This window comes from Pseudorasbora parva, chromosome 9, assembly GCF_024679245.1.
Source record: "Pseudorasbora parva isolate DD20220531a chromosome 9, ASM2467924v1, whole genome shotgun sequence".
In the NCBI taxonomy this organism is placed as follows: domain Eukaryota; kingdom Metazoa; phylum Chordata; class Actinopteri; order Cypriniformes; family Gobionidae; genus Pseudorasbora; species Pseudorasbora parva.
In genome coordinates this window covers 30,714,282-30,991,229 of record NC_090180.1, presented here as the reverse complement: position 1 = coordinate 30,991,229, position 276,948 = coordinate 30,714,282, and the positions used below count along the sequence as shown (strand labels likewise).

Here is a 276,948-nt window from a genome sequence, read left to right as displayed (position 1 = left end):
TGGATTAAACGCGATCATTTTATGTGTGTAACACATATGGCATTATTTTTTACCTGAGAACTCATGAAGAGCTCATGAAATGTTCAAAACAACGCTGTGTGCTGGATTAAACGCGATCATTTTATGCGTGTACATGTGGCATTATTTTTACCCGCTGAGAACTCATGAAGAGCTCATAAAATGTTCAAAACAGCAGCAGGATTTCCTCCGTTGTGCAGAACAGAGACGGCCGTTCTGTCGTCTGTACCTGCTAATAATAGGCAACACAGGAACTTTGATGAGAAGAGCCAGGTATGGTTTTTGTGTGTTTTTTCTAGCATTTTCGAAACATGCTCGTCTGACCAAATATTGATTAGGCACTTCCTGCTCCACGTTTGCCCTCTAACATTAAAGTTACTCATTTTGGATACACCGATCTTTCTGCGTCGTCAAATCAGCTGCATTATGCGTTGCATCTTGTGACATTACGTCCGGTTTTTGGTCCGTTTACATGTCTTTGGTCCGTGTTGCGTTCATATATCAATCGAACCGCACCAGAGTTCGTTTGGAAGCGGACCGAGACCCATCTTTTTAGCTGTCTCGGTCCGCTTGTTTGGTGCGCACCAGGGTTCGGATGGCAGCGTTCACATACAGTCTTGTTCAAAATAATAGCAGTACAATGTGACTAACCAGAATAATCAAGGTTTTTAGTATATTTTTTATTGCTACGTGGCAAACAAGTTACCAGTAGGTTCAGTAGATTGTCAGAAAACAAACAAGACCCAGCATTCATGATATGCACGCTCTTAAGGCTGTGCAATTGGGCAATTAGTTGAAAGGGGTGTGTTAAAAAAAATAGCAGTGTCTACCTTTGACTGTACAAACTCAAAACTATTTTGTACAAACATTTTTTTTTCTGGGATTTAGCAATCCTGTGAATCACTAAACTAATATTTAGTTGTATGACCACAGTTTTTTAAAACTGCTTGACATCTGTGTGGCATGGAGTCAACCAACTTGTGGCACCTCTCAGCTGTTATTCCACTCCATGATTCTTTAACAACATTCCACAATTCATTCACATTTCTTGGTTTTGCTTCAGAAACAGCATTTTTGATATCACCCCACAAGTTCTCAATTGGATTAAGGTCTGGAGATTGGGCTGGCCACTCCATAACATTAATTTTGTTGGTTTGGAACCAAGACTTTGCCCGTTTACTAGTGTGTTTTGGGTCATTGTCTTGTTGAAACAACCGTTTCAAGGGCATGTCCTCTTCAGCATAGGGCAACATGACCTCTTCAAGTATTTTAACATATGCAAACTGATCCATGATCCCTGGTATGCGATAAATAGGCCCAACACCATAGTAGGAGAAACATGCCCATATCATGATGCTTGCACCTCCATGCTTCACTGTCTTAACTGTGTACTGTGGCTTGAATTCAGAGTTTGGGGGTCGTCTCACAAACTGCCTGTGGCCCTTGGACCCAAAAAGAACAATTTTACTCTCATCAGTCCACAAAATTTTCCTCCATTTCTCTTTAGGCCAGTTGATGTGTTCTTTGGCAAATTGTAACCTCTTCTGCACATGCCTTTTTTTTAACAGAGGGACTTTGCGGGGGATTCTTGAAAATAGATTAGCTTCACACAGACGTCTTCTAACTGTCACAGTACTTACAGGTAACTCCAGACTGTCTTTGATCATCCTGGAGGTGATCATTGGCTGAGCCTTTGCCATTCTGGTTATTCTTCTATCCATTTTGATGGTTGTCTTCCGTTTTCTTCCATGTCTCTCTGGTTTTGCTCTCCATTTTAAGGCATTGGAGATCATTTTAGCTGAACAGCCTATCATTTTTTGCACCTCTTTATAGGTTTTCCCCTCTCTAATCAACTTTTTAATCAAAGTACGCTGTTCTTCTGAACAATGTCTTGAACGACCCATTTTCCTCAGCTTTCAAATGCATGTTCAACAAGTGTTGGCTTCATCCTTAAATAGGGGCCACCTGATTCACACCTGTTTCTTCACAAAATTGATGACCTCAGTGATTGAATGCCACACTGCTATTTTTTTTAACACACCCCTTTCAACTAATTCAACTAATTGCCCAATTGCACAGCCTTAAGAGCGTGCATATCATGAATGCTGGGTCTCATTTGTTTTCTGAGAATCTACTGAACCTACTGGTAACTTGTTTGCCACGTAGCAATAAAAAATATATGAAAAACCTTGATTATTCTGTTTAGTCACATTGTACTGCTATTATTTTGAACAAGACTGTACATAATAAAGGCTAAATGTCTTATGGCGGACTCACTATCGGAGGCGTCCATCTTGTCACAGGCAAGCTTTCTGGCGGGCTCTGTGGAACCTGATGTAAGATGAGTGATCTGTATGAACATACAAGCTGTGTCCCAATTCAAGGGCTGCGTCCTCTGAAGGCTGTGTCCTTCGAAGTGCGCGGCCGACGCGGCCTTCAAAATAACGCCTTCAAATGCGTCCTTCTTTTCCCGTGAAACGAAGGATACTCGGATGGATGCTTCGCAGCCTTGCCAACCCCAGAAATCATTGCGCGCCGCGACGTCAGATTTTTTTTAAAAGAAAGCCAGATTACACATAAATGCACCGTAAGCATTGGGATTCAATTTACTCCAGTAGCCTTATCTAATGATAAATAAATAAAAAATGCAATAAATATTCAAATGTCAACTAATATGTAACCAACATGCCAGTTTATGTAGTTTATACTCTTTATTATGTACATAAATGGACGGAAGTGAACATCTTTAGTTGTTTTGTTGTTAGGCAGTTCAGTTTGTTACTGCTACTCTTCAACGGCAGCTGTCACAGTTGTTAAACATTACAAATGCTGCAACAAAATATATTTACTCTGTATTTGAGTTTAATCTTCATCTCAGAGGCAAATATTGTAGTTCAATAAAAAACTGACTTTTTATACATGGATATTAGATTTTGATATTGTTTAAAAAATATGAACATTATAGAATCCAAAAATAAAATACACTAAAATATGTCTCAAGATCCGGGATAGGAACCATTGGTCCTAGAGGGCCGCTGTCCTGCAGAGTTCAGCTCATAGAACAGTTATGCATGTTCAAATATGTTATGGTTTGATTTTGAGGATGTAAGTTCATTTAATTTATTCATCACTCTTTCTGAAAACATCTAAGCGACATGGCAGCAGTCGACTGAGTCAGCACTGCAAACCTGTTGGACAGGTGGAAATATGCGCTGATCCCAGATGATGTCCCGCTGACAAAGGCTTTACCAGGGTCTCTATTGTGCAGCCCATCCAGGGTCTCCACCCTGCTCAATAAAAGTCTACATAAAACCCTTTCTTCCATTATTTTTTATGTACAGTTCATTTAACATTTTATTTAGTTTTTCCCATCTTAAACGTAACTTATCTTGTAAATACTTGTAAACAAGTACTGTAAATAATTTTTTTAGAACAATTTATTGTTTCATTTACAAATTAATTGACATGACAAAAATAAATGTAGCCAACAGAATTATTGATTTCATTTACAAAACTTGCATGACAATAATGTAAACAATTTATTGGTTTCATAAAAAAAAAAATTTGCATTACAAAAATAAACAATGCAGAGAAATAACTTTTTATTTACAAATAAAAGCTGAAGTCCCTCTGAAATTGGCCTAGCGACACCCATGGTCCTCAGGGCTGGAGGCATGAGGACAGGGGGGTTAGAATGCCTGTCCAAACACCTCATTCATGAGGACAAACCATGGCCAAGTTTTCCACTCCCTCACCTGTCCCAGGACACTTGCAATCCTAATGCAGAGAAAATAAACATTCCTGTTAAAAACAACAAACACAACAGCAATACATGTTAGAAAAGATGTGTCTATTAACTTGCATACATGTATTTTTTTTAGTTGTCCCAATTTTTTTTGTATACCTGCAAGGCAGGGGTGGAATTTTAAATATATGATGCAGCTATACATTTTGTATGTATCATACATGTATGCAAAATACTCCAGAAATCATATTTCTAGATACTCAAATTTGGTTAAAACATTTGTCGACACAGCTTTTATGATAGACTATTGTTATCAACTGGATAAGGAGGGGTATAAGTAAGGGATAATGTACACCCAGCCTGTTGTTATCGCAGAATAAACCCCGACAGAGTGATCAGTGTCAATCCACACTGGCCGAGTTTTTCGGCCGGGTAAATAAATACTAATTTGCTGCTCTTATTTTAATAAAGCTGTCTGCTAACTGCTTCATAAAACAAAACAATATATTACATCAGATCACCTAAGGATAAAGCCGCAGTGGTAACGCAGGCGTCAAGTTCACGTTAAGAAATAAAGACCCCAGGTTTTTAACACTTTCGTTGGGTATTTGAGTAAATTAAAACACAATACTTACATTTATATTTGTATTCCTCTGCCGTGGGATGGGCTAGGCTGCGAAGAATCCGTTCTATCCTTCGTGTTCCGGGGAGATAGGGTTGCCAGGTCTCTGCAACAAAACTAACCCAAAACTCCCAATACAATTTTCTCCATTGAGCGGCCAAATTCTCCCCTGAATTTGTGCGTTTGGGGATGGTGGAGCGCCGAAATCGTACTTACAGGGTTGAAAATCAACCCGTGGAAATATTTTTTTACCCGCAACAACAACATAAAAGTATCCCAATACGGCGTGAAAACCGCGGACTTGGCAAGACTGACGGCAGGCCGCATTAGAAGGCTCCTTCGAATTGGGACAGCCTCGTCGCTCTGCGGTGACGCAATCGGCCTTCAGATGCGGCCTTAGGAGGATGCAGCCCCCAAATTGGGACACAGCCAATGTCTTGTTCAAAATAATAGCAGTACAATGTGACTAACCAGAATAATCAAGGTTTTTCGTATATTTTTTTATTGCTACGTGGCAAACAAGTTACCAGTAGGTTCAGTAGATTCTCAGAAAACAAATGAGACCCAGCATTCATGATATGCACGCTCTTAAGGCTGTGCAATTGGGCAATTAGTTGAAAGGGGTGTGTTCAAAAAAATAGCAGTGTGGCATTCAATCACTGAGGTCATCAATTTTGTAAAGAAACAGGTGTGAATCAGGTGGCCCCTATTTAAGGATGAAGCCAACAATTGTTGAACATGCATTTGAAAGCTGAGGAAAATGGGTCGTTCAAGTCGTTCAGAAGAACAGCGTACTTTGATTAAAAAGTTGATTAGAGAGGGGAAAACCTATAAAGAGGTGCAAAAAATGATAGGCTGTTCAGCTAAAATGATCTCCAATGCCTTAAAATGGAGAGCAAAACCAGAGAGACGTGGAAGAAAACGGAAGACAACCATCAAAATGGATAGAAGAATAACCAGAATGGCAAAGGCTCAGCCAATGATCACCTCCAGGATGATCAAAGACAGTCTGGAGTTACCTGTAAGTACTGTGACAGTTAGAAGACGTCTGTGTGAAGCTAATCTATTTTAAAGAATCCCCCGCAAAGTCCCTCTGTTAAAAAAAAGGCATGTGCAGAAGAGGTTACAATTTGCCAAAGAACACATCAGCTGGCCTAAAGAGAAATGGAGGAACATTTTGTGGACTGATGAGAGTAAAATTGTTCTTTTTGGGTCCAAGGGCCACAGGCAGTTTGTGAGACGACCCCCAAACTCTGAATTCAAGCCACAGTACACAGTGAAGACAGTGAAGCATGGAGGTGCAAGCATCATGATATGGGCATGTTTCTCCTACTATGGTGTTGGGCCTATTTATCGCATACCAGGGATCATGGATCAGTTTGCATATGTTAAAATACTTGAAGAGGTCATGTTGCCCTATGCTGAAGAGGACATGCCTTTGAAACGGTTGTTTCAACAAGACAATGACCCAAAACACACTAGTAAACGGGCAAAGTCTTGGTTCCAAACCAACAAAATTAATGTTATGGAGTGGCTAGCCCAATCTCCAGACCTTAATCCAATTGAGAACTTGTGGGGTGATATCAAAAATGCTGTTTCTGAAGCAAAACCAAGAAATGTGAATGAATTGTGGAATGTTGTTAAAGAATCATGGAGTGGAATAACAGCTGAGAGGTGCCACAAGTTGGTTGACTCCATGCCACACAGATGTCAAGCAGTTTTAAAAATCTGTGGTCATACAACTAAATATTAGTTTAGTGATTCACAGGATTGCTAAATCCCAGAAAAAAATAAATGTTTGTACAAAATAGTTTTGAGTTTGTACAGTCAAAGGTAGACACTGCTATTTTTTTGAACACACCCCTTTCAACTAATTGCCCAATTGCACAGCCTTAAGAGCGTGCATATCATGAATGCTGGGTCTTGTTTGTTTTCTGACAATCTACTGAACCTACTGGTAACTTGTTTGCCACGTAGCAATAAAAAAATATACTAAAAACCTTGATTATTCTGGTTAGTCACATTGTACTGCTATTATTTTGAACAAGACTGTAAATACTCTTATCTCGCTAAAATCTTGACGGATTTACAAATGGTTTGGTTTCTTACAAACATTATTAATGTGGCTACAATTCTTAATACTTTAACTTCCCCATTGAAATTGCAGCTTTACGTTTCGAAAAACAACTTAATCGTGCAACATAGTTATGTATCACGGCTAACTTACGCGTGCGTTATCAAGGCTGAGACCACAATTAAGCTGTTCAATTATATAGGTTTTATTGACACCAATAACGATTTTATGACAACCAATCTTTTGTCTAGATTACCATCTTTGTGGATTTGGTTGTAGTTATTAGCTTGCTTATAACAAGAAGCTTTGCAGGAGACCTAGTAGTAACGTACAGATTAGCTGCTACCCAGTGGATTTTACATCACTAGAGAGGCAGAATTGCTCTTTCTTTTCAATATAATTTTGTTGCACATGATTTCCAGTCAGTTTGGTTTGTTAAAAACATTTTGCATTATGATACAGGAAATTTCTGGCTTTATAGAAGAAGATGCCAGACTTTTGTGCAGCCTATGGATGCTCCAATCGCCATAGTCTCAAAACGAGAGCTCATGGGATCACCTTTCACCTGTTAGATGGCAATATTATGATTATTTCTGTGATAATCATTAGTTACTTAGTAAATTTATATGCAATATATGTCCTGTTAGACAGGAACAGCGGGGCTATGACATAATAGTATTACAAGATTGTTGTTGACAGTTGACCCAAAGCTTTTTAGAAGTTTGATTACACAATCGCAGAATTTTTCTTTTTTGTGTTTTTTGGTGTTGTGTATGGACACTAAGTGTTTTTTGGACACTTTTTTATTACTAGTTTAGTGTGGTTTTCTTTTTCTAATGTGCATACATGCACACATATTCATACATACAATTACCCCAAACATATGATAATTTAGGTGTTTATTTTTGTCCTTACTCTTAATGTTGAAAGAATGAAAAAAGGGTTTGAAATGTTGACAATAATTTATATATCTGGGTACATTTCTCACATTTGTAAGGTTTCCCAAAACCGGAAAGATGAGGAGGCAGTGGGAACTTGCTCTAAGAAGGGACGGTTTTGTTGCCTCTGACAGGACACTGCTCTGCAGTGAGCACTTCAGGAGTGAGGACTTTTGATAGAACAGGAATGGTCCAGGTCCGCCTCCTCTTTAAAGATGGTGTTGTGCCAACCATGTTCAACTTTCCAGCTCAACTTTAATGGGTATGTGTATCATTCACCAACAATAATTCAATGTGTATAAGATTGATAAATCTATGTGATTAAATGTCACTATAGTTTTTTGTTTCTGCAAGTTATATAATGTGTTGTTTATTACAGCACATTTTACACTCTCAAAACGTATTTACTTATTTACAGACTGGCTGCATCTGCCATCAAGGACCAGAGCTACCACCTGCTGACTTTAAAAAAACAATGGTGGTCTGCTGATTCCATCAGAAGGCACAGTTAGGGTCATCAGGGCAACAGAGTGGGTCATTCGTCGGGTATTGGCAAATACCAGACAATCACAGCTCAACAAACTTCTAGTGGTTGTGTACATTGGACAGCCACCACCATACGCTGTTAGCATTAGTGGTGTCCCTGTTTTTTTAAGCTAAGCCTGCACCACATCGGTAAAATGACTAACCTTACATAGCGGCAACATGCGACAGAAGCTCAATAAAATGGTCCTTTTCAAAGTGCATTAGCCCAACCTATGTTTTTTTGTCAAAAATCTCTAATCTCTCTCCTCCACAGTAGTGTAGTTCTCTACAACATGCAACATGGATTTCAACATGCAGCATTTCTTTATGTATATTTATAAATAGGAATCTTGTACGCATTTTTTATTCCAAATAAATGTCACTTTTATAGTTTAATTAAAAATAGCCTTTTGTGTAATTGTTCCATATTTTGTGTAGTCATTCTTTATCAGATCCCCTGACATAAAATCCAAATATTCTACAAGAATCTTAAAAGTATCAGTTAATTATCATACTATTATCTACTGTCGATCACCACTTACACTAAATGAATGATCATTTTTGCATTTTGGTAATTCGCTAGTTATTTTTTTGTTATTGGCATTTGAATCAAACTGTCCATCAGGTAAGTAAAATTCCCTTTCACTTGTCCCTTCAAAAAAATCCACTTATCCCGGACAAGCAGACAAGCATTAATGTCGAACCCTGAACACCTGGTATACAGCATGGCGAGGCACAAGTGAAATGACTGTGTAGGCGGTTCAATCTTTCTGAAGAGCAAGCAGTTAGAGAGATTTCCTTGAGCATCCAGACAGTGAGCTTGAAAGCCTAAAACCACTCATACGATGCATGCAGACTTTCCCTTGCAGCACTGCCGAGTGTGAAAGGGGCTTTAGTCTCATGAACAATGTATGCACAGACAAAAGATCTACACTGTTGTTGGCAAATGTTAGTAATTTGATGATGATCAGCATCAATGGGTCCCCTGTAAGACTTTTTGAGCCAAGAAAGTGTTACATTGTGGTTGAGAAGCCATTGCTCTGCCACACAAGCAAGGAGGAAATGCACTACTCAGATGCCCGAGTACAAATGTATTTGGAAAGCTTTGTAAACTACCACTTCATCCAGTTCATAATATTCTGCAATGAAAGTGTTGGTGATAGAACCAAGCATAGCAATGTCAGCGGCAGTATTATGATCAAAAGGCTAAGGTCAGAAGTTTTGAGGTGGGAGAAAGGGTGTTGGTGATGCTACCCAGTGATAGTAGCAAGCTGCTCGCTAAATGGCAGGGACCTTGTGAAGTACTCTGTAAGCTGGGACCTACCACGTATGAGGTTGCCAATTCAGGAAAGCAGCGCTCAAGTCGGGTATTGCATGTTAATTTGCTTAAGAAATGGCATGAGAGATTGCCCCAAGTGGCTGAGGTGTGTATGATTCGGCAGGTAGTGGATGAAGATGGAGTGGAGGAGCAATACCTACCACTGCCTTGAGCAAACACCATGGACTTCAATCATCTCTCACCCCCTCAACAGTCACAGCTTCATAGGATTTGTGGCATAGGGGTGTGCCAGGAGGAACCGGGGCGCGCTACTCTGATTCATCATAACATCACCTTGCATGAGGGAGCTGCGACCCGACGTAAGAGCTACCGTATTCCGGAACGTCTTTTACCAGCTTTGAAGGAGGAGGTGAAACAAATGCTGGGCATGGGTTTCATTGAGCCATCTAGAAGTGAGTGGTGTAGCCCAGTGGTCTTGGTACCCCAAAAAGATGGGAGTCTACGCTTTTGTGTGGACTTCAGATATCTGAATTCGGTGTCCAAATTTGACTCCTATCCTACCCCACGAATTGAGAAGGCTTGGAAGGGCTAGGTGGTTGACCACACTTGATTTATGTAAAGGCTACTGACAAGTCCCATTGAGTGACAATGCGAAGGAGCTGACAGCCTTTAAGACCTTCTGGGGACTCTTCCATTTCTGCACTATGCCCTTTGGCCTGCATGGGGCGCCAGCGACATTTCAAAGATTAATGGACCAGGTACTTGTTGGGCTGGAGGAATACGCAGCCGCGTATTTAGATGATGTCGTAATATTTAGTTCATCATGGGAGGAATATCTTGAGCATCTGGAAGAGGTGTTTAGGCGAATTCAATCAGCTGGTCTTACGATCAACCCCCGCAAATGTGCCATAGCCAAGAAGGAGATTTTTCTGTTAAAGCAGCAGCTTTGACCGACTTGACCTGCAAGAACTGCCTGGTCCAAATTCGGTGGACGGAGATGGCTCAGAATGCCTTTCAGGACATCAAAGAGGCGCTATGCAATGATCCTATGTTGTCTTGTCCCAATTTTAAAAAACTCTTTGTTTTACAGACTGACGCTTCTAATACAGGCATAGGAGCAGTGCTGTTACAAGGGGAATTGGGCAATAGGCATCCGGTGGCCTATATAATTCGGAAACTGTATCCCAGGGAGGTGAAATACTCTACAGTTGAGAAGGAGTGCTTGGCTGTCAAATGGGCCCTGGACACGTTCAGGTACTACCTTCTAGGCAGAGAGTTCCTCCTGGAAACTGATCACCGACCACTGCAATGGATGGATCTTTAATAATGCTCTCAATTAATAATAATAATACGTTTAATTTATATAGCGCTCTTCCCAAGCTCTTTTTATTTTACAAGCATTTTAATTTACAAGCATTCACGCATTTACCTCATCAAACAGTGCTGGAAATATAGTAAACATTGCTGATCATAACACCACTTTTGAGAAGGTGAATTCATTATTTGTTTGTCATTTTTTAGAGCCTGTCACAAGAAAGTGTTTGAACATAAACCTCTCAAGGTGCAGATCCACTTGTCCGTGCAACACTTCTGTCGTGCCGCACTCCACTTTATTCCTATGGGTGAGGTCAAGCGACTTTAACGCACCCGCAGAGCATTCCGGGAAGGCAGCGCTGCATTTGAACTGATTTGAATGCAGTAATGACGGGAAGCGTCACAACATCACGCTTCAGTCATGTCACAAAAGTGGATCTCCACGGTCAGGTGTAGTATTCTGAAAACAGTTAAACTTCTGGTGTCATGACAAATCCTGTCCGCCTATGAAATTGTGTCCGCAAGGACTCCCAGAGCGATTTTATTGGCTGTAAGAAATTTTAATAGGTAATCTGTTGAGAGCCTGATTACAATTCTTACAAAACCGCATTTTGATTTTTGCTGTTTAAATTGTGTTAAAATAGTCTTTAATGTCTTACAAATCACATGTTTCATACTAGTAGTATATAACTGAAGCTATAAGTGCTTATATAAGTATATAAGATATAAACAAGCATATCTCATTTATAATCTATTTATTTTGTGCACCTGTTCTGTATATTGTTTTTTTTAATTTTTATTATTATTCATTATTTACATTATAGGTACATTACTATGTCATGATTTTGTATTGGTACTTAGTTTATCAGTCTAAATAATTCAGAACATGTTTTTGCTCCCATTATAGCAATCGATTACATATTTCAAATAAATGTGTTGCTTGTGTATGTGTGTACTTAGTATGGCAATGAATTCATAGCTTATTTTTAAACAATTGCCATGTATAACAACTTTTGTTTAGGCATTTAAAACCGCTACCAGCGGACATGATTTCAAAGGCGGACAGGATTTGTCATGACACCGGAACAGTCAATTCTGGAAACTCTGCCCCCTCCGACTCGCGGGTTGCCAGTTTGAGGATGCGCAATTGACAATGGAAGACGAGGAGCCTGACTAAATTGATGAGTTGATTTAGCTACGTTCTAATGTGCTTATATTCTTAGATATTTTCAGATGGATGCAGAAGTAATTTAGATCAGGTAGAATCTGCAATCTCTGACCCAGTTTTTTTGCTGGCGTCCATTGCAGCAATACGCTGTTTTTTCTGCCAACTGGCAACCTGTGGTGTCGAAATACTATTGGGTAAACTGGCATGTGTTATCACACAAATCAAAACAAGAAATTCCACGCATATTTCAACGTAGAATAACTGGCGGTAGCATTGTTTTTCAGAGAATTGAGTATGTGAACTCAGCTTGTTTCATGTTTATTTATCTGCACACGTTATGGTATTTTTATGCTTTAGTACAGTCACAAACGTACATACAGCACCTTTAACCTAAAATTGTGTTATTATTTCATAACATTATATTCATCCAATTTGTAACCATGTCAAGTTTAATTCATTTTGTTTAAATCAGTTTTGATTAAATGTCAAGATTGACGTTCTACTGAAATACAATTACAATTTAACTTGTATTTATTTGTTTAATTTAAAATAAAATAAAAAGTGATTTTGTTTACATTAAGTCTCCTGCTTTCTCAAAAAAATAAATGTCATGGAATTGTTTCAAAACGACTATTTGAACAAATATTTGCACCTGGTGTGTGACTGTTGTAAAGATGGAGTTTGAGGAAGAACCCTGCAGAATAAAAGATGAAGATACAGAAGAACAAATAGGTTGTTTTTTTCCTTCATTCTATAGAGTCTGTGTTTAAAACTAATGAAACATGTATACTTTAAGACTGTTTAAAGTATTTCTTCATCCTCAAACTATATTTTGCTCATTTGCCAGCACACCTACCATATGACTGAAAAACAGAAGAACAACTCCACAAACTGGAGACCAATACCCTTGAAAGTGTCACTATTATTGGAGGACCAATACTTTTAGGGCCGGAACACACCAAGCCGACGATCGGCCGTCGGGCAGTTTTTGTGCGTCGGCCAACTAAGTTTCCTCGGTGTGTTCCACATGGTTCCACATCGTCGGCTGGCGTTGGTCCTCGTCGGCTGTTTTTCAGCCGATTCGACATGTTAAATCGGCGTCGCCGCATGTCGGTCAGTCGGGACATATGATCGTTCTGATTTGCTGTTCAGCTAGCGAACCAGTGCACGAGAAAATAAAACGGAAGTGACGAAGCAAGTAAACGACAGAGTCAAGAGGGAACACAGAACGCCTGTCTCCTCCATAGACAGTAAAAGAAAGGTCTCTCATTTGATTATATTCCGATACACGTGAATATTTAAATATATATATTGGCTGTGTGGACCGAGGCAAGTGAAGACAAATTGATCAGCATGATCCAGCAAAGGCCAGCTTAGTATCACACTACGGGAAAATGTTAACGTTATGTCAACTGTGTGGCGAAAGCAGAACTGTGGCGTGAGATCGCAAATAAACTTCTCATGTCAGGTAAGATTTCCTTTTTTGCAAGTTTTTTCTTCTTCAGTAGTCCATATAAAAAAACTGCATGTTAGATTGTTGTGTGCAACTTTCATCTTTGCACAGCAGTTAATTTCACATTCAAAATGCACTAAAGATATCAAAACACTTAATGCATGTCTTCATGTCCAAAAGCAATGATAAATCCACAGTTTAGCCCTCATATATTTCGGTTGTACTAACTGTGTGGAGAGTTTTGCAAAAGTGACCTAAATGTATTGAGAAATGTGTTCTAGCGACTGTAAAAAAAAAATGCTGTCATCCAGAATACATCCAGTTAAAAGTAGAACAAAAAAGAACATTACAATAGCCATGAAATTGACATAACTCAGCGTAATGTTTTTTTTTTTTTTTTTTGTCCCTCAGAGAAAGAGCTCAAGAAGCGGTGGGATTCATTGCGAACCCAGTACATGTGTTACAAGAAACATGGACCCTCAGGAAGTTCTGGAGCTCAGAAGACCCACCTGCAGTTTCTAGAACCTCACACAAAAAGGAAGGAGTGCACCTCAAATCTAACTATCAGGGTACACACACACACACACACACACACACACACACACATATATATATATATATATATATATATATATATATATATATATATATATATATATATATATATATATATATATATATATATATATATATGTATGTGTGTGTGTGTGTGTGTGTGTGTGTATGTAATTTATTTTATTTATTTTTTCTTTCCATTTGAACAAATGAACATTTTGCTTTTGGTGAAGTGGCCAATGAATGTTCAGATGGGTCTATTTACAAGTAATTCAACAAATCAACTTCCACAATGTGCATCTGAATAGATCCATTTAGCCAATTTGCAGGGTATTGTTTTAGCTATGCCCTGTTATTGTTATGGGTTATTGGTGAACAAGTGTAAGAATCTATTGTATCACATTGTTCACATTTTGATTGTGTCTTTAAGGAACCTTTGTCTGAAAGTGAATCCTGTTCACCCTTGGAAAATAAAAAACTTTGAATTTAGGTACTTGCATTCACAGTTCTTTATATAAAAAAGGATCACAAGATGATGCAGAATTCTAACCCTTATTTTGCAATTTGACATCTAACTAGCAGGGTAAATAAACACAATAAACACATCTATATTGATGTTTTAATTTAAGAATAAATAGATTTTCAATTAATAGAGACATATTTTCATTATGTGTTTGTAATACAGTTCGTAGATGGGAAGGAAGGAGGCGGGAACCGGCGAACGCTCAACAAACATTTATTCAAAAGAAATAAACAAAATGAAAGTAAAACCGCGGGCAGCCCCTCACGGACGACTGCCCACAAACACATAATAACACATAAACATAACATAACATAAAATCCAGGCCTGGTCCTCTCTCGTCTTCCGCTGCCATGTTCCTCCTTTTATGCTCCCGTCACATGGCCGTGAGACGAGACCGGTGTGCCACGCAGCTGGCACTCGTTGACATTAATCACCGGCCCGCTCTCGCGGTCCCTCGCCCCGCTGCTTGCCACACCACATACCCCCATCGCCCCTCGCAGGCCGGGGGGCACTCCCGAGACTGCGCGCGGCACCTGGGGGTAAGGACAGAGAGGCGAGAGAAATGTAGACGGGAGCACGAGGAGCCCGCGGACGAGAGAGGGGAGAGAGGGAAAAGAAAAAAAAGAAAGAGAGAAAAAAAAAATTTCTGGTCCGGTTCCCAGACACACTGCCGTTCGGCCCTCCGCCCGCCGAGAGGCTCTTCCTCGCGGTGCTGTGCGATGGCACTGGACGCCTGGTGGGCAGCTCGATCCTCCTCCGCCCCCTGGCGGCCGGCAGTGACTCCTCCTTCCGAGGGACCCGGCAGCGAGCCCCGCGCTCCCTGCTCCTCCCCTCTCAGGCGGATGGCAGCAGGCTCCGGCCCACGGCAAGCGCGGCGACTCCTCCGCTCCCTCTCGGACGGCAGCCACCCCACCTCGACCCAGGGGCACGGCAGCGAGGTCTCTGTCCCACCTTTCTCGCTCCAGCACCATCGCCTCGGGCAGCCCTCGCGGTCTTTCATCATCCGCGCTGCCCGAACTCCTCAGCACCGCGATCCTCCTCAGCAGCGAGGGCTCTCCGACAGCGCGTCCCTCCTTCCTCCCGGGTTTCGGCACCAGTGTAATACAGTTCGCAGATGGGAAGGAAGGAGGCGGGAACCGGCGAACGCTCAACAAACATTTATTCAAAAGAAATAAACAAAATGAAAGTAAAACCGCGGGCAGCCCCTCACGGACGACTGCCCGCAAACACACAAAATAAAACGTGGGCAGCCCCTCACGGACGACTGCCCACAAACACATAATAACACATAAACATTACATAACATAAAATCCAGGCCTGGTCCTCTCTCGTCTTCCGCTGCCATGTTCCTCCTTTTATGCTCCCGTCACATGGCCGTGAGACGAGACCGGTGTGCCACGCAGCTGGCACTCGTTGACATTAATCACCGGCCTGCTCTCGCGGTCCCTCGCCCCGCTGCTTGCCACACCACAGTGCTACTTCCACAATACAATGTTATCAAAGTGCAATATCTGTAAACTTATAGTTAGCATGGTTACTGTCAGTTAAGTTCAGTGTATGGTTTAGTGTTACATTATTTTCATTAACATTTCTGTGCCACTGGAGATTTCATTTCCAAACTGCTGTTATGTGATGTGCAAGAAGCAGCATGATACCATTTTGAAGAAATGTCACCATAGGCATGTTTCCAATGAAAAAAATATATACAAATTCTGTCATAATTCATTGAACTAGCACCAAGCATTGTCACAAACATAATTTACTGTAAATCAGACAGAATGCGTCATACATATATATTGATTTTAACAATCCTTTGGGTAAGTGGCCATTGTTCAGATTGTGTCACATTAACTTCCACAATGCATCTGAATGAGCCAATTTGCAGGGTATTGTTTGAGCTATGCCCTGTTATTGTTATGGTTCATTGATAGGTGAACAAGTGTAATAATCTATGGTTTCACATTTTGACTTCGGGTATCCATGGTTTCACCCATTTAGTGAGCGTTCCTCGTATTTTTCGCGTCCGCTTCAACCTTTCCTCTTCCACAAGTAAAAGACCAAGGGCTGACAACGGCAATGCCATTTGGAACGTTCTGAAATGCACAAATCCGTCTGTGTGGGGAAACGAAAACGACAGCTGATCTCTTTATAGCTCTTCCGGTTTCCCGCTTCGAATAACGAAAACAGACTACTGCCACCAGCTGGGACGGAAAGGTATTTCCTCTAACGCAGGCGCAGAACGGACGCGCTATTGGCCGTCTGATGTCGAGCGTCGGCTTGGTGTGTTAGGGCAACTTTGGACCGCTTTGGACCCAAGACGCTGCCGACATGAGCCAACGTGAGCCGACTCAGCAGTTTGCTTTCGTCGCCACTAGCTGATCGGCGTCGGCTTGGTGTGTTCCTAGCTTTAGAATGGGTAAGTCATTCTTTCAGACTAAATATTTATGCAAAATGTAGGCTAATTATCACTAACTTTTGGTTAACGTTTGGATATGCCTTCATGTTTAAATGTATTGTTTTTGCTGTTTGTGTTTTTAGGAGAATTTCTATGATGCATCAAGTAAAGGGTACCTGGCTTGGTGTTTGAAGACTGTATACTAGAACCTGTCTGGAGATGGTAAGATTTAACATATAACATGAGAGAATCATGGCCACAAACATCAAATTTGTTTGTATTTGGCTAATAGAATTGAGTCAAACTAATTGTTTTCATGATTTGACAGGTAGATGTTTTCTGTTTGATTTTAGACTCAACAGATTGGGAAATCACCTGCCCTCAACATCACAAAGTCAGGAAGGGTTAGTTCACCCAAAAATGAAAATTCTGTCATCATTTACTCCCCCTTGTGTCGTTCGACACCCGTAAGACCTCCGTTCATCTTCAGACACAGATGAAGATATTAGTGTTGAAATCCGTAGGCTCAGAAAGGCCTTCATTGACACTAATGTCATTTTCTCTCTCAAGACCCATAAAGGCACTAAAGACGTCGTTACGAAGCCAATCTCACTACAGTGGTTCTACAATCATTTTATGAGGCGACAAGAAAAGTTTTTGTGTGTAAAAAAAACTAAATAACGGCATGACCGATTTCAAAACACTGCTTCGTGAAGCCTCGGCGCATTTTGAATCATTGTCCCTCCATAGACAGTCCATGCAACTACCACTTTCAAGCCACAGAAAGGTATAAAGGTACATCATTAAAGTACTACATGCGACTCCAGTGGTTTAACATACATTTTCATTGAACTATGCAAATGCCATGTTTGCACACACAAAAAAAATATATATAAAATATTAATTTTCTGACATGAGAACTCATTCATGTTGTTGATGTGAGACCAAATTGTGTGAAAGACAATGAAGATTAATATTTTATAAATGCAGTTATTTATAAATGGATTGATATTTTATAAATGAGCAAATAAAGCACTTGCTTCATAAAATTGATGTTAAACCACTGGAGTCACATAGATCACTTGATTCACACATGATTTCCTTTGTACCTTTCTAGGCTTCGGAAGTGGAGGCTGAATAGGCTGTAAATGAAAGGACAATTTTTTTTTTTAGATATTATTAAAAATATCTTCATTAAGTGTTCTGAAGATGAACAAAAGTCTTGACAACATGAGGGTGAGTAATTAATAACAGAATTAACATTTTTGGATGAAGTAAGCCTTTAATGTACTTGGAAGTCAGTCAATTCTAACCAAAATGGTTTATTGTTTGAGTCACCAAAGTCCAAGATGATTGAACTTTTTGTACCATAAACTTGCTGTATTTATAAAATACAAATTTTTAATTGTAATTTGTCTGGTATTGTGTTGTTTAGGGAACCAGCATTCCAGAGAGTTGGATATGCACAGCCTTTCCTGCTCTGCATGTGAAACAACAACTGAACTGCACTGTTAGCAACTGGACATAACTGATCCACAGATATCCTACGACTGTTTTTTTATCTGCTGAATGTTGTGTTGACTCAAGTACTGCTGTTCTGTTGCAAAGTTGAAGGTACTGAACCAACTTCACAGAGACAGGACATTTCTTCAGTGACATGCAGGACTTGAAGTATTACACACTTATAAGCAGCTTTAATAGCTTATGAAAGAAATGCCTATATGCCTTCATCATTTACTTTAAAAGTTAACCTTCTGTGATGTAAATGGGCTTGCTCGTTCATAAAGAACTAGTTTAAAACAATTTTTTTGCATTCTCTCTTTTTTTTTTTTTTTATTCTTTATTTATATAGTTGAGTAGATTTCCATTTTTCCGTGTTAGGTCAACACCAGAACAGTGTAGAATTTTAACTCTGCCAGTGTTTTCTACAAAGCTGCACTTAACTCTGTAACAGTGTTGCTGTTATCTGCATTGGTGTTAATATTTTACTCTATTAGAGTTTATTGCAACACTGAGTTGGGTGTTGTGAGAGGCAACACTTTTAAAAGTGTTGAATTAACACTTTACGGGTGGTTCCCATATATACACTTTTAAGTGTTGAAATTAACTCTATTGGTGTTGATTTCCGGATTTCAAATTTACTGTGTATGCATGCAGACTGCTTCTAAAAACATTTGTAAAAGAGTGTGTCGCTCTCAGGAGCTCAGTGAATTCAAAGTCTGGTGACGTGATAGGTTGCCACCTGTGCAATAAGTCCATTCGTGAAATTTCCTCACTACTTAATATTCCACGGTCAACTGTTAGTGGTAGTGGAAGCAATTGGGAACAACAGCAACTCAGGCACGAAGTGGTTGGCCGTGTAAAATCACAGAGCGTGGTCAGCGCATGCAGAGGTGTACAGTGCACAGAAGTCGCCTTCTTAATAGAGAGTCAATAGCTACAGACCGCCAAGCTTCGTGTGGCCTTCAGATTAGCTCAAGAACAGTGTAGAAAGCTAACAGTTTTTCTCAATTGCTAAAACACTAAACCCTATTTTCCAACACATTCTCACACCCAACTCGTCACATGGACGCTTGACCAGGACCCCTTGTCGTCACTTTTCAACGAACTGGGCGTACCTTTATCGTCAATTTTCGACGCGCTGGGTGCTCCATTCATTTCAATGAGAAACCTTTGGCGTCATACACAGACGCACTGGGAATGGGAATATTATCGTAATGGTGAAATTTATTAATCAGCAAGCATAATTTCATTTACATTTATTTTATTTACGCTATTTAGACACATTTTAACATGTAACCCAACCCCACCCCATCCCTAAACCTACCCATTTGTGTGAACATGATAAAACACAGGATATAACATACGACTGCATCCACGAGTAATTCAAAAAAGTAAAAAAAATCCAAGTTTTCCAAGGCCAAACGATTGATTTGCATGTAGAAAATCCCCAAAAGCGATCAGCATCTCCATCCGCCGAAGATCATGAACAAACAATTTCAAATATTGCCGCCCGTACTTCAGATTTCATAGTGAAATTGCATTGGCTTTCATATGTCTTGTGACCAATTGCGTCATTACGTCAGCATTGATTGTAAAATGTCATTGGCTCTCCTGTGTCTTGTGACCGATTGCGTCATGCTCAGGAGTCTTTTGAATTATTTGAATGAGTTATGAATGAGTTCGTTCACGGGGCAGTGGGATCATCATTTCAGCGATTAAAACATCAAGATAAACTCTGTTCTTCACATGAAGACATCGTATGACTTCAGAAGACTTGGAATGCAACATGAGCTAATACTTTTATACTGTTTTGGTCAGATTTTGCAATAAATACTTGTGACTGTACATTTATTTGCCTGGTATGTGTTTTATATTGTTAAGATGTGGGTAGGTTTAGGGTAGGAGTTGGGTTAGTTGCTCCAAAATATAAAAGTAACCTTTAAATATTAATAAAATCAGGTCTGCTTTTACAAACGCAAAGAATAGGCCCTTTTCACAGTGACGTCAGAAAACTTCCGCCGTTTGTCAAAGCCGTGTATACGCACTTCCGTTTAGCCGTTAGGCGCGTTGGATAGTTCCGGAACTGGTTAACTAACAACACGAAAGGTAAAGTTTATAATAATAATTATGAAAAATATTCATCGCTCTTAGCCTGTGTTGCCTTAAGTTTACTAGTAATAAGTTTTAACTTTTTATATTAATATATATTCCAGCACGGTTGTTTAGAATAACTCCCTCCTAATCAAATCTAACTGTCAAACCATTTTCATATTCTGATGTGATTCATTATTCCTTTATTCCTGTGTTCATGTTTCAACAGTTTTCCACCCAATAAGCATGGCACAGTCTTCTTGTAGATGCTATTGTAGTGTTCCTTGTTCAAACAACAAACAGAAATTTCCATATTTAAGTTTCCACGATTTTCCAGTGGACGCAGAAATACGTGCCCATTGGGTTAGGGCAATCAAACGAGATGAGGGACCGAGCTTTAAAATACTTCGTGGGAGTACCTATGTGTGTAGCCAGTGTGGCAGGAGGAGTGGTCCTGTTCTCATCAGTTATTTGCCTCAAGCCTATTGTCTTTAACACTGGGCTATATAGCTTTAACGAAAGTGCTGCCTGGGATGCGTCATCATTTGGGGAACTGCTGCGTCGTTAACGCGCTTGCGTCATTCCTTCCCGGAATTCGGATGAGTGCTCGTCACGAGACTGCGAGTGTCTGGAGAGCTTGTTTCTGCTGTTAATTACATAAGCTTGGTGCTGTTGGTATTAACTGGATGTGGACAGAGGAAAATAGAGTGCATCGTTAACCTCCTATTTATAAGAGCCGTGGAAAACCTGTCTTAGTTGCTGAATGTGCGGTTGTTTCTCTGCTTTGGTCCTCGCCAAGGACAATACGGTTCTGTTGCATTTTGATTTAACACTGACGCCCTTTTCTCAACGATCGGTTTTGAAGGCCCGTAACTACATTCCAGGGTGCTCCGCGTTCGTTCACGCCCGCAGTGTTGCTCTGTTTCCAACATTTATTAATTCAACTTTGTTGTTGTATTTTGTTTGTTAATATTGTTTCCTAGTTCTGCTTTATTTAATTGTTTTCTTATTTTGATTTCTATTGCTTTTGCAGCCTGATTGGCTTGGTTGTTTCTTCTATTAATTATCTCTTTGCTAGATTTCCTCTGATTGTCTTTATTTTGTTTTGGATTAATTTGTTGCAGCTTCAGTTTATTTTTCCCTCCAATTTATTGTCTTTTCGTATTTTTTTGGTATTCTAGTATTGTGATTTTTGTTTTTGTTTTGAATAACTGTTTACTTACTGACACGTTAGTTGCACGTAAAGTATAAATTGCAACGTGTTTCTTTAAATCTTTATTTTTGGGTTTTGTACAATTATTTGATTGTTTCAACAAACATTTTAAGTGATTATCTTCATTTGTATATTTTCTTTGTTTTTGACAGGGCCTGAGCACTAGGGGCAGAGGGACTGGATCTATTTAGGTGGTGGTATCTTCCTCACCGTGTGTTGCAACCGCCTCACCGTGTGTGATTTTTGGTCACTCGTGTGTGTGTGTGTGTGTGTGTGTGTGTGTGTGTGAGCACAACAAATTGTAGTGATTCTTCCTCTTTAGGTGACGTAGTCTGACTTTCTGCCTCTATTGGTAAGCTCTAGCCCTGGCCTTGACTTCTATATTCCTTTTTTTGAAAACAAATGTCGCAGTATCCATTTTAATGTCCTTTTAAGATTGTCAATAAAGATTTTGTATGATGAATAATGTCTCTGACTCTTATCGGTGATACGAACTTGTGTATGCCTTTTGTAGGGACACATTCTAAATTCTTTGGGTGAAATTCCCATAGTGGCGTAGTCGGAGTCGAATTAGTATAATCTTATTTATTTGTTATAATTCATTAAGAATTTCCTGTCCACCACCTTATTGTCGCCACATTTTTGGCGTAAGTCGGCAGGGTTCGCCGTAAATTTGCGTCAGAGACATATTTGTTTTTTTATACTGTTGTCTGGTATACTCCTGGGTTTGTTTGTGTTTTTTGGAAACAGGGCAGCAGTGCATTGTGCTGGATTTGTCCCCCTGGTGGCTTCTTCCTGCAGTGGTAAGTAAAAAAAAAAAAAGGGGGAAAAGTTGAGGATGGAGACTGAATTGCAAGAGTTAAGAGATTTGGTAGCCCAATTGAAGGCTGACAATGCAAGGTTGCAACAGGCACCAGTTGAGTTGCCTGATGCGGCTTTGCCTGGTACTTCTACTATTCCACCTGTGACACCTCAGCCACTTGGTGCTGTGGCGCCTGAACGATTTGTTTTTGTGCCGCGAGATCGGCGATGCCCAAAGTTCAATGGTAGATCGGGTTTAAATATTGATGAATGGGTTGAGGAGGCACAGGCGTGTATGAGGGTACGTTATATGTCAGTTACAGACCAGGCTTTCTTTCTTTTTGACCACTTGGAGGGAGAGGCCAGAGAAGAAATCCGGTATCGTCCTGATTTGGAGCGCGGAGACCCTGATAAAATTATTAAGGCGTTGCGTGATCTTTATGGGTGTTCCCAATCATATGTGGCATTACAAGAGGCCTTCTTTTCTAGAAAGCAGCAGGAGGGTGAGACTCTGTTAGAATTTTCTCTCGCACTTATGGGCCTATTGGAAAAGGTTAAGAACCAGGCCCCGCATGTTATGCCTAATGCAGAGACGTTGTTGCGCGACCAGTTTGTCGAGCATGTCGCTGATTGCTCCCTGCGGCGTGAGCTGAAGCAGTTAGTTCGTCGTGAGCCCACTGCTACACTATTAAAGATTCGTGGCGACGCAATTAGGTGGGAGCAAGAAGGGATGCCTGGGGGAGCAAGAGGTCGTAGTCAGTCGGTTCCGTTGGCATATGGCATCCAATATGGTGTGCGTGGTGAGCCGCCGGTTGAAACTGCTAGGTCAACACAGCAGTCAGAGTTGGGTGAATTGAGAGAAATGCTGCGACAGCAGCAGCAGCAGTTGAGTCAGCTTACACAAACTTTTGCCCGTTTCCAAACATCACATGTACGTGGCCATTCTCCTCGATCTGGTCCAGTTATATGTAGGCGGTGTCAGCGACCGGGCCATTTTGCTCGCGAGTGTGATGGGGAACGCGTTTTCTCACATCCTCCCCGGCCTGCGGTAGGCCCCCCCACAGCTGAGAATAGGCGGCTACGTTCACCTCGACAGTCGGAAAACTAGTTCCCACCAGGTTGCGGAGTCACAGCCTGGGCGGGGAAGAAATTGACTCACGTATGGTAGGTGCATGTGGCTTAGCTTCTCATCTGATTTCCTCTTGTCCACATGTGGTTGCTCTTTTGGGGGGTGTTTCAGTGCCCAGCTTGGTGGATACAGGTTCCATGGTGTCGACGATAACTGAAAGTTGTTTTCGACAACATTTTGAACCATGGGGTCATGATCGTCTCCAAGATTGTCAGTGGCTACAGCTTCGAGCAGCCAACGGGCTCACAATTCCATATATCGGGTACTTGGAGCTAGATGTGGAGCTTTGTGGAAGGTTGGTCGTTGGGTGTGGTGTCTTGGTGGTTCGGGATCCTCCTGGTGGTATGAGTTTGGATGTCCCTGGGGTGCTGGGGATGAATATCCTTGGTCGATGTTATCAGGAGCTTTTCGGACAGCATGGCACTGCCCTCTTTGACCTGCCTGTAGTTTCCCAAGTGCCGGGTGTGTCAAGTGCATTGCAGTATTGTCAGCAAGTAAGTGATCGGAAGCTCTCCGACCAGGTTGGGTGTGTACGTATGCGCGGACGTCGGGTGTGCCGCATCCCAGGTGGCACCGTAAAGTTAGTGGCTGCAACCTGTTCGGCCCAGTATTTTGGCACTACTGTTTTGTTTGAGCCCCCTGAGTCAGGCCTCCCAGCCGGGCTTTTAGCATCACCTGCTCTTGTAAAAGTAAATCGAGGAACGGTTTATGTACCTGTGGTGAATGTTGGCACAGTGGATGTGATGCTTCGCCCTACGACCGTGGTGGGTAACTTAAGGGAGGTTTATGTGGTCAGTTTGCCAACAGGAGTCATTGAAGTAAAGCCAGTAATTGCCACAGTCCAATCCCATAGTGTGGCGGGGGGGTTGTCCTTGTCCGAACAGATTGAGAGCCTTGACTTATCTGTTTTGTCCTGTTCAGAGCAGGCCCAGGTAAGAGCTTTACTGCAGAAGTACCAGACAGTGTTTTCGGATCATGAGTACGAGTTAGGTTGCACTCGCCTCCTTTCCCATGACATTCCTTTGCTAGATGAGGTCCCAGTGCGTCAGCGATATCGACGGATCCCTCCTTCTGAATACGAGGTGGTCAAAACTCATATTCATCAGTTGCTGGAGGCTGGAATAGTTCGTGAAAGTTGTAGCCCTTACGCGTCGCCGATAGTGTTGGTTAAGAAGAAGGACGGTGGTCTGCGCATGTGCGTGGACTACCGTCACCTGAATGCCAAGACTAGAAGGGATGCATTTCCCCTGCCTCGTATTGAGGAATCTTTGGATTCACTGTCTGGGGCTCGCTGGTTCTCTACGTTGGATCTGGCCAGTGGGTATCTGCAGGTCCCTGTCTCTGAGCAGGATAAGTCAAAAACAGCGTTTTGTACACCGTTTGGATTATTTGAATGGAACCGTATGCCTTTTGGACTTTGTAATGCTCCAAGTACGTTCCAAAGGTTAATGGAGCGACTGTTCGGTGATCAGCGGTGTCAATCCCTGCTTCTTTATCTTGATGATGTTGTGGTGTTTTCCTCTTCTGTAGCTCAGCACGTGGAAAGATTAGAGATGGTCTTGGGTCGTCTAGAGAAGGAAGGGCTCAAGGCAAAACTTGAGAAATGTGCTTTCTTTAGGCCCAAGGTGAAGTACTTGGGGCACGTTATATCCGCGCAAGGGGTGGCAACTGACCCGGGTAAAATCGAGGCTGTTGCACAATGGCGTTGCCCGGAGACTGTCTCTGAGCTAAGAACATTCCTTGGTTTTGCTAGTTACTATAGGCGTTTTGTGGAGGGGTTTGCTAAACTGGCAGCCCCTCTGCATAAGCTAGTTGCTGAGGTGATGAGAGGTAAGTCAGGCAAACGACCGGGGCACAGTCTGTCTCATGTGTGGACTGAGCAGTGTCAGGCTGCATTTGAGACCCTGAAAAGGAGGTTAACATCCACCCCTGTACTGGCTTATGCAGATTTTTCCAAAACCTTTATTTTAGAAGTGGACGCTAGTTATGGTGGTCTGGGGGCAGTCCTCTCCCAAGAGGTTGAAGGGAAGGTTCGACCCATAGCGTATGCCAGTCGCAGCCTAAGGCCCACAGAGCGTAACATGACCAATTACAGCTCCATGAAACTGGAGTTTGTGGCACTTAAGTGGGCCATGGCTGAAAAATTTAGGGAATATCTTCTAGGGCACAAGTGTATTGTGTTTACTGATAATAATCCCCTGAGTCATTTAGCCACAGCAAAGCTTGGAGCCACAGAACAACGTTGGGCCGCAGAGCTGGCTGCTTTTGATTTTGAGGTAAGATATAGGTCAGGAAGGAGCAATGTTAACGCAGATGCGCTCTCTCGCCAGAACCCAATTGTTCGAGATGAGATTGAGGGCCTGGCTGCTGGTGCTGTAGTCCCTGAGTTGTTGAAGCATGCCGTTGGCATAGGGAGCACAGCACAGGCAGAGGTGAGGACTGTAAGTGCGCTGCCAGGGTATTCTGCCCCCGATCTGCGTTCCATACAGGAGACCGATCCGGTTATCGGATCAGTGATGAGGTTCTGGGAACAGGGCCGACGCCCAGGGCGTGAAGAGCGGCGTCAGTTATCTAAACCAGGTTTGATTCTCCTCCAGCAATGGAACCGGTTAGAAGCAAGGGAGGGAGTATTGTATCGGAAAATATTTCGTCCCGATGGGGGTGAAGAGTGTTATCAATTGGTGCTTCCTGATGCTTTGAAGGAAGAAGTGTTGATGCAGCTGCACCAACAACATGGGCACCAAGGGGTCGAGCGCACCACTGAGTTGATTCGACAGCGGTGCTATTGGCCAAATATGTTTGCTGATATTACCCGTTGGTGTCAAGAATGTGAGCGTTGTCAGCTTGCCAAAGATAACCGACCTGTAGCAAGGGGTTTTATGGGTCATTTACTAGCTTCAAGGCCTAATGAGGTCCTTGCCATTGACTTTACAGTACTAGAACCCTCTTGTTCTGGACAGGAAAACATACTAGTTATGACTGACGTGTTTAGCAAGTTTGTTATGGCAGTACCTACATGGGACCAAAGAGCAGAAACCGTGGCGCAGGTTTTGGTCGAGGAGTGGTTTTATAAGTTTGGGGTCCCTGGCAGAATTCATTCAGACCAGGGCCGGAACTTTGAATCGGCCCTTATCCGGCAGCTTTGTGAGCTTTATCAGGTAAGGAAATCCCGCACTACACCCTATCATCCGGCCGGTAATGGGCAATGTGAGCGCTTTAACCGCACGTTGCACAACTTGTTGCGGACATTGCCGGCCTCTAGGAAAAGGGACTGGGTGTCTTGTTTGTCACAGGTAATATTTTGTTATAACACCACTCCTCACCAAGTGACTGGAGAGTCCCCGTATTACCTGATGTTCGGTCAGGAACCACAGTTGCCCATAGACTTTTTGCTTGGTAGGGTGCCTGAACCATCCACCGGAAGTGTGCACAGCTGGGTTGTGGAACATCGTAGAAGGTTGCAGGTTGCCTTTGAGGGAGCACGTGATCGGCTGAAAGCCGCAGCGGAACGTCGAAAGCGACAGCACGACCAGACTGTTCGGGACCTACCTTTGTCAGAAGGTCAGTTAGTTTACTTACGAGATCATGTGGTACGGGGTCGTCACAAGATCCAGGATCTGTGGAGTTCAGTAACATATCGGGTGATTCAGTCCCCTGAAGTGGGAGGTGTCGTGTATGCTATCGCACCAGTTACAGATTTAGGCAAGGTACGACGAGTACATCGTTCCCTGCTAAAGGCTTGTGTCCAGAAGGGGGTTTTGCCTGTCGATCAGCCAGCTGGTAGTGTAGAAGGCCAAGATGACCTCCAGGATGATGAGATGGCGGATAATGTCGATTTGATGGTGTTAGTGCCAGAAACTCTCCCGATTGTTCAAGGTTTGGGAACTTCTGGTGTTGGGCACCCAGTACTATCTGAGGTGCAAGAAGAACTGTTGTCGGTGGATCTACCCCCCGGGGGTGCATCTGTGGTCGAATTTGAAGAACAGGGTGTAGAACCTATTGTGAGGGAACATGAAGTATCTCCCAGTCCCCATATTGAGCGAGTGGTTACCCCTCGGCGGTCAAGTCGAGTTGGAGCAGGTCAGCATTCAAATTTATATAACCTTCCCCGACCTGCAGGAGAGGTAAGGGATAGAATAACTGGTCACTCTGGGAATGTGTCTAACATCTCAGCATTGTTTAGGCCTTGGAGTTAGTGTGATGGAGATGCTTTTGTGGGTGGCCTTTAGTCCATCGTCGGGGCGCCGATGCAAAATGGTGGGATAGATTGTGGCAGGAGGAGTGGTCCTGTTCTCATCAGTTATTTGCCTCAAGCCTATTGTCTTTAACACTGGGCTATATAGCTTTAACGAAAGTGCTGCCTGGGATGCGTCATCATTTGGGGAACTGCTGCGTCGTTAACGCGCTTGCGTCATTCCTTCCCGGAATTCGGATGAGTGCTCGTCACGAGACTGCGAGTGTCTGGAGAGCTTGTTTCTGCTGTTAATTACATAAGCTTGGTGCTGTTGGTATTAACTGGATGTGGACAGAGGAAAATAGAGTGCATCGTTAACCTCCTATTTATAAGAGCCGTGGAAAACCTGTCTTAGTTGCTGAATGTGCGGTTGTTTCTCTGCTTTGGTCCTCGCCAAGGACAATACGGTTCTGTTGCATTTTGATTTAACACTGACGCCCTTTTCTCAACGATCGGTTTTGAAGGCCCGTAACTACATTCCAGGGTGCTCCGCGTTCGTTCACGCCCGCAGTGTTGCTCTGTTTCCAACATTTATTAATTCAACTTTGTTGTTGTATTTTGTTTGTTAATATTGTTTCCTAGTTCTGCTTTATTTAATTGTTTTCTTATTTTGATTTCTATTGCTTTTGCAGCCTGATTGGCTTGGTTGTTTCTTCTATTAATTATCTCTTTGCTAGATTTCCTCTGATTGTCTTTATTTTGTTTTGGATTAATTTGTTGCAGCTTCAGTTTATTTTTCCCTCCAATTTATTGTCTTTTCGTATTTTTTTGGTATTCTAGTATTGTGATTTTTGTTTTTGTTTTGAATAACTGTTTACTTACTGACACGTTAGTTGCACGTAAAGTATAAATTGCAACGTGTTTCTTTAAATCTTTATTTTTGGGTTTTGTACAATTATTTGATTGTTTCAACAAACATTTTAAGTGATTATCTTCATTTGTATATTTTCTTTGTTTTTGACAGGGCCTGAGCACTAGGGGCAGAGGGACTGGATCTATTTAGGTGGTGGTATCTTCCTCACCGTGTGTTGCAACCGCCTCACCGTGTGTGATTTTTGGTCACTCGTGTGTGTGTGTGTGTGTGTGTGTGTGTGTGTGTGTGTGTGTGTGTGTGTGTGTGTGTGTGTGTGTGTGTGAGCACAACAAATTGTAGTGATTCTTCCTCTTTAGGTGACGTAGTCTGACTTTCTGCCTCTATTGGTAAGCTCTAGCCCTGGCCTTGACTTCTATATTCCTTTTTTTGAAAACAAATGTCGCAGTATCCATTTTAATGTCCTTTTAAGATTGTCAATAAAGATTTTGTATGATGAATAATGTCTCTGACTCTTATCGGTGATACGAACTTGTGTATGCCTTTTGTAGGGACACATTCTAAATTCTTTGGGTGAAATTCCCATAGTGGCGTAGTCGGAGTCGAATTAGTATAATCTTATTTATTTGTTATAATTCATTAAGAATTTCCTGTCCACCACCTTATTGTCGCCACACCAGCACTTTGCCCCAGAGGATATATGCACATCAGCCAGTGGAAGAAAAAGAATAACAAAAGGAGCAGTGCCGTCAAGATTCCCCTGGAATGACTGGGGTAAAGGTAGGATAGTATATTAAGCCCTAGTAATACATTAAGTTGATCAATACATCACAGTATATTACTGTGCTTTACAGTTTATTCGATGATCATAAGTATCATTTTATTTCACATCTCCAGAAAGAGGCTCACATGCTCGGCAGTCGGTTTACCAGAGAGCAAGGAAGCATTTTAGGGGTGCTGTCCCTGATGAATCTCAGGAGATGCCTGTCCCAGGAAACATCACAGAGGAGGCACTGCCTGCAGGTGCAGTGGCAAAAGATCATGACTATGACTACCATCCTTCTCCTGGTTAGTATTACAAAAAAAAAGAGAGTAGCAGGTTTTTCTTTGGAAGTAAAATAATGCTAAATGTTTTTTGAAGGAAAAAGAAAACTTCTGAATTTAGGCTAATGTGCAAGTAAGAGCTCCCTTTACAGTTTACAGCATTATCTGAATTAATGAAACCACTGTTTAATAAAAAAGAAAAAACACACAAAAAAAAAACAGCTGTACTGAGGTACGTACCAAACGTCAGCTTTCTGTACCGTTACACCCGTAATATTCACCTCTCAGATTTCACTTCCAAAATATTCATTTTGTGTAAAAATACAACCTATAATAACGTAAATAAGGTTCACTCTCATTGACATGGGACATAACTAATAAAACGCACATAAATACAAAAATATTGAATATGTTCAACTTTGTAAGTTTTTAACTAAAAGGATTGACGTTAGTTTTATATGAGCATTTATTCGGTGACGAGTGAACTTGACGTAGGCCTAGACATCACTTAAATAATCACTATTTCCCTTTGATATACTTCTAACTTACTTCTCACATCACTTCTAACATTAAATATCCACACACAAGCCTAATATGTTCGACACATTTGTCTGCAATTCATTAAAATTAGGCAGATTAAATGAAACAAATTACTTCCATAGCAACTCATAACATAACCTACAAACAAGGTTGAAATCAGTTTGTTGCAACTATGGAACGTAAGCAAGTAGGGACCAACGGCAGACAAAAAGCTCAAATTTACGTATAATGCAACTTTGCAGTTTACAATTTCAGTCAAAGATAATTGTATGAAAAAAGTATTTACAACAGGAATTACGTATAAAAAAAAATAAACTATTTACATTTTAAAGTTCTCTCAATGTAATAATATATCTATGTAGATGTTATGATAAAAATAATCCAGCTTTTGTCGCATTGAGTTGATGATCTCCTCATCCCTAAAGATTCTTTCAACTGTGAAGTCAGTGTGGGTATCTGTAATAAAATCACACCACTGAAGGCCACTTAAGGCCAGCTGGCCTTGAACCTGATAGTAGTATTTGTGGTTTTTTTCTTAAGGCAGGCCTGGCCTCGAACTGTGATCAGGTGTTTAACTTGAGAGACATCATCAACAGCGCAACTCTTAACCTCTGCCAACCCAAATGGGGGTGTTTCTCTTGGGTTGTAGACTTTAGCATCAGGGCTGGCTGCAAGGTGAGGTGCATCAGGGTGGATGATTATGCCACACTGTGTCACAGAGACGTCACAAAAATCAGCATATTGTCTAAGGATGTCAGGTTCCAGGTCCAGCCCTCGTTTCATAGCAGCTGTCTGGGGAGTTCCTTTCAGAATGCGAGCAGCTAAGGCTTTGGCAGTAGACTCGCCACGGACATGGCATATTTCTCAGAATCTGCTGGCTGTAAGTCGGGGTTTGCGTACCTGGTTCCATAGCTGGCATTCTGACTGCAGTCGTGTTTCTGCCTCAATAGCAGCAGAGATCTCCCTTGACACATTGAGGCTCTCTAAGTGGCACTGTTGCTTGTAGCTGTGCTCAAAATGTATTTGAAATTTAAAATTGTACCCATCAACAGGCAACTGAGGAAATTCAGGGGCACCATGGTGTTTAATAATGTCTCTACTGATCTCAGAAGGGCACTGGTAAGAGAGCACAGACCCAAATGGCACAGGCCCAAATTTAGAGTCCACAAAATGAAGGCCCTCAAACCCATGCAGCAATTTGCAAATGCCTGGTTGTGGGCGAATGTCTTGTAGTTTCTCACCACTGGCCATGATGTGAGGATCTGGAAGAGGCCCTGACATAAAGGTGAGATGTCTTGTTTAATTTACTTATTATTACCATTTCACCCAACCTTTCATATTTTAGCAGATACCGACACATTACCTCTGTAAATACAGTGCATCCAGAAAGTATTCACAGTGCTTAATTTTTTCCACATTTTGTGGTTACAGCCTTATTCCAAAATGGATAAAATTAATATTATTTTCCTCAAAATTTTACAAAAAATGACAACGTCAAAGAAGTTTGTTTGAAATCTTTGCAAATGTATTAATAAAAAAACTCACATGTACATAAGTTTCACAGCCTTTGCCATGACACTCAGCTCAGGTGCATCCTGAAAAGTGAAAAATACTAATTGTTCTGTAATAAAATAAAAATTTTCAGTCTTACCGCCATATGCTTTGTACAGTGTACATTTCACACCAGTATGGGCACGATGCTTGGTCTTCTTTTGTACTGGTTTACGCACTACCATGTCATTTGTTGCTTCGGGTGCAATTCCCTGTAACAATGATGATAAACTATTAATTGACACAAAGTCATTGCAAGCCAAAATCAGTAAATGTAATTAATATTAATGTCTTACCTGTGTCCTAGGCCGGTGCCAGGTCTGCAGCGAGCTGGTGCATGACAGTGGCAATGGCACTGTCTTGAAGCCCATGGTACTGTAATGAGCGCTTTGAAACAGTAATGCCACAATATGATTGCACAGTGCTTTCCCAGCAGTGCAGGTACATGACATGCATTTCAGTACCACAGGAACCTCTTTAGCATGAAATGTAACCTGATAAAAAAAGCATGATTACATTTTTGCTGCACAACATTTTTACATTTCATTGGAGTAATGGAACAAACTTGAGAACTGCATTAATTGTATTAGTTTTAAACATCAACTTTTTTACTTAACACACAGAATATTTCTCAGTCTTTATTGTTCACAAACAACCCTCTTCTGTCTATAAATATATGTAAAGGTGTCGTTTGAATTTTTTTTTGCCACAAAATAATTGACATCAGACTGAGAAACATCCTGAACCACAATGGAACTTTGTGGGATACTACAAAGTCTCTGCAACCGCAGCAGAACACAACAAATCAGAAAAACCTGAAGGTGATGAGCTTCCTCATTTTTCCTCATGGACCTGTGACAACGCCCTCTCACTGTCACCTCATCAACAACTACATTCGAAACTATTCCAAAGCAATGTTTTGGTGAAATTGCACAACATTAACAACGAATATGTTACCGACTTTTATCTAACGACACACAATCTATAGCTAACATCAGTAATATGGAAACACAATTGCAACAAGAATTTTGTGTTTTGTATTACAATAAATTAATTAAGAATATAAGGACTTTCTATTTGGAGAATAGAAAGCTAACAACTACGTTACGTTATTCTTATTCTAACTCCTCCGCTAACATAAGCTGGGCTGGAATAAACAAATATTCTTACCTTTATAATCAAACAGCCCTTACGCAACAAAAATATATTTCTCAATATATTAGTTGACAATATATTTCTCAATATATTAGTTGACAATATATTTCATGTGTCTCCATATATTGTGAAATTTACATGGTAATATATCATATGATATATTATATAATAATATATTATATATGCAAGTCATATATTGCAATATATGGGACAATACTGCAATTATTGCCGTTTTCATATATTGATTAAATACATATCATTATACTATTCAATATATTGCTATGTATATTGAAATATATCCTACAATATATGAAATTATATATTGGAAGAGTCATTGTATATATATGTAAATATATATGTAAAAATATATGAGATAATATACCTCAATGTACTGGATAATATAATCAGATTTATATGGGAACATATGTCTTAAATATATTGATTTATATTACATAGTATATAATTATCATATATATTGTATACATGGTAAATATGAAATAATCTAATGTACACTGTCTGTCATATATTTTAAAATATAACAGATTAAAATATAATATAGAAATTAGGGCCGCGACTCGATTAAAAAACTTAATCTAATTAATTAGAGGCTTTGTAATTAATTAATCGCATTTTAATTGCATAAAAATATTTGACCTGAGAACAATGAGAAGTAATTTTCACATGTATTTTTAGTATACCATTGAATAATGACTGAATACATAAGCTTAATCAACAAAATATTGTTTATTTATTTCAGTCCAGCAGCAGTGCATGTTTGCCAGTTTAGCAAAAGCATTTTTGTGATATTTGAGGCTCAATGTGCTGCGGTGATACGCGAATTCCTTGTTGTACAGCTTGCACACTACCATGCTCTTGACGACGCTTCCATTCTTTCGTTTTTTAAAACAAAATTTCCCATCCACGGGGCCAAGCAAAGCGGTCTCATCAGCTTGTTCCATATCGTTCATGTTCACATGGTTCGTTGTTGTCGTGACTCCGGAGCGCTAGTTGGTGTTCCAGTATAATTGGTCCGTCGAAACTCATTCATTGAAAAACGTTCCGCGGTGCAAAAATAAGTGTGGTAAAAAAAATTTTTTTTTTTTTTGCGTAATTAATTAACGCGTTAAAGTCACGTAATTAACGCGTTAAAGTCACGTAATTAATTAATCTTAATTAACGCGTTAAAGTCCCGGCCCTAATAGAAATATTTTCTAAATATAGAAAATATATTGAATGTCATGCACCATCATATTTTCTAAATATAGAAAATATATTGAATGTCATGGACCATCTGATTTGGGCTATTGTTAATCAACCTCTGTAAACATATGCAGGAGCTTGCTTAACTCACAAAAAATACTTTGTTTCAATAAACATACATGAAATAATTCAGTTTGTTTGTATATCAATGTATTTTAATATATGAATCAATATATAGCAATAGGTTGTCCATCCATATATTGCTATATATTTTTAAATATATGAGGAAGTTTCTGATACATTGAAATATATTTTCTAATGTATTGCAATATAAATTCTAGTATATTGCAATATATTTTTGTTTCGTAAGGGAGGTACTGTTCAATGTAGAATTTGTATCCTTTATCAAGTTTAGACCGTGTTGTAAGCGAAAATTTGTCTGAAAGTCGCTGTACATCATCTAAACGTATGTCTGGCAGATGTAGAAGGGACTGTGTAAACTCCATCGCGTTCAACTATGCCGGCCGGCGGAAGTAACTATACCCGGCGCTGAGTTAGAACGGAAGTTGCTTGACGTCACGTGAAAAGGGCCTATTAAATGCGTCTGTGTATGACGCCAAAGGTTTCTCATTGAAATGAATGGAGCCCCCAGCGCGTCGAAAATTGACGATAAAGGTACGCCCAGTTCGTTGAAAAGTGACGACAAGGGGTCCTGGTCAAGCGTCCATATGTGACGAGTTGGGTGTGAGAATGTGTTGCATTTTCAGAACCAAATGCTCATTTGCCTGAACCAACTGATTGAATCAATCACTCTTTTGGCAAAACCATAAGCACTTTTTACCTGTTTAGACACAACTTGCCAATACATTTTCATTGTGATGCACCCGTGCTGCATAATGGTGAGCACAGGTGACAAAAGTCAAACACAATTACAATTTTTTCCCATTGCTAACACAATAAAATGACATGCACAGTACAATTATTTAAACTGACACGCAGAGAGCAAAACCTTTACTCAAGTCTCCCAAATTCTAAACACATTTTCTGCTTTACACACATTTTCAATTAAAAAATGGCTCTTTTTAAATGCACTGAACACGGTTTTCTGCACAAGACACAACAATCTAACATAAAGTCACATGTTAGCCATTTCAAAACACTGCCATTCAAAATGACATGGCAAATGCACAGGTTTTTTGTAGATTTGCTGCCGCTAAATTTCTATGCTGCTAGTGTGTCTAGATTTCTAGGCTAACTCACATGGGTTTCTATAAGAAGTTCTGATAATAGATTGTCAGTGCATCAGATTTTCCTCTAGATGGTGACATTCGTTTTCATTTCCACTACATCAGCTTATTGAGTTGTTGTGGTTCACGAAACAACTCTTAAATAGATCCTATCAGACTGAGTACATTTATTTTACTATTTACAAAGATAAATCTAAATCTGACAACTTGTAAATGTATCAATCCAACTCAGAGATTGAATTCTAAATCTCACGTGACTTGAAATAAACAATTCCAAGAACACAGAACAGAAAATGCGTAATTTATTTGATAACAAACAAGAAGAAAAATATTTCTGAAAGAAAGAAATGAAAATAAAAGTTTTTTTTGTATGTGTTTTTAATTATTTTTGAGTTTTTCCACTTGGTTTAGTCATGCATGTGAAAATAGAATACTGCCCCTTTAAGCCTGCTCTTTCTAGAACGTGCTTTTGGGCAGGGGGATAAATGAATAATAAATGAATTCTCCATTTCAAGAAGAGCTAGAGCAGAGCTCCAGCTGTGTGGGTAATGTGTCTGAACATCTTTATTTTTTTTTGTGTGACAAAATATTTGATAAAAGGCATCACTAAACAAGGATTGTGTGTGTTAATGTTTTATTTGTATGAAGTGTGAGACAAATGCTTGTTTGATATGAATTTTATCATTTTATGTGAATGTCATGTAATTTTATTTGAGTTATTGCTGTAACGAGATGATAATGCTTAATATTGTTCTTTCCCTCTGAAATAAGAAGAACTATATTTCTTCAAATTTGAGGTGGGCTCTTCACTCACACATTTCTTAATGTTTTTCCCTACCACTTAAGTCTGAGTTATTCAAATTTTCCTGGATCGAGTTTAAAGGATATTTTTTCCATTATATTTGTCTTGCGCTTTCACGCAACAGGACTGGACTTGTTTTTACAAAAAAAAAAAAAAAAAAAAAAAAACTGGAAGAAAAACAGATTTTTGTATTCATACCAAATTATTGGATGAATGTGATTTATTATTTTTTTTGATATGCATATACATGTGTGTTATTTACAAAGGTGCACGGGTTTTTTGTGAGATCTAACTTTTGTATATTTTTACATACCGGTATTGTTAATTTTATTGATGCTATTTTTCTTGTAATTGTTCTGATTGAGTGTTTATTATCTTTACATTTTAAGTAGTAAATATCTATTTGGATCTTTTAAGTTTGAGATGAATAATGGACTTTAAATGGACAGAGGGACAGAAATCCCTCAGGTTTCATAAAGAATATCTTCATTTGTGTTTGGAAGTTAAACGAAAAACGACATGATGGTGCACTGAAAAAAGTATAACTTTAGTGTTGTTCGTTTAATGTGTATTTTCTCATTGAAATAGCTTAATTTTTTTAATTTTTTCATGTCAAGTAAACATTTTAGCTTAGATTTATGGTTCAATCCATTTTTTTACATTGATAGAATCTAAATGGGCAGCGGGACATTAAACTGAATTTATTAATTTGATCAGAGCATTTTTTTTAGATTAAGCAGGATTTGCACATGCGCATTGTTGACTTGCAGATCCCGCTCTCTGTGGTTCAAAAAAAAAAAAAAAAAAAAAGTCTGAGAACTGTCTGAGAAGAACACAGCACGAACTTGAGCAGTGGCCGTGACGATAACGTTACATTTCAACGGACGTCAGACCCATCCAGCCAGGCTCCGAGACAGAACTACGAGGAACATTGATAAGGTAAGAGAAACTTTGTCTACCGTTAACGTTTTTACCTCAAGTATATCTGACGGGACTTGAGTCTGGCCGTAATTTCAGCGCTAACGCTTGATAGCGTGTAAATTAACTTTTAAGATAGCACTCGAAATGTTCGTAATCTTCATTCAAACTATAACGTTCGGTTATTTTAGCCCCTCATTGGGCGGGTGAGTAATAACCTAAATGCATGCAAACTATCTAAATTCATTTTGTGGGGGCATTGACCGTGTCAAGGGAAAGAGTTAACAATAACATTTCTCGAAACAAGTGCAGTTATAGCCTATATAAGCTACAATATTTTCTGCTTAACTTTCATTAGACTCCAGTTCAAAAGAAAAGTGTGTTTTTTCGCTGAGCACATTCTCTGCAGTCCGAGCGCGCTGAAGCGCTTGCTCATATATCTGAGGTAAATCATTAACACCATCACTGCTTACAGTATTGAACTAAATACATTACAATCGGCTAAAACGAATAAGCAGGTTACTTTTCTGAAAAAGAGTGCTCCCGAGTCTGTGTTTCTCACAGTTTGCGTGAATCGCGGCACAGTTCCACACACACACAAAATACCGGCAGTTCAATAGTGAAACTCGCAGCTCTTAAAGGGGCCACACTCTATTCCAGCTCTTAAAGGGTTAGTTCACCCAAAAATGAAATTAATGTCATTAACTCCTCACCCTAATGTCGTTCCTTACTTTTAAGACCTCCATCTTCACACACAGTTTAAGATATTTTATATTTTAGTCCCAGAGCATATGCAGTCAATGCCCACTTTACTGTCCATTTCCAGAAAGCTAATAAAAACATAATCAAAGTAGTCCATATGTGACATCAGTTGGTTGATTAGATTCTCTTGAAGCATCGAAAATACATTTTGGTCCAAAAATATCAAAAAGACTTTATTCAGCATTGTCTTCTCTTTCGTGTTCCTAAAAAAAGATTAAAACGGTTCGTGAATCAGTGAATTGATCGATGATTCGGATCGCCAATGTCACGTGATTTCAGCAGTTTGGGAGTTCGACACGCGATCCGAACTGCTGAAATCACGTGACATTGGCGATCCGAATCATTGATTAATTCACTGATTCATGAACCATTTTAATCTTTTTTTGAGGAACACATCGTAGATTGAAAGTCATAGTTTTTGTGATACTTGGACCAAAATGTATTTTCGATGCTTCGAGATTCGAATTAACTAACTGATGTCACATATGGACTGCTTTGATGATGATTTTATGAAAGTGAATGTTTTAGGTCGGCATATAGCAGAGAATAGACTGGGCACACGACTACTCGTTTACGTATGGCATTTGCCATACCCTGGCATTCCACATTTTTAGACCTAACTGTTGATTCACTAATGAGTTGTTGTTGTTGTAATTTAGTACGGTTGTGCTGGGGATTCTGTTTTGTGTTCACCATCTTCTAAACTTATTTCTGTATGCTCTACTTTTAAGATCAATTTAAGTTCATGCGAATTACAACAGTTCCTTTGGTGACAAGTTGGATTACAAGTTCTTGGTGCAGTTGGACAAGCACTCCACCAAACTGTTGGAGGTCATCAGGAGCAAGGGAGGAGTCCACCAGGACATTGCAGGTTTTAGATGAGGTATCTATGAATTTGATAATCAGTGGGATCCATGGCTGAATAGTGTTTTTTTTTTTTTTTTTTTTTTTTGTAATTGTTTAATTTTAATTCATAGTTATTGTTCTTACTCAGACTGCAGACATCACCATCAGAAGAGAATGCATCCTCAAATCTCTGATCTACCTCGGCGAACCTTTTGCGCACCTTTTCAAAGAATACCAGGTAAGGGCATCTCTCTCACTTGCTCACACAAATAACACCTACAGACTAACATGGTCATAGTCTAGGTTTTCCTAGCCACTTTTAATAAATAGGGGTGTGATGAGAAACTCAGCTCACAAGATGAGATTTTAACACTATTTATGAGAAATCTTTGATGCTGAATTTTGAGCTGTGAACACTTAGACCATGTCCAGACGTACCAAAACAATCTTTTTTTTCCTTGTCTTCCCTGGAACACTGTCAAAATAAGTGTGTCCAAAGGAATCCATTTGCAAATGACTTAACACCTATATGCAATGTAAAATCCATGCCTGGTCCTCTCTCTTCCTTCACTGTCGTCGCTCCTCCTTTTATTCTCCCTTCACTCCTCTGTGAAAGCTCTGAGACCAGTGTGACGTGCAGTTGGCACTGATCATCCAATTACTTACCGGCCTCGCTTTGCTCTCACTCGTCACGCGCCTATTCAAGTTCAGTTTAGAGTGTGTAAGAGCTGAAAATGGGAGAGTTCTGAAACTATAATGTACTTATTTTCTCTTTCTTTTTTATGCAGGAAAATGAGATTGAAGAACTGGAGCAAACAACCATGGCGATCTTTATCACTGGGAAAGAGGATCCTCTTCATCCACCAAAAGACATTAAAATTGTCATTGAAGGATCAGAGGTCCGGAACCTGCTTGCTATATTGCATACAAATAGGTTATATTTAAAGGTTTAGTTCGCCCAAAAACGAATATTCTGTCATTAAAGGTCCCGTTCTTCGCAATTCTATCTTTCAAACTTTAGTTAGTGTGAAATGTTGCTGTTAGAGCATAAATAATACCTGTAAAATTATAAAGCTCAAAGTTCAATGCCAAGCGAGATATTTTATTTAACAGAAGTTCCCTTTCAAAGCCTACAGCGAACGGCCGGTTTGGACTACACCGCTGCACTTCCTGCTGTGATGACGTCACTAGAACCGTTTGTTGACTAACCCTCCGCCCACAAGAACACACAAAATAGGGGGCGTGGTCTCGTTGCTCTCCTACGTGGAGAAGAGCGCGCATTCAGCGCTTGCATCGCCCCGTTATGGTAAGAGGCGGGACCTTTCCTTGCAAAGTGCGCTAAGCTGCTGTCCAATCACATCACGGGAAGCGCTGGCCCAATCAGAACTCTTTATGGGTCTTAAGAGAGAGAAATGACATTGGTGTCATTAAAGGCCTGTCTGAGCCATCGGATTTCAACTAAAATATCTTCAATTGTGTTCCGAAGATGAACAGAGGTCTCACGAGTGTCGAACAACATGAGGATAAGTGATTAATGACAGAATTTTTATTTTTGGGTAAACTAACCCTTTAAATGTAGAGCTTACAGCTCTGTATCAGAAACTGATGCAGTGTTCACTGTTCACTGTCTGAGGAGCAGTTCCAGGATTTGTCTCTGGTGTTCAGCTGAAAGAGACTGTTCATCATCATATACATTTATGGACATGAAATACATTTGTATCTTAATATTTTAATTGTATTTTAGGATGTTTTATGGTGAACTGTCTTGTCAGGACAAACATTCCTAATTTAATATTACTACTAATGTGATGTCATCAAGTGGTGATTTGATTATTTGTAACAAATTTGTATTTTTGTGTGGAGCAGACTGTTCTTCATACATGTGAACATGTTCATTGAACAATAAATATAAATGTGTTCTAAAGGAAAGTGTTATGATAGTCATTGATCAAAATGTTTTAAAAGCTTTTTTTTTTTTTGATTATACATTTTAAATAATGACATCTTAATTTGAGACAACCTAAAATAATTAATTTACTTTGGCCTATAAATATTACTTTGTTTTAATTTAAATAATTAGTTTATCCCAACACAAAGTAATGATTTGTTAGTTTGATCCAATTTAAAATAATTAGTTTGTTCCAATCTAAAATAATTAGTTTGATCAACCTTTAAAAAGTGGTTGCATGGATTTAAACTTTTCAAATTAAACTAAATTAAATTATTTACTTGAGTCAATGTAAAATATTTCGTGTGATCGATTACTTCAATTTTTTTAAGTTGATCCAAGGGTTTTATTTTTTCAGTGTGAGTACATGATAACAGAGTTTACATTTGTGGTAGTCTACATTTGTAAATTTTTGTTTGGGTGAGTTGTACCTTATATAAATAGGCCTACTACAGCAAGTTGAGCCTTGGATAAAACAACTCTATATCACGAATCATATTGTTTAACGATATATCGTTACAACCCAAATGAGAAGTCATGTTCTTTATGGGCTTGTTACCAGAGGTCTTCTTCTTGTCCTCTCAAATGGGTCTGGCTGTTGTTCTAGCATCGTTATCTGATGGCATAGTACAGTTTGTGTTAGTCCACCAAGATCCAATCAAAATCTAACAAACTTGTCCACTTTTGAGAAAGGCTCGGCCATAAACTGACCTCTGCCCTTAACTGCTCGAATCCATAAACTGGGCTCTGCCATTAAACCAGTTCATCACAAATATACTTTTCAAAAATGACCAACAAATGTATTTGTAGAAAAAATAAATAAAAAAAGTATATATATATATATATATATATATATATATATATATATATATATATATATATATATATATATATATATATATATATATATATATATATATATATATATAAATGTAAATATATTTTAGGCCATTTTTAATATTGTGAAATATTTTGACTTTGTGGGTTTGCACATTCACTAGTTCAATCAATGTCTGATTACAGCAGTTCACCCTCATCAATATTCTTTTAGCTTCTACATATTTTATATGCAAATAAAGAAAAACAGATGTTAACAAACAAAGAGATAGAGGGACATCAAGCGGTGGGCTGAAGTGTGTAAACAACTCTAGGCTCACAGATTGTAAGTGTGACAATCATCTGCTAAATGAGCAACAGTGACCACAATTCACACCTTCAGTCAGTGAAGCCGCTCCCACAGCCGTTCATGAGAGTTTAAATGCTGGGAATATTCCCATTTTCCCACAGGAGAAGAAGCAGCGAGCAGGGGGAATTTTTCCAGGAGAAACATCATACTATTGCAAAGATGGAGTTTGAGAAAGAACGCTGCAGAATGAGAAATGAAGTTACAAAGGAACAAACAGGTTGGTGTTTTCCTTCATTCTCTTTAATGACTGATGAGGAACATTAAGAAGAAAATTGACATATAACTAAACATCTAGATACAAGAGAGATTTTTGCTCAATCGAGCCTCATTCAGTAAAACCTTTTGTGAATACAGTTTTAACAACCATTAAAAATCATTTTGTAATTGCAGATGGAAAAAGAGTAATGTCACAGACTAAAAAGAAATTAACACACAAAAAAGCTGGAAAATCTGGAGTCAAAGGATCGTTTACCTGCACTGAGTGTGGAAAGAGTTACTCACATAAACCAGACCTGAAGAGACACATGAGAATTCACACTGGAGAGAGACTGTTCACATGCACTCAGTGTGGAAAGGATTTTACAGATAAAGGAAAGTTGGATATACATATGAGAGTTCATACGGGAGAAAGGCCGTTCACATGCAGTCAGTGTGGACAGAGTTATGTATATGAACCAGACCTTAAGAGACACATGAGAATTCACACTGGAGAAAAACCATTTACATGCACTCAGTGTGGAACAAGTTTCATTGACAAAGCATCATTAAATATGCACATGAAAATTCACACTGGAGAAAAACCGTTCTCATGCACTCATTGTGGAAAGAGTTTCACTCACAAAAGAGTTCTCAAAAATCATCTGCGCTCTCACTCTGGAGTGAAATCGTTTAGCTGTGATCAGTGTGATAAAACATTTACTTTAGCATCATACTTACAAAGGCACCTTCAAACTCATGTTGCTGTTAAGCCTCATTTTTGTTCCATATGTGAAAAGAGTTTTAGATATCTGCAAAAGTTAAAAGAGCATGAGCGAATTCACACTGGTGTGAGTCCTCATATGTGCTTTGACTGTGGAAAGACCTACACTACGTCCAGTGCCTTAAAAATACACCGGAGAGTTCATACAGGAGAGAAACTACACAAGTGCTCACACTGTGGAAAGAGTTTCTCTACCTCTTCTTACTTAAAATCTCATGAGAGAGTTCATACTGGAGAGAAGCCACACCAGTGCTCTTCATGCGGGAAGAGTTTCACCCACTTACCTAATCTAAAGATTCATGTGAAGAAACGTTGCCAAAAGTTGTCCAAATGAGAAAAGTTTCACATTCAAAACTTACAAGTGAATGTGATGTTCAGATAAATCAAAAGCTAGAATTAGTTCCAACCGACTGATTTAATCTATAAGGTAATTGGTTAATATTATTTGTGAGGTTTGATCAATTGACAAAGGACACTTTTGGAAGGTTAAAGTAGTTCAGAAAACTATTGTGTTGCTGTCAAATGCCACAATTTTTGAAGATTTGTGTATTATTTTACATTTGAAAAAAAGCTTGAATGTTTTATTTTATTTTTTAGTCCAGCTGTTTTGTGTAGCATTGAGAACATATCGAAAAGTTGTCATTGTGCTGAAATCACTGAGATTCGAAATCTGTGAACAGGATATATCACAATATATCACAATTAATGTTTGGGTATGGGGTAGGCTAGATTATGGTTGAATGGGATGTATTAATATTTTTGTATCTATGACATCTTCAGTGTTTTGTGTAATGTAAGGATTGTACATTTTAAAACTATGTGAAATAAATGGATCAAAATGAATTAGCCGTCTTATTTTAATGACTAAATGTACTTTCATTAGCATAAAATCAAGGTGTTAAACATTGTATGCAAAACTGCTAATCAACTAGCAATATCATTTAAAAAAAAGAAAGGTTTTTACATTTATATTTAAAGTAGGTTTTCCTTCTCATAATATGGTCTCTCTCTCACTCACACTCACACACACACTTGAATGTTTACTAAGATTCTCCATAGGTGTAATGATTTTATAACCCTACCCCTAAACCTACCCATCACAGAAAACATTTGTCATTTGTTTAATTTTAACACTGGTATGTTTTTAAAGCCATTTGGTTAACGAGGACACAGGAAATGTTTGTAATACCCATGTCATTATACACATTTGTGTCCTCGTAAAACACACACACACACACACACACACACACACACACACACACACACACACACACACACACACACACACACACACACACACACACACACACACACACACACACACACACACACACACACACACACACACACACACACACACACACAAAGAAAGAAAGAGATGAAATTGCTGAGCAAGTGTCCAAGTTAGTATTTTCTTCCCGTATGTTTACTTTTTTTAAGAACCAAAAACATTATTCTTTGCAACAATAAATTATTGTTCCCAGAAGGTTGCAGTGAGGTTATTTTTAGAATATGGTTACACATTTTAGTCATATCAAATGTTGCAGGGCAATTATTTTCAATGACTCAATGACCAGATATAATGATTGAAGACCAGAAGTCAGAAGTCAATTAAAGAAAATGTTGTAAATACTGAAAATACTGCTGTATATATATATATATATATATATATATATATATATATATATATATATATATATATATATATATATATATATATATATATATATTGATTTTTCAATGTTAAGTGGTCTCTTAATTTTTTTCAGAGCTGTATATAACTCACCTAAAGGATTATCATGAACACCATACTAATATTGTTTTTGACCCCTTTCGCCTTCAGAACTGCCTTATATATACAGTGAGGAAAATAAGTATTTGAACACCCAGCTACACACAAGTTCTCCAACTTAGAAATCATGGAGGGGTCTGAAATTGTCATCGTAGGTGCATGTCCACTTAACTTGACAAGCCAGATCCACATCAAGATGTTTGGTCTGGAAACACACCATTGACAGGGCTCAATCCGAGGGGGCGGGATAAACGGTTGTCTTTCAAACTCCCTCTGCACGCGATAGGATAGCGCTACAACCAACCAGAGCAACGAAGGTGAAACAGAGCTCGTTGATAGATTAAACATTCGCCGTATCCGGTCGGCAAAACTCAGAACACATCTAGGCTAGGCAACGTGGGGGAGAGGACGCTGGCATTGTCTGTTCGCCGCTTCTCCACCCACAAATCATGTTAACTGTACTATCAGATTTACATTTTATTTTATTTTCTTGTGACTAGTCTAACAGTCAGAGCTACAATTGGGACTGTTGCTGATTGCTGGCAGCCACTGAGAGGACTTAGTTCGCCATTCACTGTTTTCCACCGCTTCTCTGATATTTATGTTTGAATAGTTGCGGTTGGTTCTGGTTTGAAGGACATTTCATGTTGCTCGCTGCATTTGCTCTCTCTTCTGGGTGTCGGCTGCTCACTGGTGGTCTCAGTGGTCTCCCTTGGGCTTGAGCTGCATGGTGGCTGAAGTTTGCACCGGGTTAGCGTCATCAGCGTCTGGCGTGATGCTGGGATGTTCCGCTTCTCGATTGCGGCCGTGGAACAGCTTGGACTTCTGCGCCGACCCCGGTGTGTCCACAGAAGTGTCCGATAAACTTTGTTTGCCTCCTGCGTGGTGCTGCGGCGATCCCCATCATCTGAATCGTCATGAAGACCCATCATCTGGTCTTCACCTGTCATCCCTCGACGACGTCATCAGGACACTGCCTTTAGCGCTGGAAGAAATGTAATACATGGAGTGGACCACAGTGTACTGGAGCTTGACTTCCACCATCAGCTCTGTTTCTGTTCAGTTGTCTGTGTTGGTTGAATTTCTTTTTTTTTTGTATTATTCTATATTTTTAATTGTTATTAATTTTGTTGTTGTTGTTGTTGTTATTTATTACCTTTGTTGCACTTTGAGATTCTTCAGAATGAAAAGTGCATTATAAATAAAATCTATTATTATTATTATTATTATCTCCCCTTTTTAAGAATGACTTCAGTGCCGTTCTTTGTCCTTTTCTCAGAGAAAAGCTTAACTCCAAGTCTTCCAGAGTCGCGGTCAGAGCTGATTCGAAAGACCGCCGTTCGCCAGCTTCTGTGTTGACTAGAAGCACGCAAACGCAACTCGGCTGTCGTCATTATGGCCCCGCCCACCCTTGTGATTGGCCCAGCAAAAGTTAGGGGAATACAGCTCAGAAGGGTATTGAGAGTTGCTAGACAACACTCGCGGGCAGATTAAATTTGCTGCCGCTAGGGTGCGTCTAGAAGAGAAATCCAGAAATCACAATATTAGTATGAGGTCTGGCAGGATAGTATGATACAGCTACAAATAAGTATTTGAACACCTGAGAAAATCAATGTTAATATTTGGTACAGTAGCCTTTGTTTGCAATTACAGAGGTCAAACGTTTCCTTTTTACCAGGTTTGCACACACTGCAGGAGGGATTTTGGCCCACTCCTCCACACAGATCTTCTCTAGATCAATCAGGCGTCTGGCCTGTCGCTGAGAAACACAGAGTTTGAGCTCCCTCCAAAGATTCTCTATTGGGTTTAGGTCTGGAGACTGGCTAGGCCATGCCAGAACCTCGATATGCTTCTTACAGAGCCACTCCTTGGTTATCCTGGCTGTGTGCTTCGGTTCATTGTAATGTTTGATGACCCATTCTCGACCCATTGTCAATGCTCTAACTGAGGGAAGAAGGTTGTTCCCCAAAATCTTGCAATACATGGCCCCGGTCATCCTCTCCTTAATACAGTGCAGTCGCCCTGTCCCATGTACTCAGGATGTACTCATCATTCTTCCTTCTCCAAACGTTTAGTGTAATTATGACCAAAAAGTTCTATTTTGGTCTCATCTGACCCCATGACTTTCTCCCATGACTCTTCTGGATCATCCAAATGATCATTGGCAAACTTAAGACGGGCCTGGACATGTGCTGGTTTAAGCAGGGGAACCTTACGTGCCATGCATATTTTCAAACCATGACGTCTTAGTGTATTACCAACAGTAACCTTGGAAACGGTGGTCCCGGCTCTTTTCAGGTCATTGACCAGCTCCTCCTGTGTAGTTCTGGGCTGATTTCTCACCTTTCTTAGGACCTTTGAGACCCCACGAGGTGAGATCATGCATGGAGCTCCAATCCGAGGGAGATTGACAGTCATGTTTAGCTTCTTCCATTTTCTAATGATTGCTTCAACAGTGGACCTTTTTTTACCAAGCTGCTTGGCAATTTTCCCTTAGCCCTTTCCAGCCTTGTGGTGGTGTACAATTTTGTCTTTACTATCTTTGGACAGCTCTTTGGTCTTGGCCATGTTAGTAGTGAGATTCTTACTGATTGTATGGGGTGGACAGGTATCTTTATGCAGCTAACAACCTCAAACAGGTGCATCTAATATAGGATAATAAATGGAGTGGAGGTGGACATTTAAAAGGCAGACTAACAAGTCTTTGAGGGTCAGAACTCTATTATGAATTTTATTTTATTTTATTATGTGTCTCACATGCATCTACAATGACAATTTCAGACAATTTCTTTCAAAGAGGGTAGTCCCACTCGAAGTGATTCACCAACCCTGCTGCAATGCTGGGGCGTAGACGGCCCTTGCGAGTCATCCTAGGACGTCATTGGTACTTCATCGTGCCAAAGAAGGATGGGGGTTTTTGTCCCATTTTTGATTTGTTCATTCTCCATCGTGCTGTAGCAAAGCTCAAGTTCAAGATGCTTACACTCAAACAGATCGTGTCACAGATCATGTGTGAGAACTGGTTTGTCACGGTAGATCTAAAAGACACATGATTCCATGTATCCATTCTTCTGCAGCACAGGAAGTTCCTTTTGGCAGAAAAGCGTACCAATATCAGGTTCTTCCGTTCAGTCTAGCATTTTCACCGAACTTTCACAAAATTTGTAGATGCAGCTTTGGTTCCCATTAGGGGTGTGCGCAAATATTCGAATAGTCGAATATTCAATCTGTAATAATATTCGAAAACTAAAAATGCTATTAGAATTTTACTGCGTTGATTTGCTGGCTGTAAATGCACTGAATCCATGATAAATCCCACTAAATCTCGCAGTTATAACTCAATCCACTGGGTGGCGCTGTGGAGCAGGTTAATAACATGAGTGTATTTGATCACATAATGTCGTCTGCCTCACGGTTTGGAAGTACTAAGATGAAAATTGAAATGTATCTTACAAAATGGAGTTACTTTTGACAAAATCAATTATGAAATTATGAGTTATCATAATATCACCACCACAAGAATCAGAGGACATCCAAGCACCAGCTGAATGAGGAAAAAGCATCACTGCATTCAGTGCAGGTAAGCCCATCTGTACCCCGAGTGAAGGCGAGAGAACGGTGATGGCAAAATGATCTCGAGACAAATGCTGCCTTTAAGATTTGTTGAGGGTTTAAGTACAGAAAACGCAAAGTGCTTCACTCAAACTTCACTTAACCGTTAGTGCGTGGCGCGTTCTCACCCGAGAATATCATCATCCAATAATATTACATTTTCTCTCAACATGAAAATACAAACACGACAACCATATACCGACTCGTGTGTGTGTGTGTGTGTGTGTGTGTGTGTGTGTGTGTACATTCTGCACGATAACCGACGCACTCTGCATTATTAGTCTTTCTTCAACACTTGCACTGCTTGAACTTATAATGCTTTTGTTCTTTATGCATTTTTTAAACACGGTTTAATGTTTTAAATACCTTAAAGGTCCCATGGCATGAACTTTTTATTTTATGAGGTTTTTTTAACATTAATATGAGTTCCCCTAGTTCCCCTTATGATGTCATAACAGGAAAGGTTTCCTCCCCTTCCGCTGCTTTGCCCGCCCAGAGAATTAGTAGAGAATAGATTCAGTTTATCAGTCGCAATGTCAGCACAGGCTTTACCATATGGATTCAACAGCACCGCCACAAACAGTGAGTAACAGTGTTCATTAATGCCTGATCTGGGATCAGGGATTTCTAATGTGTAGCTAATCATTCAATTCCACACAGGCTTTCTTTCTAAATCATTTAAAACTGTCAGTCTCGCCGCTTTCCGTCTTGATGCATCAGTGAATCAAGCCAGTGACAAACAACTTCATGTCGTTTCTGTTAGTAGCATGAAAAAAATCTGTTATTTAAATGATTAAACTACAGAGAGCGATCAAAGAACACTCTTTATAGCATTTTGTGAGAGAAATAACATTGCAAAAGTCACTCGTGTTTATTCAGAGCTCTCAGATACCATCAAAATAAACATGCGCTCTCAAAAACTCGGTACAATAACACTTCCTCAGCAATCTTTCTCCAGTTCCCTATCTCGAGGGAACTTCGAGCTGCGTCGAAACGCTAGGGGACGCCTCTGCGTGCCATGTCATGAAGCACTTGTGTAATCAGTCCAATAGCGGGACGATACGTCACGGGCGGGTGACGTCATCGACCAGGAAGCTATAAAGCATGCCCGGACCAAACAGTCACTAGCTTCTGTGTCTTCACAAGCGCTCTGTGTGAATTGTATGTCCATTTATTGTGTGTGTGTTCAAAAAAAAGAAAGAAAGAAAGAAATATGGCAAGTCAGTATAGGTGTTGTGTTCCTCCCTGCCCACGTTACATCACGGGTGGGGATACACACGTCGTAATGTGTGATGTGTTTGGGGCTCGAACATGCCCAGTCAGCTCTCGAGGGGGTCGGCTGCGAGCATTGCGAGAGACTCCCAATGCGCATATTAAGATCACGCCGGGCACTCTTCGAGGAGAGTGCTTTGGCTCGCGGTCCTCAGGGCTCGGGTCCCGCTGTTGCCGAGGCGCAGCGAAGGCTCGCGTCCTGGGGATCGCAGTTGGATCTAGTGGCGGGGTTAGAGACGGGTGATCCCCTATCTCTGCCTTTACCCGCTGGATCTCATGCCTCAGTTAGCGAGCTGGAAGCACGCTCTGCGGTTTTCTTCCGCTCGCGCTGAGGCACAAACGCAGCAGCACTCCAGCTCCGAGGAACTGGATGTTGTTAGCGCTGATGATGATCTGCCAAAAGAAAACGACACACACACACTCATAAAAAGAGGAGCTATTGGTGTAACTCGCGCTGTGTCCAGGTTAAGTTTAGACTGGCCGGCCGAGTGTCAAGAAGTTCGCCAAAAAATAAATAAATATATAAATAAAATAGGAAAGAGAAAGAACAATATAATGGCGAGCAGACAGCATATTTGAGATTACGAGGGGCTGAATCTAGTGGCTCGGATCTCGCGTTTGCCGAGGCAGCGTGTAGATCACGGGTCTACAATATAGATTCTATGACTCGATCGCGGATCTCGCGCTTGCCGAGGCAGCGTGTAGATTACGGGGTTGAGTTTAGTGGCTCAGATCGCGTGTTTGCCGAGGCATCGCGTAGATTATGGGTCTGCATCTATCATTCAGAAAGGGCGACAATGTCTCGCGGGGAAGAGACGCTTGCGAGCTATCTCTCCCCCGAGTCCACATCGTCACACAGCCCCACAGCTGCCCACAACAAGCCGGTAAAAAAAAAAAAGTCGGCTTTGGGGGTAGGGCATCGGCAGCAGATCAGGCGGCCGCCGGTTTGTATACGGCGGTTGCTCTGCAAGCATATAAAACAAGCAGACCTGCTGGGGGATATTGATATTGAGATGTGAAATATAAATATATATATATATATAATAAATAAATAAATAAATCAAAATGTCCCTCTGGGGCTGTCGGGCGGGGCAGCCGCAGCCGAGTACATCCTTTCTCAAACCTACACCAAGCAAAACAAAAGAGAGAGCGTGGCCGCTCGGGGCCCCCCCGCAGAGAGATCGGGGGTCCGGGCGACGTGCTCAGCCGGGACCTTCCCGTGGTAGGGCGGATCTGAGGGCCGTCCTTACTGCTAGGAAGGCCTCGGCTAAGAAGTCCTGACGTCAGAGGCGCAGGACTTCCGATGGCAGTCCCCTCCGGGAGAGTGCGGCTCGCCGAGGCGCCCGCTCTTTCCCGGTGCCATCGGGGGGGGCCGGTCTGCCAACCCTGCCACCGTTGGTGCTTCAGGGCGCGGCGGTCCCCGGCGAACATATATCTCCTTGTCCGCCCGGAAACGTAGCGGCTTGGGGATGTTCGCGCCCTCTCGTGAGGGCCCCGGGGCGGTCAGATCGGTTGCTACCTGCCGGTTATCCGTTACAGGACACCGGGCTGACCACCCAGGAAAATCCAGAGACCAGCCTCGAGAGGCTGGTTCCCTTAGTAGATTTTCTGGCAGCGTGGAAACTTCTGCCGAATATCTCAGAATGGGTCCTGCTCACATTATAAAAAGGGTTCGGTCACACCCACCCATGTTCAGCAGGGTTACTCCTACGGTAGTAACCCCCGAGCAGCCTCTGGTCATGGAACGAGAGGTACAGACTCTTCTGCGAAAAGAGGCTATACACGGGTCCCTCCCCTCTGCAGAGAGTCGGGCTTTTACAGCCGGTACTTCATAGTTCCAAAGAAGGATGGAGGGTTAAGGCCTATTTTTAGATCTGCATCAGCTAAACAAAATGCTCACGATAAAACAGATCGTGTGTCACGTCAGGTCCGAGGACTGGTGTGTCACAATAGACCTAAAAAATGTATACTTCCACATCTCCATCCTTCCGCAGCACAGACAGGTCTTCAGGTTTGCTTTTGGGGGCGAAGCTTACCAGTATTGAGTGCTGCCATTCGGCCTAGCTTAATCACCCCACACTTTCACCAAGTGCGTGAATGCAGCTCTGGCTCAGGTGCGACTCCAGGGCATTCGCGTGCTCAACTATATCGACGATTGGCTGGTGTTAGCATAGTCGAAACAGTGGGCGTTCAGCATTGAGATGCTGTTCTCGCCCATATGAGAGTGTTGGGGCTAAGGTTGAACGGAAAGAAATGTGTGCTGGCACCTATAAGCTGCAGCACTACTTTTCTGGCGGTAGTCTGGGACACGAAAATAATGTTGGCTCGGCTATCCCCTCCCAGGATAAAAACGATCCTGGATACCGTGAACCAGATAAAGCTAGGTCAGTCACTCACTGTGAAACACTTTCAGAGAGTGTTAGGGCTGATGACAGCAGCGTCCAACGGGGTACCTTTTGGCCTGCGGTACATGAGACCCTTACAGTGGTGGCTCAGGACCAAGGGGTTCTCCCTGAGGGGAAACCCTTTTTCGCTTGATCAAGGTCACGCGGCGCTGCCTACGTGCCTTAGTGAAGTGAAAAGATCCTTGGTTCCTGTCCCAAGGTCCAGTTCTGGGGGCTCCTTGTCGTCGCGTAACGCTAACGACGGATGCCTCTCTAACTGGCTGGGGAGCGGTCATGAGTGGCCGCTCGGCCCAAGGTCTGAGCCGTCAGCTCTCCTGGCACATAAACCAGCTGGAGCTGATGGCTGTGTTTCAATCATATAAAATCAAACACTTCCTCTCAGACCTGCGGGGCCGCCATGTGTTAGTTCGGTCAGACAACACTTCGGTGGTCTCGTATATAAATCACCAGGGGGGGTTGAGATTGCGTCGGGTGTGGAAGCTGACGCGTCATATGCTAACATGGGCCCACGGCAAGATGCTCTCGCTCAGGGCGATGTACATCCCGGGGGTCCTGTATGTAGCGGCAGACTCCCTGTCGAGGCAGGGAGTGATGCCGGGAGAATGGAGACTCCACCCGAGGTGGTGGAGGAGCTGTGGATCCGCTTTGGCCGAGCCCAGGTGGATCTGTTTGCGTCTCGAGAGACGACACACTGTCCAGCATATTTCTCCCTCACGCATCCAGCCCTGCTGGGGCTGGACGGAATGGTACAGACGTGGCCGAGGCTGCGTCTGTACGCCTTCCCCCCTCTGGCATTGCTCCCAGGAGTGCTGGAGAGCGTCCGCCGGGACGGGGTTCAGCTTTTATTGGTAGCCCCGCTCTGGCCGGGCCAAGTATGGCTCGCCGACATTATGTCTCTCCTAGAAGGTCCTCCCTGGAAAATCCCAGTCAGGAGAGATCTTCTTTCGCAGGCCGGGGGGGTCAGTACTGCACCCGCGCCCGGAACTGTGGAAACGGTGGGCTTGGCCCCTGAGGGGGCCCAGTTCATAAACACGGGTCTATCTACTGAGGTGATAGAGACCATGTTGCACTCCAGAGCACCACCCACAAGGAGACTTTACGCACTCAAATGGAGAGTTTTTGTCGCCTGGTGTACGCACCAGGCTTTGGACCCTGTTAACTGCCCGTTCGGTTCAGTTCTTGAGTTCCTACAAGAAAAATTCTCCACAGGGTTATCTCCGTCAACACTGAAAGTATATGTGTCGGCGATATCTGCTTATCATATTCCATTAGATAATGCATCATTGGGGAAACACCCTTGGGTCATGCGTTTCCTTCGTGGTACCTTGAGGCGCAGACCTGCGGCACGCTCGAGGGTGCCTACTTAGGCAGTGGCACCTTCTTGTCTGGAGTTTGCACCAGGAATGGTAAAAGCATTTCTCTTCCCGAGGGAAGGATATGCTCCCAATGTCCCGACTAATGTGCCGGGACCAGTAATGCTGCAGGCTTTCTGTCCGCCTCCGTTCACTAGTCAAGACCAAGAGAAGCTAAATCTGCTATGTCCGGTCAGGGCCCTAGATGCATATGTCCACAAGGCTGCCCTGTGGTGAAACTCAGAACAGTTGTTTGTGTGTTTTTGGGTCCCCGAGCAAGGGAAAACCGGCTTCAAAGCAGATGCTTAGCAAGTGGATAGTCGAGGCTATTTCGCTCGCTTATGAGTCGGCCGGACATCCTTCACCAATGAGGGTCCGCGCCCACTCCACTAGGAGTATGGCTGCCTCTATGGCTCTTATTTCGGGAGTTTCATTGTCAGAGGTATGTGATGCGGCTGGGTGGTCCTCTCCGCATACATTTGTGAGGTTTTACAATCTAGATGTAGCCTCTACACCGGGGTCCCGGGTGTTTCTGGGTTGATTCACACATACAGACATTTGGGACTCTGGCGGCGTGGGTATTGAGGTCCCCTAGCGTTTCGACGCAGCTCGAAGTTCCCTCGAGATAGGGAACGTCTCAGGTTACGTATGTAACCATGGTTCCCTGAGAGGGAACGAGACGCTGCGTCGAGATGCCATACTCCCGGCATGCCTGTGATCGATTTGTTCGACTTTTCCAGAAGCTAGTGACTGTTTGGTCCGGGCATGCTTTATAGCTTCCTGGTCGATGACGTCACCCGCCCGTGACGTATCGTCCCGCTATTGGACTGATTACACAAGTGCTTCATGACATGGCACGCAGAGGCGTCCCCTAGCGTTTCGACGCAGCGTCTCGTTCCCTCTCAGGGAACCATGGTTACATACGTAACCTGAGACGTTCTCCATCTCTCTCTCGCCTGGCAGTGAGTGCTGCTGCTGCTGGTGCCTGACTAAACCACGCCCCCTCCACACATAATCTCATTTCAAATGCAAAGATGTCAGCCAATCACGACAGCGGGTTTTTTCACTGAAGACTCAGAGCAGACACGCCCCTTGAAACAGAGCATTCAAACCAGAAGGCTAATATCAGTATAGAAAAAAATGCCTTTTATTTCTAAATTATGACATATTTTGATGTAAAAAAAACCATAGTAAAAGGATACAAGTACACCTCAGGAAACATTATAAAATAATAAAAAAAATCCATGCCATGGGACCTTTAAGATATTACGTAAGCGTGTTGTGTACATTGCCTAATCATACGCTTGTTCAGAAATGTTGACAACAGGTTGAAACAAAAAAACGAATTTTCACAAAATACCTAATTTAAATAAACATATATTTGAATATTCGATTTTTATTAGCCCAAATATTCAAATAAAATATTTTGGGAATGAGATGATGATGGTGTTTCAGGCTCTGAGGCTTTTCCTGCCAGACCTCAGGAGCCATCATGTGCTAGTTTACCCAAACAACACATCAGTGGTCTCCTACATAAACCATCAGGGGGGTTTGAGATTGCGCCCATTATACAAGCTGACTCACCAGGTCCTCCTGTGGGCCCAAGGGAAACAGTGTTCCATCACGGCGGTTTACATTCAAGGGTACCTGAATGTGGAAACAGATATGTTGAGGCAGAGGCTGAGGGAATGGAGACTCCACACCAAGGTGGTGGAGCTCCTTTAGGAGAACTTCGACCGAGTGGAAGTAGACATGTTCATGTCATTAGAGACTTCCCACTGTCATCTGTGGTTTATCCCTAAAGCCTTCAGTTCCCTTGGGACTGGACGCTATGGTACCGGAGTGGCCGAGGCTGCCCCTGGCTCTTATGGGGATGTGGGGATGATAACGCAGCACAAATTCTCTTGAAAGGTAACGTCTCGGTTACGTATATGTAACCATAGTTCCCTGATTAGGAGACGAGACGCTGAGTCACTCGGCCATATTCAGAGGCTGACTGTGTTTTGAGCAGGTGTGCTTTATAATTTCCTGGAGGATGACGTCACCCGCCTACGGCGTTCCGTTGATTGGATCAAGAGAAAAACAACATCAGACAAGCCTAGAGGCATACAGTGGACTCTCTTCCAACAACTTGAAAACCTTGATTTTGCATAAAATGTTGCTCTTTTGTCATCTAAGCATGCCCACCTAAAAGAGAAGATTGACAGACTGGACAACATTGTCAAGAAAATAGGCCTCAACATAAACTCGACCAAAACCCAAGAGATACACATCAATGTAAGATTTTATCAATCTTCTGAATGGAAGTTCACTTGAAGATATTGAGAAATTATTTTTTCCTTGGCAGTCTCTTGAGCAAGGACAATGCTGCAGCTAAGGACATTAAAGTAAGACTAGGTAAAGCCTACAGTGCTAAACTCCATCCCATCTGGTAATCTTTACAGTACATCCCAGAACAAAGATTACAACTAAATAATAGCAATGTCAAATCTGTTCTGCTGTATGAGTCAGAATGTTGGCGTGTCATTAAATTTGAGGCATTCCACAACAATTGCCCCAGGATTGTTTGCAACATATTCCGGCCAGAGAAGATCTCAAAAGCTGAGTTATATAAGAAGATTTCAAGCATTGAACTCTGGAGAAAACTAGAGAAATGTTAGCAAGAATCAAAAACAGCAGAAAACTAAAACAGGGTAAAAAGACAATATTTTATTAGTTTAAACATAAAGTTATCAGGATGCTTATCCATTCAAATTCAGTAACAAAAAAACAAAAACAAATTCCAAGTAGCCTGAAAGAAAAATTAAATATTACATATTTTCAGAGAAGAAATCTTTTGTATTTAAAAACATTTCCTGAATTGATTGTGACATCAGATTTAACTGTGATACCCTTTTTCAGAACCCCTTAATAAGACATTCAGCTAAACTAATTTTCAACATTTAATAATTAAAGCCTCAGCTGTAAAATATTTTTGTGCTTTATTTTTTAACAGTATTTTAAGGAAACATTATTTTTTTCATTTATTTTTGACATGTACCATTAAATGGAATACTTCATTTTATAAACTGAACTTTGGAAGTCATGTTGCATTTCATTGCACTGGCCTATTCAATAAAAATGTATTTAAACAAAGTATCTGCATTATTAAGGAATTTCAATAATGTGGCACAGAGATGAATTAGCAACAAATGGAATTTTTGTAGAAAAAAGACATTAAATGTAAGAAACGTTTAAGCGCTTTAAACAATCATCTCACTATCCCCAACTATAAATAAAGCGCTTAATACCTGAATTGGGCCTCAAATGTAAATGCATGGGTTGTTTTAGAGAAATTAGATAATATAAATCCTGTTCCTCGTTTCATTGAACACATTTAATTTGTATATCTATAAAACACTGCTTGAATATTGTGAAGATTAGCATCCACCTCAGTGCTCCCCTCAAAAATCTGCATATGTCCCGTCTTGTCTCTGTTCTATTAACGGATCTAGTATTTGTCGTCTTCTGCATCGCTGAGAGTCTCGCCGCCAGCGAGAGATACGCTCTGTGCCAACCTCTTCCGGAAGTGTCCGTTGGGCACCTGCCAGCCTACCCGTGACCTTGTGCGCATCGAGGCGCTGACCGTGTTCGCGCGGCCTAGGCTGGTGGCCACCGCTGCCTCAAAGGTGAGAGTTTCCATAGGGGTGGTAGAATCGGGGCTGTGCTCTTCCTCTTGTAGGGCAAGGAAGGATTCAGAAGGATAGCGGCGGATGGATGAACCCAGATAATCACCCACTTCAAAATGGGTGCTTTCCTGTTGTCTCACCCTCGCTTCCTGGTCTTCAGCGCCATCATCCCATAAAGCAGTACTACAGCATCCTAACATCTGCTGGACAGTTGGGTCATCATCGTCATCATCAGCTTGTGATGAAGGTTGTGTGTGTAAAACTAAGGGTGAGTAGGAGATGTGAGGGCGTGAGCAGGTGGAGGTCTGGGACAGGCGACGCTTGCCGCTCGGTGTACTGGACTCTGAGGTGGAGGGGACAGGGCTCTCTGAGCTGTTTCCCTGAAGAGAAATCACATGTCAAGTATTAAGGACTATAATCCAATTCATCCTTGTTGGAAAAAAAAACAGCATATGCTGGTTAGGTATGTTTAAAAGCATGGCAGCTGGTTTGAGCTGGTTTAAGATGGTCAAGGTGTTGGTCCTAATCTGGTCCTAAGAAATTAGCTCCATCTCAGGACCAGATAATAACCAGCTAATGACCAGCATAAACCAGCTTTCAACGGGGATGTCACATTTATAAATGTTACAAGACCACTTAAATTGAAGAGATGAGCAATCAAACTTAAGATGGTAGATTTATAGAGTTCTTCTGTTTGATCTGCCATCATGTTCCAAAATGTCTTGCTCTGGATCTGAATCTTATTAATCATGTTTCCAATTTAGGATATTGCATGCCGAATGGATTCTGAAAATTAGCATTTATAAAGGTGTGCTCTAATTTACAACTTTGGATGGAAACATAACTATTGCCCAGTTTCTGAACTTGGATCGAGATTTTGGAGTATGGTCTCGGGCAAAACTAAAACATAGAAATAGCTGGTCTAAAAAACGTTACCTTATTTCTCGTCTCAGAATCAGATTTTTTTTGTGTGTGTGGGAGAAACAGACACTCATCCACTCAAATGCCTATTATTTCATTTTCTTGAAACTTAATGTGTTAAAGGGTTAGTTCACCCAAATATGACTCAACCTCATGTCGTTCCACACCCATAAGACCTCCGTTCATCACCTGTTAGTGATGGCTTGTTTATGTAATGTATGTTTAAGATAATATATATAAAGTCCGAGAGCTTTCTGTCCCTCCATTGAAAATGTATGTACGGTATATTGATCATGTCCAGAAAGGTAATAAAAACATAATTAAAGTAGTCCATGTGAGGAGGGTTAGTTCGAATTTTTGGAAACATCGAAAATACATTTTGGTCCAAAAATAACAAAAACGACGACTTTATTCTGCATTGTCTTCTCTTCCGGGTCTGTTGTCAATCCGCGTTCACGACTCCACAGTGACGCTGTGCACTGCTGTGCTGTGCTGCTGATGTATTATCTGGTGCGCCTGTGTATTCGGGTTCAAATAAATATGGCTGAGCAAAAAAAATGCAAGTCTTTCTATATGTCAAAATCCTTAGACATGTTTGCGAAGGTTTTTTTTTTGTTTTTTTTTACAGCGTGTGTCTCTCTCAGACTATAACCTAAGCTACAGTTCAATGGAGTGACAGAAAGCTCTCGGACAAAATATAAAATATCTTAAACTGTGTTCCGAAGATGAAGGTGGTCTTACGGGTATGGAACGACATGAGGGTCATAATTTAAACTTTTGTGTGAACTAACCCTTTTAACTACAACAACATTATTAAAATAGTCATTATTTAAAGGTTTATTCAACTGACATATTTTAAAGATAACAGCACTTGTCATAATTTTAAATAGCTTCATTCAAAATTAGTTCAGTTTCAGTAACATTTTATGTGATTCATGGAAAACAGAAAAATAAATTGAAAATACAAGTACGTAAAGACTTTTGAAGATCCATTACCCAGACTGATCTCATGAAATGGCGTAAGTATGACACGCCAATTCGTATGCCATTTTTCCTGAAACCAAATTTGTTTAATTTAAGTTTACCCAACTCAAGTCAGTTACTTATTTTGAGTATCAGGGTTTACAGTGCACTCCCGTGGGCAAGACTTTTGAACATGGATGTAGACAGTGCCGGTTCTAGACTTCTGGGGGCACTAAGCAACATTTTTTGAGTTGGACTTTGTCAATCCCTACAACAGTGCAACTTAAATATATCAATAATGTTTAGATTATTATTATTATTGCAAGCATTTTATTTTACCTATCACGTTAAAACAGCAAAAGATAAAATAAAATTATATACACAAGAATTTACAAAAATATATAAACAACTATAACCTATAAGAAATAAAACATTTAATCAATTAATTAATCAAATGGCTGAAGACTGAAAGACAAAACACATTAAACTGACAATAAGAACAATTAAGTAAAATTATATCAAACTTTTTTGACAGCTAAATAAATCTGCTTTTTGAAATTATTGCTCTGGCACCATCTATCTGTCAGAAAAGCTGAAACACACAGTTGAAAAGATCACTAAATTATCTCGATACATGTAATTTACTTAGGAAAGTTCAAGTAAACATACGAAAATACATTAAACAATTCTGCTAACTTTAGACAACTGTGCAGGGCTGGACTTAGGGCTAAAATTCGGCTCTGGCAAACCCAGCCCATCCGGCCCATGAGTTCCCCGTGAATGTTTTTATTTAGGATTGGGGCCTTGAATTTGAGTAAAAAATAATGGACAGGGACAAATAATGATAGATATTATCGAATTTACTGCAAATGCACAAACTTAATATTGAACTTTTGTCACACAGAAATGCACCTGACAGTAAAGTGCTGATTTTGAGCTAGGATGCAGTAAAGTAAATGTACTGCTTTTAAATGCTGTCATCATTTACTCACTCGTGTCCTTCCAAACCTGTATGACTTCCGCGAAACAAAAATGTTTAGCAACCAAGCCATTTTGGTTAGGCTACCATTTGAATATTGTATGAACAAAAAAAACAGACTCACATTATTTGATTTTATGTTACACAGAAATCAATCAATTTAGGTTTGGAATGATATTAGGGTGAATGAACGATCACATTTTTGGGTTGAACTACCCCTTTAAAAACAATCATATTTTTCAAGAGTTAACACCTAATTTATGTAAGACACTGATATCTATATTTCATGAGGTTCTTATTGAAATAACATATAGTTAAATTTAATTAGATCTATTAAAAAAGTTCATTAAAAATGTAGAGAGAAAAAAGCTGTCCTTAATTCATGGGATCCAGGTATTAAAGCTGTTTTATTGACTGTAGTTTAACTGTAGGCCAGTTTCATTTAAGATCATGGTAGTCACAGGTAAAACCATGCTTCTCATTACCATGGCTATTTGGTTTCTAAAATATATAAAACATATATAATAAGCTATTATATTTGTAATTAAAAAATTGCAAACACCAGTAGAAAATACGAAAATGGCCTCTATAAAAGTGATTTATATTCTGCAATATTAATTTAAGTAATATTAGCTACATTATTAATAAATACGTTTCTTACAAAATATAATTTCTTAACTGTTAGTAGCTGCCAGGTAAATTGTGGCTGTGCTAAAGTGAAATTTTAGTTGTGTGTATTGCCTATTTCCACTTTCATGTATTTACATGTTTTCAGCTGATTCACCACAGAACCTGTAATGTTCCCATATCACACGATTGTATAAAACAAAATTCAAAGTGCCATTCATAGAGTAGCATAAACGCAGTGTACATTCGTCAGTGCGGATATTCACCTTTTGCAGTTCCATGCACTCAAAAAAAAAAAAAGAAGAGAAAAAAGCGCCTAATATGGAAGGGAGGTCTCTCTGACTTTGGCTTGTCAACTCAGAAGACAAACCAATCGGCCGCTGTCGCTGCATGATGGGCCAGTCAGTGGCAAAAAATGAATTAAATAAATAACCAATCAGCCCCAAAGTGCGCCGGCCCACCAGGAAAATTCCTGGTATGCCAGATTACCAGTTCAGCCCTGCTACTGTGAGCATTGTTTTTAAAGCACTGACAGGAATCATGATAAAAGATGTTGCACACAAAGCAGTTTGAATGAAGTCCTCACAGAAATTATTGGAATAACCAAACCATTAAATAGGGGATGTCCACATCATTTTAGCCATACTAAATATAAGTCTATCTGAAGTTAACGTTTGCAGTTTTTCTCTGGTTCGGTTATTAAAAACCCACTAGTTTAGGTCTGGATCTGTGTGTTGGAAGGTCTGATCTCGACTCTAACTCTGATGGAAACCAACTACCACATTTCAAACACATCTACGGGCTTTATCTTAATTTGATCTATCTAGCAGGGGACAGTATTTGTAGCATAATGTTGATTAATACAATCTTGAAAATCAGGTTTTCCTTTTCTTGTTTGGAGGTTGCTGGCATTACATCGTCGTAAAGGTATAACAAGGTCCTTCATGTGGCCATCAAAGATACGGTGAAACTGTGATGCAAGTCACGGCAAAGAACCTTCACAAACAGAAGTTTTGATCTTTTTGTTTACCTGTCTGGTGACTCCATGTATACGCTCCTCACTGGGAGAGCGGGAACGGGATTTTGAGTTGGAGTTATCCGGGGACAGTAAGAATCGTTGTTCTTTTGGTCGTCCCCGCACCTTTTCCATGTACTGTGTCTGGTCTGAGTGGGACACTGTAAATTGTAAAATAGATGTTCCCTTTCAGTTGGTCACGTTCGACGAATTGGGATCACTTCTGTGTGATCCAAATGTGTGTGTGGTTCTGTGTGATTCTGGCTCCTCAGTGAAAAACAATAGTGCTATAGTGGAATAGCGGAATAGTGATCAATTCCGCTTTATGCCCGCGCTGCGGGGCGGGGTGTGATATGCGAAGCACGCACGCCAAAAGTCATTGGCCAGTTCTCTATTTATCGAAGCTGATAGGGGCTCCCAGAAGTGATCCCAATTCGTCAGTGACGTCCGGCGTACGTCTTCGTTCCCTCCTTCAGGGAACGAGGGTTACCATACGTAACCGAGACGTTATACATCACATAGTCCACACAGGTTAACTACAGCACTCAATGAAACTTAAAGGGTTAGTTCACCCAAAAATAAAATTGATGTCATTAATGACTCAAAGACCTCCATTCATCTTCAGAACACAGTTTAAGATATTTAATCTGAGAGTGTATGCAAGTGTATGCACACTATACTGTCCATGTCCAGAAAGGCAATAAAAACATCATCAAAGTAGTCCATATCTGACATCAGTTAGTTAATTAGAATCTTTTAAAGCATCGAAAATGCATTTTGGTCCAAAATTAACAAAAACGACGACTTTATTCAGCATTGTCTTCTCTTACGATTTAGTTTTCAATCCTCAAATAAAGATTCAAGTGGTTGTGAATCAGCGCATTGATTCATGATTTGGATTGCGTGTCAAACTGTTGAAATCACGTGACATAGTTTTTGTTATTATATTAATGTACATAATAATACATTTTGACCAAAATGTATTTTCGATGCTTCAAGAAATTCGAATTAACTAACTGATGTCGCATATGGACTACTTTGATGATGTTTTTATTACCTTTCTGGACATGGACAGTGTAGTGTGCATACACTTGCATATGCTTTCGGACTAAATATAAAATATCTTAAACTGTGTTCAGAAAATGAACGTACGTCTTACGGGTGTGGAACGACATTAGGGTGAGTCATTAATGACTTCAATTTCAGGAAAAAAAAGGATTTTTGAGTTCTGGTTATTCACATGGGATTTGAAATCTTACACTGGATGTATTCTCATCAATAGTCTAATGTATGTGTATTGTATATGCAACAGTGCGCGAGAAAGGTTAAATGGTTCATATAATGAGGTATAATATTTCAAATGTAAATGGACTGCATTTATATCAAATGTACTTTCAGAACTTCCTCTTAGTTATCTAGAGTGCATGACGTACAAGCATGCATTATAAAGGCTCTTGCCTCTTGCATGGTGACTCATTATTCAAGCGTTGGCTGGTGTATTCTGGAGTTATGGGGTGTCTTCTCACTCTATAAGGTAAATGCGGTAACCAACCTGCAGCTTTGTAGCTCTTGTGTCTGGTTCTGAATGCATGCTCAGGTGGGCGATCTTCTCCCCACATGCCATTCAACCCTGATTCATCAACCTGTGAATCAGCATCACATTAGTCAATTCATCAGTTTAGAAGCCTCATTCTTCAGTAAATTACTTTTTACAAGTTACTATATGACACAGAACTATTTTAAGGAATAAGACCTTTCTTTGGTACCTGAGAGGCGTCGTAGTCTTCACTGCTGTCTGCATGCTGGGTCATGGGCTGCAATAACAGCTCCTGTGGTGATATCGGGCTCAAAGCCACTAACCCTCCACTGGTCCTATAACACAGAACCTCATCTTTACATACACAATACTTTGAGTTTTTGGCTTGAAACCTTAAAGACCCATAATGTATATCATGCAGTACACAAAACAGTATAGTATATAACATGTTATTGTTATGCAACAATGTTATAGCGCACATATTTGTATTATGCAATATACGATTCAAATCAAACATGCATTAAAAGAGTATACACCAGTGACAAAGGCTACATAAGGTCAAGGTGGCAGTGGCTCGAACAAATTTGATTCCACCTAATCAAATGAGACAATCATTTATTTGTGGGAAATTAGAAAAATAATGTTTTGTGTATAAAACACAGCTGCTTGGTCGTGTGTGAGGTTAGTCAATGCCGTTCAAAATTTACATTTCATTTACATTTACATTTATGCATTTGGCAGACGCTTTTATCCAAAGCGACTTACATTGCATTCAATGTACACATTTTTACATCATTGTCAGTTCTTGCTTTCCCTGGGAATCGAACCCATGACCTTAGCGTTGCTAACGCCACGCTCTCCTGGTTGAGCTACAGGAAAGCAAATTCCTTTAAAAAACGAGTATGAGCGAATCTGCTTATCATAAATCCAAAGCTTAGGTATGATGTAAATGAGATACAATGTGAGGTGTGTAGTGTGTTTTTTTCACATTCTTTTTATAATCAATTAATACTGACAATAAAACACATTTGACCTAGCCTGACAAGCCAGACCCACATCAAGATGTTTGGTCTGGAAACTCACCATAGACAGGGCTCAATCTGAGGGGCGGGATAAACGGTTGTCTTTCAAACTCCCTCTGCACGCGATAGGATAGCGCTACACCAACCAGAGCAACGAAGGTGAAGCAGAGCTTGTTGATAGATTAAACATTCACCGTATCCGGTCGGCTAAACTCCGAACACATCTTCCCTTAAGAATGACTTCAGTGCCGTTCTTTGTTCTTTTCCCAGAGAAAAGCTTAACTTCAAGTCTTCCAGAGTCACGGTCAAAGCTGATTCGAAAGGCCGCCGCCGCTAGAAGCACACAAACGCAACTCGGCCGTCGTCATTATGGCCCCGCCCGCCGACTCTATACACGACGTGATTGGCCCGTCCAGATTGTGAGGAATACAGTTTAGAAGGGTATTGAGAGTTCCTAGACGACACTTGCGGGCAGATTAAATGTGCTGCCGCTAGGGTGCGTCTAGATTTCTAGGCTACATTTGACCAATATTTATTGTCAAATTTATTTTAATTCCATGTTTTGTAAAATGGTCCACTTACTTTCTGGCTTTGCCACTGGTATAGACAGATATGGTTCAATTGTATGTCATTTTGAATGTGACCCTTCTTTGAAGACAACACTACTTACAGGGCTGATCCAGCGCTGTGAGATATCAGGGGCAGGGTGGGACTTCTCTGTAGAAAAGCAAATTATGCAAAAATGCAAAGCCTTTACTTACACACAAACTGTACACAACATCTAAATATGTTTAGAGAAACAATGTATCCTAAAAATCATTCAAATTGATCCTCTTGAGCTTTACCATCCCAAGCCTTACTAAAAACTTACTAAAAGAATAAAGCATGATATGATGAGTAATACAAAATGTGAACCCTGCGAAAAACTAGTGTCAGCATACCTGGGCCTCTATCTGTTGTCTCAGCTTCTTAGCTTTGCTCTGCTTAAAGTAATCCATGATCATCATAGAAGCATAGATCTTTCCAACGGTCATGTCTGTGTCTGAAGATACACACAAACACACACACACACAACTCTAGATTGTCATTGTGATAGTACAACAGATTAGTTTACAACCTTTTATCAGATAAGTCAGTTTGATGCTCATGACATTTTTTAAAATGGAACAGGGTCATGTAATTATTCTATATGGAAGTATATCAGATCCTAGTTTGACAGTTTGTGAACAAGGAGCTTCTGGACATAAATGCTTACAGACAGAAATTGTTCAACCATTTAAAAAAACTAAACAGAATGTTGGCATATCAGAAGGCACATAAAACACGGCAGCTGGCAAATATAGCAAGCCTCAAGGTTCTGACTTCAAGATTTTATTATTTTAATTTTTTTAGTGGGGACAGAGCAATAACTTCGTAGGCAGTGCTCTGTCATATGGCACAGCAGAATATTTTTGTAACTCTTTCCACGCCAAACACTAAATTTTCTGTTATTTGTGAGAAAAAGCTTCCTTGCAGAGGAATCTTCACATCTTCTGAATAAGTTCAGAACCTCCTGATCAAAACACAGGAGAAGATGCAAAAAAACAAGCGATTGTATTTAAGCAGATGCATATGTAAAGTAAAGTGAGCATCAACATTAAACAGCATCTAAATTAAAATATGTTATTGAACCCTAATGTTACTGAATGAAATGTCAACACAGGATGAGCTCTAGGACTTCAAGAATTAGGCTTGTTGATGGACTCGATCTACTCTATCTGTGTTTGATCATTGCTCTGAACGTGATCTGGATGTAGTCTTTGACAAAAACATGATTTTTCTCAGCTTTTTGTTCAAAATGTTTTGTTTTTTAAACGTACCCATATTTAAGTGTTGATAAAAAAAGAAATGCATGAAGCTCGAATGAAGTTTTAAAGAAGAGGGTCTGCTCTTACTTTTAATATGTAAGAGATAATCCACGGCTAGCCATGCATTAAAGGATTTTAATGCACGACGTAGAGGCGAAGAACCGCCTGATGCAAAGCGGAGCATTAAAATCATTTCATGCATGGCTAGCCGTGGATTATCCTGCTTATACCTTGGTTATTTGCCCAGTTAAAAACAAGTTAAAGCTGTAACTGCTGTTTAGAGTGTAATTATTTAACAGACGGGTTAAAATGACGGTTGTTTTCTTAAGTTATGGCTCGTTGGTTCTAGACTAGCACACCGTCCGCTTTCTAAAAAAGTAGAGCCATCAAAATGTTTTTTTATATGAACGAATTATCACATTTATTGAATTATTAAAACAGAGAGACAGAGAACTGAAAGAGAAAAGTCAGAGAAAGAGAGAGAGATGCATGCGCGATCTCTTCTTTACGTTAGTCTGAAGATCCCCTCGTTGCTTAAGCATAGCGAACATAGGCTAACTTAATGATTATTTAATGGATTTATTACAATTATTTATGAATGACAGGCAACACTTACACAGTAACAAGGCAATCTTCATTTAAACTAATCATATCATTTATTTAAATTAATTATGTAGTGTGAAAAAAAACTGGTGTCTTTAAACATAGTTTATATATACTTAGTTCATGTATACTTGAATGCCTTTGGTATGTCATAGAATAAAGCAAAGAAGCTGTGAAAAGAGATTAATTACTGATTATTCTACAAAAAATATTCTAAAATGGCCTGGAAACATTTTTTGGTACCTTTTAATAAAGATAATAAATAATTGGATCATAGAGATATTTCAAGCTAATTAGTTTATTTCATTAGTGTCACACGTCTCCAATCTTGTAATCAGTCATTCAGTGAATTTAGATTTAGAAAAGTAGTCACTGTGCTGTTTGGTATCATTGTGTGCACCACACTGAACATGGACCTGAGAAAGCAAAGGAGAGAGTTGTCTGAGGAGCTCAGAAAGAAAATAATTGACAAGCATGGTAAAGGTGAAGGCTTCAAGACCATCTCCAAGCAGCTTGATGTTTCTGTGACAACAGTTGCAAATATTATTAAGAAGCGCGTCCGCAAGAGGAAAATTGACCCCAGATTGAACAGAAGGATAGTGCGAATTGTAGAAAAAGAACCCAGGATAACTGCCAAAGAGATACAAGCTGAACTCCACAGTGAAGGTACATCAGTTTCTGATCGCACCATCCGTCGCTTTTTGAGCAAAAATTGGCTCCATGGAAGAAGACTCAGGAATACTCCACTTTTGAAAGATAAACATAAAAGAGCCAGATTGGAATTTGCTAAAAGGCATATTGACAAGCCACAATCCTTCTGGGAGATTGTCCTTTGGACCGATGAGTCAAAACTGGAGCTTTTTTGGCAAGTCACATCAGCTCTATGTTCACAGACGAAAAAAAATCAAGCTTTCAAGAAAGAAAAGAACACCATACCTACAGTGAAACATGGAGGAGGCTCGGTTATGTTTTGAGGCTGCTTTGCTGCATCTGGCACTGCGTGCCTTGAATCTGTGCAGGGCACAATGAAATCTCAAGACTATCAAGGCATTCTGGAGCGAAACGTACTGCCCAGTGTCAGAAAGCTCTGTCTCTGTTGCAGGTCATGGGTCCTCCAACAAGACAATGACCCAAAAACACACAGCTAAAATTACCCAAGAATGGATAAGAACAAAACATTGGACTATTCTGAAGTGGCCTTCTATGAGTCCTGATCTATGGAAAGAGATAAAACTTGCAGTCTGGAGAAGGCACCCATCAAACCTGAGACAGCTGGAGGAGTTTACTCAGGAAGAGTGGGCCAAACTACCTGTTAACAGGTGCAGAAGTCTCACAGAGAGCTACAGAAAACGTTTGATTGCAGTGATTGGCTCTAAAGGTTGTGCAACAAAATATTAGGTTAGGAGTCCCATCATTTTTGTCCATGCCATTTTCTTTTGCTTTATTATTTACAATATTATGTTAAATAAAAAAGCAAAAGCAAACTCTGATTTCTATTAAATATGGAAAAAAAAAACAATGTTTGATGTCAATTACTTTTGTCAGTTTCAAGTTATTTCAGAGAAAATTGTGCATTCTTAGTTTTTTTGTGGAGGGGTACAAACAAATTTGAGCACGTCTGTCTATATATATATATATATATATATATATATATATATATATATATATATATATATATATAGTATGCAACGTTACATTTTTGTGGAAATGATCAAAAACCTTGGCGGTGGCTTGATGTTAACGCTGGCAGGGAAAGAGTTAAATATTTTTTTTTCAAACAAAGGAATCCATTACTAGAGACTAACACAGCACAGTGCAAAATACCCTTTAAACAAAAGCTAGAAGGTAGTCCAAAATGGGTAATACCCAATCTGGAGAGTACCAGCTAAAGGCTCATGACCAAATATAGAACCCTGGATATGTCAGATCCTCAGTTATACTCTGTGTGTTTGATCTGTCTCCCCCCTTAGGAAAATCTCAACACTATGATACCCATTCTAGAGATTTTACATGCTACAAGTAATGTAGCATGTAAAGTCTCTAGCATGTAAAGTCACCTATCATGTCTTGGTGCTCTTTGAAAAATTAAGTTTGTCACTTGGTCCAAGATGTTTCTGTGATTTCTTTAGGAACGTTTGGATGCATGTCTGACTCCACCGATGCTCTCCGTTCATGCTACGGCTACAGCCTTGCACCCTCTCTTGACTCCCTGACTTTCCTTGAAGACTGTGCATCTACTGATGCCAGCTTCTATGAAGCGTATTGAAGCTTCCTATTGTATTATGCTCCCAGGTTCACTATGCATCACTGTTAAGTTATTATGCATCACTGGAAAGGGTACAGGACAAGGGGACAGGAGCTTGAAGAGCTATCTATGCCTTTTAGGTTGTAGGTGACTGCAACAGTACAACTGATATTACTATTTCATATTGCATCATTGAGTCTCACCTTTGTTGATGGGTACCAGCAGATCCAGAGTCTTTTGGGACAGGTGTGGCCAGATGAAGCTTATCTCCTTCTGCAATTCAATGTCCAACTGTAGCCGGTCCTCGCCCCCTGATAAAAACATTATGGTCTCAAATAAGATATTAAAGGGTTAGTTCACCCAAAAATGAAAATTATTTTATTAATTACTCACCCTCATGTCGTTGGGCACCCGTGACACCTTTGTTCATCTTCAGAATACAAATGCAGATACTTTTGTTGAAAGCTGATGGCTGAGAAAGGCTTCAGAAAGGCCTCCATTGACATTCAGTACATTCCCACTCACAAGACCCATAAAGGCACTAAAGACGTCGTTACAAAGTCCATCTCACTACAGTGGCTGTACAATAATTTTATGAAGCAACGATAATAGTTTTTGTGCGCAAAAAAAAAAATCTAAATAATGACTTTATTTAGCCAAGTTATTGTCTTCCGTGTAGATCTCGGACGTGAACTCGCACGATAGCGGCGCTCCTCCTCGCTTCCGGGTCATGTATCTGAACGGCGGATCTGCGTCATATTCTCGCGCATGCGTCGAGTTAACGTCAATAACTTGGTGGATAAAGTCGTTATTTCGATTTTTGTGCACACAATAACTATTTTTGTTGCATTATGACATTATTGTACAGCCACTGTAGTGAGATGGACTTTGTATCGATGTTTTTAGTCCCTTTATGGATTTTGTGAGTGGGAATGTACGGAATGCCAATGGAGGCCTATCTGAAGCCTTTCTCAGCCATCAGCTTTAAAAAAAAATATCTTCATTTGTGTTCCAAAGATGAAAAAAGGTCTTTCGGGTGTCCAACGACATGAGGGTGAGTAATTAATGAAATAATTTTCATTTTCATTTCATTTTGGGTGAACTAACCCTTTAATGCACAGACTGTTTTCTCATACAGGTAAGTTAAATCTTTCTGTTACTCATGAGATTTCTTCCCTGATTCCCCTTTGATTAGCTGTCTTATGGCAGATTGTTGTCTCAGCCTTTATAGGTCGAGACTCTAGTGGGTTCTTTAGGAGCCATGTGAGGATTTCACATCCTATTGAAAGAATCATGTGTTTTGAAGTGTGGCATATTGTTAATGTATTAACGTTGAATATTAAGAGAACATTAACGTTAGTTGCCAAACTAAAAAATAAAAGGGGTCACGCATAAGCGCAGAGTTGTTAACAATCATGCGCCGCCATTCATAGTTTTCTATTAAATGACAAAATTTGTCTTGAAATGTTGTTAATGATAGGCTGCAAGAGTTTGTATAGGGGTCAATATATAATTGTGGGAGATTTTGAGTTTGAAAAATTCTGGGAAAAAATATATTTATTTACAAAATATTATTATCTTTCCTGATAAATCATCCCTGAAATATTTTGTTTTTATTCATTGCCAAGCTCAGGCATAATTTATTTCAGATATTTAGTTTTAAAAACAAAAAGTTTAGTCATTATTTGGTCAACTATGTTACGGACAAAACCAATACGTTTTAACTTTAAGTAAATGGCAGACATTTAAAAAAATCATTACTCTTGGAAGAATATGTGTCTATTTACCTACCTTTTCAATTCAAATACCCTATTAATTTAGAAAATACACATTTTGTTCAATTAAAACCCTTAATTTCAAGTTCTGAAGTAACCGGTCTGTATATTTTTTTTCCAAACTGCTAGATTTATGATAATTTTTTTGATTAAATTATGCTGAGGTATATATTTGACAGCTACTCAGTTTCTAAATATTTACTTGGAGATTAGGGAACCATTAAAATACATATATTTTTTTAAAAACATAATGGTAACTTAATTGACAGCCCAGTATCATAGTTGACAAAAGTAACATAGTTGACTGGACATGACAAAGTAGGATGATGTATTTAACAAAAACAATCCTAAACTATATCAATTATTATATATTAGCTAATCTTTTATTGTATTGAATCAAGACCTGTTGAATTTTTCATGACATAAAGGAGAAATACAGACGCACATCAGTTTACAAGGATCAATCACAACTTTATTAACAAGCACATACACTCACCTAAAGGATTACTAGGAACACCTGTTCAATTTCTCATTAATGCAAATTTCTAATCAACCAATCACATGGCAGTTGCTTCAATGCATTTAGGGGTGTGGTCCTGGTCAAGAAAATCTCCTGAACTCCAGACTGAATGTCAGAATGTGAAAAAAAGGTGATTTACTACAAGCAATTTTGAGCGTAGCATGGTTGTTGGTGCCAGACGGGCCGGTCTGAGTATTTCACAATCTGCTCAGTTTCTGGGATTTACACACACAACCATTTCTAGGGTTTACAAAGAATGGTGTGAAAAGGGAAAAACATCCAGTATGCGGCAGTCCTGTGGGCGAAAATGCCTTGCTGATGCTAGAGGTCAGAGGAGAATGGGCCGACTGATTCAAGCTGATAGAAGAGCAACTTTGACTGAAATAACCACTCGTTACAACCGAGGTATGCAGCAAAGCATTTGTGAAGCCACAACACGCACAACCTTTAGGCGGATGGGCTACAACAGCAGAAGACCCCACCGGGTACCACTCATCTACACTACAAATACGAAAAAGAGGCGAAAATTTGCACAGGCTCACAAAAATTAGACAGTTGAAGACTGGAAAAATGTTGCCTGGTCTGATGAGTCTCGATATCTGTTGAGACATTCAGATGGTAGAGTCACTTAGTGCCAATTGGGCATCGTTTAAATGCCACGGCCTACCTGAGCATTGTTTCTGACCATGTCCATCCCTTTATGACCACCATGTACCCATCCTCTGATGACTACTTCCATCAGGATAATGCACCATGTCACAAAGCTCCAATCATGGTTTCTTGAACATGACAATGAGTTGACTGTACTAAAATGGCCGCCACAGTCACCAGATCTCAACCCATTAGAGCATCTTTGGGATGTGGTGGAACGGGAGCTTCGTGCCCTGGATGTGCATCCCACAAATCTCCATCAACTGCAAGATGCTATCCCATCAATATGGGCCAACATTTCTAAAGAATGCTTTCAGCACCTTGTTGAATCAATGCCAGGTAGAATTAAGGCAGTTCTGAAGGCGAAAGGGGGTCAAACACAGTATTAGTATGGTGTTCCTAATAATCCTTTTGGTGAGTGTTTATCATAAGCAAGAGATCCTAACATAGAAAACAACAAAAACAACAAAAGTATCAAAAAAAGCACTTACACAAAAATTCCACCATGTAAACATTTTGAAAATCTTGTTTGTGGAATGAAAAAAATAATAGTGCACTGCAATAAGTAACAATAACCAAATAGTGTTTTATTCTGTTGGTTAACAGAATAAGTGTGCTGCATTGGATTCAAATTGTAATAGTGCAAACAGTTGTATCTCAAAAACATTCAAATGTCAGAACCCAAGTAAAACATTTGCATAACCCTCCAACTTCCAGGCGTCCATGAAACCGGCGGAGACAGAACACACTCCCCATTTTGTAACCCAAGAGCATGGCCAATTATGTTTTTTTTTTCAATGACTTTGTCAAGCTCAATCAAGTAATCTTTGTGTGTGTGTGTGTGTGTGTGTGTGTGTGTGTGTGTGTGTGTGTGTGTGTGTGTGTGTGTGTGTGTGTGTGTGTGTGTGTGTGTGTGTGTGTGTGTGTGTGTGTGTGTGTGTGTCTGTGTGTCTGTGTGTCTGTGTGTCTGTGTGTCTGTGTGTCTGTGTGTTTTGTTTTGAGCATGTTTTTGTGACATATGAGGACAAAAATGTGTATAATGACATGGGTATGACATATAGGTATTACAAGGAGAGGGTGAAATATGAGGACATTGGCCATGTCCCCACACTTCAAAATGCTTATAAATCATACAGGATGAGTTTTACCCAAAAAAAGTAAAAATGCAGAATGTTTCCTGTGATGGGTAGGTTTAGGGGTAGGGACAGTGTAAGGGGATAGAAAATATGGTTTGTACAGTATAAAAACCATTACGCCTATGGAATGTCCCCATATGTCACAAAAAAAACAAAAAACAAAAACATAAAAAACGTGTCTTTATCTGTGCGTGTGTGTATATCAGAGGTGTTAGTCCAGGTGCCAGAAAGTAGCCCAGGTGCCAGAAATCCTGTCCAGCCGCTGTTCCAACCATCACCTCTACCAGATAGATGAGCTCATTAATGAAAGCAACTCTTCTAGATGTAGAGGCAGATCCAAAAACATGGCAGAATTTTTACTTTCTGTCACATGGACTATACAAGTATGGTGTCTATATGTGTGTGTGCTTGACCGTATGCTTGTGCCACGTGTTTGTTAGCGTGTGTGTGTGTGCATGTCCTTAGTGATGAAGATATGATTTGGCAATATCTTCCCACACATCTCTTTTTATTTCAACATGACGTGCTGTCACGAGCTGTGAGGCAGGAATCAACCTGAGCACATCCTCAAATGGATACCATAGCGCATCATCACGCATTGGCCAATATTAACGATTGTGTAACGGCGCTGCTTTTCTGCAGCAGATAATCGTGGCATTTGCTTAAAAACAAGTTTACTTTTATAATATTTATTACAAAGTCTTTTATAGTTACTGTACAATTAGAATATTAAATGAACTCCTGAAAACTATGAGAACATGTCATGAATGTCAACTATGTTACTCTTGGTCAACTAAGTTACATTTGCAGAGTAACATAGGTGACTGGTAACCTTGTTGACATTTTTGCTGTTTTTAGGGATAAAATCAAAATGGTTGCCTAGGACCAGACACCAAATGGCATTTTACGGAGAGGTTCTTCTAAAAATTATATGTACAACTGAGTAAAATTGAAATTCAAAGTTATTTATGAATTCATTGTAGTAACATTGTTGACATATGATAAGTACACATTTGCCCCAAGCACTACTTTAAGTGAAATAACTGCAAATGTGGAGGGAGAACATACCTTGGAGTCTTGCTAGTTTTCTCTTCAGGAGAAAATGACATAATGTGGAGCAGGTCATGTGATTTGGAAAACACACTCTTCCTTGAGGGGTGTATTTGCTATGGGTAACTTAGATGACAGCAACTTCTCGGACACATATTCAATTTGTCAATTTCTATTGAAAATGTGACACATTGCCCAAAAAGACACATTGTTCACATTTACCTCAACTTAATGTAAATAATATAATTAAAACTGTTTTTGAATAAGTTTTTTAAATGTTTTTTTAGGTAATGAGATTGTGGTTGTAATTCATTTCGGACGGTTATTTAGTTGACATTTTAGGGATATCTAGTGAATTTTTATAAAGAAATAATTATTTCCATAATAATTAACTATGGAATCTGTAAAGACAAGATCATGAAGAACACTGGAGACTTTTTAAATTTTATTTTAATAAGCACGTTTGCGAAATAAATCTCATGGACATGAAAACTCCCTCAATTATATATTGACCCATAGACTTTTTAAAAGTATTTTTCTGTGTAAAGTCTGTGTTTATGGAAACATATATGGTATTTTTCCACTTTTTTGTTTCTGTTTGTGCAGTTTTTACAGCAAAATACATCAATCTCACTTTTTCCATTCTTGAATTGAACATTTTTGCCTTTATGGGGATTACATTCATTGTTTTGCATTGCCGCCTTAAACGAGAAAGTGTATAGCGCGGACATGGAGCGGGCATTTGAAGCTTGAACAGACAAATACGCATAAATGTATGTCAAAAATAGCGAGTATCATAGTAAACACAGTCAGCTATGTCTTAACCGAATGTAAGCAGTTGACAAATAAAATCGGATGCATGTCTGTATATTGGATTTAACATTGTGCATTTGGCCTTAAAGTGACCTCAGCAAAATAATATTTGAACTATATAATTTTTCTTATTAATTTAATACATTTATTTTCTTGAATTATAACTGAATTATACTTTTCTAAAAATTATTTCAATTCAAATTTTTAAAGGCTTACTTTAAAGGGCTTTGTATCAGTAGAAACCCTGGAGTATATTCGAATGATTGTGTCCCCCCCCCCCAATAGTTTAAAAAAGTTATACATTAATTGACTTTATGCATTTAGTGAGTTCTCCATTTATTGTCACTGTAATTAATAGTGTTATTATTTAATTGCATTTATTTCCATAACACACACACACACACACACACACACACACACACACACACACACACACACACACACACACACACACACACACACAGACACACACACACACACACACACACGACAAAATATGACGTTGTTAATTACAGTGACAGTGAATGAAGAACTCACTATTTGTATATAGTCTATTAATGTATTAAATATAGTTTATAAACTATTAATTAACTATCAGTGCCTGAATTTGTGCACACCTAGGAAACGGGTTGAGATGCACACATACAGGTGTGGAAGAATATAAGTGTGACTAAATTATGACATTTTTGGGAACACTATAATTTAAAGCACAAATTCACAGTTCTGACCTCTAGCGATTTTAATCTCCAGTGCAGTGCGGATCAGAGACATCAGTGTGGATGTGAAGTGAACCGTCATGTCCTCATCAACTGGCATGTTCATCAGCACCAGTCTCTGCCAAAAGCAACACAGCATAATTGCAAATGTAAATGATCTAAAATTCTCAGATTTTTAAGAATTAAATATAATTTAATTAATAATTTAATATAAATTGCCTCCTTAAATATAATTTTTTCCCCCCTCTTCTTTGTTTAATAGATGCAGTTGCTGAGTGCTACTGAAATACAGTGTATTTGTCAAGATAAAACTCTTCTACCTTGTAGGCAACTTTGGCAGGACACTTCTTTCCCAGTCCAAGAGGTGGAGACATGTGGGTTAGCATCTCATACATGGCAGTGTAGTGAATACGGCCACTGGAGGGTAATAAAACAGAGTCAATCCATGTGGGAATCACAGATAATCAATGTTGGAAGCAAATGGCAAAAAATTACAGAATTTATTAAATAAAATTTAATTTGCAGAATGGAGAAACACTGTAGATTGTTTCCTTTAAAAATCTGCATGTAAACACAACATAATTCATTAAATTAAGAATTGCATAAAAGAAGGTTTGTCATTAATTTCTCCAGAAAATGAATACTGTCTTTAACAGTGAATCAGACGTTCAGCTGATTCACTCAAAAACACTAATTAATTCAGGACTAAAACACCACTGCTGGGTTTTGCCAACCCAGCTCCTGGAGAGATCAGTTCTAATCCTGCACCACACTCGCCTATGATTTTTAAGTAATCTTGAATCTGGTGTCAAAGATCCTTCTGTTCCTTTTGCTGAAAAGGAAACCAATGCTGCAATCACCAAATATGAATGTGTGGATGGTGATGGCTATGTTTTAGACACATTCATTTGCTGCAAATTAAACACTGCACTTTGTTTTCAGGCCAAAGAGCTCAGCATTACTCTTACCAGATCATACATTTTTTGTTGTATAAAGCTTCAGGAATTAGTTAAATTCAGCCAGAGCCTGACACTACATATGAAGTTAAATGAGTTCATGGAAACTAATGTGATCATTATGAAAGTGAAATATGAGCGGTATGTTTAAAGAAATAGAATATTAATATTTGCATGCATATATATATATTTTTTCATATACAGTGTCTAATATACACAGCTGCAACAAAATCTCAAATCAAAACTTGACAACTTATCTATCCTGTCATTGCATTATAGTCTTTCACAAAAAACAAAAACAAAATGCCCATAGAAACCAAAGACACTCTTAACATTAATGCTTATTCAGAGCACTTTCTCTTTTTATTTTATTAATCGTATATCTGTATCTTTGCAGAATAATAAAAGGAACAAACTTTTCCGTAAATTATGGACGTGCCCGAATTTGGAAAGGCACGGAAAATGAGTAATTCTATAAAGCCCTAAGGGACATGGTTAGGCTTGCTACGGTAGTCGGATACATTACAGTATCAGATTTCACTTATCATGTGAAGATGGTATTTGCATGACAGATCCTGATCGTCATTGACAAATATCTTATCTTGTAAAATGTGCGCTGCTTCCTATAAACAGAATACACATGATCACAAATTGGAAAGTTCGATTTATATAGCGCTTTTCAAGACACTCAAAGCGCTTTACATAGAAGGGGGGAATCTCCTCAACCACCACCAATGTGCAGCATCCACATGGATGATGAGACAGGAGCCATATTGCGCCAGAACGCTCACCACACACCAGCTGATTGGTGGAGAGGAGACCGAGTGATGAAGCCAATCATTATATGGGGATTATTAGGAGGCCATGATGGACAGGGGCCAATGGGCAAATTTGGCCAGGATGCCGGGATTACACCCTTACTCTTTTTCCGAAAGACATCCTGGGATTTTTAATGACCACAGAGAGTCAGGACCTCGGTTTAACGTCTCATCCGAAAGACGGTGCTCTTTGTCAGTACAGTGTCCCCATCACTATACAGTACTGGGGTGTTAGGACCCACACAGACCACAGGGTGAGCAACCCCTGCTGGCCTCACTAACACCTCTACCAGCAGCTACCTGGTTTTCCCAGTTGGTCTCCCATCCAGGTACTGACAAGGCTCAGCCCTGCTTAGCTTTAGTGGGAAACCAGTCTTGGGCTACAGGGTGATATGGCTTCTGGTACAAATGCGAGTGCGCTTCCAAAAGTGATTTCAATTTCCCACATATTGAAAGTGTCTGCCTGATACCCACAAATTATTTACAATATAAATACCCAACTATATAATCACGAGATAATGCAAAATCATTTAAATATATACTTTTATCTCCCAAAGGTGTCTTTTTAGGGGTTCCATAGAACTTAAACTTATTAAGTAAACTTCTCCAAAATCAGTAAACTCCACTATGCCAATTTTTTTTTTACATGGAAAGTTATTATATTTATTATCTTCCATTGCCCTTGCCATATAGTATCTATCTACTATTGAATTCACATTAAAGTGAAACCATCTGAATAAGACAACAACAACAAAAGGCTGGCTATTGGTCTCAATGACTTGCTAGTAGGCAAGCTGCAACAAAGTTTTGACTGTACACACAAACATAGTGTTAACTACTATGTAGGTAGCTTCAAGACTTGATTAATCAACTCATATTATATTTTTATTTCTTTAGTTGACCTCCTAAAATTAATTAGGGCTGCAATGATTAGGCCTACTCCATGATGAATATCGCCAACAATGTTTTCATTATTGATCTGTCAAGTCTTATCGTTGTGAATGCCAAAGCTTTGTCAGTTGCTCTGTTTCCATCCAAAGTTGTAAATTTACATTATGCACACAATTGCAATAATGAATATAAAACTTTTGTGAATAAAGCTTCGCTCATGGAGGAGCTACGGAAGCATAAAAGGGCCGACTACAGTGAAAGATGGAGAGGACCAGGCCTGAACATTCACTTTATGTTTTGTTTATGTGTGTGCGGCAGTTGTCCGTGAGGGGCTGCCTCTTTTACTTTCGTTTTGGTGTTTATTTATTTTATGACTATTAAAGTTGTTTAATGTTCGCCGGATCCCGACGTCACATCCTCTGTTAAGGCAAAGTCTCAACAAAGTTATTTGCTGTACATCAAGGGATTTACTCGGTAAATCTGTTTCCATGTCTTTATCAGATAAAAAAAATATTCCACCTCAATTGAATGCACAAGTTTCTTTTGTGCATTATGCATTATTAGAATTGATGTGCATCTTAGCATTTCCATCCAGCGTTTTTTTTAATGTAATATTCCAAAATTAATGTAAAAATAGGTGGATGGATACATAGTTAATGATGCGCTTTGTATTGAAAACACGTCTCTATGAAAAGTTTGAAAAATGGCCAAAGCATAGAGACATGAAACATTTTTAGGACACCCTATTATATTCCATGGTTTTCTGTATCAGGACTTAATAATAATAAAAAAGTTCCTTGGCAGTTCTTAATTTGGAAAACCTCAAATAAACAACAACACATGACATATCACACCGTGTGATTATTTAGCAAAAATAAAACCAAAATGGAAAATTCATCGGTGACAAAGTTACGACACCCTTACTGTTAAGATAGCTATTAAGAGGGTAAGTAACGGTCAGACACTGCTAATCAAATGTCTTTGATCACCAGCAAGTGTGATCATCTCTATAAAAGCTGAAGTTCTGGTAGTTTGCTGGTCTGGAGCATTCAGATGTGTATTAACACAATGCTAATGAGGAAAGACATCAGCAATGATCTTTGAGAAGCAATTGTTGCTGCCATCAATCTGAGAAGGGTTACAAGGCTATTTCCAAACCATTTAAAGTCCATCATTCTACAGTGAGGACGATTATTTACAAGCGGAAGACATTCAAAACAGACACCAATCTTCCCATGAGTGGATATCCCAGCAAATTCCCCCCAAGATAAGACTATGTAATGCTCCAAAACAATTGCAAACAACCCAAGAACTACACCTCACATTCTTCAGGGCTCAGTTAACATGTTAAATGTTAAAGTTCATGACAGTACAATTAGAAAAAGATGGGTCAAGTAGCTTGGCTAAAATTAGGTCATGCAACCAGACAACGATCCGAAGATCCCCAGCAAATCTACAACATAATGGCTGAAAAAGAATAGAATGAAGGTGTTGCAATGGCCCAGTCCTCATCCAGATTGAAATGCTGTGACAAGAGCTGTGCAAATGCCCACAAACCTCAACAAACTGAAGCATTGTTGTAAAGAGTGGACCAAAATTCCTCCAGAATTATGTGAGAGGCTGATAAATAATGCAGAAAACGATTACTTCAAGTTATTGCTGCTAAAAGTTGATCTACAGACATTTGAATGATAGGGTGTCCTAACCAGAGTGATCTGACTATGGGTGTGAGCCAACGACATCTGTGACAGAGGAAGTACTAGAGAACTTGGGTACAGAGGACTGGCTGATTGACTGGAATTCAGAGGTACTGCTTCCCACCCTGAATCATCTGAACCATCATCGTTGACCTTGCACAGTTCTAAGTTATGTCAGTACCCTGTATTGAGACTAGTTGTCACTCTGAATTATCATAATTGATTTTGTCTATACTACAAAGCTCAGTCATTCCTTCAGCCCTGTCTTAGCTAGATGCCTACAGCCCTTCGACTTCCATTGTGATGCCTTGCAGCGATGTGGAGTCTCAGGATGTACATTCACTAACATCACCTGTCTCGGTCACACCGGCTCCGCCTCAGTCCTCGGGCACTCTGGCTCCACCTTTAGGAATCTCTACCTTGGTCTCCAGTGCCAGCAGTGTTGTTCAAGTCCATCGACCCCCCCCCATCTGTGCCACGACATCTGAGCTCCCACTCTGTCGGTCACGTCAACATCTTGGAGACTCTCGCTGTCGACTCTGCCATGGGCAAGCGTCTGCGATCTGGGGTCCACACCACCATCTTTACCACCATGGCAGCTTCCAACATCTTTGCCTCCTTGGTCTGCTATGCCTACTTTTACCAACCCCTTGCCTGCTCCTCTTTGCAGTCCTTCCCCTTGGCCACCCCCTAAGCACCAATCCCCCTCCCTTATCTTTGCTATTTCAGCATGAGCCTTCCAGCTAATTGACCTAATGTCACAACTATTCTGTTGTCATGGATTTTTAGTTTGTAATTATTAGTTCCCTGTTTTCCTTTGTTTGATTTCCCCATTTTTTTTTCGTTTCCATGGTTAGACACATTATATTGCCAAAAGTATTGAGACACCCCTGCAAATCATTGAAATCAAGTGTTCCAATCATCTCCATGGCCAAATGTGTATAAAAGCAAGCACATATGCATGCATACTGCTTCTACAAACATTATGAAAGAATGGTTAACTCTCAGAAGCTCAGTGAATTCAATCGTGGTACCGTGATAGGTTGCCATCTGTGCAATAAATCCATTTGTGAAATTTCCTCACTACTAAATATTCCATGGTCAACTGTTAGTGGTATTAGAACAACATGGAACCAATTGTGAACAACAGCAACTCAGCCACAAATTGTGCAGAAGTCTGCAGATTCAATAGCTAGAGATCTCCAAAACTTCATTTAGCCTTCAGATTAGCTCAAGAACAGTGCCTTGAGAGCTTCATGGAATGGGTTTCCATTGCCGAGCAGCTGCATTCAAGCCTTGCATCATTAAGTGCACTTCAAAGCATTGGATGGAGTAGTGTAAAGCACGCCACAGCTGGACTCCAGAGTAATGAAGACATGTTCTCTAGAGTGACAAATCATGCTTCTCTCTCTGGCAATCCGATGGACGAGTCTGGGTTTGGAGGTTGCCAGGAGAACGCCTGACTGCACTGTAAAGTTTGGTGGTGCCATCATTCCTTTGGTGGATTATGGTGTGGGGTTGTTTTTCAGGGGTTGAGTTGGCCTCTTAGTTCCAGTGAAAGGAACTCTTAATGCTTCAGGATACTAAGACATTTTGGACAATTAAGTGCTCCTAACTTTGTGGGAACAGTTTGGGGATGAGCGAGTTTGATGTGGAGGAACTTAACTAGCCTGCAGTCCTGACCTCAACCCAATAAAACACCTTTTTAATTCATTACAGCAGAGACGGAGAGCCAGGCCTTTTTTTCAAACATCAGTGCGTGATCTCACAAATGCACTTCTAGAATGGTCAAACATTCCTATGAACACACTATTAAACCTTGTGGAAAGCCTTCCCAGAATAGGGGAAGTTGTTAGGGATGTGCTGCAAGGGGTGTGCCAACTCCATAGTAAACACTACAATTTAAGAATGGGATGTCATTAAAGTGCTTGTAAAGGCAGGCTTCCAAAAATATATTATTGTTAATATTATTATTTGTTAATTTGTTATATTATTGTTAATATTATTAATAATATTATTTGTTTAATTCCAACTGCATGCCATTAATTACCGCTCAGTTTCCAGTCTTTTTTGTGTAAGTGTGTTTGCATCTACCTTCTCTGTTCTTGGATTATTATTATTAAACTCTGCGCTGGAACTTTATCATCATTTTCATGTATTCATCTGCAACACTTTGTGACTTGATCAGGTTTGATTGGGTTCAAGTCCGAGCTCTGACTGGGCCCCTCAAGGACATGCACAGAGTTGTCCATAAGCCACTCTTGCGTTATCTTAGCTGTGTGCTTAGGGTCACTGTCCTGTTAGAAGGTGAACCTTATGCCTAATCCGAGGTTATGAGTGCTTTAGACCAGGTTTTTTTTTTTAAAGGTTATCTCTATATTTTGCTCTGTTGAGCCTTCCATCTACCCCGAAAAGTCTCCCAGTCTCTACTACTGAAAAACACCCCCACAGCATGATGCTGCTACCACCACACTTTACTGTTGGGATGGGATTCTGCAGGTGATGAGCAGTGCCTGGTTTTCTGCAGACATGAACCTTGGAACTGAGACTAAAAGACTAGAGATTCTTGAGACTAGAGACAAAAGACTAGAGATTCTTGGTTCTCAGTGTGAGAGCAAATGCAAATTCAAAGTTGGTTTTCACATGTCTCCACTGAGGAAAGGCATTGATTCTGAAATTGATGTGCAATTTCAGTTGTTGGACCTTTTATTGTCAGGTGTGTACCTTTCCAAATCATGTCCATTCAATTGAATTAGCCACATGGTAACTCAAATCAAATCAAAGTGCAGAAACATTTTAAAGATGATCCAGCGAAGCTAGAATGTTTCTGAGCTAAACGTAATTTTATCAGTTTCTTTCTTTCTTTTTTTTATAAATTTGCTAAGTTTTCACAAACCAGTTTTTTTGCTTTGCCGTTAAGGTGTATACAGTGTAGATTGATCTGAAAAAAATGGGTACAAATACTTGCAAATCACTGTATTAGTGTCCACACCACTTTAAATGCTTAAGCTAAATATTAATATTATATTAATATTAAAGCGGACTGGATTCTGATTGTCTCTCAGTGTTTTTATTGTTTATCAAATGTTCTGAAAGTGATTCCATTGTTTCTCTTAGCCGTTATTATTATAGTTGTCGTGTAGACAATGCTTTTTTTATATTTAAAATGATTTTTACAATGGTATCTTTATTATTATAGAAAAATGTTCAGACATGTACGCAGCACACTAGGTCAGTGTAGATTGTAGATTGAGGTACTGGCTAGTTTAGATTTTTATCCACAAACTAGTCATACAGAGCTCAGTGGGATGTTCCTGCAAAATATTGCAGCTCTTACCAGAGAAGTTATCTTATCTTTCCTTTTGCCACATAATGTACTGTATAGAATATCCTACATTCATAGATGTATAGTTTTAATAGCCCTCAGTATGCAGTTGGAAGAGCTATTATAGACAAAAATATCATATTTTTTGTCCAATTAATCAAATAAGTAATCAACATGATTGTGGCAAGCACGACGAGGCAGAGGGACTGTGGGAACAGGGTGAGGCCGGTGGTGAGCAATAATGAGCCCCACCTGCGCGCCACAACGGTCTCGTGTCTCACAGAGATGAGCTTGGCCGTATAAAAGGAGACAATGAAGGACGAGAGAGGACCAGGCATGGACTTTTACATTGTGTTTTGTTTATGTTTTATTATGTATGTGCATAGCAGCTGTCCGTGAGCCGTCTGACATGCACACACATAATAAAACATGAACAAAGTCCAGGCTTTGTCCTCTCTCATCCTTCACTGGTGTCGCTCGTCCTTATATGCCTCCAAGCTCCTTCATGAGAGGACTCGAGACCAGTTTGCCTTGCTCGCTCCTTCCACGTCTCTAACTCGCCCACCTCACAATTAAATTGATCAGAAAAAATCCTTAGTTGCAGCCCTAAAATTTATATTTTTGATACATGCTAACACCACAAAGAAGGATGTTAGGGGTAGGCACGTACAAACCCACCTTTCTTTGAACAATCGAGGCCCTGTCTTCCTTAATGCGCCTTTTCATCTGACATGACATCATCCTTCCCTTGAAAGCCTGTAAACAGAAGGATGTTGCCTTCAGCTTTACTTACAAGGGACACCTATTGGCTCACAGTAATTCGCTGGCTTCGCTAAATTTGAGAAATTCCATCTAAATTCCAGTCTTGGATAATGCAAATATTACTGCAAGATCTTCTTCCATTAGCCTCAAAGAATTTTAGACTTTCAAAGCATTGACATCCTGATGTATACTACTTGTCATTTGAGGCCAGTCTATATGAACAGCTCAAGCAAGTCCTTTTTGCACAAAGCAATCCTGCTTAGTTTGTTTTCCAGCAATGCATATAGAAATCCAATATCTCATCTAAGAATTTCAACAATTTTCACCACCACAAAACTGAAAACATCTACCTGTGTCCAAAACAGTGAGCAATGTGGCCAAATGTTCTATGCATACAATTCAACTTAATTTGATTCAAGAACAAACACAAACAACCATTGAAGCTGAAGAGCTACCAAAATATATAGGGACAGTTCCACTCCTCCATGGGTTCTGCTTAAGGTTTCATCATATATATCCATTTCATGCAAGTTGTATCCTTTTTATGTGAGTTTTCTTTGCCCAGGATTTGCACTTGGAGGGTGAAGACCCAGGATTTTTGCATATCCGCAACTACTGTTAACTGTGCTTGAGTTAAACTGAGTCACATCTGTATAAATAAGCAAACCAAGTGAACATAAATGGAAACATGATTGTGGATGTTAATGAGCAGTGGTTCCTAGTGAAGTGCCTATATGCGTATGGCAGTAAGAACAGTGACAAGCATTAACATTTTTATTATAACTAGCACTCCAGTAGTTATAGTTACAGGTGATCTGTTTGTGCTTACCATGCTGCTCGGTCATATTCCCCCCAGATGCGTACAAACTCGTCCAGATGGTGAGGTCCAAGAATAGATGAGTCTCGTGTCAAATACTCAAAGTTGTCCATAATCACAGCTACAAACAGATTCAGCATCTAAGGGAAAATAAAGTGACAAAGTTTTGGATATAGACCAAGATAAAATAAATAAATAATTTATTTATTGTTAAAATATCTATGGACCCTTTTTCACATTTTGGGCATATCAGAAGCAGAGGTCTACTGCAATATATATATATATATATATATATATATATATATATATATATATATATATATATATATATATATATATATATATATATATATATATATATATATATATATATATATATATATATATATATTTTGCGTTCACATTTGATCAAATAGCAAAAGATAATCAAAGAAAGTGATTAATTGAACTTCCAAAAAAAAAAAAGGAAAATAATATAAATAATTTTATTAAGGTGGTCAGAAGAGAGTAATATGTCAAAATTCCCATATACATTTTACATTTTGGGGACTAGTTGCGTAAACTTAGTCACTGTGTCTTAAGAACTAGTTTGTTAACCAAACGGTAATCCATCTTACTTTTCCAATGCAAATGATACCAATAAACCATTTTATGTAACTGACTTTATGAAGAAAAAAAAATTGATGACTCACTTAAGACTAATCTAAACAAACAAAGTTGATACACCCTTACCAAAAATGAGCTGAAAAAGATGAAGGAGACAAAATAGAAATAGGCAAAGTCGGTGCCACAGCCCCCTTCATGATCTGGAGAAGTGAAAGGTGGTACTATTGAAGGGTCCGGTTCACACTCTTTCCCTTCTAGACATGAGAGCATGATCTCTTGCCAAGACTCTCCAGTGGCACTTCTGCAAGAAGCAAAGTAATATATCGACCCAGGAATGAGTCAGCCAAACACAAGACTAAAACGCCTCTCAATTAAAGGAGTAGTTCACCCAAAAATGACAATTCTGCCTTTATTTACTCATCCTCCTGTTGTTCCAAAGTTATTTTTCAATGGAACATACAAGAGTTGTTTAATCTTCATGCTTTTTTCCTGTTCATCAACATTTCATAGTAACCATGGGTGTCCTAAAATGGACAAAATATACTATAAAAGTACAAAAGATTCATAAAAGTGGTCTTATTCTTTGTGTAAGGAACACAAATTATTTGATTCCCTTCCATGATCCCTTTTCTGATCCTTTTTTGTAAATGTAAGTTTCAGTGTAAAGTCTTGTAGAAATGATGACAGAATTTAAATTTTGGGATGAACTAAAATTAAAGTTAACCTTTCAGCTCTTATCATATATTTGTGCACCATAATATTATTTAAACTATAAATCACACTAAAGAAAGAATACAATACAATATTGTGCCCCCGATTTATTCACTTATATATTATGACATCTCTAGTTCAAATAAATCTACAATTGAAATTTCTACATCATAATATTTTTCACCAATAAAAAAAGTGTTTTATTACATAACCTAAAACGAATTGGCGTTTATAGCACTACCCATAAATCAAATTATTCACAAGTAGTAGAAAATTCTATGGTCGCACTTTAGTTTAAGGTCCATTTCTCAATATTAACTTTTTTATTTTTTTGCCTCAGTAAACGCCTAATTACTGCTTATTAATATTAAAGGGTTACATCACCGATTAGCATATGGCTTTGTATCATTAAAAACCCTGGAGTATATTCAAATGATTGTGCCTCCCATGACGCAAATATCGTCAGTTTGTGCCATCGGAGGAATTGTTGGCCAGAGGCTAAAGACTACAGCCAGCAGAGAGAGCCATTTCCTCATGTTTTCAACTCGTGCGTGGGGGATGGGAGATCACACAGCACTCAGCTCCAGCTGCAGCCTCAGGCATTCATGTTTAAACGGTGCAGTCAGCAGAGCATAGTAAGTCTTTCAACTTCTCAAACTAATTCCTATGAAAGTTAAGCTTTCAAAGGCATGAACTAAAAACGCAGCAGACTGAACATGCGCTGTGAATCTACGCCGCGAGTGCCGTCGCGTTTACCTCAGCTCTTATCATGAGCTCATCCATGACTGTCAATGTGACTCCTGCGGTTTTTTGGGCTGTGAGTGAGACTCCCTCAGCAGCTAAAACACATATTGAACAGACACGTTCAGTTTTTAATTGTAGTGTCTGTTCTCTAACTAAACTGATTTTATTAAGATGATCGCGGTTGCGGTGGGATCAGTGATTCAGTAATCTAGTAGTGGTGGCTTTGTGAATGGCCTCGTAGTGCAGCGAAGCATTCTGGGAATTGTAGTCTTTCATCCTCATGAGACAAAAATACATTTTCTATCTTTTCTGTCTAGAAAGCACCAAATTAAAAAAATAACTACTACATTATTGACCCAGTTTGAATACAGATTCATCTTCCCAGCGCTGAAGTACACCTTTAAGTAAGGTAGTTGTTAAGTTTTGGTGTCGGGTAGGATTAAGCGATTAAGTCATTAATATTTGCTTTGTAACTATAACAAACAGCCAATATCCTAGTAATATGCATGCTAATAAGCAACTAGTTAATAGTGAGAACTGGACCCTAAACTAAAGTGCTCCCAATTCTACTAAATTAATTAAAATTTATTTAAATACAGTTTCAATGTTAGGTGATCTTACCTAAAGAGCAGCATCAAGGCACCAAAGAATGTCTTGAAATTGTTGTGTTGATTAATGTGGCTTTCATCATTCAATTTAATATTCCCAAATACCTAAAGAATAAGATATGGTAGATCAGAATCAGATGTACTGTCCATACCATGCACTTCAAATTTCATATCACTGCTCGAACACACACACACACACACACACACACTAAAACAGACAGAATACATCTGTTGTAAAGCACTGGCAATGACAAATAAATTGGAAGAGTAATTTGCAAAGACTGAGCTGCCAAAACACAAGTTCATTCTGAAGTTTAGGGAAGTATTCAGCTAATACCATTCAATTACAAAAAAGTTAGTTGTGGTTGCAGGAAATAAGAGTGTTGAAGTGTGGATCCAGATTCAGCATTATTGATTTACAGTGTTTGCTCTAGGACAATTCTCAGGGTTCACTTTTTTAAAATTCTTTACACAGTTCTCCTAACAAACTTTCATCTTGGCACAGCAGTTAATTTCACATTCAAATGAACAATAAATAAATAAATAAATAAATAAATAAATAAATGTCATAGATATTTCAAATCAACTGATTCTTCCAGAACAGAAGCAAAGATTTCAACCAACAAACACACTTTGTCAATCATAAAAACAGAAACAAAAAATATTAGGTAATATCAGGTAACATTCAATACAATGATTTATTTTGTAAAATTCCTTCACAAAACCATAATGACACTCAACTGCTTATAATTCACTCCAGTGTATGTTACACTGATTACAGTAAAACATTATATATATTTTTAATTTTCCTCTTTTAAATGCATATTCATAAATTGAAAGTCTAACACCTGTGTTCAGTTAAATCTAGTTTCTTTAATAGTATTTGAGTCCCTTTCAAGGGAACTCGCGCGGGGTCAAAATGCTGTAGGAACGCCTCTATGTGATTGCGTTGCGAAGCACGTATGAAATCAGCCCAATGGCATGATAGAACGTCATCAACTAGCAAACTATAAAGCAGTGGTTCCCAACTTATTTTACTCCAAGGACCCCCTCCTCTCCGAAACAATACTGCAAGGTTTTTATGTTAAAGCCAAGAGCGCACATACACAAGTTGTTTGCGCATCAATAATAAAGGACACGCACATGCCAAATGTACAACTCCTGTATGTCACTGTAATCGGCTTTACCTTCATTACAGTCATCAAAACTTTTTTAGCAAAACTGGTTTTCTTTCAAACTAAGATGTAGTTTGCATATCCTATGACCATGAAGCAATTGGGTGTTTTGAGCCACCGTTCAGCAACGGCTTCGGCATTTCTCAAACAATCACAGAATAGGATACGAGAGAGGTGGTGGTAAACCACTGCTATAAAGCACACCCAGACCAAACAGTGTTAGATTCTGTCCCTTCAGCAAGCACTCTCTGTGAGATTGTTTGTCCTTGGTGTTTTTGTCTTAGTATATCAAAAGGCATTGTTAGACAAGAGTTTTCACCTTTGTGAAAGAAAATTCATTATAATGTTGAGCGAACAACATTTCAGGAAGTGTGTTAATCCCTACCCACGTTTTATCATGAGTGAGGATACACATGTACTGTGTGTTGTTTGTGTGCAGCACACACAGTCAGCCCACGAGGGGGCTGAATGCGAGCATTGTGAGCGGCTTTTGCTGAGAACGGCGTGCTTCCACAGGGCGCTTTTCGAGGAGGGCGCCTCGGCTCGCGTTCCTAATGGCCGATGCCCAGGGCTGAAGAGAGGTCAAATATATCTAGTTGGGCCCTGCAGACAGTTGAAAAGGGTACACTATTCAGCTCAGGTCTTGCCCACCCCGGTTCAGCTCTCACCCACCACAGTGTGTAGGATCCAGAGCAGGCTCAGGAAGTAAAAGGAGGCCATAAAACGGGTTCCTCCTCCCAGCAGGGAGTCCGGGTTTTACAGACGGTACTACACTGTTCCAAAAAAGGATGGGAAATTGCCTACAATTCTAGATCTGCGCCAACTATATCGCTCGGTAGGCAAGTTCAAATTCAAGATGCTTACTATAAAGTAATTTGTGTCACAAATCAGGTCAGAGGACTGGTTTGTCTCGATAGAACTCAATGATGCATACTTCCACGTATCCATCCTCCCACAACACAGGAAGTTCCTGAGGTTTTCTTTCGGGGGCGAAGTGTACCAGTTCTTCCATTCTGCCTTGCTTTGTCACCTCTAACTTTCACAAAGTGTGTGGATGCATTTCAGGCTCTTCTACGACTCCAGGGCATCTGCATGCTAAATTAAATCGATGATTGGTTGATTTTTGCTCTCTCCAAAAAAAATGTATCTGCTTTGCCCAGCAAGGGCCCTAGATACTGTACCTACGTCCACAGAGCTGCCCTGTGAAGAAAGTCTGAACAGCTTTTCTTTAGCTTTGGGTCACCCACGGAAGGGTTCCCGGCATCTTAGCTGAGGAAGTGGGTGGTTGAGGCTATCTCTATGAGTCGGCTGGCCAGCATTCACCTTTGGCTGTCCGGGCCCACTCACCAGTAGTATGGATGCATTTAAAGCATTACTGTCAGGTGTCTCTCTCCAGGATGAATGTGATGCAGCAGGCATCACATTACTGCACTCATGTGTGAGGTTCTATGCCCTTGACCTGAGCTCCTTCATCTTAATGTGGTCCTTTCGATTTTATCGTCATCGGAAGTGCACTTGCTCATATGGCAGCGTGGGTATAGTGTACCCACAGTGTATAGCTGCAGAGCGAATTCCCTTGAAAGAGAACATCTCAGTTATGTATGTAATCATGGTTCCCTAAAAAGGGAATAAAACACTGCAACACCCTGTCATACTACTGGCATAACCATGATCGACTTGCTTTAGTCTATCAGAAGCTAACACTGTTTGGTTTGGGTGTGCTTTATAGTTTCCTGGTCCATGACGTCACCAGCCTATTACATTCCATTGGTCTGATTTCATACGTGCTTCATGACGCAATCGTTCATATGAATTCCCACAGCATCTAGATTCAGAATATATACTGTATATATCATTATGATAATACAGTAAAACTTTTGCAGATTTCTGGATTATACATTTTTTGTGTTTTGTTAGGTTTCGAACAGTTTTGAAAAGAGTAATGTAAACGTGCAAATTGGCCAGTGTAGTATATAAATGTAATTTGATAGAAGTCACCATTGAATGTGTTTCGTGCTAAAGCAATGATAAATGATCCACAATTTAGCTCACATAGACTGATGTTGTAATCACTGTGTGAAGAGTTTTGAAAAAGTGACCTAAGTATTAAAAAATTGGTCCTGGCAAAATACAAAACTGTAATGAAAACAGAAACACTCTGGAACACAGGGGAATGAGCATACAGTCATTTGATTTCTTCACCAAGCTTCCCACAAAGCAGGGCCCAGTGGTGTTATACCTCTGAACTGTCCGATTCAGCCAGTACTCTTAAAACAATGCATGATTATGGGACATGCATTCACACTTCTACTGTATTCTCTACTGTACTAATACAGAAGGTCCAGTAGTTCCATACATGACCAGCACAGCTACTCTGACTATTCTGCCATGATAAAGAAACAAACAAGTTAGTATATACAGGTCCTTCTCAAAAAATTAGCATATTGTGATAAAGTTCTCGATTCCAGACCGTGGGGGACCTGCGGAAGCAGTGGACTGAGTCTGGAGTAGAAACATCCAGAGCCACCGTGCACAGGCGTGTGCAGGAAATAGGCTACAGGTGCATGCGTTCCCCAGGTCAAGCCACTTTTGGGCTACAGTGAAGCAGCACTGGACTGTTGCTCAGTGGTCCAAAGTACTTTTTTCGGATGAAAGCAAATTTTGCATGTCATTCGGAAATCAAGGTGCCAGAGTCTGGAAGAAGAAGAAGTCTCATAGAAGACTGGGGAGAAGGAAATGCCAAAATGCCTAAAGTCCAGTGTCAAGTACCCACAGTCAGTGATGGTCTGGGGTGCCATTTCAGCTACTGGTGTTGGCTTGCAGTCTCTGCTCTAATTCTTCCTAAAGGTGTTCTATTGGGGTGAGGTCAGGACCACACCAAACTCGATCTTCTTTATAGACTCTCGAATGTATTTATGGACCTTGCTTTGTGCACTGGTGTGCAGTCATGTTGGAACAGGAAGGGGCCATCCCCAAACTGTTCCCACAACCCCCCACCACCAAACTTTACACTAGGCACAATTCCCTCAGGCAAGTACTGTTCTCCTGGCAACTGCCAAACCCTGACTCATCCATCGGATTGCCAGACAGAGAAGCGTGATTCGTCACTCCACGTCTCCACAACTCAAGAGTCATGCTTTACACCACTGCAAATAGCAGAGACGTAAAGCCTCCAGTACCACAGTCAGGTCCCATGATGGCACTGACTAAATAACAGGTTTAATGCAACGTGCACACTTGAGAAAACAAATTGCAAGTAGGTGTGCACCCAACCATGCGCCATTAAAACCTTCATAACAAGTATAAATAGCTGACAAGTAAACTTTTAAAGTGAAACGAGAGAAACCTTCCTCAAACAGTTCCTGCAAAAATGTCAGTATCTCTGCAATACACCAAGATTCAAATGTCAGAAAAGTCATCACCTGCATTGAGATCACTGGAATCATCACCCATAGTAATGAAATTCTATACATCCCCAATCTCAGTGGCATTAATTTGTTCACCACACAGACTCTCCTCAGCCTCCACATGATTGCCCCAGTCTAACAGGGCTACCCTGATATCAGACTAATGTGTGTTCATATCAGCACAGGCAGATGGGAGAGGACCGTTTTGGACTACCACCCCACCAAGTACATGTTCAAAGGATGCCACTCACCAATCAAGAGTTGAACAACGGAGCTGACAACAATGTACACATGCCCTGGGAGTCGAGAGAGACAACCTAGTGTGGACAATTTCCAGACACACTGGACAGTGCTTGTTTGTATCTTTTTCATTTAAGAAATATCCACAAGCTATAGGGCAGGAACAAGATCCCTTTTTAAAGGGTTAGCTAAGGAATTAAAATATTTACTACCTTGTGCTATCTAAGCTAAACCAAGCTACAAATCTATTTTGCACCTAGGGTCTCAACAAAAACTACAGCTGTGGGTTTGTCTACTGAATGTGGCATGAGGGTGATCTAGCAGTGCGGTGAAGAGCTGAAGAATGGAGGTAAGGTTGGCCAGATTTATTCGGCAGGTATGTCTGCCCACGTCACCATGCGCCATTGGCCTTTCAACCGTGAATAGAGGTGTCTTCAGTGAATCTCGGGAGAGTGCGATATCCCATAATCGTGTTGTACTGTGAGTATACTGACTGAATAGGAAGAAAGAAAACAAGAACTACGAAATGAAATAAACTTTGAAATAAGAGGATACAAAAACACAGGCAAGATGTGACATTTGTAAAGTTTATATAATTTTTGACAAATGCCATACATACTAGTATTAAAAACGTACCTGCATGCCAATAATGGCATAAATGAAGAAAAGCATGGCAATGAGGAGGCAAACATATGGAAGAGCCTGAAACAAAAAGCAAGTGAAAATATGAATCATATAAAGAGAACTGAAAACCAGCTCTATCCAAGAAAAAGGTGTGAATACTATTTAAACAGTCATTTTGTTCTTTGAACTTTCTAGTCATTTGTGATTTTTTTACCCTTTACAAACAATTTTACACAGATAGCTGCGTGGGATTTTCAGTTATATGACCAATCATTTAATTTAATTGATTTAAATGATTGTTTAAAAAAAAAATCACATTATGATGGGCAAACTCTGGATTTTTAGGCCAATTTTATCCTACACAAAAAATATTCAGTCCTATTTATTTTAGCTAAACAAAACTCGAAATATATATTTGACTAAAATGATGGTTATTTCTGACTATTGCAAATCTGCAATTCACATTTGTAAAATTTCTTGATATTTTCATGACCATGCAAAACTAGAAGGAAAGTTATGCTTTTAGTGCAAATGTAATTTTACCTTGAAGGACTGAACAAATGTCCACAGCAGAATCCGTATTGTGTAGCCTTGTCTCAACAGTTTAATGAGTCTAGCTGCCCGGAAAAGCTTCAGGAAACTCATATTGATGGTGTTCACAGACTAAATAGAAAGAGAGAGCAAAGCAATTGTGTACTTGTAACAAATGTTACTTGATTACTTAAACTCTAGATATTTTAACTGGAAATTAAAACAAGTTAACAAGTTAAAAAGAGGGGGCTCAGAAACCCTAGCGGCATCACTGTTACAGACTCTTGATTCATATTCAGACCCATATGTGTGAAATATTCCTACCTGTATATCTACCACAATTTCAGTAATACTGCCCAGCACAGTGATAAAATCAAAGATGTTCCATGTATCACGAAAGTAGTTCTGTGAGTGACAACAACGAAAATGATAAAATCGGGTGCATCAATTCAATACATTATAGTTCTTTTCTCCTTTGATGTACACTCATTAACATCATCAACGTGTCAATAAACTCACCATGAAACCAAAGGCCATGATCTTTAAGATGCATTCCAGAGAGAACAGCACAGTGAACGCTGTGTTGAGGTGCTTCAGGACAATGTCGTAGGCAGCTGGCGCTGAGTGGTACTGAAAAGTGTTATGGTTATCAAATCAGAAAAGCTGTATACACCTCAAAAGTTTACATTTCAGATATTTCAGCAAGTTGAAGACCATTTAATGGGCACTCAAGTTTTTCGTTCTATATAAAATCAAATTAAATATGAATTCTAAGTTATTGTATGTTGAAAGTTATACCTTCATCATGAGCACAACTGTGTTGAGTGCAATCATAACTAGAACTGTGTACTCGAATGATGGAGACACCACAAAGTGCCACAATCGGTACTGGAGGGTCTGCCTGTTCTGAGGCATGTATCTTGTTAGGGGTTTTGCACTGATGGTAAAGTCAATGCATGCCCGCTGGAAGAGTGAGATAAGAAAGAAGCGAAGGTACATGCTGGTTAGTACTGCAGATTAGAAACTCGGCAGAATAGCTTTATTTTTAGTCTTCTTTCATTATAATTGAGTTAATATCATTAAATGGTGTTAAAGGGCAGTTAATAAAACCTAGCAACATGGAAAATATATATTTATACAACAGTTCTTTCTGGTTCTCGAATCTGATGAGCCTTTTCCAGCCATGCGATATTCCCCAAGTATCAGCACTTGAACTTTTTCACCTTTTAATGACTGCTTCCGACAACCATATTTCTTAAAAATACTACCTCAAATATGTAAAATTATTTTAATTTTTTTTTGTTTTAAATTTTATATATATATATATATATATATATATATATATATATATATATATATATATATATATATATATATATACTTTCACAGATGCAAGCTCCAGGCTGTTCAGTGCTCATGTACCCGCAGAGAACAGCTTCATCTTGGCCAGTCCTTGGGAATTTGTCGTTAGCTCTTATCGTGGTTATAAATGAGATATAATTAATTTAAGGGATATCAGTCAATAAATATATATATATTTTGCTATAGTCAAAGTTAAGTTGAATAACATTAGGCTCCATTTATCTTGAATCCTGTTCTAGAGCGCTGCTGTTTGACTGAATTGTTTGCTTATGTTCATTTCCTATTTTCTTTTATAATGCCTACTATTGTTGTTAATATTGCTGTTTATATAAATAATATGCTGTATTTGGTATTGAGAAACATTCTGTTAGTGAACGTGAAATGGACTTCAGCGAAAGTTGTATTATTAACCATTGGATGGTGGCAAAGACTGATTTTATTATTGAGTCTCTGGTTAAAACAAGGAAGTTGTTTTAGCGCTGTCATGGGATCCACTATTGCCTTAATTAGCAGACATTCAAACAGATTTTTTATAATGGGTATAATATTATGGACATCAACCTGAAGAATGAATGCTATATCAGATACAGGTAATGCACTCGTTTAGTTGATCTCTCTCATAATACAATAAGCTTCAATGAAGCAACTCAACGTTGCTTCGTTTATAGTTTATATTGTTTTAGAATTAGTAAGGAGGCTTGGGCTCAACTGTCAAAATGTGTATCTGTGGCAGAAGGAAATAATTCTAAAGAAAAGAGTGCTTTTAAAGACACTCCATTGTTGTTTCTTATTCATTTACTTGTGACCTTGAACTGTTGTATAAACAAAATATCACACTCATAGCCATGTGGTAATGTTATATATCAGCACTCAGTGATTACATATGGCCGAATCACAGCCATGCTGATATACAACCATATCACACTGCTACTCATGCTACTCATGCTCATACTCATTGCTCGTATAAAAAAGCTTGATGCTTAATCCAATCTACTGGATATTGAGGTCATATATTTGGCTTATTACTCATTGTGTACTATATGCATACGTTTTACCTCATTTTTCTCCAAGTTGCACTCTTCCATCATTTTATCACCCTGCTCCTGGAATGTGATTATGATGAGAGCAACAAAGATGTTGACAAAAAAGAAGGGAAAAACCACAAAGTATACGACATAGAAAATGGACATCTCCATTCGGTTTCCTCTGCTTGGGCCATGGTCTTCTTCAGTGACATCCACAGAGTGTTGAAGAACTCTGTAGAAAGCAGGGAGATGAACTAATAACGAATACATTCAATGGATTCCACAAATATAATCAGTCATCTTTTCCCATTCATAAATGCAGCAATATTATTGATTTGATGGCACTGACACTATCAGATGAGAACTAAGATGGATGATGGCATCAGCTGAACTGAACTCATTCCATAACTGAGAAACTTTACACTGTTTTTGAACCAAACTTAATCAACACTGAACTGACTTCAGCTAAAAAATATGATGACACGTTTGTATTTTTAGAGCTGTGTTTACAGCATAATTTAATTTTTTGTTTGCATATTTGAACATTGTTTTCATGTTTATCCCTGAAAAGCTGCTTTGAAACAATCTGAATTGTGTAAAGCGTTATATTAATAAAGGTGACTTGACTTGACCTACTGAATATGTTCCATCTCATTAAATAAACCTATAGACTCTTTTGAATTTCTGCGGTTCTCAGGCGCAGAAGTCGTTATAGTTGGGTAAACGCGTAAAGTGGTAAATGGGAACTACTAAAAATTGATTCGATTTCTTTAATATACATAAAATAGGGGTGTGTAACGGTACACGTATTCATACCGAACCGTTTTGGTAAATGGCTTTCGGTTCGGTGTACGTGTGTACCAAACGGTTATGAATGCAATCTTTAACCGTTAACATTCGGCTTGTTTTAAGCGCGGAACACGCTTGAATCCGAGTTCACACATGACATATTAAAGGGGGGGTGAAATGCTGTTTCATGCATACTGAGCTTTTTACACTGTTAAAGACTTGGATTCCCATCCTAAACATAGACAAAGTTTCAAAAACTAATGTTGGACGTTTGATAGAGTATTTCTGTGTCAAAAATACTCCTTCCGGTTTCTCACAAGTTTCGGAGAGTTTTTTTCGAGTATGGGTCTACTTGACGTTAATAGAACGGAAGGTCCTTGTATGGGCCGTACGGGCTCTTCTCCCGGTAGGGTGCGCGCACGTGACTAGAGCGAGAGAGGAAATGCACGCCGTAAACAGTCTCTCACGTGCAGATCCAGTCCTCCGTGAAGACTTATGTCACGCGCCACGCTCCACTTTATTCCTATGGGTGACGTCGAGCGACTTCAACGCTTCAGCACAGCATTCCGGGAAAGCAGCGCTGCATTTGAACCGATTTGAATGCAGAAATGATGGGAAGCTTCACAGCATCGTTTCAGTCGCGTCTCAAAGTGGATTTCCACGCCACTGCTGTCACAGGACTTCACCAAATCATACCAAAAAAGTGTGTTTTTGACGGAGCGGTCCCAGCGATAAAGGTTCGGTCCTGCTTTGGAAGCAGCCGGTGAGTAAATCTGCTTCAAATGTCTCTGCTATTGGCTACCGTCGCATGAGTAAACATCAGTAAACGACACGATTGCGTGCTTCGTCATTCAAATGCGCTAACGGTTACTCCATTGTTGTTCTGTATAACACTAGTCTGACTCTGACGTGCAAAACCGTTTTGCTTGCTACTGCTAAGGTTTAGTCGCATACAATAGTCCATAAACCGAATCATGTCCTCCTAAACTGCGAGTAAAGACACACAAAGGCCACTAAATACAGTACATACCACAGAGACGGACGTCCTGATGTTGCCGTTTCTACTGTTCAATTTATTTCTGCCTCAGATTTGATTGTGGATCATTATCTGTATTAGCTGAGATAGCATGGGTTTCTCCACGCTTGAGGACGTCACCGCTTTGTTCGCGATCGTCATTCTTTAGCTCCGACCACACGATACGCCTCCAGGCGCTCGTTTTTTTCCGGAAAGACTCAGTACAGCCTATATTTCTTTTATAAACATGATAAAACTAAAGACTTTTCGGAGATATGAAGGATGCAATACTACTCTATAGGTATTCAAGATTGACATGATATTGACTGAAACAAACTGAGTGTTTCACCCCCCCTTTAAGTATTCAGTAAATTTTATTACAAAATTCAAAAGATAAATGCCGTTTTGACGCTCTTTAGTGAATGATCACTGTATAGGTGTGTCAGTTTAAGCGGTGGATTTCTTAGGATTTCTTCCTAAAGAATAAACACAAATTAATATCTCGTAAGATATGTTTAGGATACATTATAACTTATGTCGTGTAATTGCTCAATTTGTGTTTTAGAAAAAAATACACACAGTATATTATTGGACAATTAGCAGTATCACGCCTCTCAACTGCATGACCTTAAAAAAATGTTTCTTTTGGAGGCGTGTTTTTTTTAAGCTCTCTGAATCTACTTCATAAATCAAATGATGGAATGAAGCCATTTAAATGAACAGTGCCTATCTTGTTTGCCTTTGTTACAACTACAGTTCTCTAACAACATTCAAAATGGTAAAAAAACAATTACAAAGTAGAAGCAAACTGTGACTTGAGTCGATCTGATGCTTTGGTGGTGTCGGTTCGCTGGAGATTGCTCTTTTTAAACGTAGTTTGCCAACACAGTCACATGGCTAATTCATATCAATTACTACAATTTTGTATGATATTCTTATGTCCCAGTGATTGTATGTTTAGAGGTGGACCTTCATGCTTTACAATTTACATTTTCGAATTAGTGCGAAAGTGCCAACTCGTAACCATCTACTACATACATCAAAACTATACTGTAGTTATGAAGTAATCCATTTAAACGCTTTGCAAATAATTTTTTGAAATATATGCACACATTCACTCTTGTATGCATGTCTAATATGACAAAAATAAATAAATAATAATAATCTTGTCACATTCAGTTATAAATGACAATTTAAATGATTGTCTATTTTCAATTCAAATTGGCGAAATTACATTTAAAAAGTAGTTTGCATCACTGTATGTTACTATGAGACGTTAAGCATATTCATCGTAAAACAGCGTTATCAAATATTAAATGTTCAGCTACTTATAGCTACAATATACTACAATATACTAATTTGGTCATTTCCCCCTCAATGCCTATGGTAGTTACAGCCCTATCGTAATACAGTTAAGCTTTCTTGTGAGATCAGGTTGTAGTTTGCATGAAGGTTTTTTCAAGTTGCTACAGCTCTTTTTGGATTCAGGCTTCAGTCTCATCTCTTCTTGAATGGACTCCTTCATGTAACCTTGGACTGATTTGATGATGGCGAGATCATGTCTCTGTGTGGGCCACACCATCTGTTGTATGCCTACTTTTGTTCGAGCCACAGCACAACGCAAACGAGCCACAGAACAATGGAAACGAGCCACAGCACAACGGAAACGAGCCACAACACAACGAAATCACCACAGCACGACGGAATCGCCACAACATAACGAAAACGAGCCAAAACACAACGAAATCACCACAGCACGACGGAATCGCCACAACACAACGAAATCACCACAGCACGATGAAATCGCCACAACACAACGAAATCACTGCAGCACGACGGAATCGCCACAACACAACGGAAACGAGCCACAACACAACGAAATCACCACAGCACGACGGAATCGCCACAACATAACGGAAACGAGCCACAACACAACGAAATCACCACAGCACGACGGAATCGCCAGAACACAACGGAAACGAGCCACAACACAACGAAATCACCACAGCCCAACGGAATCGCCACAACACAACGGAAACGAGCCACAACACAACGAAATCACCACAGCACAACGGAATCGCCACAACACAACGGAATCGCCACAACACAACGGAAACGAGCCACAACACAACGAAATCACCACAGCACAACGGAATCGCCACAACACAACGGAAACGAGCCACAACACAACGAAATCACCACAGCCCAACGGAATCGCCACAACACAACGGAAACGAGCCACAACACAACGAAATCACCACAGCACAACGGAATCGCCACAACACAACGGAAACGAGCCACAACACAACAAAATCACCACAGCACAACGGAATCGCCACAACACAACGGAAACGAGCCACAACACAACGAAATCACCACAGCACAACGGAATCGCCACAACACAACGGAAACGAGCCACAACACAACGAAATCACCACAGCACAACGGAATCGCCACAACACAACGGAAACGAGCCACAACACAACAAAATCACCACAGCACAACGGAATCGCCACAACACAACGAAATCACCACAGCACAACGGAATCGCCACAACACAACGGAAACGAGCCACAGCACAACGAAATCACCACAGCACAACGGAATCGCCACAACACAACGGAAACGAGCCACAACACAACAAAATCACCACAGCACGACGGAATCGCCACAACACAACGAAATCACCACAGCACGATGAAATCGCCACAACACAACGAAATCACTGCAGCACGACGGAATCGCCACAACACAACGGAAACGAGCCACAACACAACGAAATCACCACAGCACGACGGAATCGCCACAACATAACGGAAACGAGCCACAACACAACGAAATCACCACAGCACGACGGAATCGCCACAACACAACGAAATCACCACAGCACGATGAAATCGCCACAACACAACGAAATCACTGCAGCACGACGGAATCGCCACAACACAACGGAAACGAGCCACAACACAACGAAATCACCACAGCACAACGGAATCGCCAGAACACAACGGAAACGAGCCACAACACAACGAAATCACCACAGCCCAACGGAATCGCCACAACACAACGGAAACGAGCCACAACACAACGAAATCACCACAGCACAACGGAATCGCCACAACACAACGGAAACGAGCCACAACACAACAAAATCACCACAGCACAACGGAATCGCCACAACACAACGGAAACGAGCCACAACACAACGAAATCACCACAGCACAACGGAATCGCCACAACACAACGGAAACGAGCCACAACACAACAAAATCACCACAGCACAACGGAATCGCCACAACACAACGGAAACGAGCCACAACACAACAAAATCACCACAGCACAACGGAATCGCCACAACACAACGGAAACGAGCCACAACACAACAAAATCACCACAGCACAACGGAATCGCCACAACACAACGGAAACGAGCCACAACACAACGGAAACGAGCCACAACACAACGAAATCACCACAGCACAACGGAATCGCCACAACACAACGGAAACGAGCCACAACACAACGAAATCACCACAGCACAACGGAATCGCCACAACACAACGGAAACGAGCCACAACACAACGAAATCACCACAGCACAACGGAATCGCCAGAACACAACGGAAATGCTCCCGTCCATGAGGGGGCTCTCGGAGTGCAATAAAGTTAGTTTTCCTTGCCATTGCTCTATAGACCAGTCTTATAAAGATATAAACACTACGATCAGATGAATTAAAATTACTTTTAACATTCAAAAACAGACATGATAAAATCCCACAGCTTTTTTTTCTAAAAAACTGACTCAATGCATAACATTAGAATTTGAACATTTAAATAAAACAAAAAAAGTAATTTTAATTAATACAAATTACATGTTTCAACTGCATGGTGGAATTGGCAGACGTTCCCTTGGGTTTCAAGCGCCATGGCAGCGTGTAAAAGCATTTTCGAGTATAAATATGCAGCTATAATTCCTGTAGGTGATTTTGAGTTGATATTTCATGTCGATATACAATGTTTACACACTTAAAACGGGCCGTAGTGTTTAAATCTTTGTAAGACTGGACAATCTATAGAGCAATGGCAAGGGAAACTAACTTTATTGCACTCCGAGAGCCCCCCCAAACCGTGTTGTGGTTTAATTTAGTACGGCTGCACTACTGGGCCACTGTACCTAATAGTGCACTGAAGAAAAACATAAATGACCGTCTTATAACAAATGTTTTTTTATGAAGCACTTAAGACTTTCACACAGCACTTTTACTTTACACAGAACAAGTTCTGGTACCTATTGAGTGATTTTGTTCATTCAACACTGCCAAAGCTTTCACAATGTGACATCTATTGTGCTTGAAAAGAAGCCCAGCTCTTTCATGTTTGACATTTGCCAACGTTTCTGGCAGTTTGGGATCCAATTTGCATTTACGCAGAAGGCTCTCCAAATTGAGCCCAACAGAATCAAAGCCCAATGCTTCGTTGTTATGGCTTTCAGTCCTCTGATTTTGAATAGTTTAATGAGCACTAAAACCTTATTAACATACTAATTTATTTAAAATGAACGAAAACTGTCTCAGTAATAAAAAAATGGTCATTTCGTTCACCATCATGTCTTTAATCAGGCAGTCATAACTAAACTTGAAAAAACAAAAGTGCTTGCATCACATGCACATATAATTTTTCACCTTTATTCATACAGTACGTATTCTCCAGCTCTACCATAACAGAAAATTTTTGAATTTTAGGGTAACCTGTCTGACACTAAAACAAAGAGAACAAAATCTACACTGACACAAATTTCGTTGGCAGATGTGTTACTAGTACTCGGGAAGACAACAAAACAGTCCGGCATTGAATTCCTTCTCAGATCTCATCCATGTGCAGAACAATCTTGGGAGCTGACCAAAAAATGCATCACATATTGCCAAATGCTCAGTCTTGATCTCTTGAAAACACCCAGAGCTTCCTATGGCCCTACATCACCAAGCCATTTAGTGTGCCCTGATATATTAACATGCTTATGGAGTGTCTCCAAACCATCTAACAGTTTCAGCCTAATAGCAAGACAAACAAACCTACTGATTTAAAATTATAATTAAATGATGCAGGGGGGGAATATTTTATGTAAAAACAAACTTTAAAACTTAAAGCTACAGTCTGTAACTTTTTGCACTCTAGTGGTTAATAAACAGAACTGTATGCATCTTGCGGAAGAACATTGCAACCGGAGTTACTTCTCTCTTTTTATGTCTATGGCGGATTACGCAGGGACTGTGCTCCTCCGCAGCGGTGCCTTTCTCATCACTCTTAACCTCATACTGATTCCTGATACAACATGCACTCCTACACAGATTAGTTTTCGGCGTAATCTACGCTCACTCTCTCCCTCTCGCCTATCCACTATGGTTTCCTCTTCACTCCCTTCACCTGCTCGGTTCTCAGCATTGGGCACTAACAGTGCTACTGACACACTTTGCTCCACTCTAACATCCTCCTTAGACAGTTTTTGCCCCCTTTCATCCAGCCCGCCCCACCCCATCTGCCCCCTGGCTGTCTGATGTTCTCCGTGAACATTGCTCTGGACTCGAGCAGAGAGGAAATGAGAGAGGAAAATGGCGGAAATCTAAAAACTATACTGACCTTACCTTGTATCAGTCTCTTCTCTCTTCTTTCTCTACAAATGTCACCACTGCTAAAACAACATACTACCACAACAAAATCAACAATTGCTCTGACTCTCGCACACTCTTTAAAACATTCTCCTCTCTCCTTTGTCCTCCTCCTCCCCCTCCTTCATCAACTCTTGCAGCTGTTGACTTTGCATCATTTTTCACAAACAAAACATCTCTCATCAGCAACCAGTTCTCCTCACCACAAACTGACACGCACATCTCAACAACTAACATGAACACGCTTCCATCCTTCTATCCACTCTCCGAGGCAGATATTTCTAAACTCATCCTTTCCAATCACCCTTCTACCTGTCCACTTGATCCTATACCCACTCACCTCCTTCAGGCCATTTTTTTCTTCAATCACTCCTACACTCACTCACATTGTCAACACTTCTCTTCACACAGGAACCTTTCCCACAGCATTTAAGCAGGCTCGGGTAACCCCACTGCTTAAGAAACCCTCTCTGAATCCAGCACTTTTAGAAAACTACAGACCGGTATCCCTTCTGCCTTTCATTGCAAAGACACTTGAGCGAGTTGTGTTCAATCAACTCTCTGTGTTTCTTGAACAGAACAACCTCCTGGACAACAACTAATCCGGCTTCAAAAGCGGCCATTCGACTGAAGACTGCCTTGTTTGCGGTAACTGAGGCACTGAGACTGGCAAAAGCAGCTTCCAAATCCTCAGTGCTCATCCTGCTGGATCTGTCTGCTGCTTTTGACACAGTTAACCACCAGATCCTCCTGTCAACACTTAAGAAGACGGGGATCTCAGGAACTGCTCTCCAGTGGTTCAGGTCTTACCTCTCTGGTAGGTCCTACAGGGTGTCATGGAGAGGTGAAGTGTCTAAGTCACATCATTTAGCTACTGGGGTTCCCCCGGGCTCAGTGCTTGGACCACTTCTCCTCTCCTTCTACATGTCATCATTAGGTTCTGTCATTCAGAAACACGGCTTCTCCTATCACTGCTATGCTGATGATACTCAACTCTACTTCTCATTTCAACCAGATGATCCTACAGTCAGTGTTCGTATCGCTGCCTGTCTGACAGACATTTCTGACTGGATGAAGGAGCATCACCTTCAACTCATTCTTGCAAAGACAGAATTACTTGTTTTCTCAACCAACCCAGCACTTCATCAAAATTTCTCCATTCAGCTTGGTTCATCAACCACAACTCCATCCAGGACAGCCAGGAACCTTGGAGTTGTGATTGATGACCAGTTAAACTTCACTGACCACATTACTGCAACAGCCCGATCCTGCAGATTTGCTTTATACATCATTAGAAAGATTAGACCCTTCCTATCAGAACAGGCTGCACAACTCCTGGTTCAAGCTCTTGTTCTCTCCAGACTGGACTATTGTAATGCTCTTCTGGCTGGGCTTCCAGCATGCACTATCAAACCCTTGCAGCTGATCCAGAATGCAGCGGCGAGAGTGGTCTTTAATGAACCGAAGAGAGCTCATGTTACGGCTCTCTTCATTAGACTGCACTGGTTGCAAATGGCTGCTCGCATCAAGTTCAAGGCACTAGTTCTTGCCTACAAAACAACCACTGGCTCTGCACCAATATACCTAAACTCGACTTACACACCCACCAGAAGCTTGCGTTCTGCGAGTGAGCGACGCCTCGTGGTTCCATCCCAAAGAGGCATGAAATCACTCTCACGGACATTTTCCTGGACCGTTCCCACCTGGTGGAATGAACTGCCGATCTCAATTCGTGCTGCCGAGTCTGTAGCCATTTTTAAAAAACATCTTAAGACACATCTCTTCCAATTGCACCTGACCAATAAAGAATAGCACATAACTATCCATTAATTTGTGTTTGTTTGTCCCAAAAAAAAGAGTTTACTGTGCTAATTAACTGAGACTTCTTACAGCTCTTACAGGTTGTTGGCCTTGTTTGTTTCGTTGCTTCTATTGCTCTCCCCTTTTTTGTAAGTCGCTTTGGATAAAAGCGTCTTCTAAATGATTAAATGTAAATGTACCAGTCTGGCCTGAAATAGTCCCAATATAAATACTTATTATAAGTGTACCATAATGATTTAGGGTAAGACAAAAACATGGTTTGGAAAATGGATTCATGTTGTACATTCTCATTATATAATTTTTGTAAATCTTGAACACAAAAAAAGTTACGGACAGCAGCTTTAAGTTCAAAATCAACAATATACAAAGTACTGTGCAATATATAAATAAATGGACATACTGTGGCCAGCCCTCTCCTGTAGACACCGTGAAGAGTGTAAGAAGAGCCCAGAGGACATTATCATAGTGGAACTCGTGTCTCCTCCACTCCCTCTTCTTCACCTCCTTCCTGTCCCTCCCATAGTCAATGTAGTAGCCCCTACACAACACAAAGCGGTTAAAACAATAGCGAACAAACAAATCAATAAAATGTAACTGAAAACGTACTGACCATTGTACAGCTTTACCAGAATTTTCCTGTACATTTGAAATAGAATGGTTTGATTTACTCTGTAGAAATATTGTAAAAACTTCATAATCCAGAAAGACTATACACTCCTGAACAAAATCTTAAGACCAGGGGATGCATTGCAAGTTTTACACATTTCGCACTTGTGGATCATAACCGGCTTGTAAGTGCAGCTTCAAAATGCCAAAAGAAGAAACAGGAGCAAGAGACAAAAAATAGAGAGTAGGCAATTTATTGAAAACTGCATTTAACTGCAAAAATTGCATAAAACTGCATGGCAATTTATTGAAAACTCAAAAGTTTAAGACCATAGACCCAAAATAAACGCACAACAGTACTAAAAGTGTCAAAAAAGGACTCAGTAGTGAGTGGCCCCACCATTCTTGTTGATCACTTCAAAAACTCGTTTCGGCATGCTTGATGCGACTGTTTCCAGGAGGCTGGTGGGAACTTTGCTCCATGTGGTGAAGATGGCTTCACAGGGGGCATCAACGGTCTGGAATTGACGTCCATTTTTGTAAACTTCCCTTGCCATCCATCCCCAAATGTTCTCAATGGGATTTAGATCAGGGAAAAACTCAGGATGGTCCAAAAGAGCAACATTATTCTCTTGAAAGAAGTCCTTCATCAGGCGGGTGTTGTGAATTGCAGCATTGTCCTGTTGAAAGACCCAGTCATTACCGCACAGACAAGGGCCCTCGGTCAAGAGGGATGCCCGCTGCAACAGATTCACATAGCCAGCCGCCGTTTGACACCCCTGCACAACCTGAAGCTCCATTTTCCCATTGAAGGAAAAAGCACCCCAGATCATGATGGAGCCTCCTCCACTGTGCCGCGTAGAAAACATCTCAGTTGGGATCTACTTGTCATGCCAGTAACTTTGGAAGCCATCAGGGCCGTCCAGTTTAAATTTTTTCTCAGAGAATAAAACTTTCTTCCACTTTTCAATGTCCCATGTTTGGTGCGCCCTTGCAAATTCTAAACGGGCAAGTTTGTGTCATGGGAGGAGACGTGGCCTTTGAAGACGTTTTTTGTTCTTGAAGTCCTTCTCTAGCAGATGACGTCTTATGGTTATTGGGCTGCAGTCAGCATCAGTAAGGTCCTTAATTTGGGTTGAGGACCGACCTGTCGGACCCTGCGGCTCAGTGCAGGTGAAATCTTTTTGGGTCTATCACTTGATTTTTTTGTCCCATAACTTTTTTTTAAGAAATGTAAAATGACTGTCTTACTGCGTCCAACCTCAGCAGCGATGGCGCGTTGCGAAAGGCCTTGCTTGTGCAGCTCAACATTCCTACCACATTCAAAGAGAGAAAGCCTTTTTGCCTTTGCCATCAGGACATCTTGACAGTATGACTGCTTGAAGGACAATGACATGAAAGCCATATTTTTGTGCAGATTTGACCTTTTTATGGCTATGGTCTTAAACTTTTGATCAGCTGATGAACAGCCTGTTTGAGTTTAAATGCAGTTTTCAATAAATTGCCTACTCTCTATTTTTTGTCTCTTGCTCCTGTTTCTTCTTTTGGCATTTTGAAGCAGCACTTACAACCCGGTTATGATCCACAAGTGTGAAATATGTAAAACTTGCAATGCATCCCCTGGTCTTAAGATTTTGTTCAGGAGTGTATATTCAAACTATTACCCTACTCATTTTTTTAAGATGTAAAAATATCTATGAGGATCTCAAATTATTGGTTTGATAATGGTTTTAAAACTAAATTAATGGTAACACATGAGGTTTCAAGGGAGACAGTATCTCCTCCAAAAATGTATGAGAAAATTATCCATATTTTCAAAAATAAAACATTGCATTATACTACAAAATGTGAAATTTAAAAACTGTATAAATCACAGTTTTTTATAAAGTAACACTGTCCATCAGCGACACAGCTTCATCTCTCTTGCCTCCCCTGAGCCCATTGACTTTTAACAGACCCCCTTAAGTGTGCAGTGGGTTTAGTAGGGGGTAAGTGACAATAAATGGGGGAAAGACATGTGAGAGAAGGCAATGCCTCCATCTTACTATGATTGGATATGATCAGTTATGATTGAATATGACTGGCTATGATTGGTTCATGTGATAAATCCAGCCTCTTGTTTTTGTGAGCAAGTGACGTTCCACGTCACTAAATAGACATAAATTAGCTTGTTATGAACAGTTTCCACTCTCTCTCTCTGATCATTAAAATAATATCGCATTTGTTTGCACTTACTGGCATTCTTTCTGGGTGCCCATTGAGCCATCAGTGCAGTAAAAGAACTTCCCCTTAAAGAGCTGCACTGCAATGACAGCAAAGATGAACATGAAGAGCTTGTAGACGATGAGGATGTTGAAGACGTTCTTCAGGGATGTGACCACACAATCGAACACAGCCTGCATGGCACAAAACATTCAAACAGAATAAATAATCATCATATTACATATCCCTTCCTAAACAGGTCAGCAATGTAAATTAGTTTTTTGCCATGTACTGTATACCAACTGAAAAGTTGTTTGAATTTATGTGGTATTGAAAAATGAGTTTATCATGATGAACACTGCAAACAGTATTGTCAGCACTTTTATTAATCAAATCAAATATTTTTATCTTCAGGCAGTTTTTGTTTTTGCTTTCGGTTATTCAGATTTCCTGTGGTTAATCTACATACAGCTAATGAGATTTGTATCAAATAAGGAAAAACGTGTCACCACATAAAATATTAACATTTCTCGTGAGATCAGGTTGAGAATTAAGTGCACATGTCCAGTAACTTCATACGTCTCTCCCTATCCCCAAAGATCTCACAAGAACTCCCATCACTAATTCAATTATGATTTAGTTAAATGGTCTGATGATAATTCTGATAATCCTGGCTCTGTATATGACTGCATATTGATTTAAAATGAAAAATGTCTAGTGCTGCATGTTATATTTAGTCTACTTTTAATTATTCACAGAGGGATTACTCATCTTTGGACAGAAGAGATTTCTAATGAATTAGTTCATTAAATGGTGTGTGTTTTTGTGAGACTGTTTCAACGGAATCTTCTTGGAATATTTCTCGACTGGTGTGTCCAAGTGTTTGACATGCATTATACACACACATAGACTATGTACCAAACTTTAGTTTATTGCCCTAGCAAAATTAAAAAGTATAATAAAAACACTTTTTTAAAAAATAGGTTTAAAAAAAGAAATAATAATAATTTGTATAAAACAAGAGTTATATAATGTATGGTACGTGGTACTTTTAGATCAGAGCAGTACAGTACTAATTGTAATTTAAATAATGACACCTCCCAGAATATGCAATTTGAGGCATATAGTTTTGATGCAGTGATCGTCGCAGCTGGCCCACTTTTACAGGTACTCTGCCCTGCACTATCTGTGAGCCAGCGGCATAGCTCTCTCTTCTTCCCTTCTCTCCTCCTTTCAAGCACTGTCCTTCTCCTGGGCCAGGTCAAAGCTTAACTATCTCTCACTGTACTCACTGTAAGTTTAGTAGATACAGCAGGTCGTCAGACTGGCATCAGAATAGTTTTACTCCATCCTTCGGATGAAATGTTAAACCGAGGTCCTGACTCTCTGTGGTTATTAAAAATCCCAGTATGTATTTCAGAAAATATTACCCCGGCATCCTGGCCAAATTTGCCAATTGGCCTCTGTCCATCATGGCCTCCTAATCACCCAGAAAAGTGCTATATAAATGTAACTGATTATTATTATTAATATTATTATTATTATTATTATTATTATTATTATTATTATTATTATTATTATTATTAACTATTTTAGTATGTAATTGAATATGGCAATGTTAATGTATTTGGTGTGAGTGGCCAGGATCTGCTGCCCTGCTGCTGCTGTTGATTATTGCTTCTGCAAAGCAAGTAAGGACTTGCTGCTGCCAACAGATACACAGACATGCTACTGTGAGCATGAAAGATATGCTGCTGCAGAATGAATAGACATGCATAAATCCTATAGCTGATCTAGGCAGGTAGAGCTGGGGGAGGTGGAGGGACTCTGATAGCACAGAACTAGCTAACAACAAACACTGAACTGGACTATTTAAATGTTTAGCAAGCAAACTGGTTCACTGCAGGATCAGCAGAGGCCAATCAGCTTGTGCCATCCAGTAATGATGTGATTGATGTGACATGTAAAGGACCAAATCAGTCTGTGCCCTCTAGAGTTTCATGATGGAACTAGATCTTTATGAGAGAGATATCTGTAGACATTTCCCATCTGGAAAACACCAGGCTACAGATATTATCGTGGGCAAATACTGGAGCTCGTAAGTAAACAGGACAAAAATGGAAGAAATTGTAGGTAAGTGGTATTGGGACAGAACCAGATGGGAACACTGAAAAAAAAGGCAGAATTGAGAGGGACGGAAAGCATGCTGATCTAAATGTATATAAAGTGTGATAGAGCTGATACCTTGAGTTTTGGAAGTCTTTTGATGGTCTTGAGAGGACGGAGAACTCGGAGAACCCGCAAGGACTTAATTGTCTTTATGTCTCTGCCTTTGTTGTTTCTGTGATTCACAAAACATATTATACTGATGTGAACATTTTTTTGTTATGGTTTTAAGAAAAGAAAAAATACCCGTGCAATAAATATTAGGGCTGTCAAACATTTCTATCAAATGTATTGCAATTAATTGCATCTAAAAGCCACCAAATTAAAATGAACATAAAAAAATAATTTTTATATAAGTATTTGTTCTTTTGATAAATATATATTTTTAAAAATAATTAAAATTCATATCAGTCAGGCGAAAAAAATATTATTTTGCATGGAGCGGGCCAACATGTAAAGATCACATGACCAGCTGAATACTACCCAATTTTTTTTTTGCTACCCCATCCATGCCACTAGGTGTCAGTATAAACCGACCATCATATCATTAACATATCAAACAAAAGCATAATTACACCGATAAGACAAAATCAGCGTTTGAAAAACGTGTCTTGAGACCAATTCTTTCAAAAACATGATGTTGGCTCTTCAAGCTTGAACTGCTTTGATGGTAGTTACATTTCTTATTGTGACATCTAGTTTTGGACAAGAGGTCATGATTAATTGCATGTTATTGTTTTTAAATAATGAATCACACTAAATTAACAAGTTAAATCGACAGCCATAATATGTAATGCATTACCTAAGAATATCTATGTATGGCTGATATACTGAGAGAATGAATGAAAAATTTTACGTTAGTAATTGCAAACATGGATCAGACATCACCATATTAACACCTACACACACACATACACACACATACACACACACACACACCAACACACACATGAATAAATGATCGGTGGCATCCGAATGGATATAAAAATGGACAGACAATGAGACAAATGAGAAGCATTTGCTGTTACCCCATTAAATTCCTGGCAGCCACAGAGACACAATCCAAAACAATAACAGAGAAGCATTAAAAGAGAAAGAACACATGAACATCTCAAGTGTGTGTAAAGCCATTAAATAATCAAGTTGAAGTGTCTGAGCTCAACCAGAGCATATTTATGAGAGTCTGGAATATCCTTTTACAGAATAACTTCCTTAAATAACAACACAAATATGCTCATTTTAGGTAAAATAACCAGGATTGACCCTTAACATTTTTTATAAATTGTGAGCAATCTTTTATTATATATATATATATATATATATATATATATATATATATATATATATATATATATATATATATATATATATATATATATATATATATATATACACTCATCTAAAGGCTTATTAGGAACACCTATTCAATTTCTCATTAATGCAAAATTCTAATCAACCTATTACATGGCAGTTGCTTCAATGCATTTAGGGGTGTGGCCCTGGTCAAGAAAATCTCCTGAACTCCAAACTGAATGTCAGAATGGGAATTATTTTACAAAGAATGGTGTGAAAAGGGAAAAAAATCCAGTATGCAGCAGTCCTGTGGGTTAAAATTCCTTGTTGATGCTAGAGTTCAGAGGAGAATGGGCCGACTGATTCAAGCTGAGAGAATAGCAACTTTGACTGAAATAACCACTCATTACAACTGAGGTATGCAGCAAAGCATTTGTGAAGCCACAACATGCATAACCTTGAGGCGGATGTGCTACAACAGCAGAAGACCCCACCGGGTACCACTCATCTCCACTACAAATAGGAAAAAGAGGCTACAATTTGCACAAGCTCACCAAAATTGGACAGTTAAAGACTGGGAAAATGTTGCCTGGTAGAGTCAGAATTTGGCGTAAACAGAATGAGAACATGGATCCATCATGCCATGTTACCACTGTGCAGGCTGGTGGTGGAGGTGTAATGGTGTGGGGGATGTTTTCTTGGCACACTTTAGGCCCCTTAGTGCCAATTGGGCATCGTTTAAATGCCACGGCCTACCTGAGCATTGTTTCTGACCACGTCCATCCTTTTAATACCACCATGTACCCATCCTCTGATGGCTACTTCCAGCAGGATAATGCACCATGTCACAAATCTCAAATCATTTCAAATTGGGTTTGTGAACATGACAATGAGTTCAATGTACTAAAATGGCCCCCACATTCACCAGATTTCAACCCAATAGAGCATGTTTGGGATGTGGTGGAACGGGAGCTTCGTGTCCTGGATGTGCATCCCACAAATCTCCATCAACTGCAAGATGCTATCCTATCAATATGGGCCAACATTTCTAAAGAATGCTTTCAGCACCTTGTTGAATCAATGCCATGTAGAATTAAGGCAGTTCTGAAGGTGAAAAGGGGGTCAAACAGATTATTAGTATGGTGTTCCTAATAATCCTTTAGGTGAGTGTATTATATATAGTATATGTCTAATGCTAGGTATTTTTCAGTTATTACCTGTGAAATTAACTGGACAGCATGATTTTAGGGCTTCTCCACTGTTTCCCAAATTAGGACACCATTATTCAACTGAATATATTTCATATTATATTTCACATATATTCTTAAAAATGGCTAGCATAAATCAGAAAGTAACTGACTTTCACCTCTGTTTGTATGTGTATCATTCATTATATAATACATTAGCAAACATCAAGCACAAGAGAAGTAACCAACCACTGTGGACACATAACTTATATAACTTAAATGAGGGGTGTCCAAAGTACAGCCCACGGGCCCATAGCCTGCTCTGAATCAGCCCGCAAGATGCTTTAAAAATAGAACAGGATTTGGCCTGCTATTAAAAAAAGCATATGAAATTTATAGACTGCATTAAGATGTTGATATCTCATATAGCCAAATCTCACAACACACCACCTCCACTAGTGCAGTTGCCACCAGCTTCTTCAACTGTCCGAGGTCCACTGACGAAGAATGAAGAGATTGTTTGGCTTGTCGTACATATATTATACTCTTTTTATTATTATTATTTGCATACAATTAGCATACAGCTTTTGGTATTAAATAATGACTATACCTGTTTATCCTGCATACACTACAAAAGTTAGCATGTGTGATCCTCTGGACTCCAACCTTCCCAATCTATCAAATAACACATACACCCACATGCCAGTCTTTACTTACTATTCTCGGTCTAGTACCATCAACAGGAGCCTAAATGTGTGGTCACATTTAACTTTGTTTCAAATTCTCATGGAGAAAATACAGTAATTTCAGAATCATGCAACTGGGAAGAAGGGAGAAGGAGAAAACTGAGGGAGAAAGATTTTTACAGTGGATTTTGGTTATGTAGAAAATGAACCCTTTTTTTGCTAATGTGACAGGTTAAAGTAAAAATAAAGACTTTGATGACTAGAATGGCCTAATCTGGGCAGAATATTTGCAGAAATAAATTTGCACCCTGCTTTTGCCCAATTTGCCCAAAGTTTCCTAACATAAAAAACTACCTCTGTTCCTATAGTTGACTTCTGGCCGGGAAAATAATGATCTGGTTATCCACTGAGACCTAAGAATAAAACTACTAATTAACCACATTCAACTCACTATTAATATCCTATTTTAGTTAACCTACTTACCCATATTGTTAACACCTTAAGATACTGTTCCGTCATTAATGAATGTGTAGTGACACAGGTACAAATGTGTAACGCAATATTAACATTCTAGTAACATGCTATTAACTATCAAGAAACTCTGATATGAGTGAAATAGTAAGTAACACTGTTCAGTTGAATGTGGTAGTTCACCTAATTAATAAACTACTTTTCAATTGTTTTAATTTACTAAGAACTACTATATACAGGTTCATAGTTAATGAGCGTAATGCAACTAATTCTTAAGTGAACAGCAAGATCACTCCCTAGCAATGACTGGAGTATTTATAATCTCTTGAGGTTTTTGTTTAGGTTTTGGGGTAGTAATGACTCAAGTGTTACTACTGTACTTCCTTCTGAAAGGAATTACTGGCCATTTGGGCAGTATTCTAAAGTGAAGATCATGGTAACCCATCATAAGCAATTATTATGCCAAATCTTAGTGACTTAAGTCAATATTAAGGAGTTATCATTCTCTTCACTTTACACTGCTACAATGTTTCAAATCAAATCATTAGTAATTCTTCTGAAGGATTTGGTAATACTACCTCTTTCAACTGAGCGTTCATACATACTAATTAGTTAATGAGAGTTTCTTGTTAGTTAATAGAATTTACTACAATGTTAACATTGCGTTGTTCCGGTGTAGATATTCATAAATGATTGTACTGTATTATATACTGTTACTTCTACATCTGTTCGAAGTGAAACCCTGTTCAATACTTACTGTCTAACTCTGCCCCCTCGCTCAGTGAAAGCCTATAAAGAAGTACTGTTCAGGAACCATCAGGGCTTGACATTTACTTTTTTGTTCACCAGCCACTGTGGTAAGTGGTTTTCCAAAGTTACTGTTTACCAATTTTCACTGGCCACAATTTTGATACCATGATATGTATATATATATATATGTGTGTGTGTGTGTGTGTGTGTGTGTGTGTGTGTGTGTGTGTGTGTGTGTGTGTGTGTGTGTGTGTGTGTGTGTGTGTGTGTGTGTGTGTGTGTGTGTGTGTGTGTGTGTGTGTATTTATGTGTGCACACTTTGGGTGTGAGCACACAATCTGCGGGAATTAATAAAATTTTGGCAATATGCATAATCCCATGCCATACCTAATCAGCACAATACTGATCATGTTACCTTAGGGATAAAAGCACTTGCATTATTATTTGTTAATATACTCGTAGATTTGGGGGGAGGAAATCAAACCTAAGCCACTGCTCATTCCGCATTAGAGACACATTTGTGCCCCTTTAATGTTGTTCTGCCACATGCTTGTATCATGACCTAATTTTTGAGGAAAAAAATTAGATCTCTGGTAGCTATGATATGGGTTTAAGCACTCCTGTATTTTGCCAACCTTATGCAGTGAATTGGGATTTGCATAAACTCTAAAATGGATCACAATTAAACCCCACATTTTCCATCTGTGCAGATGTCACTAAAGCAAAATGATTCCAGGTAAATATTATCATCAAGAATCTGACTTCATGCAAACAAGTCGGCTGAGTCACACAAAGAAGATGGATCTCATTTGAAATACTTACGTCAATGCAAAGGCAATTAGAGCTCCGACCACCACAATAAAGTCTAGAATGTTCCACAAGTCCCGGAAATATGATCCATCATGAAGAATGAGGCCCTGGTCAATCATCTGTATAAAATGGCATAATACAATATTATAGGGCATATAACTGTATATTACAAATAAAACTCTATATATGTTTACATATCTATATAATATAATTTAAATTAAATAGCACATTTTTCTCTATGTTGGCCTTAGACTTGAAAAGTATTAGTGGTGAAACCCACACTTTTTTAGTTAATCATAAATGCCCTCTGCCTGTCAATAATTCGGAGTTTGCTGATATCAAGGTAGGTGAAATGTCTTTGGAGGGCAGGATTTTGGAAAAGGGCATGACAAGTTATCACAATTCCTTGCACTGCCTTGAATATAGGATAACAGTTATTTAAATAATGTTTGAAGTAAGAAAGCAGATACCTTTATAATCATCTCAAATGTGAAAACGCCAGTGAAAACATAATCAAAGTAACGGAGGACCTGTGAACAAACAGTAAACAACCTTGTCACTTTTATTTCCATTTTTGTGTCAAAAGACAAGACAAGAATCGGTATGCTGATTTAAAGTGCCCCTATTATGCTTTTCCTTTCATGCAGTGTGTAATATAGCTGTTTGTGAATGTGAAGGTCTGCGCCAGCCTGGTCTCATTGGAAAAACGTACCTGTGGCAACGTTTTTGCAAACCTCAAAATACGTACCAATAGGTACATATCACGACAGTTTCAAAGTGAAATGTCCACTGGGTGGTGCTAAAAGCTTAGTTTTTTTTTCCGGAACAGATGTGCGTGAATCTGGTTATGTTGGTTTTTTTAACGTACACCCACACTAAACCCTAAACCAGGGCTATTCAAATCTTACACTGGAGGGCCAATGCACTGCAGAGTTTAGCTCCAACCCTGATCAAACACACTCACCTGTGATTTTCTAATGATCCTGAAGACATTGATTAGCATTTTCAGGTGTGTTTGATCAGGGTTGGAGCTAAACTCTGCACCGCATTGGCCCTCCAGGGTAAGATTTGAATAGCCCTGCCCTAAACCTTCCCGATAGTGTTAACAAAAGCAAATGTGACAAAAATAAGATTATATCCATGTCATTTTATTTTAGCTTGTGTTTTGAACTCGTCTTTGAGCTCTTTTATCATGACCTGTTTTTCACAGGATTAGTTCCCGAGCTTTCAGCATGGCAAGTTCAAATCTTTACCAGCTGAGCTATCGAGCAAGCTTAATAGGTCAGAAAATCAGAACATATGGAGCTGGTTAAGTGACGCAAACTCCAAAATGTATTCGTTTACAAATCATGGACTATGGTAAAAAAAAAGAAAACGATAAAAAAAATGCTGTTTTACTGCCTCTAGTGTTCATTTCACTTTGAAACAGTCGCGATATGTAGCCTACCTATTGGTACGTATTTTGTGGTTTGCAAAAACGTTGCCACAGCTACGTTTTGCCAATGAGACCAGGTTGGTCTGCATAGTTTGTAAGATTAAAATGGATGACAAATAAAGTTGTCTCCTAAAATCAACCATTTGAAACAAGTCGTCAGCAAAGTCAGTCTCAAAGTATACTTTAAAGGAGAAAACAGGAATATTTTATTTGATCATACTCCACGCCCTTATACGAACGTTATTTAACGCTCTTATAACCTAATGAGAACGTTAATACAACTTTTCACAAACTGGACATTTTAACGTTCCTAGAACATTCAGAAAATGTTTTTATAACTTAATGGGAATGTTAGGGAAACGTTCTTATAACCTAAAATTGTTAGCTGTGATATTTCAATTTCAGCCCCATATGCTTCCTCAACGCTTGATTCACAGTGATATGTATGCTTGCTTTTGTTTATTGACATCTTATTCTTTAAAAAGGTAAAACCACTTTTATATTTACTATATTTTTGTATTTAATATATTTATTTTATATTACATTTATATTTTATACATAATTAGTTTACAATTTTTTTGTTCTGATTGTAAAAAATGTATATTTTAACGAAGTTGTCTCTTGTCTACAAATTATGTATCTGAAGTGTAAGAAAAAAGCTGTATTACTAATTTGTAATGACTAATACTTCTTTAATGTAGTAACATTTTTAAAACGTTCCACTAACAATATAAGAATAACGTTTTATAGCTAGTGTTTTTAGAACGTTAAACAATAGCAAATAACGTTGGCACAACGTTGTAATAACGTTACTGCAAGAACCTTCTTTCAGAGAACGTTAGCCAATGTGTTGAGAACGTTCACTGTTAGCTGGGATGGTAATAGACGTTGTTAAGCATACTTGAATAAGTAAAGTATAGGTGGTAAAGCCATGTTATAGTCTACGCATTGATGTCATTGAAACGTGCCTGCCTCGTGCACTGTGTATGTTGTGAGCATGCGTTCGAAAAAAAGAGAGCAGAGTGCTGCTGTGAGTTCAACAGACGATGGTAGTCTATCTAATTTTTCTCCCGTGAATAAGTTAATTACTTTGGTGACTGTGATACGCGATAAACTACTGCAGAGATATCTAACACTACAGATGTTTAGTTTACGACACTACATGTTGAACGTGTTGAACATGCTCCAGCCATAAAGTAGAGTGGAGTTGACACACGCTGTAAGCGGTAGACCAATCACTACAGACTGGACAACCTGACCAAATCACAACAGACTGGGCCATCTGACCAATCAGAGCAGAGCAGACCAGTCACAATAGACTGGCCTATCTGACCAATCAGAGCAGGGTAGATAAATCACAACAAACTGGGCAATCTGATCATTCAGAGCAGAGTAGATCAATCACAACAGACTCGCCCATCTAACCAATCAGAGCAGAGTAGATCAATCACAACAGACTGGGCCATCTGACCAATCAAAGCAGAGTAGACCAATCACTTCAGACTGGTCCATATGACCAATCCGAGCAGAGTAGACCAATCACAACAGACTGGGCCATCTGACATTTCAGAGCAGAGTAGACCAATCTTCAAATTAACTGTTTTCAGACTTTGAGAAATGCGTTGATGTGCAGTGTATATTACAAAAAAAATAAAGTTTTTTGACCTTGGATGCATGTAAGAAAATTATAGGAGACTCTAAAATTTAGAACCATTAAAATAGCATATGGGCACTTTACTGTCAAAATACTCATAGAGTATTACTAAGAATTCAATATTTTGAAATACAATAGTTTACTTTATTCCTCTCTGAACTGGCGCACACAGGGTCCTCAGCAGCTAGTGCAATACTGCTGGCCACAATCACCAGGAGAATGGTCATCTCAAAGTACCGCAGGGTCACCACATAGTGGCAGATCCTTCTTATACTATATTTACAGAAAGAAAAATTATTTAGATTTGTCATGCATGGTATAACTGTACAAACAACTAAAGATGTGGGATTGTGTAAACACTTACGGATTTGTGCTTTTGAAAATGAACATGCTGTCTGGTATGTCAGGTTTGGGGACAGTCGACTGTTCCCCTCCGTTCTCATCATAATCATCATCATCGTCATCGTCAGCTTTTTCTGAGTGACTGGCCTCCACGTCCTTGAAACTGACTGTGATGGGTTATATCAAGAGAACAAAACATATATTTCAGCATTTTGTTTGCAACAGGTTTCAATATTAAATATAAACATGACTTGTATGCAAATAAGATCTAACTTCCCTGCAAAATGAGTAGTGAAAGTAGATATGACTCCTCATAACAATGTTGTGAACGTTTTTATACACTAAGGCAATCGTCAGATGTCCAAATTTTGAACTATTACTTGAAACTTATTACTATTACTTGAAACTATTCTTGAACTTATATTAAAAAAAGTTATAATAATGCACCTTGTATCATAGTGGCTTTTTAGTAATTGTAGGTAAAGGTCTGCGGTTTGGGTTTGTCGGGCAAAACTTTGGGTTTGTACTTCAAGAGAAAAAAATATATATATTTATTACCCTATTATTAGATATATGGGGCCACGGGAAAAGAGTTGTGAATGGCAGGGAAGCGGCACCACTGATAGCATGTCTGGATTGTATTCATACTACATAAGTGCATACTTTATAGACTTTATATACTTTCTAAACGCAAAAGCAAAAGATTTTCAACAAATGTAGAGATTTCATATGCTGCAATAAGATTTCCGAGTGGCTTTGGCTCTGAGTCTGTAAATGGAGTGTGATTGCCAGGGTAAATATATCAGGGCAAATAGATGGAAAGCTGTGTTGTCTGTCTTAAAGTACATATGTTTGGGCATTGATTAAACATGCATTGAACTGTTCACATACACCGATCAAGCATACTATTATGACCCCCTTCCTAATCCTAATATTGTGTTTTGCTGCCAAAACAGCCCTAACTCTTCGAGGCATGTAATCCAGTAGAAGGTGTGCTGTGGTATCTGGCACCAAAATCTTAGCAGCAGATCCTTTATGTCCTTTAAGTTGCAAGGTGGGGGACTTGTTTGTTCAGCACCTTTTACAGAAGCTGGATGCTGGATCGTGATCTGGGGAATTTGGAGGCCAAGTCAACCCCTCAAACTTGTTGTTGTGCTCCTCAAACCATTCCTGAACAATTTTTGCTTTGTGGCAGGACGCATTATCCTGCTGAAAGAGGCCACAGCCACCCGGGGATACCATTTCCATGAAAGATCTACATGGTCTGCAACAATGCTTAGGTAGGTGGCATGTGTCAAAGTAACATTCACATGGATGGCAGGACCCAAGGTTACCTAGCAGAACATTGCCAAAAGCACTGCACTGCCTCCGTTGGCTTGCCTTCTTCCCATAGTGCATCCTGGTGCCATGTGTTCCCCAGGTAAGCAACACACACGCACCCCGGCCATCCATGTGATGTAAAAGATAAGTTGATTCATCAGACCAGGCCACCTTCTTCCACTGCTCTGTGATCCAGTTCGGATGCTTGTGTGCCCACTGTTGGCACTTTCGGCAGTGGATAGGGGACAGCATGAGCACCCTGACTGGTATATATATATATATATATATATATATATATATATATATATATATATATATATATATATATATATATATCACCCACTAACAGGTGCCGTGATGAAGAGACAGTCAGTGTTATTCATTTCACCTGTCAGTTGTCATAATGTTATGCCTGATCAGTGTATAAAACTTTATTTCTGAATTGTTGTGCTAAGTTTCTTGGTGCAACTTACTAGAATTTCTGTTGCTAGGCGTTGTCTCACACTTTTTTTTGTGCTTTTGTGTTAATTTCTCCTAGGTTTTGATCTTGGCAACAATTTCCTGTAATTTTGCTTATCAGAGATGGTGTTAATAAACCCATTGTTTGGCATCTTTCATATCTGTTTTAAGTGATGCTTAAGTACCAATATATACTGGGGAAATAATCTGAATGAGTCTTAATGTAGATTTGCCCGAGTGAACGCTAACCTAGATTTCATCCAACACCCAGCACCAAGACTACTACAGCGATGGAACAGAATACTCTAAAGATAAACTGCTCTTTACTTTCTGAGACAGCTAAAGAAGCTTAGATTGCCACAGGCATTGATGACCCAGTTCTGTGTCTCTATTAATGAATCCGTCCCCACTTCAGAAAATTATCCGCTTTGTGAACAGAATCAATGGCTGCAGCCCACCTCTCCTTCAGGACTCAGCCATACGCCACTGAACTACTTCACTCTTACACTTTGATCAAAAGGAATTTCCTACAGAAAAAACACCAAACACATTGGCCACTTCATTGCTGAAAACTGCTTATTTCAATGATTCCATTTCTAATTCATACTTTATTCAATGCACTGTATATAATCAATGGTTCTCACAGGTCTGTTCTTATAAAGTTACAAAATTATGCTAAATGCAAACAGTTCAAATAAAATAATTTTTGGAGAATATTTGACACATACTCCAAACATCAATCCGATACTTCTTTTATAATCGTCATGCATGCAGCTTTTATGATGATAAGTTGTATTATTATTCTGATAAGTACAGAGTAATATTAGCTACATGTATTTACTATAGAGGTAGGGTTTGGTTTAGTTATTTGTAATTACACACATTTTTCAGCTATCATAAGTAATTACAAGTAGTAGCGTGAAACTGTCACCTTGAATTAAAGTGTTATCTACATTTGTAGTTTTGCAAATGCATTTGTCACCACAGGACAAGATTTAAAATTGACTAGTCATGGCAAATTTTAAAATTGTGACCAGTTACACATTCTTAGATAAACTTGTAAAAGGGGGGAGAACACATTAACAATAAAGACTATGCTAACCAAACTTCATAGTATTTGCTGCATACCTGTTACTTTATATGTTAGACACATTAGGGGTTTTATATTATAATATCAATATTATATTGATATCACTAACATTATAAGGATCTTTTGTTTACTATCTAACTGTTTTGGTTTGGTACTTAAAGGTGCACTATACAACTTTCTGTCCACTTGAGGGCGCCTATTTAAAACAAAGGCATAGTTGATTGACACCAAGTTTGAGCGCAGCATCTTGGGACATGTGGTCTTCACCTCACAGCCGGTGGAAAATAGTTCATGGATGCGGTTATTAACGTTACTGTAGTGTAAAGCAGAGCAGGAACGAGTGTTGTGGAGCTGAGCACGGCCGCTGGACTGATTGTTATACAAACACCAGCCTCGCGAACACCAGGACTTTTATTATGACGGGACGGGACACAGTCGCCGAGCGTGCGCACTATTTCCGCTTTTCATGAGTATAAGGTAAAGCAGCTCTGTTAATCATATTAGATACATTTAAGTGTGTTTAAAATGATGTTATGACATTACTCGTTGTTCGCTAGGTGCTGCTGTGACATGTTCACACTTCTAGGAGTAAAGCGCTTCTGCCCAATAAAACTGAGGGTAACGCAAATATGAAGCAAATGATAGCCGACTTCCTCAAAAGCTATGCTGACACATCCCGGGTCCTTGGTTAAAATAGCAATTTTCTCACAATTTACAAATAGTTGGAAACATTTGGGATATTGTATGTACTCAACTGAACAAAATATATAATACTGGCCTAGTGTTTTTTGGATATTTTACTGAAAAAATACTACATTGTGCACCTTTAATTTCCAAAGCATGCGAAACTCTAGAAATTGGTATGATAAAACAGAAAAAAACAGAAGCAGGATGGATGGATGTATGTATGAATTTAACAGACAGTTAAAATACCAGTCATTGGTGCCATTTCCAACAAAGGCTGGGTTGATGTTTCTCGTTTAATGCTGGTTTCTGTTATACCCTCATCCTGGTTAAGATAGCTGCCGTTGTTCTCAATGTCTGAGACATCCCCTGTGATGTATTTAGATTCTGATGAAAAGTCGTCTTTGTGCCTGTGAAACTGGGTTTCCTGGCTTTCAGCTTGATCCTCAATTCCAGAACAGACAGACTGAAGCTCCTGATGGCCAGATGCTAGGGAAAGTCCTGTCCCATCACCCACAAACTCCCTAAAACACAAAATGACCAGGCGTAAATGTTTGATCATAAAAAAATATCTAACGTAATTTTGCTCTGTGCTGTACCTTGCTGAGCAACTCCAACAAGTAGAAAACCAAGCTGTTACTTTCAACAATAATTCTCCCACTAACATTTCTAAATCCAATTATTAGTTCTTTACCAAACAGAATGTCAGTAACAGAATGTCAACAGTGACAGAAGGTAAACTAGCATGTGAACTTCGTAACTTTATAAATAAAAATGAGTCGTGATGGCAGTCTTACCTTTGGCATTCCTCCTGGTTCTCAGTTTGCTTTCCAGACATTATTTCAGTTTCATGTATGTTCATCATGTTTTTAGTCTGCGTTTCCTCCATTTTATCCTCACCCTCTTCAGCCTGTTTCTCGCTGCACCCAATTTGGTGGTGATTCTCTGCATTTCTACTCTCTGTTCTGTACTCTCGATGTCGGTGCCGTTTGTGTCGACCACCCTCTGCTACCCCTGCAGCGGCAGCAGCCCGAAACTTTCTTGCCACACGATGCCTCCTCTCTGTATTTGAATGGTGGTTATTAACACTTGGCCTCTCCTCTAGTCCCGATCCCATCAGGGGCAACGGCTCAGACTCTGGAGGTTCAGGGAGAGGAATTGTGATAGACATGGGTGGCTCTGGCAGGGGAATCCCCACAGACATTGGTGATTCTGGCAAGTGTAAAGGGCTTGTCTCAGTAGACATGCAGCTCTGTTGGTGATGATCACTCACTGGAGTGTCCAACTGATCCTCTGTGGGACTGCCAAACAGTACCTCACGACTAGCCATCTGGCGACGTTTCCGCAGCTGGTTCGTCCTTTGCTCCCAGACGGACATGTTAATCTTTTTGCGTCTCTCACGCCGACCAGCAAAAGCATTCACAGGCTGCTCTTCCGCTTGCTTGCAAGCAGGTTCCTCCTCTGCCTCTGCAGGAGACGGTCGTCCTCGGTGGATGGCACGCTTCCTGTACAAGTAAGGTCTCCTTCTCCTTCTGTGTGGATATGTTATATCTCAGTCACAGGAGTTATATCATTTGCAGCATGCATAATCACAATGCACAAGGGTGTGTGATACAAATCAAGAAATTAGAATAAAAACAATGGCTATCGATTCAGGCTAAATAAAACGGAGAAAAACCAGGGGAAAGAGAAAACCAGGGGAAAATTCTTGCATAATAAAAACAAACAGAAGAAACTAAATAAGAGAAACAGAGTGCAGAAAGGATCTACATGTCAGCAGGTAATTTGGAGTGTTAATGAGATGGACAATGCAATGTTAATGGCAGACACAACAGATAAAAAGATACATAGACAGGTTTACTTACAATTATGCGTATTCTTTTGTTGTCCATGAAATCAAATAAATGATTAATTGAAAATAAGCCATTAGTGTATTTGTAGATAAGACAAACCAAACAATCCATATTGCCAGACTGCACACAAGTCAACTCATAATTGGCTAAAAAAATCTGACTGTCCTAAAGTTTAGCTTAAACCTGAATCAAACTCAACTGAACAAGCTAATCGAGGTATTTGAGATCACTAGAAAGTACAGACAGGTGAGTTGATTAAGGTTGGAGCTAAACTCTGAAGAACAGTGGACCTCGAGGGCCAGAGTTGAGAAATGTTAAAGGGTTTTTAAGCACTTCAATACCATTAATGCCACATCAAACATTTTTCACACATTTTGTGAAATGCACAAATTGTAATCAATGTTTAGGAGGAGTTTTGTCCAGGGGTTTTGGTAGTATACATTTATGTGTCTTAATATTGCAATAGCTTAATTATAGGTCCATTATTATGTGCCCTTTGTCTCGTACAATTGTCTTGTTGCCCTGAGCAACTCTTTTTAACAAAAACTTTTCTACTTATAAAACCCACACAATTCAGACTAGACAGGTAACCAGCTACAGGAGAAGCATAACTGTTAATAACTTTAAGCTGAACGTGCCATGTTGCAAACATTTTAGAGAAAAGAGAAACTGGTCTAAAAAATTAACTGTACTTGAAATAAAAATGATAATTATTTGTCTAGTGGATGTGTTTCTCTGTTGCCCAAAACATCACTCAGTGGAGATCAGAACCAAAATTTCTTCTCTACTGACAAAAGATGCACAGTTGTGCTCAATACTTTTGATTACTATGTTAAAATAGCCAAGCTTCTATAATATTAAAAATGTCTCAGGTTAGGACTGTAACCATTGTTCCCTGTGAAGGGAATGAGCACTGCGTCAATGAAGTAACGGTGTATGAACGCCTCTGCGTGATTGTCGTGAACCACATGTGAAATCCATCCCATGGCATGGCGAAACGTCATCCTAAAGATCTCTTAAAGCCAGAATAAACACAGTCTTCAGAGTGAGAAACCAAACCTTTTAATAACTGGGTCCAGTTGCCAATTTCCACAACAAAAAGTGAATACTCTTACTTTACTTTAGATTGATTGCAGTCTACTTACATTCCTAACAAGCATTCCACAAAAACATGTTGAGGGGGCTCCAGGAACAATGTTGAGAACAAGGAATTTCTTTCAATAAGCGCTGCACTGGAGTAGTGCCTAAACAACATTTTGAGGTACTTACTGACTTTAAAATTCCTGAGTACATACAACCTGCTCAAAGACTAAACATCATGGTACTCCAGGATAATTGGCACTGTAAAAAGAATACTGTCATTCCCATTGAAAAATCACTTACACCCAGTTCTTCCTATGTAATACTAATGGTTAAAATCAATGGCTTAAAGGTTCACAAAGTCAAAACCTAAAATAGCAAAGAACCTTCAGTGATTGTTAGTCTTTGCAAACCTTTACTGCATGGTCATCAGAAAGTTAAGTACAAATGTAGCTCTCTTGACTTGTGTGCTGAAAAAAAGTTCTCAGAACATAAACATGTTTAACCACTGAACAAATACTAAAACACCCAAATCAATTGCGACCCATTGTGATTGTAATTGATGTCACATTAGTGCTATACTGACACCCCAGGCTTACACCCCAGGCCTTCTCATAGTCCCACCCCAATGAAAAAAAAAATAAGAGGAAGGCTGTTCTATTGGAGTGGTGACACTCAGTATGTTTACATGGACAACAATATTCCGACATTAACCTGATTAACCCTCTGGGGTTCTTCGGTCATTTCTGACCCGAATTTTTTTTTGAAAGAAATGTTAAAAATCGTAGCTTCATCTGAATGGTACGAAACTTGGTGAGGGTATTGGTACTTGGTATATGGACAGAAAAAAAAATTGGGGACAGGATTGGAAAAGTCTAAGTGGTCGTAAAAAAAATAGTCACACTCGGGGCCTTCGGGTCAAAAAAGACCCCCATAGGAAATGAATGGGAAATTGGCAAAAATATGAAAATACAGAGTTTTTTGTGCATATAATCTACAAATCAGCCAGGATGCAGAAAAAAAGGACTCAACAGTGAAGGGGTGAATCTCTAAAACATCAAGAGTGCAAAACAGACAAACAAAAACTCACACACACACACACACACACAGGTTCTGTAATGCACTCTAGTGGTAAAAATGTGCTATTGCGTGATAAAAATGCTCACTGTGTCCACCAGATGGCACCAATCAAATAAGAAAAATGCTTTCATGAGGCCTAGGCTTGACTCTAAAATGAAATACAGCTTTAATAAAAAAAGGAAAAAATAAATAAAATAAAATTCTATTATATTCAATGGGAAAAAATGGGTCATAATTATTGCATAAATATTATTTATAAATCATAAAATTATCTCAAAACACCAAAAAAGAAAAGAAAAAATATTATTGAACAAAAATATATTTCATTGATTTTACTCAATTTTTTTTTTTTTTGATTCCCGACCTCCGGGTCCTTTTAGACCCGAAGGTCCTGAGTGTGACCCATAAATGAAGAACCCCAGAGGGTTAAAACAATACTCTGATTAAGAAACTCCCACGTAAATAACCATTTCTGATTACCATAATCCGGTTAAAGTCATACTTCAAGTAAACACAAAACAAATAAACAGAGCAATTCCAAGGGTTCTCGCACCTTTGTGCCCGGGCTCAAACAAAGACAGGTGGAGTATTCCTACTTTAGTCGCATTATCAAAGTGCATTATAGACAAATACACACCTAATCACATTATTAATGTTGCTTGGGAGTTTTTGCCAAATTTTGCAACAGGATACACACACACGAAAGTGGTCAACCAATTGAAAAAAAAAGCATGGCTTCAAACAACTCTCTCTAAAAGTTGTAGGTCACTAGGAACTTTGTGTTGATCAAAACTGGATATTTCCTCACTTCTACTTTTCAACCTGGCGAATACTAAACAATTTTTCATATGCTTACAATAAGCAAATCAGCAGTTTAACACTGCCTAGTGTGCCATTTTCATGGATTATGACATGCTCGTTAATTACATTGAATTACAGCCTCCGACTTCTGGCAGTCAGAAATTTTGGGTAGCAGTCCTATGGTGTGACTACTTGCATGATGCCAGTCTACAGAGGATCCAGTAGGAGGACAGAAACGAATGCTGCAATTGACACGCCAACTATGATCAACCTCTTCACAATGGCATAAAAGAGAAAGAGCAAAAGAGCATGGACTGACACACAATACTCAACACTGTCCAAGTCTCATTATGTTGTATCATAGGCAAGAAAAAAAAAGAAAGGAAGGAAGAAACAGACGATCTGGCCCAAAGCCAGTGTGAAGATAGTCAGGCGCAAAACCACAGAAAGAATCCAATGTTTTTTTTTTTGTTTTTTTTTCTCGCTTTGACTTTTCGTTTACGGACTTCTTTGATTTTAGGTATTGTACTTTAAAATCTAAACTCCACCGTCTACTCTACTAAATAAAAGTGTATAATCACTTAAGCTCTAATAACATATAGATTTTTTTTGTCTTTAAAATAAGCCCAATATTCCCCCTTTGGTGTAGGCGCTTGAGTTTCCTAGCAACTCAAGATTAAAAAATAAATAAAAAATAATGAAATTCTTATGAATATTTAAAGAAAAAGAAAAAAAATGATACCTTCCAATTTACCAATTTAAGTGTTTTTTGTGTTCTTCCCTATCCAATTTGACCAGAACCAATACTGATCAAAAACGTGACAGACAAATGGTACATTCATATATGACACTTCTGTTCATGTGTTTGATGGGTCTGAAAAAGTACACAGTAGCATTGTGTCATCATGGTTTAAAAGCATGTCTGAAGCACAAGAAGATTTGCAACAGTCAATAACAAATTCTTGCTAGTTACTTTTAAGGCTTTCTCTTACCAGCTTCTTAATACATGATATGAAACAGCATCCTTAATTTGAAAAGTAGCATATGACAGAGCAAAAAAAAAAAAAACACTTACTCTGAGAGGCCGAATTCTCTGCTTTTATAACGCTGATTGAAGAACTCTTCTTCCTCCTCCTCTTCTTCCTAACACAAAGTATACCTCTTCAATATAACAGAATACACTATGAACTAGCATTAAAAACATTGTTACTGTTATACTATACATTAGTATTTCTTAAACACATAAATACTAATGGTATACAAAAAAAAATTCACACAAAAGTTAATGCACTGGATACATTATTTAAATGTATATTAATGAGAAACATACATAATGTTATTATTTTATAAATCATTTTCTAGAGCAAAGTCAGTGTCATTGTTACAGATGTGTGTAGTAGATAAGTGCACAGAGACGAAGGACAACAGGAAACAGGTATTTAATCAGGAAACTCAGGAACACACTTCCTGCGTCCCAATTCGCATACTATCCATCCTAAATAGTATTCGAAAATATAATTAGTATGTCCCAAATCGTAGTATGTTGAATAGAGTATTCCAAAGATTCCAGGATGATTTACTATTTCCGGTCCGAATTTGTAGTATGGATCGATGGGCACTCTAACGGATGATATAGCCCACAACCCGTTGCGAGTTGGACGAGGATTCGGTTAGAACTACAAACGTGGATAAAAAGCGTTAAAAAACTACAAACATGACGGATGTGCGAGTTCGATGGTTAAGTAGAGAAGTTTAGATAAAGGGGTTTGAGTCACCAACTATCAATATTTAACCCGACAAAAATATATTTATTCAGTGTTGTCCACATTATATTTCACCTGCAGCAGCATTGGGAACTTTTTTAATGACACGTTTGGCCATTAACTTTTAAATGCATCATTATATTTAAACTGCAAACCCATAAGGAGATCTCTGACACACAAAGACCCACACATGGCAGAACAACGAGCGGCTACATTTCTCTCCGATACAGTAGGAGATTAAACTGAATGTGGAGGATTTGAACTGTGACGAATCTGACGATGATTGACAGGGCAGATAAACGGTGACGGGATGCTCGTAACTAAGCGACAGAGTTTGTTAAAGATGGAGAAGTAGTATGTCCCGAAGCTTGCATACTTTTCTGATACACACTCAAAAGTATATACCTTTTCTTCACAAAAAGAGTACATACTTTTAGGACATAGTATAAGTAGGCAAATTGGGACGCAGCAACAGTTCACATCTACATACAAACGAGAACCGACAAACACTGAGGGCAAACTGAGGGTTTAAATACACAGGGCAAATGAGGATAACGAGGTGCAGGTGAAGGACAAGGCACAGGTGACTGACATGACTAATTAACCAAACTGGGAAGAAACACAAGCTAAACCAAAACAGACAAGACAGGCATACGTGTGACAGTCATATTATATTTACATGTTTATTAGACAACTGTTATGCACAATGTCATGTTTAATTCTCTTACCTTAGTTAGTTCCTGTGCATTGGCAAGATTATCCACCGCAATAGCCAAGAATACATTAAGCAGTGTGTCTTTTCACAGCATTGTCAAGAATGTAGGTACTATTTGAGCAGATGTTTCAAACTTGCAACGCTTTTTGGTAACACTTTTTACAGTGTCATTGTTACACGTTACATGTAGTTACTGTACACTCTAAAAAATGCTGGGTTAAAAACAACCCAAGTTTGGTTGAAAATGGACAAACCCAGTGATTGGGTTGTTTTAACCCAGTGGTTGGGTTAAATATTTGCTTAAAACAACCCAATTGCTAAGTTAAAACAATCTAGTCACTGAGTAAAAACAACCCAATTGCTAGGTTAAAACAACCCAATTGTTGGGGTTTCCCATTTTCAACCCAACTTGGGTTGTTTTTAACCCACCATTTTTTAGAGTGTAGTTATAACTATCAATTATGCATAAATAAATGCAACTAACCCTAAACAAACCCCTATGTATAACCCTAACTCTATAGTAAAAACATGTAGTTAATTGTTATTACTCAGTGTTGTTACTCTTAAATGTATAATTATACTATATACAACATATACAGCAATATATTTCCCTCATCTAGTATGTTTTAATTCTATCAAATATTTTTTTCACATAGAAAATAGTCATGGCTAAAAAAGGATACAGTTCCCAAACAAGGTTAAAACAATAAAGTAGATCGAGGACCACATCCCATACTGCACTCCTCCTTGTGAGCGTATCCCATTGTACATCACCTCATTCCAGTCTTCTCCAGTAAGAATCTATGTTGAATTAAGAAATTCAAAAAGAGCACTTCAAATAATAGAAATAATTAAGGCGTAAGCACTTTATGTGAGCTAATTTGAAAAAATATAATTCATTATATAATTAAATAATATCATTTTTAATTTAATCCCAACAAATGTAGTCCCATTCTTGATGTAAACATCAATCAAGTTGCAAACGGATGGACAAAATGGCAGCCACTATGCAGCTTCAATATATCTATAATACAGATATTCTCACCAACTGTTTAAAAGATTTGCAGCATAAGTTGAGTATGAGGTGAACAAAAGAATCAAAAGTATTTACATTGTTCACGTTCCAATGAAGAACAGCACAGAGTATAGTGATCTGAAGAGGCATACCTGAAAGACGGTCATGATGGCAGCTGGAAACGTGTCAAAATTAGTAGGAGTGTAATCTTCAAAAATGAACCTGTGGAAGAGAAAAGGCTGTTTCAACTGATTTAGCTTAAATTACATTTGTTTTTGTCATCTTTGTAAGCATCCATATAATTGACTGCAAATGTAACCTTTTGTTATTGCTTGACGCACAGACCTATTGCTCTTGTGAGTCAATAGCACTTTATTTTTGTATATATTAGAGCTTGCACAACGATACATTTTTACTAGTCAATTATTCAGCGTGTCAGAATTTACCATGTATAAATCACTCACAACATGTCGCGCAGCAACAGCGTCTTTGCTGTTTCTGGCAAGTCCAGCAGTGCATTGATGAAAAGTGTGAGAGTGGAGAGAATGTCTGCATGAGACGATGTAGGTGGGAAAAGAAAGTGTGCATATCTCCATTGACAGAACCAAGCTGCTCGCATTGTCACAAGTTATTGTCTTCAGTGTATTCAGTGTGGTTCACTTATATTTTGTGAAAGCACTCTGGGTTTTCTTTATTTTTGTTTATCTGTAATTTCATATAGGCCTGTCAATTACGGTATATTTTTAAAGCTAATGTCACACAGTTTCTCTGAAACAAGAGGAATGTTCCTTCTGTTGTCACCATGCATTGAACAAGCACAAATTAGGGTATGTGATCGACTAGTTAACACACACACACACACACACACACACAGTGTCATGTGGTGGCAGGACTAGTTGAGTAGTTGACTAGTTGGTGCAAACCTGTGTTTGTGTATGTGAAGACTGTAAGGCTTTATAAGGTAGGTCTTGAGGCTCCTTTTAAATGTCCTTTTCCCCTTTACATTTATTTTAAGTGTATGTTTTAAAGGGTTAGTTCACCCCAAAATGAAAATTCTGTCATTAATTCTTCTCCCTCATGCTATTCCAAACCCGTAAGACCTTTGTTCATCTTTGGAACACAAATTAAGACATTTTTGATGAAATCCGAGAGCTCTCTGACTACTCCATAGACATCCATGTAATTAACACTTTAAGGCCCAGGAAGCTAGCAAAAGCATTATTAATCCGTTGTTGTCACACACATGCGTCGTGGTGCTCTCATGAACAGCATCAGCTGCCATCCCAAACGAAACAAAAATATATTGCAGTATATTGGAAAATATCATGTAATACATTAGGCAATATATTCACATGGAATTTAATATTTATATTCTCCAATATATTGCAATATATGAAAGCGGCAATCATTTGTATATTTTGCAATATATTACAGGAATATATAATATATTGTATAATACCATCAATATATTATTCCATGTATTTACAATATATTATAATATATTTCAAGTGATATATTGGTAAATATATTATCCTTTCGTAAGGGGTAGAACTTGAAATCTCTATATTTACAACGTAAACTGCATAGGAGACTGACACAGACTAGATAAAATTGTTGAATAAAGTTGTTATTTTTGTTTGTTTTTGCACTCAAAAAGTATCCTCGTCTTTTCATTAAATTAAGGGCAAACCAATGGAGTCACATGGACTATTTTAACAATGTTTTTCCTATCTTTCTGGAACTTGAACTGAATTTTGAATTATTGGACAGAAAAGCTCCACAAGTAGTAACCTATAATACTGTCTAACACTTGATGACTGCTCTGTCAAGCCCTCGTCGTCAGTGAGGAACCTGGGTGTGCTTTTCGATACTTATCTTTCATTTGAAAGCCACGTTTCTAGCATCTGTATAACTGCATTCTACCATCTTATAAATGTATCTAAATTAAGGCACATGCTTTCATTGCAAAATGCTGAACAGTTAGTTCATGCGTTCATGAGCTCAAGGCTAGATTATTGTAAAGCTCTACTGGGTGGTTGCCCTGCTCGCTTTATAAACAAACTCCAACTAGTCCAAAACACAGCAGCTAGAGTTCTAACTAGAACCAGGAAGTATGATAATATTAGCCCAGTTCTGTCAACACTGCACTTGCTCCCTATTAAACAAGCATATGTTTTAAATCTTGCTTATTACTTACAAAGCACTAAATGATTTAGCTCCCCAGTACTTAAGGGAGCTCTTAACACATTATACTCCATCACGTCTATTGCAGTCTCAAAACTCTGGCCAGTTGATAATGCAGTCTTTCTAGGATTGTTCTGGAAGCAGACTCACTATGTCAGTTTAAATTTAGACTAAAAATGCATCTTTTTACTATAGCATACACATTTTTAACTTACATTATTCAAATCAATTGACTGATTGTAAGGCTGCATTAACTAGGTCAGCCCGAACCAGGAACACTTCCCATAACACCTGAGATACTTGTTACATCATAAAAAGAGTGGCATCTACACTAACGTTAGTCTCTCTGTTTATCCCAAGCTTTACTGCAGTTGGCCGGATCCAGGCTGTGTCCGGATCGGATGGTGGACCTGCGCCTGAACATTACTAGTGCATCCTGGAGTGTCTGCTGAGCCTGTGTCAATTGTTGTCTTCTCTGAATTTGCCTTACCGGCACATTATCTTTAATATACCCGTCTCCAGCGCGGCGACTCCGATCTTTCAAATATACATATTCTTGTGTTTTTGTCGTGCCATCCTCAATAAACACGTCTTTTGCATGATACCAAATTTTTTTTGAATATTCCGATCTAATATGATTTCTTACATGAAATGTGGCCAGAATAATAATCATACACTGTTGAATAATAGGCCAGAGGAGAACTGCATGGCACCCCAACTGAGTCTGGTTTCTCCCAAGGTTTATTTTTCTCCATCATGCCCTGATGGAGTTTTGGTTCCTTGCCACTGTCGCCTTTGGCTTGGCTTGCTCAGTTGGGGACACTAAAATTATGATCCAACAGCCTTAGACCTAATGGGTTGGTATCATAGCTATCAAAATCCAGTGTTCGGCATTTTGGGTACGTGAGTTTTTGTTGTAGATGTCTTAAAAAATAAAAAATAAAAAATTATTGTTGTGTATTGTGCTAATTAATTGAGATTTCTTACAGCTCTTACAGGTTGTTGGCCTTGTCTGTTTCGTTGCTTCTATTACTCTCCCCTTTTTTGTAAGTCGCTTTGGATAAAAGCGTCTGCTAAATGATTAAATGTAAATGTAAATGATCCAAGTTATTCAACTAAATATACAAATAAAATTAATTAGGTCTTATTTAATTTTATAATACTGATCTGCCAACATTGTCTCTATATGATAAATTAAAATAAGCTGATAACACCATTTTCTCCAAAACGACTGTACAGCTGAATCAAATTTTGTTGCAATATTGTCCTGTTTAACACTGTGAAGCTGCATTGAAACAATCGTCATTGTAAAAGCGCTATAATAAATAATGTTGATTGATTGATTGATTGATTGATTGATTGATTGATTGATTGATTGATTGATTGATTGATTGATTGATTGATTGATTGATTGATTGATTGAAAGTGTTAATTAAATAGAGGGGTCTGGAGGGGTCAGAGAGTTCTCGGATTTAATCAAAAATCTGAATTTGTGTTCAGAATATGAATAAACTAAGGTTTTACAGATTTGGAACAACATGAGGGTGAGTAATTAATGACAGAATTTTCATTTTGGGGTGTACTAACCCTTTAATGAATTGGTGTAATGTTTTTTGTCATATTTTAGTACAGTATATATTGGTTTTATATTTGGTAGTATCAATTTCTCACCTGCCACCAAACAGCTGCATGCCAAGTAAAGCGAAGACTACGATAAACAGGAAGAGGAGGAAGAGCAAACTGATGATTGACTTCATGGAGCTCATGAGGGACACCACCAAGTTCCGTAAGGATGACCAATACCTGATAAAACAAAATACATGTTTTTCACATTGTCATTATTTGACCTTAGCTTTGTATCCGAGAGAGAACGTAGCAGACACATCTGTTGTATATGCCTGCTGATGTCTTTATGTTGTTTAATGTAAATGTCAATTGCATTTGCTGGCAGCCATCATGCTAAAACTTCCTTAAATGAATACCTTGGATAAATGTTATGAACTTACTTTGTTATCTTAAAGATTCGTAGCAGACGCAAAGCTCTGAGGACACTGATGCCAAAAGACACTCCAGGCCTGAAGAATCCCCAAACCACTTCAAAAATACTTCCTACAATCACCTGCACAAAACGCATCAAATTATGCTTTGATAATTTCATCAGACATATGGGTTGCATGACTATTTTGTTTGATTAGGTTTAACTCAATAGAGTTTCTATTTACGTAGACTAAGTGTAAATAGCCTGCTTTCTTAGTGGAGGCTATATACACTAACGTCTGTTTTCTTCCAGACAAAATTATGGAAGATGCTTTATTGTTAACATTAGCCATAGTGTAGGGGTAAATCACATAATAGATAGTTTGACACAAATCGAACTGAGTTTAAATCCATCTTTTACCAAACTCGCTCCACTCCCTTTTTTCATCACATACTACGGTGGCCCAGTAGTAACAGTAGTGCAGCCGTACTAAATTAAACCACAACACAACGAAATCGCCACAACACAACAGAATTAAACCACAACGCAAAGAAATCGCCATAACACAACGGATATAACCCACAACACAACAAAACCGCCGCAACACAATGGAAACAAGGCACATCACAACAAAATCGCCACAACACAACGGAATCCCCACAACGGAAATGCTCCCGACCTCGAGGGGGCTCTCGGAGTGCAAAAAAGTTAGTTTTCCTTGCCATTGCTCTATAGATTGGCCAGTCTTACAAATATATAAACACTACGATCAGTTTTACCAGTGTGTAACCATTGTATATCGACATGAAATATCAATTCAAACTCACCTACATGCATTATAGCTGCATATTTAACGTTATACTTATACATACGTTATACAAAATATGTCTGCCAATTCCACCAAGTGGTTGAAACATATAATTTTATGAATTAAAATGACTTTTTTGTTGTTGTTTAAATGTTCAAATGTTGTGCATTATTGAGTCAGTTTTTTTAGAATACAACAAAGCTGTGGAATCTCTTGGGCATCAAGCGCCGTGACAGCGTGTAAAAGCGTTTTTGTGTACAAATATGCAGCTATAAATCATGTAGGTGATTTTGAATTGATATTTCATGTTGATATTTAATGGTTGCACACTTAAAACTGATCGTAGTGTTTATATATTTGTAAGACTGGCCAATCTACAGAGAACAATGGCAAGGGAAATTAATTTTATTGCACTCCGAGAGCCCCCTCGTAGTCGGGAGCATTTTCGTTGTGTTGTGGTGATTCCGTTGTGTTGTGGCTCGTTTCCATTGTGTTGTGATGATTCCATTGTGTTGTGATGATTCCATTGTGTTGTGATGATTCCATTGTGTTGTGATGATTCCATTGTGTTGTGCCTTGTTTCCGTTGTGGCGATTTTGTTGTGCTGTGGGTTAAATCCGTTGTGTTATAGCGATTTCTTTGAGTTATGGTTTAATTCCGTTGTGTTGTGGCGATTTCATGTGTTGTGGTTTAATTTAGTACGGCTGCACTACTGGGCCACCGTAAATAAGGCATAATCCATTTAATAATAATAAAAAATAATAATTTACACTCTGTGTTATTATTGCATACTGTATAATGTTACACTCTGATGTGCACTGATGTGCAAATAGTAGCTTCCACTATTTATATAAGTGGTAAATGGTTTGTAATTTAAAATAATTTAAAGTGTGTAAATATGCATCAATTGTTAAGAAAATCAATTAGTATAAATATAATCTAGTTACTTTTACTGTGTAGATTCTAATTGCTATTTACACTTAGTGTAAACAGAATATATTGCTATTTACACTAAGTGTAAACAGAATATATTGCTATTTACACTTAGTGTAAACAGAATATATTGCTATTTGCACTTAGTGCAAATAGCAATATAGTGCAAATAGCTTAGTGCAAATAGCTGCTAACTTAAACATCTAAAAGAAGCACTTACCCCACAATCAAAACAGTTGAAGGATGAATGGAAGTACAGACGGAAACCAAGGCCATACATTTTCAGAAACATCTCAGCAAGAAAAAGTCCAAGAAACACAAATTCTGCATAGTCTGCAAATTGTAAAAGAAAAATGTAAAAAGCAAAGGTCCTTGATTATAAAGCAGGAATAAGAGTAGCCATATCGGTCTAGAAAATTGATACTTTTCATTTTCCGTCGGTCTTAGCACACAATGTAACTATACAAATCACAATATGTATATAGGAAAATGTTGGTGTTATTTTGTCACTTATTGAGGAGAGGCTAGATGGAGCCTTTAACCTCCAGTCTTTGTGCTAAGCTAGGCTAGCGGTGGGTGTGTCAGACAGAGTTATGGCACGCACAGAGATAAGAATGGTATGTTTGGACTTATCTAACTCTGAAGGATATGATGAATAAGTCCCAAAAAGTCAATGTGTTCCTTTAATATAGCCTAGCTAAATGATTAGTCTATTAATTAACCTGTCTAATGTCTAAAAATATATAAAAAATTATGTCTGCCAAGCTTTGATAATGTATGGAATACTATGTTAACTTATTATTTATTTAAAAAAACAATAGGCCTATACCTTTAGAAGCATGGATGTGTCTGTCATCGCATGATGCTTTAAAGCTGCAGTCTGTAAGTTTTGCCTTTTTTGTCGCCATCTCTGTTTAAAACCTTCAATTGCAGTTATTTGCAGAGTTATCGTACGTACGTGAGTTGTGCGTCTGCCTCGACGCTACTAGCTTAACTACATTTTTCAGTAGCTTGTCAGTAGCTCAGTTACTTTTAAAACAGTGTAGCTTTTCCAGTAGCTAACTATTTTATACAGCAAGTAGCGGAGTAGCGCGACCAAAAGCTACATTCCGTTTTTGGGTTCTGAATCTAATGACCGACGAGAACGAGCCTGTAAGGAGCGGAGCTGAGCGGTGTGACGGACGCTCAGCTCAATTATCCGCTCTATGCAGACGCGCTTCACTCTTTAAATGCTGCTCAGCAACAACATTATAAATAAACCAAAACTTAGCAGGCTACTTGCCTCACAGACATGATATATATCATGTGTAGGCTATAGAAAGCTTGAAATGTCCACTTTTAAACAAAACCATTCGAAATGAAAATAAATAGACAAGCAAAGCGCCTGCACTGTTCACGCGATATTGTTCACATGATATTCACATCGGTTCCATTCAGAATGCTGCGCTCCATCACTGCATGTGCTGTGAGTTTAACCTGCATTTTACACTAATCCTTACTAGGGTGACCACCCGTCCCGCTTTGTGCGTACCGTAGGCTACAGCATTTTCACCCATTGTCCCGCACGTCGCATATTGAGAAAATGTCCCACGTTTTCATCAGTCTGTAGTTTATTTTAATCTTATTAATAAATGCATTTTGCATCAGATGCATCAGAAAACTGCAGGATAATTCGGAAAATTGGTTATATTGTTACTATATAATAAAAATGAATATATAAGACAGCAAATGAACTAATTTCATGTTGATTTATATTTTATTTGTTCATAATTTATTTTTGTTGGGTTTTAGTTGGACTTGGTCAGAACTCTTTCAAAAATAGTTTAGCTACATGATACCACTCTTGTTATAACACATTATTACAAGTTTACCAATTAGAATGGGGCTAAGGTAAGGAGATTGTTTTGAATAATGTTGTGTACTTGCTCAAAAATGTATTTTGTTTTACAGACTGCAGCTTTAAGTCAGACAGTCTGAGCAACTGAAATGCATTTCTGCAAAGCGTGCAGTTCACCGTAGGTTCATCATGAGTTGAAGACCCATTGATACCTTTTTTCTGTTCAACCCTATATCTGGAGATCCTCTTCCGTTCTAGCGGTGGACGCAAACTCGACATGTTTTAAAAAAAAACAAATGAGCGTCTTTACTACTGGTTATTGTACAGTTCAGTGGTCTGCACTACTTATTGTGAAATAGACTTCTTTATATTTGCTATTAGTATTCTCCATACTGCAAAATCATTATGTGTTTATTGAAATATGTGTGGACCTATGTTAAATAAGGGACAAATCGCATCCCGTATTGATTTTATATGGGACACATCATTTTGCCTGTAAATATGGGACGATTCCGTATTTCACGGGACGGATGGCAACCATATCTGGAAGTAAGCATCAAAACTAAATGTCTCCCATTAAAATCAATGACGCTGTCTGAGCCCCATTCATAGAGACAGTAATTATAGCACTTTCTGTTCAGTGGGTTGCTATTAAGTGTATTTCCTGGATTGTACTATTCTACAGGTAGCCACTGCATCATGTCGCAGATTTTTTTTGTGCAAAAAGTGTGCTTGTTCGTTTGAAATAAAAATGTAGGAACACTGATAGCTGCACAGAGCCCTCATGACAAAGCAACCTGCCTTGAGCTACAAAGTGCTGGATGCCCTGTTGTGCAGTGTGGAGTAATTTTAGCAACTCCTAGACCACTAGGGACCATTAAGTGACTGTCCGTCATCGATACACAGAACAGTTCTGACAAGTTGAGTGGGCAGTGGGGCATTTTCCTCTCTGACAGGCCTATTTTGCATTTTATTAGCAGCAGTTTCACTGGAAAACATAATGCTGCCCTAAAGTGGTTTGTTACACTGTCTCCTAATAAAATTAGCTTTTCAGAGCTGTAAAGTGTGCTGTTTAATATTAAGACTTTTTTTGTCTTATCATAAGCAATATTCAGACAGTGACCTTGGAGAAGGTGCTTCAAGGAGTTTGTGATCAAACCAGAGCTGAATTGAGCACCACAGACCAGTGCTTCTCAAACCGGCCACTACACATTTTGTATGTCTCCCTCATCTAACACAATTGAATCAACTCAGCTGCTCATTAGTTGAGACTGCAAAACCTTAATTTGAAATGACTGATAAATGTTCAGTGGTGGGGGGTTCCCAGGACAGGCTTGAAAAGCACCGCCGTAGACCAGGGGTGTCCATTCCTGCTTCTGCAGGGCCACCTGCCAGCAGAGTTTAGCTCCAGCTCTATAGATGAAGGAGATATACAAAATGTGTAGTGGCCGAGGGACCCTAGGACAGGTTTGAGAAGCACTGGTCTGTGGTGCTCAATTCAGCTCTGGTCTGATTACAAACTCCTTGAAGCACCTTGTCCAAGGTCACTGTCTGAATGCTGCATCAAAAGCAAGCAGTTGTGTTGTAGCTAAACTCTTCAGGAAGCAGGCTCTTCTGGAACAGGAATGGACACCCTTCCAATTGACAAACCGGTTTAGCTTCCACAGTACAACCATTATTGCTAAACAGTGCTAATTCTTTCTTTCCGGGTAACAGATGGCGCTCTAGTTACATATGCCATGGGCTGTTTGACTTGCATTAGACGAGCCCAGGGGCTGTCTACTGATTATCTTCTGAACTTTACACAAAGCCTAATTTCAATGACTAATATTAGTAATTGGTCAAGTGTATCTGATAAAATGCAACCCTAAATGACACTAAGATGGTAACAGGAATGGTCTGGAATATTTCCCACTAGTTAACTAAGTTTTCCTCTGGATATTCCAGTTTTCCTTCACAGTCCAAAGACATGTGGTTCTGGTTAATTGGAGATGTTAAGGTGATTGAGAGTGTGAATGTTTGAGTGTTTATTAGTTTTGTGATGGACTGACCACTGGTCCAGAGTGTTTCCCAAATTATAATGTATATAGGCATAGCAGTGTTTTGGAGAAGACAAGTCTCTTTTGGGCAGGATGGGGCAGGGGAGGAGTGTATAGAGGTAAGGAATAGGAAGATGATCGTATGTTAGGTAGCTTGAAAGCAACGGAAAAAAATGGGTTCCTCAGCCTCATTGATTTTTGCATTTATGAGAACAGAGCAGACACAGGTAATGTCCTTCTTTGGGACCAAGTGAATGTCTTAGACATAAGAAAGCTGGATCAGTTAACATGCAGCCTTTAACATAGGCTGTAACATATTTCTGTTAGCAGTGGTTAACAGTTGTCAAACCAGACAGTGATTTTATTGTTCAGGATTCTCTGCAACACATCTGTAGAGGTACTTAAGGTTGGTGGCAGCAAAGAAGATTACTGAACCTGAAAGAACTGTTTACTTGATTATCATGAACTTCAGGGAGAGAGGTAAAACTACAGTGATGAAGGCTTCAGATTGTCCAAGAGCGTCCAGCAAATGCTATGTCCTTCGCCTCCTAGTCAGCTACAGATGTCAATGTGGAAAGCAGCGAGGCGAGGGACCATGAGAGCGGGCTAATGAGTTCCAGCTGCGCGCCACACCAGTATCGTCTCACGGCAGAGTGACGGGAGCACAAAAGGAGGAGAGATGACAATGGAAGACGAGTGAGGACCAGGCCTGTATTTATGTTATGTTTTGTTTACGTTTTGTTGTGTGTGTGCGGGCAGTCGTCTGTGAGGAGCTTCCCGCGTTTTATTATGTTTGTGTTTTATTACGCTACTTGCGTTTTGTTTATTGTTTTGAATTAAAGTTGTTAAATGTTCGCCGGTTCCCGCCTCCTTCCTTCCTATCTACGAACCCTGTTACAGTTACCTTCAGTGCACAGCTGCTCAATATTGGCAGCAGGTGGGTGTGAGTTCATCTGCTTGCACAGCGAGGTGAAGACTTTTGGACAACAGCCTGGTGTCAAGAAGTTCAGCAAAGAAGCCTCCAAGAAAAACATCAAGGACAGACTGAAATTCTGCAGGAAGTAAAAGGATTGTACAGCAGAAGACTGTTGCAGAGTTACTTTATTCTTTGTTGAAGCCCTCTTCCGACTGTTTGGGACATCTAGAAAATTGTTCGTCCAGAGAAGAGAACTTGACTGCACCATGTATTATTAAACACAGTGCACCTGTGTTTTTCCAACCAATAGTGAAGCATCCTGAGACCATCCATGTGTGGGGTTGCTTTTCTTCCAAGGGAGGGGCTCTCTCACAATTCTGCCCAAAAACACTGCCAGGAATAAAGAATGGCAACAAAATGTCCTGCAAATTCTCCCAATAACTCAGGAGCATTTTGATGATGATCTGTGCATTTCAGCATGATGGAGCCCCATGTCACAATGAAAGGGGTGCTGAAGTTGCTCAGAAATCATACACTGACCATTTGATTCCCTGGCCAGGCAAATCCCCAGATCTTAATCCTAAAAAGGCGAAGGGACGAGCAGAAGGCCACAAACTTGCTATAAACTCCAAGCACTAAAAAGGCAAAAATTGATTGCCATCAGTCAGGATTTGGCCCAGAAGCTGATATCCAGCATGATAGAGTGAACAACAGAGGTTATGAAGAAGAAGGTTAAACACTGTAAATATAAACTCTTTGCCTATATGCAGTGCGTTTACTTATAAAACTTATGAAATGCTTATCGTTGTTTACCAGTATACCACCGATATTGTGATAAAATATTCCACAAATATTGAATGAGCAAACTTTGCGAAAAAAACACACTTTGCCATTTTTGTTATATTAACAACTGTTAACAATAGTCAAAAGTTCATTCTCCTCCAAGTCCACCAATCAGTGGTGAGGCTATTCCTCATTTTGATGGATGCCATGACTGTTTTTGTGTCTAAAACGTGCAGAAGAGAGTTCTGAGTTCATGAGGTGGGGGTGGAAAAAAAGATAAACATTGGTCTTGTGTGTTGGTGTAGACATGATCAAAGATGCCTTGAGAAGGGATAGAGGCATGCTTATGGAAATTTGGGGAAACTTGCTTCTGATTGTTGTGATTTAAGTTAGCTGCTATAATACCAATTGCCACTTTGTGTCTGGCAAGCTTTAATCCACAAGTATGCTCTGGTTTCCTGTTTGTCGTTATGTCTCACACAAAGTTCTTGTGATGTAAATTTCAGCTTCAGCAGGGGGCGTGATGGCATGTGCACCCTGAATATTTGTAACCTGCGCTCATCCTATGCTTATGTGCCTAAATTTATTGCACTTATTGGTGGGTCCACTTGGTGGTAAGTCTCACAGTTGTCCTGTTTTACCACACAGACCAACTTAGTTTCCTTTTTTTTCCTACTTCCTCCAAGAACAGCAGGCGCATCAGCACTGTACTTCTCTATTTTTGTTATCCTTATTCCTTTACAGCAGAAACCAAAGCCCCCAGGTCAAGAGGAGAAGCAGAGAGCAAATGTAGTGCACGTGTGAACGTACCCATACAAGCTCATGGTCAATGGAGTATTCTTTAAAGGTTATAACACATACTGTGAAAAAAACAACAACCAACACTGCACATCTTATATGACACACCTATTTCATTGGCACTCTACTCTTGATTGAGTTTGTTGTCAGGTGTTAAAAGCATGATAAGAGAGGCAATCAAAATATTCAGTGTAGGGATGTTCCAGGACCGGGAAATACCCTGTGATTTTGCATTCGAGGGGATGTAGCAAGCAATGATGACAGCCACTGTTAACTTTCTCGGCAATAGCTTGACAATTAACTGCTAAATATTCTCCTGATTCAGAGGGGTTCAGTCTGTAGACTGGCGTTTTCTGGACGCATACACACACAGTCCTTTCTAGCAGACAACTTGGCTTGGTCAAAGGGGAAGAAGGCATACTAAAGTCGGGGATGTTGTCAACCAAACACATTTCAGTGAATATTTTAACATAGCATAATTTGTCAGGAAATTGCTGTGTAGCTGATGAGCTAGTGCTTAAATATTCACTGAAATGTGTTTGGTTTCTTTAGAAAATTTGCAGTACAATTTGTGGCATATATAGACACAATTTTCATTATGTGCTGATGCTTTGAAAAAAAACATGGTCCAAAAACTAAAATATAAAAGTGAGGTGAGCAATGCTTTGCATTTTGCTGCCTTCTCCTATGTCGTTGTTACCAATAAAAATTTCAAAAAAAATGAAAGCACACTTATTCACAGTACTAGGGAGAATTAGACACTTACACTGAATAATGGTGAGCCATTCTGGTTGATTGTGATGAACGATGGAAACACAGATAGTGTTGAGGCCCACCAGGCTGAGGACTATCCAATAGAAGCTGTCGGTTTTAACCATGCGACGAATAGAGATTCGCAACATGCGCTCCTTGCGCCGCATGTAAGCAGCAGGACCTCGTCTTGCTGTTCGTATGCCGACCCTTGGTCGGGGGCCACCTGACATGCGAAAGAAAAAAAGAAATCCAAAGTCTCATAGAATAAATATCAGTTGAAATTTTCTGTTTGTTTTCTATCAAAATATCATTAGTGGTATTTCAAAAGCCTGAACAATTTACATGAATTTATGGAATGTTTGTTAATGATAGATGTTTCCTTCCCTTAGACAGATGAATGGCACCTCAAACAGAAAAACTGATTACTAAAAGCAAAACAAGTCAAGTTAATGTGGATGAAAAAAATGAGATGGCATATTTTACTCACCAACTGTAGAGATTTCTGAATATTTCTCCTCCCCTGGTCCTCGACGCCTCGCATTTTTCTTGCTAGTGGCCCGTTTCAAAACTAAAATGAAAAGGGTTAAATGGCACCACTTGTTGGCCTTGTTTCTTATCATGAATGTATAGCGATCCAAGTAATATATGTTGTTTCTGTCTGGAAGCATTTATTGTAGCTTACATTAGCCTCCCAATTGCAAAAATAAATGTTTAACCAGTGAGCAAGTCTGCATTTCAAAATCATTACTTTCAGAAAATAGGCATTATTTATTTTTAAACTCTTACACAGGTTATACATGTATTTTTATTAATATCAAATTGAATGAATAACAGCAGTCTTTAAGTCTGAGCCCTCCTGTTTGAACTGCCGGCTCCAAGTGGGACTCGAACCCGGGTCCGCCAGCATGAGACTCAGACGCTCTAACAAGGAGGGTAAAGGCTGCAAAGGGTAAAAACCTCTAGTGTCAGTCGCTAGAGCATCTCTTGAGGTCAGAGGAGTGAGGTTTACTTGCACAGTGACTACTAGCTGGCCTCTGTCACATAAGATTTCAAAGTTGATTTTTTTATTTCAAGTAAAAGTCTTAAATTTTATGTTTAAATCTGATTTAAAAACAAAACTCTACATAAATAAGTGAAAGTGAAATTCATACCATCTAACGCTGACCTCCCAGAATTCTTGTTTTCTTCTGCAAGCATTACTTCCTCTTTGAGAGAGAGAGGGAGAAACAAAAAGGGATAATATTAATAACATTAACATCAAATTAACATAATTAATTCAAAATGAATTAAATCGATTATTGATCTATTCAGTTAGCTTTATGACAAAATGGCAATTTGTAGGCATCTTAGAAGTGATCTGCTGTACTGTAGGAGCATCAACTATTCTGAGCACAGACAGGCATATATACAAACACTCCAGTCGGTGAGTCAGTGTCACCTTTTCGTTGACCCTTCACTGCGTGGGAGAATGAGCAGCTTCACACACTCATGTTCACCTGAATGTTGTGTTCAGGTGGTGGGTGGCAGGGTGAAATGTGAAAAGAGTGGTGTAGGTGTAGTACACAATCAGAACACAGTCTGTCACTGAACCTGGGTAAAGACATGAAACTTCGCTAGCCTGGCTGAAATTATTTTAAAAAGCAAAAGAATACAAATAAAATTGGATTTCAAAACAAGCACCTTATACCAAAGTAGTCTTAGCGATTTTAAGAGTGTACTGGAAATATTTTAGTAGCATAGTAGCAATTCAAGTTTGAACATTCAGCTTTGCTAGTAAATAATTAGCCAGCCAAGCATCCTGAATGAAGCCACGGCCCCATCTACAGTGTCCCACCAGCAGATATAACTACATAAGCAGCATCAAAAAATCCTGTGATATCTTGTTTCCACTGGTCTCAAGAACACACGACCACATTTCCTCTCTGTCTTCCTACATCTCCTCCAGAACATTTCACCCACCCTTCTCTGATTACTTTGTTTTGCTATCAAGTCATTGTTGACTAGTGAATGCCTTTTGTCTCTTATAAGCTCTGTCTCTCTTAGCAACACGTTCTCACTCCCAACTCGTCACATATGGACACTTAGTCAGGATCCCTTTGTCACATGCCTGTCCTGTCTTGTGTGCACATGTGGGTTCTGTCATGTCTTGCATGTGCTACTGTCACCCCGCCCTTCTTGTTATCTGATTATTGGTTTATTTGCCCCACCTGTTCTCCCTCATTATCTGCCTTGTTTGTTCCCTTTATAATCTCCTTGTGTTTGTCAGTCTGTGTTGGATCCTTGTGTAATGTCTGCGTCTTCCGTCCTCCCCGTGATTCTGTTGGTTTGTTTAAGTTTGTATTTATATTATTCTATTATTTGTTTTTCCCCCTCGTGGGTTTTGTTTTGAGTTTATGTTTTGTTTTTGTAAATAAATCATCTTTTTTCTGCACTTGAGTCCTCGCACCCTTTTCTCTTGTCTGTGACGTGACAGAAGGATCCAACCATAGAGGACTCAGCAAGAGGATTGTTTATTTTTGTTGTTTGCTCTTTGAACTATGGAGCTAACCAGGCACGTACAGGTGATGCGGCAGGTGAACTCTAAATACATCCGCCAACAGGGGGCGGGTGTAAGAGAGTTCGCCTGCAAATTCCTTATTGAGGTGCATCACCTGTACCTCAATGAGACAGAGAAGGCAGAGGTGTTTAACCTCTGCCTGGACATGCCTCTCAGCCCCATGGAGGTTGAGAGAATGGGAACCCCGGACTTTTGGGAGTTTGTGGAACAGCTGGACTCCAGTCCCTCTAGGACCAGGGGCTGGATAGCTCCGGTGGTTCCTGTTCCAGTGGCCCCAGTTCCAGTGGCCCAAGCTCCGGTGGTCTGTAAAAGGAGGAGGAGAAGGAAGGCTCCCTCCGTGCCTGTTCTTGTGGTCCCAGCTCCAGTGGTCCCTGTGCCGGTGGTCCCAGTGCCGGCGGATCGCATGCCGGTGGTCCCAGTACCGGCGGATCGTGTTCCGGTGGTCCCGATTCCGGTGGATCGTGTTCCGGTGGTCCCTGTGCCGGTGGACCGTGTTCCGGTGGTCCCTGTGCCGGTTGTCCCTGTGCCGGTGGATCGTGTTCTGGTGGTCCCTGTGCCGGTGGATCGTGTTCCGGTGGTCCCTGTGCCGGTGGATCGTGTTCCGGTGGTCCCTGTGCCGGTGGATCGTGTTCCGGTGGTCCCTGTGCCGGTGGATCGTGTTCTGGTGGTCCCTATTCCGGTGGATCGTGTTCCGGAGGTCCCTGTACCGGTAGATCGTGTTCCGGTGGTCTCTATTCCGGTGGATCGTGTTCCGGTGGTCCCGATGCCGGTGGTCTCTGTTCCGGTGGATAGTGTTCCGGTGGTCCCTGTGCTGGTGGATCGCATTCCGGTGGACGCCGCTGGGCCGGAGATGCCTCCCAGGCGTCCTGCTCTCACCGCACCTCCCAGGCGTCCTGCTCTCACCGCGCCTCCCAGGCGTCCAGCTCTCACCGCGCCTCCCAGGCGTCCAGCTCTCACCGCGCCTCCCAGGCGTCCAGCTCTCACCGCGCCTCCCAGGCGTCCAGCTCTCACCGCGCCTCCCAGGCGTCCAGCTCTCACCGCGCCTCCCAGGCGTCCAGCTCTCACCGCGCCTCCCAGGCGTCCAGCTCTCACCGCACCTCCCAGGCGTCCAGCTCTCACCGCGCCTCCCAGGCGTCCAGCTCTCACCGCGCCTCCCAGACGTCCTGCTCTCCGTGCGCCGCTGAGGCGTCCTGCTCTCCGTGCGCGGCTGAGGCGTCCTGCTCTCCGTGCGCCGCTGAGGCGTCCTGCTCTCCGTGCGCCGCTGAGGCGTCCTGCTCTCCGTGCGCCGCTGAGGCGTCCAGCTCTCACCGCGCCTCCCAGGCGTCCTGCTCTCACCGCGCCTCCCAGGCGTCCAGCTCTCACCGCGCCTCCCAGGCGTCCAGCTCTCACCGCGCCTCCCAGGCGTCCAGCTCTCACCGCGCCTCCCAGGCGTCCAGCTCTCACCGCGCCTTCCCAGGCGTCCAGCTCTCACCGCGCCTCCCAGGCGTCCAGCTCTCACCGCGCCTCCCAGGCGTCCAGCTCTCACCGCACCTCCCAGGCGTCCAGCTCTCACCGCGCCTCCCAGGCGTCCAGCTCTCACCGCGCCTCCCAGACGTCCTGCTCTCCGTGCGCCGCTGAGGCGTCCTGCTCTCCCTGCGCCGCTGAGGCGTCCTGCTCTCCCTGCGCCGCCCTGGGTGCCTGAACTTTTTGTTTTCCTCATGTGTCCCTTGTTGACCCCTCCCTTGTCTGTTCCTTCCTTGTCTGTTTCTCCTGTCCCTCCCGTGCCCCCCTGGTCTGTCCCTCCCGTGCCCCCCTGGTCTGTCCCGCCCTGGTCTGTCCCTCCCGTCCCGCCCTGGTCTGTCCCTCCCGCCCCGCCCTGGTCTGTCCCTCCCGCCCCGCCCTGGTCTGTCCCTCCCGTCCCTCCCTGGTCTGTCCCGCCCGTCCCTAGTGGAGCGTCTGGTAGCCGCTCCTTAAGGAGGGGGTAATGTCACATGCCTGTCCTGTCTTGTGTGCACATGTGGGTTCTGTCATGTCTTGCATGTGCTACTGTCACCCCGCCCTTCTTGTTATCTGATTATTGGTTTATTTGCCCCACCTGTTCTCCCTCATTATCTGCCTTGTTTGTTCCCTTTATAATCTCCTTGTGTTTGTCAGTCTGTGTTGGATCCTTGTGTAATGTCTGCGTCTTCCGTCCTCCCCGTGATTCTGTTGGTTTGTTTAAGTTTGTATTTATATTATTCTATTATTTGTTTTTCCCCCTCGTGGGTTTTGTTTTGAGTTTATGTTTTGTTTTTGTAAATAAATCATCTTTTTTCTGCACTTGAGTCCTCGCACCCTTTTCCCTTGTCTGTGACGTGACACCCTTGAAAAATGATGTATTCACAATTCAGTTTGCTTGGTTCATTTGGTCCAAACCTAAGGGGGAAAAAAACTTATTGTAACACTTTACAATAAGGGTGCACTAATATGTATTAATTCATGCTTAATTAATGCACAGATAATCATTAGTTAATGTATTACTAATGGTGAACTAACTCATTTATTAAATCATCCTACAACAGGGGATGCCATCGCGCGTGCATTTGTTGACATGACAACCCTGATAGCCCTGAACTAGTGATGCGCGGGTCGTCTCATAACCCGCGGACCCCGTATGTTTATTTAATGGTCGTGGGTGCGGGGCGGGTTGTAAAAATATATACAGTGGTGTGGGGTGGGCCAAATAACTTCATAAAAGCGGCCCCGCGGGTTGGTGCAGGCATGCAGCATTAACAGTTACCCTGAACACTGCAGGAGTTCACATGCAGGTGCTCTTCTGGCGTCGCGTGTGAAATGTCTTCATCCCAGGTACAGTCAGTGGCATATGTTTCAGGATGCCATATGAATATAATTTCATGGGTTTTATTTTTTTCAAACGCCAAATAATCGCGATGCTCACGTTTACAAGCCAGCATCATTATAGTAGTCTATTGGTTACCGTTTTACAGAATCTATATGATACTTCAATTCAATGTTTGAGTGGTAGGTAATCACTTCAGCTCACGCCAACGAGCAAACGCTGGCCCAATGTTGATCCTCGTCCTGCCTTTAATCCCATCACTTTTTCGTTTCCTCTTATTGCTTTCCTCCAACAAAACCTTTTCTTATTTGTCTGTGCTGCTTCGGACATGACTATCGTATCCGATGAACAAAGTTGGGCTCAAAGGTCCGAATTTAAGGAAGTGTGGGTGGTGGTGGAAGTGAAGTATATGCCGTAAAGCATTCAAATTTTGTAGTTCTTTTTGAGCTCGGGTTACTATCCAAAACCCGAAGTTTAAAAGTACGATTAAAAACAATACAGACCCCGTCAGGCTATGGCAGACGTATCATTCAACCTATTGTAAGTCGATGTATCATCACAAGAGTCATGAAAATATATTATGAAGGTTGAAAAGTTACCTAGTGCTGTTTAATGATTACTGCGTCAGCAACTAATGAAGAGTCTACATGATCACTAGATTACGTAATCATTAAATTGTTATTAGTTAAAGATGTCATAATGTATTAATTCCTTAATAACATATTACATAAACTAATAATTTAAATTAACATGTTAATTACCACAAGGGGTCAAAGCCATGCATTTCAACTTCCAGTTGTCTGCTTTAATTAATCATTAGCTAATGATTTATAAAGGTATCATTATGTTATGACTTTACTTGTTGGGGCACGTGACTATTAACTAATTAATTAAGTAATATGTAAATGTGGTTATGGGTTTTGAATTAATTTTAAATTAGTCAATAGTCATGTGCCTCAACAAGTCATAACATAATGATAACTTTATAAATCATGAACTAATGATTAATTAAATCAGACAACTGGAAGTTGAAATGCATGGCTTTGACCCCTTGTGGTAATTAATACATTCATTTAAATTTTTTGTTAATATAATATGTTATTAAGGAATTAATACATTATGACACATTTAACTAATAACAATTTAATGATTACTATTATCATGCAGAATCTTCATTAGTTGGTGATGCATTAATCATTTATAAATGAGTTAGTTCACATTAGTAATATTAGTTAATAGGTATGCCTGAGGAAGATCGAAAGATCGAAACGTTGCAATGAAACAATAAATCTTTTCTAATTGCGAGTTGATAGTGTGCGGGACTTCTCCTTTTCATTTGATGATAATTGGACTTTTTTGTCCTGCTCTCCTACGCACCTATCACACACAGTTGTGTGACGTTTATGTGATTGATATATTGCACACTGTAAACATAATCAAAGCTTCGAAAACACGCGAAGAATGGGACCTTTAAAATTAACCTTGGTGTGATTGCTCAGCTAGTGACCTTGTTTAGAACCAGCATTAACTTCTGGAGCATTACAATGTGACGCCAAGGGGTCCTGAACGAGAATCCATATGTGAAGAGTTGGTAGAGAGAATGGATTGCCACAAATCAAATTATTTCAAAGAGACAATGCTTTGACTCTTACAATCCCATGTATTGCAGGCTTGTTTCCCATCCCTTAAATAAACACAACATATGACAAAAAACATGAGAAAATATAAAACATAGACTGATCAGACATAACATTATGACCACCTTTCTAATATTGTGTTGGTCCCCCTTTTGCTCAATTGGATTAAGATCTGGGGAACTTGGAGGCCAAGTCGTATTGACTCAAACTCGTTTTTGTGCTCCTCAAACCATTCCTGAACCATTTTTGTTTTGTGACAGGTTTCCCAGCAGAACATTGCCCAAAGTGTCACTCCGTCTCCGCCGGCTTCCCTTCTACCGATAGTGCAAGCCGGTGCCATGTGTTCCCCAGGTAAGCGACGCACATGCACCTGGCCATGCATCCACGTGATGTAAAAGAAAATGTGATTCATCAGAGCTGGCCAACTTCTTCCATTGCTCCGTGGTCCAGTTCTGATGCTCACGTGCCCGCTTTCTGCGGCTACACTGCGGCTATGCAGCCCCATATGCAACAAGCTGCAGTTTTGGAGGTGCTCTGAAAATGCTCTGCTCTGACCAGTCGTCTAGTCAATACAATACAATTTGGCCCTTATCAAACTTGCTCAAATCCTTACGCTTGCCCATTTTTCCTGCTTCTAACACAACAACTTTGAGGACCAAATAGATCCCACCCACTAATGGGTGCTGTGATGAAGAGATAATCTGTGTTATTCACTTCATTCATAATGTTGTGCCTGATCGGTACAAACAATACGCTAAAATCAGAAATAGGCACAAATACATCAAAAATTACTATTACAAATTACGAATACTTACTCATCAAATATATTTAAATAAAATACATAAAACTGCTATGAAAAATGTGTTTAATTAAAATACCAGAAATTTGTCATTGGAAAATACAATCAAAATGCGAGAGCAACTGTGAAGTTTGATAAGTAAGAGTATAGAATTTCAGAATATAATCGTTTAGATCTGAGGATTTACTACTTGGATTATTATTATTATTATTATTATTTTTTTAATCTATGTACATATGACACTAAACTCTAAAGAATGCTGGGTTAAAAACAACTCAAGTTGGGTTGAAAATGGACAAACCCAGAAATTGGGTTGTTTGAATGGGTCTATTTACTGGGTTCAAACAACCCAATTTCTGGGTTTGTCCATTTTCAACCCAACTTCAGTTGTTTTTAACCCAGCATTTTTTGAGTGTATACTTTGTATTATATTAGAAAAAAACTAGAAAAAACTGCTATGACTGTAAAGTTGACATGTTTCTCTCTTCGTACTGCCGTTATAAATCTTTCTCCTTTTTTTTGAGCAAACGGGAACACAAAAAAATGTATTTAATGTAGTTTCTCATTCACCGCTATAAAATGTTTATGATGACTTCCACTTATGAGAAACAAGGAAATGTGAAAAGGGTTAATAGGATGTCATGAGATTTGATTTTCTTGCATCTAGCTGAAAACTGGCTAGTTTTAGTGATATTTTATTTGTGTATGGTCCTTTTAAAACTGGGGATGAAAGTTATTATATGCTAAATAAAATGACATTACAATAATTACAAATGACATTTAATTTATTTTTGTAAAAAAATACTAATTACAAAATGCTCCAAAATAATTAAATGGCTAAAAAGGTAATTCTGGCTAAAATAGATAACAAAATATGTAGACATGAATAATAACACATCACAGATCAACATCAATGAAACGTGACTAACCAACCAACCAATGCAAACACTAACAAAGTATACAGAACCATGACACCGGTTTCCATCCTGACTCATTTTGGCAACAGTTGTTCCTTCATTTCAAGCTCTGTAAGCATGCTACTGTTCTATTGCTTGACAACAAGAAACAATGTACGATTGCAAAGTCTTGCAAGCAGTATTGTCAACACAGACCAAGTCCTCAAATCCAAGTCTGGACATTTGTAGAATAGCACAACCAGCAATATTTAGGGTTTTAATGAATACATGCTTCTGACTTGTACCTGCTCTGTCTATCCAGGCCCGGTAGCCGTTGAGTTCCCTCTCCACCTGTTGCTGTCGTCTAAGCTTCATGAAGGCACGTCTGTTCTCCACCCTCTCTCTCTCTTTAGCAAATTCCCTACAGAAATATTTACAAAATGAAGTGTAATTTACACACATTCACAAATGAATTCAGTAAACGATCAATAGAATTGGCATCAATTAAGTGCTTTATAAGTTCTGACCTTTTACAGTCTATAAAGGGCATGGACAGCTAAGAAACACTGTGGAGGCTGAATGAGGCAAAGAGTACAGTAATCAATCCCTAGTGAACCAATCATCCAGAGTGTGTGGTTTTCAGCCCACCCACGACTGCAGGCTCACCAGAAGGCAACAATTCTCTCATTGAGCGAAAACTACAAAACTAATAAGCATTTGTTTTTGCATATCAAACCCTGAAATTATTGGATAAGAATAAGTAAGATTAATGATTAGTTCACAAAAGAATGAAAAATCTATCAACATTTAGGCCTACTTGGAATTTACTTTTCTATCTGCATTTTTCCATGCAATTAAAATGAAAGGGAACTTTAGCTTTCAATATGTTTTATGCAAGGATTCAAAAGCTATAAGACATCTACTATATGGCTCCTTGGTACTTCTTTGATTAGCTTTAAACTTTTAAGTACAATCAACTGGGATAGGGTTAGTTCACCCAAAAATGTAATTTCTGTCATTAATTACTTACCCTCATGTTGTTCAACACCCCTAAGACCTCCGTTCATCTTCCGAACACAAATTAAGATATTTTTGTTGGCTCAGAAAGGCCTCCATTGGCCACAATGTCATTACCTCTCTCAAGAGCCATTAAAGGCACTAAAGACGTTACAAAGTGTATCTCACTACAGTGATCCTACAATAATTTTATGAAGCGACGAGAATAGTTTTTTTAAATAACGACTTATATAGTGATGGCTGAAATCCACCCATCCATCAATCCATCAAACTGCTGAAATCATGTGACTTTGGTGATCCGAACCTCTAAATCGATACACTGATTCATAACGCTCCGAGGCTTCAGGAAGCTGTGTTTTGAAATCCGCCATCACTAAAAAAGTCGTTATTTAGGGGGGGTTTTCCGCACAAAAACGATTTTTGTCGCTTCATACAATTATTGTAGAATCACTGTTGTGAGATGGACTTTGTAACAATGTCTTTAGTACCTTTTATGGGTCTTGAGAAAGGAAATGTCATTGTTGCCAATGGTGGCCTTTCTGAGCCATTGGATTTCAACAAAAATACCTTTATATGTGTTCCAAAGATGAATGGGTCTTATGGGTCTGGAACGCCATGAGGGTGAGTAACTAATGACATAATTTTCATTTTTTGGGTGAACTAACCCTTTAAGTCATTTAAGCTTAAATTACATTAAACTGATTTTAAATAATTGTCACATGCCTGTCCTGTCTTGTGTGCACATGTGGGTTTTGTTATGTTGAGCATGTGCTCTTGTCATTGTCTGATCCCTCCCCCTTGTTATCTGATTAGTGTTTTTTTGTCATTGTCATCTTCATCTTGTCATTGTCCCTCCCCCTTGTTATCTGATTAGTGTTTTTTTGTCATTGTCATCTTCATCTTGTCATTGTCCCTCCCCCTTGTTATCTGATTAGTGTTTGATTTTTCCCACCTGTTCTCTTTTGATTTCTTCCCTTTATAAGCTCCTTGTGTTTGTTAGTCTTTGTTGGATCCCTGTCATGTCTACGTCTCCCGGCTCCCTGTTATTCCTTTTTGGTATGTTTAAGTTGTGTTTGGTTATTTCTGATTATGTGTTTTTCCCCCTTTGTGGGTTTTTGTTTTGTGTTCATGCTTATCTTTTGTTAATAAATCACTCCTTTTCTGCATTTGAGACCTCACCTCAGTTTTCTTTAGTTATAACGTAACAATAATGAGATGGATCTTGTATAACTTATTAAAAAAAGAGTTGAAAATGGCTTAACTTATTTTGATGAGTTAAGGCAATGTAAATTTTTACATTTCATTATTACACTTTCTCCTTTTGTGTTTCATGGCAAAAATGAAATCAGGTTTGGAACAACATGGCCTTGGAAAAATAATCATACATAAAAACTTTTTGGAAAATATTGAGGAAATTCTTACCCAGAAAGGACACCCAAAACAAGGTTGAGCACAAAAAATGAGCCTATAATGATGAGAGGAATGAAATATATCCAGTTCCATGTGGGACCCAAAGCATCATTAGTCTGTGGAGAAATGACAATAATCAATGTATAAAGAAAAAATAAATTTACTTTGGAAAATTATCACCTGAAGATTATGGTTAGATTCTGCGTTCTCTCTCTCTCTCTCTCTCTCTCTCTCTCTCTCTCTCTCTCTCTCTCTCTCTCTCTCTCTCTCTCTCTCTCTCTCTCTCTCTCTCTCTCTCTCTCTCTCTCTCTCTCTCTCTCTCTCTCTCTCTCTCTCTCTCTCTCTCTCTCTCTCTCTCTCTCTCTCTCTCTCTCTCTCTCTCTCTCTCTCTCATATACAATTTTTGTAATAGTGCGTGCAGGACACTATAGTTAATTCCTGCAAGTGAGGCTAGTAAAATAAAGTACTGTAAAATAATATGCCCCCAAAAATAGCAAATAAACTGTGATAATAGGAGAAAATGTTGAAGGTGTCTGAATAGTTTTTGTTGGACTTGTGGCTATATATATATATATATATATATATATATATATATATATATATATATATATATATATATATATAGTTTGACTATACGAGTGGCTATATATATATATATATATATATATATATATATATATATATATATATATATATATATATGGTTAGACATGTATATAGTTTATAGTCATATATTTGACTATAAACTATATACAGTCCCCTCCAAAAGTATTGGAACAGTGAGGACTATTCCTTTATTTTTTTCTGTAGACTGAAAACATTTGGGTTTGACATCAAACAATTTATATGAGACAAAAGATCAATCTTTTAGCTTTTATTTCCAGGCATTTACATCTGGATCTGATACACAACTTAGAAGATATAACCTTTTGTTTGAACCCACCCATTTCTCATGTGACCAAAAGTATTGGAACATGTGACTGACAGGTGTGTTTTGTTGCCCTGGTGTGTCCTATTACATTGATTATTCAAACAATAAATAGCACTAAATGTCTGCACTCAGTTTCAGATTTGGGTTTTGCCTGTGCAGACTTCATTTATAGTTAGACGTGTAACCAACATGAAAACCAGAGAGCTGTCTATGGGTGCAAAACAAGCAATTGTGAAGCTGAGAGAAGATGGAAAATCAATCAGAGCCATTGCACAAACATTAACCATAGCAAGTACAACCATTTGGAATGTCCTGAAGAAGAAAGAAACCACTGGTGTACTAAGTAACAGACTTCAAATGGGTAGACCAAGAAAAACATCAGCTGTTGACGACAGAAACATTGTGAGAGCTGTAAAGAAAGACCCTAAAACAACTGTTAGTGACATCAGCAACAACCTCAAGAGGGCAGGAGTGAAGGTATCACAGTCTACTGTCCGCAGAAGACTTCATGAACAAAAGTACAGAGGCTACACCAGAAGATGCAAACCTCTCATTAGCAAGAAGAATAAGAAGGCCAGGCTGGAATTTGCCAAAAACTACAGAGACAAGCCTCAAACATTCTGGGGCAAAGTTTTATGGACTGATGAGACAAAGATTAACCTCTACCAAAGTGATGGAAAGGCTAAAGTTTGGAGAAAAAAAGGATCTGCTCATGACCCCAAACATACAAGCTCATCTGTGAAACACAGTGGAGGTAATGTCATGGCTTGGGCTTGCATGGCTTCTTCTGGGACGGGCTCATTGATCTTCATTGATGATGTAACACATGATGGCAGCAGCAAAATGAACTCTGAAGTGTACAGAAAAATTTTGTCTGCCAATTTACAGAAAAATGCAACCAAACTGATTGGGAGATCCTTCATCATGCAGCAAGATAATGACCCAAAACACAGTGCCAAAGCAACAAAGGAGTTCATCAGGGGCAAAAAGTGGAAGGTTTTAGACTGGCCAAGTCAATCTCCAGACTTAAACCCTATAGAGCATGCATTTTACCTGCTAAAAAAGAGACTGAAGGGAGTAACCCCCCAAAACAAACAACAACTGAAAGAGGCTGCAGTGGAAGCCTGGAAAAGCATTACAAAAGAAGAATGCAAAAGTTTGGTGAAGTCAATGGGTCTTAGGCTTGATGCAGTTATTGCAAGCAAAGGATTTTCAACTAAATATTAAGTCTTATTCACTTTAATCTATTTTAAGTTAATCTGTTCCAATACTTTTGGTCACATGAGAAATGGGTGGGTTCAAACAAAAGGTTATATCTTCTAAGTTGTGTATCAGATCCAGATGTAAATACCTGGAAATAAAAGCTGAAATGTTGATCTTTTGTCTCATATAAATTGTTTGATGTCAAACCCAAATGTTTTCAGTCTACAGAAAAAATAAAGGAATAGTCCTCACTGTTCCAATACTTTTGGAGGGGACTGTACATGCTTGCTCTTTGCAAAGTAAACATTATGTTTGAATAAATGCAATATAGACATTTACAATATGATTTCAACACTAATTTAATTGTTTTCTCCTTGAAGGAGCAAAATTGTGTATAAATAAATCACATTAGATATTCAGCTATTCAGCAAAGACATTGCAGTTGAAGTCAAGATACTGTCATATTTGCATAAATCACTGCAGGCACTACAGCTTCATATGTTAAGTTGGCATAGGTTAATGAGGATGCCAAAAGATAAACCATGAGCATTCTATCAATGTAAACATAAATCCAATCAGCTATAAAACTGCATGAACTCACATTGTAGAGGACGGCTGTCCATCCCTCCATGGTAATGCACTGAAATACTGTTAGCACTGCAAACAAGATGTTATCAAACTGAGTGATGCCGTCATTGGGCCCGATCCATGAGCCACTGCAGGTGTATTTATCTGGACACTTCCTCACTCCACACGCAAACTCAACCTCAGAAGAGTCCACGGTCTCATTATCTGAAAGAACGGAGAGAGGAGTGTTATATGATGGATTCAGTGACTACACAGATACAGCAATTCAAAAGATTGCAAAAACTTCATGCTAACTGTCATCTTTTTGATAAACATCAGTATTATATTTTTTTACTAAGCATTAAGTAACTGAACATGATATATTGGTGAAAGCAGTATGCTTAATTTGTTTGCTTTACAGCACACAATACACAGCAAATTACTGAGGGATAAAAACCTGGTGTTGGGCATCTAGTGATAAAATCTGGTGTTAATTTACAAATATTATATGCTTTATCACTTGTTTAGTGTTAAAGCACAGTGTTTCCTTTGGGTGATGAAGCACAGTGTTTCCTTTGGGTGTTAACAATCAACATCTGCGCATGTGCAGAGCATTTTAAATTTCCCAGCTCATCCTTCGGTCTCTCCATCTTTATGGATTTCCCTGCACACAACGGTTACAAGGACAAGGTATAGTATAGTATTATTATCTTATCAACTTGTGATTTATTAATGAGCTTGTATAATGAGTAACGTAGCCGATGTGGTTGACTTAACTCTTAGCGTTTTTTTTTTTTTTACCTCAGTTTAAATTTAGCGCGCTTTTGATCCGCCATTCAGTTTAACATAACTGAATAACCCCCACTAACACACTAAATTCGTTAATGGAGGACGAGATTTACGTAAGTGACTTAATTTCGTTGTATTAATTTTGTAATAATGTAGCAGCATTAACATTATGTGTCATTTTTTAACTCACTGGACTTGGATAGTTATTTCTTCTCATTTGGCATAACGTTCAGTATCTTTAGGGCTTCCAACCTTTATAAGACCGTTTATATCTTTCACCCCGTAACTACGAGTTAATTCTGGTGTTTTGAAATGTCATTCAAATGAGAAAGCAGACGTTAATCGAATGAATTAATTGCTCTTAATTTTTTTTTCTTGTGTGACGCCGGGGCTCGATCTCTGGCCGAGCACCCACGGATAGCGCGCTCCATCATTGTCGGCGCTGCGCATACTGATCGGACTGCAACATTTTGCGAGTGAAATGCTCTGTGTTCTAGCAATCTTCTCGTTGTACTTTGATAACATACGCCGACCATTCTGTACAGCGCTCCAAAATGTCGAAAACATCGTAGGACACGCTTTTCTTCATGAACTGCTTCAGTCATATAGAAACTCAAGATCGAGTACGAGTGTGCAATGTCGTGGAATGTATACGCCAAAACTCATTTTGGCGTGCATATGATACGCTGTTTTTTGCGTGCATATGATACGCAATTTTTGGCGTATTATACATACGAACCCCCCACCCCACTACCCTAAACCTACCCAAGAGAGCGTGTCATATATACGCCATAAAGTGCGTATCATATGCACGCCGAAATGAGTTTTGGCGTATACATTCCACGACATTGCACACTCATACTATTTGACATTTTTCGTCTTATTTTGTATTAGTTGAGCAGACATGCATTAGTGCCCTTCCATGCGCGATTTTTTCTGTACAACTTAGTTCTAGCCTTTTCTAGTTGTATTGTAAATCTGTAACAGTAGTGCTTATGTTTTGAATATAACATTTTCTTGCTATGTGTTGGAATAAAGATAACCTGAAGTAAAACACAAAGTGACCTGATTATTTTGAGTCTTTTAGTTTGCTTTCTGCTTTGGAGGATTTTTGTTTCATGGAATATTGTTTATTATTGCAGAAGGAAACCACTTAAGGCCACAATCTATGCCCTTGGCATTATTACTCTACAAACCTAAACGATCCTGAAAGGAAGACAGGCTATGTAAGTATCTCTGCTTGTTGATTGAAGATGTTTGAAACTTTATATCCTAGATTTTTTTAATGTGTTTGTTTTAACCAAATTTGTCTCTTTAACAGGAACGATACTATGTGTTTGGATGATTTTGAGGAGCGCTATCAATGCCAAGATCGTGGGATCGATGAATTGGGAAAGCAAGAACTGACAAAATGTAAAAATGCGTACATTGAATGCAATGTAAGTCTCTTTGGATAAAATCATCTGCCAAATGTAAATGTATTAATTTATAAAGGAATAGTATTTTTTATCAGAATGAATTACAAACCAGACAGTTTTTTAACATTAAGGTTGATTTAATATATACAATGTTGAATTTTTGTATTTTCAATTAAAACATTACTTGAGGAATGTTTCTTTGTTTAATCTTGTTTGAAACGCAGTAGAGATTTATCATGGTAAGATGTTATAGCATTGGAGTATAACAAGAAATTGTTTTATTCAATTGTATGTGTGACTACAATGGCTTTACTGTAGCGATTCCCGGCGAAAGCAAGAACTGACAAAAATGTTTTTTTTAATTAAAAATGGTATTGAATGCAGTGTAAGTCGCATTGGATAAAAGTGTCTGCCAAATACATAAATGTATTGGAATTGATATATTACAATTTCAATAAATATTCAAATAAATTTGTAGTCACTTGATTTTTTGGGGGAAAAAATAAAATAATATATATAAATTGTTTTTAATTTCATTCACAGTGCCATTTTAGTATTTAAGTATTTACATTAAATAAACATTAAATACACTGGGTGTGTGAGATTAATCACCATAAAGTGTTAAATGTACACTTATGAGTAATACATTTCTCAACACCTTGAGTGACTAAAAAGAAACACTAACACAGTGTTTGTATAACGAACACTTTCGTCAGTGTTGTTTTAACACTAGCAAAGACGGACCTGTATGTTCACCCGGAAAGTGATAATTTTAACACCCGTGGTGATAAATCTCCCAACATGTTTTTTGCTGTGTACATAAGTTTACATAAAAATCACATAGTGGGAGACTTTAGAGCAAGGGTCACTCTCTTGCAGAGTTTAGCTCCAACCCTAATCAAACACTCATGAAAGCCAATCAAAGTATTCAGGATTACTAAAGATACAGGCGGGCGAGAGTATTTTTCTTTCAGGGTTGGAGCTAAACTCTGCAAAAGTGGCTCCCCAGAATCAATGTTCCCCATACCTGTTTTACAGTAGAGTTTTTGGAAAGATTTAGAATTGTGTATGATGCCATCCTCCTAGTCTAAAGGGGGCAGTATCTGCTGTGACAGACTGCATTTAGTGGTGTTTCTCAAATGGAATGCTGTATCTATACTAGAGTCCTCCCCAGCATTAAATTGTAGAATGGAAAACTGAAATAGGCACTTTGTCTGTAGTCATGTAACAGACTGCAAAGGTATTAGTTTTTGGTGCTTGCGGAAATTGAAAATATCTTTAATATTCAGTTGAATTTTAGTGGACTCACTGGTGTTGGATAAGATCATCATCTTAAGAAATTGTATAATATTCTATCCTTTGCCACAGAATATATATATATATATATATATATATATATATATATATATATATATATATATATATATATATATATATATATATATATATATATATATATATATATATATATATATATATATATATAATATTTTTCGATTAATCGGTTTTTAAAATCTGGTTGATTCAGAATCGATTCTCAAAGGCCACGAATCGATTTTTTTCAATATTTATTTCCGCTAACATTGAACATAAGATTAACGTAAATCTTATTACTAGTCTTCTCCACTAGATGTCACCCATTTACCTTGCGTGATCTTACAAAGGAGCAAGAGGCGCACATCATTTATCAGCACTTTTTTGTGTAAAAAATTCCCTTGCATTTGCCAAAAGTATAACTTTTTTTGTTTTAAACGTCTGGGATACACGATGCATCCTTCAAAATACGCTGAATAAAGGGCGTGGAACGAAGCCTGCCGTCCAAGGATGCTTAAAGTTGAGTCTTCGAAGGAGCATAACGATGTGGAAACCTAGTTTTGCAACCAAGGATGCGGCTTTCCAATTAAGAAACACCCTAGATTTCACCTCAGTTACACCTAAACAGTTTGCTGTCAAGTATGACCTTGTTACTCTCTGCTGACATCTTTCTTCATTGATAGTCATTCAGAAATGTTAATTCAGCCAATCACAGTGGCAATCTTTTTCAAGAGGCCAAGTCACATGGCAGTTGGATTTAGGTGAGTGGATTATGGTGCGTTCAAGTCATGACTGTAAGTTAGATTTTACAAGTTGGGAACTTTCTTTAAGGCCTAATATTCCAAGTCGGGTGCATGTCAGTGAGAAAATATAGCAGATGTAATAAAAGCAGAGTATGTACTGAGACTGTTTTTCATTTAAAACAAAAAGTTGCATGCATAAAATATGACAGTATTGTCATATAAAGAAGCTGTATGACAGAAGAAAAATAATAATACAAGGTAGATGTATCAGCTCATGCTAAATATGTAGCCCTACCAGAGATTATCTGACCTCAGTCAGGAATAACAACTATCTAGGTGCTACTATACACTGCATCGATCATGACTTTGCATTAACAGAACTGAAGACAGTCACACAGCACTATTCTGAAGCATGATAAAAGAAGTAAAACCCAGCACAGATATTCCACAACCAGAGAATACAATTAACACTCGCTAAGTGTCAAATGCCAGTAAAAGGAGTGTTGCCTCACCCTCCACCTATCTACCAATCACAAAGTCAGTAGTGTTTCGACATCCGGGTTGCCAGATCTGCTGTAGTTACCACAGCTGTAGCTACAAACGTTCCTGCTGGATCCTGCGGGGGGAGGGGGGCGGGGGGCTTAGTGGGGGAGGAATGTATCTGGGTTGGGGCCGAAGTCTGAGCTTGAAGTCCTTTACCCGGACAGCACGCCAAATATGCATTTAAATTTACTCTCTATAAATTCGATGTAATTGTGAACTCGTGAATCGGTATCGGTTCAGGGTGTGGCTGTGTGTGTGTGTGCGCTTGGGGGGGGATCTTTCACTTTCAAATCCCCTGCGAAAAAGTGCCCTTTTCGATCGCACCACAGTGCCCTCACGATTACGATTTCCACCGCGCTCCGAGCGTGATTTCTACCAAGGGGGACCCCCCCCCCCTTTTTTTTGTGCTAATAGCCAAAATATTCGCTATCTCAGCCTATATTCATATGCAATTAACTGTGACTAATTACATGAATTAACCTGTACATTATTTAATTAATTTCATTAAAAATGTATTGTGTATACACAATATTGGCCTATATAATGATTCAATATACAGCACCTTCAAAAGTTGAATGAAAAAATGGTACATAGGCATTTTGTACCGACCAAAGTGACTTGACATCGTAACTGCCAATTACAAACAAGTATACAAACTTCCCATGAGGACTTGGAAGCACCATTTAAAAACCTTTCTGCAGAACTGAACACCCAAGATCAAAGATGGCAGATTTTAAATTGCATACTACATGGCAGCTGGATTACGTTTGCCATATTACAACTATTACACTCCTGATTCATTTGAGATAAATACCGAAAAGATTCTCCATACCTAGTATATCTGGAGAGGGTAGGCAAGTGTGGTGTAATTTGCCACTGTAAAACTCCAGACCAATGATGGCGAACATCAGGATGGCAAAGAAGAGCAGAAGACCGATTTGCAGCAGGGGGACCATCGCTTTCATAATGGACTTCAGAACTATCTGTAGACCTGGTAGAATTTATCTGGATTAGTACAAAGTACTTCTTGCCAAAACATTTGTACTTTTAATACTAGTGTGTCAATAGTAACAAGATGACATTGTCCAGTTCTGCTCCTGTAGGGCCACTGTCCTGCAGAGTTCAGCTCCAACCCCAATTAAACACACCTGATCAAATTACAAGGCTTACTAGAAACTTCCAGACAGGTGTGTTGAGGCAAGTCGGAGCTCTGCAGGACAGTGACCCTCCAGGACTGAGTTTGGACACCACCCTTGATGATTTTGATTATTATATGTAGTGGGAATAGGATGAGTAACTTACTGGGAATACCCGAGACTAGTTTGAGGGGTCTTAGCACACGCACAGCCCTCAGGGTTCTCAGATCCACTGGAATATTCATATGAGAACCAGCAGTGGCCAGAATCCTGAGGAAAAACAACACACACACACAGGAAAAGTTATATATGGCTCTATCAAAACAGCTGTTAAATGTAGCCTAAATCAGACCCTTGAATCTTAAAATCATCCATTAACTCTTTCCCCACCAAAAACAGAATTTTACGTTATTTGTAAGAAAATGCTTTCCCTGACAAACACGGAATTTTTAGAGTTTCCGTGTTTTCACTGTTATACGCTAGGAGGCGCTGTTATGCATCTTTTGAATGAGTTCTCTTGATCAAAACACAGACGGAGGAAAAACAAGATCGCATGTAAGCAGATGCATATGTAAATTAACGAGATCATCAACATTAAAACATCATATAAATCAAAACTGCCTAATGTTACTGAATGAAATGTGGACTCAGGATGAGTGCAAGCATTAGGACCATTGATGGACTCGATTTACTTCATCTGTGTTTGATTAGGGCTCTGCGGTCTTGATTTTCTTGATTTTCTCAGCTTTTTGTTCAAAATGTTGCTTTTTTTATGAAACTTACTCATAATCAAGTGTTGCTAAAAAAAGGAATGCATTAAGCTAGAATAAAATAGATGCTTTTTTTAAACTTTTTTTTTTTAAAGCAAAGAGTCTGCTCTTTTTTTTTGCATGCTCGGATATTCATACAACAACATATTCTATGCACCATTCAGTTTTTGTGAAAATTATGAAAAACGCTGGCGCTGGTTGGCAACTTTTTTTTAAATGTTGGCAGATAAAAGGTTAACTGCACTTTAAGAAAGGTGAAAAAAATGTATTTTAAATATACACTAATGTACATTTATGACTCCTCAAATGTTGTGATGCTCTAAACAGTGATAGTAAAATTTGCAGTTACATTTTATTTTACAGTACGTGTACTTACCCAAGAAATATAAGGTAACTACATGGGTTATGGTAAAAGTGTGCCTGTGGCAACATTTTTGCTAAACGCAAAATGCACTGCATCATGCACATTTTGTAACAGCTTCAAAGTAAAATCGAGTGAGTGGTGCTTAAAGCATTTATTTTTTTTCCGGAACAGATTAATGTGAATCTGGCTAGGTTTTATTACATTGTTTTTATCATTGCAGTTCTGAATTGAAATGTCCATGAGTGGCACTAAAAGCTACATCATGTTAAATAACATACACCTATACTAAACCCTCGTAACCATGCCATTTTAGCTTGTGTTTTGAACTCTTGTCTTTGAGCTCCTTTAACGTGATTCGTCTTTCACGGGATTCGTACCCGAGCTCTCAGCATTGCAAGTACAATTCTGTACCAGCTGAGCTATCAAGCAATTTTGGTATGTCAGAAAAGCTGAACATATGGAGCTGGTTAAGTGATGCAAACTCCAAAATGTATTCATTTACAAATCATGCACTATGATTAAAAAAAGAAAAGTTTTGAGGTCATAACTTAATATTGTGTCAGCATAAGTGTGAATGAAAACAATAAAAAGTGCTTGCTGTTTTACTGCCTCAAGTGTTAATTTCTGTTGGAAACTGCAGTGTATATATTGGTACGTATTTAGCGTTTTGCAACAATGTTGCCACAATGTAGCCCTGTGCCTCTTACAATTCAAAATGCTTATGCTATGTCTGACGAGCGTAACTGTTGTGTAATCAGCTTAAGCATTTTGAACCCCGAGAGGCGGTGGAGCTAAACTTTTTCCGTAAGTTGAATACAGAAGAAGCCGGAAGTATGAAGTTTTAAATATGGACATCATCGCTTCGCTTCAGAAGGCCTTTCTAAACTCCCCCAGAGCCACGTGGAAAAGTTTTATGATGGGCAGATGTACTTTTATAAACAGAGCAAAATTATCTGCTATTATAAAGCTTGGAAGAGCCAGGACATTTATTAATATGACACTGGTTGTGTTTGTCTGAAAGAAGAATGTCATATACATCTAGGATGACTTGAGGGTGAGTAAACCATTGGCAAATTTAAATTTTTGGGTCAACTAACCCTATAATACATTAGGTATAATTAATATTTATTAGCATAGGCTACATCTATCATAACATGAATGAGCACTAGATTAGTAAATGCTGTAAAAAGAAATCTTGTTACTTCATGGCACCTAAAGCATTAATTGATTGAAATGAATTTATAATAGAAAAACAAAGTGTTAAGATTAGATTATATTCTTAAATTAGTTGAGGCTATATGATAACGTGTCAGGGTAGGATGTCACGCAGGCAGGTCACTTCAGAAGTGTCACCTGTTCATCCTGATATTTAAAGGGTCTGAAGAACCCTCACAAAAGAAATGGGAAGTGGGCACTTTGGCATGCTGTGCGAACAGTGAGAGCAGTTTCACCAGTACGAGCACTTCCCAGAAATGTCAGAGTGATAAATGCATGTGACAAAAATATCTGTGAGCACTAAGACGATTATTAGTATTCAGGAGGAACTTAAAAGTCAGGAACTCGAAGATAAATTTGAATAAGAGAATAATAATTACAGTATGGAAGAGGAAAGAGGAAAAAGGAAAAAGCGAGCGTCAGAAAGAGAGCGAGCCATGGAGCGATTGAGTGGGTGAGTGGATGAAAGCATTGCTCGGGGGTGTAAATGGTGTGAAAATTCAAGGTTGTGAATCTTTCTGTAGCCTCCAGAGCTGCAGCACGTCCGTACTATTGTACATTATGATTTAAATCAACAAATCCTTCATATCAGCCACAGGAACGGAGAGGAGCCTGTTTCATTATCGTTTTCATAAACAACATTTCTTACAAGAGCTTTTAATATGTGATTCAAAAGAACTTATGCAATGCTTCCTAATCATCAATAGAGAATCTATATCATGTCCTTTTTTGAAGCATATTGGGAATCAAAAAATAAGACCGTATGTTTAATACTAATCTGCGTCTTTAGATTTAACAAGATTTTACCATTTTATTCTAGTGTATTTTACTTTTGTCTTTAACACAAAGGCTTTTTTTAACCATGTGTTTCACATATGTCATAATAAGCAATTATGTTTGTACCTTTGTGACATGGCGTACATTTCTATCAATCAGTAACATGACCAAACACTATTAATTATTTCACAATTTGGCTTCTTTGTACCTGCCAGTGGAAAAGCTGAAATGCAAACATGAAATGAATATGGGCTCACCCACACATGAACACCTACACACAGCACTGAACTGAGCTCTGAGAGGCAGTGAAGGGGGAGGGGATGGAGGAAGATGGAGGAATAACATTATCAACACTTAGTGGTGAATCATCAGCATATCTGCAGCAAATGCTTCATGTTTCACACACTATGAAAGAAAAGGCTTCATGCTGAGTATATGCTGTGTTCTGAACATCTGATCGCAATATATGCTCATGCAACTTTGTTGTCCGCATCCTCAAGATACAGGGGAAGATGGACATCCTTACATTGTTAGTTCACAGAAAAACCCAGCCTCATGTCATTCCAAACAAGTACTTGTTCATCTTGTTCAAACTTTCGTTCATCTTGGAAACACATTTAAAGACTTTTTGATGAAATCTGAGAGCTCAATTGAAAGTCCATGCAACTAATGTTTGATGCTTCAAAACGTTCATAAAGAGATTTTAAAACTAATCCATATGAATTGAGCAGTTTAGTCCAAATATTCTTAATATACTTGATCGCTTTATATGATGAACAGATTGAATTTAGGCTTTTATTCACATATAAACATTGATCAGCAAACATAAACAGAAGATCAACCTAACCTGTTTGATCGGTGAATTCATTCTTGCGGAATCTCAAATGTGCTGCGTAACACGAGAATGAATCTCACTGGTTTTTGTTAAAGCTTAAACGTGTTGTGTAACGTGCTGTGTAACACGCAAGAATGAACCTCATTGGTTCTTGCAGAAGCTCAAACGTGCTGTGTAACGAGAATGAACCTCATTGGTTCTTGCGGAAGATCAAACATGCTGCTTAACATGAGAATGAACCTCATTGGTTCTTGCAGAAGCTCGAACATGCTGTGTAACACAAGAATGAACCTCATTGGTTCTTGCAGAAGCTCGAACATGCTGTGTAACACAAGAATGAACCTCATTGGTTCTTGCAGAAGCTCAAACGTGCTGTGTAATGAGAATGAACTTCATTGGTTCTTGCGGAAGATCAAACATGCTACTTAACATGAGAATGAACCTCATTGGTTCTTGCAAAAGCTCAAACATGCTGTGTAACATGAGAATGAACCTCATTGGTTCTTGCGGAAAATCAAACCTACTGTGTAACACATGAGAATGAACCTCACTGGTTCTTGCAGAAGCTGAAACATGCTGCGTAACTCAAGAATTAACCTCACTGGTTCTTGCAGAAGTTCAAACATGCTGCGTAACTCAAGAATGAACCTCACTGGTTCTTGCAGAAGCTCGAACATGCTGTGTAACACGAGAATGAACCTCATTGGTTCTTGCAGAAGCTCAAACGTGCTGTGTAACGGGAATGAACCCCTTTCTTTCTTGCAGAAGCTCAAACGTGCTGTGTAACGAGAATGAACCTCACTGGTTCTTGCAGAAGCTCGAACATGCTGTATAACACGAGAATGAACCTCATTGGTTCTTGTGGAAGATCAACCCTACTGTGTAACACATGAGAATGAACCATACTGGTTCTTGCAGAAGCTGAAACATGCTGCGTAACTCAAGAATTAACCTCACTGGTTCTTGCAGAAGCTCGAACATGTGTAACACGAGAATGAACCTCATTGGTTCTTGCAGAAGCTCAAACGTGCTGTGTAACGAGAATGAACCTCACTGGTTCTTGCAGAAGCTCAAATATGCTGCATATCTCAAGAATGAACCTCATTGGTTCTTGCAGAAGCTCAAACGTGCTGTGTAACGAGAATGAACCTCACTGGTTCTTGGAGAAGCTCAAATATGCTGCATATCTCAAGAATGAACCTCATTGGTTCTTGCAAAAGCTCAAACATGCTGTGTAACACGAGAATGAACCTCATTGGTTCTTGCAGAAGCTCGAACATGCTGCGTGACATGAGAATGAACCTCACTGGTTCTTGCAGAATCTCGAACATGCTGCGTAACACAAGAATGAACTTCATTTGGTTCTTGCAGAAGCTCAAATGTGCTGCGTAACACACAAGAATGAACCTCATTGGTTCTTGCAGAGGATCAAGCGTGCCGCATACACACAAGAATGAACGTCATTGGTCCTTGAGGAAGCTCAAATGTGCTTCATAACTCATGACAATGATCCTCATTGGTTCTTGTGGCAGCTTAAACATGCTGTGACACACAAGAATGATCTTCATTGGTTCTTGTGGAAGCGCAAAGATTTAAAATTCTACATGTTACACAAGTAACCATATCTATAAGAGAAGTTACAGTAAATATATTGTTGAAAAAAACAACTAAAAAACAACTGAAGGCTATTGACCCTGCCCCTGTGGAGGTCTGTGTATGCCACTGACTAGCTTAACCAAGTAGCTTAGCCAGCATGGGTTTCTTGCTGGTCTTCAGCAGGGACAGCTAATCTAATGCTTTAACATTGTTAAAGAGATTTCAGACTTGCTTTGTACCTGCAGTTAATCATGTTGGTAGACACGAACATCAATTTGAAGGGTTATGAGAAGGAAGCATACAGCAGTGAGCTGTCAGTTCAACATAATGATACTCATATTTGTTTTATCATGTCAAATGCAAAGTTTCTCCATATGTTCCCAGCAGACCTGTGAAAGAAAAAATATCAAATTGGCTCTGTCCCAGCAGATTCACTTGCAGCTAATCATTAATTTCAGATGAAATGAAAGCCACAAGCAATGGCCTACTGGCCTTGTTTCAGTTCCCAGATGAGTGAAATGACACATGTAGTTTTCTTTTAAGTCTGACTTACTTTCACTGTTTTTAAAGAGGTCAGGTATGTTGGAGCCAAAAGTGTGTCAGATATGTAGCAGGGATAATCGGTTTGATTTCAGATTTTAACCACCATTCTAAGATCAGAATTGTAGGAGAAAAACTGGCATTTAAAAACAAGAAATTCTTATAAGAGTGTATACAAATATACAGTTATGTGGATTTTTCCAGGCAAAACTAAGAGAATTAAACAGCTGCCATGAGTATTCAGATATCACAAACACATGAAACATGAGCAATTTCTCTGAAAAATGTAATAATTAGTAAAACTGGATTTATGAACAATTTACACAGAAATGTTCTGCTCATGTTTTATGAATGAGGCCTAGTCGATGCACTGTGAAATGTCTATAAAACCAGAAATTACACCTTTCATTTATGTGATGTCTGTTAAAATCAATGTCAGACCGTTTCCCACCTTTTAAGAACATCTATTAAAATGTGAAAAAAGACCTGGCATGATTTTTCATATTTTCATCTATTAAATGGATAAAAGCTAGGGTGCAAATTGATTTCCTGTTGTAGACACCCACATTACCTTGACAAAAGGGGGTCAAGGTTTGGCTGGCTAGCAGTGACTGTAACTACACCATTATGTGTGCAGAAAAGCATCTTTCTTCCTTGACATCCATTCAAATGTAGTTGTGTATTTGGACAAAATGTCAATCATTTCATTATATTTTAGTGAATGTTCCTCCAGTGATTTTGGAGGGCTCCAAATAGCATGAAATAGACTGTCTATTTCAAAAGTGTGTTGCAGTTCAAACTGCTTCGATTTTTTGGGGGGAATGAAAAGGAACAAATCTTTTACGCACTCAGTTCAGTTTTTCTTGAGGTGTCCTTGACTGCCCCCCTTATTCTAGTAAACGGAGGAAGATGAAGAAGGCTTCCACCATTTCATATAGTCCGGTGGTCCCAGAGATCCCAGGTATGGTGGTCATGGAGGTAAAAGAGCCATATGCATTCTCTGCATATGAGAATCCATCCCAGAGCATGCTTTTCCTGTCAGAGCCACTGACGCCATCCTAATCATCCCTGTCACGGCTGAGGAGGCAGTCCTCTGCCATTTGTGTTTTTGGGCTACACAGACTTCCCTGCTGGCTCCCCTGAGCTAGCCACTCTTCCTGTCACGGCCACAGAGGTTATGCCAGAGCTGCCTGCTCTTCTGGCTCCCTCCAAGCTCCTTGCTCCGTCCTGCCCCTCTGCTTTGTGTTTCAGGGCTTTCAGGGTTTTAATTGTGCCCACAGGATTGCGGGTATTGCCAGTGCTTGAAGGGGGAAGAGTTTTCCATTCTATGCCACCTTTAAGACAAAACCAACTAAACAAATGGTTTTCCCCATGTGTAAAATGTGTTCTGCTAATATGACATATTAAGACAAAAAAATGGTGTTCCAGGAGATGACAGGGGATTAACATTTTCAACATTTTCAACATTCTCTCTGCATGCCGTGCACGGAGTTAGATATCACTACAACCAAACAGAGCAACGAAGGGGAAGCAAAGCAGATTAAACTTTCGCCGTATCCGGTCGTCAAAACTCAGAACACATCTTCCCTTCTTAAGAATGACTTCACAGTGACGTTCTTTATTATTTTCTCAGAGAAAAGCTAACTCCAAGTCTTCCAGATTCGCCGTCAAAGCTGATTTGAAAGATCGCCGTTCGCCAGTTTCTGTGTTTACTAGAAGCACGCGCAACTCGCCCGTCATTATATTAAGCACCGCCTACCACCTCTATACACAATGGCCCTCATTTATCAAAAGTGCGAACACCAAATTTCCAGAGTACACCTTGCGTACACCCAAACCCACGGTGACTTTGAGATTTATCAATATCGACATTGGAGTACGGCAGGCTCAAATCTTAGGCCAGCTCAGGAGGTGGGAGTTAGTGCGAAAATGCGCAGAAAAACAATTCCTAACACCACAAAACACACTGACAAAGATATGCTAATAGCCTACATGTGCCGTGATACGAAATTAAATGGTAATTGTTTCAAAACATGTTCTGTAAAATAATGCATTGATCATTTCTCATACAAACAGCTTTAAACTGTTGGAGTGCGCTTCTCAACCCCAACATTATTAACAGTACTTGTAATTTAGGTCCATATTTTGTTTTTGTGGGTGCCTTTAATCCCACTCTTTAAACTCCCAAATAAAACAATTTAGCTTTTTTCCACATCCCTGGTGATGGTCTTGATGCTTACGTCCTAATCAGTGCCCTGACTAGTGGACTAGTAAAATGATTGAGACGCGCCCGATCTCCATGTCGGAGAAGTTTCGCTTCTTTGCTGTCTTCCGTGTATCCATGGCGTAAAATGAGGGTGTGAGGGAGGCGGAGACTTGAATATATAGGGGCGTGTTATTCTAATGACGATCGTTTTCAGCCACGGCATTTATCAAGGGCAAGTATTGCGTACACCTGGATTGCAGAGGTGCGCACAGCTTCATAAATCAGGCGATGAGAGGAGTGTAAGCATAATCTTACGCCAACATATACGCCCTTTTCTACGCAAGATTGATAAATGAGGGCCAATGAAATTGGCCCGACCAGAGTTTGGCATTTACAGTTCAGAAGTGTATTGAGAGTTGCTAGACTACACTCGCGGCAAATTAGATTTGCTGCTGCTAGGGTGTGTCTAGATTTCTAGGCTAACTTCCCATGGCACTTTGTAAAAACAAGTGATTATAGTTGTATAGGCTACTTTATAGCAGTTAATTTATCAGCCAAATTTGCATGTGTAGCCCGTTTTGTAAAATACCATTAAATAAACAAAATAACAAACAAATAAATAAACCTTATAAGAATAAATAAATAAACCTCACAACATGCCATGGTATCCTATTAAACTGTATTTCTTGGAATACTGTAGTTGAATAATACGAGTTCAGTACATGGAATTTACATACCATAAGCCTCAAACACCATTGTTTCCTCCTTCAAATGTTAATCTTATGCAAGCAAAAGTACACTGAAAAAGGGGCAAATCCCAACATAACACCTACTGTGAAGTTGTAGTTCATTAATAGTCATATATATATATATATATATGTGTGTGTGTGTGTGTGTGTGTGTGTGTGTGTGTGTGTGTGTGTGTGTGTGTGTGCATGTGCTACCCTCTCACATACATTAGGCTATGCATAGGCTACTATACACGTACGCATAGTACGGTTCTGTATTTACTATATTCGGGGGAAAAAGGACTACTGTCAAATAAAAATAAAGAAAATAAGAACAAACTTAAATACAAGCAGCAGCACAAATAAATACTATTGAGCAAAGACACTAATAAAATAAACAATGTTTTTCAGGTAGGTCTAACATAGTTTTTAGGTACAGAAATTTAATAAAGTAATCAAATGTAAAATAACTGCATATTTCACTGTTTAAATTGAAGATTAATCCTTATTAAACTTACACAAGCTATTCAATCAAGAGCAGTGAGTGATGTGCTTATCTTTTGTTTGACATTAAACAGAGTAAAGGCTACTGCCCCTTTAAGACCTAATGCAAGGATATGCGTCGTCTTTCTCAACTGTATAAAGTTCTCTTAAGGCATATTCAGACTATGTCTGCTTGGATACTCATCAAGATGGACATGTTGACATGCTTTTTGTGTGAGTTTGTCCTTTCAAGTGCAAGACTTGAAAGAGAACTCAATATTTGCGCGCTGTGAGACGTGTGCGCGCTCTCGGATAAATCTTCTCACAGATCTAGATTGGTGTTGGATCGAGACTGGTGTTCTGACAGTGCGTGTGAGTTCTCATTCGCGTGATGACAGAGAAATGACTGGTCATATAAGGATATACGGCAGCACTCGCATGCACAGAACAGTTTACAAAGAGAGACTGTTTTGCCCACGTTTTTCTTTTATTACCGCTGTTGTAATGTATCACTGAGAAGCCAGCACGTGTATCCATCGACAGAAACATACATAAAGCATTATTTTCAAGTTACAACCCATATTAAATATGCGTCATCAGATGTGAGATGAACCGCGGAGCAATAGTGCGTGCCGGCACCTTTTACACGGCACACCTGCTCGCGTCAGACGGCAGCCCGGTGGGAAAACGCTGGTATAGACCCAGCTCCCAACCCAACTTTGAGAATAGATTAATGGCGTTATTTTTTTATTTCCCGGTAAGAGTCTCATGTTAACGCAGCACGTTAACGCAGATAATGGCCCATCACAAATATATGTATACATACACATACATCAGGGCTGTCATTTTTTTAGAAAAATCGAATTCGAACGATGCAATATATATTTTAATATCTACGAGCGCCCCGATACTGGAAAAAACAGTATCAGAACAGACACAAACAAAAACGTGACAACTTAAATGACAGCAGGAGTTCGACCTAATTCATTTCTTTATATTGTTTGCTAGAAACACTAATATCAACTTGATCTAGATCAAGTGCGGCTCTCTTTTTATTGACGATGATCCACGCGGTGGAGAACACTCGTTCGGAGCACACACACAGTGCCTGGCACACACAGGTATTTGAGCGTCAATGTTGAGAGAAGTGGGTATTTTTTACAGCCTGTGTCTCTCCACCAGTGCAGCACATTGCTGTCTGTGGAGAGAGGAGGTTCAGTCATGTAGTTTTTAAGCTCATGGATACCATTAGTGTTGCGTGTGGCGGACTCAATCGATTCATTCATGTCCCCAAACAAGCTTCCCATGGCACCTAAGGCCGAAGCCACAACTTCCCTCTATTGTGCACAGTCGTCGTCGGTCTCACTCTCAGCTTCCTTCAGCTTCTGAGATAAACTTTCAATTACGAGGTGTTTCTGCCAAGGCAAAAGGTGACCCAAGCGGCTGAACCGGGGGTCCAGAAGAGCAGCTTTATTGAGAAGCATCCATTCGGTGTTGCTTTCGCTGTAGCACAGTTTGAAATTGTCGACCATCCTCAAGAGTGGAAATAATAAAAATAATTAATCAATGACTGTATATGAAGCTATTTTTTTTTTTTTATCTTGTGTTATGAACTGACATATTTCGATAGGTTATATTAATAGGCTTGGGAAATTAGGCCGTTAATGTTAAAGCTGCAGTCCGTAACTTTTTGCGCTCTAGCGGATAATAAACAGAGCTGCCACGTGTCTTACGGAAGAACACTGCAACCGGAGCTACTTCTCTCAGTTTATGTCTATGGCGAGTCATGCAGGGATTGTGCTTCTCCGCAGCTGTACCTACCAGTCTAGCTTGAAACAGTCCCAATATAAACACTTATTATAAGTGTACCATAATGATTCAGGGTAAAACAAAAACATGATTTGGAAAATGGATTCATGTTTTACATTGTCATTGTATAATATTTGTAAATATTAAACACAAAAAAGTTAGGGACAGCAGCTTTAAGTTAGTGTGGCGAGGTGAACGAGCAAGAGAGTTGGGAGGAGCGAGTGAGACGTGATTGCGAAGGAGCGTCACCTGCGAGCCAAACCGGTCTCGAGTCCTCTCATCCCAGGCCTGGATTTTATGTTATGTTTTGTTTACGTTCTGTTGTGTGTGTGCAGTCAGCGGGAGACTTTCCAAAATGAGCTGCTGTATGTTTAAGGCGAGAAAGGGCAGTATCAATAGCCCTCACCTCTGTCCCTTGCGCATGGCTAGGTTTAACGTGTGTGCTAAGCAAGGTACATGTGAGACTTAAATTGCGTACAGCTTTCACATAAGTCTGCGCATTGTCTGTGGTGACCGCTATTAATGCTTCACGGGATATACCCCAGTCTACCAGGGTGTTGCTGATGCTCTCTGCGACATGGGCAGCTGTGTGACTTCCCCTTAGCTCTTTCATACAAAGAACAACATTATCTAGGTCCCATGTGTCTGAAATGATGTGAGCTGTGACTGTCACTTAAGCATGTGTGGCCAGTGATGTCCACCCGTCTGTAGTTAGAGCGAGTTTCTTGTCCTGCAATAAGGTCTTAATGTTTTCTCGCGTGGTGTCATACAACTTTACTATGCGAGCTGACATAGTGGTGCAACATGGAATTGTGTATCGTGGCTTCAGTTCTATTATGAGGTCCTGAAACCCATCTCATGAAATTACACTTATAGGTCTCATATCCCTGCAAATAAACATTGCCATCTTATCGGTGATGGCATTTACCCGTGCATCTGACAAGGTGGTGACCGGTTGTGCAGGAAAGTATGCAGTCATGCGATGTTGGACGCCCGATGCTCTGGTCGTCTGCTGTGTCTCTGACTCTGCTGCCTCATTTGGATGGTAACTCTACAGGTGTGAGCAAAGATTGGATGTCGAGGATGTGTAAGTAAACCGTTTTTTGCAGATACAGCAAACTACCTTATCTTTAACGGTTACTTTACCATCTACGGTGTAAAAGCCAAAATGTTTCCAAGACACTACTTCTAAGATAAGTTGGGGTCGCAATTGTCGCTCAGGCTGGCCGTTATCTTCCATTTTCAAAACAGGCTAGCTATTATTCGCTTGCTTTGGTCATTGCATATGCTACAATACGTTTAGAGTGCCCTCTATTGGATGAGATGGCAACGAAAAAAATAAAAACCAACCGCTACATGGCACTTTAAAAACCGGATAGTTTATTTATAGTTTGATTCCGGATATTTCACGTCATGTTCGAATATCAAATAAAAAGTGACAGCCCTAATTTATATATATATATATATATATATATATATATATATATATATATATATATATATATATATATATATATATATATATATATATATATATATATATATATATATATATATATATATTAGTGGTGGGCCATTATCGGCGTTAACGTGCTGCGTTAACGTGAGACTCCTATCAGGCGATAAAAAATAACGGCATTAATCTATTCTCAAAGTTGGGTTGGGAGCTGGGTCTATACTAGAGATATACCGGTATATATTTGATAGGGCTGGGCAAGTTAACGTGTTATTATCGCTTAACGCATTGATTAATTAACGCCAACAATTATTTTATTGCGTAGTTATTTATTATTATATTGCTCACTGCCTCTGAATACACATACAGGCAAACCATTGGTCACAGGAGAATACAGTGCTGTCTGTAGCCTAAGCCAAGGGCTTGACAGAAGATACCATCTCTTTTCTAATATCTTATTGTCTTCATGTTTTCTCTTGATGTTGCAAAACAACTGACAGTTGTTGTAAAAGGTCTGAAGAGTGAATTCTATCTTCCACAGTGTCACAGAGACGAACCCCGTGATTCCCTCTGCTGGCCAGCAAAGGGCTCCATCTCCCGAATACTAACATACACGCACCCATTCATCCATCTACACTGACTTACACTACATTTCCCATAAACCCCGTCCTTGGACTTTGATCACCGCCCAGCTGCAGCTTATCAGGACCATGTATTTAACAGACTGTATTCTCTAGGCAGACGCGAAGTCTTGATTCTGCCACGGCCATCATTTCTGAGCATTATTTTCCTGTCTGATTCCCTGTTGCTGTTGTGCTTTGGTTATCATCTACGAACCTTTGCTGCCTGTCTACTGACCATTTTGCCTGCCCACTGGACTGTGATTCTTTGCCTGTTATCCCGACCTGTTTGCTTCCTTACCGACCACTCTTCAGCCTGTTCTACATTGTTGTATAAAAAATATTTATGAGATTCCAGTTGCATGTCCACCTGATAAGGTCTTCGTTCCTGTCGATCTAAGAGATCAAGTAATGAGTCAAGTTCATTGTCATCCTTCTACAGGCCATCCGGGTATCACCGCCACAATCCATTTATTACTGAACCACTTCTGGTGGGAGACATTATCAAGAGATGCTACCTCCTACGTTCAGAAATGTCAGATCTGTAACATGCGCAAGACATCTAAGCAGCTTCCAGCTGGACTCTTGCAACCACTACCAATTCCTCAATGCCCCTGGTCCCACATTGCCATTGATTTCATCACAGATCTCCCAGCATCACAGTATAACACCGTCATACTCACCATTATCGACCGGTTCTCCAAAGCCTGCCGTCTGATTCCTCTACCTAAGCTCCCTACTGCAATGCAGACAGCCGACCACCTGTGTAACTGGGTTTTCCGGCTATACGGATTACCTGAGGACATCGTCTCAGACCGGGGTCCCCAATTCACCTCCCGACTATGGTCAGCTTTCTGTCAAGCCCTCAATATTAACATTAGCCTTACCTCCGGCTATCACCCACAGGCCAATGGACAAGTGGAAAGGCTTAATCAGGAGCTCAACCGTTTCCCTCGGTCATATTGCAACCAGAGCCAGGATGACTGGGCCCGTTCACTTCTGTGGGCTGAATATGCTCAAAATTCCCTAATCAAGCCGTCGACTGGGCTAACCCCTTTCAGGTGTATACTGGGCTTCCAACCACCCGTTTCCGTGGTCTGGAGAACCGACTGACGTACCGGCAGTTAACGACTGGATGAATAAGAGTGAGGAGACATGGAATCAGGCCCATGTTCATCTACAACAGGCTGTACGACAGAGGGAACAGGCAAATCGCAGGCGTCGCTCCGGCCCTGAGTATCAGCCCGGTCAGTGGGTATGGCTATCCACCCGAGACCTTCGCCTCAGACTCCCCTGCAAGAAATTAAGTCCAAGGTACGTGGGTCCATTTCAAATTGTCCGTCAAATCACACCTGTTTCATTCCGTTTGGCTTTACCTAATACTTATCGCATTTCTCCCACATTTCATGTGTCCCTGCTCAAGCCCGCAGCTGGTCCCAGAGAGGAGGGAGAGGGGAGGTCCCGTGAACAGGCCCCTCAACCCATCACAGTAGAGGGCGAGGAGGCTTACCAGGTACGAGAGCTGCTCGACTCCAGACGTCGGGGACATATCCTCCAGTATCTGGTCGACTGGGAGGGGTACGGCCCAGAGGAACAATCCTGGGTCAACTCAGAGGACATTCTAGACCCCAACCTCATTGAAAAGTTCCATCGAACTCACCCTGAAAGACCGGCCCTCCGACCACGAGGAAGACCCCAACGTCGTTTACCTCCTCGCGCCAGGAGTCGCTCGCAGGGGAGGGGCTCTGTCACGGAGACGAACCCTGTTATTCCCCGGCTCCATCTCCCGAATACTAACATATACTCACCCATTCACCCATCTACACTGACTTGCACTACATTTCCCATAAACCCCGTCCTTGGACTTTGATCACCGCCCAGCTGCAGCTTATCAGGACCATGTATCTACTGACCCTTTTGCCTGCCCACTGGACTGTGATTCTTTGCCTGTTATCCCGACCTGTTTGCTTGTTTACCGACCACTCTTCAGCCTGTTCTACATTGTTGTATCTGCTGTTACCGACCCCTGCCCGTACGACCAAGAGTTCATTCAATAAAGCCTGCTCATGGATCCGATGTTGAGTTCTGAGTCATTACACACAGTGTCAAGACATTTAGGCTGTTTGATTTTGTGCTGCCAGAGAAAGTAAAACTAAAATCATCGGTGTGTGTGTGAGATACGCCTTTTTGATGTAACTATGTTAAATTGAATTTGAAGTAAAAAGGTATCTGTCCTACAGAGTTTTTTCTACTTTACCACAGTAAAGGATGTGAATAGGTATAATAGACCTAATTAAAAGCAAAAGAAAGGAAGAAACATTTATAATCCCCTGAGAAAATGAGAGAGATGCAATTGAAAATTTGGGAAAAGAAACAAGAGATGTCCATGTCCAGTGGAATAAAATGGACTAGGCCTACTGGTAAAATTTGGCGGGAAATCTAATGACCAGATTGTAAAACATAATAAAAAAGCTGACTAAGCTTAAATTGGGCTCCCATAACCTACCTCATTCGGCATAAATTCATATACGTCCATGGTTGCTAACCTATTTTAAACAAAGCTTTGTGCTTTTCTCCTGTGGTAATATTCACACAAAACAGCATCCACATACAAAAAAAGTGTTTTGATGGACCACCGTCGCTGCTACTCAGCCACTGTGCAGTTGTCAAGTTTATCCGTACAGTCCTAGTTACAGATAGGACAGATAATTGTAAGCTTGTTTAGCGCGGTGAGTCAGCTGCTATTCGCAGTTCTATTCATAATCATCAGGATCCATCTGCGCTGATGTACAGAGAACAAACAGCCAATCAGAGCAGAGTTCAACATTAATATTTATGAGTCTTCTATATAAGGTAATAACATCCATTTTATTCTAACAAATCCTGGGGTTGGAAATGGACTTGTAAAATTGTGGACATCAGGAAAGGTTTTGCCCTTACCAAACCACATACCTTCTATGTAGATACCAGACAGCAATTTAAAATATTGTATCAATGGATTCTATGGCACCTTTAAATAAACATGTTATAGTATGGGCCTGTACTCTAGCTCTTAGTGACAGCAGCCTAATATGTGTCTTGATAAAATAACAAAAGATAGTTTTGATAGTAAGGAATCAGGATTAATCGCTTATGTATTTAATTTATACAGGACTAAAGATTATCCACTGTTGTTTTTTTTTTTGTTTTTTTTTGTTTTTTTTACATTTCATTACATTATTAAGTTTCTGTAGTATTTCTGTACCTGAATACTAGTGTTAGACTCACACACACACAAACGATTTCTTAATATATCATTTTTTCATTTTTATCTTGATTATTTTGTATTTATTTGTGCTATATTTAATTCAAAGATTAAAATCAAGCTTGTGTTTTGTGTTGTCTTATTGCAAAAACACAAAAACAATGAGTGACAAAACATTTAGATTTGGATAAAAGAATATTGTTTGGATTCTAGTCCAGTTTTTGCCTCGCGATCTGATTCCATCCTAATTAGGCTATGTAAAAATGTACTGAGTAGCTGATATCACTATATCCTCCTGCTTAGTCTAAGCTATTGAGTCTTTTGGCATCCTTGTGCCTACTAACTTGTGTATTGTCTTCTGTACTCTAATATAGGCCTAGTGGTCCTGTGGATGCAGGGGTGAACCAAAATAGTTATTTGAGAAGGTGGGCTGCTGTTCACAACCTACTCATAAACTCAGTCCAGTAGCCAAGAAATGTATTTATTCTGTAGGGCAGATAATCTAGTAGTGACTGTGTTTGTTCTAATTTAGGAACGTGCTCCTTCTTTCTCTAACTTCCCTCCAACTCATGGACATTGCTTACGTTGTACGAGTGCCCACTACTGACGGAGCCAGTGCAATGGGTTTAAATGGAATGACTCAAGCCCTTAATCATCTTGGGCTGCTGAGAAAATTCTTAATAAAATACATAAACATAACATTGTTAACTAATAGTCAACTACAAATAGCTGCATTTTGGGATTTGGAGTAGTGATGTTCGATTCGATTCTTCGATTCTTGTAATCATACTTTTAATCCTGTAAACAGTCGGGCCGGTTTAGAATCGAACTGAATCAGACTTTAGTTCTTGGTTGATGACGCAACACACACACATCTGAAGTAGTGTGCATCAGAGGTGGACAGAGTACACAACTCTATTACTTGAGTAAAAGTAAAAGTACTACTGGTCAAATATTACTCCGTTACAAGTGAAAGTTGTAAAAATAGATTTTTACTCAAGTAAAAGTACAGAAGTATTTGTTTTCAAAAGTACTTAAGTATCAAAGTAAATTTTCTTTTTTATGTCAGCGCATTATTTTATTATTGTTGTATAAATGCACATTATGTCATCATGGTTTAAGTCATTCAGTGATGCTCCATCTGACGTACTAGCATACGACTAACTTAAACTCATTTAAATACCTGTATATAAGTTACAAAGCTCTTTATAAAGCTGCTGCCACTTTAAGGCCGGATACACGGATCCAATACACTGATACACATCTGATATTCTCCCAACTTTACTCTTCTCTTTCTCCCAGATGTTTATATTGTTAATATTTTATAAGACATGCACCAAGTGTATGCCAACTAAACTAATAATGATTTTTTTTAAACTGAAACATACTTTCAAAGTATGGCTATGGGTGCACACACTTGTGCCTAAGAACCGTCTTCTTCCATTTTGCTCTGAACTGATCAGTGTTCAGAAAAAGTTGGGAAATGTATATGACCCTATAAGAGTGATTCCTGACAGACTGTCTGAAACAACAACAACAAAAAAACTTTTAAAGATGGAAAAAATCATCCTCCAACTTTCAGAGCTGCTGCAGAAACGACTTTCGACCTAGATAGAAACGTAGTGGAGTAAAAAAGTACGATATTTGTCTTTCAAATGTAGTGAAGTTAAAGTAAAAGTATCCAGAAAAAATTATACTCCAGTGAAGTACAGATACTCAAAAAGTGTACTTAAGTGCAGTACTCAAGTAAATGTACTTAGTTACTGTCCACCTCTGGTGTGCATCACCAAATGAGCCAACAATCTGTCCAGGGCCCAGTTTTTCAAAAGTAATCCACTAAGATTTTGGACAACGGATTGGCTCAAATCTTGAAAAAGTGTTTTTCAAAAGAAAAAACGGATTACATAATCGGATTAGATCATGTAATCTAATCTTGGTTTTGATCCGGATCAAACCTTTAGTTTGGGTTTTTCAGAATTTTTTTGTAGGATTTGGATCACTTTGATCCAAAAAACCTGGATTAAACTGATCCCATCAGAAGGGTAGATTCAGCGTGGATTTCGTGCCCAAAATGTAATGAAAACTTTAAAAATATATCAAATAATACTATATTTGGATCATGCAGTATCTTACAAGGTATCCTATTTATTCATAAGGTTTTAATTTGATTTGTTCATCCGTAAGGCTACAGTGATTAGGTAGGCTTTAGCCTATTCAGCCTTTCAGTATAGGCCTACAACAAAGTAGAAAGAGTATGGCCTCATAAAATAATCCCCTAAACAACTGTCAAAATTGACCAAAAACAATACATTTTATTCAGTCACTAATTGATATATATATTCATCACAATCAAAATTTTTTTTTTAATAATATTTATTAGTGATGCATGCAATGATTACAGTACATCTATACTTGATACTTGTTATAAATATCCTCAATGTACAGTGTTTGTGTTGTAGGTCTCAGATAAACGGACGGCTGGAAGAGGATGAGGTGGGGTTTTTCTTGTTTTTAGTTGTGTTTTCATTTCAAATAAAATTAAACTTATATTGACCCTACACTGACTATTCTACTCGTTGCTCTTTACACATAGTTCTACATTGTGATTTCCTATCCTGTTTGAGCACTGGTTATCCAGATTTAGTGATCCTGAAAAGTTCCTATCCAGATCAGATTGATCCAATCCGATGTTGCTTTAAAAAACTGGTAAGTAAGCTCGATTACGTGATCACGGATCGCACAAAAAGGATTACTAAATCCAGATCAATTTTATGCGGATTAAACCTTTTGAAAAACCGGGCCCAGATGATTTGCTGAACCAAATAACCTGTTCAGAAGGATTGAATCAGACTTACAAGCAGAGATGAAAGTCAGCTTTTTGGTGATGTCAGACTCAAAATTGTCAAGGTTTTCCAAGGATGAAACTTTGACAGAAACAGCTCATTCGGTTGTTTTTGCTCTGTTTACACCTGGTATTTAGATGCGTTTTAGTCGATCAGATCACAAGTGGACGACACTAAATACATGTGTAAACAGGGTCTAAAACGTATTGAACTTGTCCACTTTTGACCTCTTTCAGACGTAGTCGAAAACACATTAGAACGGACTGCTTATAGTGTAGACACTTATGTGGTCGAATGTGTTCAAACAGCCACAAAAAAACGCCTGCTCTCTGCTGCTGATCTAACACATGATCATTATGGGAAGCACACTAGCCAGACGGGATTGACACTTTGTCGGCTGAAAACCTACGTTTGGTTTGAAGATGAAAAACACACTATGCTCTCCATTAAACATGGCAGAACTCTTGGGGCATCCACCCAGTACCTCTTTACAGTCCTTTAATAATTTTTTTAATGAAAATGTTTGCTCTATATAGCTTTAAAGCACTCACTTGTAATCTCAAAATATTCATAACAGTGAAGTATTGAAAATCATGTGGTGAAAATCACTTACCCACTTAGCACAACAATAAAGTCCATTACATTCCAGCCATTTCTGAGATAGGAACCCTTATGAAAAACAAAACCAAGTGCCACCAGCTTGATACCAGCCTCGAAACAGAAGATCCCAATGAAGTAAGGCTCTGTCTTCTCCTAATGGACCCAATGATAAAGAAACAGATAAAGTGATTAAACAAAACAGGTGACAGAGAATATAAATGAAGACTTTCAATGCAAAAGCCTCTAAATATTAGTCAGAAATTAGATAACGATACTGAGTAAATGCTCTCCGTACATCGTATACGTTCTTTATATACGTTCACTTCAAACCCACTAAATCCCAGCTTCAGCCCATCAGAAGTACTGGTACTGGGAGCCTGACAAAAATTCTAATTTTAAAGAAAAACTTCAGATGGACTTATAGGCTTTTGCATCTGAAGTCTTCAAATACTGAAATGGCATAGTTTTGATTTTATAATTGATTTAAAACTGCCAAGTGTGTTCTCAGTTTTAGTTTTCAGAGTTAGTACTGTAAGCAAGTTCCTTTAATAAGGACATACTCTCCTAACCCAGCCCAGGGAAACTGGTGGGATAAGTACAGTGTTTCATTTGTTTGAGATTTGCTTAATTGCCTGGTAAATGGGCTGAGTTTATTAGTGTTAGTGAAGGTTGAAAAACTTGAACAGTGTATGTGCTGTTGTTGTAAAATTAAAGATTTGTTGAGTTGGTTGCTGTGTTCAGTAGGAAGTGTTGTCAGTTGACATAAGCTTTTGAGTAAAAGAATGAGGTTTATTTTGGACTCGAATCAAATCGAATATTTTAAATAAGTAGTAGCAATAGTTTCAAAAGTTAAGTTTCACTAAAATGTGGATATATTTATGATTTTAATCCTTACCAGCCTTTTGGACATAGGTGTCTTGTCTTCACCAGGAAGATGTTGCTCCAGGGATAAAACAATACAGTTGGCTATGATCGTGGCCAGGATCATATACTCAAATGGAGTAATGGCATAGAAGTCAAGGCAAATATTATATCAGAGAAAATAACACACTATTACATTTAAACATTCCATCTTACATCTCTAAGTTTTACTCAACACATACAAAAATCCTGTATACCTGCACTAAAACCATTTTCTTGTGTGCACTGGAATGTACACTGTACATATATGGTTATGTATCAGTAGCGTATGGACTTAATTTGCATTAAATGTATGACTGCTCATTCTGTTAGTTGACTTGTATATTAATGTCTCAATGCTCTTGTGATGGAGTGTTTGAGTGGATGATGCAGGTGAGAAGCGTGTATATCTTCACTGACAGATTCACAGTGGCTGTGTTGTCTTGCTTTAGTTTCTGTCAGACTTGATTAGCTTCGTAGTGGTTTGCAGAAATTTTGGCTCATATGTGGACACTTTAAATTAACTGTCAGATGCTCACAGAACAAGCAGAGAAATTAAACAAATTCTGGTCGAGGGGATGGATCTTCGTCCTGCTGTCCTCAAGTAAAGCGACCAGAACTAAAGTCATGTAATCCACAACCAGCTAACATCAACCTAACATGTCTACAAGTAGTAGAAATAAGTTATCAGTTGATAGTTGGTGCGGTTGCTAATATCACATTCAAGTAAGCCACATCAGAATGTAACCTGCCACATGCTACTTTGTGAATGAATGAATGAATGAATGAATGAATGAATGAATGAATGAATGAATGAATGAATGAATGAATGAATGAATGAATGAATGAATGAATGAATGAATGAATGAATGAATGAATGAATGAATGAATGTCATTCAACAATTTGCATCAATTTCTGAGATATGACAACTTCAACCAACATACTACATGTTCAACCAACATACTACATTATATTTGAGGATCTCAATAATTGTAGCATAAACAGTTTTTTTTATTTGATTATTCAGAAATGAAGTTGTTTCAACTAGTTGAGTTATGACATTAGAACCAGTTCATCTAATCTATTTCTGTTCAAATAAACATATAGAAAACACATGTTAAATTTAACTTATTTAGCATGTAAATTTAATGAATAGATATCACTTCTCACTACCGTTATTGCATATAAAGTAATATATTCTTTCAAATAGCCAACCACAACCTAGCCACCCACATTACTCACAATGCACAATGGTTACCACAAAAACTTCAAGAACAGAAACTCTTTTAAAAGTAAAACATAACAGTATAAAACAATATCAAGTCTTTCCCTTTACTAAAAACACATAAAAGACACTAGATTTCCACATTTACTCTCCTTATACTCTTTTAGTTTTAGTTTTAGTTTTAGTTTTAGTTTTATTTGTTTATTTTCGAACATGAGAGAAATATAAATACAAAAATATTCAGACATTATCAAAAGAAACAAATAAAGGTGAAAGACAAAAAAAATTAATTAATTCTATCCCATGAACGAAAAAGGAGTAGGATGAAGTAAAACTTATATACTCCTACCCCTTTAATTATTATTTTTCCTTAAATAACATGCATATGCCTACGCCTACTCATACACATATATACATCAACACATATACATACTCATGTACACATTTGTATTTATACATACATACACCCATATATATACCTATACCCCTATATCCACCGACACATACACATACCTCCACATGCCATATACATACATGCATAAATTCAAAATAACCACTAACAAATGTTATAACTCTTAACAAAGGAGCGCTCCCATTTTCCTACAGTGCTTCTTGATACTTCTTAAGAATTTTTTCTCTATACATTTTTTTAAAGAGGAATATGTTGGAGCATTGCTTTAAATTTTCATCTATTTTATTCCACAATTTAACTCCACATATTGATAAACAAAGTCTTTTCCTTGTTGTTCTAAATCTATTAATCTTAAAGTTTCCACATCCCCTTAAGTTGTACCCTCCCTCCCTCTCAAAAAACATCTTTTGTATATTCCCAGGCAATAGTCTATTTCTTACTTTAAACATGAATACAGCAATTTGATATTCAATTTGGTCATAATATTTTAATAATCTCGACTGCCAAAATAATGAATTTGTATGTTCACAAAATCCAACATTATGAATAATTCTCATAGCTCGTTTTTGCATTATTACTAACGGCTGTAGTGAATATCGGTAAGTGCTTCCCCACACCTCTACACAGTAGTTCAAATACGGTAACAATAATGAACAATACAAGATGCGAAGAGATTTAACATCCAGTATATACTTAGCTCTAGCCAGAATTGCGATACTTTTAGACAGTTTGGTTTGAATGTATTTTATGTGAGGCTTCCAACAGATCTTTTCATCTATGATTACTCCGAGAAACTTATTTTCATGTACTCTTTCTAAGTTAAACCCCTCTATCTGTATTTGTACTTGTTGATTTGGCTTACAGTTTCCAAATATCATGAACGTTGTTTTACTCAAATTTATCGATAATCTATTAATATCCAACCATTGTTTTATTTTCCTAAATTCTGAGGTGATTAATTCTGAAAGTAGCTTTAAGTTGTCTCCTGAACCAAATATATTGGTGTCATCTGCAAATAGTACAAACTTCAATACTTCCGATACTTTACAAATATCATTAATATAAAGTAAAAATAACTTTGGTCCTAACACTGACCCCTGTGGGACACCACATTTCATGCCCAAACATTCAGATGAATGCTCTCCTATTTTCACAAATTGCTGTCTGTCTCTCAGATAACTGGTTACCCAATTTAAAACTACCCCCCTGATCCCCATGCGTTCTAGTTTACTGATTAATATTTCATGATTTATTGTGTCAAATGCTTTTTTTAGATCAATAAATACCCCAACTGCACATTTATTTTGATCTGTAGCATTTGTTATTTCTTCAATGAGTTCTGTTAATGCTAATGCTGTTGAGTTTTTTTTTCCTAAATCCATATTGACTATCTGAAAGTAATTTATTTTTATCAATAAATTTCTCTAATCTATTATTAAATAATTTTTCAAGGATCTTTGCAAATTGTGATAATAGTGAGATTGGCCTGTAATTTGTGAATTGGTGTCTGTTTCCATTTTTATATATTGGAGTAACTTTTGCTATTTTCATTTTTGTTGGAAATGTACCTGTTAAAAACGATAAATTGCAAATGTTCATTAATGGTTTGGCAATCCCCTCGATTACTTTTTTTATAATTAATATATCTATTCCATCATGATCAGTGGATGTTTTGTTTTTACATTCTTTAACAATATTTATTATTTCTTTTTCATCAACTGCTGTCAAAAATATTGAGTTAGGATTTCTATCTACTAAATTGTTATATCTACTTTCTAATGTTTGTGGAACTGGAATTTGCTCTGCTAAGTTTGGACCCACATTTACAAAAAATTTATTAAACTTATTAACCACCTCCTCCATATCATTGATGTTTTCATCATTATCAGTGAAATGATGTGGATAATTATCCCGTTTGGTATTATTTTTAATTATTTTATTTAAGATGTTCCACATACCTTTAATATTATTTTTGTTGTTATCTAGTAGTTTTGCATAATAGTCTTTCTTACAAATTCTCATAATATTCGTTAACTTGTTCTTATATTTCTTATATCTATTTTCAGCCTCTATTGTTCTGTGTTTCATAAAGTCTCTATAAAATGTATTTTTCTTTTTACAAGCATTTTTCAATCCCTTAAAGATCCACGGTCTATCATTTTGTCTTTGTTTCCTGCTCAATATTTTGATTGGGCAGTTTTTATCATATAATAGTTTAAATATTTTTAGGAATTGTTCATATGCTTTATCTACATCTTTTTCGTTATCCATAAACGTCCAATCTTGTGCTAGCAAATCAACTTTCAATGCCTCCATTGTTTCTTCTGTTCTGACCCTCTTAAAGAATATTTTTTTATCTTGTCTTTTTAAACTATAGTTATTATCATACACTATAAAAATTGGTAGGTGGTCACTGATATCATTAATCAGTAAACCACTCACTATTTCATTTTGTATAATATTTGTAAATATATTATCTATTAGCGTCGCGCAATGAGACGTTATTCGACTGGGCCTAGTAATCTGAGGATGTAGCCCTAAACTAAACACGGTGTTAATAAAATCCTCTGTCCTTTTATGATTTTTTGGGTTTAACAAATCAATATTGAAATCCCCACAGATGAACACAATTTTTTGACTAGTCATTGTAAATGTTTCTTCCATCCATTCCTTAAATGTATCAATATTCGAACTTGGTGACCTATATACACAACTTACAATTATATTTTTCTTTTTTTCCATACTTATTTCTATTGTAACACATTCCAACAGATTGTCCACTACCAGTGACATTTTTTCCACCACTTTATAATTTAAATCCTTGTCCACATATAATGTAACCCCACCTCCATTCATATTTACTCTGTTAATTGAAAACATTTCATATCCCTCTATTTCAAAATCTGACCCTTTTTCACTGTTTATCCACGTTTCAGTTACTGCGATTATATTAAAGTGCTGTTTCAGTTGTTTAAGATAGTGTTTAATACTGTGAAAGTTGGCATAGAGACTTCTACTATTAAAGTGTATAATAGATAGCTGCTGCTCAGTCTTAATTGAACTATTAAAATTTTCCTCAGTGTAATAGTGACATTTATTGTTGATGCCAGCAAAGAAGTTGTTTACCGGATCAATGTCATTTTCTATATCCTGTGCATTGTAATCCGTGTACTGCAAAGAGTTCAGTTCCAATTGCTCATATTCAACCAATCTTTGTAGTAAATGCCCATCTCCGTTATGTGTTATTTTATTTTGCGACATAGTGAAATTAGAATTTCAGCATGATATTTGCCTACCTGTTTATGTGTTGATGTTAGCTGGCTTTGTTTGTTTTGGTACACTGGACCGGGGATAAATAATCAGTTTATCCTGCCGTAAAAAGGCAATGTCCCCCTTTTCTCTCGCTGCTCTTAGTTCCGGCATGAGATCTTTTCTTTTCCTTCTGACTGCCTCTGTAAAATCTTCATTGATGTATATTCTGGAACCTTTTAGATGTTTGGATCTTTGTAGTATTTCCGTTCTGTCCTTGTGTCTTAGGAGTTTTACCACGATTTGCCTCGGTCGGTCTCCACCCGGTCTTCCTATACGGTGAGCCCTCTCTACCTCCACCTCATGTTGCAGCTGTAATTTTTCCTTCACAACTTTTTGTATCTTCTCCTCCGTCTCTGACCAAGTCTCTCCTTGTGACTCCTGTATCCCGTCGAATACCAGATTATTTCGCCTGATTTGGCTCTCCAGATACTCCATTTTGTCTGAGACCGGCATCAAACTGTCACATATTTTAAAAATATCATTTTGTATCGAGGTACTGCGTTCCTTCAGATCTTTTATCTCACTTTTAATATCATCCACTTCTTTTTGTGTATACTGCAAGCTAGTTTTTATTTCTTGCATTTCCTTGGATATTGACTCTAATCTCGAGTTAGTGGAGTCCATAATTAGCTTGACAAAGCCATTGAAATTGCTATGTTGTTGTTCCAGTAATGCGGTGAACATTTCCTTTTGTTGCTGCAACATTTCATTTACACAACTGATAGTCACATATTCTTCTTCTTGCTTTGTCTCCTTTTTTGGCGGCATGTTTTGTTGTTATCAGTAAACTGCGCGTTGTTCAAAACGAGTCAATCAGTGAAACCTTTGTTTTCAAACACGCGTCCAAACTCCTTGACCAAACACGCGTCCAATACATTTTGTATCCTCTCCTTATACTCTCAGTCTGTGGAAGCTGGGTTACTACACCTACAAAATGTTTAAAATTTAAACCCCCGGTTTCACAAATAAAGGTTAAAGGAAGTATATTTAAGATTGTGGCCAAAACTGCAACTGCAATCACTTTCAAATTAGGTGGAGGGCGGAGCTTCAGGCCAAAATGCAACATATCAACATCAACATCATTTGAGGGCTGCAACAACAACTTGTAAATGACAATATACTGGCCAGACTACTGTTGTCAGTGATATAAGTATTTGAAATTAACATGATTTCTTAATGTCTAGTGACATATCAGGGCCATTTTATGATTAATTGAAATACATTTCTTACATACAGATCCTTTAAGCTAGTCTCAGAATAAAATGCATGTTTGAGCTGTTTTAACTGAAAGCAACTTGAACTGATAATCTTAAAATATGCCAGTGCCATTGTTTTGTCTTAAAGGGTTAGTTCACCCAAAAATGAAATTGATGTCTTTAATGACTCACCCTCATTCGGATCAATTCGGATTGCGTGGCAAACTGCTGAAATCACGTGACACCGGCGATCCGAATCATTGATCGATTCACTGATTCACAACTGTTTGAATCTTTATTTGAGGTTTGAACACAACCGCGGAAGAGAAGACAATGCTGAATAAAGTTGTAGTTTTTGTTATTTTTGGACCAAAATGTATTTTCAATGCTTCAAGAGATTCTAATTAACCAACTGATGTCAGATTTGGACTACTTTGATTATGTTTTTATTCTCTTTCTGGACATGGACATTATAGTGTGCATACACTTGGATACGCTCTCTGACTAAATATATCTTAAAGCTACACTGTGTAACTTTTTTAGTTTATTCTTAGCTAAAAACATTTAGTTCTTTCAAAAACATATGTGCTCATTAATGTATATTTCTTTCTTTCAAGTAATAAAGTATTCTCGTAAGTTTATAATATGCCATTGAAAATACATACGGGTGAGGGGTTCGAATGCCGGTCGCCATGTTGCCCCTCCATCTTGAAAGTACAGTAGCCAAAGAGGAAAATATCCATAAATTCAAGCTTCGCCTTTCACGTTTTAACACTCAATGGCACCGTGTCGAATGTGAAGAGGGGGATTGCCATGTTAATCTTGGACTAAATCAGCCACCGTAGGAGTTTAAACGAAATCAGAATTGAGAGGTTAAGAAACTATTATTAACTGGATGGTCATATAGCTAGATGGGGGAAAATATCACACAGTGCAGCTTTAAACTGTGTTCTGAAGATGAATGGAGGTCTTACGGGTGTGAGAGACATTAGGGTGAGTCATTAATGACATTAATTTCATTTTTGGGTGAACTAATCCTTTAAGATGCAAACAAGTAAAGTTATTGTTTTTTTCTGCTATGTCACGTTTATAAAAGATACTTAAAATGTCCTAACTGAACCAGTGCCTAATTCTTGTTTAATCTTAGCCCTGTCTGTGAATCCAAGCCAAAAAGTTTGAAGTTGCAACTATAGATGTATTTAAGCTGTGGTAATAGAACCCCTGGATTTCTTTTTAGAATTTATTCCTCAAGAATGTTGTAATAGTAGAGGTTTAAACACTTTCAGTAATCTTAAGGAAATCCTTATTCTAATTTAAGATGCAGTCCTTGTTTTAACAGAAATGATTGCACAGGTCATTAAACCCTGGTTGCTCAATCTAAGGCCATGTGTCCACCAAAGTGTTTTTAGCCAGATGAAAACGCCTAGCAGTGGTTGGTGGACAAAAGCGCGTTGGTGGACACACGGCTTAAAGTTCCAAAAGAAATTGAATACTTTGGACATTACAGTTGGATTGCAGAGAGGATGATGGACTTGTCATTGAAAACCACTCTTCATCCATGAAACACAGCAAACCAATTTGAAGTATATACTTCAGCAGGATAAATACGAATGATTTTCTAAGCTCCTTCTGAAACTACCCGGTAGTTATAGTAGAAGTGTAGGATACAAGTGTCAGTCATTATTATGAGAACAGTTAAAGGTGGGGTAAGTGTTATTTCAAAACCGTTTTAGAAAAAGGAGTCGGGCCGAGTGGAATAACAAACTTGTAGCCAATCAGCAGGTAAGGGGCGTGTCTACTAATGATGGTGTGAAGAGCGCTCGCTCTTGCTCTGTGCACGTCATTATTCAAAACACACGATGATGGACAATAGGCGAGAACTAGCCTAATATATGCTGGCTTTTGCTTCACTATGCTCGTGTGTCATCTTCGCATGTTTGTCCATATTGTTGCTTACTTTAGCGATGATAAAGACCTGTTCATTTTCAGACCGTATGGAGCATCTAAATTTCCTCCCTGTGTGCTTCAAGCATCAGCTCACAAAATGTGTCCGACAAGTAATATACTATACTCCTAAATAATATATGTTTGTTTCCTCTTTTCATGATCTATATAACCCTTATCCAGTCATAATTGTAATATGTTGTTAGCTGGACTGTCGTGCTTGTGTTCTATAGAGTTGTTCATGAGAACGGTTTGTGTTTTTATGATCGCTATGACTCTAATCTTGTCATAATTGTAATATGTTGTTAGCTGGACTGTCGTGCTTGTGTACTATCGAGTTGTTCATGAGAACGGTTTGTGTTTTTGTGATCGCCATAACTCTAATCTGGTCATAATTGTCATATGTCGTTAGTTGGACTGTCGTGCTCGTGTTCTATCGAGTTGTTCATGAGAATGGTTTGTGTTTTTGTGATCGCCATAACTCTAATCTGGTCATAATTGTCATATGTTGTTAGTTGGACTGTCGTGCTCGTGTTCTATCGAGTTGTTCATGAGAATGGTTTGTGTTTTTGTGATGGAAGGGGTGACTTTTTCATTGAATATTCGACCTGGATTAGTTACACAGATTCTGCTACAGTTGTTGCCTGGGTTACGTATGTGTGGGGCGGAGCTATCAATTTTTTTTGAGCCTTTTGGGGGTAGGGGTGTGTTTGTTTTGGTAAATTGAAATATCAACAACGCTTACCAGAAAGCACTTACCCCACCTTTAAACTAAAACTTGGAAGATGGTTTCCTTTGGTCCAACACAGTCAAAAAATGTTTTTCGGTCTTAGCAAATTTTTTGAGGCCATAGTAAAAATAAAAAATTCCAAGCCATTGCACAATTGTTGCCATATGCTTTGGGTCACTAAATGTACATAACCCTAAGTAAATTTTTGGTTAAGCTTGCACCAGTCTGTCTTTTAGTCTCAGATCATAAAATGATCTTCCAAAGAAGATCAAGTTAATGTTTGTTTGTAACAAAAGAGTATACAGCTAAAATGTAAAATGGAGTTGTCAAATTGGACAAAAAAGAGTGTGTAACCACTGAGTGTGTAACCACCAAACTCATCAAATCTAAAACGCAAGCCAACATAGAAGACAACTCCAAAACCTCCAGTTGGTATGAATTTAAATGAGAGACCAGGCGTGGGATCAAAACAATACAGACGACAATCAATAACCACACAGTTAAAAGAAAACTCCCTAGCTACATCTTGCAAATTATGTGCAACACTAAATCTTTATTCGGATGAGACAAGTTTTCTGAACAAATTTTCAGTTACAATTATTTTCATGCACTGATATGGACTGTCATGCAGATTTGGGACTGTGTGTTTTCTAGATGTGGGTGTGTGGTTGTGCGTATCATGTATGATGAATTATTTGATATATATATATATATATATATATATATATATATATATATATATATATATATATATATATATATATATATATATATATATATATATATATATACGGACTAATGGGACTTTCCATCTAAATAGAAAGATGCAGCTGCTGGGAAATTGGAACTCAAGTAGTAACTCAGGTAGGCAAAAATACACAAGAAGTGTTTTGATAATACAATATCAGCAATCAAAGTCAATTTGCATTCTGAGAGCATTAGATTCGGGGAACCACTGATTTAGCCAAAAATCAGTAGGTAATACAGAGGCTGTGTAAGAAAAAGCAGACAATGCGGCACAATCTTGGGCAGTCATGGTCTAATGTTTAGTTCACACACAGGTTGCCGGTTCTAGTCTCAATACCGACAGGAAATTACTGAGGTTAAATGCAGAGGACAATCTCCAAGTATGGGTTACCATTAGCCTGATGTGGTCATACTCAATTCTAGTCAGAATATGAGTCTGAAACTGCTCCATTGGGCTGTGATTATGAGGCGTGTTTCAACCGAACCAGGAAAGACCTCAATTGGATAAACCTACAACCAATCAGAGCAACAAAGCGACGCATTGTCAAATGTCAACAGACAGAGCTCAACTGCACTGTGTTGCCAAGTCCACGTTTTTTTCCGCGGTTGTTTTTCTATGTCCAAGGGTTGAAGCGACTATTATGTGATATATAGACCCATGAGTCCGAATTTTAGAAGGCAACCTTGCCAAAATAACACACATTTTACCCCCCAAACACCATTTTTCCCCCGGAGAACCCCCCGAGAAGATATTGTTTAGGCCTAGTAGTTGGCGGTTTTTGTTGTAAAAACTTGGCAACCCTGTCTGCACGCGGACTGGAATAAACGATCTTAGCCGGTGTTGTAAAAAAAAAAAAAAAATGTATTGATACACAGAGTACTTACCCAACATGATCATCATCTTTGAGAGAAATTAGGAAGGTGAATGCATATACAAACAAGCTCTCCGTTTAGGATTCGAGTAAATATAATCCAAGCCCCTTTGATGACGTGCATAATTACGTTACTGTTGATCATCTGTCCATCATCGTCTAAAGCCCGCCCTGATGATTTCATTGGTAATTACTCCTCTATGGAGCGATGCCAGACCGAACTGCCCAACTTAAAAATGTTGTGGGCGGGGGTAGGTTCGGCTGGCATCCAGGCTAGGTTACCATACTTGGCCTTCACATGTCACATTTACTTTTTCACTTTCACTCCATTTAGACCATTTTTGGTTTCTCATGAGAACATCTATAAAAATAAATGTGCTTGGCTCCTCAGTGATAAAAAACTCCTCAGGTCTTTCCTCAGGAGCGAGTTTTGGGATCATACTCGAAAATTGACCTTTACCATGGTGAGTGTCACGTTTTTTTTTCTCTCTCTCATTGTTGTTTTCTGTTCTGTTTCTGTTTCCATTTGTCATATCACATTTTGTCTGTTTGAGTCTGACTTTTAGTTGGTTTTTCATTGTTTCATTTTCATTTTTAAATAATATTTTTTATTTATTTTATTGCCAAACTGGTGCAAGCATAATAATGAACCCTTTTAAGTTTAATTTTTCTTTTTCTTTTTATTCTTAAGAACTAAGTGAAACAATAACAACTTTGTTCTTGTTAAACTGTTTCCAGCATTTCAGAAATAAAAGTGCAACAGGTACTAGACAGTGCTTGCCAGTGGTCAAAAATGATTTACAAAATGACTTTTGGATGAATTAATTATTGTAAACTTAGTTCATCACATAGCTGTGAATTTTTTTAATGCATGTGGTGGGAAGAAAAAAAACCTAGCTCACATGAAAATATCCACTGGTTTATTATTATTATTTTTTATCACTTAATGAGCATTTCACTGCAAATCCAAATTCATGGAAATCCAAATCCATTCATGTTCTCTAACACTTGTCTGAGGGGGTGATCAAAGGTTGATCCTCAATGGCCAGATACATGTGCCCAATGACATCATCAAATAAAACTGCTTCAAAAGCGAACAAAGCATGGGTTTAGTTGCCTGTGCTGGGGCAAGCATCACTTTTCCTCTAGATCATATTTAGTGATTTGAACAATTTAGTAAATCAGTAAGTCGCCTGCACTTATGTGCCACGGACATGAATGATACCTCAAATCATGTCACTTGTAGAGAAAAGATGTGCTTTTACTTTCTTAGCAACCAGAGCACCATTTTTTACCATTCTTATCCGATAAGGTAAAATACTTGGAAGCTATAATACAACCACAAAAATGGCATTATAAAATAATAAGCATAGTAATGTCAATTCAGTCAGGGATGCACTAACCTAGAATCTTCAGCTTTTTTTATTTTTGGCATCTCTCTAGCAGCGAGGATTGCCATGGCAACCAGCATTCAACACTTAACCTCCTCCAGGGAGGGTTGACGGAGTTTTGTTCACCTGAAAAACATTCAAACATTATCTCAAATGCTGCTTGTAATGCATTTTCAGGCTCACATATGGAAAAAAGGTGCAATCCTCATAAGCATGTGCACCTGCGGTGACCTGCGGATTGGATTTGTAGCTGACTTGTGAATTTAATTAATCAAAGAGGATTTTGTAGGAAATATAAAATATATAATTTGTTGTGTCACATAATGGCTAATTGTTCAACAAGTGTTGAAAAGTACAAGTAATAGAATTACTTATATAGTACAGTGAGAGGATGGGCTTGTACACGAACAAGCTATGGAACTAAATCAGGGTGACAACTACTATTAGCAGTAGAAAAATAGTAGTCAGCAAGTCTAATAAGCCATATAATTTCCTTATACCCACATGCCGTTTTTTTCCTTGGATAATTGACTGTGATTTGAAAATGATAGCCTATTTATTCACTTTGATCCTTCATCTATAAAATAAATAAATAACAAAAATAAACATATACCCCAATACATTATATAACATGCTCGACAAACATTAATATGCATAATACACACAGAATGACTTGGATTTGAGTGTAATATTAATATAGTGTATTGGGCAGTATCCTACCATTGCATTGCTAGGAAAAGATATTTGCAATTTATTTTTCCAAGCACATCTCAGAGGCTTTGTTACAATCTTTATGAGATTCAAACACTATTTTGCGTAACACAATGTTATGCATGTGCTTGATTTGTACAGCTTGCATCACATAACGATCTCCACAAGTACGGCTTTTCTGATCAAATAAATTTGCTTGGTAGTTCACATGACACAGCAATGCACTTGCTAAAATGGTTGCTTTGGCAAATGCGCTTTTACGTTACATTTGCTTTTGTTAGTTAGGTTTAGTGTTGGTGGTACATTATTTTCTAGGGTTACTCGATTATGGTAGATTTTTTTGCTCAATAAAGTTGTTCCTCAAAATAGTTACAGAAGAAAAGTTAACAGTCAGCAATACAATACTCAAAAATAAAGTAAATAAAAAAAAACACAAAAAAATACAACTTAAAAAAATACTGATTAAATATACACACTGTAAAAAAATTGGTTGGTTTTTGTTGGTTTAACTTAAAAAAGTAAGTAACCTGGTTGCCTTAAAATTGTGAGTTTATTGAAATTAAACTTTGAGTTGATACAATGAAGGAAATTTGTTTAATAAATAGAAACTCAAAATATTATTGTATCTGAACCACATAAAAAATTTGATCAATCATGAAAATAGCCCTATTTGGCATGTTTCACTGCGTCATCAGAAATAAAACACACACAATTACCCAATATGCTTACAAAATCTTTTAATAATATTTTAATAAAGGTTGTCGAATTTCAAAAAAATGTTCATTGTATTAACTCAAAATTTTAATTTCAGTGAACTCAAAATTTTAAAGCAACCAGGTAACTTTTTTTCTAAATAATTTTTTACAGTACAGTTATTTTATGTTTTTCAGGAAGATGTACTAACAGATCAGTTATAGCCTAAAAAAAGAAATTAAATAAACTAATCGAATGTAAAATAAAACTACTGTATACATTAAATATAGACTAATCCTTATTAGAAGTACAGTTTATACATGCAAGAGCCATGAGTGATTTTATCTTTATTCTTTGTTATTGCAGCAGGTTTATTAGGCTGCTGTCACTTTAAGAGCTAATGCACGAACACAATATACTGTTACACACGTGCTCTTCTCAGTGTTTACATTAACTTAAAACATAACCGACTGTGTTTACGAGGATACTTACTAAAATGTAATTTTGACATATTTGTGTGTAGGCTATTTGACGTTTAGGCATGTATCTGAAACCCACAGTAAACTTCGCTTCTGTGAGTTCCTCCCCGTGTCAAAGCGTGCATACAGGAGGCTGGCTAGGGATCAGTATCGGCCTAATGCGCTTATAATCAATCAATCATTCAACTTTATTTATATAGCGCTTTTACAATGACGATTGTTTCAAAGCAGCTTCACAGTCTTAAACAGGACAATATTGCAACAAAATTTGATTTGGCTGTACAGTCGTTCTTTAGAAAACAGTGATCAGAAATCAGCTCATTTTAATTTATCATATAGTGACAATGTTGGCAGATCAGTATTATAGTTTATAGAATTAAATAAGACCTAATTCATTAATTTTATTTGTATATTTAGTTGAATAACTTGGATCATAATGTTAGTGTCCCCAACTGAGCAAGCCAAGCCAAAGGCGACAGTGGCAAGGAACCAAAACTCCATCAGGGCATGATGGAGAAAAATAAACCTTGAGATAAACCAGACTCAGTCGGGGTGCCAGTTCTCCTCTGGCCTATTATTCAACAGTGTATGATTATTATTCTTTCATCCTTACAGGTCAGAAATCATATTAGATCAGAATATTCAAAATTTCTGGATATCACGTGACGATTACACAAGAATATGATTATTTGAAAGATAAGAGTAGTCGCGACAGAGACGGGTTTATTGAGGATGACGTGTCGGTGAGACAATTTCAAATTTTAATAACACTCTTTAATATTAAGTATGAACGCTGTAGACTGCTTTTTATACTCACTTATTTGGCTAATTTGGATGTCAAGTTTTGACTTTTAGGGAGAACGAATGTGCACCGGTGTAAAGGAAAGGAAGGTGTGCTGGACGGAATAATTGGCACAATAATTGTTTCACATCGATTATCATGTTTTTATATCTGTTGGAAGCCGAAATCGAAAATAAAATACAATTAATCGCACACCCTTATTAATTTCAAAAGCAAAAGAGCATTAACCTTTTAGTTCCTAGGTTGCTTTTATGCATCTCTCAAAAACATTAAATAAGCCCGTCCAATTTTAGGCAAAAGTCTATTGGAAGCTTCTGGGATATGTTAATTTTGTTTTGTGGCTGAGTGGTTCACCAGTGGTGGATGGTGATCACTTTTCCCTTGAAGTTGTGCCCAAGGATGCCAGCTTTCTCACCTCATACTCCATACTCATGCCTACCATGAACACTGAATCAACACCCATATCTGCTACAGATGGTGTCATGTTGATGTAAGACTAAACCTGTGTACTGCCAGCACCCAAGCGGCTCACATATTCCACCAACTATATGCAGGAACTCCCACCTCCTTCTCAAACCGGGAGCATCATATTTCTGCAGCATACCCCTCCAGAGTTCACATTTATGGCCGTCTCTAGACTTCTTGCATTCCCTGTTATAGAGTCCACCCATGTCCCGGGTCATGCCAGTCCAGAGTCCACTACATCAGGGGTTCCCTGAGGCTGGTTATGTGCCTGGGTTCCATGTTTCAGTTTTTGTCTCAAGTGAAGTTACAGTAGCCCTGCCACATCTACCTTTTCTCATGCACCTGCCAAAGCCACCCATGCTTCTCTGTCAGCCCCATCAAGGCTTGATCCTAAGCGTACCTCTCCTGGCCATGCAGAGTCAGTTTTTTTCAGCAAGTGGGGATCACTATCCAGGACCACCAAAAGTTCCCTATAAAAGTCAACCACAGTCCTACATCCCAGGTACAGCACAACTACAAGGTCAGAAACCTATTATAAGGTCCACTTTAACATCATGGTCACAGCCCAGTTAAAAAACCCAGGTCATAGCTGTTATCATCCACTATCATTGAGCCATTATTGAGTCTATTATTTAGTTGTTTAAAGTTTAGGAAGTTATGCAATCTTTTGGCCATATGGATTCCGGCCCTCGGGAAGATCTCTGTAACTGTTTGATTGATGCTTTCATGCTCCTGTCTTCTTGTTGTACTACATGTCATGTCTTTATTTTGAAGTTCTGAAACTACTATTGTCTAGTTAGTCCTTAGGTCTTGTTGAATAGACTTATTGGACATGAATACATCCAAATCCATTACAAAGAACTACATACTCACACATATGATATGTAGTTCTGGAACTTTTTGAGATATGTTTTCAACATTTACAGTTAGAGGCTTAGGTCTTGGAAGAATGAGAAATGTGTGCGTTTATATTGAATTGTCTACCCTTTGATATGGCAAAAATTACTCTAGAAGAGTACATGTGAAAAAAGTCTGAGAAGCCTCTATATGTCATATATTGGCTAAATAGACCTTGAAATTGCACAATGGAAGGCAAATAAAACCAAAACAAAATTCCCATTATGTATAGTAATTATGCGTAATAACTTAGTAAGTAATTATGTGTTAATAACATTTATTACTTGGATATAGAAAACTTAAACAGTTCTAACTATCAACTATGGCAACCGTTTTATATTACACTGTTACGCCCTAGAATAGTGTCTATAACAAAAATTTCTTAATGGTAGAAATGCAAACCAGTGCAATACAAGATGATAGTCTAAGTCTACATACAAAAAACACAGACCATGCTTTTTTGCCAGCAAATGATTATTGTATTTCTTTTTCTTTCCGGCTTTACTAAATGTGTCTGAAATTATTTCACCATATGACAGTAAAAGGACAGCTAACTTCAATCAACATTAAGTAAATAAAATAACAGAAGCATCAAAAAAGTAAATAACTGCATGCAATTAGTAATTCTATCATTCGTAAAAGTAGAAAAGCTTATTAAAGGATATGGCCACTCTATAATCCTCTTTGCATATTTTCTTATGCAATTATTCTCAGCGAAGATAAAGAGAGACCTGTTGACGGTGAGACAGTTGTGTTTGGCTGGGATGGGGTTGTACAGAGCCATGGTCCGAGCCCGTTTTATCTCCCCTGCGGTCTCGCTCTCTATCTTCTCCTCAGCCGTCATCTCCTTAGGCATGTCTTCAGACTGAGCCATGTTTCAAGATCTGGAATAATCAATCCCAGCTTTCATAGAAGATCCCAGCTTTACTCCATTCTTCTAACGGCAAATCTGCTTGAAGAAGAGTGCACGGGGTTTGCTCAGTTCTGCCTGTTGCACTCCGTAAATAAACTTTTGTTTGTGAGAAGAAAAAAAATGTTTTTAAAAAATACAGTCCTGATTATCAGAAGGCTGCATGTCCTTTTCAAAGCATTGTATTATTTTCTTATTAGTTGCCTGTTGGAAAAACGTCCATTTCTGTCTTGTCAATGATTATGAAATCCCTTTAAAATGTCCAAAAATGACACTTTTAAATCCTTTCTGATTCTTCTCAGGCTATTAAATATGAAATTCCGGCAAATCCCAGCCCATTTTTCTCCAATGCCAGTCAAATACTCGATGTGCAGATGAAGAGTGTAATGCAGTGCAGTTTGTAATACCTGTTACACTGGTACTGTGATCTATAACAGTGAATGTGGTCTTTTACCATCACATATTGCCTCATCTCTCGCACTCACCCGCCCCCATTTCTCGCTCGCTTTCGCTCTCTCTCTCTGCCCCAGTGCTCCCCCTCCCACACACACACACACTCATACACACACTATGGGAAATCAGGACATAGGAAAACTGGTTACCATGGAAATGTATTTTACATTTTTTAATGTGATTGTGTGAGTGGCTTATCATTTAGTTTGTCAGATGATGAACTGAAGCAGATTTGTAGTTAAGGCTTCTATACCGAGTTAGTGCAAACCTCAACAATGAATACATCTCTCTCATTTGTTCATAATGTACCTTTCACAATAATTCACTTTCCTAGCACTGGGTATTAGAACAAAACTATATTAACATATTGAATGGATAAAACAAGCAGAATTAGCTTGATGTTTTATCTGAAGAGGGACCTTTATAAATGTTGGTGTGATACAGGCATAATAAATATCTGATTTGATTCACAGTATACATAAATACATATGGAAAAGTGTGCTTTTATTTTTGCTCATCTTACCCGGGAACAGCTGTAAGTGTCACAGTAGCTTGGCAATGGCTTTGTAGTGAACACATGATTGAAATGGGCTACAATAATGTAGGTTAATTTCAGGCTTTTGGCAATATTAGCATTTGCACAGCTTGTACTTTTCCAGTGGCTTGCATCACACTGTTTGCTATTCAAACTCTGAGAGTCTTCCCTCAAAGTCTAAGCTTAAATGTATCATGACGCCTTTCTCCCATTTTAGCACTGAAGATTCTGACAACATTTATATTTATATTGTTCTAGTGACTATCAGCATATTTCCTTATTCCATTTCAATACTAAACTATATATTAAAATCACAAACTATACATCTGTTTCTGCTTTTTCTAATAACTATGCAGTACTTTGGTTCGTATGTACCTATTATTAAATGTCTTCTCAAAACAAAATGAACATTGATTGGCTGCTTTTACATGTTGGTCAGATTGCTCTTGGCCAAAACTGCAAACTTCACAACAATAGACATGTTTGGTTGCATACACCATTTATACTGTTTTATTTACATATTAGCTGACAGTGAATTATCAGTGTTTCAAACAGTAAAAAATGTAATGATAAGCAGAGCTACGAACTTAAACAACAAGTCTAAAGTAGATTTGCACTGATAACATTTTGTTTCGATACATAAAAGACTGAATAACAGCTGATCCTATACCAGAGCTGTTTTTGTTTCTTCATTACTGTATAATATCTATAACTCTGTGTGTGTGGAACTGATAATCAATCTTTTATGTTTTATACAAGCTAGACCTATTTTACAGAGGCTTTAGATGCACTAATAAAATATCGATTAAAGCTGGGCATACACTGCGATTTCTATGCGATTTCAGCAATGCTACACTGTAAAAAAAAATAATGAGAAAAAAAAGTTACCTGGTTGCCTTAAAATTTTGCGTTCATTGAAATAAAATTTTTGAGTTAATACAATGAACATTTTTTGAGATTCGACAATCTTTATTAAAATATTATTAAAAGATTTTGTAAGCATATTGGGTAATTTTGTGTGTTTTATTTCTGATGACGTAGTGAAACATGCCAAATAGTGATATTTTTATGATTTATCCAATTTTTTATGTGGTTCAGATACTATAATATTTTGAGTCTCTATTTATTAAACAAATGTCCTTCAATGTATCAACTCAAATATTTAATTTCAATAAACTCAAAATTTTAAGGCAACCAGGTTACTTACTTTTTTAAGTTAAACCAACACAAACCAACAATAATTTTTTACAGTGTAGCTACTCACACTGTACGACTTTACATGCGATGTAAAGCCAAAGGTCACGATTTATGTGCTCACACTGTGCGGTCCGACCGTCGAGCACGACTTGACTGCTCACACTGTACGGGTGAAAAATGCGCAATAAAACCCCCGTGGCAACAATAGACCATGGTGTATTATAGAGAGATAGCATATCAAATGCATCAGCTGTTGATATCAAGAGAATTTAGAGGATTTAAAAATTATTATTATTAGAGGAGGCCTACTTGTATTATTAAATTGATATTACATTAATTCCCCCCCTCCCCCAAACAATTTCATAATGCATAATCGACACACTGCATTATAAAATAAATAGATTACTCCTCACTATTTAAAAACATTTAGCCCAAGTAAACAAGGAATTATAGGTCTATAATTATATGATTATCATTAGGTCTATAATTAAATGAATGTCAGAACACTGCAATAATGTCAGTCTCAATGAAAATAATTTATCTTAAAACAACTTGTTTAACACAAAATGGGCCTACTTCTCTTCTATTTTTTTCTCACAGTATAAACCAAAATAGAAATATTAAGAAAATAAATTAAGACAGTAGGCTACATTATCAACATGTTGAATTACATTTATCTCTCTTTGTCTGAGAATATGCGGCCAAAGCTTGTCAGATTTTACTTTCACTTTCTGTAGTGAATAATTGACTGCACACAGAAAAATAGGGTGTCAAAATTGTACCTTTAGGGGTACAACAGCTTGTCACTGGGGCAGTACCCTTAAAAGGACATCTTTGTACCTGTTTTACTCCTAAAAGGTGCATATTAGTACCTTTGAGTACAAATGCGTACCTTAAGGTACTACTATGAACCTTTTTGTGGTAAAAATGGTGCAACGTTGTCCTTTTAAGGGTACTGCCCCGGCGACAAGCTGTTTTACCCCTATTTTTCTGTGTGTGGGTTTGAGACTGTGCATTGCGTGATATCCACTGACTCGTGTTAATGAATTAAAACGCGAAAAAAGGAAAAAAAAAAAGACATTGTGTCAAGATGGACAAAGGTTCCCACTTTCCATCATAATAAGATTAAGTAGGCCTAGGCTAAATATTAATTAATAAAAACAAACAAAAACAAGTAGCCCTAAATTAACGATCAACTAGCTAAATGAATAAGAGGCACTGGATATATACACGGTGGTTTAGAATACTATCCATTTTACAACACAAACTGGAGGCACAACAGTTTACTTAATTTCTGCTATTTGATAGCTGCCTACATAATTAAAGAACTCCCTCTTTTCATTTTCCTCCTTGCTGCTTTAAAAAATTAGATGGTTAAACTTCTGCTTTCGCGCAGGCGCAGTGAGGATAATAGGGCAAACAGTTTGTGGCTTTGCTTCAGCTGTGCGATAACCTCATGAGGGACGACCAGAATATCTGACACGCCAGAAATTCATCCGACCATCCGATTCCCGATCGGGAGAGGTTTGTCGCCTCTCGTTTCCCACTGTACACTGCACTAACACCTCACGAAAAACGACGCACGATAAGAGTCCCACGAGTCAGAATTCGGCTCGAAATCGGATGAATATTGCACAGTGTATGCCCAATTTTATCCCCCAAATAAATCTAAATATCAGGCAATATATTTTCTCTTTGATTTGTTTTTGTCACCAGTTCCATTGCATCTTAAACTGCTAACGTGCTACACCAGACGCGTCAATCTATACTTGCATGCTCAAGTTCAAGGCAGTATACAGTATATTATTATTTTGTCAGTAAAAAGAATAGACATTATTTGTGCTGTAACAACAATTTGGGACAAATATAATGTACTTTATTGGAAAAATATGTAAGGTATATGTTTAGCCAACTTTGACAAAAAAATATAGAGATTTTACACTTTTAATTAGAACTTTTTTGTTAAGGATGTTCAGATCCGATCTCAAGCATTGGTAGCGGGGCAGATTAACCCTTTCACATGTACAATCACACCAGAGACACTATGTGCTCAGCGCTTGTCGAATACAACAACTATTCAGAGTTTTCAACTTCATGTTTTGGTTTTAGACATTTAAATATAAATAAGTACCAGCAAAGCCATGCAATTTGAGTTTGTGAAATACACACTGATGACTATGGAAGCGACAATATTAATCCTTTCCATAATAATTAGACAACAAAATAACTTTAAATGGATAGTTCACCCAAAAATGAACATTTTATGTTTATCTGCTTACGCCCAGAGCATTCAAGATGTATGTCTTTGTTTCTTCAGTAGAACACAAATGAAGATTTTTAACTCCAACCATTGCTGTGGGCCAGTCATATAATCATGTGAATGGGTAACAATTCTATGAGATCAAAAAATCTTTAAGCTGCAATCTTTAAGCTGCATTGTCCAAGCCCTATATTTTTTTCATTTATTTATTTTTTCTAAAGGACTGAGAGAAGAAACCATGGTGGATAAAGGGGCCAAATGTTTACCGGAGTACAGGAAGCTGGCACTGTAAACTTGCTTTTGGAAAATAATAAAATCAGATCACGAGAAATTCAAAGCCACATCATCCAAGACAACACCATATTCGACAACATTGAATGAGTCAGTCTGTCCACGTTGGCTCGCATTCTCAAGCGAAACCAAATCAGAATGAAACAATTTTATAAGGTGCCATTTGAGAGAAACTCTCAAAGAAACGAGCATATGTGGATGTAAGTACAATATTGACTGCAGTACACTACACACAACATTGTTTCCCAGTGTACTGGATAACACCATATTGACTGATTTTTGTTCTTTGTTTTCAGGGAGAACTGGAAATGGATGCTCATGCAATCCCGCGAGTTCATCTTTATACTGTAGATGAGGCTGGGTTCAACCTAGCAAAGACCAGAAGAAGGGGGAGAAACGTTATTGGCCACAGAGCTATTATAGATGTTCCTGGCCAACATGGTGGAAACATCACAATGTGCGCTGCCATCTCCAGTATGCATGGTATCTTCCACCGTCATGCCAACCTTGGACCATACAACACAGCCCATATTTTCACATTTCTGGACAGACTTCACAACATTCTCATACCATGCATTACTGCATCATTCTTGTATGATGCAGACCATCAAAGATGCAGACCATCAAAGAAACCGGTACATTGTAGTTTGGGACAACGTGAGCTTTCACCGTGCAGCCCCAGTCCAAAACTGGTTTGCTGACCACTCAACATTTCTTGTGCAATACTTTCCACCATACTCACCATTTTTGAACCCCATAGAAGAGTTATTTTCGGCATGGCGGTGGAAGGTATATGTCTGGCAGCCCTTTGCGTGCTATTTTTCTAGTGCAGGCCATGGAAGAGGCATGTGATGAGATTGATGTGGGTGCAATTCAGGGATAGATAAGGCACTCAATTGTAAACTCAGGTTTTGTCAGGGTGTGAAGAAAAATAGAGCTGAGTTTCGTCAGCATAAAAATGGAAACTAACGCCATGCTTCCTAATGATATCTCCCAGTGGTAGCATATATAGGGTGAAAAGCAACGGTCCTAACACTGAGCCTTGCGGTACCCATACTGAACTTGTGATCGGTGTGACATCTCTTCATTTATTGCTACAAACTGATAACGGTCAGATAAGTATGATTTAAACCATACCAATGCAATTCCACTAATGCCAACATAATTTTCTAGTCTATTTAAAAGAATATTGTGATCGATAGTATTAAATGCAGCGCTAAGATCGAGTAACACTTATAGAGAGATACAACCACGATCAGATGATAGGAGTAAATCATTTGCAACTCTAATGAGAGCACTCTCAGTACTATGATATGGTCTAAATCCTGACTGGAAATCCTCACATATACCATTTCTTTCAAAAAAGGAATACAATTGTGAAGACACAGCCTTTTCTAGTATTTTTGATAGAAACAGTAGATTTGAGATTGGCCTGTAATTGATAAATACTTTAGGATCAAGTTGCATATTTTTTTTTAAATAATTGGTTTAATTATAGCCAACTTAAAAGTTTTCGGTACATATCCTAATGTCAAGGATGAACTAATAATAATATGCAGAGGATCTATGACCTCTGGTAGCATCTCTTTTAGTAGCCTAGTCGGTATAGGGTCAAGCATACTTGTTGTTGTTTTTGATGATTTAACAAGTTTAGCCAATTCTTCTCCTCCTATGGTAATACTTAAAAAACAAGCAGAGTTATTCACAAGGTAGGATACCAAGAACATACAAATATACTGTTTTTACAAAGTAACATGCTTAAATGTATGGACTTAATTACTGCACAAATAGTGTGTAAACTAAATTCATAACAATAAGGAACAAAAAAAGCCAATTAAAAGATTGGTGACTAGTTGTTACTGGCAATGATGGGTTTTTTGTACTTATCGAAGAATCTTCTTTCCTTTTCTTGGAATTAGCATAATGGTTGTGAGTTAATATTGTTGATTATATAGTCAATGGACAACATAAATATGTGGCGACTGTCATATTGATTATAGTAAATGTATTTACTGATCAAATGTATAAAAGGGGGTAGGTGTCAATAAGCGTAAGCTTCTGCCTACTCCTTTTGAGCATCATATACATGTTCTCTCTTTTTTTTTTCTTGTTTATTTTAATTTACTTAATCAGTTGCTGATGGAGAAAGCATTTCAGGTACCTTGGCATTTTTGCTGGGGTACCAGATTGGAAATTTGATCCCCTACCATCTCTATCTGACAGTTAATTTGAATCACACTCAATCATTATTACTCACCCTGATAAAATTCATGTTGTAGTGGTCTATCGTCCTCCAGGTCACCTGGGTAACTTCTTGGAGGAGTTAGATGTGTAACTATCTAACTTCCCTGAGGATGGTACTCCTGATTCTACTAGGTAACTTAAATATCCATCTGGGAAAAACACATGGCCACAGACTCTGCTGTCCTCATTTGATCTTAAGCGAGTATCTACTACGGCTACTCACAAATCAGGTAATCAATCGATCTATCGGTAAGCCCTGCCCCCTTAGTTACTTTTGCTAACTTGGACAAACAAATGGATTTGCTGTCTTACAATGACAGATGTCAGTGTGAAAACCTCATCCCAAGATGTTTTTAGACACAAAATGTTGCGTATACACTGTCTGAATGATGATCAAACTTTACTGATGGTTTATATTAAGTTTATTACATCGTTTTTCACCCCACCAAAATCATCGTAAGAGCTGAACAAACAACCGTGCGCATTAATGGCTCGTGCACAAACTCTTCGTTGCATTATCATTAACATACACAGCAAATTACACAAAAACACTCATACAACTAACAATAAACAAACATATGCGTTGGTTTATACCATGTGCATTTTCGTGGGTGCAATTTATAACTTTGTAAATCTGTATCTGCAAAACAACTCCTATAAACTGCGTGCAAGCTCTCCCTTTCACTACCTGTGAAATGGAAGCTTCAGCTTAAGTTCTGCCAGGAAGACTTAATCACTTCGTCACTTATTAACCTAATCTCTGGCCAATCACGTCTTCATATTTTCTGTATAAAGGTCGTACTTACACATGTTTGAGTTCGCAGATGCCGATGCGACAATACCCTCCATCCTCCCCACCACCACCAGGATGGTTCCGTCCATACCTCAAAAGGAGGATCGGCTGCGCCCCTGCCTTCATCTTCAGGCAGGAATATGCTGATCCGCTACCCTCGGATTATAAACTATGGACGGGGCCTATGCCAAAACTTTATTATGCTTGCTGAGCTGTCAATAAATGTATGCTTCATTCCTCATTCTATCTCCCGAGTCTTTCTGGTAGAACTAGAATACCCATCAAAATAGTCCCCTCAACTATAGTAAAAATGAGTCCCTCAACTATAGTAAGACAGAAAATGCAGACATTAAACCTATTTAAACTCACAGAAATAGCTTTTTTTTTTACAAAACAAACTAAACAATAAAGAAGAATATGAGGAGAAGCCTCATTACGATCGCAGATGATAACCTATAGGATCATGTACCACTGGGTTAGGTTAAATTAATTTACATGTAACCATCTTAATATGGAGAGATGTACTGAAATGTAAACCATCATTTATGTGTTTTTGATTTAACTTATACCGTTACATGACGTGAGAACAGTTAGTTACCTATCACTAAATTTAATCGTAACTTAATGAGAGTATGACAACCAAAAAAAAAAAAAAAATCCTCTCAGGATACCTGGAATCAGTGTTACAGTACCCCAGGAACATTGTTTTACCATTTTTGTAGCAGAAACACCATGAAACCGATGAGAGCATCAGATTTTCCAATGTTTCTCTATGGCGCTGAAACCTAAAAATGTCCTAGTTCCGGTGCCCGTGCAACTGATGCTCAACTTCTATTGGCTCATCTGCATTCGAGGGGAGGGGCTTACCGTTAGGTCAATTAGACCTTGTCTACACATGCTACTGCTCCACAGAAAACACTTTAGTTACTCCATTGCATACCTCAGACCACTTTCTCATCACTCTTAACCTCGTACTGACTCCTGATACAACACGCACTCCTCCACAGATCACCTTTTGGTGCAATCTACGCTCGCTCTCTCCCTCTCGCCTATCCATTAGGGTTTCATCCTCACTTCCTCCACCTGCTCAATTCTCAGCACTGACAACTAACAGTGCTAGTGACACTCTTTGCTCCACCATAACATCTTGTCTAGACAGCTTTTGCCCTCTTTCATCCTACTTTTCAAAACCTACTTCATCAGCAGCCAGTTCTCCTCAACACAAACTGACATGCACATATCAACAACTAACACATACGCTCTCCTCCTTCTCTCTGTTCTCTGAGGCAGAAATCTCTAAACTCATCCTTACCAATCACCCTTCTAACTGTCCACTTTATTCTATCCCCACTGACCTCCTTCAGGCCATTTCTTCTTCTTTAATTTCTCCTATTCTCACTCACATTGTCAACACTTCTCTTCACACTGGGACCTTTCCCATAGCATTTAAGCAGGCTTAGGTAACCCCACTGCTTAAGAAACCCTCTCTGAATCCAGCACTTGTAGAAAACTACAGACTACAGTATCCCTTCTGCCTTTCAATGCCAAGACACTTGAGCGAGTTGTGTTCAACCAACTCTCTATGTTTCTTGAACAGAACAACCTTCTGAATAACAACAAATCTGGCTTCAAAAGCAGCCACTTTACTGAGACTGCTCTGTTCTCGGCTACTGAAGCACTTAGACTGGCAAAAGCAGCTTCCAAATCCTCAGTACTCATCTTGCTGGATCTGTCTGCTGCTTTTGACACAGTTAACCACCAGATCCTCCTGTCAACCCTTTAAAAAGATCTGCCTCTCAGGAACTGCTCTCCAGTAGTTCAAGTCTTACTTCTCTGGTAGGTCCTACAGGGTGTCATGGAGAGGTGAAGTATTTAAGTCATAACATCTAGCTACTGGGGTTCCCCAGGGCTCAGTGCTCGGACCACTTCTCTTCTCCATCTACATGTCATCATTAGGCTCTTTCATTCAGAAACACAGCTTCTCCAATCACTGCTATGCTGAAGACACTCAACTCTACTTCTCATTTCGACCAGTTGATCCTACAATTGGTGTTCATATCACTGCCTGCCTGACAGACATTTCTGGCTGGATGAAGGAGTATTACCTTCACCTCAATCTTGCAAAGACAGAACTGCTTGTCGTCTCAACCAATCCAGCACTTCATCAAAATTTCTCCATTCAGCTCAGTTCATCAACCGTAACTCCTTCCAAGACTGTCAGGAACCTTCGTGTTGTGATTGATGACCAGTTAAACTTCCAGTTAAACTGACCACATTACTGCAACAGCCCGGTCCTGCAAAATTTGCCTTATACAACATTAGGAAGATTAGACCCTTCCTATCAGAGCAGGCCACACAACTCCTGGTCCAAGCTCTTGTTCTCTCCAGATTGGACTATTGTAATCCTCTTCTAGCTGGCCTTCCAGCATGCACTATCAAACCCTTCCAACTGATCCAGAATGCAGCGCAGAGAGTGGTCTTTAATGAGCCAAAGAGAGTGCATGTCACGCCTCTCTTCATCAGTTTGCAATGGCTGCCAATAGCTGCTCGCATCAAATTCAAGGCACAGCTCATCTACAAAGCAACCACTGGCTCTGCTCCAATATACCTAAACTCACTTGTTCAAACTGATAAACCCTCCAGAAGCTTGCGTTCTGCAAGCGAACATCTTGAAATCACTATCATGGACCTTTTCCTGGACCGTTCTCACCTGGTGGAACGACCTGCCTATCTCAATTTGAGCGGCGTTATTCCCTTAACTAAGATGAGTTGCTACATACCTCTCTCGTCTGAGTGCGTGCACTTAATCGATCTGACGCGCGGTGATGATCTGATAGCATTAACTTAGCCCACTAAGCTTAGTTCCTTTACTATGGTACCAAACAGAGATCAAGTTAGAAGCGACCAAAAATCTCCACGTTTTCCCTATTAAAATACAGTTACACAGATAGTTGAACGATCAAGTATGGTGACACAAAATAAAACATGGCGCTTTTCTAAGCGGATTAAAAAGGAGAACTATAATGTGTGGCGGAATAGCACTTCTGAGAGTACTTCGACTCTGCGCAGTAAAACGTCATACCTGAAATATCCTCCCTCACATCTCAACCTCCCCCTATTGACAGAAATGAGAGAGGAACAAAAAGCCTGCAAAAAGAACTGAGTATGAGCGTGTGAAACGTGAGTGAGGAGGTGTTTTCTGAGCTGCGCTGAGCCACAGACTTGTCTCTTCGCAAGACCAAGCAAACAGCCTGTGCCATTGGCCATTCCATGGTTGACATCTGTGGCACAACCTCATGAACATCAAGGGAAAGGATAAAGCTTTTCTCCTTAATGTCCCTGTGTCAATTTCAATAAGTTCCTCCCCTGTTGTGCTCAAGGGTTGGGGCTGTCTGCCACTGCATGCCAAATACGCATTGTTTTTTACTCTATGATAAAAAATGTATTCTATGTAAATGTAAATATGAGAAAACTCAAGACTACAATGGAGGAATTTCAGGGAGTTTAGAAACAGGGCATACTAATATAGAGAATAACTTCCTTTGGAGTGAATTTATGCTTTGCAAATTGTTTTCATGACCTTTTTCATGCTCAAACAGCAACGCAACATTACACACTACAGAAAGCTGAAGATGTAAACATATAATATGAATTTCCTTTTTTTGTTTTTAGTGTATGTGATAAATGGTGTCACCCTCATTTTTAATGGGTTGAGTTCTTTTTTTCATATTTTTCCTTCTGTCATGTTTAGCATGCTCAACCAACATGCAGGCCTATCGTTAATAACAGTAAGTTTCCTCTGAGTCATCACTGAAGACTTTCAAAAGATTTTAAAGGCTGACCTTGCTTTGGCAAGGAGTCCCTGAACATTTATCTCCTACACCATATTTTCTGTGTCACGCGTAGGCTATCCAATAATTTTCCTATAGACACAAACAGAAGAGAAAAACTTTGATTAAAAAAGGTCCATAATGATAGGTATATTCACAGATGTAGATCAAATTCACAATTAAAAGTTTTTCTAGCACATTCTGGGAGTCTAGTGAGTTTTATAACACAAGGTGAGTTGGAAATCCCTGTCACTCATGTTTTGGTATCTGTCAGTTAGTAAACAGCAATAACATTTTCTTAATTTCCATTCTCACACAGATTATGTCAGAACACAACACTTCAAAATTGTAATCACAATACAATTCATTTACGAACACAACATTTCCCTTTTTTAAAAAAAAAACACAATAGAAACAAAAGGACCACACACCATCTACTTGTAAAAGTATCAAAAATGCTTTATTTGCAGCAACATTTTGGTCTCATGACCGTTATCAGGCATATACACATTAACTATTCAAAACCTTTATCACTTTTTTACAGGCTATTTTCATCAACAACATATAACTCAGGAGCTAGCTATGTTAGTTTAGTTGCTTACAGATCGGTCACTCTATCCTTCTAGCTAACGTCATCTCCACCACTTAGGTTGAAATGGTAGTAATTTGATAAGGCATCGTTAAATTGTTAAAAAAAAAAGGCTACTTTAGGCTACTGTGCTGTACAAACAACATATTTGTGCGCTAACGTTACCCAGTTCATTGTTTAGTGTTTGCGATTCAAAGTGAAGAAGCTATCATTGTAAAATCAAACGGTGACGCATTACAGTGATTAAAATGTTTTTAAAATGCTAAAAACAAAGTTGTGACTGCTGACGATACGAGTTAATGTGTAAAGTTAATGTTATATGCTAGTTCACATGTAGGCTGAAGTTAGAGTACTGAGTCTGACGTTACGTTTGGCAGGTCTTACTGAAAATAAAGACTAAACTTACCAATCAAAAGCATCCATTTCAAATTTCAAAACAATTGGTTGTTCCTCAAAATCTTTATCTTCATCAGAAACAGGATCAAACACAAGGTTGGATGCATAATCTCTCCATGATTGACAGTATATGGTAGATGTGTTTCACTGAAATGAGCCGCACAATGAAACAGCCAATCAGAGCCGAACTCACATTAATATTCATGACCCTTTTAAATAAAGCAAAAACAGACTATTACATCCTAGAGACAATTTCTGGGGTTGTAAATGGAACTGAATTTTAACCCTTAAATAAGTCACATACCCTATATGTAGATATCAGAGAACATTTAACAATATTTACAATATTGAACAATATTTACCATACTTAAAATATTGTTTCAAATCATTCTTGGGCACCTTTAAGTACCTATAAAGAAGTATGGTCAGTGCTTAGTCCAAGGAGTTCTGTAAAGTTGGCAATTTATTCACAGAATTGAATTGCCCGGATCAGTAACTCATGAGCTAAATGTTGTTAAACACAAATGACACCTCTTTAATGTGGACAATGAGATACAACCTAATTTTATTCAAAACAAACCTCATTATAATATAAAAAGATCTCTATGAGCATAGAGATCTGTGTGATATTTTCCCCCATCTAGCGTTTAAAAGTTATATGACCATCCAGTGAACATTAGTTCCCTTTCCTTCAGTCACTCCGACGTAACGTCAGTGACTGACGAATGGGGGTTTTGCCTAGAAGACAATCATCTTCGAGATCTTAGAAAACGCCCAATGGCAGTGTCAATGCCATGGGCATGCGAGATTTGCATGCGTAACTCCGCCTACCCACATGGGTATATAAGGAAGTAGCTGGCATGATCGCATTATGTTTCTGATTCGGAGCCAAAAGCATCTCTTCAATTCCTGCAAGCCTGAATTCTGAAGTCCTCTCTTCAGTCTTCGAGACGAGCCGCTCTCCAGGGTGTTGGTGTAACGGCGCGTTCCAGCGATCTCACATTGCCTGCCTGCTGATCTGTGCAGTGATCTGCAACAGCTGTATGTGTTTTCCCCTGGCTTTCGGCACTCTGCAGAGCTTCCTCTCACAAAAAGAGCTTGCGTGTGGCACGTCTTTTTCAAGACGGTTTGCCCACGCACTTCCGGGTGCGGTCGATATCTGTTGCTGTCTTTGGGACGCATTCACTGCTCGACGTGTTTGGGCCCAGCACGTTCGGACAGTGTTTGTGGATGTGCTGTGTTCCCTCTGCGGGAACATGACCATCGCGATGCTGTGGTCGAGACTTAATGATCTCTGTAAAGAGAGAGAGTCCCCTCTGCCACACCCTGATCTACCATCTCCGAGAGAGGTGGTACTGTGGCTGGTGGCCAGGATGACCTGAGGGCGGTGCTGTGGTATTAAGAACCCCGACGATCATTCCTCGAGCCACTCCCGTCCTCTCGCACATCGCAGCACAATGTCTAGAGTCCTTTGGGGATGACGATTCGGCTATGCTCCACCTCCGGGTGTGGTAGCACTGTAGAATCTGACCTAGAGTTGACAGCCATGTTATCTCAGGCAGCCGCGAGCCTCGGGCTGGTGTGGAACTCCGCCCTGTCATGAGTGCTCGCGGTTGGACGATTGGTTTTTGGAGGTGGAACCCGACAGCTGCGGGCCCCGCCCCCAATGCCATTCCGCTCCCGAGATGCATGAGGAGTGCACGCGGTCCGGGAGATCCCGTGTCTTCCCGCGACCGTTCGGTGGCCTCCTCCGCCTTCTCTGCCCTCGAGGGGTCGTGGCCTAAGGGTACACTGGGGTCCCTCCCCCTCAGTCAGATGCTCTGTTGCGTACTAGATTGTCCACTGAGTGCTTTGACCTGACGCGGTGAGGCTATCCTAAGCACACCCCCAAGCCTGTTGGCTCATCTACTTCGGTGCCGTAGTCCAGCAGTGCTACGGGGTAAGCTGCCGCCCCGATGCGTATGCACGAGGACAGAGCTGATCTAGGGCTTACGAGCTGCGTGCCGCAGAAAGGCGGCGTTGGTGACCAAACGCCCCCTGGGTCAGGAGATTTCCACAGCTGTGGTCCGGGAAAGACAATTGGCCTTACTTGGTCAATGTGGGAAGGCTGAGTGAGCCTGCCTCCTCAGCTCGCCCATATCCCAGGCTGGCCTTATTGGCGGCAAGGTCGAGGACTGCGCCCAACAGTTCTTGGCCGTCCCCAGAGGCAGACTGAGGCCATCAAACACTTATTGTCCCGGCGGCCCGCTGCTGCACCTAAAGCGCCACCGGCACAGTTGCCTCAGCCTCCTCGCCACCAGGGCGACCTCCTGCAACCCCCTCCCGCATGGCCACAGCAGCAGCCTTCACCTGGGCCACGCAGCGGAGCGGGCCACAGGAAGCCGCCCCAGTCCGCGCCAGCCCAGCAGCACCCTTTGTAAAGAAAGAACTGATTAACCCATCCCTGAGCACCCAGAGACCGGTGACGGCAGTGCGCGCTGCCCACGGTCTCATCCCTCTCTGTCGCCAGCCCCCTCTCAGAGCAGACCCCAGTGGAACGCGAGTCCTTCCCTGGTCTCCTCTGTCAGGGCGCAGTCGTTACCAGTGCCCCGACACCGGGCCGCTATGCCACTCGAGTCCGGGCCGGTAACACTGCCTCGCTGCCCCACCGAGGGTACACTCCCTGGGAGCGTGGCTTCAGCTGCCGGGACTGTCCCGCTGGGTCGTGCAACCATCAGGCTCGGCTACGCGATTCAGTTCGTGCGAGCTCCTCCCAGCTTCCGGGGTGTCCGGTTCACTGTGGTGGGGCCCAATGCCCCTGTCATGCGTGCGGAGATCGCTACCCTACTGGCGAAGGGCGCGATCGAGCTCGTCCCTCCAGCCGAAATGAAGTCCGGCTTCTACAGCCCTTACGTCATTGTACCGAAGAAATCCGGTGGGTTACGGCCAATCCTGGACCTTCGCGTCCTGAACCGATCCCTTCACAGGCTTCCGTTCGGGATGTTGACTGCGAAACGCCTTTTCGAATGCATTCGTCCATGCAATTGGTTTGCAGTGATCGACCACTCCTCTCAGGTAAATAATGCGTCTTCCAGTTGAGCGGTCGGTGTAGCGCGTTCATGCGTTTTGGGGGTGTGGCTTTGGAAAGAGCCCAGAAGGGAGAAGGTGGAATGAATGGAAATAATGAGCTGCAGAGCCGATCCTGAACTCACTGGGGCCCTAAGCAAAAATCTGCTAAGGGGCCCTCCTACCTGACCCGTAAGCTATGTAAACCATTTCCCATTGTCATGCAGTTACACCTGACACCTTAGTGCTCCCAAAACAATCCTTCCTCCTTTGAACAAAACAGTCAAAGAATGAGGTTCAAACAAACTATATTTATTAAAGAGTATTTTCTATATAGTCTTAAGATAGTACTTGCTGAAGAAGATGGCTTTACTGTTGGTGAATCTGGCTGTACTGGGTCTGTGCTAGTACTGGCTGAGGCTGGATGTGGATCATCTAAGTCTGTGCTAGTACTGGCTGAGGCTGGATGTGGATCATCTGGGTCTGTGCTTGTACTGGCAGATGACCGGAAATTACCTTTATTTAATGGTTATTTATTTAAATAAATAAAAAATTGATAATTTTTTTGATAGTCTTGACTCATTTCCAAATTTTGGTTCCCATACTAAAAACCATACTAACATGCAAACTTCACAGCACTTCAATCTTAGCACTTACTGTTCTTTACCAAGCACAATCAGTTCATGCCTCAGTAGTAGACATGAAGAGTTCAGATGCAAAAGCCTCTAAATCCTTCCGATGTTTTTCTTTTAAATAAGCATTTTTGTACGGCTTCCATGTATATGTTTCTACCTAAGTACCGGTACTTCTGAATGGACTGAGGCTGGGATTTAGTGAGTGTGAAGTGAAAGTATTTTATGAATTTATACTATACGCGGAGAGCATTCTCTCAGTATGGTTATCTCATTTTTGACCAAGGTGGCTTTTTAATTTATATATATATATATATATATATATATATATATATATATATATATATATATATATATATATATATAGATAGAGAGAGAGAGAGAGAGAGAGAGAGAGAGAGAGAGAGAGAGAGAGAGAGAGAGAGAGAGAGAGAGAGAGAGAGAATGATGTTCCTACTTTCCACATTCTTTGATTTATGGTGCAACATTAATTTTCAAATATACATTGTCTAAATATGTAAAATACATTTTATGGTTTCCTTTTTCATTCTGTTTATCCATTTTTCATTATTCTTATTGTCTGACTCACTAAACATTTTCACAGCAAGCACTATAGGGGTGTGTTGTCTAAGGATGTGTTATCTGACATTATCAAGTATGTCCCTCAATTTTCAAAATACAAACAAAAACATGCCTAGAGAGTGCTCACTTACAGTTTGTGATGTAATCCATTAAAATGCATGTAGAATGCAAAGCAAAAATTAAATATATATGGGGGCTATAAAAGCCCCTGTATGAGTTAAAAAAAATGGCCAAACAGTAAAAAAAACACACACAAAAAAAACACATTATTCAAAACACAGACTGTCAGAGCTAGACATTTTCAGTATATTCGTCTGTACTTAAAACAGATTCTTACTTAACAAACAGATTATACCAAGTATGTGGAGTTTAAGATCAGTGTTGTTTACCATGGAAACTGAATGAACCAGGGCAAGGAGGACATCTGTTGGTTGCAGGGGAAATTGTGAGTCTTCTGATTAATGTAACATCACTTATGGCAAGCCGTTTTGACTTTTATTCATTCAGAGGACATGAATTCTTAAAATGAACAATTACATTTTTACTAGTTAATGTAGACTGAGTGCAATTCAGTTAGTTCCAGTTGTGGCCGCTAGGAGGGTGTATATGTTTATGTTAAGTTGGAAGTTCCCCATGCTCTAGGAAGTGTGTCTGGCTGTGGTGCCAATTTTGAAAACGGATGGCTCCATAAGGCTCTATGGTGACTGTAAGTTGACTGTTAATAGAGCAGCATCCCTAGAGCAGTGCCCAATACCCCGCTTGGAGGATCTGTGCAGCGCACTGTCTGGAGGTAAAAAGTTCTCTAAATTGGACCTGAGTCAAGCCTACCAGCAGGTGGTGGTTGATGAGGAGTCTCAAAAGTATTTGACAATAAATACTCAGCAAGGTCTGTTCACCTACCAGAGGTTACTTTTCGGAGTGGCATCAGCTCCTTCTATTTTTCAAAGAATAATGGAAGGGCTGGTGCAGGGGATTCCTAAAGTAAGCCATCTTTTTTGGATGATATCTTGATAACAGGTATGGATACGGCAGAACACATAAAAAAACCTTGGGGCAGGGTTGCAGAAACTGGACGAGGCTGGGCAGAGACTCAAAAGAGAGAAGTGCGTGTTCTTACAGGATGACGTTGAGTATCTTGGTCATAAAGTGAACGCTCAAGGTCTACAGCCCATGGAAAAGAAAGTGAGGGCGATTGTAGAGGCCCCAGCTCTCGCTAATGTGTCAGAACTAAAGGCCTATCTGGGGTTATTAAACTATTATGGAAAATTTCTCCAAAATTTAGCGACCTGCCTGGCACCACTGTATGAGCTTTTTAAAGAAAGGGAAGCACTGGGAGTGGATGAAAGAACAGGAAGAGGCCTTCCAGCATTCAAAGATGTTGTTGCAATCTGCGAATGTCCTGATACATTATTCGGTAGACAGAGAGTTAGTATTGGCATGTGATGCATCACCCTACGGGGTAGGGGCGGTGTTGTCGCACAGATTGGAGGATGGCAGCGAACGACCACTAAGTTTCATGTCTCACACTTTGTCAGCGGCGGAAAAAAAATACTCATAACTAGATAAAGAGGGGCTGACAGTAGTTTTTGGAATACAGAAATTTCACAAATACCTGTATGGGGATCATTTACTATCTGCACAGACCACAAACTATTGATTTCATTCTTTAATGAGAAGAAACCCATTCCCCAGATGGGCTCTCCCCGAGTGCAGAGGTGGGCTGTACTCCTGAGTGCCTACGACTATAACATGGTTTTTAGGCCTGGCAAGGCTAATGTCTGTGCTGATGCTTTACGCAGGCTACCCATCAAAAAGGCAATAGAGGAGAGTAGAACGGAACAAGTGTTATTGCTTGGATGTATTAGTATTATTGATGTATTATTGATGCACCTGTGGATGCTTCTCAAATTAGACGTTGGACCCATGATGTAATGCTGTCCAGGGTGCTTGAATACATCCAGAGGGGATGGCCATCAGTGTTGGAACCTGAGCTGCAGCCTTATCATCAGAGGAGAACGGAGCTAAGTGTCAGGGATGATTGTGTGTTATGGGGAGCCAGAGTTGTGATTCCTACGAAGGGGAGAGAGATGTTGTTAAAACTACTTCACCAGACCCACACAGGTGTTTCAAAAATGAAAGGATTGGCCCGATCTTATTTTTGGTGGCCCAACATGGACAGGGACGTGGAGCAAGAGGCTCAAGTGTGTGAAGTGTCAGCAGGGATGGGCGTATTTGTTAAAATACGTATTTGAAATACAAAATACTATGTTGTATTTTGTATTTTAAAGCCTTTGGAAAAAATCTAATGTAATTTGTACTTAAATACATTTAAGATGAGTATTTTTGTATTTTCAAAATACTCAAAATACTTTGAGCCAGTCAACCTCTTTATCAGCTGTTTTCATGCATCTGCTAGTTCAGACCATAGACTGTAAAAAAATATGGACGTAGTGTCCGTGACGTCACCCTTAGGATACCGATAAGCCGTTCTGAAGCTTAAAGTAGAGACGAGCTGGGCATTGCCATCTTGCGAGCGAGTCATCACGTGTCACTTCCGAATAACAGAAAATGGGCAAAAAGGCGGGATGTGGGCGGAGCTTAGGTGACACAATGACTATAGACTGTGGATAAATGGCTATCCACCTGTCAGTCAAAAAAAACACGCCCTTAATTATGCAGAATTTTAAGGCTTTATATAACGTAAACGAATGAGTAATAAAAAAAATTCACCCCCCTCACAGTTGTCATGAAGGTCAAAATTAGCTGTATAGATCAAAACCACAATTTGTACCAGGCTGTAAACATGTTTTTTTCCTGCTGTAAAGTTGGGCATTTTAACATAGGACTCAATGAGATTCTGCTCCCTTCTGGAGACTGTCCCTAGTGGCCAGTTGAGGAATTGTAGTTTACATTACTTTTGTATTGGCTTCAAGAGAGATCACGGGAGGTTGCCGCTTGGTTCAGACCAGACGCACCCCTCCCCCTATCCCCCCCAACATTCATTCACGTGAGCCGCAGCTGTACAACCCAGCCTTGGATCGGCAACTTTACAAAATTGTTGGAATAATGCTGCCTTTACGTGCTCTCGGAATTATCGTACTTACGAGTTTCCTCGTGAATGTGAATGTGAAGAGGGTTATTGCTTGAGATTGCTATATACTGACAAATTAAATAACTGCAAATTATAATAGTTTTCTATAGTAACCTTATCACTTGAAGGAGCACTCATGGACGAGGCCGAACTGGAAGCCATGCTAATCTTAGACTAAATCGGCCACCGTAGGAGTTAAAACGAAATCGGAATTGAGAGGAACAGAAACTAATATTTACTGGATAGTCATATACCTTTTCACCGCTAGATGGGGAAAAATATTACACAGACAGTGTAGCTTTAACATTACTGCATGTTAGGGATGGGTGATATCATATGCTTTTACATATCGTAGATTCGTAGCAATGATATAAAATGTGAATCGATGGAACTTTTTCTAAATCATTTACATAGATAGGCCTATCGGGGTAAGCACATATATCTGTGCATCTTTTAGTGGGCAGGAATAATTGGAATGTTGGAGTGGAAAAAGAACCGAGGGCGAATGAGTTGTAATTTGTATTATTTTAACTGTTGCAAAAGGAAATTCAAATTCAAATTGAAAACAAAAGTTTCTAAGCATTTGCACACATCTAAATGTGTTTTGGCATTCAGAATAGGCCCAGATAGATTTCAGCCTAATAGGGATACCTGCACTTAATTCAATACCTGCACTGCCATCGACTCCCTGGTCTAGAATACATGTTGACTATGCTGGGCCCTTCCAAGGAAGGATTTTTCTAATTGTCATTGATTCGCACTAAAAGTGCATGGATGCATACCCAGCAACGACCGCCACCTCCCAAATGACTATAGAGAAGCTCAGGCAAAGTTTTAGTGTGTTCGGACTGCCACATATGTTGGTGTCCGACAATGGTCCTTGTTTTACAAGTGCTGATTTTGCAGCATTCATGAAAAAGGATGGAATTCAGCACATTCGGACGGCACCCTTTCACCCCTCCTCCAACGGCTTAGCAGAAAGAGCTGTACAGACTTTCAAAGCTGGTCTCAAGAAAATTAAGGGTGAAACTGTGGAGACAAGAGTGAGTAGGTTCCTAATCAGTTACAGGATTACACCACAAACAACAACTGGGGTGTTTCCTGGTGAAATGATGATGTCTAGACGTTTAAGATCAACTTTTGATTTGCTTCTGACCTAGATGCCAAAGTGCAAAGGAAACACCTCAAACAGAAAGAAGAACATGACAACAGTGTTGGCTTGCAAACTTTTTCAGTGGGAGATCCTGTGTGTGTGAGGAATTATAGCTACGGGCCGCAATGGATTCCTGCTGTGGTTGAAAGGTGTACTGGTCCGCTGTCATATGCGGTCTTGACTGGAACGGGGCAGACCTGGAAAAGGCACATTGATCAAGTTAGGGTTAACCAAATTGGGATCTGTCAAATCATCTCGGATGTATTAAGCGAGGTACAAAGAACAGCCCCAGGCCTGGATTTTGTGTTTTAGTTATGTTTTATTCAAGCGGCAACCTCCCACGATCTCTCTTAAAGCCAATACGGAAGTAATGTAAACTGCAATTCCTCAACTGGCCACTAGGGACAGGCTCCAGAAGGGAGCAGAATCTCATTGAGCCCCATGTTAAAATTCTCAACTTTAAAGCAGAAAAAAAACATGTTTATAGCCTGGTACAAATTGTGGTTGTGGCTTATAAGGCTAATTTTGATCTTCATGACAACTGTGAGGGGGGTGAATTTTTTTATAACTCATTCGTTTACGTTATACAAAGCCTTAAAGTTCTGCATAATTAAGGGGGTAGTTACAGGTGGATAGCCGTTTATCCGCCGTCTATAGTGATTGCGTCACCTCAGCTCCGCGCACATCCCGCCTTTTTGCCCATTTTCTGCTATCCGGGAGTGACACACGTTGACTCGCTCACAAGATGGCAACGCCCAGCTCGACCCTACTTTAAGCTTCAGAACGGCTTATCGGAATCCTATGGGTGACATCACGGACACTATGTCCATATTTTTTTACAGTCTATGGTTTTATTATGTGCGTGCAAGGCAGACGTCCTTGAGGGGCTGCCGCCTTTTCTTTCAATTTGTTTATTTTATTTGATTAAAGTCTTTTAAATGTTTGCCGGTTCCTCCTTCCCTGAACAAACAAATTACGTTACAAAAGCCATTTTAGATATCTAAAATTATTTTGATATCCACAATTGAATTCTTGATATCATCAGTTAAATTCTAGATATCAGAAATGTTCATTATTAATATCAGGAATTTAATTTTTGATATCAAGAATTAAATTGTTGATATCAAGAATTCAATTCCTGATATCAACAACTGAATTTTAATGGCAGTCTATGGTGATATTTCACTATTAAAAATAAAATTACTGATATCAAGAGTTCCCTTTATCGAGGGAACTTCCCACTGCGTCACAACGACGAAATGGGGATGCTCCCTAAGCATCAGCGACTCTGAAGTCTGAATAGAAACTAGACCAATCCGATTGCCGTGCGTGATGACGTCATTGTGACGGCGTACCCGGAAGTATAAAAGGGGAGCCGGCGCATAATGGCGGCAGTCTTTGCTCTTCAGCAGGCGCTCTGTGTTTCATTGTCTGTCTATTTACTGTTGTTCTGTCCAGTTGCGATTGAGTGTGTGTGAACTAGTTTAAAAAGTGAGAATGGAGAGAGTTTAAGCAGTGTGTGCCTTCTTTCCCCTAGTTACATCTCGGGCTTGGATACACACATGCTTTGTGTGCAGTGTCTGGGTGTTCAGCACGCTCGGGCGGCTCTCAAGGGAGCCACCTGTGAACACTGCGAGCGGCTGACACTCAGACTGCTCCGCTCTCGGCTGGCCGTGTTCGATGAGACCGGCCAGCCTCGTGAGCCCCGTGGTTCTGGACCCGCGGTCGCTGAGGCGGCTCGGCGTCGCAGATCATGGGGCTCACAGCGGGACTTGTCAAAGGGTTTTGGGACTGCTGCGGCACTTTCCCAATCCTCCTCTGACAGTTCTGATGATCTTCCTCCCCGTGTGGAAGCCCGCTCTGCGGCATCTTCCCTCGGGGTGGAGGGTCAGATGCTCGTTCTCTCCGGTTCTGAGGAGCCAGAGGGCGCGGGCATCGAGGCGGGGGATGAAGCGGGAAACTGTACGTTTCATCCGCCCGCCCATGAGGAGCTGGTTGAGGTGTTGACCCGGGCGGTGGCCAAATTAAAGATCGAGTGGCCACAAGAAACGCAGGAAGTCCAGCCACCCAGCAGGCTGGACGACCGGTTTCTTTCGCACCGGGTCCAAACACTGTGCCGGGGCTTACCTTTCTTCCCGGATCTGCACACCGAGGTGTGCAGATCGTGGAAGAAGCCCTACTCCTCGCGTGTTTCCAATCCCCCGGTGTTGGATTATTCCAATGTTCTGGGGGCACACGAGGCGGGCTATGGGGCGATGCCGCGGGTGGAGGATGCTCTCGGAAGCTATCTTTCGCCCGAATTGGCATCGTCCCTGAAAGCTCCGGTGCTGCCCACCAAGCCCTGTCGTGACACCTCGGCTTTGGTGGGCAAGGCTTATATGGCGGCAGGGTGGGCTGGTAGTTCCCTGCACACCCTTTCCATTCTGCTGGCCTACCAGGCCGACCTCCTGAAGGAGTTGGACGAGGGGGAAGGTCCCTCTCCGGAGGACATTTTAGAGCTGCGGAAGGCCGCAGATTTGTCTCTCCGTATTACCAAGGAGACGGCCCGTGCCATCGGCCGCTCCTTGGCTGGTATGGTAACTGTGGAGAGGCATCTCTGGCTGAATTTGTCGGGGATAAAGGAGAAAGATAGATCTTTTTTCCTGGAGAGGCTGGTTCCCTTAGTAGATTATCTTGGCGCATGGAAATGCCTTCCGAGTATTTCTACATGGGTCCTGTGTACTGTAGAGACAGGTTACAGACTGCAGTTCGGCCACCCTCCTCCGAAATTTAGGGGGTTGAACTGGACTGCAGTGGTACCAGAGCAGGCTTGCGTAATGGAGCTAGAAGTAAAATCCTTACTGGCGAAGGAAGCCATAGAACAGGTTCCTCCGCTGGAAAGGGAGTCCGGGTTCTACAGCCGGTACTTTATAGTTCCCAAAAAGGATGGGGGGTTACGTCCAATTCTAGATCTGCGGCATTTGAATCGGTCTCTAAGGAGGTTCAGATTCAAAATGCTCACGATCCCCACCGTGAGTCAGATCCAGTCCGAGGACTGGTTCGTCACAATACATCTGAAGGACGCATATTTCCATATCCCCATCCTTCCGTGTCACAGGAAGTACCTGAGGTTCGCTTTCGGGGGCGAAGCATACCAATATCCAGTACTTCCCTTCGGCCTAGCCCTCTCCCCACGCACATTCACGAAGTGCATGGATGTAGGTGTAGCTCCAATGAGGCTTCTGGGCATCCGTGTACTGAATTACATCGACGACTGGCTCATATTGGCCCAGTCATACGATATGGCAGTTTGGCATCGAGATGTCGTTCTGGCCCATATAAAGTGCTTGGGGCTGAGACTCAACACGAAGAAGAGCATGTTGACGCCATCCCAGAGGATTATGTTCCTAGGGATAGTATGGGATTCGACTACGATGCAGGCACAAGGGTACGGGCGATGGTCTCGGGAATAAGGCTAGGCCACAGCATCACTGTGAAGCACTTTCAGAGAGTGCTGGGGCACATGGCGGCAGCGTCCAACGTGATACCGTTCGGCCTGCTGCACATGAGACCCCTCCAGTGGTGGCTGAAAACCAAGGGGTTTTCCCCTAAAGGGAATCCGTTCCGTATGATCAGGGTAACGCGCAGATGCCTTCGTTCCCTAGTCATATGGAAGAAGGCTCTCAGGAGCTTTTTCCCGGACCTTTTTTCCCTGTCTCAGGCGGCGGGCACAATATTTCGCCCCCGGCCAGAGATTTGGAAGGGGCCAGGTACCTAGAGGCTGGCCTGTCGGCAGAGGTGGTAGAGACCCTACTCAGCTCCAGGGCTCCGTCTACTAGGAGACTGTACAGCCTCAAGTGGAATGTCTTTTCCACTTGGTGCAGAGAACGTGAGGTGAACCCAGTTAACTGCCCGGTGGCTTCATTGCTGGAGTTCCTCCAAGATCGTTTCTCTGCGGGTCTGACCCCGTCCACACTCAAGGTGTACGTGGCTGCCATTGCGGCTTTCCACACACCTCTGGGTGATGGTCCTCTGGGTAGGCACCAGCTGGTTGTACAGTTCCTCCGTGGGGCTCGGAGGATGAGGCCTGTGGCTCAGTCCAGAGTTCCTACATGGGACTTGGCAGTGGCTCTCGGAGGGTTGGCTGAGGCCCCCTTTGAGCCACTGGAGCTGGCAGAACCGCAACACCTGACTTTTAAAGTAGCTTTTCTCCTTGCTATTACCTCTCTTAGGAGGGTGGGAGATCTCCAGGCCTTGGCGGTAACGCCAACTTGCCTGGAGTTTGCCCCGGGTGGAGTAAAGGCTATTTTACATCCTAGGCCGGGTTACGTACCTAAGGTCCCAGCAAGGGTGGTCAGGTCTTTGGTTCTGCAGGCGTTTCATCCCCCGCCTCACGTGACGGTGGAAGAAGGGAGGCTTCACCTACTCTGCCCGGTGAGGGCACTAAGAGTTTATTTGGAGAAGTCTGCTCAGTGGAGGAGATCTCAGCAGCTGTTAGTGTGTTTTGGTTCACCCAAGAAAGGGTTGCCTGCTTCTACTCAGACAATCAGTAATTGGATTGTCCAGGCAATAACCATGGCCTATCGGGTGCGCAGTTTGCCTTCACCCTTGGCCGTGAGGGCTCATTCCAGCAGAGGCATGGCCTCTTCAGTGGCCCTCCTTTCCGGGGTCCCCTTGCAGGATATCTGTGAGGCGGCTGAGTGGGCCACCCCGCACACCTTTATCAGATTTTACAGCCTGGATCTCCCTGTGACGCCTGGCGCTAGGGTGCTCCAGTCCTAGTTGTGCCCGGTCTCCGGCTTCACACTAGGGCAGGCGCTACCCTCGGTGTGGCCTAGTGGGTACTCATCCCCATTTCGTCGTTCCGACGCAGTGGGAAGTTCCCTCGATAAAGGGAACGGCTCGGGTTATGTATATAACCCTTGTTCCCTGAGAGGGAACGAGCACTGCGTCGCGCCACCACACCTCGGCACGCCTGGAGCGCATGCTTCAGAGCAAAAAACTGCCGCCATTATGCGCCGGCTCCCCTTTTATACTTCTGGGTACGCCGTCACAATGACGTCATCACGCACGCCAATTGGATTGGTCTAGTTTCTATTCAGACTTCAGAGTCGCTGATGCTTAGGGAGCATCCCCATTTCGTCGTTCCGATGAATTGGTGTTGAAGTGAAATATGAATTGGTGATATCAAGAATTAGCATTTTATTGAAAAAAATTTAATTGATGTGATCAAGATTTCTGATCCTGTGAATGAATAAAAGTCAAAATGGCTTGCCATACATCACTTTGGTTTTATTGCTGCGCAAGCAACCTGTTGGCTGACCTATGCTTTAGTATAATAAGATATCTGTGACAGCTCCTCCCTTGTTTCTGATGACCTCTATCTGCTTGCTGTAGCTTCCTGTCCAAGGAAGCCAGAAATCGTGGTTTAAGTGGAACAGTTATGATTTTCAGAAATTAGACTAAATCCTTGGCAGGCAGATGTCAAGTTTACTAGTCTCTGTCTTGGTACTGGAATCTAAATATCCTTTTTAAACCACACACGTATCTCAGAAATTCTGAAGAATTAGACTACTGGTTTCATCAGTATTTAGAAATAACTAATTTAACTGAGCCTTTTCACTGCCTTGTCCGCCCATTCAAAATGATCTAGTAAAAGCAAGGATTAAAACAGTAATACTAGTTGTAGTACCATAATTCATATGCAAATCCCATTTACAGATTATTTTAGGAAATTCCCAAGAGTTGTCAAAAGCCCCTTTCACACTGCGATTCCGGCAAATACACTGATAATGCGACCTGGCATTTGTTCCCGGGCCGCTAGATTTGGTCCATTCACACTGCCAGCGAAATACCGTAATATGTGCGCTTTCACACACAACGCTTAACGGTCCCGGGTCGAGTTGACACGTGACATCCTGATGTGACGTATAATGGCGAGCGATCTCAGCTTCAGCGTGGATAGTAAGGAGCTCCGTGGTCGACTTGTGTCCAGTTTGCGCACATTTCTGCTTGTTTAATTTTAGTTTCTTTTTTATACGAACACTCTCTGCGTTTAAAACACCGACTAGCTCTTCTGGCACTGCAGGGTTGTATTATTGAAAAAACAAGCTCTAGGAGTCGCACGATAACTACGTACACGTTTCGGCTTTTGTTCACACAGCGCTCGTCCCGGGTCGAATCCCGCAATATTACTAGGTCCCCGACCCGGGTCGAATTCGGTAATCAATGCCGGGACGTGGTTGCTTTCACACAGAAGGCGACCCGGCAACGTTCCGGGAATATTGCGGGTCCGACGTGCAGTGTGAAAGGGGCTTAAGTTTAACTGCTTAGGCCTTATGATACGTCTCACCAGACAGCAAACATCGTCTTCTCTTTCAGCACTGATACATACAAGAATTGACTTTATATGCAAAAGTACACTCTAAAAAATGCTGGGTTGTTTTTTCAACCCAAACGCTGGGTTGAGACTGCTGGGTAAGAATGCTGGGTTGATTTAACCCAATTTGGGTTGAAAGTTGTTTTTAACCTGCAACCCAGCGTGCTGGGTTGGGAACGCGGACGTGAAAGAGAGCACGCACGTCACGCAAAAACACGGACGACACCAGTTGGAGAAGCCGCCATTTTCTTAGCGCATTCAGGTGGAAGCGAATAAAAGACGTTTATGCAGTTTATGGTAAGTAAATATACAAATTTCAAGTAGTTCCCTTTCGGGGAACTCGAGCTGCGTCGAAACGCTGTGAGAACGCCTCTGCGTTAATGCGTCGTGAAGCGCCTGTAGAACCATTCCATCGGAAAAAAGATCGATCGTCGGCGTGATGACGTCATCGACCGGAAGCTATAAAACGTCCGTGAAAACAAACAGGAACTAGCTTCTGAGCCTTCAGCAAGCGATCTGTGTGAACCTGTCTGTCTATTTGGTGTTTTTGTCTGACTATTATCAGAGATTTTCCACCCTTTTTGTTAAATATTCCTATATTAACAGAGAAAAGAGAAAATAAAATAGATAGAGAATTATGGCGAGTGAAAGCAGTTTTAAGAGGTGTGTTCATCCCTGCCCACGTTACATCACGAGTGGGGATACACACTCTCTTTGTGTAGCCTGCTTGGGAGCGCAGCATGCCCAGGCAGCCCTCGAGGGGGCTGCTTGCGAGCATTGTGAAAAGTTACCGCTGAGAACGCTGCGCTCCCGCCGGGCACTCTTTGAGGAGGGTGCCTCGGCTCGTGTTCCCCGCGGCTCTGGTCCCGCTTCCGCCGAGGCGGAGCGGAGGCTGCAGTCGTGGGGATCACAATTGGATGTTGCAGAGGGGTTAGAGACGGGCGCTGCCTTATCTCTGCCCTCACCTGCACCATCCAGCGGCTCTTCTCGGGGCATGGAAGCACGCATGGCGGTTTCTTCCCCCCCGAGAGAGTCGCCGGTGCTTCATCTGTCCAGCTCTGAGGAGGTGGACGTTGAAAGCATCGAGACTGAAGACTCGCCACTTCAGTCCCCTGCATGCGAGGAGCTCGTTGAGGTTCTGACGCGAGCGGTGGCCAGGCTTAACATCGACTGGCCAACCGAGAGATACGAGGCAGGAAGTAAACGTGCAAGTAAATTAGACGAGAGATTCCTGCCTTCTCGCGCTTCAGAGCCTCAGCGGCGGGGCTTGCCGTTCTTTCACGACTTGCACACTGAGGTGGCAAGATCGTGGAAGAGACCGGCATCATACCGCGTTTTCAGCCCACAGACTTCGGTCTATAGTAACATCGCTGGGCTGAAACAGTATGGGTATGGGGCGATGCCAAAGGTTGAAGAGACGCTCGCGAGCCATCTCTCGCCTTCCTCGGCATCGTCCCTTAAAGCCCCGTCTTTGCCCACCAGACCTCTAAAAACAACGTCGGCGTTGGTGGGCAAAGCGTACTCGGCAGCGGGTCAGGCGGCTGCATGCCTGCACACTATGGCAATCGTGCAGGCATACCAGGCTGACCTGCTGAGGGATCTGGACAGTAGCGATGCAGTGGGGGGAGATATTATTACGGAACTTCGTTCTTCTGCCGATTTAGCTCTCCGGGCCACCAAAGAGACGGCCAGATGTGTGGGCCGCTCTATGGCAGCCCTGGTGGCCACGGAGAGGCACTTATGGTTGAACCCCAATGACATCAAAGAGAGGGAGAAAGCTTTTCTGCTGGATGCGCCGCTTTCTCCTGGAGGCCTCTTCGGTGACGCAGTCCATACTGTCACCGAGAGGTTCCAGGAGTCCAAAAAGCAAGCTGCGGCGCTCAAGCAGTTTCTCCCTCTCAGGGTCCAGGTCCCTGGGGCTGCTGCTGACATCAAGAAGCCCAAGCCGAGTACGAGCGCCTCGCACAGGGCAAAACAAAAACAGAGCGTCGCCACCCGAACTCCCCCGCAGCGCGGGGACGAGGGGCGGCGCTCTCAGACGAGGCCTTCGAGGGGCAGGGCTGATCTGAGGACAGTCCTGATCGCCAAGAAGGCCTCGTCGAAGCGTTCCTGACGCTAGAAGCGCCAGGACGCTGAGGGTGGTTCCCCCCGTAGGGAAACGGTGTTTACCTCTGCCTACGGTACCCGTTTTCCCTGCGGCACCCTTTGGGGGCCGCGCTGCCAACCCCGCCGCAATGCCGGGGCGCAGTCGGTCTCCGCGGGCCACCTGAGGGTGGGCCGCCCCCTCCTCGGAGGGCAGGAGAAACAAAAGGACGCTGAGGGTAGTCCCCTCCGAAGGGAAACGGTGTTTACCTCTGCCTACGGTACCCGTTGTCCTGCAGCGCCCTCTGGGGGCCGCGCTGCCAACCCCGCCGCAATGACGGGGCGCAGACGGTCCCCGCGGGCCACTCGAGGGTGGTCCACTCCCCCTTCGGGGGGCTCCCGAGCAGTCAAGTCAGTCGTTCCCTGCCGGTCCGCCGCTTCAGGGCACTGTGCTTGTTGCTCAAAGTACACCAGAGGCCAGCCTCGAGAGGCTGGTTCCCTTAGTAGATTTTCTAGACGAGTGGAAACGTCAATCGAATATATCTCTTTGGGTCCTGCAGATAATCGAAAGGGGGTACGGCATTCAATTCAAAAGTCGGCCACCTCCTTTCAGCGGTGTCCTACCTACAGAGGTGGGCCCGGAGCAGGCTCTGGTAATGGTACAGGAAGTACAGACACTCCTGCAAAAAGGGGCTATAGAGAGGGTTTCCCCTCCCAGCAGGGAGTCTGGGTTTTACAGCCGTTACTTCATCGTGCCGAAGAAGGATGGGGCTTACGCCCGACATTAGCTTCCTTTCGGTCTAGCACTGTCACCCCGCACATTTACCAAGTGTGTGGATGCAGAACTGGCGCCGTTGCGTCTGCAGGGCATCCGCATACTGAGGTATATCGACGACTGGCTGATTCTAGCGAATACAGAGCAGATGGCGGTTCAGCATCGAGATGCTGTTCTCGCGCATATGTCGAAGTTGGGGTTGAGGCTGAACGCCAAGAAGAGTGTGCTTTCTCCGGCTTAGAGAACCACTTTTCTAGGTGTGAACTGGGACTCGGTAATAATGCGGGCGCAATTATCGCCAACACGCATAGCATCGATCCTGGCAGCAGTCAAAGAACAGAAGCTAGGCCGGGCCGTCACTGTGAAACAGTTCCAGAAACTGTTAGGTCTCATGGCAGCAGCGTCCAATGTAATACCTCTTGGCCTACTGTACATGAGGCCACTGCAGTGGTGGCTCAAAACAAAGGGATTCTCCCCGAGGGGAAATCCGCTCCGCACGATCACAGTCACGCGGCGATGCCTACGTGCTCTGGTCATGTGGAAAAACCCGGGGTTTCTATCTCAGGGTCCCATGTTAGGGGCTCATGTTCGTCGCGTAACGCTAACGACAGATGCCTCTCTCACAGGCTGGGGGGCGACCATGAGTGGTCGCTCATCCCAGGGTCTATGGCAGGAACATCAGCGGCACTGGCACGTAAATCGGCTAGAGATGCTCGCAGTGTTTCTTGCATTGAAACAGTTCCTGCCCGACCTCAGGGGCCACCATGTGCTAGTCAGGTCAGACAACACATCGGTGGTCGCCTATATAAATCACCAGGGGGGTCTGAGGTCCCGTCCGTTGGACAAATTGGCACATCGGATCCTCCTGTGGGCCCAAGGGAAATTGCTGTCAGTCAGAGCAGTATATATCCCGGGGGTCCTGAATCAGGAAGCAGACAGCCTGTCGAGGCAGGGGCCGAGGCCCGGGGAATGGAGACTCCACCCAGAAGTGGTGGAGCTCCTATGGAAGGTATATGGGAGCTATTTGCTTCTGCGGAGAATTCTCACTGCCCGCAGTGGTTTTCTCTGACCCATCCAGCCCCGCTGGGGTTGGATGCCATGGTACAGGAGTGGCCGAGGCTACCTCTGTACGCCTTCCCCCCGATTGTCTTGCTTCCAGGAGTTCTGGAGAGGGTACGCCGGGACGGGCCCAGGTACTTCTAGTGGCTCCGTACTGGCCGACCCGAGTATGGTTTTCGGACCTGATATCTTTCCTGGAAGGCTCTCCGATGGAGATTCCGACCAGGAGGGATCTACTCTCTCAGGCGGGCGGGAGATTCCTGCACCCACGCCCAGAGATGTGGAAACTGTGGGCCTGGCCTCTGAGGGGGCTAGGCTCATAGAGGAAGGTCTCTCGGCCAAGGTCGTAGAGACCATCCTTCACTCCAGAGCTCTGTCCATGAGGAAACTGTACGCTCTGAAAGGGAAACTTTTCTCAGCATGGTGCAGAGAACGCCAGTGGGACCCAGTTAACTGCTCGGTTGGTACAGTGCTGGAGTTTCTGCAGGCAAGGTTCTCGGCAGGGTTGACCCCCTCCACAATAAAGGTGTACGTGGTGGCCTTGGGTGCCTTCCACGTCCCTTTGGGTGGAGTGTCTTGGGAAGACACCCTCTGATTACACGTTTCCTCCGTGGCACTTTAAGGTTGAGGCCTGTTATGCACTCGAGGGTCCCAGCATGGGACTTAGCCATTGTTTGCGGGGCTTGTCCGAGCCTCCGTTTGAACCCTTGGAGGAGGTGTCGGATAAGTTCCTCACCTCAGGACTATATTCCTTTTTGGCTATTTCATCTCTCAAAAGAATAAGAGATATTCAGTCCCTGTCTGTAGGGCCCTCATGTCTAGAGTTTGCGCCGGGGATGGTGAAAGCATTTCTACATCCCAGGCCGGGTTATGTCCCCAAGGTTCCTACGAGCCCACGGGGCCCCATTACTCTTCAAGCATTCTGTCCTCCTCCTTTCACGACGTCAGACCAGGAAAGATTAATCTGCTGTGCCCTGTTAGAGCACTAGATACTTATGTCCACAGAGCTGCCCTGTGGAGGAAAACTGATCAGCTGTTTGTCTGTTTCGGGCCCCCTAAGAAGGGGCCCCAGTATCTAAGCAGAGAATGAGCAAGTGGGTGGTCGAGGCCATCTCACTTGCTTATGAGGCGGTCGGGCAGCCGTCTCCACTGGCTGCCCGGGCGCATTCTACCAGGGGTATGGCTGCTTCTAAAGCACTGTTGTCGGGGGCTTCCCTCCTTGACATCTGTAACGCGGCCGGTTGGTCGTCTTCATTACCTTTGTCAGGTTCTACGAACTAGACCTGGCATCTACTGTTGGGGCACAGGTACTCTCGTAACCGTGTGCGCTTCGGCTTCACACATACGAGACACTTGGTCCTATGGCGTTGTGGGTATAAGCGTTCTCACAGCGTTTCGACGCAGCTCGAGTTCCCCGAAAGGGAACGTCTCAGGTTACGTATGTAACCCTAGTTCCCTGAGGGAACGAGACGCTGCGTCGCTTTGCCATACTCCCGGCGTGTCCGTGATCACTTACTTCAGGCTTTATCAGAAGTTAGTTCCTGTTTGTTTTCACGGACGTTTTATAGCTTCCGGTCGATGACGTCATCACGCCGACGATCGATCTTTTTCCGATGGAATGGTTCTACAGGCGCTTCACGACGCATTAACGCAGAGGCGTTCTCACAGCGTTTCGACGCAGCGTCTCGTTCCCTCAGGGAACTAGGGTTACATACGTAACCTGAGACGTTATCAATTGTTTTTTATCCAAGAGTATTTAGAGATTTCGTGGAAGGTGGAAGGTGGAAAAGTCAGAAAAGAGCTTATATGGAAATATTCGCGTTTTTTTGCCTCAAGTCTTAACTGCCGCTTTTATTGGGTTTCTTTCGTTTTATTTCCAAAATTTTTTTATGAATTCCCTTCATTTTTGCTGACAAACAGTAATTGTCACATGATGTTATGCTCAAGATGTTGATGTAAATGCTTTGAAATGTTTTAAGATTTCAAATTCACATTCATGTTCTTCAAAAAGTTAATTTTTCTGACTCATTTTTATTACTGTCTGAGACCTTTCCTCTTTGCTGTTCTTCTTATATTTACTACTACTTCTAAATATGTGTACTTTTCTTCTACAGTACAATTACACTAAAATGGATTACTGAGTATTTCACTCACATGATGTATGCTCAAGATGTTGATGTAAATTTGAGATTTCAAATCTTCTTTAAAAGGTTCATTTTTCTGACTAATTTTTGACAGTTCCCTTTCGAAAGGGAACTCGAGCTGCGTCAGCTGACGCTATGGGGAACGCCTCCAGCGTGACCGGTGTCTGAGCTACTATCAAACCACAGCAATCCTATTGACCGGCGACAGCCTATGATGTCATCAGGGTGCGACCAGGAAGTATATAAGGGCGCCTTGCAAACATGACACCAGCATCTTCGTCTTCAGGGACTGTTTTTGTCTGAATGCTTCAAGTCAAAGGTAATCCAGATTCATTTATTTTCTGCCTGGGATTAAGAGCATGCACAGTCAAGCTCTTGTGGAGTCATTTGTTCGATTGTGTGTAATGTGAGCGAAGTTTTCAATCCGAAATCGCTCCGTTCTCGTCTAGCGCTCTTCCTGAGGGAAGAGCGTTTTTGCATCTGAGATTAGTGATGTGATCCCCGCTCACGCTGAGGCTGAGCGCGGATGCACGTCACAGTCCCTCGGATGGGGTCGCCGATCGCCGCGAGGGGATGTTTCCCTCCGGCGATCTAGCGACTGACGAGACTAATCACGAATGCTCGTAGGGATGGCTGGTGAGAAGGGAAATTAATTTCTCAGCCATCCTGACTGTGTATGCTGAGCCGATGGCTGTTATGAGCGCGCTGCATGCAGGCTGCGGCCGTCATGTGGGCGCATTAAAGGAGAGATCGCTCGTTTAAACGGAACGATCGATTTCTCCCCGGCCATAAAGCCGTCGGCTCAGTTGAGCTTTTCCATTCCTTCCTGATCTCCTGACTGAGATCGTGAGGGTATGGAAGAACCCATATTCAGTGTATTCACGGACATCAGCGGGTGTTAAATGCTGATGTTTGGAGGAGGGGTGGATATGGGTATGTGTTCTAGCTCCAACCCTGCCATCTGAGCTTCTTTCAACTATGTTTCAGGGGGTTTAGATGGCGGGGCATACACGGCAGCGGGTCAGCCTGGTGCTACTTTTACGCCGTGTCGGTGTTGCAAGTGTACTGGGAAGACCTGCTGAGGGATCTCAATCAGGGAGAATACCCTGACCCGTGGCGCAGCTGTGCGCCATATCAGCGATAGCAGGGCCTGAGGGCCAGTGTCACAGAAGCGCGGGTGTTGGTGTCCGAGGACCCGCACACCGCTGAGATCCGGGTCCCAGGCAGGCGGGAGGCGTCACGGTATACGGACCAGTGACGGGGCCTGAGTGCCAACATCGCCTCTCATGCTCCCCGCAGTTAAGGGCGGGGCGCAAAGAGGCGGACTCCCACATAAGAGGAATAGTATCACAACGCTGTTGGCGTGAATGAAATATCCCTCCCTTAGGTGGGTGAGTTAAGAATTACATCTCATTTACTGCTCTTCTTCATTTTTTCCCCAGGCGCTTCTTACATCCGGCCCTGAGGGGGGCCATGACGATGATACTCTAGACCCCGCCTGGCTGGGCTGTGAGAAGCGCACCCTCAGGCGGTTGCGCTCCTAAACATGCATACTGTGAGTAAAACATATGTGTGGATATCGTCGCGCAGGAGGCGAGCTGGTAAGTCCCCCTTGCGAGGGAAACATTTATTATTTATGTTGTGTGAGACTTCATGCTCCCCGCCAAGGGTTTGGGGATCACGGTATCGATGGAGGACACCATAGGGCCCTGTAGTTCCCCTGTCCGGTGGCTAGAACGATTTTTTAGATGCCATTATGTGGTATGTCTAGAGCTAGCTTTGCTAGGAGAGAATAGCCGCCATTGTATGTACAGCTGTGCGAACAGTTTTTTGCCTTCTCTCTGTGTGATGAAGCAGTATTGAGGCAACCGCTCATTCTTGTAGGAATGTGCTGTTGTTTTAGGCGAGTGTGCTCTCCTAGTCAAACAGGAAGCTCTTAGCCACCCCAGGGTAAAGCGGTCAACGTTGCCCCTCGTGGAATTTCATAGACGGGAGGGTGAGTTTAGGCTTACGCACGAACTACAGATTTATGTCTAGCCTCGCAGGGCTTGGACAGAGTATTATTGAGGTTTTTTCGCTCCCCCGAGCCGTGTATAATACTCTTATGTAGGCTGGCCCTCCCCGGGCCACTGCATTGGTTGGCCTAGGCTTTTGCGGGATGGGGGGCATTTCTTTCCAAAGAAGGAAAGTAATTATCGCCCGAGGCCCTCGGTTTGAATATTGCAGGGCATTTTCTTTCGCATCCCTAGTCAGCCTCCTCTTACATTAGAGTCGTCCGGCCAAGGCCCGCCCCCTTCTCTGCGTTTTGGGGTTTTTTAGTAATGCAGGTTGGTGTGAAGCAGAATGAACAGCGACTTAGCCAGTGGTCGTGGGGCGGGGTTTGGCGTCCCACGCTTGTACGCAGGTGGGCTAGTTTTGCGAAAACCCCGCTTTCCAGAGCTTGTTGTGGCTGCCACCTTCTGGCGGCCCCTGGCCCCATCCTGGAGGATGTTGGGCCGGTGGGTAGCATATTTGTGAATATTTTTTGCCCTCTGCTCTGTGTCTTCTGCTCCACCTTTTAGGGCTCGGGTTGAGCTGCACTCGCAACCTGCGTGCTTCGTAATGGTTCGGTCGGATGCTCCCCTGGAAGCCGAAGCATTGCCATGGCTGACGCCCTAGCGTGAACGGTAGGCCGCTGCATGAAGGAAGAGCGGCCGCCCTGACGCAGGTGACGTAAGTTGTACTCCCCTCGCTTTGAGGGTCTAGGTACTTTCTGCTGAGTACACTGCTTTTGGCAATGTGTTTAGGCTATGTCTGTAGGCACTGCCGGATGGGACTGCGTCATCGCATGGAGGACCCCGTGAGCCTCCGGGATGAAGCCAGCCCCGGGAGGGGCATGGGCTACCAGCTGGCTGTGAGCAGCCAGCTTGGGCAGTCCTGGCAGTGGACTCTGAGCAGGAGGCCTCAGCAGGCCTCCTTGCGAGTGAGTCGCGACATCGGGCCAATGTGCGCCTGGGAGGAATATCCCTGACGATGTCGGCTTCAGCAGTACCTCGTCGACAAGCAGGACCATCATGGATGTCTAGGTCTTCGTCAGCCAAGCAGACAGCCACTGTCAGCCCGACTTGGAGCGGCCAGCATTCATCCGACCTGCCAGCGAGCATTCGTCGCTGGCATGGCTACAAGCCCAGTTAGTAGGCCTCCCTAGGCCTCCCTGAGGGCCTGCTGGGGTGCAGCAGGCCTTGCCGGGCTTCCCTTGAGGGGGTTTTCCCGTGCTTCAGGTGTTAGACAGCAGGTAGTAGGCCTCACCAGGCCTCCCTGAGGGCCTGCTGTGGTAGCAGTAAGCCTCGTCTGGCTTCCCCCAAGGGGTCGTTCCTGGGCTTCAGTCACAGGATGATAGGTAGTAGGCCTCGCGGGGCCTCCCTGAGGGCCTGCTGGGATGCAGCAGGCCTCATCTGGCTTCCCCTGAGGGGGTACTCCAGGGAACTAGCGCTGGATAACAGTTCCTGGGCTCCAGTCAGCAGATGGCAGGTAGCAGGCCTCACCAGGCCTCCCGGAGGGCCTGCTGGGTTGCAGCAGGCCTCATCTGGCTTCCCCTGAGGGGGTGGTCCAGGGCCTCGGCCACTGGGTGACAGGGATTAGGCCTCGCTAGGCCTCCCGGAGGATGAGCCCCGGTTCCCGGTTCCTATGACAGTGAGCATGGTTGCTAGCCAGGGCGGCTAGCATGATCTGCTATCAGGTAGCAGGCCTCACCAGGCCTCCCTGAGGTCGTTCCCTGGTCTCAGTGCCGGCTACGAGTAGCCTGGCAAGTAGTAGGCCCTGCGGGGCCTCCCAGGGGGAATGAGTTCCTTGGACGGAGACACATAACTGGCTCAAGCTGACAGCTAGTGGTTCCTGCCATCAGGCTTCGGCACCTGATGGCGGGCGCATACTCTAGCACGACGAGTTTACACTGCTGCTATGCGGTCCCTACAGGACAGGGACCTGCATAAGTTGCCTACAGCATGGTACCTACCAGGCAGGCTTAAGAGCTCCCCTCTTATGAGGGTTGTCTGTGAGCTTACGGCCGCCTGGGCCTGGTCAGTTGGTCGTAGGCCCCTCGGGGCCTCCCTGTGAGATCAGCCTGTAGGCCTTCTCAGGCCTCCTGAGCACCCCTGTAATGTATGTGCTCGGTAGATCCTAGGATCGAGCAGCTGACTCCCCTCGCTAGCAAGGGTGGGAAAGCACTACGCTGAGCGCTGTTCTCCAGGATAGCCCGTCTCTGAGTTCCGGCCTGAGGCGGACACTGCCAGTTCGCAGTCCCTCAGCTTGATGCCTCTCCAGAGGCGAGTTTCCAGAGGCTCTGTTGTTAACAGACTGGGCTGGCAGACGGAAGCGTCCCGCATAGTGACGCCAGGTCAAGCCTCCCTGGTGGCATTCGGTGAAGTTCTTCCCGAATAGTGACTGGCTGGGGCGCCCTCGGGTCCCCTAGCCACATTCCCTTAAAGGAACCCCTTCTGTCGAACAGGTTGGTTCCAGGCCTTTGAGCGGCCGGGGTAGGGTACATGAAGGTGCCCCAAGGCCACAGCTCGGGCTATGACCGTAGGGAATGCTGTCACTGACAGCCTAATGTGACCAGAAGGGGAGTGGTTCAGGCATTTCAGTTGAATTTGCTTGTCCTGACAGTTGTCACTGCCAGTAGGCATGCACTCCCCTCGGCATGGCGGCGTGGGTATATCGTTCCCCATAGCGTCAGCTGACGCAGCTCGAGTTCCCTTTTGAAAGGGAACGTCCCCGGTTACGAATGTAACCTTAGTTCCCTGAGAACAGGGAACGAGACGCTGCGTCACTTTTGCCATGCCTCGGGGCCTGCCTGCGAACAGTCCCTTCAGACGAAGAAGCTGGTGTCATGTTTGCAAGGCGCCCTTATATACTTCCTGGTCGCACCCTGATGACATCATAGGCTGTCGCCGGTCAATAGGATTGCTGTGGTTTGATAGTAGCTCAGACACCGGTCACGCTGGAGGCGTTCCCCATAGCGTCAGCTGACGCAGCGTCTCGTTCCCTGTTCTCAGGGAACTAAGGTTACATTCGTAACCGGGGACGTTTTTGTACTGTCTGAGACCTTTCCTCTTTGCTGTTCTTCTTATATTTACTACTACTTCTAAATACTTGTACTTTTCTTTACAGTACAATTACACTACAATTGATTACTGAGTATTTCACTCACATGATGTATGCTCAAGATGTTGATGTAAATGTTTTAAGATTTCAAATTTTCTTCAAACGGTTCATTTTTCTGACTCTTGATGACAGTTTTTGTTTTGAAATCTTTCCTCTTTTACTATTTCTATACTTGTACTTTTCTTCTACAGTACAATTACATTACAATTGATTCTGAGTATTTCGATCACATGATATCTTGTGTGCAAGATGTTGATGTAAATGAAATGTTTTTAGATTTCACTTCATATTTTCTTCAAGTTATTTCAAGTCTCATTGATTTTTGTCAATGGGTAGGGAGTGATGGGAATTTTTTTTAAAAATGTATTCACAAATGGACAATTTTACTTGATAAAACAAAAATAAAATTTTATATTTTTATTACTGAAGTCTGTATTGCTGTAGATGTTATTTTAGTCATTTTAATTACTAGAATTTCTAGTTTAAACTTCCAACCCATTTTGGGTTACATCAACCCAGCAGTGTAGTAATTTTTAACCCATAATTGGGTTAAAATAACAACCCAGCATGCTGGGTTAAACATTTAACCCAACTAGTTGGGTTAAAACAACCCAGCGCTGGGTACGTCCCTTTTTGACCCAGCGCTGGGTTGCCAAAACAACCCAATTTGGGTTGATTTTAACCCAGCAGTTTTTAGAGTGTATTCAAAAAGTATTCTTCAGTTACCTTTATAGTATTAAAGGTGTACTTTTTGGTATTAAAGGTATTTATAGTATTGGTATACTATAAATAAGGTGTAAAGCCATTTATTTGCCATTAACTGTACATGTTTATAGTTAAATGGTTGTCCGAATAAATACTGACATGTGTGTGTGTGTATATATATATATATATATATAAAATCAGGCTAGAAAATTGCCTTTTATTAATGTAATAATCATACTAACATTATGAGTGCACCTCAGGAAACATAACATAATACAAAAATGCAGTTCATGAGCCCTTTAAGCACAACTCTTTACACCCTTCGGGTTACATTACTGCATCTACCCAAATGTACCCTGCAGAGGCAGCATTTTTCAACTTTCAGGTGCAGCCTTTCTACAGCTGATCAGTTTGCTGTATCTGTAACACTCATAAAGGCAGTAGTCCTTAAATCAATTTCTGTGGTAACCATTAAAAGCATCTTACAAGCATATTGTGAAGCTTTGTGAAGTTAAAGACTTCCACATTTGATATGTATGACTTGCTATTGCAATTGAATATATTTAAAAGTTTTTAAAGGCCTATCGGTAACCCTTAATATTATCTTAACTGGCTAATACCTAAATTTGCCTGAAAGATATGTCTGAATATATATATATATATATATATATATATATATATATATATATATATATATATATATATATATATATATATATATATATATATATATATATATATATATATAATTTTTTTTTTTTTTTTTTTTTTTTTTTTTTTGTATGGTGGGAATGTTAACTGGAGTTATAAGAGATCCGAACACATATCATTTTTGTATGAAATTGCAGGGTAAGGTTTGGTAATTATGGTCTGCTGTACTGACATGCCCAATCACACCCAAGAACACAAATATCACCTCTGAATTTTAAGATATGCAATACGACATTTACATGAATTACACATAAATAGATGTACAGTTAAGTTAGAAGAAAGTTTGGCAAACGCGGTGAGGTCTGGGCCACTTGGATCCACTTTTATTAGTGTATTTGACTGCATACTTACAATAAAAGAAATATAGAAATAGAAATAGAAGTGTATTAAATGTATTAATCCCCAAAGGGAAATTGTGGTGTTGCAGCAGCAAAATTGACACAAAATACAGACCAGACATATTACACAAACTGACATACAATGTAATATGCAAATTGCTAATTTCTTTAAAAATAAGTTAAAAGATTCAAATAAGATAATATAAATAAATACAACAGTGTGCAATGATATTCAAAATATAGATTTTATAAAATGCTCTTATCAAGTCTCAAGTCTGGTTTATAAGCCCTTTCCATTACAGAGTAGACCAAAGGGCTGTGCAACAAAATAAAAAAAGTCTACAAGAATAATAAAACAGAACAAAAAGACAAAGATCAATAATAACAGAAAAAGGGGGAAAAAAGAAATAAACACAGAAAACAACAGTGAAGAAAGTTAAACTTCCAAAATTTCAACAATTAAAAGCCATAGAGAACAAATATGTTTTAATTGAGATTAGAAATGCTCTTATTGTAAATGTACATGTTGTTCCATTGCCGTTTTTCCTTGTATATACTCCATATCTTAAACCTACCCCTAAAGCTACACCCATATCAAAATATATGTAAATATCAGCAGATTGAATGTAATGCTTGCTTGGAGTGTCTATGTACACTAAGTGCAAATAACGTGCCTTGTTGGCAAAGTGCTGTTCGCACTAGCTCTGCCTAACAAAGCCTGTTTGGGAAAAACAAGATAAAGAAAATGAACAACCATATTTCAATGTTTTCAGTGGTGCAGTCAGTAAATCATAAAGCTTCAAGATATAGGTTTTGATGCGATCGACCCGGGTTTGAATCCACCCTTTGCAGAGCTCTCTCTTTTACCTTATCCCATCATATCACATTGGAAAGGCATTTATTTAGCCTACTTTCAATAAATAATGTGAAATCTAATTACATGGACATTTTTATTTGTATCTATTTATTTTCTATGTTGTATTCAGTGCTTTCTTCCGGAAACAACGGACCATATGAGACTCCAAGTCACAGTTCATCACTTAGCAAAGAGTTTGTGGCTCAACTCAGCGAGTTGCCAAGATGACGCTTGTCCGTAAACGCGTAATGTACTGTCTTTATAAAGTATCTTCTTATTAAACTGTTTGTACACTTACAACGTTCGGGACCCTCATTATTCTACCGTGTTAGTGTGAGGCTATTCTGAGCCTTGTTAGTGGTATTAACTAGCGATTTAATTGCACTACCCTGTGCCCCATAGACAAGCGTTATAAGCTAATCTGTTTTTAGAGATAAAACTCTTTACATTCGATTTTCATGAAAACGCATCCCAGAGAACGATCTACTCGGTAACCATCTGTTAATTACCCCTAGGTGCATTTCTGACCGGAGTTGTCCTTTTAAGCCTAGTTCAGACTGCACGATTTTCAAATTTGTCGGGTCACTGCTCTTTTCACAATGCATGACTTTCTGGGGTATCATTCAGTCACTGCTGTGTTCACACTGCATGATGGTTTGACGACAGAGGAGTTCACACTGCACGTTATGGTTTGACGATGAGAAGACAGGAAGAATCGCCGACAACTCTCTCTCTCCCATGTGCAAACTACGTTTCCCAACTACACGTGCGATGTGACAAGTAAACAACGCGAGATCACATGTGCAGCAGACCGCAGTTCTCGCGCGAGACTTGGAATTGTTATAAAAAATGATAAACTGCACAAAGTTTGCTTCAAACTGTATGTGCGCTGATTTGTGGAGAAAAAGAAAAAAAGATTATGGCGGAAGAAATTGTTGGAGAGACAGAGAGAGCCAGGATTGTGTTCTGCAAAGACAGTTTGAGGTAAATAAACAGTTTTGTAATGTGCTGCTGCTGCGGCTGGATGTGCAAATGTTTGGCCTTTGTTTCTGTTTGATAGAATTGTAAATATATCTATTAAAATACTGATATTCTGCTCTATAACTCCTCCCTGAACCTCCTGCTGCCCTATATCTCACTCTTTCATTGGCTGTCGGTCATCGCCGATGTAATTTTCAGTCAGAACGCAGTTAACACAGCCGGAGTTTCAATCGCCGACAGGTCCAGATATTTAGTATGCCAAATATCTCACTGGCGTCTGTGACTCGTCAGCAATTCTCTCTGATCGCGTCTTTGATCATTCACACTGCGTGATTGTCACTCGCGTGCACGAGCACCGATTTGCCTGTGATCTCGGGCCTTTGTCGGCGATTTCGCAAAACCTGTCGGCGACTAAAAATCGGGGGAAAAATCGGGCAGTGTGAACTAGGATTAAGTCATCTTTAGTTTATTGTTTTGGATTTTGGAATAAAGACTGCACTTGGTCTCATCAACCTCGCCTCCAGTGGAGTTTGTTATACTTCTACCCGTGAAAATGTACTGGAACTGTTGTTAAACCTGTGACTTCCCACCCGTGAACTCGTACTTCATCGATATACTCCCAGTTACGAGTTCTGACGTCACATAGCCTGTGAAACAACAATGGCAGCCCCTACGGATGCGGCGTTTATGAAAGTCATACATTAAAAACCAAATAGTTTATTATACGGTATTGTTCTAACAGTATTTATCCACAAATGTTATACTGTAGCTTTTCTATTAGCTAGTTTCCATTTACTTGAGTGCAAGAATAAATTAATACCAAATACATTTTCAAATATACAAATAATGTAACATAAAAGGTATAACAGCTTCTCTTGCCTTTTGCGCTGTTTTTTATCCACCGTTCCCCCTTAAATAAGCAAGGAGTAAGCACCTTTAGAGATAGAAATGATTGTAAATGAGCATAAGCCCTGTACGGTCTGAACTGATTTGTTTACAGCTAGCTTCCACAATCCCTCGCTCTCAGGCAGTTTGCCGTGACTTTGCTTGGAGCGCTACAAAGTCGTGAGTCATGGTTTGAAGTCGTAACTTACAGGCTCAAAAACCTGCTTGGAACGCAGCATGGCTTTTAAAGGGAATGGGAGATGAGACTCTGATTGGTTTATTGCACATTATGGCCAAAACAGACCCATGACTAGGTACAGCCCTTTTGGACCATCCACCTGGCATGCCAACAGTTTTTTCCATCGTTAAACTAGCAAAAGTGGATTAAGACATGCCTTAAGTGCACCTGCATCATGCACTTTAGACCATGCTGTGCTCAGAGCATTAAAAAGGGGCCCATAAAGTGGGACTGAAGGATTCACCTCCATGAAATGTACACTATTTTATTTTAAATTAATTTACACCTATATTAATCCTATTTTTTGCACATGAATGCACAAATGAATAATATTTAACCCATTTAATTTTTAGTGGATAAAAGACAAGATCTTGACTACAAGATGTTGAATATGATGACATATGTTTTATTTTCACAAAAATATTTATTTCTAGCCTGACGTGGTCATACTCAATTATGAGTATATGAGTCTGAAACAGAATATGAGTCTGAAACTGCTCCTTTGGGCTGTGATTATGCGGCGTGTTTCAACCGAATCAGGAAAGACCTCAATTGGATAAACCTACAAACAATCAGAGCAACGAAGCAACGCCAAAAGTCAAAAGTCAACAGACAGAGCTCAACTGCACAGTGTTGCCAAGTCCACGTTTTTTTCCGCGGTATGTTTTTGATGTTTCTGCGGGTTGAAGCGACTATTATGCGATATATAGACCCATGGGTGCGAATTTTAGCAGGCAACCTTGCCAAAATAACACACATTTTACCCCCCAAACGGAGAACCCCCCGAGAAGCTATTGTTTAGGGCTAGTAGTTGGCAGGTTTTGTTGTAAAAACTTGGCACCCCTGTCTGCACGCACACTGAAATCCGGCTGGAATACACGATCTTTGCCGGTGTTGTAAAAATTAATAAATAATTTTGGCAAGCAGCAGGGCGAGGGACCACGAGAGCGGGCCGGTGATGAATGGTAATGAGTACCAGCTGCGTGACACACCGGTCTCATCTCGCGGCCAAGGGACGGGAGCATAAAAGGAGGAGCGAAGGCAGCGGAAGACGAAAGAGCACCAGGCCTGGATTTAGGTTGTTTTGTTATGTGTTTGTGGGCAGTCGTCCATGAGGGGCGATACAATAATATAATGATACACTGAGTACTTACCCAACATGATCATTTACATTTATGCATTTGGCAGACGCTTTTATCCAAAGCGACTTACATTGTATTCAAGGTACACATTTTAAATTTTTTTTTGTCAAGTCTTGCTTTCCCTGGGAATCGAACCCATGACCTTGGCGTTGCTAGCGCCATGCTCTACTCATTGAGCTACAGGAAAGACGAAGAGAAATTATGATGGTGAATGCATATACAAACAAGCTCTTCGTTCAGGATTCAAACAAATATAATCCAAGCCCCTTTAATGACGTGCATGATTACGTTACTGTTGATCATCTGTCCGTCATCGTCTAAAGCCCGCCCTGATGATTTCATTGGTCCGAACAGTTTCTGTTCGGGGATAATTACTCCTCTATGGAGCGAGGCCAGACCCAACCTACCGACCTAAAAAATTTGTGGGCGGGGCTAAGTTCGGCTGATATCCAGGCTAATTTATTTCACTTTAAAATTCAAAATAAGTGGGACAATCCCATTTCAATATGCTTTAATTTGACTTCACATCAGCAGAATGTGTAATTTTTTTGATGATTGATTTGAGAATCCTCTTTTTGGACCCGTGTTATAGTGGCCTTTAATACTATGTAGTAACATTTTAATTAATAATTTGATACAATGCACTTATTTTGTACATTCATGTTTTTATATTGTACTTACATTTTTTTAATTACCTGTATGTAATTACATCTATAATTAATTTCTGTAGTTACATTTATAATTACACTGTTGACACTTCCCTTATACTTAACCATACCCTTAAACTTACCCATCCCACCACATATGCCCCCAACTTTATCCGTATCCCACCTCAATATCAGCAAAAGTGTTTTGCAATACAGTATGAACACAATAAGTACATTGTACTTATTTTTTATGTAATAGTAGTTAAGGCCACCTAAAATAAAGTGGGGCCTTCTTTTCTATTGCATTTTCAGAATCCTTTCTGTATCCTTCCAACCACACCCTACATAGATTTTTTTTTTTTGACATACCTATAAAGGCGAGGAAAAACCTGTGAAGTCTGTAACCGGAGGGCATGTTTTCTTACGTGTGGGGCGTGTGCTGACTTCTCTAGACTGGGTGTGGAAGCTGACAAAACAAACTGTTCTATTAGTGATTGTTAGTCATTCTGATAAATGTGTATAGCTGCATCTTAAACACTCACTGTTTGTCATAGTTACAAACAATGACACGTTAAACAGCCATAGTGAAGAAATAGTGAAATAGCAACACTAAAATTGTGTATGATCAATGTTTGTACATTGCTTTAACTCATCAAAATAAGTTAAGCAATTTTCAACTTTTTTATGTTATACAAGATTCAACTCATTTTAAGACACTTTAATGTAATTTGAGTTGAAATTACTTGTTGTACTTAAAAATGTACGTTTTTTTTTTTTTTACAGTGAACATATTAGCATACATTAGAGAGATGAAAGAAAATAGCAAATATTCTTTCTTGAGTATATCTTGAGACATGAGAAAAAGTATTAATAATAAAACAATGGCACAACAAGGCTGGGCCATTATTATTATTTTTTAGTGCATGCCTTATTTACTTTTGAGTGAATGTGTTTAGCTCAGTTATTTCTCCAGGTGTTGAGTACAGTACACATCTATCCTCACCCGCATACCTAAGTGTGACTCAATTTCCTGGTTCATTTGCGGTAGCGTGTCCACAACTGATTCATGTATGAGCGTTTGTCTGGGGCGTTTTTTCTCCCTCTTTAAGAAGACCGTACCTGAACGTGATACGAGTTATTTCACACGCATCAACCGGACAGGAATGTCAGAGTCAATTGCATGGAGGAGTGCAGCACTGAGGGCCGTTCTGTTCGCAGCCCTGTTAGCGCTGGTGTCTGGAGGGCCCCGGCCAGAGCGCAGGACCCCAGACCATCCTCAGAGAGAACAGGCAGAGTGGATTCAAAGAGTTCAGTATCCCGCATTAAGAGATGCTCAGCGTGTTCAGTTCCCGTCCCTCCATGACACACAGCAGGTCCAGTTTCCTTCAGTGGATGATGGAGAGGTAAAGAGAAATATTACAAGTATTGACTTTAATGTATGTGTGCGAACAAATATAGGTAATTGAAATTTGATTATGGCTGAATAGTGTTTATTTTTTAATCTTTCATGCCAGAAGAGATTTGTTTAATTTCTTTTATAGCAGTGACATTGAGTTGAGTGGGAATTATTTCAACAGAAAAATATTTCAACAGTCACTAAAGCAATATGTTGTAGTTATAGACATTGCTGAATGTAACTAAATTGTGGCCAGTTTAGTCAGTTTAGTCATTTAGTCTGTGAACAACCATATTCCATAGTAAAAATGTCTGTAGACAGAATAAAAGTTTTACAATTTCAGGTAAATGGTTTCAGGGCAGCTTCAGTTTTAACATTTGGAGCATAGCTACAATGAAATGTGGAAACCTTATTTGGTTTTACTTTCATTAGAGTTTATCTTTATTTTGAACTGAACAAACTTTAGATAAAGTGTCCCTTCTATTTTCACAATATGCAGTATTTATGCAACATTTTGCTGAGAAAAAAAACATTTGTGGCTGTAACATCTGTAAAGCTAAGCTTGTTTCCGCCACGGAATAGAGCTACTTAAAAGATAATTGCGACTTTTTTTCTCTCAATTGCGAGTCTAAATCTCACACATCTGATTTGTATTCTCACAATTCTGTCTTTTTTCACAATTCTGACTTTTGTATCTTACAATTGTAACTATATCTTGCAATTTTGACGTTAAATCTCACAATTCTGACTATATCTTGCAATTTTGACTTTATATCACAATTCTGACTATATCTTACAATTCAGACTTTTCTCAGTTCTTCTTTTTTTCCTACAATTCTGACTTGTTATCTAACATTCTGTCTTTGCAAAATTCTGACTTTTTTTCAGTTTCACAATTGTGCAACAAGCTTTATAACTTGCAATTGCAAGAAAAAAAATCTAAACTGTGAGATAAAAAGTCACATTTAAATTTTTTTATGTTTATTCAGTGGCAGAAACAAGCTTCCATATATAGTGAAGCTATTTATCTCACATTTTTGTCATTTCATTTCAAATGTTGTCAATAGCTTATGCCTAAAATGTGCGTAAATGTGTGCTTATGCCTAAAATGTATGCTTATGTGTAAATGAATATGAAGTTTTTGCATGTTGCAGCTGTCCTCAGTCTTGGTCCTAGAAAGTATTTGCATACTTCAGCCACTACTAAAGATGTCTTAATGTCACTGCATTAGAGATTATTTGGTTTGAAAGGGAAACTCTTCTAAATTAAGACCACAATTATGTTTGTGGTTGTCAAAAGTCAGTGGAAAATGTTCATGTAATTATTTTGTAACATCCCCCCCCCCCTCATATTACACTTGTGTTAATATTTTATCATGTAGTGATTCACATATGTGATTAAGTGATTCCATTGGGTATGCTTGAAAGATTTTAGCTTTTGCTTTATAAATATGTAAAGCAAAAACTTGATTCATGCCTCATTAAAGATAATAAGTGAGACCTTTCCACCAACACCATATATTGCTTTTGTGTAGCATTGTAATAATGGCTTCTTTAATAAAATGAAAGATAATGCTGAATCACATCAGTAAAATAGTTAAAGTTAAAGAGTTAAAAGAGACACATCTGATTTGAGTTCATAATCTTTTTGGGGTCACTGTTTAAAATTAATAAAACTATTTTTTTCTTTTTCTTATTTGTGTATTATTTTAACCTTAATTAAAAGCTTTAAAAGGGGATCATTTCTATTCATATTTACGGTATTCATTTTTTAAACACTCCTTGTGTGTTTCTCTCTCATCAGAGATGTGCTGCTGGTTCCTATCTAGACAGAAGCGGTGGGTTTCCCCGCTGTGTTCCCTGCTCCTGCAACGGCCACTCGAACGAGTGTGACCAGAACACCGGCCGATGCTTTGTAAGTGCTACACAAACCTTCAGTAAGGTGTTTTTATCATTGTTTGTTGCCTGTGCACATTTACATTTAACACAAATGCTCTTTGAACAGAACTGCCAGGATGACACCGCGGGTGAGCACTGTGAGAGCTGTAGAGAGGGATATTATTATTCGAATGCGGCTCAGAGAAAATGCAGGGTGTGCCCATGTCCTCTCAGCAATGGAGCAAACAAGTAAGTCTCACATGTGTGATGAAAAAAGTGCTATGTAAATTGACTTTACTTAGAAAAACAGCCTTAATATTTGCAAGTAGAGTACTTCATCCTTTTTGATATGATAAAGCTTAATACAACTTTCTGTGGATAAGTTGTTTTTTGTAAATTGTGAGTATTCGTAACTCAATTTGACAAGTTGACATCTTAGAAATTTTAAGTACATTTTTCTAGGCCACTTTTTTTTTTTTTTTTACAGGGAACATCACAAATGTAACCCCTTCCAACTTCCATCAAAATTTAAATTAAACCATTTTAGGGAATCAACATTAACATATAAAGTAAACTTATGTTCTCTTAAAAAAATTCAGTTGTACTGACAATTTAATGACTTTATTGCTTGACAAAACAGTGATCATAGAAATAAATTTGAACAAATTTAACCAATCCAACAAAGGCATGTGCAAATATTTCTGATTATCATATTTTTATAATAAAGTTCAACAAAGTGTTCTACATTAAAGATGACTTTTTACGTCCATCTTTCTTTAGTGTGTAATGTTGCTGTTTGAACATGAAAACGTCCCTCAAGGGGAGTTATTATCTATATCAGTGTCACTGTTTCTGAACTCCCTGAAGCGCCTCCATTGTAGTCTTAAGTGTTCTTCTGGGAATGAACACATCACAATATTCCTCATTTAAATAATTAATATGCAGAAGAAAGGGCAGAACCTGGTTAGTAGTGTGATGAAACTGGCAGTTATGGAAAGGGGTGGGACATTTCCCAAACATGCTGGACCAGTCACAACACACTGGTGCAGACGACCAATCAGAGCACATTGTGCTTTTCAGAAGGAGGGGCTTCACAGAGGCACAAACTAAACAGGGCTTAGACATTTCCCAAAACCTTTTTAACACTATGTCATCCCTTATCCACGTCGGTATCCCTAAACATTAATATGTGTTTCCCGAAACGATCTTAGTTAAGAATACCTCCTGTAAGTCATACTTTCGTAAGGTTGGTCTGGACCACTCTTAGCTATACCTTATTATAACTATTGACAGTTCATTCCACTAGTGGCCACCACTGTGCAAAAAGCTTCTTTACATGTCAGTCTATACGAATATAATTCAGAAGCTGTAATATTTACCCAGTGTTCAATTAGGCTAGTTGAAATGTTTTTTTTGTTTTTTTTTAGTTTTTTTTTTTTCTTTTTATGCAAGGATAAATATTGTCATAAAAAAGTGTCCTTACACTAATGGTTGTTAGCTTTTTAATTATATTTTACAAAGGTACATCAGCGGGCAAACCATTTGACAGGAAAAGCTTAGGAGCCAATTTAAAGGGAATGATTGTGGAGGGGAGTTTAGTCAAACCATGCAGCGAGACAGCGAATAGTTGTGCTAAATCAAAGACGGCGCCGTCCGCGGAGCCATTTAGTGTATGTTGACTATTTTATACATAAAAACTTTAGTCCCCTGGCTACCATGTCAGAAGCTGCTGCTATTCAAAATAAATTTCACCTTCCACGACAGCAAATTCAGCAGCTTTTTAGATCTTATTGGTCCAACTTTGTCGAGACAAACTGGACGGAGCTACCCCCTCAGCCCTGAAATCCAGCTGCTGGCAGCTCTCCTCTTTCTTTCTTTTTTCTCCACCATACTAGCAGCTGATTATATGTTTTGCGTGTTGCGCTTTTATTGAGCTGGCCATCTAATAACAGAAATTAGTTATTTACACAATGATGTGATGCAGCTGCTCCATGGGCAATCATCCCTGGTTGAGTAGTAAATCAAGACACTATGGAAAATATATTGTAATAATATAAATGACTCTTTTTTAAACTGGCAGTTAGTGTAGCGGGTTTACTCATGATGGGGTTGAGCATGAGATTGCTGGTTCGTGCACTCATTTCAGAATTATGTCAAATTTAGTTGCAATTTTGTATGATGAACAGGAAAGTTCAACTATTTCTGAATTGCGTCTTTTATAAAGAACATAATTTTTTTCGCATAACGCAGTGAAACAGCCCCTGCATAAAGTAAATCAACCCGATCACATGTAAATGTGTGTAAATAGTACGAGTGTGCAATGTCGTGGAATGTATACACCAAAACTCATTTTGGCGTGCATATGATACGCTGTTTTTTGCGTGCATATGATACGCACTTTATGGCGTGTATATGACACGCGCTTGGGTAGGTTTAGGGTAGTGGGGTGGGGGGTTCGTATGTATAATACGCCATAAAGTGCGTATCATATGCACGCGAAAAACAGCATGGCATAGACACGCCAATGTGAGTTTTGGCGTATACATTCCACGACATTGCACACTCGTAGTAAATAATTGATTCAGCACCGCCGCCACAAACAGCACCTGCTAACTTCGCACTTAAGAAGGTATACCTTAAGCAACCTCCTACGGTATAGTTTGGGGAACACACCTAGAAATGGTACACCTTCAGTTAAGTTATACCTTTAGAGTCTTCGTAGCGCGCTAAGAGACAACATTATTGGGAAATGCAGCCCAGAGCATTACTGACGGACTGAGAGTTGCATCTCAGTCAGCTCCCTAGTTCAGTAGTGAGGGTACTATTCAGGAAGTCCGCCATTTTAAGGGCTGCCTCAATTGCAGAATCCTCCCAGTGCACTGAAATGTTGGCTCCCTAAAAAGTCCCACAATGCACCGCAAAACCCAGGGTGCATCGATGCTCACCATGTTCCTCTTAACAGAAGTTCCTCTGATGCACGAAACTCAAATTATGTGAGCCAACTCACTACACATACTGACAGATGACGACACACAATATGTTTTTAAAAACAGAAGCCATTATTTTAATATATTTCAGCATAAACATACATTGTTAGACAGGTAATGAACAAAATCTAGCTAACATTTATAATTTATTAACGGCTGAAATGTTGCATGTGTATAATATGCAACGTATTTATCATAACGTACTTTAAATAACATTAAATAAGATTTTAGCTCTACTGTTGTTCAGAAATACCAGTAGTGATATTGTACAATGAGGACGTCGTCACATCACCAGTAATAGAGTCATCAGTGTCCCAATGTGCAGTGAGCCAGCATCTTTTACTGTCCCTACCAGTGCCCGAACTCGTGTATACGATATTCTTATTCACAAGTTCGGGAGCTAGAGAACTGAATGAGACACCCTTCAAAGAGATGAGCTGTAACAATGCAGAATATGGGGGAAAATAATCAACATTCAATCAGGAAAGCCTGTTCTAGAAGAGCACAAAAACAAAATCAGGACTTTGTGATAGGCATAATATGGCCAATATAGACAGTTTTAAGCAGATATTGTGCCCTCTTTTTTTTATTGTACCTAATAATGTAAGGCATTCATGATGTGGCATATCTTTCTGCAGTTTTGCAGTGGGCTGCTCTGAAACACGTGGCAGATTCCAGTGTGTGTGCAGAGAGGGTCACACAGGCGAACGATGTGAGCGGTGAGTGGTGCAGGATGCTTCAACTTGATCTGTCCACAAAATATCCCAGTGTGCTTCACATACTCTCTGCAGTATTTACTTAACTCACTCATGTCATCTATGACTACACATCATCAAGGCTGAAAAGACTAGCTTTTCCACGCTGCTTTACATTAGATATTGCTAGAAACCAGGGTAACCAGCATGGTTTTTCTACTGAAAAGCTCAGCATCCAAAACACAACACATGCTGTACAAGCGATCACCTCATGACATCTGTCTGCTGCTATACATGTAGGAGATGTAGATGTGAAGTGTTTCTGAACATGCTTCCTCAGATGTGCCCCGGGATATTATGGCGATCCTTTGGTCTATGGTGGGCGCTGTCGTCTGTGCAACTGTCCTGGAAACTTGTGTGACTCTAAGACTGGAGGTAGGGATTTCTTTGTGTATTATATGTATGGTAACACTTTAGTTTGGGGTCCTATTCTCACTATTAGCATGCATATTACTTGGATCTTGTCTGTTTATTAGTACTTATAAAGCATTAATGCCTTATTCTGCATGACCATATTCTACATCCCTTAATCCTACCCCATATCTTATTCTTTTATAGTGTGCAGGAATTCTCTAGAGCTCCAAGACACAAATACAGATCAACAGTGTGAAGGTAAAGGATATTGCTGGCATCACTGGATTTCATTGTTTTCAACATTTTCTTTTGTTATTGTGTCCTATGTTCTTGTTTAACGCTGCATGTCATTTTCCAGAATGTGACAACTGTGCACAGACATTGCTTAGCGATCTGGAAAAGCTTGATGTTGAGCTGAGAAGAATCAAAGATCAACTGGATTTTGACACTCTCAGACCTTCGTCAAAAGAAGATCTGAGGAAGCTGGAAGAAGCCATAACTGCCACAACGGTATTCCTTCATCACCTTCCTGTTTCCTCCCTTTTTTATTCCTCAGTATTCTGTCCTGTGAGTCTATAAAACATCTAGGGTTTTTCCCACAGTAAAGCCAAATGCAATATAACATTGTAATATAACTTTGAGAATTGTACAACAGTAACTCAAAGTTTGCTACTGCACATAGAACAAGTGTGATCATGTAAACGTTAATAGTCTAACACACACACACACACGCACACACATTTATTTTAAGTTTCTGAAATAAGTGTGTCTCAAAGTATATAATTTACCTCAGAATCCACATCAAACTTAATGATTATACTGAACATAATGCACAATTGCATTCAAAAGCATTGCCTGTGGTTGGATGTAGTCTGGGACATAATTTGTGTGAGTCAGCAAAATGTTCAGACATGACTGAACAGTTACAGTCAACCACTAAGGCAAAAGCAAAGCAAATTTTTATGACATTTTGCTTTCACTTTATTTTACAGTACATGCACTTAACATGTACTTACATTAAACTTACGAAAGAAAGTACTCTGTAATATAAGGTAACTACATGTGTCAGGTTTAGGTTCAGGGTTAGTACATTGTAATTGCTCTAATAAGTACATATCTGTACATGGGGAGCAAGACTAAAATAAAATGCTACCGACGTAATTTTATGATTTTTGGTTGTTTTGGGTATTTTGAAATCAAACAAGCAGTTTAAAGTTTTAAAACCTTTCCCAAACTCAATAAGCATCAACAGAACAATATATAGTTTCAATATTTTCATAATGCAGCGAGAATTACGACCCAGATCGTAGCTTTCACTCATTAGTTATTGCTGACATCCAATGTTTCAAAAAACATTAATAAACAATGTACATTTTGTGAAGAAAATGTGAGTGGTGCTTGCAGTGGCAAAACTTGGCACTCAGTTGCTAGGGTGTTTCTTGGTGGTTGCTATGGTGTTTTTAGTGGTTACTAGGTAATTGCTAGGGTTTTCTGGGCGGTTGCTATGTTGTTGCTAGGCAGATTCTAAGGAGTTCTGTTTGGTTGCCATGGTGTTCAGGGAGGTTGCTAGGCAGTTGGTAGTTGTCAGATAGTTACTATGATGTTTGTATGGAGTTCTTTACATTCTTAGCATGATTTAACACCTAGCTTACTAATAACTTAGTATGTAGCTATTCACTGTTAGCATGTGTAGCATGCTGGACCTCCTGTTTACAAGCAAGTCAGAAGAGCCGACCCCCGTGTCTCTACAATGTTCAGATCCACAGATATAGGTCTTGCTAAACCGTTGCTAGGGTACTCTTTTTGGTTGCTTGGGAGCGGATTGGCAGCTGCCAAAGATGATGATATTCAAAAGACTGCTTGCCAGTATGGATGATATAAACCAACCATATGATGTTAATATTTGAAAATATCTCTCTTTGGGTTTGGGTCGCTAGGGTGCTCTAAATCAGTGGCGTGCACAAGGGGTGAAAGTTGAAAGTGAAAGTGCCCTTTTCAACGCACTGCAGTGACCCCGCGACCATGACATCTACCGAGGGGGACCCTGCTCCCAAACACGATCTCTATCAAGGGGGCACCCCGCAACCCCTTCAAACGCGAAGGGGGACCCCCAAGTATTACTAAATACAAGCTTACAAGCACAAATCTAATTCATCTCTTTTATATCCATGCTTTTTTCCTTTCAGAATCTTGTGAATGCATTTAGCGTCACAGTCAACAAACAGATGCCTAAAATTAACCTACTGGAACAAGATGTTATCAATCTGGGCGATGACATGGACAATCTAAAAGAACAGGTGTTAAAATATTTTCCTCTTACATAAAAACAGATGCACATTTCATGTGTATAAGCAAGCAAGTTAGAAGTGCTGTTCTGACAATTTTGGTGTTTCTATTGTCTTTGCACCTGCTGTGGGAATCAAAAAATTGACCATGCCTTTGTATGTCCAGGCAAGGAAGCGATCAGAGGACTCTCAGAAAGCTCTTGCTAATGCTGAAAACAGCCACCAAAGAGCAAAAGATCTGGACAATGAGGCACAGAACCTCCTTACAAAAATACGAGGTAAAATCACAAATCGTTTTTTTTTTGTTGTTGTTAAAAAGAATGAACCTTTAATTCTATGTGGTAACCAGGACAGCAGTTTAGTTTACATGAGGTTACTTGGCAAACATGGGTTATCACTCCTTTTGTGTCGTAAGTTGAAAAATCGCCACAGGTGTGCTGTTTTTTTTTTTTCTGCTGAGGAAGCTGAATCAATGAATCCTCTTGTGTAGCAGGCCTGCCCTGACAGATCCTTTAAACAATGCCAGAATACACTGACCCTATGAATGTTTGTAGCCACAGCTTGGGGCCACAGTTTGCCCCTTAACAGAGTATCTATTTACACCAAGTGCAAATGTGCCTTTTTTGCAAGTGCTATTTACACTAGCTCCACCCAACAATGCCTAGTTGGCCGATACAATATTAAAAAAGGATGCACATGTTTCAACGTCTTCAGTGGCGTAGTCAGTAAAACAAGGCTCAAGGAATTGGGTTTTTGTCATGATTGACCCGGGTTTGAATCCGCCTTTGCCAAGCTCACTCTTCTCCCTTGTCCCATCACATATAACACCGGAAAGGCATTTGCTTTCAATAAAAATTAAGTAAATGTTCTAAAAGTTGAAATAAGGTGCCAAAATATTTTATAAAAATACAAGTATTTATTGGGTAGGGTTAGGGGCAGGTGTAGGGAGGGATTTTACTGTCCTATTAAGGCAGCATCCGTTTATAGGGGTGGTAAAACATGATTCCACTTTTCTAACTTTAGTTAGTGTGTAATGTTGCTGTTTGAGCATAAACAACATCTGCAACGTTACAACGCTCAAAGTTTAAAGCAAAGGGAGATATTTGCTTTTAAAGAAATCACTTTCTAAGGACTACAGCAAATGGCCGGTAGGGAACTACAGCCTTTTCCTCCAGACTCGCTGACATCAGCAGCTACAATATTTACATAAACCCCTCCGTTGAGAATATTAAATAAGGGGAGGCCATATTTTTATTGCTGTGGAGAAGAGTAGGCTGGAGTGCACTAGGCGGTTAGCCAATCACAGCACACTGGGTCAGCCAACCAATCAGGGCCGGATGATTTTATTACAGGGACTGACTTCATAGAACTAGGAAACCATCAGACTGTTTTTACAAGGAGAGACAGAGCAGTGTAGAATAAGGTAAAATGTATGAAAAATAATGCCTTTTTTTTAACGAAGCATGAACACGTTACAGTGCACCCCACAAACACAATCAAGTCTTTGAAAGAATGTTTTCACCCTTTTAATAATTTTAAGAAATATAATAATTTACACTCAATAATGTAATTATTGCATCATGTTAATGTACAACAATACTGAGGGGCAAATAGTATGTATCTGCCCAAATAAAGTATAAATAGCATCTAATTACTATTCACACATATTGCAAAGAACTGCTACTGCATGGTGTAAATAGAATATATCACTATTGTCAATTATTTTAAATAGAATCTATCGATTAGAAAATATGCAAATTTTCACTTAGCCACTGCCTTATTTAAACACCAATGGAACATGGGCAGTTGTCTTTTTTTAGCTTCAAATTCTACATTTTTTTTGAAGAAAGTTTAGAATTTGGATTTTAGAATTTAAGTGCACAATAATGATTAAGTAATGGGATATGTGATGTATTTGAAATATAATGTTTTGTTCAGAGCTTCTGAAACAGCTCATGGACTCCAACAGCAGCGGAGCAACTCTGCCCTCAGCGGATTTAGCAAAACTTCTGGAACAGTCCGAGAACATGGTCAGGGACATGGAAAGGCGAAGCTTTACCACACAGAAAGATGCAGCCAAGAAAGAGCAAGCTGAAGCAAACAAATGTAAATATACTAAAGATCAAACTATTGATTTAGTCTGTGAATGTCTGCTTATGTAAAAATCACTGGCAGTGGCAGTATTAATGTGTGGTGATATCACTTTTATGTTTTCATTGCAGTTTTAGAGAATGTTAAAAACATCATAAAGCAGTGCGATGAGAATGAAGTGGCATCCAAGCGTGTTGATAGCCTGCTGAGTAACTATGATGCCAAGCTGAAAGAACTGGAGGACTTGCTCAAACAGGCTGCTAATATGGTGAAGACAGCCAGCAATCAGAATGACATTAACAGTGAAGGCCTTAGAGACATTATGGTAAGCATCAAGAACTTCAAAATCCTCAAAACATGCTTTATCGTGAGGGAATGTGCATTAAGGGTTTTTTATTTTTCTTAAAGAAACGAGTGAATGATTTGGAGCGTGAGAGAGACCTTGTCGGGGATCAGATTGCTCTTGCAGTGGACCAGCTGAAAGAAACTGAGGACCTGCTGAACATGTTCAATGACAGCAAAACGGTAAACTTTCAGAAAAATGTGCTAAGCATAAGAAACTTACAGAAGGTTTGGAATTTCATTTACAATCACCTTCGGGTTTTGGTGAATGCTGTGAAACCCAATTTTCCAGTTTCAAATCTAAATAAAAAAGAAACAATAATTTGAATACAAAATATAAAGACTTTTTTTTGGACAACTATATATACAGGGTCTAAAATGAACACTCACCAAGTGCCAAATGCAAGTAATATCGATGTTGGCAAGTACATTAAATGATAACAATTGCCAGTTGGCTGGTAAAATTTTAAGGGAAAGCGCTGCAACGTCACGAAAGCTCAAGCCTTACCAGTTTAAATATTCAAGTGCAAGAAGACTCGAAAGGGAACTCAGTTCATTACTCGCATAATTTTAGTGTGAGTGCACATCCAAAATGTGAGCCCAGAAAGCCACGCCTCAGACAATACACGAATATTGAAATGAACTCTTGTTTCACGCCTTCTTTCGGACATATTCACAAAAAATTGTCAAAAAAATGCCTGTCTTGCAGAGTATCTTAGTAAACACACTCGGTTATGACTTGAGTGAATGTAAAAAGTCGAGAAAGACAGTGCAAGTGTATCAGTATCAGTATATTGGATCCATGCTTTTACTCTTAAAGTGACAGCAGCCTAATATTTCTGTTCAACTGAATAACTTTTGAAACTTTATTAAGGACTGTTTAATTTTTACAATGAGGACTATTTAGTGTTATTTTGCATTTGATTTATTTATTCAATGTCTCTATGTCGAGTTCACACTGCCTGATTTTAGCCTCGATTTTGACTCTCCAACAGGTTTTGCAAAATCACAGACAAATGCTATAAATCATTGGCAAATCGTGAGTGACAATCACGCAGTGTGAATGATCAAAAACGCAATCTGAGAGAATCGCAGATGAGTCGGTGACGCCCGTGAGATATTTGGCATGCTAAATATCTGGAATTGTCAGCGATTCAAACTCCTGCTTTGTGAAATGTGTTATGGCTGAAAATTACATTGACGATGACTTACAGCCAATGAGAGCCACATTGTAAAATTATTTATTCACCTCAAAACTTTTTTTGTACAACAGAGTTCTTGCTCCCTGTGTCTTCCCAACCATTTCCTCCGCCATAATCTTATTTTTCTTTTTCTCCTTTTCGCTGCAAATCAGAGCACTGACAATTTGGATTGCAAACTTTCCGCAGTTTATCATTTAAGGACAAGTGTTGCATCATCACGAAAGTTCAAGCCTTACCAATTTAAATATTCAAGCGCAAGAAGACGCGAAAGGGAACTCAAAATCATTACCTATTTCGTTATTATCTTGCGCAAGAACTTCGGTCTAACGCATGGTCCTGCGTTGTTTACTTATGTCAGATCTTGTGGGTTTGGTTGTGAAACATATGTTTGTCAAGGATTTTTATGTTTAATAATATTTGATAATTTATTCTTTAATTTGCTTTTTCTAACTGACTAAGTGGTACCAGTTGCAGATCAGTTAGAGTTTTATATATATAATTATATTTATATATATATAATATATATAATATATATATATATATATATATATATATATATATATATATATATATATATATATATATATATATATATATCAGTTACAGTTTTAGTGATTTCACTGGTGACAAATTCTTTTATGTTCCCACAGGAGTATGAACAGCTTGCCGGGCAACTTAACGGTGCAAAGACTGAACTCAAAGATAAAGTCCAAGTCATCTCACAAGCGGCAGCCAAAGAGAAGATTGTGAAACAGGCAGAAGAACATGCACAGAACTTGTTCAAACTGGCCAAAGAGCTGCAAGAGTAAAAGATTTTATCAGTTTACTGACAACTAAGATCATGATTATCAGAGCCTCTTATGTTACCACAAATCTTCCCATGTCACAGATAAATCATGCCAAACTTTCACACCCCTATTCACCTACTCATTAAAAAAATTGTTTAAGGGCAGTTCCATGTATTCTTCATACATGTATATGTATATCTTCCACAAAATGTTTTTTCCTCAGAAGAAAGAGAATATGTAGATATGATTAAAATGTATCTTTTCTCTCGGACAGTGCTGTACAGAATGTGAGTGGGCGCTCTGGTGTGCAGACCACTCTCTCTGGGATAGAGGCATACAAAAACATCACAGACGCTGTCAATGCTGCAGAGGAGGCTGCTAAGAAGGCCAAAGAGGCGGCAGACAAAGCGCTTAATGTAGGAGACTTTTTCAAATGAGTATAAATGTCAAAGTTAGGATACATAAATTGCCCCAAAAAGTATTTTGAACACTTATATCACATTTGAAAACTTACAAATGTCAATGAATTACATAAAACATTAAAGCAAGTGGCATTTATTTTAAAGAAATGTAGCACACTTTTCAAGCCAAACATTTCAGAAACAGAAGATTAAGGGGCCGTTTACACAACACTGAATAACACTTTTAATACGTTTTGGCCATTCATCTGCACGTTTTGGGGAAAACTGAAAACGCAAACTTTTGGAAAGTGCAAGTTTTTGAAAGCTATATCATTATGGTCTCTGTGTAAACTATAAAAATGTGAATTTGTGAAAATGGTGACGAAAATGCGTATTACGTGTTCAGTCTGTAAGCGCGTAGCGTTTCTTTACAAAGTGACATCGCCATCTACTGGCTGGATAGCAGAATACAGTATTTTTAGTTGTTTTTGCGAATATGTGTGAGCAGTGATCGTTTTGACAATGCAGTCATCTATATGCAAAACACACACGAAGGAACATCTTTTCTGATTGTAGTACATTGTTGTTGTGTAAATTTACCCCAAGTTAAAATGCTAAAACAAAAGATATAGGGTTGTAAAATGACATTTCCTCCTTAGTTATATAAATTACATCTGTGTTTACTCTGAGAACTGTTGGAGAACTGATTTCCCCCAATATTTTGTCAGTCATAAAATTTTAAGTGGGACTTATTAATTTTTCTTTTCAGGATGTCAGTCAAGGTGACTTAATCAACAGGGCAAAAACTCTGAAAAACAATGGCAATGACCTGTTAAAAGATGCCAAAAATGCAGCTAAAGATCTTAAAGGTAACATATGTGTGAATTTAAAATAAAAACTTATCTCTACATATTGAATCGGTTACTTAAAAAACGTTATTACGTCTTTATCAGGAGCAACCAAAGACCTCAATTATCAGAAGGATCGTTTGCAAGACGCTGAGCAGAAAAAGAAAGCACTAGAAAAGGATCTGCTCTCTGTTCAGGATGGTTTGAGGGAAATTCAGAGAGGTAAGAAAAGAGTATTGTTTGGAACTATTAAGCCCATTCCATACACAAGACAGTCTGATATAATGCATTCATTGAGAAGTTTGTTCACAAAGGCTTTGTGAAAGGACAGGTGCTGGCATGTTTGGTTTTCATGCATTGTATCTTATATAGTCTTCTTTGCTGGGGGAAAAAACGGACAACTACACAAAATCAGATTAGTCTGATCAATGGACACAGCTTAGCTTTTAAAATGTGACTATTTAAAACTTTTTCAACAAGGTTATGAATATGCTTGAAAATATGTTTTCATTCTGTTTGATCACAGATGACATTGGTAAAATTATCGACGCAGCTAAGAAAGCGGCAGCAGCAGCCAATCGCAGCACAAGTGAAACAATGGACCAGCTCAATGACATCAAAGCAGAAATCAGCAAAATCTCTATTAGTCCAACTGTCTCAAATATTGACAATGTTCTCAATAATGTGGAGATGACTGGTAAGTGCTTCACCTTTAATGGACTGTAGGTTAGGATGCACCCATATAAAAAAAAATGCTGCATACAATAGCCGATTATTCAGAATGGTATCTGCCGATACCGATAGTTAGAAGTTTTGTTTATTAAGGAACAAAAAAATCTCTCCAAATAAATGCTCAAAACCCAATACACTCTAAAAACTAATACTATGATTTACTTAATTTTTTTGGTGAAACATTTTTACACTAAAAAAATTGAGTAAATTTTAAAGCAGTGAAATCAGTTATAGACACCATATGAACTGAGTAAATGTAAGTAAAAAAATTAAGTAGATCTGAGTAACTGCATTTGTTACATTAACAAATTCAATTGAGTAGAAAAAATTGGGTAAAAAGCATTTAAAAACCAATATTTATGACTAATATGAACTGTTTTTATTTATGAGTATTACTAACGTGTATAGTATAACTTTAATTTCCTCTAAACCTTTGTAAAATACTCCACAGTCCACACAAACACACTTATACATGACATGGCCTTTATTGTCGATGAGTACAGCAATAACGTTACAGCATATATTACTGTTTTGACATGTAAAGAATAACAGTTATTTTACAACATTTAAACTCATGTAACAAACATTTTAGAAGTAAAAATTAAACATTTAAAAGTAATTCAAGTGTAATCAACCGGTCTGTTATCCCATTTCCACCGTATCAGCGCTGTTTCTCAAGCCTGAGATGGACTAACGTTAGCGGTCTGCGGGTGGACTTTGAACTCGAGACCGCTGTCCTGCGTTTCATTCGTAGATGAAAGATGCTGCAAGGCGCCAGACTCCATAACCTGACAATAAACAAACAGTTCCCAGTTTTAATAAGATTTTATCATCCAAATTCATTATATTCATTATCTTTAGGAAATAAAGTTGTGTGTTTTGAGCAACACAGCAGGCGTTTCAAAGACCAACGCCAGACGTTAACTTAAGGTGACTCACACTGTCCCTGTATGTTCATTTTATGTCCCTGTATGTTGTTTTGAATTAAATAAAATGCCTTTAATCACAGTAATGATTATATAGATTAAAAAAACACACACAAACCTGAATTTCAGAGGAAATGCCGCAATTCTGCGACGCTGAGAACAGTGGCGCCTCCAGAAATTTTTCATAGGGGTGGCCAGATGGGTTCACTTAAAATCTTGGGGTGGCACACCAAAACTAGAAACCATAATTTCAGAATTGTATTCTACTGGTGTAGTAAACCGGCCTGTAGCACGTCACGACACATAATTCCGCGTCGTCTTTTACTAAAAAATATTTTTTTAACTTATTTACTTACCAGTAGTCTTCGTCTTCTAACGTTAACTTCTTTTGAAGTTGTTGACTGACGGGCATGAGCTGACCTGTTGCTGTCTGAGCGCGCAAAGTTTATTAATAAGTCTATTAGTTTATGAGGCTCTTCGCTTCAAATTACCCAGTACCAAAATAATACTCTTTATTTTCCAAGTTCATAAATGATTTTCAAAACGGATTTGAAAAAAAAAAAAAAAAAACATACACACAAAATGACTTATTTTAAATATAAAATACATATAAAAGTCTTGGGCATGTCAAAGATTTCTAACAACTCTAGCTTTGATGCATTGTTAGTTTTTGTGCAGCATCAGATTTTTTTCTCCCTCATTTACTGTTCGTGGCTGTTTTTGCCCCATTGACTTCCATTATAGACAAAAAAAAAAATATTGGAAGGAATGGTAGGAATGTGTCTTCATATGTATTCTACATAAAGAAATGCATACAGGTTTGGAACAACTTGAGGGTGAGGAAATTATGATTTTTCATTTTTGGGTGCACTGTCTCTTTAAGCAGTCATTCTGAACCAGTAACCACTTTACTGACAATTCTGAAATTCAAAAATGTTTAATCCTCTTTATTAATTTACTATTATGACTATATTATTATGTAATTATTTGTCTCATTTTAATCTAAATATTTTTTTAAATATCAAACTGCTAAATGATAAATTGATAACATTAATAGGCTATAATCTATTAAATTAACTGTTCTAATGTCTAGAAAAAATAAGTCTGCCAAGCTCTGATAAAGTATGGAATATTATATTATATTATCCATTAAAAAAAATAATAGGCCTACCTTTAGTTCACGGACGTGTCTGTCATCGCATGCTTTCAGTCAGACAGTCTGAGACACTGAAATGCTTCTCTGCAAAGGCTGCAGTTTGTCTTAGGTTCATCTTAAGTTACTGGACAGACCCACTCATGATACCTTTTTTTCTATTCAACCCTATATCTGGAAATCCTCTTGCGTTCAAACTGTGGACGCGAGCTCGACATGTTTTTAAAAAAACGCGCAAGTTTCCAGCGCATGTTCTCGAGACTCCGTCGCTATGGCAGCAAAGCGCCGCTAAAACGCAATCTTGTGCATCGCGTCCGTATTGGTTTGATACGGGACGCGTCATTTTGCTTATTCTAAATATTGATAGGACTAGTACCTTGCGTCCCCCGCTAAACCTACGCCATGGCCAGCGGGGTGGCCAGTGGGGTGGCCAGGGGTGGCCGTGGCCACCCCTGGCCACCCCCTGGTGGCGCCACTGGCTGAGAAGAAGAAACTGCTCTGGTGACTGAGGAGAATTCAAATATCCGCCCTCACTCAACCGGCCAGCTGTCGTCGCGTCAGAGGGTGGGGGAGGGGTGCATTGTTTTAATTGAGTAAACTTACTCAATTTCTTCAGTGTGTGTTAAATATTAATAATCTTGATTTTAATTAAGTAATATTTGTGGTTCTTGAAACAGATTGGTTTAATTCTCCATTCTCAAATATTTTGAAATAAATTTCACAAATGTATTAAGTATATTTAAAATAAATAATTGGTTATTTGAATACTAAATTATTTTGGTGAAAAAAACTTAAATATAACTATAAATTTTAGACAAAGTTAACTGTTGGATTTTTAGTCAATTATTTTGGTATGTTTAACTAAAACCATCAAGTAAATGATATTGAGAGAATTTATTAACTTTATAAAGTTAATTATTATTGTGATATTTACTAAGCCACTGAATTATTTTTTAGAGTGTAGGGAACCCTCTCATTTGGTTCATTACTATAAAATTAGAGGTTAAAATTAACAACAGAGCCCAAAATCTTACAGTCAGTTTCCGCCTCTTTTTGATTGACAGTAAATAATCCTCCCAGACCATCGCCTGTTTTTAAATGATTTTGGCCGATAGTGAAAAATAATTGGTTTCATCAGCCGATCCCGATTACTGGCCGATACATTGTTGCATCCCTAGGTATATAGATGCTGTTTCAACAGCTTCCAGTTTTGTATAATCTCTCTTTTTCTCTTCACTTTCCATCTGACAGTCAAAAATCTAAGCAGCTCTGTCCCGTCCCTGCTGGATAAAATAGATGAGTTGAATTTTCAGATTGGCTCTGGGAACAATGTGTCTGAAAATATTAATAAGATAAAGGAACTGATTGAGCAAGCGCGCGAGGCTGCTAACAAGGTAAGTTTATTTTTATATCATACACGCATTGAAAGTGTAATTGCTACAATTACAGTGAGGCAGAAATTAGTCCGAAATTCAACTGTAAGTAATCAAGTAGAAAATAAATAAATGTTTTTTGATGGTCTACTTTCATAACTATAAGTAACATTACAACTACATGTCATCTAGCTCATGGAGTGTTGTTCAGTAAGATAAAGGATTTTTCACATATTGGTCTTCCTGTCTGTAGATGACATATAATTTGACACAAATGATGAGGCTAAAGTTTGTAAGACCTATTTAGATTTCATGACCCACAACTCCCCCCAAAATAAACTTTTTGCATAATGTTGCATGGTCCTCATCATGTTTCACATCTGTTGCAGATTGTAGTGCCAATGAAATTCACTGGCAATGGATATGTGGAGATGCGTTCCCCGCAAGACTTGGATGACCTGCGGGCGTACACCTCTCTCACCCTGTCCCTTCAGAGACCAGAGAAACCTCCCATCCGAGGGGACGGCACCAGACGTCGTCGTCAGACCAAGAAGGACGAAGAGAATCTGTTTGTGCTATACCTTGGAAAAAAAGATGTGAGTGTGATTTCCTGCGTTATTAATTGTGTGAGGATACAAAGTACATTGGGTAGGCTCATTTAAAACATTTTTTACTCATAAATGCATTCATTGAATGTTCTCACAGGCATCTGGAGACTTCATCGGCATGGCTCTTCGAAATAATATCCTGCATGTCATTTATAAGCTCAATGGACAGGAGTATGATGTCGAGACAACCAACATCACTGAATCCTCATCTGATCTGTCATTCTTTGACAAAATTGACCTTTACAGGTATAGCAACATGCAGCATCAAATAATAATAATAATAATAATATATATATATATATATATATATATATATATATATATATATATATATATATATATTATTTATTTATTTAAGGCCACATGTTATATCTAAAGCTGTAATAAATCCGAACATAAAACTCGACTATTATTCGCGATTATGTTTGCTGAATAAATGCACTTAAGTAACCTCTGTATGGCAATACAACATCTTTTTTTGCTGTTGTTCTTAATAGAAAAACTTGATATTATTGATTATTGATATTATTAGGGATTTTGTTTTCATTGAGACGTTTCTTGCTTTACCAGTTTTCATAATGTAAAGCAAGATTTATGTTAAGTAGCCTATATCTGTACACTAGATGGCAAGATAAACCATGCATATGAGCTTGTGTTTGTAGGTGAAAGTGCAAGAACTCTGATAATGTATTGTAATATGATGTTTTATACATTTTCACTAACTAAAACGTATGCTTAAATGACGTGGCTGTCTGCCGGCTTACGTCACTTCAGAGTACCAAGAAACCAAGAAAATTGCCCTTGGGGGCTAGCTCCAATAGCTATCCAGTGCAAAAGACCCTTTAATGTATCTATTATCTCCTAAAGTGTCAATAAGGTTTTACTTATGCATTTCCACACAACTTACAATACAATTATGACAATGTGCTGAATGCATAAGGTCCAAACATTATGCTGAATTTTGAACGATCATTCATTTATATGCAAACAGATGAGTTTGTGTGAAATGTTGAGTCACAAATAGTTGCCATTATGTTCTCGTTTTGAGTCTGTTTAAAAGAATCAAGTGTTAATTTGTCCTTTAATTGAGGCTTTGTTTGTTTCAGCCATATTTTTAAACAAGTTAAAACTAAAAATTTCATTCGAACTCACCTGTACTTGCATTATATTGGTAACACTTGTTAAATTAATGACGTCCATTAGTTAAAATTAGTAAAATAACATTAACTAACAATGAGAATTTATTCACCTTATTATGAGAGTATTTATTCACCTTAGTTAATGTAAGTTGATAAAATAAAGCTGTTCATTGTTAGTTCATGGTTAAATGAATAATATTAACAGGTACATTTTACATTTTAATAATGTATTAGGAGCCTACATGTTGAAATTAACATCAACTAAGGGTAATAATTGTTTTAGAACCATTTCTCCAGTTCATGTTTACTAAAGTACTTATTGTAAAGGTTTGCTACTATGTTTTATGTTTTTTATTTGTTTCCAACCTAGAATGTATCAAGATGCGGAAGTCGTTCACACACAGCAGTTCACATCCATCAATCCAAAGCCTTCGCTGACTAGAGAAAACCTGGGAGATCTGACACGCAACCTGCTGGATCTCAGTCCAGCTGATGTGGTCTTCTATGTAGGAGGTTATCCGGATGACTTCACAGTAAATATGCCTTTTTTTCCTCATAGTGTCACTGGATTTTGTGTGATGAGCTCTTTAACTCATCCCTCCCTCACATTTTGTAACAAATCCTTCCCACGTGGGTCAAAGTATCCTGAAGCAAAAAAGCTTATTTAACTTAATTTTGATCATTTCTTTCTATTATTTTTCTACTATTTTGAGATTTTGTGTTTTATTTACCTTTAAATTACTATATTTTATCTTACATTTGGTAAATATTTGCCGACCTCTTGTGGAATAAAATATTAAAAAACATGATATTTCATGACCCTTGTCACTAGATGGCCTTTTAACTCTATATGGAGCAAATGAGCTGTTCTGCTGGGTCATAAAGTCATTTCTCTTCAGTATGCATTTAGACACACATGTAGACAATATCAAATAATTTTTTGGTGAAGTTTTAGCATTTTTAGTCCGAATTTTGAGCGTTTTTAGGTTTTTCTATGTGTACTGAAGCATTACTTGCATTCCGTTTATTCCTATGGTGGTCAAACTGACCCGCAAGGGAAGGATTTGTTACTTTTTTTAAATTTTAACCACAAAAGTCCTCAAAATGTGCATTCGTGGTTCAAGTACAACAAAAGTTCTAGGGTCTTGGACCACTCCGATGAACTCTCAATTTTTAAAAATGTTTTAAAAAAAGTTTTGGGGTCTAAATGACCTGAGGGAAGGATGAGGGTTAGTTCTTGGATCATTTTTTATACATATTAATTAAGACCATTTGTCTTTGCCTCTTTTAGCCACCGGCCTCACTCAACTATGGCAAATACAAGGGCTGCATTGAGTTTTCCACATTCAATGACAAATTTATCAGTCTGTACAATTTTAAGAATGCAGTTAATATTAACCTAGAAACCCCCTGCAAGAGGTAAGCTCTCAACGTGTAAATAGTGTGATGTTTATATATTAATAAGTAATAATATATATATATATATTAACAATAACATTTTAATCATGTTAATCACATCACTACATTTGCATGTACATTAATACATACTTTCTCTCTCTGTTTGCTCAGACAAACACTCATCTCAAAGTCAGAATATTTAGAAGGCACTGGTTATGCCAAAGTCCTGCTTGAAAAATTCCCCTCCAAACTATTGATCGAGCAGAAAGTGGATACCCGAGCAAAGGATGCTGTTTTATTCTATTTTGGAGATGAGAATAATGTAAGAATTTGTTCATACCTATTGAACCTTGTTTCTATTGTGTCTTTTATACAGTTTTGAGATCTTTTATTATTGTTTTTCTTCATACTCTACCAGGACTTCTACTACAGTGTCTCTCTTGAGAAAGGATTAATTGTTCTACGCGGCCAAGAGAAAAATAATATTTTGAATCCAGTCTTCAGTGATAATATACCAAGTATTTCTCCAGTAAGGAAGATATATGCTGACTTTTTCTCGAAGATACTATACATAGTAGAGGCAGTGAAAATTAACTTGCACTTTTTCTTCTGGATTATCACTATTTCAGGAAACAGATGTGAAAGTCTACATTATTGCAGGGAATGAGTTTAGGGTCCGAATTGGGAACATTGAGGTCAAAACGACGGACATCATTCCACAAAAGTTCCAGCACTTCTACATCGGTGGTATACCCAACGCTTTGCGTGAGAGGTCCGTGTGTTCATGTTTCACTCTTAACAAGTTATTCAGACCTTTTCTGATCCATTATATGATTGTTTACTAATTATGAATTATTTTAACCTAGATACAATATAACTACCCCTTCGCTAAAAGGGTGTATGAAATTTGGCACTGCTGATCGTAAAACACTAGAGATTCAAGAGAAAGTGGGGATTGGCAAAGGATGCCCTGCTGACTTCTTGGTATTCAAGTTAATCTTATGCTATTTATATTGTTGAAATATGCTAGTTAAATTGCGTCAACATTACCCAAATGGGCAAATTAAACCCAGAAAGGTATAATATCTTAAACATCATGCTCTTTTCCAGATGATCAGGAATGCTGAATTCAGTCTAGGCAGTGCATTGGAGAAACTCAATGTAGACTTCAGCTTAGACGATGTGAACCTTTCACTGGGCTTCAAGAGTACAAAATCAGAAGGAATCCTGCTGCAAACCAGCAAAAATGTAAGCATCCCTTCCACAACTACATACACTATGGGCCAGATTAACTAAACAGGGCAATAGCATGAGCGCAAAACCAAAAAAGCGCTGATGGGAGCCTGTGAATCCTGCTTGGAGAGCTTTGAGTAGGAATGCTTACATTTGGTGCCGTGACCCAGGTTGGGAGTGAGGTTTAGGGCAGGGGTTCCCAACCACGTTCCTCGACCCACTGACAACACTGCACATCCATTACAGGTTTACAGGCCAACTAGGAAGGTGGTTGGAAACCTTTGGTTTATCCTTGTTAGTGTAACCCCTCCTGTTCCAACCACCCAATCCAAGCGGGACTCGAACCTAGGACTGCCGAAATGAGAGTCAGACGCTCTAACAAGGAGGCTAAAGGCTGCAACCTCTAGCATCAGTCGCTAGAGCATCTCTTGAGATCAGAGGAGTGAGGTTTACTCGCACAGCAACTATTAGCTGGCCTCCGTTACATTAGCATGCCTGCCTCCTACGCCAGAGACCCTAGTTCAAATTGTGCTCGGAGCAGGTAAAGTTGGATAGGTCACATTTTGTCCCATTACTGGGATGGGAGTGAGGTTTAGGGGGTGACTAAGTTACACAAGTAAGAGCTATGCATGTAAACATCACTCCTTTAATCTCAAGAGGCTACTGATGCTAGAGGCTATGATCTTTAGTGTCCTTGTTAGCTATAGCACGCCTCCCATGCTAGAGCCTCAGTTCAAATCCCACTTTGGAGTGGGTTGAGTATCGTATTGTGCTTCAGTGGAAGCAAGGAAATCTGATCTTTTGTACCAAGTTCACATGCTCAGTGACACATTTTATTAGCTATTTACAAATTGTAGTAAAATATCATACGGAACACTGTGTATGTAACATTGGCTCTGTTATTTTCTGTGGTAGAATAATAACATTGAACTTTCCATGGAGAAAGGATATGTGGTCCTGAAATTCCAAGGCAACATGTGGAAATCTACTGATCAGTACCAGGATGGTGAATGGCATTATCTCACTGTTGTCGGACAGGGTGAACGGTAAGATACATTGTTGATACCATACATTTTTTTGATATCCCAAAATTGGTATGGAATTCTAGCTATTGGAACGTAACATATTATAAGGGAGGGTTTACTTAACATAAATTATATTCTGACACCCCTGTCTATGAGAAGTGTGATGATAACCATATAAATGATTCCGGTCTAGTGGTAAATACCGGTAAACAAGAGTCTCTTAAATTGTAAATACACCTTCTTTTTTGTATATATTAATGTTCACCTTTGTTTCAGAATCGAACTACGTATTGATGAAGAAGATGTTGGAAAGAGAGAGAGAGACTCTTCATCTGTACAGTATTCCCCTAGTCTATTCCTGGGCAAGGACAACTTTAAGGGCTGCATCTCCAACCTTTATCTTAGGAGGTCACTATTTCTAACATTTATTAAAAACCTATTATTTATGCACTGGAAAGTCTCCCCACCTGCCTAGATTTCCTCATTAACATATATTTACATTATCTCTGGGTACAATACCAGTACAAATGTGTCAGCTCTTACATGTTTGTGTATGTGTGTTTGCAGACCTGGTTCTCTTTATAGAGCAGAGGACCTCAGTACTTACTCATCCAGAGGAGACGTGCTGTTAAGCACATGCAGTGCCACACAAAATATGTAACCACGGAGTAACTATTAGTAGGTTGGTTTATGTTTAGCAACATTAACAGCTTTACAATATTATGTTTTGACTTAACGGCAAACTCAGTGTTCTTTTTTGTGTTCTTTGTTTCCAGAGATGAAGAGTACCTGACATTTTACGGGGAGATATTTGGAATAAACGCTGTTATTTTGTCAGCATTACCAAGCTACTTTAACTGGCTTCTGCGCTCTACGTGTTATTTTCACAATTAAAGACATTTTAATTGCATATCTGTTGTAGTACTTAATATCAAGGTGCCATAATTTATATAAAATATGTATTGTAAAAGAATACAATTACAATTTTATATTATTGGAAACTTAAGTTATTGAGAAGATGCAGCTCATTTAAACACTGATCCCATCAGCTTGGTTGGCACTGAAATGTTTGCAAACAGTACAATATTCCAAAAAAATGTGATCATAACCATATCTCTACCCGAAGACCTGTTTTTGTTTCAATATGTGTGCCATTCAATATTTTTTTTTAAATAAAAATAAATAAATAAATAAAGCCAAATAACAGAAACTGCAACAATGATTTCAATATCAGTGTCAGGTAAGAGTAATATGAGTGCATACATTTTGATACAGATGATGTCAAATGTCCATTTCAAATAAATGCAGAATAACGTCCAAATGCTAATGTTGTATTATCCTTACACTTCTCTTTAGATGTTTTTGACCTACCGTAGCTTCTGTTTGTTATATGAGCCTATGATATGAAACGGTTAAATTATCAGCATCAAGTGAAAAAGTGACTCTCTCTCACACACACAACTGCAATATTAATTTTAATATTAGGTAAGAGTAAGACGTGTGTCTAAATTTTATGGAAGTTTATTATAACCAGCCACTTTTAAAAAAATCAAATAAATTAAAATTATATCAGTAAATAATTAATTTAAAGACATATGTCATATTTGATCTTTGCTAACACAGCAAAAGACCTTCTGTAAAGCCCATGTATAGAAAACACACACACACACACACACCTCTGTAAAAAAGAAAGACTACTCTCTGAATTAGTCCATGAATTCACAGATGTCGGGTGATAAGAATTGTAACTCAAATGTAATTTAGAAAAGAAGTCCTGTCCGAACAAATAGTGATATAGTGTTATAGATTAAATTCAAATGTGAAGTTAAAATTTGCTGCAATATGATTTTAAATTAAATTAAATGTAAAAAGAAATATATCAAAGTGATCTGAAAATGCCACATTTATATTTTGCAACAGGTTCGACAAACCCTCGTGTCTAGCTGTCATGACTATGCGAACTCGGTAGGCCAGCTGAATTTGCAGGCCTCTGAAGAAGATTTTCCCTCGTATCCGGCAACACCATGCAAGCCTCCTGCATCTAAAAAAGCTCTCGAGATGATTGTGCAGATTCTCCATCTAACTAAGATATTGTGAATACCCTCTCGAAACTGATCAAAGCGAGATCGGACGCTATTGAAAAAATGATAGGTGAAAATACTATGAAAATTGACAATCTAATTGACAATTAAAGTTGACAATCGACTTCGCCTGCAGAGAAATAAAGGATGTGAAACAACGGGTTGAAAAAGTGGAGAAATTAGTTCGCCCTGTCTCAGTCTTTTGTCGCTGCCATCCTGTGGAGAAAACATGAAACTACATGGAGCAGAAAACAGTTGCCAACTGTTGAGCATTTTTGCATGAGTCACACGCGTTGTTGATACAAGACCTGTGCACGCGCGGTCACGTGACCACGTCAATACATTGAATAGACAACAACTTCACTATACCAAGGGGGTAATCTAGCGCTCAGAAAGCGTTCCACCCCTAGGGGCTGCCATTGCTAACCAAGCCATCACCTGCTGTTAGCATCCCATTGACTCCCATTCATTTTTGAGTCACTTTGACAGTGAATAACTTTACATCTGAGGCATTTAAAGACTCCATTTGTCTATTGTTTATTTCTTAAGAAACACGACAATGCATAAAAGGCTCCGTTACCTTGTATCTTACACTATCGCCCCGCAGAAGCTGTTTTTGTAAAAACAGGCTAACTATTGCGTCATAACCAACGCGACTCTGTCGCACAGTTGAGAAATTACCATATAGACAGGAGGAGACGCTCGCAGGCAATCTTTTACTGTCTATGAGACAGTCGGGGGGACGTGGAGACATAAAGGGCCCTATTTTAACGATCTGAAACGCAAGTGTCAAAGCGCGAAGCGCAAGTAACTTTGTGGGCGGGTCTCGGCGCTGTTGCTATTTTCCCGGTGAGATAAATGGCTCTTGCGCCCGGCGCAAATCTAAAATGGGTTGGTCTGAAGTAGCTTCATTATTCATAGGTGTGGTTTGGGCGTAACGTGAATAAACCAATCAGAGCGGCATCCAACATTCCCTTTAAAAGCAGGTGCGCAAGTTTCATTGTGGATTGTTATTATTATGCACGTTCTTGTAAGAGCAGCCCTTACGAAACAAAAATATATTGCAGTATATTCGAAAATTTCATGCAATACATTAGGCAATATATTCACATATATGGGAATTAATATTTATATCTTTCAATATATTGCAATATATTGAAAGCGGCAATCATTTGTATATTTTGCAATATATATTACATGAATATATAATATATTTTATAATACCATCAATATATTATTCCATATATTTACAATATATTAAAATATATTTCAAGTAATATATTGGTAAATATAGTTTCCTTTCGTAAGGGAGTGAGAGACAGAGAAGTTGTGTTGTATGGGGATGGGAGAAACCCACCCAAAATAGCGTCGGTTTAACAGGCGTCGGTTAAACAGTTTTTTTAGTTTTTCAGTCGATTTTTTTTTCCTGGTTCTTGACAGACAAACCAATTTGTCAGATGTCCTTATATACATATATGTCTTGCCACTATTGGGCAAACTGGTCTGATCCTTAATTACTACAATTAGCCTGAATAATTTGTAAGCTATATTTATACCTATTTTTTCACATCTTCGTGGCACACCACAATGTGTTAGTATTTTTTTTTAGTGTAACAATTTATGATTTGCAAAAATAACTGTTGCATCTGTGTAGATTTCATGAGCAAAGTGTATGCGCGTTGTACACGCTATACATTATGGTCAAGCATGCGCCCTTAAAATAGCATAATGAACAATGCGCAACGCGCCACTGACTTTAGACTAGGTTTTTTCCGGTCAGTGGCGCAACTGTTTAATGGAACAGCAAAATAGCACCAGGGATTGTTTGCGCCGGAACACCCCTCCTTTTTTGCGCTGAACCGCCCAGGGAGCGCAAGTTCAATCACTAGTTTAGCGACGTGCTTCTGTGGAGGGAAAAGCGCGCTTTGCGCGGGTACAAAATAGATATGACACATGCGTCGGTGTACAAGTCAATTGCGCTGGGTGCAAGATAGGTCCCAAAGTCTGATAAAGTCAAGGGAGAAGAATGGGGAGAAGCCCATAGTAAGACAAAAGCAACGGGAGAAAATATTTAAACAACATGATTCACATTTCACTTTCCACAACTACTAGAAGACCTACAGCTGTCAGACAGGAGGCTCACGTCACATCTATGTCGTCAAGCTCAGTCTGAGCCTGCGCAGTTTGCTCAGCCATCAGGAAATAAGTGCTCCTCTACTGACATCACTTTCCGCCGCTGAAGTCAATGGGATAGCTCTGTCCATTTCTTTTACTGTCTATGCACTATACAGGTAAGCAGTACAGTAATGAACATTTTGAGATGTTTTGGTAGTAAAATCTATTTGTGCAATAATTATGGTCTGTTAATGAGCACTTAAAATATTTGTCTTTTTATTTTCTAATATATTTATTATTTATATTACTATTAATGTAGTGAGTAGGGTTAATATAGATAATTCCAATGCAAAGAGGCAGATTTAGAGTCATTTTGTGGCTGAAAATATAATAATTTCCTTTTGTAATCCCATGGTTTACCCACTTGGTGCCTATGCCTCTTTAATAAATAAATACAGGTCCTTCTAAAAAAAATATGTGATAAAAGTTCATTATTGTCCATAATGTAATGATAAAAATTTAACTTTCATATATTTTAGAATCATTGCACACCAACTGAAATATTTCAGGTCTTTTATTGTTTTAATACTGATGATTTTGGCATACAGCTCATGGAAACCTGAAATTCCTATCTCAAAAAATAGCATATCATGAAAAGGTTCTCTAAACGAGCTATTAACCTAATCATCTGAATCAACTAATTAACTCTAAACACCTGCAAAAGGTTCCTGAGGCTTTTAAAAACTCCCAGCCTGGTTCATTACTCAAAACTGCAATCATGGGTAAGACTGCCGACCCGACCCTGTCCATTGACACCCTCAAGCGAGAGGGTAAGACACAGAAAGACATTTCTGAAAGAATAGGCTGTTCCCAGAGTGCTGTATCAAGGCACCTCAGTGGGAAATCTGTGGGAAGGAAAAAGTGTGGCAAAAAACGCTGCACAATAAGAAGAGGTGACCGGACCCTGAGGAAGATTGTGGAGAAGGACCGATTCCAGACCTTGGGGGACCTGCGGAAGCAGTGGACTGAGTCTGGAGTAGAAACATCCAGAGCCACCATGCACAGGCGTGTGCAAGAAATGGGCTACAGGTGCTGCATTCCCCAGTTCAAGCCACTTTTGGGCTACAGAGAAGCAGCACTGGACTGGTGCTCAGTGGTCCCAAGTACTTTTTTTGGATGAAAGCAAATGTTGCATGTCATTCGGGAATCAAGGTGTCAGAGTCTGGAGGAAGACTGGGGAGAAGGAAATGCCAAAATGCCTGAAGCCCAGTGTCAAGTACCCACAGTCAGTGATGGTCTGGGGTGCCATGTCAACTGCTGGTGTTGGTCCACTGTGTTTTATCAAGGGCTGGGTCAATGCAGCTAGCTATCAGGAGATTTTGGAGCACTTCATGCTTCCATCTGCTGAAAAGCTTTATGGAGATGAAGATTTCGTTTTTCAGCACAACCTGGTACCTGCTCACAGTGCCAACACCACTGGTAAATGGTTTACTGACCATGGTATTACTGTGCTCAATTGGCCTGCCAACTCTCCTGACCTGAACCCCATAGAGAATCTGTGGGATATTGTGAAGAGAAAGTTGAGAGACGCAAGACCCAACACTCTGGATGAGCTTAAGGCCGCTATCGAAGCATCCTGGGCCTCCATAACACCTCAGCAGTGCCACAGGCTGAATGCCTCCATGCCACGCCGCATTGAAGCAGGCATTTCTGCAAAAGGATTCCCGACCAAGTATTGAGTGCATAACTGAACATAATTATTTGAAGGTTGACTTTTTTGTATTAAAAACACTTTTATTGGTCGGATGAAATATGCTATTTTTTTGAGATAGGAATTTGGGGTTTTCATGAGCTGTATGCCAAAATCATCAGTATTAAAACCATAAAAGACCTGAAATATTTCAGTTGGTGTGCAATGAATCTAAAATATATGAAAGTTTAATTTCTATCATTACATTATGGAAA

The 276,948-nt window shown here is 39.8% G+C and overlaps 3 protein-coding genes across 4 annotated transcripts; 2 read left to right on the top strand and 1 right to left on the bottom strand.

The window, feature by feature from the left end:
* The first annotated feature begins 35,659 nt into the window (after positions 1 to 35,659).
* Positions 35,660 to 43,282, top strand: LOC137088862 (oocyte zinc finger protein XlCOF6-like). Of its 2 annotated transcripts, XM_067452217.1 has the most exons (3): positions 35,660 to 35,673; positions 41,692 to 41,807; positions 41,981 to 43,282. In XM_067452217.1, exons 2-3 carry the CDS (start codon positions 41,750 to 41,752, stop codon positions 42,901 to 42,903), a joined length of 981 nt encoding a protein of 326 aa, XP_067308318.1. In that variant the 5' UTR covers positions 35,660 to 35,673; positions 41,692 to 41,749; the 3' UTR covers positions 42,904 to 43,282. The 2 variants fall into 2 exon arrangements, with proteins under 2 accessions (XP_067308318.1, XP_067308317.1); XM_067452216.1 differs by lacking the exon at positions 35,660 to 35,673 and having other exon boundaries at positions 41,551 to 41,807.
* A 12,409-nt stretch (positions 43,283 to 55,691) lies between these two features.
* On the bottom strand, positions 55,692 to 201,153 carry cacna1eb (calcium channel, voltage-dependent, R type, alpha 1E subunit b). Its single transcript, XM_067452214.1, has 45 exons — positions 200,477 to 201,153; positions 183,929 to 184,035; positions 183,047 to 183,186; positions 163,114 to 163,217; positions 162,644 to 162,802; positions 157,039 to 157,229; positions 154,316 to 154,419; positions 152,182 to 152,297; positions 144,321 to 144,374; positions 143,657 to 143,737; positions 143,183 to 143,392; positions 136,264 to 136,376; positions 134,331 to 134,443; positions 133,996 to 134,127; positions 130,293 to 130,362; positions 129,809 to 129,926; positions 129,139 to 129,206; positions 127,723 to 127,790; positions 122,631 to 123,365; positions 122,083 to 122,357; positions 118,303 to 118,447; positions 118,082 to 118,211; positions 115,320 to 115,379; positions 114,862 to 114,968; positions 109,731 to 109,827; positions 107,520 to 107,680; positions 105,079 to 105,216; positions 95,420 to 95,621; positions 93,801 to 93,965; positions 93,522 to 93,632; positions 93,327 to 93,407; positions 93,015 to 93,134; positions 92,484 to 92,549; positions 87,039 to 87,130; positions 85,089 to 85,263; positions 84,369 to 84,496; positions 75,411 to 75,507; positions 75,103 to 75,208; positions 68,633 to 68,740; positions 64,676 to 64,776; positions 64,405 to 64,451; positions 62,942 to 63,047; positions 62,728 to 62,818; positions 61,191 to 61,336; positions 55,692 to 57,050 (listed from the first exon to the last, which is right to left on the bottom strand). Exons 1-45 carry the CDS (start codon positions 200,682 to 200,684, stop codon positions 56,493 to 56,495), a joined length of 6,504 nt encoding a protein of 2,167 aa, XP_067308315.1. The 5' UTR covers positions 200,685 to 201,153; the 3' UTR covers positions 55,692 to 56,492.
* A 48,106-nt stretch (positions 201,154 to 249,259) lies between these two features.
* On the top strand, positions 249,260 to 271,655 carry si:ch211-241e1.3 (laminin subunit alpha-3). The gene is made up of 29 exons (XM_067453421.1): positions 249,260 to 249,396; positions 252,773 to 252,853; positions 253,170 to 253,264; positions 253,448 to 253,501; positions 253,602 to 253,753; positions 255,430 to 255,540; positions 255,695 to 255,806; positions 257,467 to 257,634; positions 257,751 to 257,944; positions 258,028 to 258,144; positions 259,814 to 259,968; positions 260,226 to 260,367; positions 261,122 to 261,221; positions 261,306 to 261,422; positions 261,727 to 261,897; positions 265,263 to 265,405; positions 265,774 to 265,980; positions 266,090 to 266,238; positions 267,502 to 267,664; positions 268,423 to 268,550; positions 268,701 to 268,851; positions 268,948 to 269,058; positions 269,159 to 269,301; positions 269,396 to 269,513; positions 269,640 to 269,777; positions 270,678 to 270,808; positions 271,064 to 271,195; positions 271,355 to 271,465; positions 271,564 to 271,655. The coding sequence occupies exons 1-28, from the start codon at positions 249,260 to 249,262 to the stop codon at positions 271,446 to 271,448; spliced, it is 3,714 nt and encodes a 1,237-aa protein (XP_067309522.1). The 3' UTR covers positions 271,449 to 271,465; positions 271,564 to 271,655.
* The last annotated feature ends 5,293 nt before the right edge of the window (positions 271,656 to 276,948 follow it).

Excerpts from the sequence above, each read along its gene's own strand:
- LOC137088862 (XM_067452216.1), top strand. The coding sequence starts at position 41,663 with ATGCTGGGAATATTCCCATTTTCCCACAGGAGAAGAAGCAGCGAGCAG. Across the intron at positions 41,808-41,980 it reads AGTTACAAAGGAACAAACAG|ATGGAAAAAGAGTAATGTCA; the intron begins GTTGGTGTTTTC and ends TTGTAATTGCAG.
- cacna1eb (XM_067452214.1), bottom strand. The coding sequence starts at position 200,684 with ATGGCTCAGTCTGAAGACATGCCTAAGGAGATGACGGCTGAGGAGAAG. Across the intron at positions 93,408-93,521 it reads TCATGGCCTTTGGTTTCATG|AACTACTTTCGTGATACATG; the intron begins GTGAGTTTATTG and ends TGTCACTCACAG. Across the intron at positions 85,264-87,038 it reads GCCTTGATGCTGCTCTTTAG|AAGTGCCACTGGAGAGTCTT; the intron begins GTAAGATCACCT and ends TGCTTCTTGCAG.
- si:ch211-241e1.3 (XM_067453421.1), top strand. The coding sequence starts at position 249,260 with ATGCTCTTTGAACAGAACTGCCAGGATGACACCGCGGGTGAGCACTGT. Across the intron at positions 253,265-253,447 it reads GTGTGACTCTAAGACTGGAG|TGTGCAGGAATTCTCTAGAG; the intron begins GTAGGGATTTCT and ends ATTCTTTTATAG. Across the intron at positions 268,551-268,700 it reads CTAGAAACCCCCTGCAAGAG|ACAAACACTCATCTCAAAGT; the intron begins GTAAGCTCTCAA and ends CTGTTTGCTCAG.